General features: G+C 40.8%; 14 protein-coding genes, 1 long non-coding RNA gene and 1 other non-coding gene across 38 annotated transcripts; 5 read left to right on the top strand and 11 right to left on the bottom strand.

The window, feature by feature from the left end:
- Window positions 1-13,001: 13,001 nt before the first annotated feature.
- Window positions 13,002-30,581, bottom strand: ccar1 (cell division cycle and apoptosis regulator 1). Its single transcript, XM_085183082.1, has 26 exons — window positions 30,454-30,581; window positions 29,149-29,309; window positions 28,880-29,055; window positions 28,639-28,767; window positions 28,088-28,120; window positions 27,431-27,627; window positions 27,058-27,184; window positions 26,405-26,524; window positions 25,613-25,805; window positions 25,309-25,453; window positions 25,038-25,190; window positions 24,693-24,918; window positions 23,918-24,031; window positions 22,851-23,017; window positions 21,765-21,975; window positions 20,469-20,552; window positions 20,194-20,382; window positions 19,903-20,094; window positions 19,563-19,793; window positions 19,355-19,484; window positions 19,150-19,238; window positions 18,919-19,059; window positions 18,664-18,784; window positions 18,366-18,548; window positions 17,122-17,327; window positions 13,002-14,254 (listed from the first exon to the last, which is right to left on the bottom strand). The coding sequence occupies exons 2-26, from the start codon at window positions 29,258-29,260 to the stop codon at window positions 14,177-14,179; spliced, it is 3,747 nt and encodes a 1,248-aa protein (XP_085039208.1). The 5' UTR covers window positions 29,261-29,309; window positions 30,454-30,581; the 3' UTR covers window positions 13,002-14,176.
- LOC146505415 (uncharacterized) lies at window positions 14,357-16,719 on the top strand. The gene is made up of 2 exons (XR_014877648.1): window positions 14,357-15,984; window positions 16,290-16,719. It is a non-coding gene; the product is annotated as an uncharacterized LOC146505415 (long non-coding RNA).
- LOC146505414 (small nucleolar RNA SNORD98) lies at window positions 23,821-23,885 on the bottom strand. The gene has a single exon (XR_014877804.1). It is a non-coding gene; the product is annotated as a small nucleolar RNA SNORD98 (small nucleolar RNA).
- Window positions 30,582-32,095: 1,514 nt separating the features above from the next.
- LOC146505412 (NFU1 iron-sulfur cluster scaffold homolog, mitochondrial) lies at window positions 32,096-37,498 on the bottom strand. The gene is made up of 8 exons (XM_085183107.1): window positions 37,348-37,498; window positions 36,829-36,929; window positions 36,604-36,739; window positions 34,805-34,871; window positions 34,609-34,720; window positions 34,461-34,524; window positions 34,064-34,238; window positions 32,096-32,689 (listed from the first exon to the last, which is right to left on the bottom strand). The coding sequence occupies exons 1-8, from the start codon at window positions 37,410-37,412 to the stop codon at window positions 32,594-32,596; spliced, it is 816 nt and encodes a 271-aa protein (XP_085039233.1). The 5' UTR covers window positions 37,413-37,498; the 3' UTR covers window positions 32,096-32,593.
- A 1,827-nt stretch (window positions 37,499-39,325) lies between these two features.
- On the top strand, window positions 39,326-45,925 carry LOC146505411 (transmembrane protein 150A). Its single transcript, XM_085183109.1, has 7 exons — window positions 39,326-39,693; window positions 40,323-40,370; window positions 40,459-40,524; window positions 40,617-40,684; window positions 40,775-40,905; window positions 41,427-41,604; window positions 42,816-45,925. The coding sequence occupies exons 1-7, from the start codon at window positions 39,629-39,631 to the stop codon at window positions 43,007-43,009; spliced, it is 750 nt and encodes a 249-aa protein (XP_085039235.1). The 5' UTR covers window positions 39,326-39,628; the 3' UTR covers window positions 43,010-45,925.
- On the bottom strand, window positions 44,876-52,849 carry eif4e1c (eukaryotic translation initiation factor 4E family member 1c). The gene is made up of 7 exons (XM_085183113.1): window positions 52,725-52,849; window positions 51,364-51,449; window positions 46,957-47,052; window positions 46,685-46,748; window positions 46,462-46,575; window positions 46,186-46,325; window positions 44,876-46,068 (listed from the first exon to the last, which is right to left on the bottom strand). The coding sequence occupies exons 1-7, from the start codon at window positions 52,740-52,742 to the stop codon at window positions 45,954-45,956; spliced, it is 633 nt and encodes a 210-aa protein (XP_085039239.1). The 5' UTR covers window positions 52,743-52,849; the 3' UTR covers window positions 44,876-45,953.
- A 4,282-nt stretch (window positions 52,850-57,131) lies between these two features.
- tet1 (tet methylcytosine dioxygenase 1) lies at window positions 57,132-91,718 on the bottom strand. 3 transcript variants are annotated; one of them, XM_085183070.1, is made up of 12 exons: window positions 91,703-91,718; window positions 88,240-90,581; window positions 65,625-67,827; window positions 64,600-64,690; window positions 62,858-62,951; window positions 61,984-62,192; window positions 61,751-61,901; window positions 61,456-61,545; window positions 61,107-61,244; window positions 60,781-60,957; window positions 60,532-60,676; window positions 57,132-60,438 (listed from the first exon to the last, which is right to left on the bottom strand). In XM_085183070.1, the coding sequence occupies exons 2-12, from the start codon at window positions 90,412-90,414 to the stop codon at window positions 59,420-59,422; spliced, it is 6,492 nt and encodes a 2,163-aa protein (XP_085039196.1). In that variant the 5' UTR covers window positions 90,415-90,581; window positions 91,703-91,718; the 3' UTR covers window positions 57,132-59,419. The 3 variants fall into 3 exon arrangements, with proteins under 3 accessions (XP_085039196.1, XP_085039194.1, XP_085039195.1); XM_085183068.1 differs by lacking the exon at window positions 91,703-91,718 and adding an exon at window positions 91,091-91,428; XM_085183069.1 differs by lacking the exon at window positions 91,703-91,718 and adding an exon at window positions 91,171-91,428.
- Window positions 91,670-97,170, top strand: slc25a16 (solute carrier family 25 member 16). Its single transcript, XM_085183102.1, has 10 exons — window positions 91,670-92,091; window positions 92,320-92,467; window positions 93,371-93,463; window positions 93,553-93,686; window positions 93,889-93,952; window positions 94,124-94,245; window positions 94,379-94,445; window positions 94,558-94,720; window positions 94,820-94,888; window positions 96,563-97,170. The coding sequence occupies exons 2-10, from the start codon at window positions 92,374-92,376 to the stop codon at window positions 96,717-96,719; spliced, it is 963 nt and encodes a 320-aa protein (XP_085039228.1). The 5' UTR covers window positions 91,670-92,091; window positions 92,320-92,373; the 3' UTR covers window positions 96,720-97,170.
- A 111-nt stretch (window positions 97,171-97,281) lies between these two features.
- Window positions 97,282-112,818, top strand: alox5a (arachidonate 5-lipoxygenase a). Of its 2 annotated transcripts, XM_085183090.1 has the most exons (14): window positions 97,282-100,223; window positions 101,066-101,264; window positions 101,375-101,456; window positions 101,546-101,668; window positions 102,240-102,346; window positions 102,443-102,615; window positions 104,549-104,695; window positions 104,824-105,027; window positions 105,103-105,189; window positions 107,238-107,416; window positions 107,605-107,726; window positions 108,120-108,220; window positions 109,790-109,960; window positions 110,170-112,818. In XM_085183090.1, the coding sequence occupies exons 1-14, from the start codon at window positions 100,074-100,076 to the stop codon at window positions 110,347-110,349; spliced, it is 2,025 nt and encodes a 674-aa protein (XP_085039216.1). In that variant the 5' UTR covers window positions 97,282-100,073; the 3' UTR covers window positions 110,350-112,818. The 2 variants fall into 2 exon arrangements, with proteins under 2 accessions (XP_085039216.1, XP_085039215.1); XM_085183089.1 differs by having other exon boundaries at window positions 109,790-110,309.
- marchf8 (membrane-associated ring finger (C3HC4) 8) lies at window positions 111,971-207,581 on the bottom strand. 5 transcript variants are annotated; one of them, XM_085183092.1, is made up of 9 exons: window positions 206,925-207,581; window positions 180,218-180,431; window positions 138,604-138,654; window positions 129,730-129,809; window positions 128,409-129,338; window positions 121,765-121,945; window positions 119,601-119,736; window positions 117,198-117,212; window positions 111,971-115,306 (listed from the first exon to the last, which is right to left on the bottom strand). In XM_085183092.1, the coding sequence occupies exons 2-9, from the start codon at window positions 180,311-180,313 to the stop codon at window positions 115,002-115,004; spliced, it is 1,794 nt and encodes a 597-aa protein (XP_085039218.1). In that variant the 5' UTR covers window positions 180,314-180,431; window positions 206,925-207,581; the 3' UTR covers window positions 111,971-115,001. The 5 variants fall into 5 exon arrangements, with proteins under 5 accessions (XP_085039218.1, XP_085039217.1, XP_085039219.1 ...); XM_085183091.1 differs by having other exon boundaries at window positions 207,238-207,576; XM_085183093.1 differs by lacking the exon at window positions 117,198-117,212 and having other exon boundaries at window positions 207,238-207,563.
- A 4,569-nt stretch (window positions 207,582-212,150) lies between these two features.
- Window positions 212,151-224,940, bottom strand: zfand4 (zinc finger, AN1-type domain 4). 6 transcript variants are annotated; one of them, XR_014877642.1, is made up of 11 exons: window positions 224,666-224,940; window positions 223,175-223,480; window positions 221,597-221,672; window positions 220,832-220,899; window positions 220,517-220,703; window positions 220,005-220,146; window positions 218,214-219,449; window positions 217,917-217,971; window positions 217,638-217,733; window positions 216,469-216,613; window positions 213,880-213,994 (listed from the first exon to the last, which is right to left on the bottom strand). XR_014877642.1 is itself a non-coding variant. In XM_085183087.1 (10 exons), the coding sequence occupies exons 2-10, from the start codon at window positions 223,356-223,358 to the stop codon at window positions 213,094-213,096; spliced, it is 2,202 nt and encodes a 733-aa protein (XP_085039213.1). In that variant the 5' UTR covers window positions 223,359-223,480; window positions 224,666-224,940; the 3' UTR covers window positions 212,151-213,093. The 6 variants fall into 6 exon arrangements, 2 of the variants coding, with proteins under 2 accessions (XP_085039213.1, XP_085039214.1); XM_085183087.1 differs by lacking the exons at window positions 216,469-216,613; window positions 217,638-217,733 and adding an exon at window positions 212,151-213,229 and having other exon boundaries at window positions 213,877-213,994; XR_014877643.1 differs by lacking the exon at window positions 216,469-216,613.
- A 620-nt stretch (window positions 224,941-225,560) lies between these two features.
- On the bottom strand, window positions 225,561-236,315 carry washc2c (WASH complex subunit 2C). Of its 5 annotated transcripts, none has more exons than XM_085183071.1 (31): window positions 236,149-236,314; window positions 234,393-234,536; window positions 234,087-234,251; window positions 233,838-233,906; window positions 233,583-233,756; window positions 233,376-233,469; window positions 233,228-233,286; window positions 233,081-233,134; window positions 232,873-232,968; window positions 232,690-232,774; window positions 232,457-232,516; window positions 232,190-232,332; window positions 232,000-232,090; window positions 231,859-231,912; window positions 231,579-231,773; window positions 231,323-231,474; window positions 231,123-231,233; window positions 230,511-230,606; window positions 230,324-230,425; window positions 230,127-230,234; window positions 229,872-230,041; window positions 229,595-229,715; window positions 229,027-229,461; window positions 228,803-228,931; window positions 228,598-228,699; window positions 228,417-228,491; window positions 228,145-228,204; window positions 227,453-227,680; window positions 226,595-227,338; window positions 226,329-226,500; window positions 225,561-226,211 (listed from the first exon to the last, which is right to left on the bottom strand). In XM_085183071.1, exons 2-31 carry the CDS (start codon window positions 234,534-234,536, stop codon window positions 226,063-226,065), a joined length of 4,437 nt encoding a protein of 1,478 aa, XP_085039197.1. In that variant the 5' UTR covers window positions 236,149-236,314; the 3' UTR covers window positions 225,561-226,062. The 5 variants fall into 5 exon arrangements, with proteins under 5 accessions (XP_085039197.1, XP_085039198.1, XP_085039200.1 ...); XM_085183072.1 differs by having other exon boundaries at window positions 229,027-229,422; XM_085183074.1 differs by lacking the exon at window positions 232,457-232,516 and having other exon boundaries at window positions 236,149-236,315.
- Window positions 236,316-238,669: 2,354 nt separating this feature from the next.
- Window positions 238,670-254,990, bottom strand: slf2 (SMC5/6 complex localization factor 2). 6 transcript variants are annotated; one of them, XM_085183076.1, is made up of 22 exons: window positions 254,519-254,990; window positions 253,805-253,839; window positions 252,959-253,291; window positions 252,763-252,848; window positions 252,387-252,635; window positions 251,221-251,266; window positions 247,298-248,721; window positions 247,093-247,175; window positions 246,898-247,011; window positions 246,627-246,794; window positions 243,156-243,261; window positions 242,988-243,075; window positions 242,761-242,902; window positions 242,544-242,631; window positions 242,274-242,450; window positions 241,825-241,919; window positions 241,300-241,387; window positions 240,987-241,109; window positions 240,780-240,857; window positions 240,597-240,683; window positions 239,712-239,780; window positions 238,670-239,597 (listed from the first exon to the last, which is right to left on the bottom strand). In XM_085183076.1, exons 3-22 carry the CDS (start codon window positions 253,227-253,229, stop codon window positions 239,028-239,030), a joined length of 4,152 nt encoding a protein of 1,383 aa, XP_085039202.1. In that variant the 5' UTR covers window positions 253,230-253,291; window positions 253,805-253,839; window positions 254,519-254,990; the 3' UTR covers window positions 238,670-239,027. The 6 variants fall into 6 exon arrangements, with proteins under 6 accessions (XP_085039202.1, XP_085039205.1, XP_085039203.1 ...); XM_085183079.1 differs by having other exon boundaries at window positions 252,959-253,238; XM_085183077.1 differs by lacking the exon at window positions 254,519-254,990 and adding an exon at window positions 254,251-254,504.
- A 253-nt stretch (window positions 254,991-255,243) lies between these two features.
- Window positions 255,244-260,161, bottom strand: LOC146505402 (phosphoglycerate mutase 1-like). Its single transcript, XM_085183108.1, has 4 exons — window positions 259,882-260,161; window positions 258,934-259,208; window positions 258,162-258,342; window positions 255,244-256,462 (listed from the first exon to the last, which is right to left on the bottom strand). The coding sequence occupies exons 1-4, from the start codon at window positions 260,018-260,020 to the stop codon at window positions 256,293-256,295; spliced, it is 765 nt and encodes a 254-aa protein (XP_085039234.1). The 5' UTR covers window positions 260,021-260,161; the 3' UTR covers window positions 255,244-256,292.
- A 9,092-nt stretch (window positions 260,162-269,253) lies between these two features.
- On the bottom strand, window positions 269,254-271,281 carry marveld1 (MARVEL domain containing 1). The gene has a single exon (XM_085183112.1). The coding sequence runs from the start codon at window positions 270,464-270,466 to the stop codon at window positions 269,981-269,983; it is 486 nt and encodes a 161-aa protein (XP_085039238.1). The 5' UTR covers window positions 270,467-271,281; the 3' UTR covers window positions 269,254-269,980.
- Window positions 271,282-271,433: 152 nt separating this feature from the next.
- LOC146505400 (uncharacterized) lies at window positions 271,434-274,686 on the top strand. 2 transcript variants are annotated; one of them, XM_085183111.1, is made up of 3 exons: window positions 271,434-271,633; window positions 272,733-273,091; window positions 273,175-274,686. In XM_085183111.1, the coding sequence occupies exons 2-3, from the start codon at window positions 272,742-272,744 to the stop codon at window positions 273,428-273,430; spliced, it is 606 nt and encodes a 201-aa protein (XP_085039237.1). In that variant the 5' UTR covers window positions 271,434-271,633; window positions 272,733-272,741; the 3' UTR covers window positions 273,431-274,686. The 2 variants fall into 2 exon arrangements, with proteins under 2 accessions (XP_085039237.1, XP_085039236.1); XM_085183110.1 differs by having other exon boundaries at window positions 271,435-271,633; window positions 272,728-273,091.
- Window positions 274,687-281,618: the final 6,932 nt, after the last annotated feature.

Raw genomic sequence — 281,618 nt, 5'->3', positions numbered from 1 at the left:
GATGCAGTGCTAAAGAATTAACTGGCATTAGTTTGGTTTGTAAGATGCATCCCACAGGTACAGATGTCTGCTAAACACAACCACACAAAGACAGCTGAGTATTCAATGACTCAAATTGAAACCTAGTATTCTTTGGTAATGTATTAAAAAACTCCAAGAAATCCTCATCATCTAATTTCTGTACAGAATAACTTATAAAAGTTGCAACAGAAGGCTGCTGCTCCCTGACACTAGTTCTGGCAGAGGTTTCTTCCTGTTAAAAGTAGAGATGGACCGATCCGATATTACGTATCGGTATCGGTCCGATACTGACCCAAATTACTGGATCGGATATCGGTGAGAAATAAAAAATGTAATCGATCCATTAAATATCAAAAAAGCACCTCACAAAACTTGCGACACTGCGTAACTCGGCTCATAACCGTAGCACGTAGCAGCAGTATGCATCACGTGATAGAGCAGCTGTGTGTATTTGTAGCCTTGCTAGCAAACCAGCATTTCATCTCCGAGGAAGTTATCCCAGAGAGAAGTAAAGCAAGTGTGTAAGTTCATCTCTGAATGTTTGTAAAGCGTTCCCACGGTAAGCTTAACAACCGAGATATGGAGCGACTGCCTCTCTCTCTCTCTCTCCTGCTGCTGCTTCAATCGTGAAACTGCTTAATGATCAGCTGATCGGCTTTTCTGTCGCGAGTCCGTCTCTCTTGTTTATTTTTGGCCCACTTCTCACCAGAAAGAGGAAACCAGCGGCTGAACAACAGCAGCACGTTTAAGCTTGATATGCTGTTGTTAGAATTTATTTAATATTACTTTCTACACCAGGATCCTTTTCTAGCAGCTGACCGCTGGTAACTGTGCAGGGGCGGATCTAGCAAAGTGTAGCCAGGGGGGGCCGATAGGGCATGAACAGGCAAAAGGGGGCACAAAGACATACTTTTCTTTCTTATTCTCATTTAAAATGTCTAGCTTTTAATAAATAATTATCTGACTCTTACACCCAAAGTTTTAATCTGATGTAAAATATATAGAAGTCCATTACTGTATATAGTAACTGTTAAGTCTAATATAGCTATACTACTTTTTCCTTCGGGAAGATACCATCCGTGCAGTCTGCAATTCTGTTGAAGAAAGATGTTGAATCTATTTAATTATTCTTGAAAAATAATTTATTTTTGTGCATTTTCCCCCCTGCATCAAATTAATTTTGATTACATCGATTAAGCATCATGAGGTGGAGGGTGGTTCCCTTTTTTTTTTTGCTGGGAGTTTGCAACCCTATTAGTATAGTACTCATACCAGAATAGGGAGGATGGAGCAGGTTTAAGTTTATTAGATTGATCAGTATTGCTGAACTATGAAATATTTTGGGCGCAGTGTATTTTTTACATACAGGTTTAACAGAATAGCTTTAGTGTTGTTATTTATTTAAACTTGAGTATAAACTTATACAAAATGCAGCAAGATATTAAAAAAACGTTTTATTGATTAAAAAACACACTATATCGGATTCGTATCGGTATCGGCAGATATCCAAATTTATGATATCGGTATCGGTATCGGACATAAAAAAGTGGTATCGTGCCATCTCTAGTTAAAAGGGAGTTTTTCTTTCCCACTGTCACAAAGCGTTTGCTCACAGGGGCTCACCTGATTGCTTGGGGTTTTTTTCTATTATTGTTTGGTCTTTACATTAGAATATAAAGTGCCTAGAGGTGATGCTTTATAAAGCAAATTGAACTGAATAAAAAGGTTTAACATGGCAGGAAGCGAGCTTGGTATTCAGCTTTTTATGTGTTTTTTCAGTCTTTGTGTTGTTGAGCATTCAGCTGGTGGCTAAAGATAGGGATTATCAAACTTCTGATCTAACTTTTAAGAAGTCTAAACTGAATTTGTAACTCAACAAATGCTGTTTCCTCCTTTAACTGATCGTTTTTTTCTACAGCTTTTGCACACTTCTTATAAATTGTGCATTTCTTTTACTAAAAATACTCTGACAATCCCTGCCTTACAACACAATGCTTTTGTCATGTCCTGGAAGTCTGCAGAAATGCTATCATTGTTTGATAACATTGACTTCCTGCAGATAAAAACTTTGGCCCATACTTTGTTTAATCTGTGCACTGACAATAAGAAGCGACCCGCTGTCCAGACATACTTTCAAAATCTCTTTCTTCTGAATGTTTAGTCTGCTGGCCGGACTGATTATTGTGAAGCAAAGTTGCCATAATGATGTGAAACTCTGCACTCCAGCCTCTTGATTTTTAATTAGCATACATATGTCTCCCTCCTGCTGTGCACTGAAGCAATTTTAAAGTAGTATCAGGTGTCTCTGAGGGGCCAGCGACCTTGACGTGATCACAGTGTATATTTTTGAATATGATAATTTCAGCGGACCACAATCCTGAACCCAAAGTTTGTGTGTGTACATACAAACTAAAACATCTGGTCCCGCTAAAGGAGTTTGGCTCTCAAACCATTTTCTGAGTAAAACAGCCCCAGAACGCTTTCTCTGAACCCCTGTGCCAGGAATAAATATGACCCAAAACATCAGCGGAGCTCCTGCACATGTGCCAATACGCGTATACCATCTGCATCGGGAGAGGCTTCGGTTTCATAAGGCGTCCGTGTGTTTTAGAGGGTGTGTCCTCTCTTTGTTAGGTTAGGATGACAGTGAGGCATTTGGTCATTACAGCCAAAACAGAAAGGGTCAGTTCTGCATCACGTGCTGGAGGTTAAAGTTCATTCAAGGGTCAGGCAGAGACCATTTGCTTAGTGACCTGTGTGGCACTTCCGAGATCAGGCAAACAAGATAGATTGTGTTAAATTAAAAGTTGCTGTTAAATCCCAGTCAACCTCCTCAGTGCTCATGCTCAGACATGAGAGCGGCATCAGTCTGCTTATAAAATTCCAGCATGAAAGCAAAATGCATTTTCCAAAACTGCTCTTCAAAGAGCATCAAGGTGAAACTCGGCCGAGGACGTTTGTTAATATTTTCTTGGATCACAAATGTACTTCCTTCATCAGTCCTGTTTGTTGAAATCTTTTATTTTAAAAAGCACCTCTTTTAATCTTTATGCCTGAACGAACATGTCCCGGCATCAGTTGTGGTACTCTGTTATTACAATTTCATTATTTCAGCACTCTGCCATCACAGCGGAGATCAAAGGGGGACCAGGCTGGTTAGTGTTCAGTCTCCACAGTGTGTATAGACATTTAAGACAGTAATGTAGGCCTGTGCACGCTCGAGAGCTTGGGAGCACAAATCAATGCACATCTTAAGTGAAACCTGCAAGACAGACTTCCTTCGTGGAGTTAGTAGTCAGCCAGACATACATAATAATAGTGGTTTTGCCATAAAACATGATTACTTAAGTCGGGACTATAATTGAGTCATGTTGTTTTAATAAGTCTAGGACAGAGAGCGAATCCAGCAAAGCACTTAGCCTGCAGGGGAGGACTGCTCTCATAGTCCTCTTAGAAGATATTTTGACTTTAAAAGACACATTTAAAGCTACTCTGACCGCTGTGTAAAGTGTTATAAGGTGGTGAGTGATGACTTACACACACACACACACTCACACACACAAAGACCCCGCGGACATGCTGAAGATCACAACCATGTGAGAGACGTCTATAGCTGCACTTTGAGGTTGTGCGAGAGAAAGGGAGGCTCGGGTTGGTTTAGTCTCGTGTTTCTCGCCTGGTTTCTGCAGTGCATCCGTGTACACGCAGGTGCAACGGACTCTCATCAAACAGTGACCTTCGTAAAGCCGTAACAGTCTCCTCGAGTTCCCGTGTGAAAGATTTCTAACAGATTCGAGCGATGCAGACGATGTAACGATAAAGCATCGAGGTAAACAACGCTTCCACAAGTTTTAAGAATCGTTGTTCTGATATTATTGTGGTGTAAACAGCAATCCATGCAACAGGAAACCAACAAACCGACAATGCAATTTTATGTAATGAAAGAAATTCCGAAACATCAACTGGTTTTAGCTGCAGGGAGCCAGGATTTGAAATATTTCTGTTTTGGTTTTTGTTGTTTTGCAGTAATAATATTTGTTGCAAGGTTCACTTAAAATTATATAACCTCTTTGGGTTTTTTTTTTTTAAAAGGTTATGACAATGAATGATTATCTGTTGAATGTATTAAATGTTCACTATTAGTACATTTTTATAGGACTTAGTGGAATGTGGTTGTCTAGAAGATTATGGCGACTACTGATGGCTTCACTTTGTGTCCTTTGTGTCCATTTTCTTGATAGTCTAGTTTCAAACTGTAGCAAATAAATACACACCCCAGCCAATCTATTAGGTATGTTCAACTGAATGTTAAGACAAATATGTGACATTGAACGCAACAATGTAAGACCACGGCTGGTCTGAGTATATAGGATAACTGTTGGTCTCACACAAACTCTGGATTTACAGAGAGTGGTTGGGAAAAGGTGGTTGGGCAATAAAGCTTTATTAATAACAGAGATCAGAGGAGAATGGCCAGACTGCTTCGAACTAATAGGAAGGCAACAAACAACCGTTCTTAATGCCACTGCTGTGGCACTGCTGTCACCTGAGAACAGGAAACCTCGCATGGGCACGCCATGATTGGACAACAGAAGACAGCTGTCACCAGATCCCAGTCCAATAGAACGCCTTTGGGATGTGGAGGAACGGGAGATTCTCGTCATGGGCGTGAAGCCAAGAAATCTGCAGAAACTGTGTGATGACATTGTGTCAATATGGACATAAATCTGTGAGAAATGTTTCCAGCACCTTGTCAAATCTGTGCCATGAAGAATTAAGGCAGTTCTGAATGGCTCTCACCCGGTGCTAGTACCAGTAATGTACTAATACTGTACGTATCTCATGAAACAGATGTGCATATTTAGTTTCATGAAACAGGAAAGTGAAAACATGTGATATGTGAAAATGTTTTCTAATTAATAAGAAAAAAATCATAAGCAAACGGGATCACTGGGTGAGAATTAGAGGAGGTTGTTTTTTAAGTAAAGCAGTTTTTCCATTCACACCTCAAAAAGTGGTGAGATTTTGTTACTGTTTCCAGGTCACTGTTTTCATTGATGCATGTTTTCTGATTGCATCCTAAATCAGACCCCATCAGACTCCAATGACATCAATGCTTATTTTGCTCTGTGATGTGTCACCTGTCACCAAATTAACATCCAGGCAGCCACAAACTATATTAAACCGGGACCTAATTGACCGAAGCTTTGAAGCGAAGAAGCAGAGCCTGAAAGGCGCCGTGGCAATCACATGACATCAAAGAGCTGTGCGGCACATGAGCTTCATTAGAGGAAGAAAATACCTACTCTCACTTAGCCAGTTAAGGACACATGAAGAAACATATGCTCTTGTTATAACACAGTACATGCAGGAACACATGGAGGACTCTGCTGTTAGGAAGAGCAGGCGTGCATTGTTCCCAGCGACCCCTGCTTCAAGGTGATGAGAAATATGCAGGAAATGCCTCATGGTGATTTCCTGTCCAGTTTGAGAAAGGAAGGAGAGCTGGAGGATGCACAAGGCCGAGCGGAGGTCCTTTAAAGACAGCTGCTGTCACCTCTTTGCAGCATTAAGCTTCTTGCTTCAATTCATTTCATATCAAATTGCATTTAAATCTCATTTTCACTTCTCTCAACTATTTTCTGACATAAGAAGTCCTTTTTTGTGCGGACAGGTTTAGACAGCCTCAGAAAAAAAGTTAATTTATTAGATGCAATTATTCAAGTAAAAATTAGTTCCAGTCATAAACATGTAGGTCGCACTCTCAGCTGTGATGTTCCCCTCAGTTTAGCATCTTTCAGCTCATTGTTCTTATCCGGTTTGTCCAGCAGCTCCACTGTTCTGGTTCACTCTGAGAAAGGTCAAGTTTATTTGTATAGCACTTTTAAAACAACCAGACTTGACCAAAGTGCTTCACAAGCAGCCAATAATAAAACATCTGGCCGCAAATTAAAGGCCAGAGAGTACAAATGAGTCTTGAGGAAATACTTTTGGGCAGTTCTAATACGAAATGGTAAGACATTCAGAGAATCGGGGAAACAAGTGAAAAAGCCCAGACATCTCTATTTTTAAGTCTTGGATCTTGGAATAGTGAGGATCATCTAATTAGTGGGCCTCAGTACTCTGGCAGGAGTGTGAACAAGAAAATCTTCAAATTAATCCTAACGTTGACAGGAAGCCAGTGGAGCAAAGCTAAAACTGGCGTAATGTGTTCATGTTCACTCGTCCCAGTTAAGAGTGGACCAGCAGTGTTTTGTAGCAGCTGAAGTCGATGAAGAGACAACTATAGTAAATCTGTTTACAGTAAGAACTATAATGATCCAGCCTTGTCATAATAAGAGCATTTATGACTATTCAAAGGTCATTATGAGAAAGAGAGGGCTTCACTGTGGCCAACAATCAGCTGCTCAGCACAAACAAACATAACAATCTCTGTTCTGCTTTCTTTAAATTGAAGAAAATTCTTTAGGTTTTAAAGCGGTTTAAAAAAAAAAGAGACTTTTATGCCTCAGCTGATGTCACCCCGCCAGGTGGGCAGGGGCCTGGACACCCACGTTTGCCAATGCAACAAAGTGGAGAATGAGGCAGCATAGGATTTTGATTTAAACACTATTGGAGCGTGTATTTAAAATCCCTGAATGTTCGAACATCAGTGACCTGGAACTCAACGTCAAGGTCAGAGGTCAATTTTTTTGAAAATCACCTAGGATTTTCAAAATAAAACCACAGATGCATCTAGGTTCCAGGGCAGCACCGGCAGACACAAATATTTTTCTTGTTTACTGTTACAGTGGTGGCCATCGATTCTAATAATGCTCTAAATGCTCTGTTTCAGGCATATATTTTCTACTCTTGGATTTGTATGACGTCACTGAGAGTAGACGTCCTAAATACTTTCTCACTGTGAGCACAGAAGCTCCATCCACCAGCTATTCAAACCTCATGTTTGTGAGAGACAGTCGATCAGAGGAAAGGTGGCTAATACAGAGTGCACCATCTTCACCTCAGCTGACCAGAGGTGGGGGTAAAATCAATGTTGCAGCAAAGCCTCCAGGCATTTGACTTTATTTTCCTTCCTGATAACAAATCCAATGAAAAGACCAAAACTAACAATGTTAGTCCATCTCTCAGTATTTTACATACTCCAGTGGGTCCCTCTGAAGCCAAGTTGTTCCTCTGAAGACCTTAAAAAAACAAGAGGTCACAGACACATATTTGGAAAATATAATTTTTTAATTAAAACTCAAGTAGTTGCATGGGTGACACAGTGTAATACGATATGAGTTCATGTGGGAACTCATATCACGACCTCACTGGGTAAATGCAAGAAAATCTAGCTTTTGTGATAAAGAGGCATTTATCTGAGATTGCAAACATCACTATATGCACTCATATGTTAGCCATTTGTTCCACATATTCAAATCAGTTTGAGCTCTTGACCTGCTGACCCTGCACACCTGCAGCTTTTTGACTGACTGGTAGTGACTGTACTGGCTGGACTGAATGGGAATGCTTCCTGTATTCATTACACATACAAACACTCTGAAGATGTTTGCATGCACCATGTCGAAGCCAGCTCTGCAAATTCACAATGGAAATATTTGTTTTCCAGATTGCAAGCTGGTGCTGGCAATCCAGAGTTCCCACTGTGTGATTATCTTATTGAATGACATACTTTCCTTCAGGGCAGCATGCAGTGGCAATTAGAGAATATCTGCTTTTCCCCCCAAAGTGTAGATGCTAAGCCCGGATGAATGCTGGGCTTTGTGTGACTATTGTTGCAGCGATATGTGAAACTTGCTTCAAATTTATGTGACGAGGTGTCCAGTTGCATTAAAGGGCCACCTGATTTTGCAGCCCCGTCAGTCAAACCAACGCTTTGCACTGTAGCAATGGACTGTGGGCGCTCTGCTGCTCCTGATGGTGTCTTGATGGACGTCCACACTGCGTAGAGATGTGGCGTTTGTGTGTTCCCACCAGGACATGCCCCAGGGACACGATGTCAAAAACAACTGCGGGACTTTCTCACACTGTAACCCAGTATTCCCAGGGAAAGGCCTTTGAGAGCGGGATCGTTTCCTCAACAACTACACCACTTTGCTGTGCCGCTCCGGAGGAAGCCAGCTTCCTGCAGCTCCAGCTGAACAGGGGCCTCTCTCTCTCTCTCTCCCCGTTCTCCAGCAGGGGCCTGTGCAGGCTGCCGGGGAGACAAGCAAAGCTGCTCAATGGAGCCTCTGAGTATCAATTACCTGAAATATCAAACAGCACATAAGAGGGCGGTTGACTTGTTTGTTTGACTTTGGTGGTCAGAAAGATTTCAAGGGAAGGAAAAAAGTATAAATGTGAAAAGAGTGAGAAATGGTTTATTTATCCCAGAGGATTTGGGAGAGAAGCTGGTTCATTTGTCGCCTGAAAGATTTATCTCAATCATAATTCATCGCCCAGGAAGTCCAATTCTTTGCTCCACAATGCTGCTAAACAATAACCAGCAAGAAAAATGTCTCCAGTTTTCAAGGTGAAAGGGAGTTCAGAGAATTAGGTTCACTTACTTTGAGGTTAAAGAAGACTTTTTAGCACAAAAAGACAAACATAGTCGCAGATAGATATAAGATATAATCGTAAGATATAAGCCTGTTTTGTTATTTTTTAGCTGCAACCTTCCTTTTTATTAAGTTTTGTGTTCTGCCAACACAGAAGGCTAACAAACAGTGACTCCGGGCTGGTTTTAAGAAGTCGGCCTTTTGGGATTACGCTGTGTGAGGCAGCTGCTTTTGTCATGATAACTACGGCTCTGAACTTTTGACACGCAGACTGGAGGGTGCTGATGGAAACGGGTGATTTCACAAAGTGATGATGAGAAAGGGAGGAGAATTTAAATAAATCTACAAGGGCGAGGACATGTAGGAAGTAAACCAGAGACGTGTAACGTCATGCTACATCTGCACATGCTGTACAGCCGCACCCTCAGACTTCAGAGGACTGATCATTACAAAAAGTGAGAGATCAGAGGAGGTGGTGAGGGAGCGAGGGGGCATGGTGATCAGTTACTAAGCCAACTCTGTGTGCGCCCCATGTCTGAAAACTTAGAGCATGCCTCGAAATGGCCTGATTGTCTACCTGTGAGTTCAGCAGCTCTTTAATGGCAGAGGGAGTTAAAGAGTAGGGGTGGGGAAGTGGCCACAAAAGCCTTCTGTTGCAGCCTGGGAGTGGGGTTACCTGCCCCGCTCTCTGCTGACGGGGTCTAATTTCACACATCACATGTGCATGCAGACGCATAAGCATCCACATCAAGTGCAAACACAAACACGCACACAGGAGTTTGAGAGGCGAGAAAGTGTGCGCGTGTTTCCTCGGGGGACAAATGAGTTTTGTTTGTCGAGCATTCAGAGCATGACAACAGGACAAAAGCAGCTACATAACCAAAGTACCGGGTGACAGAAAGTTATTGTTCTCTTGGAAATGACACAGACATGCTGCTGGAAACACTCTGAGATGTGTCCTGCTAAGTAAACCCTTTCTCTTTTTTTTTCCAGTGTGCACTGGCTCTGTTTCTTGGTGGGAACAAATTTAGCTGTCAGTTCCACAGCTGCAGCGCCTCTGATGCTTTGTGGGACAGCCGAGCAGTGGGATTACATTAAAAATTGGGGTAGAATCTCAATTAATCACACTGGATACTAATGAGGTCTAAATGGAGTATAAAATAACAGATTAGACTCCACATCTGGACAGTGTCTGCAGCTGCCTGCGACAACACAGACAGAAAAGTATGAGAGATAAAATGATTAATCACTAAAAGCACGTTAAAGGGGGACCTACATCTAGAGGACATGTAGAAGAGTAGCTTTGCATGTTCAAAATAAGCCTTAAAAAAGTCTCTCAAGTTGATCACACAGAGCAGCCTGAGGCCTGTTTCTGTCCCTCACAGTGATAACTTTAACATATGCTGACTTCATTATTTGCAATGCACGTTTAATTTATACATATGTATGACAAAATATAAGAAAAGGCACAAAGAAAGCAACATCCTGCTTTATTAAAGAACATGAATGTGTGTCGGAGTGGTGGGAGGAAAACATTTAAAGATAAATGCTCCTCAGACAAACTCTACTCTACATGATAAACACTCCGGTCACACCCTTAACATCTTCAGTGATACCACATCTGATAAATGCTGTGCAGCAACTCTTGTGCTCTCCTCTTGAGTTCATTACGTTATCTCGCCTGTCAGTTTTAGTTTTAGTGCACTTTTCTCCACTTAGATCCATCACCTGGTAGCACAGTCACGGGTTGGAGGGGCAAACAAAAACCTTTTTGTCTGAAGAAACAGGATTATGGGGGGAGGGGGGTTGACCCCTTAGAGAGCAACTGATTAGATAATGGTCTTCATTCAGATAATGGGGCTGCATTTCAGACAGTGGTGTTGGAGATGTTTTAAAAATTGCTGGAATTATGAACTCAGAAAATTAACATCAGATTTTGATCCACCATGAAATACCATCTAGAAAGCATCCGATTGGCAACAGAGTCAATTTTTAGCATGGCAAAGATCACAAATACAGTGGAACATTATCAGTCATGCACTGGCCTCTCCAGGACCCAGACCTCTACATTATTGAAGCAGTGTGGGATCATCCTGACAGAGAGCAGAACAAAAAACAGCATCCAAAAAAAGAACTTTAAATGTCCTGCAAGATGCCTGGAGAACTATTCCTCAACACTACTTAAAGACAATTTAAGAAACCTGCATAAGGATGTTTGGACTGTAAAGGTCTAATATTGACTCTCAAAGTCATTGTTTTTGCCTTGTATACTGTATTTTAATTACGCTTGCAGATGTTTTAATAAATTGCTTCAGCTATTCACATTTCCTTGCAAATTTCCTTCCTTTTTGTGACACAAACAGATTTTCATCTAAAATGTTGTGATCCAAATCCAAATCACCACTCTTAGACAACCTCAACACCTCTTCACCAGAGTCGAGATGTTGATGTTGGGAGCTTAGCATTAAAGTCACATGATGTGTGATCTGACACTTCAGCCTGAGGTCAGATTGTAAAGAAGGTGGACCAAATCACAATTTAAAAAAAAAAAGTTTTAAAAGATTTTATGTGGCTTGTGTTGTTTACACTTTAATTAAAAGTGACCTGAGTCACATGAAAGCAAATAAGTAAATTAGACAAATAAATGTAAATACGCACAGCTTTGCATCGAAATACAGTAAATTGTATTTCTAATAGAGGCTGATGAGCAGTTGGCTTGTGAGGTTTTCACTGGAACCAACAGACCTCCAGTAAAGGAGAAGTGTAGATTCATGATTCAATAAAAGACAGTTCAGTTTTATTTACAGAGCACCAATCCACAACAGCAGTTGCCTCAAGGTGTTTTATTCTGAGGACCTACAATATTAGAAAGATACCCCAACAATCACACAATTCCCTACGAGTAAGCATTGGCAACAGTGGAAAGGAAAAACTCCCTTTTGACAGGAAGAATCCTCCAACACAACCAGGCTCAGGGAGGGGCAGCCATCCACCGTGATTGGGTGGGAGTGAGGGGAAAACAAGAGCGCAAAGGTAAACTATAGGTGAGAGAGTCTGAGTTTAATAATTGCTAAGGCTTACTAGAGTAGTCGTGTCTCAATACAGAGTGAAAAGGAAGGAGAGAAGAAGAAACACTCAGGGCATTATGGGAACTCACCCAGCACCCAAAGCCTTTTGGAGCAGATGGTTCAGGGTCTTCTGATCCAACCTTAACTATAACCTTTGTCAACGTTTTAAGACTTTCTTAAAAGTGGAGGGTGTCCACGCCGGGTCCAAAACTGGGAGCTGGTTCCATAGTAGAGAGGTCTGATAGCTGAAGGCTCTGCCTCCCATTCTACCTCAAATCAAACTCAAACTCAAATCCATCATAGGGTTGTTTCAGGAAGGCCCAAATCAAATATGTGGATCCATCCACAAAAAAAGGTTTTCTATTGGAAATGAGAAAATGATGGCAGAAATAAAACCCCTTACCTCACTCGTGCAGAAGCAGTGAGTATAAACACATGTACTTTGTGAAGGTGTGAGAAAAGGATCGATCAGTTTTTGTTGCAATTAGCTGGGAAGGTTCATTAAACTGTCCCATTGCTGTTGGATGCTGGTGTTTGTAGCCCTGCATGCTGCATTATGCAGAGATGTTTTTACACTTGCTGATTTAAAGGATGATGAAACAGAAACACCCGTTGTGGGGAAAAAATATAACACTTGGTTTGTCTCATATGTATATTTGCACATTATTACTCTCGAGTTTTTGGCTATTACATAAATTTCAATGTAATATTACTCAGCACTGTTGATGCAAGAGAATTAGTTTGCTGTTACGTGGACAACACTGTAATTAAGTAGTAGTAACTTCCCATTTCAAAACAATTACCTGCTTGTTTTAACCTTGTTACACCACCATTACTGCATTATTACTGAGCTTGAACAGAAAGTGCTACCAAAAAACAAAATCGTTTAAACTTCATAAAATCATCACACCAGAGTAATTATCAGATCTTTGAAATCTGATAAGGGAATTGTATGCATTAAGAAAATCAGAAAGTTTAATAACCATTTGACCTGAATGAGTCAGAGTGGCAGCATCCACCTACTCAGTTGTGTTTACTCCTCCAGAAAAAGCTGTCTAAAACAGGAAAAGCTTCCTGGTGCTGAGGATATAAATGGAACTATCACCTTGGCTCCTGCAACTAATATGTTTCTCAGCTTCTTATGGATGATAACGTGGATTTCATAAAATAGTTATTTTGTAAATTATGAGTCATTTTTCTCTCTCTATCCTTTGTTGTTAGGGAACTGCAGTCAACAGGAGTATCACAGATTGTTAAAACTGCACTGCTGGTATGGTTGTATTTAATTTATGTCTTAAAAATGCTCACAAAGTTGTCTAACATGTATCTAACTAATCTACGAGTTGGACTACACCTGGTTTAATCGCTCAAATCAATCTAAAGTTCAACTAAGTCAGTAGACTAGTGTCCAGTAGCTACAACTCTACTGCCATCTGCTGGTCAGCAGTGTAACACTGCAACCCACACAGCAGCTGCTCTATTAAGTTAAGTTTCATCTCTTTCAGTGTGCTCTTATCTTTGTAAATAAATAAATGTCTTTATAGAAAAAAATGTTAAGTCAAAATACCTGCTGTGACACAAACAGCAGGTATAAAAAAATGTTAAGTCAAAATACCTGCTGTGACACAAAGAAATGCAGACACACTGTAGTGTTAAAATGGACCACTTTACTCTTGCACAAGACATCCATAGAGCGCATTTCAATATAAAAATAAAATCGCCTGCTTTGGAGCACATTTAAACGCAACTGTGCCTCTTGTTAAGAACCCAAACCAATGCACACAATTTAGAGATGGATCTCAAGTGTTCATTCCTTCAGCAGAACACACATTCATTAAGCTTAACTTTTGGTTCATGTGTTAGTTTCCTTTAGCAGAAAACACGACAAACGCTGGTCACAGTAAAACATGAAAGTGGCAGCGCAGAAGTTCGTGGACAGGACAGGCAGGAACCATGCATAGCCGTGTGTGTGGGGGAAAAAATCCTGCAGAAACCTGTTAAACCAGCCAAAGAAAAGGACTACAAACCGAGCAGAGCTGTGAGAAATAAAGAGGGGCTGGTTAAGGAAGTGCTTCTGTCTGAAGCACACGGGAACACTCCAACACTTCCTTCCATCCAAAATTAGCTTCTTTTAAATATTTTATGAATACTCTCGCACATAAATAGCATCATTATTGCTCATTAGAAAAAAAAAAACAAGACTCAAGTAACACTCACACACACGCCTGCATTTAAATCTACAGAGTGGCACTTGAGCGGCCTTAGCAAAGCAAACGCGATGGCAAAAAGATGCTAGCAACTCAACTCACTTTGAAAATAAGCGCTTCAAAGCTTTGTCATCGTTAAAATTACTCTAAGTAAGAAAAGTAACTCCTCAGAAACAGAGGAGGTGGTCAAATTATTACAAGGGAACTAATTCATTAAATTAAACATACTTGGGAGACAACGGGTTCAAATATAACACAGTCAAATTACTTGTGTAGTGAATATTTACAGTTTAAGATAATCAGTACTGATTAGCTTCATTCCTTTGAAATCTGTCACTTATTAATCTGCGCCGTTCGTCTGGGATGTCCGACTGTGATCAGCGGCGACTTCGCTGCCAGGCTCGTCTATGTCCTGATCCTGAAAAGGAAAAAGCAGTAAGTGAATATGAGCTCATTTCCTCCATCGAGGTAAACATTTTAACCCTTGTGTTGTCCTTGGGTCATTTAAAAATCTAAAATGTGTTTTTTATTCATCAAATGGTCTGAAAATAACAGAAGTTATTCATTACTATGCTATGCATGATTGGAATAAGTTTTAAGTAATTTTAATTATTTATGGGGTTTTTATTGGATTTTGTAACACCTGTGGTCCTCGTGGACAAAAATGACCCCAAAGTACAAAGTGTTGCAAGGGGCCATATTTTCACACCATACTGCTTTCAAACATCTTGGATCTTGGATCACTGATGTGTGGGGTCAAGCAATGGTCATAACAACCACAACAACAACAACAGCAGGCAGCACAATGAGGAGCCAGGTGCTCTATATTCAATTAAACTGTATTTATACAGCGCCGAATCACAACAACAGTCGCATCAAGGTGCTTCATATTGTAAGGTAGACCCTACAATAATACATACACAGAAAGTATGCTCACAAGCCTCCGCTGCACTGGAGGCTTGTGAGCATACTTTTTTTTTAACCATGTGGTGCAAAGCAATGACCAGTAGAACAATGCATATATTGTCCTCTAGTATAATGAGGAGGAAGAATCAATGTTCAGGAAGATCCAGGGTTAGAAGATAAAGAAAATGTTGTCAATATTTAGATCACATGCCACCATTTCTCTAACCAGCAGAAGTGGAAGAAAGCTATGAAGTGAAGAAAAGTGACGAAGAATCTGAACTATGTTCAAGTAGGTTCTCAGGCATCCAGGACATGGTAGTCTGAGGAGCTTGGAAAGAAAGTGTCTGGGCTTCTTGAAGTTTCTTGAATTTTCAGAATGTGAAACTGAAATAGAAGACATCTTCCATTTCAATTATGATGAAGACAAAAATCAAGCAAGAAAGAGGAGTCAGCTGAGACAGAGGAATATTTGCAGTAATGTGAGGAAACATTGATCTGGTCTTCTATCCTTCCCAGTGACAGACGATGCATGACTCTCTCGAGCGTCACAGAGAAAGACAATCTACCACAGTCCAAGCACATATACTAGGTCCCATACTCCTTCAGTTGCTTTTCTACTCGAGTACTGAAAGCATTATACACAGTGTATTCTGCTTGTATTCTGCTTTTTATCGTTCACATGCCAATGGATGCATCAGAGACCAAGTTGGGGTTCAGTAACTTGTCCAAGGACACCTTGGTAAGAACTCCAGACTAGATCACACAGAGACTGAACCAACAACCATCCAATTAGCAGATGACCTGCTCTACAGCCAACGCAATGACAAACAAGGAGGGACAACGAGAGAGGAAGAAAAATGGATCGAATGCAGCTGTAGGCATATGTGGGTATATTGATTCTTACTGCCGTGCATCCAGTAGAGTCGCTACGGCCAGTTTATGACCTCCTGAGTCTGGTAGAGAAGTTTTAAAGGTAACACAAGATTAATCATAGAATCCCAAAAGTGATATTTATTTCATGATAAAGACACAATAGATGATCGTCGTTCACGACACAAACATGCTCCTATTTGAGGTGTATGGAACAAGTGGGTGTTTCTCCTGCTGTTGATGTAAGATCCAGGTACTGATATGACTGTATGAGCGCCTAGTCCCCTTCAGAGGACTATGTCCATTCCAACAGAACATCCCAAGTAAACCAGGGAGCTATGAGATAAAAACATGGGCAGTATGTGATGCCAGGTCCAGCTGTACATGGAACATGCTAGTGTATGATGGCAAACTATCTGGCCTGCAGTCAGGACACGCGAGTTGTCCCTAACATTGCAGAAGGTTTCCAAAAGAAAACAATCACCTGTAACAACTTGTTTACTGTATATGACCCTTGGCCTGCAACTGCAGAAAAGAAAGCTGTCCATGATGGGACCAGTGCAGAGGAATAAACCTGAGCTTCCTCCTGCACTTTGCCTTTGTTCTCATGAAAGTTTGCCTTCCCTCAGACCCATGCCCTGGTGTTCCTACCATGCCAAAACATAGAAAACTGTCAGGCAATGAGTTGGAATAAAGTTGAATAAAACCTTGAAACACAGAGATGGATGATATTTTATACTTATTGCTTTATAAACAGTCAAAGCAAACGGGGTCATATTTGAGCCCAAAGGAAAACAGATGTGATTATTTGCTGCCAGTAAAAAACTTGAAGTAGTTTAAAAACAGCTTTCTAAATTAACTTTGACATAAACCCATCTGTGATAATCTGTTAAAGCAACCGACTCTGGTTGTGAAACGATAATCACGATAACTGATGATTTAATTTATTTTTTTACCCGAAAACAAAGAAACATTTCGTATAAATGAGGTTTTATCAGACACAAATTTGAAATAAAGAAATAGTGTCAAAATGTTTGAATTAAGTTTTAAATAAAAGTGGGGGGAAAATCCACTTCATATTAATTAAGTATCAATCAAACCAGATGGGGACATTTTTGACCCCTGAGGACCACAGGTGTGATTATGTGCTGCCATTTAAAATTTATAAACGCTTCAAAAAAACCTTTCTTACTAAAGTTCAACATACAGCACTCTGTAGTTAGTTAAAATAATCTGAACATTTAAATATTTTATTGTCTTGTTTTATCTTTGCTCAAAAACAGAGTGTACTTTATGTAAACAAGGTCTGGTGGCCCTAAAATGTAGGGTCAATTTTGTGTTAATGTGTTGGTCTTAAGTAAAACTAAGACCAACACTGAACAGATTGACAATTTATACTTTATACTTATATAAATATAAAAACACTCAAATGAAGTGGGGACATTTTTGACCCCTGAGGACCACAGGTGTATGGAAATCGGGAGGACATTATGATTAAACGTGCTGCACCTTCTTCAGCACTTCCAGCACTCCTTTCACAGTGGACATCAGTGAGTTTGCTGATTTGCTCAGGAGCTCGCGGTAGACTTTCTTCTCTTCCTCCACGGTCTTCAGAGTCTGCTCGGTTTGGCTCAGAGTGCTTTTCACCTCCTCCAGCTCCCTCGACAAAGATTTGTTGGCTTGCTCCAACTGAGCTTTAATCTTTGCGTCTTCGTCTGCGATAAAGAATCAACACCAAGTCAGGATCACAGAGACAGCAGGTCAGTGGGCAAACGCTGGTCACAGTAAAACATGAAATCGGAACTGGAAACAGCAGCGCATTCCACTGAAGTCTGTAAAAACTAGCCACTTTATTAGGTACACCTGTCCAACTGCTCATTAACACAAATATCTAATCAGCCAGTTACATATTAGCAACAAGGTCAAGATGACCTGCAGAAGTATTTCAGAAAGTGCTGATCTACTGGGATTATCACACACCAAAACAACTCCTTACAACCAACAAATGTAACCCAACATTAGCAAGGTGTACCTCTCAAGTTAGTCCACCTTCTTGGTGACAAAGGTCTGTGCTGTCAGTTTGTGATTAACAAACTATTGTTATACAATATGTGCACAGCTGGTCAGTAACCTCAGTAACCTGTATTTCTTCCGTGTCAGTGTAATCATGAGCAACCAATGTGGCGGTATCCTCGCAACAGCAAAGAAACAGCTCAGTCGTGGACATTGTGGACTGGCAGTAAACATCAGCGTCTATAAATGCCAACATTAAACATTCACAAACATGTGGTAAGGGCAAAATATGGGGTAAGGGCAGTAGGAAGACTCATCTCCTGTAGATTAATAATATGTTACATATTCTCTAACTTGTTTACACTCCTGCACATATACTGTAGTGAAGCCATGTAAATCTGCCTGTTCTCTGCTAGGATAATAAGGTTCAGTCCTACACTGCCTTCCTTTTCTTTGAAGACTGTGTTTGTGTTTATGTTACAGTCAAACTTTTAACTAATTTCCACAGCTTCCATTTTGAATTTACAATAAACTCAGTTTTGCTGACTCCTCTTTGCCATCCAACATACAATGTGCCAGTTCCCGTTTCACCAGACATCACAGAAGGAGGGTCCGGAGAATGAAGTGAGACTGAGCTTCTCTGTAGCAACGCTCAAATTGAGCCAGATCATTGTCCCAAGGGACTACTGACACAGAGTGTAGCTTGCAGTTTAGGACATATAATGCAATCCAAAACATACCCATTTTAGCATCCTGCACCATAAGCTTCTGCTCTATTTCCTCTCTCGCCTTCTCACTCTTCTCTAGCTTCTGCATCATGCTGCCGATGTCAACCATAGCTCCGTTATACACGATCAGGTTACCAGACTCGCTGGCCTCTGATTGAGCACGAGTTTTAGAAGCAGGAAGCAGTCCTCGGTTACCTTAAGGAAGGAAATGTGATACAAATAAAGTCATTTGGCATCTGTCGCTCATCCTGCTTAAATTAAATTTATGGAAAATTAAAGGACAAACTAATAGAAATATCTTCAGGCTTACCTGTGAGATTTTCAATCTGGGCTTCATTGAAAGAAGGAATGGGTTCATCTTTTCCCCTGTCTGTCAGTTTTCGGTAGTAACACGATTCTCTGACAACAGGTTTGTTCAAAAGCTTCTTTATCTGAAAACAGAAATCAACAAGACAGATTTACTGAGCTGTAACGCTGACGGTACGTGTCTTAAAGCAAAGTGAAAAAGAAGGTCTGACAGGGTAAGAATCACAGAACCAGAAAGATCATGTGCTTGTGTTTTCACCTGAGCACGAGAGAGATGCAGTCCCAGTGTGTACAAGATCTCCTCCAGGTCTCTCTCAAGTAAATAGCCACAGTGGCTCTGATCGAAGTAGACAAACGCCATCAGCAGCTCCCTGTTGTGCGTGATCATCTGTTTCCTTTCCTAGTGTAACGACAACCACGTTTATTAAAAAACAACTTTCTGAACAACATCTACACCTCACCGACGTGTCTATAACAACATACAGCCAACCTTATCTTTGGAGGACCTCTCTTTCGATGATTTTCGGTCATCTTTGCGGTCTTTTCTGTCTCTGTCAGTGGAGTCGTCATCATCTTTGTCTAATAAACAATCAGAAATATTATTTCTTAAAACCATTTTGTGTCTTTGTGAAAAGAAAATATCCCAAGTAGTACACAGTTCCAAATCATTCATTTAATCAAGAAGAGTATAGTACCATCATCCTCATCATCATCTGCATCTTCAGCCTCCATGGGATCATATTCTTCAGCATTGGCTGTGCTGCCATCATCTTCATTCTCCTCTTCATCTCGAGACTCCTCCTTTTTCACTGTCTTTTCTTCAGACTAATTAAAAAAAATGACACAATGACATAAAAACTCACATTTATCAGACAGAGTAAAAACTTGAAAGGCTGCAGAAACCTTTTTCTTCTCTTCCTCATCTTCTTTGGTCTTCTTTGCTGTCGGCTCTTCGTTCTCTTCTTCTTTCTCCTTCTTCATTTCACGCTTTTCAGCCTCTTTCTTTTCAGCCTCTTTTTTGGCTTTCTTCTCCTTCTTCTCGTCCTTGGTAGGAAGCGCAGCGAGGGCTTTATATATGCGGTAACCAAAATCTCTCTGCAGCATCTCATTAAAAAGCTCAGCAAACAGAGAAACCTGTACAGAAAGAAGACCGTATATTAAAAAACCTGTAAAGAAAGCAAACACACACACTTCACATGTGTGTGTTTGCAGGTCTTTGAAACCCCAGAGCATTAATTCTCACCTCAAATGAGTGCTCCTTGTTGTCTTCTAGTCTGTAGTCCAGTAACACACTCAGGGACATGACACTGCAGTCAAATTTGCCGTTCTTGGCTGCCCAGTTTGGGTGTACAAGGATGGTAGGCTCATCAGGAAGGATGTAGCGCCTTTCTCTCCGCTGGCGCTCAAGCTCCTCCTGCCTCTTCTTTTCCTCCTCCTGACAGACAAAAGTATCCATCAGGTGGAATTTAAAATGAACCTTAATTACTGAAAAGATTTTGTTATATATAAAAGGCTTAAAAAAATGTATCTGTACCTCTCTGTCATCCTCAGTGCGTGCTGGCTCCTCTTCCTCCACATCCTTGGTCTCCACTTTCTCGGGCTCCTTGGACTCCTCTACCTGCTCCTCCACCTTTAGCTGTTTGGTGAGGCGAGCAATCAGCTGTGACTTTAACCCCTTAGAGCTTAGAGAGCGACAATCGAGCTCCCTGCGCAGGTCATTTACCTACAAGTGGAGAAAACAGACATGAAAAAGCAAGTTGAACATTTCTCGTCCTGGTCTCTACTCATACCTGCACCAGCTTTACGCACCTTCATTGATTTCGGGTCAAGTTTAGCCCAGTGAGTGGGAATACTAACGTCCTTCGAATCATTGTCATCCTTCTCCTCTTCCTCCTTGACAGGAAATCATTAAGATAGAGACAGGCAGAGGGAGAGAAAGAGGTGGGATAACAAACAGTCAGCATAGCACTCATGGTCCTAGTGAGCTTTAAAGTTGATCCGTGCAAGAAGCAAGGCCTCATTTGTCTTTCATTCTCTTGTCCTAGTGAGCTCTCGACTGTGTTTAAGTCCACTGCTACTGAAGCGTACACAGGGAAGCTCTCTAGCTCTTATAAAAAAATAAATAAAATTAAATTATAATAAAAAAAACAACAGAAATGCTCCCCCCCAGCTGCCAATCAATCAATCTGTGGAACACAAAAAAGGTAAAAATCAATGAGAGGTGTGTCCAAAAGGTGTGTAGGTACATCAGGTGAATGAAGCTGGCCTCCAAACGGAGTGAGGATAGGCTGGCCCTACCATGCTCTATGACTGGGGTATTGCCATTTATGGGTTTTATACACCTACGTCAGATAGGAGCCATGTGTCCTTCTGTCCAACCAACTGCCCTGGAAAAACCAAATTCTACATATAGTCCAAATGAAAGTGTAGAATCCAACAACAAGAAATGACAAGAAGCAGGACTTGGGGGAGGTTCTCTTTTCGAAGTCAGACGATATCAAATTGATGTGAATAATCATATAGAAATACACATTTCTCTACAACAAACACATTATGTGAGCGCAACTGACTCCACAGATTCCAGTACGTTTGTAAATGATGGGTCCCAGTGTTAAAAATTGATCACTGGTTCAAATTTAAACTCATTCTCAATCAATCTACAAGCAGATGCCTTTTTATAATAATGCAAAACAAATGCCAACATTAACATAAAATACTGAACAAGATTAGCACCCAATTTTGTGGTGTTTAAGCAACTGGAAGCTGTTTTGCCATTTGCGACCGGGGCCTACACAACACAACCTAGTCTCACTGCTTCCACTGTGTGTGTCTGCTGGATGTGAGGGAAGGTGGGAGTGCTGATGGAGGAATGGAGGAGTTGGAGCAGAGGAAAAGGGGACAGGTGGAGGAATAAACAGAAGAAGCCTAGGTGAGGTTTGGTGGAGCCGTAATATGCCTGGGTTCGTATCTGTGTGCGTGCAAGGTGAAGTGTGCTTTGTATTTTGTGTGTGTATCTGGTTTTTTGTTTTTTGTTTGTTTTTTTGTAAGTCCTGTGCCTTCCTGTGAGAAGCGGAAATGAGAAGAGAGGGATTAGCGGTTCAGTGCCTGTTCTCCATCTGCCTCCTTTCGCTCGGCCGACAGCTTCTCAGCCAGCTGCTCCCGGAGTCGCCGTGACAGCACCTCCCACTCTGAGCGGGTAGGAAGACAATGCCAAACATCCGGAAGAAACAAAACCACTGTCTCCACATGAGCAGGGACTGTCCGCCCCTTGTGTGTCTCCTCTGGCCGATGATAGCGAATCTCTGCAAAACGATACCTGTCGCAAAGGAAGAAGGTGCATTGGAAAGAAACATTCTGGTCAGGGCACAGTATAAAAGGCAAGCCTTGCTATTGGGCGAGCCTTCTACAGCTACTCCCTCCCATCAGGTCACTCAATGATCGTACAGGTCATTACAGTGACCCTTCTCCCACACAACACACAGCATAGACAAATGGACCCAGTCTGCAGCTCTCCGACTGTTGGCACAGGTTATGGCAGCCATTTTGAAAAAGTTGACAGACAATCACAGGAAAATTAAAAATTAAAAAAAATTAATAATCACACCCCCAAAATTCATCCCCATTATAGCTTCAGCCAATTATGGATGAGTACTCTGCATTTGCCCTAGGATGCACTTGACGTACTACATTAGGGTTGTGTGAAGAGAGACAGAATCAACAGGACAGTGAAAGCCAGTTAAATATGTAAGATATTTAACAGAGAGAATAGAAAAAGAAAAGAAAAACAAAAAGTAATGGCAGTGTCTTCTGGTCCAGGCTACTGCTTCCAGCCACCAAGTCCATGCGTTTGGTTTTTCATCACAATGAAATGTGTGTATATGAATAAGAGTGTGTGACAGAAAGAGAGAGCCAAGACTACAACACACAAAAGGCCAAAAAAAACAACATTACACAACACAAAAAATTATAATAGTAAATAATAGATTGCAAATTAACAGCACAATAATCATTAATATAACAAAAATTAAAACAAAACAGAACCACACACTCTACATGTCCAGGAAAGATTTAGTATCGAGGTAGCATAAAGATGCAGTACATTACAGATAATTTAGGATTTTAGTTACAACGTTAAGAATTATAACACAACCAGTGAGAACAATAAATACTGATGAGAGTAGAGGAGCTTACCACTGAGTGCACAGACTAAGGTCTATGCCTGTGAGGGCCCTGCAACAGCGTATCGCTGTCTTAATAAGGACTGATGGATCCTTTTCTGGGTCCGCTCCATCCAGAGATGGAGACCAGTGACCACCAATGGCCATGGCCTCATCTTTACCTCTCATGCCCACCAAAAACTGAAGGAGAAAAAGACAGGTGCAAGGAGAGCCACAGAGTACAGGTTAGATGGAAATGGGGAATGGGAATATGGGAAACAAAGGTGCGGAGAGTGAAAAGAGTAAAGAGAATAGAGACAAAAACAGAAAAGCATCAGCAGTATGTCCAAATAATCACACGTCTAATAAATTTGTGCAATATTCTCATTTTCTGACCTTTCCTCTTGCAGACACAGAGGATGCTTCAAACATTACACAGAAATGTAAATGCCAGAATGAATTCCCCCTGCAGGTCGCCCCCTTTCACACACACACATCTCTGCAAATCTCCAGACATAAGAAGATGCAACCCTACAGCATCATGGCCTGAAGTTGTCATTCATACAGTGAGCGATATTCAGGTTAGCACTGGTCTATTAATCTTTTAATATTACTGGCCCACAATAGCAACTATGTTATCAGATGCAAACCCAACAAGCTGTCAGTGTAACTGTTCTCCAGAGATGGCGGCTAGTGTGCGTGACTGTAGTTCCACAAGCTTTGTAGGAATTCTGATGCTGATGATCCGCCCCCCCAAAAAATGTAGCTAATTTTCCCACTGAAGCAACCTGTTGGTTCCTGGTGGCACACTGAAAAGCCATCAAGGCAGACTTGGAGCAAGAAAAGAAACTTACTGTCAACTCTATTTGTCACTGTAAAGTGAGCTCTGACAATAAAAAATTATCTCTGATCTTACTGTTGTTTGTACTATACAGCATTAGAAATAGCTTTCAGGGAAAGGTGAAACAAATAACACACCACAGGTAAATTAAAACAAGGGAGCTGACATCAGTTTATAGTTTTCCACACTGAGTATTCAGCAATGGAATAGGGTTACTACATCATCGTCAGCTCCTGTGCATTCTAAAGGGTTTGACATACCTTAATCAGTCTAGCAGGATGCTGGAAGGAGTCTCTGACTTCCTGTGGGTCCTCTGCCAGAGCACAGGACTTATGATAGAGCTCCTCTATACTGGGGTTAGCCAGCAGCATCACCTGAAAAACAGAAGAGGCCACATTAAAGTTATAATCCTTACTATACTATTCAAGTCAAATGCCACGTTTTACACAATTTATGGTCTGCATTCCCTTTGTATAAAATGTCAGAGTTCAGTCAGTAATTATGCCTCTTCATCACTGCTTTGTCTCACTAATGCGTTCCTATGAAAATACACGTCTTCATTGGGAGGCTCTTATGATGGCAGCTGTTACTATTCACACTCTTTACACTGTCAGAGGTGTACAAAGATACTACAAATACAAACATAACATTTCCTACTATAGAGGGTTAACAGTCACAGTCAATGATTAGTTGAAAAGCTGTGGGTGATGGCTTGCACACCTCTAGCTGCCATGTAGCATTACCAGCTTTAACAGAATGAATGGTATATGAAGCCTTTTTGGCTGTAGGTTATGTACCTCTGTAAGCACCTAAAAATGACATATGCACAGGTCAAACATGACAACTATATACAAGCCTATCATTTTCTGATTTACTTTCATTTTAATGCTGCAGTGCTATGATATACACACTGCAGTTAAAGCTGATTACTGTTAAGTTTATTATTTGAAAGAGCTGTGCAATTTTTTTTTACATTACTTATATTGTTGCAACTTATTTAGTTGCAACAATAGCATTTAGCACTGGCAGTCGTACCTTTGCACTGTAGGTATGGTTGGCGTCAGGAGGGTCCAGCACAGCCGTGTTCTTGACTAGAGGATCCACCTCTTTGTGCAAAATGTGGAAGTTACAAGCGTTACTAAACTGGAAGGGTCGCGTAAAAGGGAAGGCATCCACCCAGGTGAAGACAGCATCAAAGAAGTCACTGGGAATGTAGAGGCTCTGGTAGCGCCTCCTCAGCTCCATCATGTCACAGCTGGAGCTGCAGAACACAAGGAGGCAGATTTCAAACTGGGGCGCCACATCCTGCTGTACAGTATTATGCTAACATGTGGCATATCTAGGATGATGTGTTTTTAACAAAAAAAACAATATACATACCCATCTAAGCTGAACTTGGAAAACTGGACAGTGTAGCGAGGTACAACTCTGCGAGGCCGTCTTGGGGAGCGGTCACGTCGCGGTGAACGGTCTCTGGAACGTTTGCGTGTGGGTGACCGTTCTCTTGATCGCCTGCGCTCACGGTCTCTGTCTCTGTTAAAGAATCAATTTTTTTTAAACTTAATGACTCATTACTTCTAATGAACAGGAGGATGAAATGGATGTGGAATAGGTGTATGATGTAGTAATTATATGGTAACTGCCATCTCACCTGCGTTCTTCTTTAGTCCTGAGGATGAGCTCAGGGCCTCGATCGCTGCGAGTGGGGAAACGAGGCGGAGGCTCAATTCTTCGGACAGGCTGCGGCTGTGCCATCATTCTCACTGGGGGCTGGAGGAGACCCCCGGGAAACACTTCTAGCAATGACGAGAATGCAAACCACTTCCTTACTACACATACTATTCTGTGTTCAAAGGTGGTAGTAAAACAGCAGCACAAATAACACTCATCATTACTAGTTGTTCAGACTGCTTTACAAGGAAACGCTAGATAAATGCCACTGACAAGTACTGTACCTTTGGGCGGAGGCTGTGGCAACAGAGGCTGAGGAGGGTTTTGGAGAAGAGGGGCAAGAGAAGCAGCAGACAGCTGTGCCTGCAGAAGAGACGGAGGGGGAGCCTGGGCTGGAACACTGAATGTGGTTGGGGGAGGTAGTGACTGCAGCATGGTGGGGGCTGCCTTCATCATGCTCGAAGCTTGAGGCTGGTTCTAGATAAAAAGTAACAAAGAAAAAGGAGGTTAAAAAAAAATCTTTAAATGCAGACCTAAAACGATCAATAACATGCCAGCTGTGCAACAAATAAAATCTTGGTCAGCAGCTGCTTGGAAGAAAGACACTGGAAGAAGTTCTGAATATGTTTAAATCAAAGACTTGTAGAAATCTCAACAGGGGTTTCCTTAAAGGTTGTCCTAATCAAAGGAAAGCTGACGTGCAGCTTTGATCTCACAAAGTTATTTCAGTTAACCTGCCAAAAGTAATACAGCAGGTTCTGACTTGTTAAAAGGAAAAACCTTTTGATAAGAAAGATATTATGAGGCCCTGTTTACTAAGAAAATATGTCAGGTTAAGCGACATCTCTGATGTACAGCTTTATACTGTCAGAAAATCATGATGCTTTCTCACGTTAAAACACAATGATTAGTATAATATTTGTCATCAAGAAGCGTATTTGTAAAGACATTTAATATACTTAGTGGGCAGCCAGGTTTGGCATTTTGCTCACCACTTTCAAAATAAAAAACAAAAATGAAAAAACAAGCCGAGAGAAGGAACACAAAAAGTCTGTGATTCACATCTAAGGGGTTACATTTTGTCTGTTGTCCGCAGTGGAGTGCATGTCCGAGTAGCGCAGCTGCATCCCTGGCTCATTGTAAAGGCTGCCGAGCTGTGGGGAAGCTTGAGGTAAAGGCTGAGGCTGCTGCTGATGCTAGGAGGGATGGAAAACACAACAGTTAAAAAAAGAAAAAAAGAAAGAGCAGGACTAAGAATTTTTTTTGAAAAGGACAAATAAAATAAATAAACACTCATAGCAAGACTCAAGAAAGTCTGAGCACATTTGTTGTAATTGGAAGTAACCCCACCAGTTTCAGATGATGAGAATGTGTTTGCTGTGCATCAAGCGCTAAATTGCATTTAAACACTTTGCAACAGTGGGAGTTTATTCAAACATGAAAAAGTGATGATATGATTTTTATTACAGTAAATAAGGACTTAAACACTAAAACGTTTGTGTGCTTAACTTTATAATGAACTCCATGAAAACACTGGTGCTGATATAATTGTGATAATATGAAAAAAGTTCCTAATTCTCAGAATCAGGGACTGTATAAATACCTCTACATTTGAAATACAATGCGTTTGTGAAACTCCTTTAATTAAAGCTGAAAGTATGCATTTCAATACAATACAAAGCCACAAACTAATGTTGTGCTCTAAAATGCAACCTTTGAACTTTCTCACCGACTGATTTGCTAGTTGAGGTAAAGTCTGGATGCGCTGGGCGTTCCACTTGAACGGCATATTCGGGTTGTACACAGCTTCCACTAGGACCCTGTCACCCACCTGGGGAGTCTTCCCCTTCACAGCACTATGAAATACAAATATATACAAAAACACATAAGAAAATCTGTTTGTAATGCTGCATCATTTTCAGATTCACAGAAGCAAACTTGTAGCTCTTTAAGTTATGAATGATAAATAAGGTCCTATGCAGGCTAACAATGGTGCAAGAAAAGGGATTGTATGTGCAATTCATACACTAAACAACTTCTGAAAGTGTTAATTTTATTAAACCACCAAGTAACTGAGCGATGTTAGGACCACCCTTTTTCACCTTAACTGAAAGAAGACATCTTCATCTACAAAACCAAACGTGTCATGCAGCTTATTGACGACACCAGTGAAGACTCGCTGCTTCTGAGGCTGCGTCTGCTGTTGGTGGCTTGAACGTGGTGTGGGATAAGACACAGTAATTTGGGCTGTCTGCTGTGGGTTAGACAGGCTCAGGCTCGTGGGCAGGGCGACAGGGGGCTGAGGGTCAGGAAAGAAAGAAGAATCAAAACACTAAAATTACATTTTAGTGGTATATCTAAAAAATACCAAGGGAGATCGCTTGATAGCTAACTTTGCTATTTCTATATGCATTAAACACAAAGCTTCAAGAAAAAGAACCTAAAAAATAATAATAAATAATAAGGAAATATGCTTTGATATGGTCATCTGGAAAAGAATTCAACCTAAATGATAGTTTGATTATTCAAATGCTCAGTGCAAACATCCACAAAAAAACTGTAGTACTTGAAAAAGTGTGACAGTATGAGAGCAGACAGGGTGCAGCTGCTGCACCTCATCTGCAGCAGCTGCCCTTGTCTGTGTCCACAACAGAGCATAATTGCCAGCTAACATGTAAACAGATAGGACAGATCTCGGTGTCTATCTGCCCTATGTAGCAGCTTGAGTTTGTTTGAGTATGTTTTTGTAAACACATTACCTGAGAAATGAGTGCCTGCTGAGGCTGTGGAAGCTGAATTAAGAAGAGAAAAAAAAAGTGAACTTTTTGTTGAAATGAAACAACAGATTTACACCCAAAGCAAAGACACATCTTGTGCTGTCATAATGCACCCAACAGCTGTTTGCTCACTAACAGATTCTTACAACATAAATAATACGATCCATCTAGTGAAAGATGTAAACATGCTGTGCAGCCCTATCAAATTACAATTACCTTATTTACATATTTACATTACACTGTCTTGGGAAAAAAAATGAAAAGTGGCTAAAAAAAATAGCAGAAATGGATTTTATGTTAATTTTAAAGATTTCAAAATGATCTTACAAAACTTTAAGATTTAGCAAACTTATGGTCAGTTTCCAAACGACCATTCAGTCTACTGTAACACATCATACAGTGATGCGATATAAAACAATCAGAGAATTCTAAATTTAAAGCACAATGTCAATAAGATTCTAAACTGAAAAGGATATTTTCCAATGTAAGGAAATAAGGTGTGACACAAATAAAAGTAAAGGCTGGCAAGATACCTGATGAGGTACATTGTACAGCTGCTGCTGGGGGGGTTGCTGGGGAGGTTGCTGCTGTTGTTGCTGCTGTTGCTGTTGTTGCTGCTGCTGTTGTTGTTGATACTGCTGAAGCGCTGTATTGATTTGAGACTATGGACATTTAAAAAAAACAAAAGGGGGGCAGTAGCAAAGAGCGTCAAATGTGACCAGGGAAAAGACACACACGTCTTACTATGCTTAGCATCACTCTTTTGTGACTGACCTGCTGTAATGCTGCTGCAGCGGCTGCTGCAGCTTGCTGTTGCAAAGCAGCAGTTTGCTGAGAAAGCTGATAGTTTGCAGCAGACTGGTTGCTGAGAGAGGCTGCAGCCAAGGCTGACTGCTGAGAGTAAACAGCAGGAGATGCTCCCAGAAGAGATGGCTGCTGCACTCCAAGAGCTGTGGGGGTGTGGGGTATAATGTGAAACGTGAGTGTAACTGCACCACCGGGTAAAGTGCTAATGACATTTGATCTGATTTTGCTATACTCACAGTGCAGGCTGTTGAGGTCCAGAGACTGTCCTGTGTGGCCTGGCTGGGACACTGCTGTGGCAGCAAACTGAGTCGCCCACGGCGGATTTTTCTGTCCCCCGAACTGGGCCATGACTCATTCAGATTAAGGGCAGCCTTTCTTCTCCAGGCCAATGCTATCACTATAAACATAAACCAAAAATCAGGAGTATTAGTAACAATTTGATCACACGGTCATGACTCTAGAGGCAGAACTTGAACTTGCTTGAATGCCAGCAGCTACTCTTTAAGTGTCTATTGGGGTACCAGCTTGTGTTTTTGTGTGACACACTGCATGTGCACGAGTAGATGTTACTTGTGGTGGATGTATAACAGTCAAAAACCTCCATGAATTCCAAGCAGGGAGTCTGGCCTGGCTTTAACTTATGTCACCATTTACTTTGCAAAGCATGTTACACATAACAAGGGCAAAGCAAGGGTGCACAGAACAACAAATGAAGACTAAAACCATGTCCGGTGAAGCATTTTAACTCTGATAGGCCAATTTTTCCCTTCTATAAAAAAAACTGACTTGTCTACAGAAAAGACAGATTATCAGAACCTTACTACTCAGAGCTCATGGTGATGTTGACGCTGAGTGCACTTGCCAAAATAATCTTCATATGTAGTATACTGTTTCTATGATAGTAAGGCAAAACGAGGGAATCCAAAAAGATCTATACTAATTATTTAATGAGGGGGAAAAAGTGTTCTCATAGTTATCTCCAGGACTCTTCAGATTAGCATATGCTGACACAGCAACCAAAACGGGCTCAAAGGCTGTCCAGCTAACGTTAGCTACTCACTGAGAGTATGCTAGCGTGAGCAGCTAGGCTACTTAACGTTACCGTTCGTCTAGTGAGCTAATGTTGTTATTGTTGAAGGTAACAACAAGCTGACTCGAGCTTTTGTAGCTACGTTAATTCTGCTTAGGCAGCACCTTTCAAAAGTCCCCAGTTTGACTGCAAATATATTAAAATGCAGCATGGCTACTGTACAACAGATACGATAGCAACACATATAGAGCTAACACGTAGCATTTTCGCATCGTTAGCTTTGTTGCCAGATTAGCCTCGTGCTAGATTTGTTGTCGAAAGCGAGGCCTGAATTAAGCTCACAGGCTCTTGCAGTGAATAACCAGTCTTTTAAAAGCATAATAATACACAGCGTAATGACGGCAGGCTCTCTCTTGCATGCAATTTAAGAGTGCACGTTACACTTACATTAAATATTTATAATTATTTAGGTAATAAAGATTTTCATTAAAACACTGTCAACAGTGCTTACCGTTGTCTCCCTGCACCGGTCTATTACGGATAGATAACGCGCATGCGCAGAATGGAAACCCCATCCGTGCTCCACAGCCAGCAGACGGTAGACAGAGTAGTTCAAATATTTACTTGTAATCGTGTGCATATGGCGGTGATAATTCCAGCACTTCCTTACTTCATGTAGGAATATAAAGAAGAACAATAGTCTGTTACCACTGATCGTAAAGGTTAGGACATGCTTAGGCCAAAATTAAAATGTAACATCTGAGCTAATTAAGATAATCCAGCTATAGGCTACCTAATTTGTTTTGTTTTGTTTTACAGCCGGTAAAAATGTAGACGTTGTTAAACACAGCAACAAATGTAACGAACTGCTTATACAGGTATCATTACATATTATATTTCACACCATCACACCAACCCTTGCTCTTTTCCTCTAGCCAACCAGCTCCATTTTCACTATTCCTCCTCTGTGAATGTCCAAATCATGTCAGCCTTACTTCTCTACGTTTTTCTCCAAACAGCTGTCTGTGAAACTCTACTCATCTGGTCAATTCCAATGAAAATCTCTGCATCTTTAGGTCTAGCACCTGTAGCTCCATCTCCTACCGCTCTGCTACCATTTTCAAACAAGCTGCATGTCTGACTTAAACAGTATGAAGCTACTTTCAGTGCCTCCCTTATTCACGGGGAGTCACTGAGGCAGGTGATTTGATCTAGCACATTTTTACATTGAATGTTCTTCCTGACACATTGCTTGTATCCACTAGCATTGATGCAACTTAATATTGACCATTAAGACCACAAATGCACCAATCATTGAAATAGGAAAATCAGACTTAGTTGCCCATGATTTAGGATGATTCAATCCCTAAAATGCATTTAAAGGATGGAGGAACGAGAAAGATTATTGGAAGAGACATACTCAAATGGTATAGCATGAGGGGAGCAGGACTGTTTAAAGAACTTGTCCTTTTTTTTCTCCTACATTTTTCAGTTATTTAAGGTGATCTAACTTTTTGAAAAAGATAAAATATCTTTTCACGTTTGTGCCACGTTGTGAAAAGAATTACAAGCCAACCTGTTACAATGTATACATTTTACAGTGGTTGAGAGAGGCAGGGTGGAGTGGGTGCAAGTGTCAGGGACCTCCAAAATTTAACAGCAAATATTTGGTACTGTGGCTTCATAAACTCTAAGGAATGGGACTCAGGCTACAATAGAAAGATGGATGCTTTTTTCATATTCAAGCTCTAATATCTATAAACCATTAACCAAGGTGGGCTAATAAGGACAGGTTTAAGGATTATATGATTTATATTTGAGCTGTAAACGAAATATCCACCCCACTTGTAAAACTTTGGTTTCTAAGGCTTCAAAATGTCTTACAAGATCATATGTCTCAAATGTACTGGTGATTTCAAGCATCCATCATTCTGTGTCAAGTTGAGCTACACTCCAGAGGGTCCCTATTCAGTCATAATTCAAGATATTTACCCTGGAAAATGTGAAGGACTTTTAATCTGTTTTCCTCCCCCATGTTGCATTAAAACAATTTGCTTTGATGCATGTGTGGACGATGTTATACAAAAGCTTCCTTTCCTGAGTAGCTTTTTTTCTATGACATAACACCAGCAAATTAAAGGTCACAATAAACATCAGATTTTAAATAGTGAACTTTAATGTAATGAAGTTATTACATTAGACCACATAAATTCAGGATACATATAAACTGTTATCCTACCTCAGTTCAATTAATAATTGTAGCCTCAGTATCTTGCATTTCATTTACAGATTACCGTACTGGCAGATTCTTTGTCATTCGGTATGTGGCAGCAGCCGGTGGATCATTTTCTCAAAACATCCCTCTAAACAGTCTTAACCGATGCCACGCACGTTCAAATATCTCCAACTTTCAAAATATACAGTATTTATAATAAATAAAAGCACACCATTTACAGTGTTCTGCTTACACAGAAAAACATGACTGAACCTTCTGTAAACAGACATACAGTTAATGACCTCTACCTGGCAACTGGGTGAATACAGTATGTACAGAACTCTTAACAGTATAGTAGGCAATTTTCTGTTCCTCAGTATTATGATTTAGAACAGTAATATGTGGAAACACTACAGTGCTGTGTATATAACAAAGTCTATGAGTGGGTCGGCCGGGGAACTTTCTCATCTTGCAATTTGCGCTCCACTTCTGAGAAAACCTTTGCACTGATTTTATCCACTTCATCTTCCACCTGGAAAAAAGGGAGAATGTACAAATTATTTTTATATAAAAGTGATATTTTTATTTTCTTTTTTAAAACCAAGCTAACCAAGCTTGCAACTGAGCTTTGGAAAACCCATCAGCTGTAAAATGAATGCTTCCTGCTTCCTCTATGCTGTCGCATGCTGGGGGAGCAGGCTGAGGGTAGCAGATGCCAACAGACTCAATAAACTAATCTGTAAGGCCAGTAATGTTGTGGGGATGGAGCTGGACTCCTTCAAGGTGGTGTCCGAGAGGCAGATGTTGTCCAAAATAAAGACAATGTTGGATAACACCTCCCACCCACTCCATGACGTGCTGGTCAGTCACAGGAGCACGTTCAGTGAGAGACAGAGTACCAAAAAGCACCACTGAACGACACAGGAAATCTTTCCTGCCTGTGGCCATCTCCCTGTACAACGCATCCACTTAACACACTGGTTACTGCTACAACTACACGTTTCTTTTCCAGCTATTTATTAATAAGTGACTTGTGTGTGTGTGTGTGTATATATATATATATATATATATATATATATATATATATATATATATTGTCCTATTCTTAGTTAGCGTATTGTCTGTCTTGTTAATGTTGGTTTATAATGGAGCACTGTAACAAAAAAATAATTTCCCCCAGGGATCAATAAAGTATTCTGATTCTGATCGCCACCTTGTATGGCAAGAATAGCTCTGAAGGTGTAGTGCAAATGTGTGTATGTAAAAGTAACATCCACATGGACCCAGGGTTTCTTCATATTGATATAGTGCATCCTGGTGGTATCAAGCCTGACCTAAAAGAAAACATGATTCATTAAACCACGCCACGCTTCTCTCTTGGTTCCATGATTGATTTCTGATCTTCACGTGTCCTCTGTAGGCAAATGCAAATGTGTATGTAGATCAACACAGGTGCTCTAACTGGTCTGTGGATACTGTACACAGCCCACATGCAACAAGCTGCATTACTCCCTTCTTTAATAGCCAGTATTAACATTTCAGTATTTATGCTCCAGTAGCTTTCAATGGGAAACAAAAGAATGTTTAAAATAATGAAACCAGTAAAGGCTAAAATATTTTTCAACTTTTGAAAAAAAATTGGATAGGAGTAATAAAAAATACAGCTAATTTGTAAAGGGACGCACTAACAATCATTTTGAACAAATGAATAATGCAAAACCACTCTAGAAGAGTCCAAGACTAAAAATATGAAGCAGAAATGATCTTAATAAGTCCACTTTAAAGTGACAGCAGACTTCTCTGTATGTGATGACTTATTTATCCAAACAAGAGTTTCTCAAACTTGATATCAGAAGAGTTTACACAAAAACACAAGTTATCCCAGAACGGCTCTATAGATTATCACCTGTTCCACTTTGTCCACTTCAGGGATGTAAAACTGCATCATGTTCTGGATCCCATTTTTCAGTGTGACAGTAGAACTGGGACAGCCTGTGCAGGAACCAACCAGCTTCAGCTTGACTACCCCGTTCTCAAAACCCTTAAAGATGACATCACCTCCATCCTCCTGCACTGTAGGTCTTGTGATTAAGAGCGACCGTATCAATTGGTACAGAACAGGACAGAGAAACAGAGAGATTAAGCCCGTTATCTCAGCACAACTATCTCTTAGAACACTAACAACATCTTTTTTGTGAATGTGACTGAAGCAATAAGGTATTATGTTACCATGCCATAAATACTTTCTGAAGTGCAACTGTGGTTTACTTAAGCAGCTCTCAACAGTACTGAGAAATCGCTACCTGATTCTGGTGTCCAGAAGCTCCTTTATCATACAAACAATATCATCATCATCTTCAGAATGACCTGCAGTAAAGAGAAATGTAAAACATGAAAATATTTACACAATTTCAAGTCAAAAAGTTGCATGTTTTCACACTGTACACTCACTGCTTTCATGGTGCACTGCTCCCGTTGTTATCGGCTCACCACTCTCAAAGAACTTAGCAATGGCCTCCAGAGCATGACGCTTAATGTCCGTCCACTCAACATCCTCGTCCGTCTGATAGGAAAACAAACATCTCATGTATTATATGATTAGACTATAACTACAAAGACAAACTGTAAGAGGACATTAAATACTTACTTTAGTGACAGTAATGAAGTCAGGGCCAAAGAACACACTCTGTACTCCTTCAATTTCAAAGAGGTCTCTGAGAGAAACAGATTATCATGTTCAGTAAGAAATAAAAAAAAACATATCATGAAACAATGAAGTCCTTTTGGTCTGTTTTATGATTACAAATCAGACTCAGGATACTAAAACTATCAGCAAAGAAAAAAAAATATCCTGACAATGTGTAAAGGAACCCGATGTGTCTCTCCTCAGGAATCCACTGAGGACCAAAATGTTATTTTCAGGGTGTACATCTGTCACATCAGCTCTACGTATTATTCAGCCAAGCAACCCCATCATGATCAGAACTGAAGACACCATAAGCATAAAAGCAAAAGAGATATCCTCACACTTAAACCTATGACCCATAGGGAATTCTTTTTTTTTAATAACATGACATGAATGCATTGAAATTGTAAATGTACAGACTCTCATTTTTCCATTTTTCATATCCGCCTGCAAGCAAGCACTTAATAAGAATAACATATACACTCCTGACCGCTTTAATTGGTGCACCTGTGCAACTGTTCATTATGCAAATATCTAAACATCCAATCACATAGCAGTAACTCCACTTAATTAAGCATATTCACATAGTTAAGATGAGCTGCTGAAGTTCTAACCAAGCATCAGAATAATGACTTTGAATGTGGCATGGTTGCTGGTGCAAGACGAGTTGGTTTAAATATTTCAGCAACTGTTTATCTCAGAGGTCTCAAACTCGAATGAGCTGAGGGCCACTGCTGGCACTGTCATCTCATTGGAGAGCCACTTTAGTGTTCAAGTAGTATAAAAAAACAAACAAGAAAACACCCACAAATATAAAATGCAGTATTTTGTCTATTTTTTAAAACTTGAAATATTGTATAACAAGACAAAACCACAAACCTGAAAGCAATTTTTTCCCCTCACTCTTAACTAACTGAAGCCTTTTATTGAACCACCAAATAAACAAATTGGCACTCTCTTTCTGGCCAGATACGTGGCAGCACTCCTGATATAATTTTGTTTGTATTTAATAAAATAAAAAATGCAGACATAAGTGTACTCATTAGTTTTTGACTGCTAGCAAATACGGTTTTCTTTACAAATAACTCTCTCACTGAACTAACAACCGATCCCTCAACGTGTTTGTAGTGTGACGTGAGTTTGCAACGCCTGGTTTATCTCCTGGGATTTTCCTGCACAACTGTGTCTTTTGTTTATAGAGAATGGTTTAAAAAAAGAGAGAGAGAGAGAGAGAAAATAGCCAGTGAGTGACAAACTGCTTAAAGCTGACAGGAAGGCTACACTGGCTCAAACCTGCCCCCCAGGAAACTGAGGCTATGATTTGCATGAGCTCAGCAAAACTGGACAATAGTAAATAGTAATAAAATTGATCTGTTGAGTCTTGATTTCTGTGACATTCAGATGGTAGGGTCATTAACTAGTATAAACAACATGAAACCATGGATCCATCCTGCCTTATATTAACGGGTCAGGTTCGAGGTATAATTTTGTGGGGGATATTCTCTTGAAACACTCCTGAGTTCCAACTGCGAATAATTTAAATACCACAGCTCACCTGAGTCTTGTGCTAAGCATGTCCATCCCTTTATGACTACAGGGATGATTCAGGGAAGCCAACAAGGTCTAACCTAGTATTAGCACAGTGTACCTTATGAAGTGAGCATACATTATATTCTTCTTGTTTTAGTGCTAGCCCTGTTACACATGCCTCCCAAGGCTTCAAATGTGTTTGAAGTGCAACACTAAATCTGACACACAACCTGGCTAAAGAAGAACATCCAGTCGAGCTTGGAGAAGGAAAGTCAAGCGTTCCACTTCCTAGGACGGGTTTACCGGGAAGAAACTTCAGGCTTCTGGGGTTCGGTGTATCTTGAGTCTGGATGGACAGGTGTCTTACTGTAAGACATTACATAACCATCAACTCAGGCACAACATAATGCAGTGAACGTATGTAAGGTTTTCAAACTTCTGAAAGAGTTTCTCACTTGGGAATTGTGTGGCTCCTATCCCGAGGTGAGGCTGGACTCTTCTGAAGCTCTGAGTCGTGGACAGTGAGTGATATGAACATCTGGTCTGCTGTGGAAACCTTGAAGCACAAAGAACACATTACACCTTATATCCCCTCAACTCATTTATTGAGGCAGGATATAAACGGGTGGCGTTGTTATGCATGGAATAACCTTTTCACTAACAATGAAGTTTTACTATGCTAACTAGCTAGCGGCCGTGTGCCAGCTACCACGTGATTTTCACAGTGAAAACGACTAAACTAACTAACACTAGACTAAACTACTTTCTTCCACAGCTCCAACCACACCTAGGCGGATGGGTTAGCCTGGAGACAAAGCTTTGTCCCATTTATTTTGCTTGCTAGCTATGTAGCTGGCTAAAAGCTAATTTCCGTCTCAAATGCAGAGACGCGTCGCAATACTGGTTTATGCTTTACATAGACTCATCATATAGGTATTATAGTACGGTGGATCAACGCTGGGGATATTTCAAACCTAAAGTGAGCCGTATTTCTTGTCCGTAAAAGCTGCTGAAGACCCCATCTCATGCGCGCCGCCATTTTGTTTGTTTAGAAAACGAGGACCCCACGCGGCAGACAGCCAGACAGCACGTTGTGCTGCCACGTCTTTTCTCTTTGGCACCTCCACAATAAGTACAACGCCCTAAAACTTCTCTTTCGGCCTCCCCAAACCCCGATCCTCTCCTGAAAGTATTGCGTTACCTCACCGTGTAACTGAGTTGAAACAAAGTTACTAAGAACAAAGATTACGCTATAAATTAAAAGAAATCTTTTCTCCGAAGAGATGAGTGACCATTTCTCCTTTGAGGATTTACATTATTCCGAAATATAAAAGAAATATCTGACACTGATTTTTCATTTGCCCTGTGATCAAGTGTTGTGGATTTATTAGATCATCCATGTGTAATTCTTTAGGGAGGCTAACCAATGTCTTTCAAAAGTTTAAAAACGAAGCATGATTGGTTGCTTTTTCCTAAACCAGTAGGTGAAGAAAGGACTTAGATCATTAAATTATTTTCACTCCAGTGATTCACAACAAAATATATTGATAATCGAATATAAATATAAGTGTTGGATTTACAATTTAAATGCATTCTAAAAGAGCAGCCTGTAATTCCGTTGAGTAAATGTATACTGTATTGTGCAAAAGTCTTGAGTCACCGCTCATTTCATCGTTTGTTAGGAAAACAGGAAACAGGTGCAGCAATTTACTGAAACTTTGTAAAAGAGACAAAAGGTAGTTTGTACAATTCTAACTAGCTTGAAAATCAATATTTGCTATGCTTACTTTTATTTTCCAACACAGCCTGAAGACTCTCGGCCTACTTTCTTGTCACCTCTTTAAGCAGCCTTCATGAATAGTTGCCTAGAATTCTTGTAGCACATTTAAAGCTCTTCGTTTGACGCTATCTGCCGTTTGTTCTGTTCCCTGCCTGTTTTTCCCCCGTTCCCCTCAATGCTTCAGTGATGTTTAGTCAAGTCAAGTGGCTTTATTATCATTTCAACCATGTGCAGTGGTACAGTATACAGAGAAGCAAAATGTTCCTTCAAGACCATGGTGCTACATATAACATATAACAGGCAATCAACACAGGACTACATAACGTGCAAGTGTGCAAAATTAAACAAAACAAAATCCCTCAAAATTAGTGTTGGCTCCAGGAAGGCATGACTGATAGTGTGTGTGTGTGTGTTTTTCCTGTTAGGCTATACTTTTACTGCACTAGTAGTGTGTTTGGGATCATTGTCATGCTGACACGTGGTATTGCACAGTGGATCAGAATCTGATGGTATTTCTCTGTTTTGACAAGTTTTCTGACACCACTGGGTGAAATTTAGCTACAAACCATTACAGGGGACCCACTGTGTTTAACAGACGGCTGTAGACGCTCACTGCTGTACCTCGTTCCTGACCTGTTCCCTACATATTGATGATGATTTCAAACAAAAAGTTGGATTCATCAGTCCATAAGACCTTTTGCCACTTTCTTGTATAATTTGGCACATCTCAGCCTTTTCCCAGTGTTTGGGTTGTTCAAGATTTTTGCACAGTACTTTACGTGGGGAATGTAGAAAACAAATATTTTCCTCCAAAATGTAGTAGAGAATAAATGTTATGTAGTATAAAAGAGACTACAGCACAGACACAGACACAGTACAAGTACCTGAAATTCATATTTATTGAAATGACTGTACAGGGTGCACGTAGTCACCTACCTGACAGGAAAGACAAGACAGGGGGCTTAAAGCATTCCAAGCTTGTCTAATGTAATAATCCTACCAGCCATTCATTGGAAAATTCTCATAAATTCAAATCTGTGCACAACTCCAAACATTTACTGTTTGATTTGATATTTAATACGTGTCAAACAGAGCAATAGCTGGCAAGGACTATAGAAGGGAGACCGTTGACAAAACAAATAATGTGACAAGAAGACCAACCCCATGTTTCATAATATTTGTTGTAACACAGCAAGGTGGTGCCCTGAAGGAGTGGCAGAGACAGTCTGATTTAAAAGGGAGGTAGTCCTCTGGATGGAGGAAGACTAAACTAACAACAGCAGTGCAAACGTCTGCTCCAAGGACTTGAAGTTAGGATTTTTTGGGGGGTTTTCTGTTCTAGCACTGATTGTATATAATGCTGACTGCATGAGGCTTCTATAAACCCCCCAAAGAGGCTTGACATTGAGTATTTTTAAGACAGCTGGACCTCTGGAATCCATCTCTTTGCTGCTTGTCGTCATCATCATCCAGACATGGGGCTCTGGATTATTTTCCCCATCTGTCTTTCCCTGGTGTCCTTCATTGGAACGTGGAGTGTGTAAGTTTACTACAGATTCACTGTTTGTTTTTTGACATTTACACTGTCATAAAGCTGTGGGAACGTTTTTAAACACGTCGTTTTTACTCAGCCATAACAATGCTAGTAAACAGAGTTTATTCATATCTGAATTTTCCCGATAACGTCACACCACGTACTTGATAGTCAAGCTTAGTACATGAACTGCGTTTTCCTGGCACTTTCAGAAATCAGTGAGATTTCTGCAATGCTGATAACATTTGGCCATGAAGAGGAAGTAAAGAAAATGGCATCATATTATTTCTGCTGCTTTTCACAATCTTTTATTGTACTGTTTTATCTGCACATCGTCTGTGGAAACAGTCGTCGACGTCAGAGCGGCTTCTAAATGTAAAGGCACGTCAGAACTCACCTATGGAGTTTGAAAATATGTGAGCCGGCTCTGTTTGCAGGGTGTGAACTGTGTCTGTCACTAAGTTCAAAAAAGAAAATCTTGTTGAACAAACGACTTTAACGACTGAGTCACACAACTGAAAACGTGCTTGGCGTTGATGCTCACTTCCTTGGAAGGAAGTGACACTTCCTTGGAAGCATTTCTGGTTTGATGTTTGCAGATTCTTAACAGTTTTTCTTTTGTTTTATATTTCCAGATATGGGCTAGCCTTCTCCAACAATCATGTGTGCGCCCTCACTGACTGGTGACCTTTTAAATCTCATTTTGTTTTAAATATGACCCAGTGTTTATTTAATAATGCAGCCTCTAAAATGGCATTAACTTGTTCGCAGGGGTAACGGCAACTACTGCAGGGCTAATCATACTAATGCTGGATGCTGCTGGGTTCCTACAATAAGGTAAAAAAAGACTAAATGCACCCGTTCATTTTCCTTCTTCCTTGGAATGAAATCTTGAGACAGAATGAAACAAACTAAATATGTTATTTCAGCTCAAGTGGAACATATCCGCCAGAAAATTCACTTTTTACAGCCACAATCAACGCCGGATCCTTCATGTGTGAGTTTACCTGCTAAATGCCTCAACCATTATACACACATATATATGTATGAGGGATGTGTGTCACACCAACTGCGATCTCTTCTTTAGTTTTTCTGTTCTGCATATTCCACCATGCCCATATTATGGAGAGGCACTCAAGTCAGTCCATGATGAGTAAATTTGCACTGGTCTTCGGTGTGATTGCAGCCATGGGGGCATTCGCAGCCGGAAACTGCAACGTAAGTGCCGAACGTCATACTGCAGCGATGTTTCTGCAGGGTTAAATTGTTTCAGATCTAAATGAGAATTTCTGTTTGCGCTTGTGCTAAAACAGCAAATAAAGGTGGGTACCTTGTAGCTTTAGACCATCTATAATGAGAGCCCAAGCACACTAAAGTGCCATTTATGCTTGGGTTATAGTGTTTTTTAGTGTGTTAAAGGGTAAATATGACACTCTGCTGCGTGATCTGTAGTGTTGTACTGCACTTACATGTAGTGACAAAACTATTCTAGAAAAATCAGTTGGTGAAGCAGGGATGAAAGGAAACCAGTTATAATTTAAACAAAGGGTTTAAGGACCCAAATACTTGGAAAGTGTTTCAAATCATAAACCTGTTAGGCGACATCGTATTTTTCACTGCACACTGCCTGATAGTTCTCACTCACTCGCCAACACATTTCGCAATCTTCATACAATCTTAGTCTTGATTTAAACAGCCTGCTAATATTCGCTGGATTTGATGGTGAATGTCCTCCACAGCCGTTTCACGTGTCACTCCTCCACTACCTCGGGGCTGCCATCAGTTTCATGTGCGCGTGCTTCTACACGGCCATTCTCACCGTGCTGACAGGGAAGTGCGCCCTCTCTGGATATGAAAAGGTTCTCTACCCACTGCGAATCATCTCCACTGTGATTCAAGTAATTGTGACCGTCATCTGTATCCTTTCACAAATCATGGAGGAACTTTTCCTTTAAAACTGTGTTCCTTTAAACAAGGGATTTCAACAGCTAGCTCCAGAACTAATGCATGAGTTATAACACACTGGGACATATTTGGATCCGGTCAGCTCCTGTGTTTACCAAGTGGGACCGGCCACAGAAGTCCACATGACAGAAGCAGATACACATTAATTACCTTTTTTTAGTGAATTATTAACCATAGCTTTCCTTTCCTTTTTCTTCTAGCTTTACATTTGTTCTCAACCTTGTAGATCTATGGGATCAGATGCACAGCAATGAAACATTAGACACCTCATTTAGCATTTAGCAGAGATTCGGTGTTGAGGTGGCTGTAGCTCAGGTAGAGCAGGCCATCAACTGATTGGAAAGTTAGCGGTTCGATCCCTGGCTGCTCTAGCCTGCATGTCAATTACCCTTGGCCAAGATACTAAGCCAAAGCTGCCCTCTGATGCATCCATGGGAGTATGAATGTGTGTGAATGTTAGCTACAAGGCAGTTAAGCATAGGAAAAAGGTGTTTGTGTGAATGGGTGAATGAGGCATGTTGCATGAAGCTCTTTGAGTACAGAAGAGCACTATTTAACATCAGGAATACAGAATCTATTGACTGTGCAGAGTAGCAGAGTTTTTCTTTCCTCGCTTTTATAACTTACTTTTATGGGTTTCTTATATATTTTTACGTATGGTTAGTTGCTGATATCAGTCTGCAGTGATTGGGGAAGTTATTCTTTCTTTTTTTATGTCACAACATTCACGAGGTTTATAAGAAAATGGATTGCTGTGCTGTGTGTGCGTATGAGAACAATAGCCAAAGCCGAATGGTTACTGAATGTAACTTCAGTTCTATGAGTAAAGGTCAAACGTGTCTCATTGGTTGTAAAGGGTGGCTAGATTGTTGAGCAGATTTAAGTTGTGGTTGCCATGACTATGTGCTAACTCTGCCCCTGATGTATGCACACAGTAGTCAGGTGTGGGAGAACTCCAGGAAGCGCTGGCCCATGCAGCTGATTCATGCTCATCAAGAGTGTCAAGTAATCAAGTAATCCCAAATTAGCCCACAATAATGATAGAAACACAGTTTTGCCTCATATAGCTATGTTCTTTTGTCAAAGAATTGTGTAAGCTTTATGTCCTCCATAGTTTTAACCATCAGTAGACCAGTGAAACACCCTTAACCCAGAACCTTCAGATACTGTCTTGTTTGCTCAGAGCGAGTACTTCTACATCCATCTGTCTGCTGTCTTTGAGTGGATGCTGAGTATGAACCTGGAGCTGTTTGAGCTCAGCTACGCCGTGGAATTTTTCTTCTTCTCGTCCTATATGCTCTCCAATCTGTTGAGCAAACAAGATGAGGTAAAGCCTTTGATGATGACGATGTCCTGATATAAGGCTGCCAGGATCCATCTGAAAGATGTAGAAAGTGAGGATGCTACAAGTAGGACATCTGTTACTACAGTGGCTGGATCGTGACTGAACCAATAGTGTTTTGTTTTTTTCCTTTTCTTGGATGGATTTTTTTCTGCTGTCTTCTTTACTAATTTTTTTTTCCATATTTATTGAACCAAACGAACAAACATACCAGCTGGATTGTATCTCACGCAGATGCCCCATCTACAGAACAGCTTACAAGAGGTGTTTTGTTGTGCAATCATTTTTGTAATGAAAAATTTGTAAAAAAAAAAACAACCAAAAAAACCAAAAAAACAACCTCACAGATCAAGTTTTGTGTTAGGTGACAGCTCTTCCATAACCCTCTGGGATGTATTACTTTCACACAAGGAAGTCATGCCACTGTGCTGATAAACATATCTGCGTTTGGAGCTAAAAGGGTGGAGGACTTTTATTTACACCCTTTTAAACAATAAAAGTCTCCATGACGCTATGAGATCCTGTTTGACTGGATGATTAACTTGAACGACAGTAAAAAAATAATAGGCGTCATCAGCCGCAGCTGGCCTAGCGATAGACCAATGGACATTACACGCAATCTTGGCTACATACACTTAAGGTGATGTTGTCAGTACCCTTTCCATTCCAGAGATTTTCACTGTGGTCTGTTCGATGTATTTCAGTGTACGTGTGCTTTAGAGGAAAAGCCGGAGTAGTGATTTATAAATTGTAAAGTTAAAAAGGAAAGAATAGTTTCATGCCTCTATGTGTCCCACATTAAATCAGTATTTTGAACCAGTTTGTTTGCTTCACATTTATGCATCTGTGGCTTCTATTGTTTTATTCCACTCTTGATCAGTTGCCAGCACATAGTTGGGAAATGTTGATGTCATACAGCACCAGTCACTCAGTTTGGTGACCCAATAACCACAGAGTCTCTCAGGTGGCTTGGGAGCATCTGTGTGTCCTCCAGAATGAGCTGAAGCAAGTGGCCGAGGAAAGGGAGGTCTGGGCTTTTCTGCTCCCTGTGACCCAGACACTGATGAGCATCGAAACATTTACAGGTGTATAGTTGAGTCGTCACTTTTCAAAGTTTATAAAGTAGCTAAAAGGTATTTTGAAATTTTTCTGACCAGATCTGGTCACACTAAGTTCAGTTCAATGCATTTATATAGCACTCTTCACAGGATAAAAACCAGAAAGTGCTTCACAGTAATATAACAAGATACACATAAAAAACACTGCAAACATGTGAGACGTTAACAATGCTGAGAGGAATTCTGACATTTTTCTATACAAATTAAAAATAAAAAACTTTTAAAAAAAATGTGCATTTTTCTAAACTTTCATTAGAATGTAAAAGTTAAATATACTTCAATTTTGAAAAGCTGAAATGTGTTTTTATTGCTTCATACACTTTTCCCCCCTCTTCCAGATTCTGTCATTTTAGCTGCTCTTCAGTTTGGGTGTATCTGTAGATTCTGCTCGCAAAAAAGAAAGCAAACAACTTGAATCCAGCTGTGACAAAAACACAGCATCACTTCATACATTTCTCCTCTGTGTGAAACTGAAAAATAACTTCCTCTGAATATTCTGCTGCTACATTTTTTTGTGGTAGTTTCCATCATTTTCAACAATTCTGCAAAGCTTTTTGGTCACTTTTAACTTTTCCCCATGAGTATAACATTAGCCCAAGCTGCTTCACACTATAGTACTTACTAAAAAGTCAGATTTTTGTTCCCAGGAATTAAATAGGAGGTAAATACCACAAATGGTAGTCAAAACAGAATTTTAAAAATCAGCTTAGCGTTTAAAAAAAGCAAGTTTGCCAACTTTAAAAACCTCAATAAAACAAAACGCTTCTGGTTTTAATGCAAAGCACTTAAACTTTACTTGAAAGAAGGTAATATACATCCTGGAATTACAGATAATAAAGATACATTATGAGCAAAATCATTTCACAATGAATATCATCTTTCTTTCGCAACAACCAAGAGAGGAGTGCGACATTATCTACAGTTTTTGTTAGGAAGAAAACAGTGAAAAGCACACCTAATTCTGTCGGCATCTTTACTGTATGGTACACTGTAAAAAAATGTCATCTATATGCAGTAGTCCACATTATTAACCTTAATAACAAAAAAGAACAATTTGAAAAAACACGAGCGTCATGGTTGTCTTTCAACTAAGTAACTGCAATGCATACATTATAAATAAATGTAAAGGGAAGAAAAAAAAAGTTGAGGAAAAAAACCAAAACAAAACCTACAAGCAATATCCCACAATTCCAGCATGGCTGAAACAACAAGTGGCCTTAATCCAAACCCTACACTTTGGAGTGTGACCACAGCTTTTACAAACCTTTAAGATACTGTAGATTATTTAAGCTGGTGAGTCTGAAAGCCCGGCTCATGCTCAACACTTGTGGATAAATCAAGTTAAAATTGCCCTTAAAATTTGTTGTGTATGAGGACGAGTTGCCTGCCTTCTTTTTCCTGTGAGGTGAGAAACACTTTTTGTAAAGAGTGAGAACTCAGCATGAGAGAAACACAAGGCCCTATAGTTAAGTCTTTCTTTTTTAATTAAACAACTCAAGCCATTAAGTATTGGAAAAAAAAAGCTTGTTCTCAGCTAAGCTAGGAGAGGTCACTGATATTAATCACAGAAGTCTTCAACTCTAAAAGTAAATCATCGTGTGTTCTCTTACTCGTCGTACAACATCTCAAGCCGGATACCCTTCCTCCCCGTTTTTTTTTTTCTTTAAACAACCGCTCTGCTGACATCTTGAAGTGGGAGAAGCTCCAGATGTACACGCTATGAACAACTCTCTTACCAATAAAAGGAAAGGACACTACAGTAGTTGACAACTCAAAAATTAATGTGATGATGCAGATCGGCAATTGTTTAAATCTACAGCAAATTGAAATGAGGAGCTTTTTCAAACGGAGTACATGTTCTTGGTGGTGGAGCCGCTCTTACTGGACGTGTCGTCGTGCGACTGGTAGCCAATCATGGCTTTCATGGGGAGGTTGAGACGCTCTTTGTAAAGTTGCCTGTGAAGGGATGAGACGGAAGCAGTGTGAAGACTCAAGCAAGCTCAGTGTTGCCATCTAGTGGTCCACTGTAGCTCCTACTTGCGTATTATGAGTAATGTGACTTTAAAGACTCACCCTATCGTCATGATGGCGTCCCTGTTTTGGCAGTTGCTCGTCCAGATGGATATTTTGTCACCTTTAGGTCTGACGTTGACCACAGCTCCGCAGACGTCTTCACTTGCCTCATCAAATGACTCACCGACTAAACACAAAAGCTGCAAAAACCCCCCCCCAAAAAAGTCAAACTATACATATATATATATATATATTTTATATTTAAATCACAACCATCAGGGGAAACATCCAATGGATACGACTCTGCTGAGTGGTTTCATAAAACGGCCGTCTTACCGTTTCCATCCAGTAGCGATCGAGGTCATTGTGCCTCTGTTGTTTGTTGAGAGTCATCAGCCATCGACCCCCCAGCTTGTTCCTGTCGTCCTCCCACATGGGCTTGATCCCATCCTGACGCAGAATATGAAGCAGCTATTAAACCCTATCCATGTCTTTAGACTCTGCTGCAACTGAGATTAAGGGAAAATGTGTAAACATTTAACAAAAACAAGAGCCTTACCTTGAATAAGCAGTAATCGCAGCCAAAGCCGAGTTTACTTGGCTGCTGTATGTGGTTGTATAATCTGGTAGAAAGATGAAAAAGTAGATTCCCAACATGAGTGTGTCGAATTGTAGAATTTTAGAAGCTTTTATCAGAACAATGGTCATTAAACAAACAATCAGTAAAGTGAAACATGCTGATGTTGATTGACATTACCATTAAGGGACATGTTGTGCACATTAATAATAAACCATCAATAACTCAGACTGACTTCAGCAGAGAAAACTTACGCCCAAAAATCTTCCACTGTGTCAAATTTAGAAATGAGACGCAAGTTCTCTGTCCAGCTTTTGCTCTTGTCGTTTTTGAAATACCACAGGGCCCATCTAAAAAACAAACAAACAATAAAATAAAAATGCATCATTCATAGAATTCAGTATTCATAGACCAAGAGGTAAAGAGCATAATTACACTGACTGTCTGAAAATCTCTCAAAACCATGTCGGAAAATGCAGATTGCTGAACATGCATAAACTGAAAATAAAAGAAAGTGCATGACTTTGCCCCAAATTGTGATTGAGCAAACCTCGTGACTGTGAGGGGAAAACTCCCTGCTTGTTGACTTCTCCATCTTTGTGGGGATCAGAAATCAGAAGTGTCATCACTTACAAATGTATCAACCTGGACATATTTCCAGTCTGTCGCGGAGCCAACACAGTACGAGCTTTTCCGATGTCAGAAGGTAAGTGGGGTAATGCCTGGCTAATACTTGGATGGGAGACAGCCGATGGGAATACCAGGTGCTGAGAGCCCAAATCCGGCCATACCAGCCTGAGTAAGTCTGTCTCTCTCTTGTTTTTCTACAGTTACATTTTTGTATTTTAGCCTGTTTTGTGTCAGAAATTAAGTGATTTCTCTGTAGAAAGACATTGGGCAGCATGGTACGTGATTTTGAAACCACTATACAGCGCTGAAGTCCACACACCTTGTGCTTTCCTTTAGTGACTTTGGACCTTTTTTTCACTTTGCCAATCTTTGCTAATAGTAAAGTGCAGGGTTCTTGGAAAACACTATTTAGGGTTCCTACTTGTATAACAGCAGCTGGGCTCAGTATAGGGCAGTGGTTCTTAACCTGGTTTCGATCGAACCCTAGGGGTTCGGTGAGTCGGTCTCAGGGGTTCAGCAGAGCCTCCATCGTGACATGCATGGCTCATTTTGTGCACCAATAAAAAACATATCTATGTCTTGAATTTGAAAAATTTTTTTTTTTTTTATTTTTCACTAAAGAGGGGTTCAGTGAATGCGCATATGAAACTGGTGGGGTTCGGTACCTCCAACAAGGTTAAGAACCACTGGTATAGGGTATTTGGTACTTTACATTTTCTTTTTTTAAATAAAACTGTTATTGTTAGCAATCAGTTCTTGAGTTCAGTACAAGCATATTCAATGTTTTGTATCTCTTTTAATTTAATAACAGCTGGATGCTGTACCATCACTGTTAAAATCAAAAACAAGGACTCAAAGTCTATTTTATGTTACAACTGCATGAAACGTTTACCCTACCAGCAGACGTACACGCTGTGTCACAGAAGAACACAACAGCTAGTAACAAAAGCATGAATGTCAATGCAAAAAACAAGAGAAAGCCAGCCATCAACGGCACTACAAATGCACTCTTTGTTTACAGTGGCTGCTGTAATTCTTTTATGTATTACCAAGGGGCAGTGGGTGGGAGGCTAGCAGGCAGAGTTGAGGGCAGTGAGAGGACATCAGCTGAACCGTTTGCCCCCCTCCACTTACAACTATAACTAACCCACCCATGTGCCATAGACACAAATGAAGCAAATGGACCGAACAGAGCTAAAAGAGAGGATGAAAGTATATTTGTTTAATGCGAACATCACACTGCACATACTGAGATCAGACTGCTCACAGCTGTGATTCTTCTGGTGAACCCAGAACAGTCACAAGCTAAGACTACATGCTTAGTAATGGCATATAAACAAATATGCCAGACAACAAGTCAAGCCAGCTCTGTTCTTCACATGTACTTTAAAATCCAGGTAACTTGTTTCTCAGACATGGGTGGTGGACTGGATTGACAAACAGTTAAAGCCTTTGCGGCGAAGCATGGCTCTGATTCTAGATTAAGAGAGTCAACAAACACAGATAAAGACAGCAGTTCAATGAGGCATGCAACTATATTAGGGCAGTCTTCCTAATGTCTTAGGAGAGTTAAAGACATTAAAGTTTACAAAGCAGGTAGTTTAAGCTTTTCCTCACGAGAGATAAAATGATCATTTCAGGCCAATGCAGCTAAACGAATCTTTCTTAGCTCTAAAACAGCAAACCTTAAGAGGACTGATTAATTCACTACTGTGACATCACCCTCTGACACAGACAGTAATATGTGATTTGTTCAGCTGTGAACTAATCAGCGTGCTCCAGTCCCCACTGCCTTCTGAATGTGTGTCAAGTAAATAAGAACGAGCCACAGCAGAGCTAGAGAAACAGTGTCATCTGAATTTTTAATAGTTCAGCTGCCAAACACAGATGAGTTGTTGTGGTTATGACTTTAAAAATACCACGGTCGTGATTTTAAAAATAAAAAGAGTCCATGGGCAGACAGGCATAAACTATCCACTTCACTTTCAGCTCCAGTAAACTGTATACTAAACAATTTTCCAAAGCAGAAGCTGAATGCGTTCTTCCTACTTCCCAGCAGCTGCTGGTTTCGCTAAAAGACCGGGCCATATGAAAATGGTGCTGCATGACTTTGAAACTTGTAAGTGATCATCTTATGTAACAGCTGAGTAACGGATCTGTGCAGTCTGTTCAAATCCATCACTGGACTCACCTTCAGACCACAGCAAGATCCAAACTCTTGCCATTAAAACTATCCATCATTATTCCACCTTGAACAGATGTCGAAGGGGATTTTTCTGCTAATTATTCATTTAGTATTATTTAGTGACTCTGCATGATTCACTGTTAAAACTAATCTGTATTTACTTACACTGAACCTCTGTGCAACCCTCACATTATTCATTTTAAAAAAAGTTATTTTAGCCCTTCTCAATTTAGTAGCAGTAAATATTTATGACAGACAACAGCAAAAATCTGCAAGTACAATGACACACACTGTAGATAAAAAAAAAAAGGGATAAGAAGTCACTTGTCTTCCTTTACCTAAAAACCCCGACCTCACTCTGAGAGCTCCAACCACTGATGCTAAAACTGACATAACAAATATCCAAAGCAGCTCAATCATTTATTAAGAAACCAATCACACCTTCGGCCGGTGAGACAGTTAAAACACATATCTGTGATCAATATTTAACCACAAATTCCAAATAACTCAGTCCTCTACTTCCTTACAGTGAAGCCAGAGAGAAGTGACAACACCTAGCCCTCAAAATGAGAAGTCTGCAATCAAAACTGTCAAAATGGAAAACAAAACCTCCACGTCAATATGTTTAAATAAAACCAGGATGAAAGCAGCAGAGATGGACAGCCTTGACCTCTGAGGCTGAGCTGAACAAGCAGAATGACCTAGAAGTGACTTGCGAAGAGAACCATTCAGCATTTCCAAACCGACTGTACAATGCTCCTGAATAGCTCGTCGCCACTGCAGAACTATGATAACATTTCTAAAAGGACAATAGAAAAAACAACAACTGCAACTCTAACACAGAGGAAAAAACAAAACACATGACTCCTCAATCTGCTCTTCTGATTTTAAACCTTAAAATAAGAAAACAAACAGAAACTGCAAATATGAACCTGATGAAAATAAACTGAACATTTATCCTTACTATGATGCTCAAATTTGAATATCCTGTTTACGTTGTCAAAATAAGTGCTTTGGTGATTTCACTTTCATCCAAGAGACCAGAGGGACAAAAAGAAAAATCAATCAGCACATGACTGTAAGTATGTTTGTGATGCCAAAGAACAAAAGTCAAAGTACAGCTCCCATCCTAAAACTAGATGAAGATGAAATGCCATTTTCAACTGAAAGTAAAATAACACATTTCACATGGTGATAAATACACAACTAACCGTATTCCTAAAGGAATACTTCTTCACTGATTTCATAATGAAACAGCTGTTTTGCCTCTATAGAGAAAGGTTATTGATCCTAAGTGATTAAGTAAATTTAGCCCCACCATCTCTGTATGTTTTCAATGAGCTCGGTTTCTGTATTTGTGTGTAAATAATGATGAAAAAAAGAAGCCCCTCTTCCCTCTGAAAACGGTCACAAAGGTGATATTTGAAAGGGTGTTAAAACATCAGTAGGCGTGAAATGTTCAATGGTGTTGACACCTTTCTGGATGGGGTGAAATTTGGCACCTTGGTAAGTCTGAAGAGACTCTATTATAATCCAAAACAACCCCAACGAGTTTCGTCTGTGCCTCAAACTATTTAATTAACATGACAAAACCAACCTTAAAAACTGTTTCAGATGAGACTCCAGTCCACTCTGAATCAACGAGACGGGTGTGTTTGATCTCACCACCACACCCGCCTCTTAAGGCACAGTTTGGCTTTTCTAAATGAAAACTCCCCTGTGCTTACACCAGCCATTTCTGATTGTTTGGCCAGAGGATTTGCTCATTGTTGCAAGAAGACTGCAGAGTATGGAAGCACAAGCAGCTTTCATCCAAATCAAACTCAGAACCTGGTTTGACTCTCACCTGTTTTGCAAAGGGTGTTTGATATACTGCTCAGGATTCGCAACAACCTGACCGTCAGTCTGTTGATCTTCAGTTTCAGTTGTTTTCTGAGGAGATATGCACACAAACACATCACAAAGTCAACTACACAAGTCCACTGATCACAAATGGCAAAGGTAGTTGGGTCAGATTTATATCATAATGTTGCTAAAGTCCTGCCTTTACTTTAAAGTCAGTTAGTTCAGTATCACAAATTTTAACAAAGTAAACAATAAAAACTTAATGGAATGGTCATTGCCATATACAGTTAAGGGCTTTTGTCGGGGGTAATCACACACTTAATTTCATAGTGTGTACAGTATCATAACATCACAAAGCACTTCAAACTTTTTGTCATCATCATCATCACTACTACTACTGAGTTTCTAACAGAACCTAATACATACTTTTACAATAATTCCAACCTTACAAAAAAAGAAAAATAAGACAATAAAAACATAACTTACTTAGACTGATTCACAAACTCACGGTATAATCTAAAACATACCAATTTCATCCCTAAATCGGGACTACTTAAAGCCCCTAATAAGAATAGTGTAACTATGTAGTCCAATGTATATATAACAAAAATCTTACATGATCTATAAAATGCATTATTATTACAGTATAGCTTACATTTAAAGTGATCTACAGAAACGTAACAAAGGCATGACCTTAAGCCCCTCTGTTTTAGGGGGCCTTAATGGGGCCTTGTCCCATTATCCAGTTCACAGCTGGGCTCAGCCTTATACTCTTGCATTTTTATAAAGATTCACTTAGCAACATCAGAGTCCACCTCAACTACATTTTTAAGGATTAGACGCAGGAGCTGATGGAAAACAGTCAGCAGGGGGTATATACAAAGAAAATCAATAAGCTAACTTTACAGATAACAGTTACTAGCATTAGTTTTAGCAGATGAGCTAGGCTAGCTGCAGGCTAGATATACACGTGTCCAGACTTTCTAAAAATGCACCAATAATGTATCACCACGGGTGTTTAAAGGTATTGGCAGTTCATTAAAATTGTCGTAAGATATCGACTGTAATACCCGACTAGATTAAAACAACGCGTTGACAGGAGTTTGAATGAACGACGTGCAGTCAGTCACTCCCTCTCTGCCCAACAAAGTCAGGCAGTGCCTCATACATCCCCACTGCTGAGCATGCTAGCGCTAATCCACGCCAACATCTGTCAACTCAAACGCGTTAATTTGGCCTAAACGCCAGTTCGGTTTCACAGAAGCAAAGTTATGCGATGTATGTAGTAGGTGAATTGGAGATTTATCCGGTCTTTACGTGCATATTAGTCGATTTTTTTGTGCTATCTCTTGTCTCTCTTACCGGCTCCGATGTCGCCATCTTGACTGTAGAAGTGATCTGCCCGTTCGGCGCTCCTGCGTCACTCCAACTGCTCGCTCTGCTACGGAAGCCGCCTCTGTCCTGTTCGAGCTGAATGACCTGAATCCGAGGAGTCGTCGCAAGAGAAAGGACACAGGGGTTACACCCACTACCACTGAGTGGCTGCTTCTGAGGACAATAATTTAGATAAACCAATAGTTAGCTGTGAATAAACCTCCAACTAATGGTATTCATGCAGGTATATTCAAAACGGTTAAAAAATATCTATCTCTGCTTTGAGTATTTTATTTTGTGGTGATTTAAACATTTAATACCATCTACAATAGTTTCCAGACTTGATTTCAGGTTAATTTTTATTGCTTAACATATTTAGTTTGTATTAATGTTACTACTAGTGTAGTACTTGATATGAAAAGTATTTCTCATGTGAAAGCCTAAACCAGCTTAAGATTAAAACCATTTAACCTTTAGGAAGCCAAAGTCCTAATAAATATATGGCTTTCCATGATTATTGTACTGGGACATTTGACCAAATTTAAATGGACTAAAATGAAAGACATTTTGTGTGTTTGTATTCTTTTTAGTAAGTATGTAAGTCCTCATAAATAAATCCTCTCCCGTAAATTTATTTCCCATGTATAACCATAAAGTGGTGTCTAATAGAATAAGACAACATTAAAGCAAATAGGTTTCAGGGATTAAAGATTTGTAAAATTTATCTCATTCTGTCAAGGACACATTTGTGTGTCTGTATTTTTTCTTTGGCAAACTATCCTCAGCCTCCCCCCTCACCCGCCTCTACTGAAACTATTATTCATGAGCCCAAAGAGAGGTTAATTTAATTACAATTACCTGTTCATGCTGATCGGGGGAGTTTTCCCCACTTTCCCAGCTTCCATAGAGGCGAGAATGCAGTGAGACAAAGACAACACTCCAGGGGTGGGTACTGATTCACCTTTACTAAAGTTGTGAATTTACAGTTTGAAACTTCAGTTAACTTACTTGTGACTGAAGCGATTTGAAACGATTGTTAACAATTAAACTTGCACTCAATTTTAGTAAGGAAATGTGTGTTCTTTGTTGTAATGATGCTTCTTGGCAATAAATCTTTTATCATTGGAAAGCTAGTTTATGTCCCCTTAAATATAGCCATATATAGAGAAAATGCATTTGTGGGTTGAGCAGAAGAGTTGAGTATGTAGCTGAAGAATCACATTTTCTTTTATATAACATGGATGGCCAGGTGCATGTTCAACACTTACCCCGGGGAACACCTCCACCAGGATGCACTTATGGAACGAGTTTATGGAGGCAGTGTGATGGTTTGGGCAATGTACTGCTGGGAAACTTTGGGTCCTGCCATCCATGCGGGTGTTACTTTGACATGTACCACCCACCTAAGCATTGTTGCAGACCATATACACCCTTTCATGGAAAATGCTTTATCCCTGATGGCTGTGGGCATCAACAACAAGTTTGAGGTGTTGACATGGCCTCCAAATTTCCCAGATCTCAATCTAATCAAGCATCTGTGCGATGTGCAGGACAAACGAGTTCGATCGATGGCGACGCCCCTCACAACTTACGGGACTTAAAGGATCTGTTGCAAACATTTTGGTGCTAGATACCACAGCACAACTTCAGGGGTCTAATGGAGTTCATGTTTCGAAGGGTCATGGCTGTTTTGGCAGCAAAAGGGAGATCAAGTGCATGTGTCTGATCGGTGTATTGTGAGGGACCAAGCAGCCAAAGCAAAGAGGACACAGACAAAAAAAGTATCTTCAAAAAGGGTTTTCTTTATTTTAACCCTCAAAAAGTCCAAAATTAACAAAATTTAAAAACATACTTAGCAGGCCCATAAACGAGGTCAACTAAATATAACTCTACGAAAAGTAATTTCCAGAAACTTAAACAAAACAAAGTGAGACACAACTTAACTCACAAACTGACCCAATTACAAAGACACATGAGGGTAGCTTTTATAATGATTTGGCCAAACCATTTACACACAATAGGGGGGAAAACAAAAACACACACTAATATTAACTAAGCACAGAATAACCTAACTAAACCTAAAACACCCCTGCTCCTGGTAAGCCCATGGTTGGTCTTGCTGAGCAGGCATTTTGTTCCCAGAGTCCTCAGCCACGCCTTTTGCCCAGACAGGAAACAGCCACCGCCCAAACCCAGGTAACTCAAAGAAAGAGAAACATAATTAATATAACAAAACATTTTAGAAAAACCACACAATGTTACTATGTGCGCGCCTCATAATACCAGTGTTAGGTTTAACCAAATGATTAATGAAAAAAACTGCAAAGCAAACTAATAAAGTAAAAAATGGACTAATTTACCCCTGTGTGGCTGATGCCATCACATGTATATATATGTATATTATATTAATGAAACATGTTACGGTGAAGGGTTTGTTCCTATTACTTCTATATCAATCAAAGTGTGACATGTACTGGAGAGACAGATGTACTCCAGTTGACTTTGGAGTCCTGGAAAAATCATATTTTCTGTATGAATCTATCAGATACAGAAAACATGGAGGACATGCCAGCAGTTTGCAGGCATTCATTTATGCACAGCTCTTAAGGTCCCACCACAGCATTTCAGGTAGGTTGAGGTCTGCACTTTGACTGGGCCACTAGAGCATCTTGAGTTTTATCTTTTCAGCCAATCTCTTGCAGATTTGCTGCTGTGCTTTGGATCATTTTCCTATTGTATGACCCAGTGAACATGTGCATCATGGCCAAAGATCTCCACTGTGGTCTCATCAGTACAAAGGACATTGATACAGAAGCCTTGTGGTTTGTTCAGATGCAGCTTTGCAAACCTAAGCCATGCTGCCATGTTCTTCTTGGAGAGGAGAGATTTTCTCCTTGCAACGCCTCCAAACAAGCCATACTTGTTCAGTCTTTTTCTAACTGTGCTATCCTGAACTTTAACTTAACTAAGGCTTGAATGTGGTGAATTTGTTCACTGCTGGGATGATTGTGAGATTGTGTTAGTTCACACCTGAATGCCTCAGACCAGCAAGCTGCCAAAACCTCTGCTTTTGTAGAAGTGCTTATTAGCTGCACCCAGCTGCTACTTACCGTCTTAACTCCTATGGAAGCACTACTTTATTTTCACATGACTGCATGTTGCAGCAGCTTATCGTGAAGCACTCTTTGCGTTGTTATGGCTAATTTCAAGTTTTCAAATTGATTTATCAGGCTGGTAATCTCTTGATCAACCTACAGAAGATACTAAATCATACAAATGTACTGTAAAACGAATAAGAGGGACATGTTGGATGAAATGCCTGAGCTCACACTAATGTTAAATCATGCACTCATAGTTCCTGACTCCCGACCATGCAGCTGTGGTCACATGTGGTCAGCTGAGTGAACGCATTCACACAATAATGACAACTTACAAGTTACAGGGATTTAACACTGTGGCCTTTATAAATCATGCTGTTTTTCACACTTGATGTGATTTTTTTATTTTATGGATTGTCTTTTTGCTTTTTCCCCCTTCTTTTCTACTCTTACTGAGCAGTCAAATATTTTAAATTAATTTCTTTTTCCACACATTTAGTCCTTTCTGGAGTCACACACAGGCTCACACTCTGATGGTAGGATCAGAAGCATTCGTCCAATCATAGTTGAGGTTGTGATGAGGCTGGAGCCTATCCTAGCTTTCATAGGACAAAAGGTGGAGCACACCCTCGACAAGTTACCAGTCTGTTGTAGGGCTAACACAGAGAGGCAACCATTCACATTCACACCTGCAATTAAGTTAGGATCACCAATTAAAAGTTGGTAACTCCATACATGCTTTTGAAATGTCGGAGAAAGCTGGAGTTACACAGAGAGTTCTTGCTGTGAGTAAACGGTGCCAACCACCACATTGAAAAGACTGTCCTTATATTTAAAATTATGTTAGTTTCTCCTGTTACTTTTGAGGCTAAACAGTTAAACCAACTTAATTCTTAAACCCCTTAATTAAAGCTAAACAAGTTTGTGCTTTCATCACATCGTAATGTTTTGATCTAAAATGCACTGTGGCATTATACAGAGACAAAACTCCCCAAATTGTGTCTTTGTCCGAGAGATTAGGGATCTAACTGTCGGTTGTTCTCTGAAGGTTCACTCTTGTGCTGAAATCACGTTACATTTAATTTATTCAGGAGCAAATCACTGTCATACATCTACAAGCTAGCTAGAAAATAATGTCATGTTTTTACTTCAGGAGGCAAAGTGTACAAAAACAAGTAATGTTTCATCTTTAGGGGACAAAGTCTGAGTGATTTCATTGGAATATCAGATCAGTGAGTCATACAGCCAGTATAGGAAAATCAGATGGAGAAAAAAAAAAGAGGAGATCATAATCAGGTCCAAAATATAAATATGATTTTATTTCACAATCCCGAAAGAGATCAGCCATCCATAAAAGGAATGCGAAATTTATTCTCTTCTCAAGTCTAAACTGGATATACTTTAAGCGACGTACAGTAATTCAGTTTCAAAGTAAGCAAGATCACCCATTGTCTAAACACCAGTAACAATACAGTAAAAACAATATGGTTCACATACATATTTACACATTTTCTACTAAGAATGTTTCCCCATTTTTTTTTAATGCTGGTGCTCGTTGTTAGTTCTTTGTTGATTAAAGAAATGGACTAAAACTGTCCCCCACAGGAAGTCGAGAGAAACATTTAGAACTGTAATTTCATCACGTGATGTTCAAAAAATATTCTTTTTAAATTTAACTCATTTAAAAAACAGTTTTACATTCATCATTATTTGTGTGACTTTTGATAACTGCTGCAGAGTTGGGTTTAACTGTGGAAGACATTTGAACTCTATGTGGACATCTGCCCATAGTGCGCTGTTTTACTTGTACTTGACAAATTAAAGTATGTCACGATGTTGCCATCCGGTAACAACCAGAAGAAATGAACTGAACTGAATCAAATACAGGATCAGTGAGTGCTGAGTTTCAAAAAGCACCGTGCCATCACTGTTATACAGTACATAAGCAGGTTGCGTCAATGCATGTACCTTGACATCTTGTCCTATTAGCACCAAAAGGAAGTCAAAGTGTTTAAAAGACCCAAATGCGTCTACAGGAAATGTTATGCCATCAGTTTTAGTGTGAATATTATATGTCTCCATCTCTTGATTCATTCTTAAAATTAAGAGCTTTGCTTGTATGGGTAACAGAAAAATAACAAGGAAGAAATCCTGATTAATCAGGAGTTGACACCAACCCCCCCTTTTTTTTAGACCCTGTAAAAAAGCGTTCTGTAAACAAAGTTTTCACAAAGGTCGAGCACCCGAAATCGTCTTAGGCAGCTGGCTAAGTGGGATCTGGTGTTTGAGTGGTTTCACAACAAAAGACAAGGGAAAAGAAACAGACTGATTATTCAGCAGTGGCTAATGCAGCTTTATGCTCAAACTTAAGAGTATGGACATAAAAGCCGAGCATGATCTGTTGACATATCTGACACTTTGTGGTTTCTGGAAAGGAAAAAAAAGGTCTTCTTAGCACCAATATCATGTACAGTAGGTGTTTTAATTCCTATAATCACTCTTGTTCCCTATAAAAAACTGAATTCCTTTTCCAGAAGCTGAATGTAAGTATGTAACATCATGTAAGTGCAAATGATGATAAGCACTTTACTGATGTAGCATTTCATTATTCCTCGCTAGGTGTTTAGTTTCATTAGATATGTATGTCATCTTCAATCAAATGAGTGAAACGCAATTAAGTGCAGAAATACTGTAAAAAAAAAAAAAAAAGGATTAATGCTAAAATGTCATATATTTCTCTGTCTGTACATACATATTCAGGCCTATGGACTGGGACCCTTTTCAAGTTAGGTTTAAAAAAAAAAAGTGCTTTTTAATATGCCATACATATCTGTGAATAAAAGACAAACTATCCAGATGTGGATATAACAAATAAACAAACAACAGACCGAGGAAGTACATTTCTTTCATCAACCGCCGACAGAAGTCAGAGGCAGCAGAAGGAAATGTGTAATGCTACATGTGACAATCTGTAGTAAAAATATGCAGAATATTAGTCTCGTTTTCTACATAATGTGATGTAATGAGTTTGCTTAATAAAGATTACAGTGAGAATGGCACCAATGTAAAAAAAAAAAAAAAAAAAAAAGCCAATGAGATTCATCTTCTGAAAAGAGAATTACTGGCTGAAATAAAAAGTAAATTTCTACTGTACAACATAAAATCTGAACGTATAATGCAGGTCATCGTAGAAATCTTGCAGTAAACAGGCTTACACCAGAAATTAAATATAAATCGTTATGATCAGAATAAATAATCACATCTTTTTTTTTCTGTTTGTTCTGTATATAAAACCAGTTTAAAAATGTATTTTAAATGCTTCAAAGCACCATCTCTTTACAATAAAAACCGACACCGAAACTCACAGTTAAAAAGCCGACAACCTTTGGTCTTCTTCATCACTCTGAAGGAAGAGACGAAAAAGGGCAAAGTGAACAGGTATAAGAAAAGCACGATGAAAAAAAAAAGAATAAAAATGAGAGTAGCAGTTTAAAATTGTCTGAGGTAAGGCAGAAGCACAGGGTGTAGGAGTTTTCTGTGTGTGTGTGTGTGTGTGTGTGAATGTCAAGGTTTAAAACAGGTTGACTAAGACCAGCGATTGTATGGACCCGTCACTTGGGTAAGAGCATACGGGGACGCGGTGATGACCCCGTCCCTTGGGAGAGTCCATGCCTTACGTGTGGGGACATTCATAATCCTCGTCTCCTCTGTCTCCTCACCCGTTTCCTCCTCTCCCTCCACCCCTCCAGCACCTTTACTAAGGCTGCCCTCCAGCCTCAATCTCTCAGCCTCCTCCTCTCTGTCCCGTTCCCGCTTGGCCATTTTGGCATCCCACATAGCCATCCCGTGGCCCGGCTCATTTAGAGACTTATGCTGGTAGAAGACTAGAGAGATGCGGGTGGGGTGGCTGCGATTTGGTTTGAGGACTGGAGTAGTGGCGTGGAGCTCCCGCCGCGCGCACTCGATTAGGATGGAGCCGTGCGACGGGGCCACCGCGACTCCGCCTATTTCGCTGTCGAGGAAGTTGTGTTCGCTGTCTGACCACACCTCTTCCTGCTTCACTTCATCTGGTTCAAATTGTGGAGTTTGTACAGGGAAGGAGAGAGGAGACATCGGTGGGAGGCCATGACCCCTAGCCTCTGCTATGACATCTCCCACAGACCCATGGAGCCCATTGAGCCGGCTGAAGAGGCCCTCAGACGTAGGACTGGGGGAGAACGGAGAGGGAGGAGGAGCGCTCCCACTGGGAAGAGGTTTGTGCTGAGGAGAACAGTGCACCTCTCTGGGCTCAGTTTTAAAAGCACCATCATAGTCAGCAGGTGTGTTACGTGGAGGTATACACTCTGTCGGAGCACACTGGTCACCAGATGCTGGAGAATAACCATTCACTGTATCACTCATTGTCTTATAACTGAGAACTGAGCCATTCTGTCCAAACTGGAGGCCAGGCAGGCCATGGGTGTTGGGTGAGATGACCTCCCTCTGCGGGTTGACTCCTGGACCCACAGTGGGGTAGCTGCTGATCTGGTTATAAGTGCAGGGTTGATTCTTCTCTGGTAGGTACCTTTCCACACTAGCAGGTCTGTAAGAGCTGTTGTATCCAGCTTTTGTTTTGTTGGAAGAAAATTCATATATTTTAATGTGGTTATATTAAAACAGCTATAAATCTTAAATGACCAGTGGCGTGAATGTACTACCTTTGTTGGGGCTTTCAACTTTCACTTTTCCAGGAGTGAGAGGAGTCACCCCAAGCTTCTTCTCCAGTCGCTCTGCTTGAGCCTTAAGGCGAGCCTCTTGTCTGATCTTACGGGCTGATTTTACCGGCTCTGCCAGCAGACGAACCTGACATGTACCAAAATTGAATTATTTAAAGCACGTTAACACTGACTGCACACTGACTGCACACTGACCCACAAGTAAAACAAGATCCTTTTTGGTTCACTCACCTCTCGAGGAAAGGAAGACAGAACTTGAAGAGCACCACTTTGGATCTTTGCCATCTGGCCCTCAGCGTGACCAAACTCATCTGTGTCAGAGATCTTGTAAAGTGGCAGCACGTGGAGCTGCTCATCCTCTGGCATGTTACGAACTGCACGGTTGTCTTCCTTGGTTAAAGTGCAAACCTAAAAAACACCAACCCAAAGCCAAAAAGCTACATTTTCAGCCAAACAGGATCGGTTTATTACTTCCAAACAAAAAACTGTTGACCTTCAAATTTAGATGCACCATGTAGGAGTAAATTACATGGTATCGCATTCTTAAGCTTGCTTACCACGGTGCTGCCATTATTCATGTTGCTAGTGTCTTTGTGAGCGTGTGCACAGAAATCCACACAAGCTGTAACCCCAGAAAAGGGACGTCCCTCCTTCTTGCCCAGCCGGCATTCACCCCCCGCCGCCTCATATTCCACCTGTGAGACCCGAAAAAACAGGACACTAAGGAAAGATTTCTTAAAACTCTTAAGAGTCCGTAGAATAAACAGGTCCCAGAAGTAGCCTGGAGTGAGACTGTATGGCAATTTAAGGAAAAAGATTAACTGAAAATCACTTCCGCTGAATTAAATCAAGCCCAGGAGAGCAAAGGATTACCAGAGACGAATGTGGTCGTTTCCCGTTTCATACCTGGTTTTGGAAAGCCTGAGGAGCCAGTTTCTTGTAGAGGGGAGCGACCTCGGTGGCAAGACTCTGAAGGTTGTTTTCTACCTTCAACTCCTGAAAATAAAAGCTAACACTGTTCAAAGGAGCCTACTTCTAACTCTTATTGTAATATCCAACATGGTTCATCAGCAGGCAAACCTTCAAAAAACTACTAGCTTGACCTAAATAACAAGAGACGATTTTTCTCTCAGATTTTGCTATAAGCTGTACTGCTCACTCATTGTTTGCTGCTGTAAATTAAAAAAGCACACTCTCTCACCTCCTCTCGGTAGTCACCTTGCAGGCGAAACTTCCGAGGAACTTTGCTGCGTGCAAATTTGCATCCATTGAAGTACATGCTCCAGGAGCAACCAAAGGAAAATGAAGCTCCGCAGGTGTCCGGATCTAAACCCTGGCACGCACATGTGCGACTGTAAAGAGACGGGAAATAACAAATGAAAAATAAAGAGGCAAAAAGAAGTGTTATGGAAAAATAAAAGAAGGGGTACTCACTCTTCGTTGAGCGCACAACGACGGCTGGTGGGGGAGCCGTACTTAAAGAGGGTCTCTGTCAGCTCCTGGTATAGGTGGTCTGCTACCGGCCGAGGAATTCCCTCCCAGGCCAGGATGAGGATCACCAACACTGCCGAGTCGCAGTGGTGCCCTGGCCTATGGCGGACCAAACACAGCAGCTTCTCCTCTTCACTGCCACGCCGGATCACCTGTCGGAGGACATTTAATTTATAAATACACAAACGTCAGTCACATTTGAAACTTGGATTGCAACACAGACGAATACACTAAGCTCACTACATAGATCACTATAAGTGACCTGCCATACCACCAGACTAGGCAGAAAATGTTGTGAATAAATTTGCAATTTAATGCCTCTGACACGGAGATTGTTTTAGTTTGTCTGTTTGTGTTGTTAGAAGAAATTATCAAGAGGTTATGGATAGATTCATGTGAAAATTGTACCGGAGGTGGCTAACTTTTTGACTTGATCCACATTAAGCTCTGGTACTGGGTCCAGGAATACCTGGACGAACATTCTGTGTCATATCTAAACAAATACCAATAAAACTGAAACATGAAAAATTGCTGTTCAAGACAAAGAAAACACAAACTAATCCACATATCCTTCTTGATCTAAAGACTCTAAAGTTTATGCCATGGTTTATGCAGCCATGGCGGAAGTACGCTGTCTTAGACTGCTCGCTATGTTTAAACTTTGGTTACACAGTTGGCGGCAGCTAAGGTTTTGCCATGGTGGTGATAAAAGCATAAATCAGAGGCTGCCTTTCATTTCTTACACTAAATATACTGGCTCACAACAATGTTTACATTTACAGCAGACACATTCAGGACACAGACACCAACCACATACCCATTTAGCTATTGGACACCCCTGGGAGCTCCTGCCTTCTTTCCCAGTGTAAACAACGACTTCCACCCTTATTGCATTTCCTTTGGCACCATACCTAAAACACACACACACACACACACACACACACACACACACACACACACACACACACACACACACACACACACACACACACACACACAAATAAATGATAAGTCTGTGCTCTTCACAAAAGAACATATAAAAGTCATCGGCATAATTTCTGAAAGTTAGAATAATATTTAAAACATGTAACAGTTAATACAACTATTTTTTTTGTTTAAAATATACATACACCACTCATCACAAAATAAGACAACATCAGTTAAACTTCAGGGTCATTCTGTTCAGTTAGGAAGCATAAACCACTATGAATGCATTTAGTTTGGTGCAAATCACACTGGTGTCCTGTTTTGATGTTGCTGTCGTCACAGCATTTGTTACGGTGTCTTCAGACTCTCTCTTCTGTCACATGCACTCTATGTGAAATCCATGTCCCTGCTCTCATCAGCCAAGAGAACAGGATGCCACTGACAGACCTGCCAGTTCTGGTGTTCATGGGTGAACGCCAGTTGAGCTGCACTATGCTGATCTGTGAACGTGAGTCCGGCTAAAGGACGTTGAGCCCTGACGACACCCTTGTGGAGTCTGCTTGTGACAGTTTCCTCAGAAACATGCAAATGATCAGCCCCAGGAGGTGATTTTTGTCGGACTCTGGAAGTGCTCCTCCTGTTTTTCTTGGCAGAAAGGTGCAGACAGCGATCCTGTTGTTGGGTTGAAGAGGGTAACAGTAGGAGAGGGTAACAGTAACGGTGCATCTCGAGACCTCCCGTTCATGATCATTTACACTAAAGTAGGTGAAATGGGTTCACAATGGTTCATGCTTCCTAACTGAACCAAACTGTCATCCCTAAAGTTTAACTGACTTATTGTTAAACTGCGGAGAACAAGTACTCCCTTAATGTTTTTGGGATGCTGTATCTTCCCTCATTTTTAACAAAAATCTGGTAGGATGTAATGCGTTATTACTGCCAGAAGGTGGAGGTAATACAACTAAAAGCTGTTTACCGACTTACAAGAAAAATAGTAAAATGCGCTACTAACTACCAAGCATTGGATTGAAAAAAGGTGAGATGTGGTTAGAGTACTTGGATGTTGGGCGATAGTATTTCTGCTCAAAAAGCCCATATCTAGCATGTATGGATGGCAATATGCAATATATTACACATGAGGAAGCTTAACCCTTCCTGAGAGCAACTGACAACACAAAAACCTCATAGCATTTCAAAATAAACCCTTTGTGTCTTTTAGTGAATTACAAAGGTTCGTATAATGTAAGCAGTGGTATGTGTCCAAAAGAGCTAATTAGACCAAAGACTAAACTATTTAATTTTTACCAGCCAAGCTGAAAATATACGTTAAGTGTAGCTGTCAAATGGACTTGATGAACCACAAGTTGTATTTAAACAAGCTGTCATCCTGCTTTATGGGCCCCTCGTCTGAGCTAGAGGGGTTTCCTGTTTCAGCATGCTGTGTGTGTGTGTGTGTGTGTGTGTGTGTGTGTGTGTGTGTGTGTGTGTGTGTGTGTGTAGAGCTATCCTTCCTTTTAATGACATAGCATGGTTGTGATCCCGCCCCATTCCACCAAGCCTGTGGTCTACTAGTAAGCTGTGGTAGTAAACACACCCCACAGAGTGTAAACAACGCCGCTGTAGTCACTCTACCTGTTCTCCATAAGTTCCCTCACTGCAGCGACGCTGGGTCCTGCCCCAAGATGAGTATAGTAAGGGCCTTCTTCCTTTTCAATGATCTGGTCTGTGAAAGACAACAATGAATATTGGAGCAACTTCTTCAAATAGCATTCCACTGATGCGTTGCTGGCACGTTTAAAGAGAAACACAGACAACCTGTTTGATATTTTTAATAAAAACATCAGATAAATGTTGAAGTACAAACTAAATGTAGCTGGATTTTAGTTTCAGTTTAGGGTTCAACACCTTGGAGGTCTTTTGAAATGCATCATAATAAGTCAACAAGCCTCCACAAAACATTCAAAATCCTGCTCCAAATATGGCAGAGAAATGCAGCCTTTCATGCTCGATTTGGCTGTTGAATTAGGACACAGTGTATGTGTGTGTGAGTGTATGTTTGAGTCAGAGTGAGAGAAAAAAGTCAGTTTGAGGTCAAACACCAGCAGTCTCACTCAAAAGAAAACTCCAAAGGGACGGCTCACCCTAAAATCAAATACACGTGTTTCCCTCTGGCCTGCAGTGATACTTAGCTTTGGTGTAAGCTGCTCAGTTTAGAAGATATCACCTCTTTCATTCTGATGTCTCACTTTACTTGAATATAATTGAACGAGATGGCTCTCATCTTTTAATGCTCTATTAGAAAAGAATTTGTCACACAACTTGTCTAGTTGTTTAGAAAAAAAATGTTCTAAATTGAGTGACTCACAACAGAGACTTTACTGCTGAGTTTTAAAATGCACTTTTTTAATGCTTTGACCATAGTGTGACTGCAATCTAATTTCATTAGACTGTAGAGAAGGCAGTCATTTGTATATTTTCTATCTGTTATCGCCCAATCTGGGCAAATCTCACGCGCAACAGCTACTCAGCTTTATAAACAACTCTGCAGGCCAGAGGAAAAACATGTACATTAGTCTGTTTAATTTCAAAGTGGTTCAAATTTAATGTGATGGAAACACGTGCGCTAAAAAGTTGAAGTGAAGACAGAAGCAACTCACCCACACACTGACAGGATGGAAGATCAGCCAGTTTTTTGGAAGGTGTGTTGAGCAAGTTCTTGGTAGGGGTATCCAGAAAACTCGAGGGAGACTCCAGAAAACTGTTGATGCCGTTCTTGGATGGAGTTGAGTCCGCAGAGTGTCCCTGACTCCCATCAGTGGTTGTAGACAGGACAGTGACAGGTCCTGAACTCTCCAGCTTGTAGTAGCTTTGTTGACTTAGAGGGGGGGGCTGGTGAGCCCCTGAGAAGCCATTAGCCAGACCATGATGCCCAGACGTAGGGCTGAGAAAAGCTGATTTGGCTGGGCTGGTGTTAGGATCAGCACCATGCTGCAGCCCACCACAGGGCTGCGCTACCTGAGATAACAAATGCTTTTCGTACTCTTCTGGTCCTGCAGCGTAACCATTGCATGGATTATGTTGGTGAAGTGGACCTTTGGAAAGGGACCACGGCTGGTTTTCTTGACCGGAAATGTGGTTGAACGTTGTGAGAGTGCTATAGTTCTGAGTCTGATGCCCTAAATGAGATATATTTTGAGTGTTAATCTGATGGATAAATTGCTTCCTCTCCTCCTGTGCCTCAGCCAAGTATCTCTTCAGATCAATTTGAGCCTGAGGCAGAAATAGGTTTTTCTTGTGGTGAAGTCCTGATTTACCCTGCAAGGGATTCTTCTGGTTTCTGCTCTTGTACGGCGTCTCTCTATTTGGCGTGTGCTGATTTAATCCATCACTTTTCTTCTTTCTGGGCTTGGAAGGCGCAGCTTTTGTTTTCTTCCTGACAGGTGTTTTCTGACTGGGAGGCTGCTGGGATTTGTAGTTGTATTTGATAGCTGAAACAGGCGCTCCTTTCAAAGGATTGTTCTCTGACTGCTGGTTGTGCTGGGACTGGATGATGAAGGCTAAATTTGCCAGCTGAGCTGCCACTTCCTCTTCATCTCTGTTTCTACTCACTTTAGCAACAACCCCACCCTCCATAGACAGATGCTCATGATCCTTACTAAACTTCACATCAGTGGGGGTTTTATAACTGAATTCAGACTTAATGACAAAAGCACCACAATCCTGTTCTGTCCTCCTGGAGATTGTTTTATCACTGTGTGAGCTCGCCTCCAAGAGGCTCTGCAGCTTGTTTATGCTCAACCCGTTGGAGCGCTGGATGACATTCCCTTGTCTCGCCACAGGAGGTCGTATAACTGACATCTGGTGTAGTGGTGAGCTGATGACAGAGACTTTGTTGTAGCCAAAAGCTACTGCGGGTTTGGCTTCTTGCAGGACTGTATTTGTACTCGAGGCTGATGATGGCACAGCAGTAGAAATGGGATGTTCACACTTACTTTCAGTTTTAATGGACCCTGGTGTGCTTTGAGGTATAGCTGCCAGCTGAGTCAAGGCCTCAATAGCGATAGCCTGATCAACACTAAGGTTTCTCCTCTCTGCCAAAGATTGCACGCTTGGTAACAAGACACTTGGAAGAGGCTCACTTTTAATGGGTGGGGGAGTGCTTTGCAGATTAACAGGAGTGCTTTTCAGATACAAGTCCTCTTTCTCTTTTCTCACAAAGTGCAAATCTGGTGCCTCTGTTTTGATGGAGTGAAGTATGGAAGCACGAGAGCTGAAGAGTTTCTCCTCCAGCCCTTTCCTCTCTGTGACAGAAAGACACACAACGGCTGCCAGCGTAGCCAGTGGGTCCTCACATACCTCATCTTCATCACTCAGCTGCGTGGTGGTCTGTTCAGTAATCCACACCCATGGCTCCTCCTGTTTTATCTTCTTTAGTGGAACTGACAAGTCATCCGGAGGAGTCATGGGTCCATTCTCAGAGTCTTTAGGAACTGCAGCTATGATATTCCTTTGAGGCTCCAATGCCATTGTAGTCCGTTTCAAAGCAGACACAGTGGTCATATTAGCACCAGGTTTAGGTTTTATCAGGTTTGCAGCAGAACCATTCTGAAAAGTCACAGAAGAGCATACTTGTTGGTGAAGTGGTGCAGTGCTGGTCAGCTCCAGCCCGGGCTCTCCTTTAATAAGTATTGGCCGTACACCTTGGTCCAAGACCTGGTCGTGGGTGAGTGAGTGGGTAATGGGGGGAGTCTGTGTATGAGGTATGTGGCCTTCCTCCCCCTCATCCTCCTCTGCTGCCATGTGGGTGTCATCCATCTGTGCTTTGCCTGTGCCATTTACCAACCCACTTTCTGGAACCACCTGAAACATGGAGACAGGGAGAGAAACAAGAAGAGAGAGGTGACTCAAGCTCTCACAGTACACAGGGAATCAGCTTGTTCTAAACAGTCACGGCACACAGCAGATTGCCTCTCAGCGTGGCACGAGCATCTGCTGCAGCCACTATCAAGGCTGTGGAAAATATTATGGCATTGGGAAAACAAATAATCTCCTTTTTCACAAATCTGACCTCTAAACAGAGCTAATAAAAAGTTAAACTGAGATAATTCACAGTTGAGGCTTCGATAACGACTACATTAATATCTGAGCTCAGGAGTGTTGAGAGCAATGGATCCAAAAGTAGCTAAGAGCCAACAAGTAAACATTTGGAGTCATCCACAGTTCAAGGCTGCGCTACTTCCAGTGGGTCACTGAGGGTATGTGTGCAACGTGTATGTACGTGTTGTGTTTGTCCTGGGCTTGAATGTGTGCTCCTGGGTATGCATGTGTGTGCATGCACACGTGATTATCCACACAGCTGGCCTGACATTACAGTATAGCCCCTGTGCATCGTAAGAGTGATTAACCCACTGTGGGTCTTACACACAGTAGCTACGGCACCGCCTGACCTTCATGAACTGTGATCATACAAAGGTCAACCATGGCGTATGGATTACCCACAAAAACATTATTAAACATGTTCTACTACAACCTGTTTAGTACACAGATAATTATTTCCACAACCTATACTATCTGGAGACGTTTTAAGGCTTTGAGTAAAGTGTGTTTGCTACTGTAGTATACATGCTCTCTTAGCAGTACTTTCCACGAGAACATGCAAAGAGTACTCTGAAATAGGGCTGCCACGATTAGTCGACTAGTCACGATTACGTCGACTATCAAATTAGTTGACGACTGATTTAATAGTCGACGCGTCATTTGAAGCTTTGTAAGATCACAAAAGACGCAGGAATAAGTAGTAGGATTTAAGAGTGTAATAATGGACTGAAACAGAAGATGGCAGCACTGCATGTACAAGGATACCAGCTGCCGTTAAACCCCGAAGAAGAAGAAGCTGTGTCCCAGAATTCATAGCGCAGCCCAGCTCAGTTTCCAACAATGGCGGCAGCTAGTTAGTTTTAATATTACTCTTATTATTCTTTCTGGGTCACACAAAAAAAGTTTAACATATTTTCAGGCGAGAATGTAGCTGTGTAAACCTCAAATATCTGCTCAGTTTATCAAGACACCACATATTTTCAAAAGCGCTCCGACGTTTTCGGAGACGTCTGTTACCCACTAGCTCGATAGCTAGCCGGGGGCAAGGCTCACTAGAGCCCGTGAGAACACCAGAACAAATCGTTTTCAAACCCACCGCTGTCTTTCGCTACTCAGGTTTAATATATATAAGTCACCTAGATAACTTAAAAATGTTATTGTTTGGCTTTTTTTAGTATTTTATTTGTTCCTGAGTAAATCGGTTTGGCTGAGATTAAAGTTATAGTTTTTACACAGTTGAATAAACGTCAAGCAGACAACTGATTATCAGAAGTGTGAGATGCTGGAGAATTTACTCCAGTGTCCTGTTATATTTTAGATAGCAAGGAGTTTATTAAACTTCACCGAAACAATCTGCAAATTTCATTAAAATTTAATAAACTATCATCTTGTCTTTATTTTTAGTTAGCACATACCTTAAACACTTAAAGCTGCAAGCTAATGGTTGTTATATAAGAGCAGATGCTGCTGGTGCAATAAGCTGTACGTTTTATGTCCAATGGATGCATGATCTGATTAGTCGACTAATCGCAAAAATAATCGTTTGTGGCTGCCCTACTCTGAAAAAGTCAGTCATTTCTTTATATTTTGCTTCCACAGAGCCAGACTTTCTTGTAACTTTTTAAAGGGATCTTGAGCAGTAGTACTCATATCTTTCTGAAGGTCTTTCACAGTTTTCTTAGGACAAGGGCGTCTTTTTCATTCTTTCCTAGCCCAGTCCTTGTACCCTGATCACTTTCAGTTCATGTTTTTTGTTTAGTGAACCACTCGCCTGTGAATAATTCAAGCATAAAAAGGCACCTATCTCAAGGGACCAATCAGTGCTGTGTCTACACATACCAGACAACTTTGAAAAACAAAAACAAAAAAACGCGCACAAAAACCCCAAAATTTTATTGTATTTTCAGGCATTTTGTTAGTGGGGGCCTATTGGACAAACATGTCACTTGTTCCCATTTTCTTAGTTTCTTTATATTATCTGAAAACTGGGCATATCTTGGCATGCTCAAGAGTCAGTCCAGCAGACAAAAAGTATCTTAAAGTCGTATCCTTAAGACAGTGGAAATAAATTTATCAAAGATCTGACACAGGACCTGAGAGATGCATCAGCTGATCCGTCTACTGCTAATTGAGGCATCATCAGAAATAATCTAACTGGAAGCTGTCAAGAAGCCAATGTTAAGAAAGGAGACTTTACAGAAAATGCTGAGTTTTTTCTTACAATCTTATATTTCTGATTTGCATACAAGCACACATCTTCCAACTGGGCCTTATAAATGACCTAAAGGTCTCCTGACTGCATCTTGCCTGTTTGTCCCATTATTTTTTTCCATTCTCAGTACTAAAAATACACAGAACAGCTTTTGTCTTTGGCTCGGTTTCTAACTTTGCTGAAGCTGGAGTTTCTCCTTTAAGCACAGGTTAAATGTTGTTTGACAACTCAAGAGTAAATTGCAGTGACCACGGAGCTGCTTGTGATTAACATGGGAAAGCTAAATGATCACCAGGTCTTTTCAGTGATGTGGTACTCCTGATCACTCTCTGGTTTGCTGCAGTTACTCCTCAGTCCACTGAACTCCCCATGGCTGTTAGGATTGTGTCTGACTACTAGAAACACGCCACTGATGCAACAGATAGTTCAAGCTCAGGCTGAGGCAACACCAAAGCTACCAATGCAAGAATGTGAGATAACCGCTCTGCACAGCATGCACAAATGGGCCAATGAAAGAAAAGAGGAGCGAAGAAGATGGGGCACAGTGCAAGAATAAGCAGCATGTCACAATAAACTGCTTTCAATGACAAAGCAGCACTGGCTACCTTCCAGCACTGCACCAGACACACACGTCGGCATGCATGTGTGTGCGTGTGCATACGTTTGTGCATCCAACTGTTTATGATCTGAAGCAGACATCAAAGTGCAGCCTCTGCTTTTAATTATTTTACATTTATCCTCGTAAAAGCAAAAAGCTTAAAAGCAGGATGCGAATGCAAAGTCATGTGTTCTCATTTAGCCACTGGGTCTCTGGAGGGAGCTCGGACTGCGATGTGCTGGTGCTGCGTCTTTGTGCTTGTTGGGTATATCGCCGGGTTAGTCACTTGCAAACACACTCTTCTTCTTTTGTGTTAGACAAACCGTGACTAACTACGGAGCTTGTCAGAGCTTTCAGAATGAATAAAACATATCCCAGAGTGGCTAAGGGTGAGTTCTTAACACACAAACACCCGTTCAGAGACCTGCGGCAACAGAGTGTCACTACTACATGAATCGTAGCAACCCTGTGTCTCTGTCTCTCCAAAGAGAGCAAATTGGGTCTCCAAGGAGGTTTGAAGTAGTGTGCATCTATTTGTAACGCAAGACCACAGACAAAAACACGCACACATGCACAGAAAACACATTATACATGGACATCGTATGAACTGCTACAACAAAAAAGTGAATACTCCGATTTTCTTTTGCCACATTGTGGGTATGCAGAAATCCTACCGTTAAGACTGCCACCTCACAGCACCGTGACATTAACACACTGAAAAAACACATGCTTCCTTCCTGACTCAGAGCGTAAGTAGTGGTTTATATGTGTTTCTCTGAACACGTGAGAATTTCCTTCATTCATTGAGTGCTTCCTGTCTGCGCTGAGCTCAATATAATGTCGTCTACACACAAAACATACTACCTAAAGAGAAAAGCAGTGAAAAAGAGCACGAGCTTAATCAACTATAAAATTATAGAGATTAAGACGCGTCATTAACAGCGAGACCCTTTCCTACAAACCGCACAGTAATAATATTGTTACTGTAGCCAAACAAGTAAAGCCTGCCAAGTTACGACCCAAGGCTTACAAGCACTCCACTTTTCTGCTAAGCAGTCAGAAAACAGCAGGTGCAGAAATATGGCTGTTCAAAACACTGCAAGAAAGAAAAGGGGAAGCAAACGGACTCTTCATACAGCACAGTGGCTTAAATAAAGGCATGCAATAAAAGGAAAGACGAGGGCTTTCTTGTATCCATTCGCTACTAACTTTGTTGTCCCAGCCCTTAAACCCACCTGGAAAAGACAAAACAAGTGCTCACACACAAAAGGCCAGGTCCTCAGTGAAAGGGACAATAACAAAACAGGCGTCCAAATAAAGCACTCCCAGTCAGCTAAATCCAGGGTGGCGAGGAGAGGGAGACAACGGCGTATACCACTAGATGAGCTCCACTGTAGCTGACCTATCTTGCAGTAAGACAAAAGAACTCAGGGTGAACACTATGGTTGTCTTTACCTTATCTGTCCTCGGAGGAAGCCCCTCCGGTTTAGGCAGCATATCCCTAAAAGGTATTGGTGGCCATCTTGCTTTGCCTGCCTCCAGCCTCAAGAAAACGCTGGCTACAGTAGCCGTACGCAGGGCAAGCTCCTGGGTGTCATGACTAGCTGCCGTAGCAAAGCACTGCTACAGCAGGCACGCACACACTCACCGCACATACACAGACATACAGACACACACACAGATGGGATGCCTTTTGCAGACGCAGACAGAGCCTCATCAGCCAATGGCGTGAGGACTTTAGCGGCTTGTAAATTATCTTCCATGCCTAGACTCTCCTAAACAAAGGATCCCCTATGTGGGCTACTCCAGCCCTACGCACAGGGATTGGAGCAAATTGTGGAATGGATAGTGCTGGACCTGGATCAGTTGGACAGAGCTCATCAACACAGGACTACCTCAGAGTTGAATGTGCAACTACTAAAATGATTAATCCATTATTCAATTAGTCAACTTAACAACAAGATTAAGAACAACATTTGCTGCTCCTGGATTATCAAGCATCTTGTTTCTGCGCTTTCAACTGATCTTGCCAAATAACCAGATCTGAAATTAAGCTTTTTTAATTTTTAATGGTTATTCTTAGAATTTTACAGACAAAGCAGTTCATCAGCTAATCAAAAATATAATTAACAGTAAATAAAGATTACTCACAACTGTTAAACTAATCACAGGTTTAAGTTAGTTGGCACCTTTAGCTTACATGGGACTGAAATACTGCTAAAAGCAAAAATGCTTATAATGATAAGCAAAAACCACCATCACATGACAGTTACACTGGACAGCGAGTGCTTTTGTGCCCCTTGAGGTTTAAGACATGTGATTTATTATTGTAAGGAAGTTTTGCATTCTGTCATCATCAGACACAGGATGAAGCAAGACACAGTCTTTGCAAAAGTCTGGAGTGACTCCTCATTCCTTTAGATTTTTGCACACAAGAAGTCAGTTTCTTGTAATTGTGGTCTTAAGCAATCTCAATAGATCTCCAGGACAAGTTTTTCTTTGGAAACTGACTACTGGGGGTTGGGAAGCGCATCTGTAACCGGAAGGTCGCCGGTTCGATCCCCGGGCTCTCTGTCCTGGCACTGACACTTTACCCTACCGCCTACTGGTGATGGCCAGAGAGGCCGATGGCACAATATGGCAGCCTCGCTTCTGTCAGTCTGCCCCAGGGCAGCTGTGGCTACAACGGTAGCTTGCCTCCACCAGTGTGTGAATGTAAGAGTGAATGAATAATGGAATTGTAAAGCGCTCTGGGTGCCTTGAAAAGCGCTATATAAATCCAATCCATCATCATTATTATTATTATTATTACTTTTTCACTCATTTTTCACTCCAGCCCTTGCACCTGGCCATTTTTAGAAGAATATTTTGTTTTATTTGCTTGTTTTATCATTCACCTAGCATTAAAAAAGCACCTAACTCAAGGGATGAACCAGTTTTTTGGATTAGCAAACTATATCTTTAGGCACTTTGTTGATAGCAGCCTGGCATAAAAAGCTTCTGTTTTTTCCCCATTTCTTTAGTTGAATGCCAAAAATAACAGTTTGATGGGCATCGTATTTTTGCTCCAGCAAGGTGATTCTCAAAGAGCTAAACTTGGCATATCTTAGAAATGTTTTAGGAAAGTGGACAAGTTGAAGATTTAGAAAAGTCATGTCCTAAAGAAACTGGAAAGAAGTCCAGCAAAGATCTGATGGACCTGATGCATCTGGACTTTCAGTTGATCCATCTCTTGTTTGCTGAGGCTTCATCACAAACGGCCTCAGTGGAAGGGAAACATGTAGATATGGCTGAGATATGCCAAATTACACAAGAACTGTGCCAGTGCCAACAGATTTTATGGAGTGATTCATTCAAATTGCAAATTTTTGGTTCAAATTGTCATCAGGAGGTCAGGAGAGAGGTACAACGGTAAGTGTCTACAGCCATCTCTAAAAAAATACAGTGAGATTTTGATCCACCATGCAATACCATCTGGAAAGCATTTGATTGGCTTTATTTTTCAGCATGACAATGATCCCAAACACACTGCTACTGCAGCAAAACTATACCTGGATATAAAAACACCCAGTGTAGCATTATCAGTCATCAGGATCAGCTAACATCCAAAGAAGAGCTTTGAATGTCCTTCAAGAAGCCTGCAGAAATATTCCTAGTATTTAAAAAAAATGTCAAGAAAGCTTTCCTGACAGAGTTAAGGCTGTGTTAAAGAATAAAGGTAGTCATATTAAATATTGACTTTCAAGTTCTTTAGAACTTGAAAGTCAATATTGCAAGATAGGTGAGTTACATACTTTACATACTGTATTTTTCCAGATGTTTCAATAAATTGCTGCACAGATATTACATTTTCCTAGCAAAATATGAAGAAATGAGTGGTGGTTCAAGACTTTTGCACAGTACTGCAAGCATAGGCAAATAATTTGCTGCACCATCTATAATTTCTAAATGACTGTCTTGTTCATCCACCCCTAAATCCTTTCCTAAACAACCCCACTCAGGAAAAGCCGTGGTTAGTTACTTTGCCTCTTTTAAAGGTAACCATGTGGCCAAGAAGCTGAGTTCAACCCAGGACAAGGAAACATGAAGGTAGCCAGAGCCAGTGCCTGCTGTTAACAATCTAGCAACCAACCTCAGCCATGGGCTTGATTGTGGGAGCAGATATAGTTCAGCTCAGCCCAGTCAAAACAATAAAAACTATATCAGTGTAGCATCCAGCCTACAGTAAACATGTTCAACCAAAAGGATAAGACAGCTGCGCAAACATAACCTGTGGCGGAAGATCCGATCATATTGATGGATTTAGCACTAAGTCGTGTCATAATTTCAAACATTACTGAGTAGGATGTTACACCAATGGTTTGTCTTTGAGCCTAAAAGACAAACCATATGGGGAATGACTTGATTATATAAGAGACTTGGGAATTTTTACACTTTTGATGCACTTTTTTGAAACGTGTACTCAAGAATTGCAGTCTTAGTCATGGCTCCGAAGGGCTGTTTTTTATCTCACTGCAAAGTTCAACAGTCACTGAGTTTGTCAGTTACACTTATCACAGTCAAACTGCTGCATGGTGTGGCTTCATATATATTAGCCCCTTTCTGCAGCACTTGCTGTGGTGTACCACTGCAGCCATGAAATACCGTCATGTGCATTTATGCTGCTTGAGTATTTGCATCTAGCAAATGCAAAGAACTTCTTACATTTAAATTATGATGAATATCATTTTATGTATTCTCACCTCATATCCCCTCAGGAAAATTTTCTGATTTAGTCTCAAATTGGGATTCATAGCAAACACTTTAATAATACCAAGGAGTAAACATCTTAAATGTCTTTGAGCAGATAAGTGTGTAAGTGTTATATCTTTAGCTGAAGTAGCTGAAAATTCAGTGTTAATATCTATGAACACGTGAAAAAAACCACACAAGATTCTAATAAGTTGTCTTCCCCAAACGCTTCCTTACACACTGTAAAACAAGCACAGACGAAGACTAAACACTTGAAATATGCACGAGGAGTGAGTGCGGTGTGCTGAAGCAAACTTCGTCCCCACAAAGTAATATCTCCACACTGGCAGTAACTGTGAAAACCCTGTCAACACTACAACAACTTGCATATTGCCAGCTATTTAATCACAATGTGGATTTGTGCTTGCAGCTGCACAATTCATGCTGACAACCAGCGTAAAAGAACCAAAGCATAACATCTGAACCGTGTCTTCATTTAGGGTTGATTAAAGAGGTGCAAAAGAAAAAACCAAAAGCAAAGTGCATAAAGAGTTATGACTGAGGGAAGTCTTACCTGGGTGATTATCATTGAGAAAAATTCACGTCCCAAATAAAAACATCTTTAGAATAAATGTTAATGTCTCCTTGGTGTTATTCATTGAGATGGTTGTGGTTGAGCTCTCCTCTGAATGTGACCAGTAGTCCAACAGGTTTAACGGTGCAACAACATCAACAAGCCACGCTGCTAAACAGGTTATACCAAACACAAACTACGTCTCCTACGCTTGTTTGTGTACAAGACATACCTGCCAACTGCTATCATGTTACTATCACTTGGCATGTGTTGCTAAGGCCCCTTTAGCAGGTAAAAGCAATGTAACACAGCTGTCCTACATTCCCCAGTGTTCCCTCTGGGTGTAGCAGACATAAAAATGCTCTTATCTGATTATGCAAGCCTTCTGGTTTGAATACACAAGACAATGTGATGCAATTTAGAAAAAAAATTGCAGATTCCTATAAAAAAAAAAAAAAATACAGGTCAAAAAATGCAACCAGAAAGTTCATCTCCTTTAAGCGTCTCAGGCTTTTAGACTGCTCCTCCTCCTCCAGCTGCCACTCCACTTGACAAAAAGCTCGACAACTTCTAACGATATTCCACCACGCCCTTAATTTTCAGCTCTTTAAGTGTCCCGTGTGTTTTTTTCCCTCTTTAACGAGCTGCCCAGCTCTCATTAGGAAAAAGAAGCCTGGACATTAATCACCCCAAGCTACAGTACACATGCACAGCGAGCGACATAAAGAAAGTTATTCGGCACCGCAGTCGTAAACTGTCTCTGATACATGTGGAGGCTGACCCACTGGAGTCCAGCCCAGTGGAGCAGTGCCAAGCATTGCTGCCAACACTTGTCATTACTACCATTACAGCAGACGATAATGTAAACTTGTCTCTCAATTGCATGGAAAAGTTACAGACCATTGATGAAGGGCAAAAGTATGAGGGAGTTTCTTCTCTTTTTGGCTTCTTTACTAAAGTTTTGACTTTCTACTGATCATCTTCAGTGTGTCAGGGACAAATAAAAGAGAAAAAAACAACAAAAAAGACAGCTTTACCATCCCAGAGGTGGTGTTGGATATGCTGAAGTGAGAGGTAACAACGATGGGAGATGGGAAAACATGACTCTACGCTTCAACTTGCCCCTTTGCTTCACATCCAGCCCACGTATACACAACCTGTCAAACAATCACTTAAATACCTCTTTCTGTAGGTCAAAGCTCAAAAGACTAACACATGTCAAACATTAGGATACTCAGAATGAACAGCAGTAACCTTTATGCAAACACCCACTTTAGCATTTGGATCCAAGGCCATATGGAATATTTTCCTTGGAGAAAACCCTGAAACTATAAAGTCTGCATTACCTGAGAGGAGGCAGCAGTATGGCTCATAATCAGAAGACCCCTGAGGCTACTCACATATCACTCTGATCACTTTTCCAAAAGCACATCTGCAAGCTAAACACTGTAACTAAATGCCTGCACAGCAACTTTCCGTGCTCTCTTCTGCGTGCTCTCTCTTTCAAACGCACACAAATAGAAATGCATGTTTACAGCTGTCACGCTTCCTTTGAGGACAGTTAAGAGCCCATGGGTGAGGCTATTTTAAGGACACAATGAATTCTCATTCAAAGTTCCATTTCACACACATGCCGAGTTTTGTAACATCTACAATCCCAATCCTGGAAGGAAATGTGCACTATTCAACACCACACCCATAAAGCCACATGGACTCAATTTACAAGCTAGCAGTGGTTGGTCAGCATGAGGGGACACGGGGTCATTCCCTCTTTCACCCCTTTAGCTCATCCAAGGAAGGAGGGCAAATCTTCAAATCTCTATTCAGCAACTAAAGTGTCCCCTGCAGCCTTGCAGCTTCTTTCATGGATTTAACCTGTTCCTGCACCTTCTGAGTTTGGTCAGTAGATATAGGACAAAGATTTGCACAAACACACAATCATATATTAAGTCCTACACGTCTGTTTTTCAGGTTTTAGAAGCTGGTATGTATAAATCTGTAAATGATTTTTACCCTGGGAAGGGTTAGAAAGGAAAGGCAAGCAGGTCTTTTGTTTTATGTACACAGTGATACAAATGCAAACACAAACACTAGGCAGGCACAGCAGCATGAGGGCCTCAGATCCTCTAACAATGACACAGGAAAAGCCTTACTTAAGTTGTTGCTAGTGCTACATGCTGAGTAGGCATGGTTGCCATATGATTGTGTGTACACACAATGGTGCACACACACACACACACTTATGCATACGTGTTTATAGAGAAGCACACACAAATTCCATTGGTGCATTAAAAGAATTACATTACTGCGTGGCAACAGAGAGAGATGAGAGGATAATGAATGAACAAAGGGAAAACAGACAAAAGAATAGACAAAGCCATGAATTCATTATAATGATTACCCTTGGTAGATGCCATTTGGAAGAGGTCCTTCAGAACCAATGACAGGAGGGAGCAAGCAGGTGAGTTTTTACCTTCTTCAGGTGTATTAGTGATATTCTAAATTAGGCAGGTTAAATTAATGCATGAATGAGCTCTGGTTTCTCCAGGAGGCCATTGTGTGCCCTTGGTAGGATTTGATTGGCATTGCTTTCAACGGGGGGGGCAAAGTCAGCATTTCTTTTCACCCAGAGAAACCAAGTGGCACGACTTCAAAGCTTGTCCAGGGACTTAGGTTCTCACAACAGTCAGGACACGCCACAAACTCACAGATTCAAAGGACCTAAGAGGGCTAAGCAGTGAAGCATTACTGGCATCAAATTATGCATATTGTACAAAACAAATCAAACTGCAATGTGTTTTAACTGCAAACAACAGCTGAATGTGCACTGAAGTATCAGCATCCCCTGTCAATAATTCACCATCTCCTGTTATATGTAACTGCTGGAGATTTCTGTAGTTCTGGGGCACAGTCACCTCACAGCAAGAAGGTTCCTGGCTCAAATCCCAGCTGGGCTTTGCATGTTCTCCCCGCTCCTGCCAGGATTTCCAATGGGTTCCTTCCTCACACAGATTAAAAACATGCACATTAGGTTAATTGGTGATTCTAAAATTATGTACCTCATGGGTGCCTATGAGGTGCCTAAAGTGCTTGTAGTGTATAGATAAAGCACTGTATAAATGTGTGGTTACATGTGGCTGTTAGTCTAAAGTACTTTGAGTGGTCAGTAAGAGTGGTGTAGACATGGCAGTTAATTTCTGCCTAATTATGTAAATCAGGCATTAGTAAATGGTTTGAGTTCTGGGGCTATTGGTTCCCACTAAATGTGTCTCACGCGAAACAAATAATGCTCAGTCTCTCATCGAGACTCCACTGCTTTGCATTGCATGTGAGCACTCAGTGTGAAAAAACTAAATGATACAGTGTATTAGTCCTGAGTGACTAATATGGACCGTTGATATTTAACCTTGTTTCCATTTTTAAAAAAAATATTTTCATGTTGCAAGCTATGAACTCATCATTTAACCACATAATTCTAAATGTATCATATCTGATATGTGAGTTGCAGCACAACTAAGGGGTGGTTCATGCTCCCCTGAGCCAGCCCCACCTTTATCAAAAAGTAAAGTTTTGAGTCCAATCTTAAAGCTGGAGAGGGTGTCTCTCTCCTGAATCCAAACTGGGAGCTGGTTCCAGAGGAGAGGGGGCTGAAAGCTGAAGGATCTGCCTCCCATTCTACTTTTAAATACCCTAGAAACCACAAGTAAGCCAGCAGTCTGAGAGCACTTTGCTCTCTCACTGCAGGAAATACAAAACCGTAGTAAGACTTCCTAATGATTTGTAATGATTCTTAACATATTGCAACAACTAGCAAGGAGACTATACTTGGGGTATAGCAAGTGGTTATACAAAGTAGCAAACATTTGTTTCAAATGATGTTTGAGCCTGAGAGTTTTTATGTGATGTTCTTGGAAATGTCCTTTGTCCTTTCAAAATTCCACATTTGCGGCATGTGTAATTACTCTAAACTATCAAATAAGCACAGTTACAGACTGAGTGACTGAGTGTCATTACTGTGGACCTTTGTTTTTCCCCTTACCACACAATCAAGTGTCTGATGACTCAAGTCGAGTACTTTAGGAGCAGCCATACTGTGTAACCCCAAAGCTGGCACCATCTGGTCCTTGCATCAGCCCAGATGCATAGGAGACTCTGGCCAAATAATCAAACCACAAATGAAATAAAACAGACATTTCTCCTGGTTTGCTGAGCCTATTTTGGGTCGCTACTAAAGCTCTGCAGCTATTAATGATAACTACCTCACAAGGTAGTTATAAATTTAATTGACTTGGACCAGTTTAACAGAAAATACACAGCAGCTTGGATCACAGGGGAGCTCATGTAATAAAATGCATGTCTCTGCCAGGGAAGAGAAGTCAGAGTAGAGCGAGTACGCTAAAGCGCAATTCACCCTGCTCTGTCATAATGAGTTGGCTGTATTTAATCACTGACAGTGTTTCTGACATTTCACGAATCTTCCTCCCTACCTCAGCCCCCTTCTGTCCCACACGTTTACGTAATGAAGGGGAAAAAGAAAGCTGTCCTTCAGCTCACTGCCAGAGTGCCCACGTGTGCATGTGGAGGAACCTGTATTCATTTATTTTACAAAAAGTGTTCATTTCTCTCTCATTGACAACCAAAATACAGAGTCACACGCCCAAAACTGTTGTGGTTTTTAAAAGCAGTTCACATTAATTTTGAGAATTTTAAGTCATTTGACTTTTTCTGTTGTTGTTTTTTTTGTTAATATCAACAATCAGGGATAAGCACAAGTGACCTCCTGTCAACTTCAACTACTGGCCAAGCATTATAGCCAGCAGGGGGCGACTCCTTCAAACTGTGCAAAAAAACCCCCAACTTACTGATGCCACATTTTACGTACAGTTTCTCACAACGCTAAGACTTACTTCTTTAAACCTTACATCTTTTTCTAAAACAGTTTTCCAGCTGAAGTCACAAGATGTCACATCAGACTTTTAAGAAAACAACACATCTTAAAATATTAACACTACTGAGCAATCATTACACGCTCCAATAAAGGTACTGGAAAAACAGTTTTAAGGATATTTAACTCTCATCTTTCTAACGTGAAAAAAGTAAAACCAAAGTTGACTATGTCATGGTCCCCGTGCCTGACCGGCTGGTCCAGTGTGGCTACAAGTCTTCCATCTGTTTTCTTTTCCTCTCTCATTTCCCTCTCGCGTTCTACGCACTAACTGGGCGGAGTTCATTGCAGGCTCCCGCCTCTGGTCCTCGCACCTGCAAACAATCATCTGCAATTCATCCCTCACTCAAGTTCACTACTTAAGGCAGCAGCTGAGGATACCTCGTCGCTGGATTATTGTGTAACCCTCGTCAGTGTTACTTCAGTTCTACACCCTTTTTCGAGTTCCCGTTGAGTTTTTTCCTGACATTGATTCTCCTGTCCGTATGCTAGATTCTGCATGCCCCACCTGAAGATCTGTTGCCATGACCCTTTCGTGAGTGTGGTGAGTCAGTGCGGCGTAAGCGTGGAGAGGATTCCCCGAGAGGAGAAAGCTAACTGTGTGAAGAAGTCTACCTATGTTTTCCTGATCCCTTCATGAACCTTGGTGACCTCGGACCCCCCTTCCCTCACTTGTACGTGGAGAGTAAAATAAACAAACTAAACTTTGTGATTTCAGTCTGCGTCTGAGTCCTTCCTGTGACTCTCCTCAGCTTCCCTTATATTTAGAAAAGTCATACACAGAAACATCAGTGGATGTAAGCAATGATTCAAGCTCATAATGGCAACAGAAGCTCTGCTTAGATGGAGATTCACTTTGACCTATTTCCTCCAATCATGTGCGGCACAAACATCCAAGGACAAGGTGTGCCAGTCAGAGATACTGCATTAAACCCAAGTGCTACATCTCAGACTCTACAAGCCTTAGTTAGCATGTTAAACGTTGAAGTTCATGACAGCACAATTTAAAAAAACAAACAAACAAAAAACAACTGCCTTGTTTGTTTTTGCAAACACAGAAGCACATTCACAACAGAATGGCTGAAAAAAAATCAAGGTGCTGCAATGGTCCAGTCAAAGTTCAGACCACAATGTGACTGAAATGCTGTGGCAGAACATTAAGAGAACTGTGCATAAACAAATGCCTAAATCAATGAAATGAAGCAACCTTTCAAAGAAGACTGGGTGAGAATTCCTCCACAACAATGTGAGAGACTTATAAAGTCACACAGAAAACAATTACTTGAAGAATTAAGAATCATAGGGTGTAGTTAGTTGTCACAAGTCTACCTCGAGTCCTATGACAATCTTTCTTTGTCACATCATTGCACTTGCGCCTTATGCTATACTATACATGAGAAAGTGCCCAGTTTCACATTTTAAGTCACCCAACATAGTTAGAAGGCATATCTTCCTCGTCGGCTTCTCATGTTTCCCATTCATGTCCCGGCTTACTATGAACCTGGAACTGGCTTTTGCTGGTATGAGCAATTTTGAGACGCTGAGATGTCTGCCTCCTGTGGTTATTGTTAGTCATCACAAGTGCACATCACTGTGCAAGAAGTGTCTGAGGGAGCGAGAATGTGTTTAGAGTTTTGCAACAAGGTTAAAATGAGATCTGCAAACTGTGTCTAACTAGGCGAAAACTGTTACAGTCTCTGATACAATAAATTGGTGGGCACAATAGGCGTTATTGTTTTAGTAATTCAGAAAGGCCAACTTAAGACTTCAATACGAGACTTCACAATGCAGGGCGGGATCCTACTATGACACGGTTGCTATGTCCATCTTTTATTCTAGCTGTGACTCCAAAACGTTTAGATACAATTTTCTTTCCCCTTTCTGCTTTTTACCCAGGCTGGTTTGCAAATACTAATAAAGTTGGATTAGAAAGTGGGGGAATTTGACATAAATTTGTATGCACAGTTTGAAACTCTTAAAATAAAAAGCTCTGAAACGCAAGTCTAGATGTAGATCTAACTTACTAACCTGTGTAGTTTAACCTAATTACCTGAATGTAGGTTATTGAACTAAAAGTCTGACACTCAGTGGTGCTTGTGGTTATCTCCACTAATCCTCATTGTGACCCTTAGAATGCCATCACACAATCGTGGCAGGTTAAAGGTCAGCAGACAGACAAAGAGGTCACCATGGCAACCATAAGTGCTGAGCATCTCCACTGTTGTCTGTGAAAAGAGGGGGACGCTGGCTTCAGACATAATGGGAGAATCGCTCTTACTTTGTGTCGTGCTAGTTAAATTTGGGAACAGTGAGGGCGTTGCTGCACACAGCTTTGAATATCTGCAGCCATCGCTGCTGGACGCTGCTGCCTGGACTGCCAAGTCTTTAATGACACGTGCAACTCTTCTGACAAAGTGTGTACAAAGGAGGAGTAGGAAAGGTGCAGGAGATAAATGAGTTTGCATTTGAAGCTGGGCCAAGCTGGATGTAAGCAAGCTAGTTACTATTTGCACAATGTAGTGCCCAGCTGCAGCTCTATTGTCCTGAACTGAAAACTCCCACCGCTATGTAATTATAGGTTACCCCAGACTTAGCTAAAGTGTGCCTCACCAGGTGCATGGACTTGATAAACACAGTTACAGACAAAGACACCAATAATCACACGTAATAACTTACAGTATGTATGAACAAAATAAAGCTGTGCTTTCTGTTTTTTGTTATTTAAATTGAACTCATTTGATCTCATATATTTTATGAGACAACTTGGGGCAATATAAAAGTACAAATAGGTTGCAGTGTAATTATGTGAACAATGGTCAAATGAGAGCAAGATACATGCTGATATTAAACAGTTAAATCAGATGAAAATTTGATTTTGGCGGATATTGAAGGTTTTTCCTGTCAAATTACGAGACAGCACAACTACCTGTGAGGGATATCTTTAAAATGGTGGAAAAGGCTATGAGTCGCAGTGTTTTTAATTTCATTTAATGGTACTGACATGTAAATGTTAATAACTTTATCCCTGACAGCTAGCTTCTCCAGTGGATAAACACTGAGTCAGCATAGCTGGCTTGAAACATGTTAGGACTGTTTCAGTCAAATATACGCTCTACAAATAAAGAAGGTCTGTTCTCATTAACTCCACTATTTTATTTCTGGCAACTACGTGCTGACATGTGGATTTGTGTTTAGGACCAGGTGTCCTCACAGCCCAGTACGAGACTGCCACGAGCCACGAGGGGACCCTCAAACCTGAGCCAAAGCAGACAAATTCAACTGGAAAGCTTTGCTCTTACTGACCACCACTTCTCCTTCTTGCACAAACCATGGAAGCTCACAGATGTACTTTTTTCAAACATTATTTATTTTTCTTCTACTTTTCACTACGTGTTCTCAATATGTTTTGTTTTGGGGGTTTTTTAAGCAGTTTTGGCACATTTTTCTGTTTTGTGGCAGAGCAGAGTTTTTCCTGGCTCACAATGGGCCTTTGGGGGTAACAGGACAGTAAACACAACTGAGCAGTGAAGGCAATGAGTCTGTGTTACCTTATTTGACCTATTTTTTTGTCACTTTTAACCATTTGATAAACAAGAATGTGAATTATGCAAATGAAGACTCGATTTAAAAAAACGTTTAGAAAACAATTTTAAGACAATCCTGATTATTTTTATTTGGTTCTAAAAATTTCTTAAAGGGTGGGGCAAAATTTGCAAGGAAAAAACACCCTGAAGAGTAAAACTCAACCAAACCCTAGACAGGCAGCTCCATGTAATACAACCACGCACAGAATCCGCATGTCCCTACATGAACTCCTCTTTGGCCTCTGCACCTTCTTTTCCACACACTCAGAGTTAGAAACGTTTGCTGGAAGGGTGTGTGAGCTTGATTAGCAAGACTGGCCAGCGAGTGTGTCAATGTATTACTCACACTAGAGCACATATAAAGTACACAAACAGCGGTTATAACAGAAGACAAGCTCAACCAGTTCAGCATTTAGAATAAGGCAAAGGATGAAGTTCAGGACTTCACCTACATTTCACCAGGATGACAGCATTCACCCAACGCTTCGCTTGCAACGCTTGGTGCAGTCTCCATGACAGTAGTCATTTTCAATTTAAAAACCTGTTTTCAAGCCACAAACACAAGCACTGCTGTATGGGAGGCAGCAGGCCAATGTGATGTCAGTTAAGAGCAAAACAACTGGGCTCTGTTGTTTGAATAAGGGTGGGTCAGCAGTTCTACGTCACTCTGTACACTGTCATCCAGCAATGACATTGTACATGCAAGCCCTCATAAAAACATGCACAACATCAAGAGTCACCACCAGATATGCTGTAAGTGTGTCACTGAGTCGCTCAGCAACTCAGCACACCCTCCACCCACACACACACACACACACACACACACACACACTGACCTACAATTCAGGGTAATCCCAATAGCATGGCTGCAAATCTCTCCCTGGCCTGATCTTTCCTTCCTCACCCACTCTCATACTGGAAATAGAGGTCTCTACTACTAAGAATGCAGGTGTTATATAATCAGCCCTAATCTGCTTCTGTCACTGCTACCGCTCTAAGGGTTCTGCTAGGACATGCACGCACGCTTGCACACACATGGACCCTCACACACAGTTGTTCACTCACCCCTCACTACAACAGTTTGACTAGAAAAGTGGTTGAGAAAGGTAAAACTTCACAACAGAGTATACTGTATATGTGAGAAACCGAAATAATAAAGTGGGCGGAGGTCTTGGTGAATCTGCAAAGTAACGCTGACCAAAAATATGCACCATGGTACTAGTTAACTTTCTGTTGTCTCACAGTATCTCACTGTACTATTACTGTTATCAATAATATTTCTGAATAACTAACCCTTGGCTCATAACTCATTCTTCAGTCAGAAGCAAATACATCATTTTAATGTTATTATTACAAAGAAATATGATCCACACCGCTCCTTGGGCTAGGGAAAATGAATCATTAAGTCAGTGAACTGTCACAGAACTTCAGCTCATTGCTTAGTGACACTGGAGCAAAAATAGGACAGCTGGTGTTTGCACAGTAATAGTTGAATCATTTGGCATTCAGTGACCACTGTAACTAGTTGCAGCAATTAACTGGTAACAAAAAGGTTGAGTACGCAACATGCTATGGGCGACAGCTTGGGTTGCAAGGCAATTGCACAAGTTCTAAGGTGGATGGCACCCTGTCCTTTTTGTGGTTGGATTTGAACTGATTGCAGTCAGTCTCAGGCAGATTAGCGAAGCTCTGCAAACAACTATTCTAATTCATAAATGCAGACAGACTGACGACACATTGCAATCAATCAGTCTGCATCAATGTGTCCCCTTTGGGGTTATGTCAGGAAGGCCATCGGGCGAAAAACTGCCAAATCAAACATGCGGCGCTACCCGCTGTGGCAAACCCTTGTGACAAGGACAGTGAGTGTAACTCGTGTGGACTCAACTGGTTGTCAACTGGTTGTATTCCGGTTATTTTCCTATATAAAAGCAAGGTTGTCATTTTGCAATTAAATCAATGTCCTGGAGCAATTATTTGTGCAGGTATTTCAGAATTTCTGTTTCAAATCTATGAGGTTCTAGTTCGACCCTGAATGCAGTGAATTTGAATTTCTGTTTAGTGTCATTTTCTGTGTATGCAGACAGGAACAGATTTGAAATTTTTACAAATTTATTACAGTTAATCTCTGTATTACCACAAACGGATTGCATTTAAATGCCAACTTGACCCCATTCACATACAAACTGAAAGCAGTCTTGCGTTCTATCATCCTCTTGACACGGCAAAGTTGGTTTGAAGACAGCAACTGATTGCGAGTGGTTTACACAGGGGCTTCCATTTCTAAATCAACCATTTCAAATGCAACAAGATGACACGTTCATTGCACACAGTTGCAGTCGTGTATTCTCTCCACTGACTTTGGTACATGTTAGAACTAATTTTAGGTTTTAATGGTCACGTTCAAAGCAGGTATAGATCAGGTATGGAGCCAGTTTGCAACCTTACATGCTCCTGTCCTCAAGTCTGAGTTTTTGCCATCAGATGTGACTTCCTCCACTTATTAAAGCACATTTTGTATTTGCTTTCATGTGATTCCATTACTCTGTTTATTACCCACATTGCCTGCTTTTAGTCTTTTCATTGATATATAATTAAGTATCTGGCTTTCATCTTTCTGTCAAAAGCAATTCATAAACCCTGATTTTGCTCTTTATTAAAGTTTATTATTATAATATTATTATTTTTACTATACATAACATAATTTCAAGGCATCCTTACTCGATTCACTGTTTTATCATAAAATATGCCCTTTGGTAACTTGGAGAAAAATAACATGAAATCTCTGTAACTACTTACCCCATCAGAAACACTTAGGCATCACATGCAATCGATAAAATAGTTATAGTCTGGATTGCACCATAGATTGCATACACACACAAATACACACACACATGCATTCGCACACAAAAGACCAATCCTCCAACCACGTGCTGAACGGCTGCCAGTCATGTGACAGCTTCTTCCCCTCTCTCAACACAGGGTATTTTCTCTGTTCTCACAAAGTGGCCTTAACTACTATTCGCCAACCCCTAACCCTGACCTAACCTTAAAACGTGCCTTCAGCACGCTGGACTTTTTTTGTGGCCCCCATAATGGGGACATGCCCCCAAAATGTGACATGGTAAACAGATTTCGGTCCCCATGGCATGAGTAATACCTGGGCCACACACAAACATGCTCACTTCCCCTTTCACCCTGTGCATTTCCCTACAAATAACAGGAAGACGGTGTGAAGTTCAGCAAGTGGCATCTGTTGAGACCCACAGAGAGAATTCACAATAGGAAAGTGAAACTTTTTGTTTCAACTGTCTGGTCTAAGTCAACTCATGATCACAACTATTTGCTAGCTGGCGGCTGGGAAACCTCAGAGATCAAAAGCAATGCACTCAGACAACAGCAACCACAGTTTTCTCAGCTGATTCAGCTCAGCTGTATATTCAAACTTAAATCATTCTCTAAATTTACCTTACATGCTGAGCAATGTCTGAGTTGCTATCAAATGTAGTAAAAAGAGGCAGTAGGCCTCACCTGTGCAGCAGAGTGAGTGTGTGGAGATGAAGGTCCTCTCCTCTTCAGTTCCACGCATTTCCTCAGTTTACAGATTTGGTGACCGGTCCTGCGGTTGAGGCAGCAGCTGCACTGGCCGCAGTTGATCTTCCTGAGGCACGGCTCGCATTTCCCACACCTGCGCCGCTTTTTCCCCTCCTTCCTCTGCAGTTTTGAAGCGACCCAGGCGAGCGAGCAGGCCCCCTCTTGCGCCCAGGATCCGGGTTGAACAGATAAGCTGGGGTCTCCATAGCCGGCCTCTGATTCAGTCTCGAAGGAAAAAGAGGATCGAGTGCTCTCTGAGCTGCAGGAGAAGGTGGAGCTGCTGTCCAGAGAGGGAGTCGAGATCTTTGGCTCCGAATCCTGCTCTGGCACTGCTAACTGAACCTTGCTGAGGTTTAGTTCTAACTCGGTTGAAGGGGCAGCCAGCTGGGAAAGTAGTGCTGAGAACCCCAAAGGTACAGCCTTCTGGCTCTTGTGCTCCAGTGGCTCTTGAATGAATTCACTATCTTTGGTTTGTGACTCTGCTGGTGTGCAAGCTAGACTTTCTCCTTGATTAGGAAGCACCTCTTGGATCTGTGGCTGGTGTGGTTCCCCGTGGCAGGAATCCCTCATATTGCTAGGTTTGAGGGAGTCTGTACGGATAATAACTGGCATATTTCTTTTCACTACAACCGCCTGCACCATCAGGGCTGCTTCAGTCACAACTGAACACCCTGGAGATTGAGGTTTAGCACCATGAGTGGCAGGTTGAATATCTATCTTACTCAGAACTTTGCCAAGTGACTCTGAGGTGGAAGGGGCTTTGGTGGGATTTGAGGTAGCTGTGTTGGAGACCGGTAGCACACAAGCAGGTAATTCTGACTGTGCTGTCAGTCCCTTGTTAGAATGAGGTGGATCTGGGGTTTGACAGGCTGGAGTGCCAGTTTGGGGGTGCGCAGGAATGATGGAAACATCATTCTCCTTCTGTTTCCTTCCTCCATCTTTATTCTCACAATTACCCAACCTCCAAGTGATGTCCTCAATCTCTTCCACTGTCTCTTTTTGCCTCTGAACTGGCTTTGTTGCTTCTATACTCTCTTTCCTCTCATGATTTATCTCCTCTCTTCTCTCATCATCAGGTGTGACTCTTTCATCTGTTGTTTTATCTTGCAATATCAGGATGTTGTTTTGCTCTTGTGCAGTACACACATTATCTTCCTTACCATCGCTGGCAGGATGATCAAACTTTTTTCCAAGGATAGCTGAAGTGTCATTTCCCTCACAGTTACCCTGCACCTCCAGTGAGCTTGTTGTGGTTGACTCTGAGGACTCGGGAGGTGCTTCTTTACTCCTTTCACTGCAGAGTTTTATTTGTCCATCAGCATCATCAACCTCTGGGGCTCCAGAGACACTCTTCAGATCACCTTTACTGTTATGGCTGTCAGTAATTTTCTCTTGCTGGGTTATAGGACCATCGCAGCTGTTCTGCACACAGTCTTCCAGTGTGTTATTACACAGTGGTGAATCAGCTTTAAAAACGCTGTCCTCTTTAGCACCTTTGACTCCGAGACCCTGGTCTTTGACATTTTCAGGAGTCTCAACCTCCGTTTTTGGACCAACTTCCTCGTCATCACTATTTTCCAGTTTCTCTGCTTCCTCATCAGGAGTTGAATCGTTGATTCTGGTACTCGGTCGCTGGTTTCTTTTGTTTCCGTGCTGGGGTGCTGATCTTCTCCTAGTGCTCCCCCTGCTGTACTTCCCTCTACTGCAAGGTTTAGGAGGCTGGCAGGAAGTAACAGACACTTGTGTACCCCGCTGGGACTTCCTTCGCCCCAGGGGGTCTTGTAACTTGCCACAGTGGTCAGGCGGATTGCTCGCCCGTCTAAGCCTTGCAGATTCTGTTACATTTAGGGAATGGTTCACTCTGCTGGGGGACCTCCTGGGACCTTGAGCAGCAGGTCTGCTAAACTCTCTTCCATGGGGACTTTGGCTTGACTTTGCTTGGGCCCTGGTTTTTGAACTTCTGGGTTCTCTGGATGTTTTCTGGGTCCTCTGTGCAGCTCTTCCTCTGGTTTTATTTGAACTGCAAGTTTGCCTCTTGGTGCGGATCGCTTTCTGGGTGTTCTTCCTCTGAGTAGATGTCTGTATCCTGGTGGGTCTGGTAGTAGCAGGCATGGCTGAGGGTATGAAAGGGAGGATTTCTGGCAGCCAGCATGGGAGCCAGGTGAATGTTTATCTTTTGCTTAGCACACAATTTTTCTTTCTTAAAAAAAAATCCTCCTCTTCTGTATTTTGAATGCAAACTATGATGCTACCCTGATTTTGCTATTGCAGTGCATGACCTAAAAAAGGGAAAACAAATGTCACAATTGTGCGTTTTCAGTGTAATAATGACAAACTGTTCATGCACTCAAACACCACATGACTATAACAGTGTAATAACTACAGGAAACGACAGCTTTTCCAAGCATTGTGTACAAAGACGAGTCAGATAGGTTGACGTTAATATAATAAAATATTTTTAGTATAATAAAAACAAACCAGCTATATACAAAAACTATAGCTTCCACAGTGCCTTAACAGTTTAAAGGGCAGACACGTTGAAGAGCACAGGGCTCTGGTCGGAGGTCGGATCCTGTTTTCGTCTTTCTGACTGACGGAAGAGGAGGTTATTACCGTGGAAGAAAAAAAGCGCCTTCAGCGTCGCTTTCAATTACTGTTTTGCACTTGACCGCTGTCAGTAAAATCACAGAGGTAATAAGAAAACCGGAAAAAGGCTCACTTTCGTGAAGCCTGTTCTGTCGCCGGTGTTGTTGTATTTACACGTTTACAGCTGAAATGCTCTACATACCACAGAAAGAGAGAGAGCGAGAGAGACAGTTGCACTGTCTGAACTGCTAATAATACCCCGCTCCAGCGAGACAGCGAGACCTTGTATTGGTTTCCCTCCTCGGCAAATATAGAGCGCTGGTAAGTTCAATCCTCTTCACACGATGACACATGGACATGATACGGGAAGGAGCACCGACGGCGTGAATACGCAGCGACGGGGAATGGCTGGTTTTCGGCGTGCTTCGTGTAGCCTTTGGGAGCACGACACCCGTTAAAATGTAAATCCCTCTTATGTCTATCCATTCAGGGCAGCCCCGCTCACACTCCCTCCACCAGACGCAAGCAGGCTACAGTCACTCCGCTGGCTAAAAAACTCGTCGTCTGCTTGAAGGGAGCGGGGGGAAAACCTGGAGTGGAACACACTCCGTTTCGCTTCAACCAGCCGCCTGTATTTCAGTATTACAGTCACGGTGTTAGCATGCGGCGTGGTCGCTAATGGGTACTTAGCTAAATATTAATTAGTTAATTAATTAAGCGAGTTTTCTTCTTTTTCCTTCGTTAATAATTAAAGAAAGACGCTGGGTAATATTTTAGAATATTTCTAATAATTTTAAGGCAAATTTCGTCTCACCGGTGACGTTTTACTTTGCGATATAAATCTCACGTCGATATCAAAGATATTCATAAAGCTATATAAAAAAACACAACCACCCTCTTACGTCATAGTTGCGACGTCGTTCGCCGTCATTATCGCGCGACTTTTTTTCTGCTGAAGCCGTCAGTCTGTGGGCGAAGGGCATGAGCGTGCTCACCCTTGTCAAAGCCTCATATCGATCTGCATTTGCGGCATTTAAGCGTGACTTTCAGCCTTTCGGCTGACTGACGAAGTGTGGGCTCGATAAAAGCCAGGAATATCTAGAGGAATGAGAGAAACGAGAGAAGGAGGCGACTCAGCGAAGGAACAAAATATTTGTTGACTTTAATTCCTTGTTCGGACTTATTAATAGTTCTGATTATACTGTGAGTATGGTTTTTAAGACGTCCATGGGTGCTGTCGTCTCTTAGCTCCCTGCTACTTGTGACTACTAACCTTCACAGTGGAGCAATTTCTCAGTGACTAACCTTACACAACCTCCATTTGGCCATTCAAAAAGGACAGCTGGCTTTGCTTATGGGCCCAATTTTGTATATTTTAAGCAATACCTTAAAACGACACCCACATGCTCACAATCTCATTTGCCTTTGCAGTGTTTTTACCGAACCCGTAAAGTCATGGATTTGGCAGCTCACTGAGCAGGGAGGATGACATCGGAGGCTGCGGTCTCCACACGCCCCACCATGAGCAGCACCCCTTCCAAGGGGGACTACCACTGGGTCCGCTCCTTTGTGGCTGGAGGTAGGGTCTGACACATCGGCTTACAAGCAGTGATGTCTCCAGTCACACAGTTTCTTTGCCTTAATTTATTTTTTATGAATGAAGCCAGATTCATTCATCGTTATTACTGATAATAGTGGTGGTGGTTATCACTGTTATCTCACAGCAAGAAGGTCTTGGGTTTGAATCCCATTTGCACGAATCTTGCATGGGTCTCCACTTTCTCCCACAGTCCAAAAACATGCATGGTTTTAGGTTAAGTGGCAATTCTAATAAGGTGACGATGTGATTGCCTCTGCCTGTTTGTGTTTGCTAGCACCAAAGTACAAAGTGTTGCACGTGACCAACAAAATAAAATGAACTTTGTAGACCAATAAACTAATAAAGCTACATAAATTGTAGGGGGAAAAAAGTTAAACATTCTCATCTGACCTGCTCTTCAGCTAAAATGAGGGTATGTCTCTGGCAGGTGTATTAGTCAACAAGAAAATACTCTATATTTCTCCTTTAACTAAAAGTTAGATTTTCACTTCACAGTTCAAAATTTACAGCTGATATATGAGTAATAAGAAAAACATTAACATCACATAGTCTAACAGCTTTTTAAAAGTACCAATTAAAGTGCGCTCCAGCACTGTTTGATTAAAGAACATGAGCACTTTCCTGCTAAATTAATCATTATTTGCATATTTCATCTCTGTAGCTTTAGTGCTACAGTAATACCGATGTTGGCTCAGATTGGCCTATCTTGTTTGGACAGGTTACCTGTGTGTCTGACTTGCCACAAAATGTTAAATGGTTGACATTGTTTTGCAATAAAAGGGCAATTACTTTTGCTTGTTAGTTGTAGATAAATAAAAAGAAAATACCAATCAATCATCTGTTTCTGAATGGCATTTGCTTTGTTTTTGTTTTTGTTTTTAGGTGTAGCAGGATGCTGTGCCAAGACTACCATCGCTCCTCTGGACAGGGTCAAGATTCTTCTTCAAGCCCAGAACCCCCATTATAAACATCTGGGTAAAATAATAATAGTAATAATATTGAGCTAACAAGTGTTTGCTTCCACACGTCTGTATAGGAGTGAAACTTTAGGACTTTCTTCGCAGGAGTAATTTCCACTCTCAGAGCTGTGCCAAAAAAAGAAGGCATCCTTGGCTTGTACAAGGGTAATGGGGCTATGATGGTCAGGATATTTCCTTACGGAGCCATCCAGTTCATGGCCTTTGACAAATATAAAAAGGTACAGTATGCATTTTATTGTGGAGTGCTGCTGTCAAAGGTCAAAGCTATAAAAATGATTAAACCTCATGCTAGAAGACTGGCTAGAGAAATGTGTGTATTTTGTGCTGTATTGGCATCACAGCATTCGTTTCATCTTTGCATTGTTTTATTGGTTCGTTGATTTTCTACCCACGCTGATGTTGTCAATATTCCCTTTACAGCTGCTAAGTAAACAGATAGGCATCTCTGGACACATCCACCGCCTCATGGCAGGATCTATGGCAGGTACTGATAAGACTTAGTCTGTGACATTTGGGTGTCATGCACTCCTCTGACGTAGATAATGCGCCTTCCTCTAAGCTAGCCATCATTGTTCCTCTTTAATCACTAACTATGTTTAAATGTTTCACATACAAGAGTCCGCTGTGAGTCAGTGTGTTCTTTGTGTGTTTTCAGGGATGACTGCAGTGATATGCACTTACCCTCTGGATGTAATCCGAGCCAGGCTGGCCTTCCAGGTGAAGGGAGATCATCGCTACACTGGAATTGCTAATGCTTTCCACACCATCTACCTTAAGGTGATCTGCTAGTGATCAAATAAGCGTCTAATAAACAAAATGCTCTTCACACAAGACTGTAGCCTTTAATTTAAGATCAGCTCAATTTGCCTGCAATACCCGTTTTTACATTTGCTTCTTCTTTTTTGTGAAGGAGGGAGGCGTCTTGGGCTTCTACAGGGGACTTACTCCAACGCTTATTGGAATGGCGCCTTATGCTGGTGATTTTTGGAAATATTTTTGATGCTAGTATGTGAAGGACAACATAAAATGCAATTTTTCCCCTCCCACATATATAACCAGTGTGGGTTCTGTTGCATTGTATGCTCCTAGGTCTGTCTTTCTTCACCTTCGGGACCCTGAAAAGCCTGGGTTTGAAACATTTCCCAGAGCTGCTTGGACGCCCTTCCTCAGACAACCCCGATGTGCTCATTTTGAAAACCCATGTCAATCTTCTCTGTGGAGGGGTTGCGGGGGCTATTGCTCAGACGGCATCGTAAGTGGCTGGTTAATTTGCGATGCCCAGCAGGGCTTTGCTGTTGATTAGACTGATTGACTGATGGTTCATGTGTCACGCTGTATGCCGTCTCACTAGGTACCCTTTGGATGTGGCTAGAAGAAGAATGCAGTTAGGCGCTGTGCTTCCTGACTCAGAGAAATGTGTGTAAGTATCACTGTTGTTTGCTACATTCGCCTCATTTATATGTTACAAATAGTTAAATATTTATTTCCCTAGTATAAAGACAAGATGTTTTCATTTTAAAGTGGAAAGAAAACAAACAAAGAAAAAAAATGGGTGTTTTTTTTTATGTGGTCTGACATGATTTTACATTCACTGGTCACTTTATTGCTAGCCCTGGGTCTGAGGCCTTCAGAGCTGCCCTAATTATTCATGGCATAGATTCACCAAGTTGCTGGAAACAATCTGCAAGGAATGCCATGTTTAATGATGGCATCACACAGCTACTGCAGATTCATCACCTGCACACTGATGATGCAAATCTCCTCTTCCACTGCATCCCAGTTGGATTGAGATCAAGTGCCTATAGAAGCCGTTTCATTCATTGTCATGTTCAAGAAAGCAGTTTGAGCGGATCTAAGCTTTAGAAAACTATCATTCACTTGATAATTTTCCCTTTTATGGGAGCATTCACTGTAAACCTTAGAGATGGTTGTGTGAGGAACGTCCCAGTAGATCAGAAACATTCAGACCAACCCGTCTGGCACCAACAACGATGCCACTTTCAAAATCACTTAAATCATGTTTTTTCTGATGCTCAGATTGAACTTTGGCAGGTTGTCTCGACCATGTCTGCATACCTAAATGCATTAATTTGTTGCCATCTGATCGGCTTACTAGAGATTTGCGTTAAACAGTTAAACAGCTGAGCTTGACAAAGGGGCCAGTGAATGTATGCAACACATTCAGAGAGAAATGAAGGGGTAATTGGTTCTTAGGTGTAATGTCGTACTGAGGGTAATAATAGAAAAACACCTCACACAACACAGCGCTGATGAAGTTAACCTTTTTTTTCATAAGTCACTCATCAAGATGAATAAATATTTGATTCTTGTGTCTTTGCTTTTAAAAGCACATCTGATTATAATAGTCTCCGTTTTTATGCATTCTGTAACAAGAGCTCCATAATAAATAACATTTGTCTCCCATTTACGTCTTTCGCTTCCTTGGTAGTGTTTGTACATTTACTGCTTAAAAAGGTTGATTTCACATTTGGTTTTGTGTGGTTAACTTAATGATTAAAAAGGAGAAAATTCCTGAGGTTTTGTGCTTGTTTAGTCTAGACATTAGACATTTTTAGTACTGTAGTAGTAACTGAGTTATAAAGCTACAGCAGCATACCATTCATAGCTGTAAAGTTCACAGATGCCAGTATAAACACTCACCCTTCTTGTGTTCTGTTTACAATGTTATGTAAAAATTTTTTGGACGTTTTCACAAGTTCCAGTTCATCGGTCACTACCAAAGACAAGTTTTTGTGTGATTACAGCTGATTTATGCAACCTCAAAGGTCAAGAATAAAAATGGCAAATTTTTCGTGTTTCAAAAAAACAAACATTATTTAAGGCAGTTTGCTTAGGTTAAAAACTTTGGAGATTAAATCATTTAAATCTGTTCCCCATAAAGACAACCTCAGTATATATTAATTAAAAATGTGGTTTGATGACTGTTAGAATAGTTCAAGGATACCCTGAGCACCTGAAATATGAAGGAAACCGCTCAGTTTGTTTTCAAGAGATAAAGAGTTAAAAAAATACTGTTTTTCTTTTCTCTTCTAAAAGGTGTATTTATTTATGTATTCTGTCTTTACCTAAACAGATCACTGATCAAGACACTAAAGTACGTGTATAATACGTTTGGGGTGAAGAAAGGATTGTACCGAGGCCTTTCTCTCAACTACATCCGCTGTGTCCCCTCCCAGGCCGTGGCCTTTACCACCTATGAGTTCATGAAGCAGGTCCTCCACCTGAACTAGTGGCTGTTTTTTGTACCTCCCAGGCTGCACCCAGGCCTTTGTGCTCCTAGACTTAATGCCAGCCAACTTCAACGCTTCCTTCATTTGAAGGTTGCTCACTATGTCTTAAACTCCTGAGTGCAGGAGCTGCCTTTTCCTCACGGAAAAAGGGATTTGAATATGAAATGAAAAAGCAACTTCATGTCTGTCCTGTTTCATTCCTTCTTACTTTTTGTTTTGGTAATTCAACAACTCATAATTTTTTTTTCTTCTTTCATGCTCATAGATGGGTGTAACCTGCCCCACAGTAACCCTAAAATTATATATAAAATTATAATTTCTTTTTAAAGCTGCATCATTCACAGCGCGCAGTAATCTGAGAAATGCATTTTTATAGTGGTGTTTTCTATGTTCTGACCCGGTGAAGAGATTTTAAGATTCATAAAATGATCCAACTAAGCTCTCTAAAGAATATATTTTTATTATTATTTTTTTTGTACAGAGAATAGGAATGTGTTGATGTCTTTATTATTTGTCATATCTTTATTTTATTTCAATGTGGTAAAACGTAGCTTTGGCTGAAAATTGAGAGTAATTGTAAAATAAGTTAAAGTATTTTGCAGATTTAAAGCTTAGTGTTTGATTATAAACTGCACAGCTTAAGGAAATCTATAAGTTGTGCATTTTTTTTTGCTTAATTAGAGCAGTTACTGTGTACATGTTCAAATGCTGAAAGACCCTTGCTCTTCTGTTTAACTGCTCTTAGATGTTTAGTCTGTGTCTTTGATTAGACTGAATTGTGTCCACCGTTGATCAATGGTGTTCACACAGATCTTTTGAGATGCTGAGATTTTGATATAATGGGGATTCTGGGCTGATATCGTGGAGGGACACGATTGCCAGATGGGACTCAGGAGTAATTTGCACTTAATGACTGTAGCTGTATTTATTGATTTAGCGACCTGTTGCCACTGGGTGGCAGCACTGATATGTTTTGTTTACTGTTGGAGCAACATTCATATGAAATCAACAACTTCTTAACAGATTAAGGAACTTGGGTTTGCTTTTAACCACAAGAAGTCATTCAGATAGTAATAATCATACATGCCGTGTTTCACTGGAGTTTCACTGTGACTGTTTACATTTATTGTCCAAGAGGAGAAAAAAAGCGAATTAATTACTGAAGAAAAAATTATGTTTTGATCTTTTTCATCACATGCCTTCAAGTCACCAATAATAAGGATCCTTAATTGTTGATCAGGCATCCTAGTTTTATTTAGCCTCTTGCCTTTCTCTGCAGTCATGCATGTCTCACTTCTTCAGAGTGATTAGTGTGTTTTATTAAACATTTGTCTGTGTGAGTCAGCTGATGCCTCAGCTTTAACATGTGTGCGTGCATGTGTGTAGGTATATATGAATGGGGCAGGGAAGTGCAAAAGGCAGATTCTTAAAACGGTGCTTTCCACCATTATGGGTTTGTAAGTCTTTCAAATGAAGCCGTGTCTACATACTCTTTATCACAGTTTGCTCATGCCCATCACAGAGGGATTTTCCCCTAATATACACCTCTCAGTCTCATTTGAATATCTCCTAGAGAGGTGCACTGTTTTACGTCGACAGCTCAGCTGCAAATTTGTACAGAAGATAGCTTCTTTTTTTTTTCTGATCTGCTGTCCGTTCATAGAGTAATTTATTGCATAATCCACTGAATGCCCAGAAGATCAAGTGTGGACAGGTTCAAACTGGTCTTTAATCATTCTGTTGGAAAGCACACTTGAGGGGTCAGAAAGCACCGTTGTAGCATATTGAAATGTGCTGACATTTTGGGCAGCTTTCATGCTCTAAAGACTCGGTGTTAGACACAGACTTGTGACTAAAGGTGTTGGAAAAAAGCCTAAAAATGTAGGAAAGCAGACTTCTTTCATATCAAAAGTTTAAAATGTAAAAGTGCAGGTGACGAAGTCATCTGTGTGACTTCAATAAACAAATACAGTACACCTACATTGTTGGACTTACTGACATACTAATACTAAGTTGCAGCTACTTTCAGGAAACAGACCTTTCAGCAGTCATTTGTCCAGAGTGCACAAATGCTTTCATCATTGTTTTTCATACAGTTCCTCTTATTTCCATATTGGGTTTTTTAAAAACAGCTTTCCCCTCACTCAATGCTCCTACTGCCCACTGCCAATGGTAATGGATTGTTATTGTTCGGGTGTTTATGTGGAGAAGCACTGCCGGGCTAGATGGGGCTGAAAGAATATCTTTTTTTTTGTTTTAGAAATGAACAATGAAAATGCCTTGTTTTGTTTGTTTGTGAGCTTTACTTTCTGATTTTGTACTTGTTCAGTGCTTTTTAAAAGCAGCGTCTGAATGATATAATTACATGCCATCTTCTTAAAACAGCACGAGGTCTCGTATCTTTATTTTTGTCTTTGATTTCAAGTTTCTTCTGAAGATGCTGTCCCTTACTGCTCCATCCAAGTATGAGGAGCAGGAGTTTCTTTCTCCTTGCTTTTATCATTTACGAGAGGAAAAACACTTTTGAATCCAGTCAGTGACGAAGCAACGACTTCATTCCTTTTCCCACTCTGAGTTTGGCACGTATAGCTCCTTTTTCATGTTGACGTTATAGTTTCCCCCCTTAAAACCACACAGGGAGACTCTCTGATGCATTTGCATTTATTTTACTAAAACTACCATCCACTGTTGTCCCATGGCACCTAGTGATTTGATTTGTAAATGAGACACAGATGCAAAAGATACACCTAATAGAGACTCATATGTTTTTTGATACAGTTTCACATCAAATTAGTTAAAGTCAGTTAGTGTTTTAATGTAGGTTGTCGTGCTCGTCTCTGTTTTCCTAAAGGAATTCCAAAATCAGGAATGCTGTCCCTTATATACATTAAAAAAAAAAACTCCTTTGTCTGCAGACAAAGGAAGGTTTAAAAGAAAGAAAGTGTAATTTGATACCTGTTTCTGGAATAAGACACCTTTTCTTGTGTCCACATTTATGTCTGTAGGCCCTAAAACACCTACAATAACAGAGGAAGGACGGCTATATTATATTTTGACCTCATTTCAAGTCAAAGCGTGGTGTTCAGTCACATCACAGGGAGGTCAGAATTAGTTCTCGTCATGCACCTCCCCCTGTCACATGATTATACAATATCTTGATGCTTGAGTTGTAGCAACAAGTGCGAAGTTTACATCACTGAAGAAAAGCTTTAGGCAAGAAGGGGAACCAACGGCTGCTAAACATCTCAGATTCGACCTCTCGTAGGTGATAATAGAAGAGATTTACTGCGGATTTCTTCACCTTCAGACGGTGTTGGGACATTGCTGGAGTTCTTTACGTCCTGTGTGGTCGTCATGCCTTCTTATACAGTTACAGTTGCCACAGGGAACCAGTGGTTTGCGGGGACTGATGATTACATCTATATTACACTTGTGGGCACGGAGGGGTGCAGCGAGAGAACGCTCCTGGACAAGCCTCTTTACAATGACTTTGAGAGAGGAGCGGTAAGTGATGAAAAACTGCTGCGAAGATGACTTTTATTTTTATTTTATATTCATGGATGATGATCATAAACAGCTGATAACTGTATGGCTGATTTTCTAACACTGGAAAATAACTCAAAATGTTAGAAATATTCCAGTGTTAGAAAATCAGCACTGCTCAGTGTTAATCTTCAAAACTGACTGGGTTGCTTTTAAACATATAACACTGTCACAAGTGTTTATTTAACACTCAGAGGAGTGGACCCATATAGACACTCTCTAGTGTTAATTTAACACCGGAGATTTTGCTGTGTGCAGTGATGGAAACGGAGCCACTTTTATACCATGATGAGATGATCAGTAGGTTCAGTACAAAACAAAAGGCCCCACAGGACCGAGGTCACCTTCTGCCAACACCTCTGTGCCAAACAACCATTTTAAGAGCTCAGAGGCCCTGTGCGCTTTGATTAATCTGACCTGTTTTGGCAGCAGTAGGGGGGCATTATGCACTATCAGGGGGGTGGTTTTAATGTTACAGTTGATTGTGGTAAATCTATGGGTATAAATTAAACAATGGGAAATTACAGAAAGTGAATTTTATATTATAAATGTTAAATTTACTAATTTCTTAGATTGCTTAGATTAGATTTAATTTTCAGTTCAAATAATATATTAAAAAGGGTTTTCTGTTTACAGATTATAGATTCAACCCACTTACAAACATGCATATGCTTCTATTTTGTTTTTTTTTTACTTAAAAATGTCCTATATTATATGCTTAGAAATGTCTTTTTCCCCCATTTAATAATAAACTGGCAGTTTTCAGCATTCACTTTTGACAGTAGATGTTGACCACGTTTCAGGTGGACTCCTATGAGGTGAGAGTTGGGGAGAACCTGGGTGACATCGTCTTGGTGAAGATTGAGAAGAAGAAATACTGGGTACAAGACGACTGGTACTGCAAGTACATCACTGTCAAGACCCCATCTGGAGACTACTTGGAGTTCCCCTGCTTTTGTTGGCTGGTGAATGACAAGGAAGTGGTGCTCCGAGATGGACGAGGTAGTCATCTCTTGTTTTGTTTGTTTGCCACACAAATCACATGTTTTATCTTGTTCATCTATCAACCTGCAGTGGAAAAATGAGTTTCACACTTTTTCTTTCTCTTGTAGCACATCTGCCTCAGGATGATAAGACCAGTCTGGTCAAGCAGCACAGACAGAAAGAGCTGGACGGGAGGAGAAAAACCTACAGGCAAGTTTGCGCTGCATCTCCAGCTTGTTATTGTGAGGTACAGGCAGGCTGATGAGGATGTTTTCTAACAACACTGCTGCATTTTACAGATGGAGAGAGTGGCAGCCAGGCTTTCCTATGAGTATAGATGCTAACAGACACAAGGATTTGCCCCGGGACATCCAGTTTGACAGTGAGAAAGGAGTGGACTTCATACTGAACTATAGCAAGGCGTAAGTGACCCTGAGTCCCTCAGTACAGCACAGAGGGAGTCAGTGGAGTTTTAACCCCCTTTTAATGCAAAGCATTCAGAATCAAACGATGGGCTGATGCCTGATGATATGCTCCTTGTTCTCTGTACTCAGGGCTAACCGGGAAAAAAAACCCAAAACATAAACAGTGGTGTCATTGTCTGTTTATCACCGGAGACATTTGCATTGCGCTTTTAGGCAGACGTGTGAGCATGCGAGTAGATGCAAACACAAAACAGATCCAAAACACAGCTGTTTGCATCACGAGCAGGGTGAACAAAAATACTCATGCTAATATTATAATAGAATGGCTAAACCAGTTATCCATTTTGAGCTCCAGTTGTTTCTTCAGAAATGCTGCAGCTTTGTGCACAGAAGTAACGTCAATAAGTGAGCATTGCTGCATCATCAGACATCGTATTCTTTTCCTAAAATTATTTTAACAGCAGTGTTTCTTTGATTCTTTGCTCCAAAATACATCCAATTTCAGATTCTTTGATTTTCTTGAATGTTGTGCATAACGGTGATTGTGATTACGATGATGATTTTCCAGAATAGAGAACCTGTTTGTGAACCAGTTCATGCACATGTTCCAGTCCTCCTGGAGTGACTTCTCTGACTTTGAGAAAATCTTTGTGAGAATCAAAAACACCATTTCAGGTCAGCTTCATCTACACTACATTATACAAACATACTTATATCACATTAAATATTTTAGATATTTCCTCTGAGATTCTGACATGATATGATATTCAGAGTATGTGATGCAACACTGGAGAGAGGATTTCATGTTTGGATACCAGTTTCTGAATGGTTGCAACCCTGTACTGATCCGGAAGTGCAAGAAGCTCCCTGACAAGTTTCCTGTCACTCATGAGATGGTTGCTGTCAGCCTGGAGAGGGAGCTCACCCTGGAGGAGGAAATAGAGGTACACATGGCTATGTTTGTTTCTCTGAATGTAGTGGATTTATCAGTGTGAAAAAATTTTCAGGTTTATGTTGACAGCAGCTACAGCTCTCTTTAAATCTCCTGCTAATGCAGTGGTTCCCAAACTTTTTTTTCCTAGGCCCCCCTTTATTTTACAAGGAAATCTTCGCCCCCCCGGACAAACACATCCTCCAACCACACACACACATATTTTGTTTTCAAACTCCATTGCAGTTTATTCCTGATAGGTTTGTAGCATAAACCTATTCGCTGGAACGTTAAGGACAATTTGCTACACAGCAAAAAGCAAGACACAAGGCACCAAAGTTCTTCGTGTTACTCATGCATGAGGGAGACCTGCCTGGAGCCAAGTGTCGTTCCACCACTTGACCTCCGTCAGACTCTCAGCCAGGTTCCCCATAGCACTCCTTTTATTAAGGTTACATGAATATGCATAGGGTCATTAACATATAACATCTTACATAGGTATACATGTGAACAAAGAATACTGTGTGTGTGTGTGTGTGTGTGTGGGGTCAGAGTATGACCCCATAAATGACTTCCCTAAACCTACTGGTCTGGAAAGTCCAGCAGTTCATGTAAACAAAAGGCACTCAGACTAAAACAGATATAGCTACGTTTATCCTACCGTAAAACAATAAAACAAGGTACGACCTCTTCCCATGCTCCCAGGATGTAGGTGTGGATTCCAGAACACTCTGGAATGCACACCAAGCCTTTGCAGCCTGCTAAAGATCACACATCCTATCACTAAACAATTGATTATACACCTCTAAGCATATATGGTTAAATATTTCCTAATACAAATGACAATAATAAAATCTAAACCCATCAATTCCACACCTCGAACCTTTTGTTAACAATTAAACAAATTAAAGTTAACTGCAATAAATTACAGGTTGCAATAAAATAAACCACTACCTCTTTTAAACAACAGAAAAACGAACCGTCCTTATTGTGTAATTATTTCACACATAGGTTTTTTTTCCACTGTGTAAGAATATTCAACGCTGATGTCAATACATTTTTCAAAAAATGTCTCTCTGTGCAAAATGGGTTTAAAAACATAAACAACTGTGGGATCTTGTTTGTCCGTGATTTGAGCCGGGGAACAAATTGTGGCAGGATCAGTGTTGTACCAACGTAGGTGTCACCGACAAAATGTGTTCCCCCTGCTTCGCGAGCATTCGCTGAGCACGGGATCCAGTTTACGCCACCTCCATTACAGACAATTAGACATGGAAGTATAGTGGTGTTTCAGTTTTGTAAAAAAGTGAAAAGTGAGTGTCGTTACATTACCATTCAGTTTGAGGGTTACAACAGAAAATTATATGTTTATTCACGTGGTATCGGACGGGATTGTTTTAATAAACGAAGGACATTTTGCCTGTTAATTATTTTTATCCTCCTGTAACTTTACTGTATAAAGAGCTAAAACCTCCAAAGTTTCAGGAACAGTTAGTCGTTATAAGAAGTGTTTGTGAACTAAAAATCAAGAATGTGGGATACTGTTTGTCCGTGATTTGGAGAGCCCAGCATCTGCTTCTGACGCAGGGGAAACGAATTCTGTCGGGGATACCTACCTTGACACGACAGCTGCTGTTCTAGTCTTGGGTTTGGAAGCATATCTGGCGATGCTTCAGCCTCTGGTTTGCGTTTGTGTGGGAGCCCCATCAAAAAACCTGTCTATTATGCTAGCAGTGTCCAAGGAAGCACGCCCGCCACTTTGGGAACCATTGCACTAATGCATAATATAAACTGGTGTTCTCCAAAAGTTGATTCTGTTCATCTGGACGTAGCGTTTTTAGTGGGAGAAACATTTCGTCACTCATCCAAGTGACTTCTTTAGTCTCAGCTGACTACAGGTTTGCCCAATCTTATTACCAAAAAATAAACTGGTGTTCTCACTCCAGGCAGGTAACATCTACATAGTAGACTACGAGGTGCTAGACGGCATCACTCCAAACTCCACAGACCCCTGCACACTGCAGTACCTGGCAGCTCCGATCTGTTTGCTATACAAGAATGCTCAGAACAAGATCATGCCCATAGCCATACAGGTAAAAAGATGCTCAACAGCAGCAGTTGTGTGTTACGTTGTTTTTAACAGGCGAACATTTCTTCATGCAGCTGAAATTTCAGTTTGACTGAAACTCTTGCTTTTTCATTCCACGCTGGTCTTTTTCAGCTTGGCCAGGTTCCAGGTGAAGACAACCCCATCTTCCTGCCAACTGACGGTCAGTACGACTGGCTGCTGGCTAAGATCTGGGTCCGCTCCAGTGACTTCCACCACCACCAGACAATCACACACCTGCTCCGGACACATCTGATGACAGAGGTGTTTGGTATTGCCATGTTCAGGCAGCTTCCTGCTGTTCACCCTGCATTTAAGGTAAAACTCCAGCTTATTATTAAATGTTATGACTTATTGATTCCTTGGTTTACTGGTTGTCCATCCTTCTCCCAGCTACTCATCCCACACATTCGTTTTACCATCGCAATCAATACCAAGGCTCGAGAGCAGCTCATCTGTGAGTGCGGCATCTTCGACAAGGCGAGTTTGTGGATAATCATTCCTTTAACCTTAATGAATAATGACTAGTTAATGAATTCATTCATTTCTTCACAAATTTAATTTTAACCATTAGAGGAAAAAAATACTCATAACCTTCTCTCAGACACATCATTACGTACAGCTGCTATTATTGATATTTATTTAGACTCATTCTCTCTGATTGATCTTTCTGAGTTAACTTCAATAATTACCTTCTCCAAACAATCAGCGTGTCTATTAGATCCAATTCATACAAGAATGCTCAAAGAAGCCCTACCATCATTTAATGCTTCAATCTCAAATATGATCAATTGATCTTTATTAATGGGCTGTGTACTACAGGCCTTTAAGGTTGTAGTAATTAAGCCATTCCTTACAAAGCTGTGATTTGTCACTTGATCCAGCTGTCTTGGATAATTATGGGCCAGCAGCTAACTGGGCTATAACAACTAACCAATCGTCTGCAGAGTAATTTTTTATCTGAGTTTTAGTCAGGTTTCAGAGCTCATCACAGCACAGAAACAGCTTTAGTGAAGATTACAAATGATCTTTTTATGGTCTCTGACAGTGGACTCCTCTCTGTGCTTGTACAGCTACACTTCAGTGCAGCGTTTGATACTGCTGACCATAATATTGTATTCCCTCAGGCAGTATCATTCAAAGGCATAGCATGCATTTTCATTGCTATGCAGATGATACGCAACTTTATCTATTCGTGAAACCAGATAACACACTATCTGGTTTCCTGCAGAAACCAGTTTACCTAATTAAACATTCCTGCAGTTTAATTAGGTAAACTGCAGGAATGTCTTTCTCACGGCGATATTCGCTGGTGTATTAATGGAATGGACCCAAATGCAGAACACAGGAGGAGACAGTACTGAGGAGGGAAAATAAACAGACGACCTGACAAAGACAGAATGACAACAGACAGACTAAATACACACAGGAGGTGATCAGGGGAAGTGGAAATACATGAGGATACACCTGACACAGATGAACATCGTGACACCACAGGGGAAGTAAAACAAAAATACATGGAACATGGACACAAGACTTTCAAAATAAACAGTAAACATGACAAGACGTAGACATGACAACTAACACAGAAGACAAGAACAGACTCACAGAAGGGGACATAGAAACCTAAACTAGAATAAAACTCAGCTAAATCCTAACCAATAATGACAACACAATAACTAAGCATATATTCAATACAATATAAGAATATAAAACACACAATGGACTCAAAATGCTGGGTCACAGCTCCAGCCCCTGACAGTCTTAAAGATTTAAAGACCTGGATGACCTCTAAATTACTGCCTCTATATTCAGATAAAACAGGGGTCATTGTAATTGGCCCTAATACCCTTAGAAACATAACCAGATACTTAATCTGGATGACATTATTTTGGCCTCCAGTGAGGAATCTTGGTGTCATTTCTGTCCACCAGTGCACATATTATACAAATATTTAGGACTGCTTTCTTGTGCACAACATCTCTAAAATAAAAAACATCCTGTTTTGGAGTGATGCTGAAAAACTAGTTCATGCATTTATTACTTCCAGCCTGCACTATTGTAACTGATTCCTATCATGATGTCCTAAAAACTCCCCGAAAAGCCTAGAAAGGCTAGAAAGAGATAGCATATTTCCCACATATTGGCTTCTCTTCATTGGCTCCCTGGTAAATCCAGAACTCAATTTAATGTCCTTGCCTTCACATAAAAGGTCTTGAATAATCAGGCATCATCTTATCTCAGAGATCTCGTAGTACTGTATAGAGCACTTTGCTCTCAGACTGCTGGTCTATTTGTGGTTCCTATGGTATTTAAAGGCTTTCAGGCCCCTCTGAAAGCAAACCCAGTCTCTCAACAACAAACTTAACCGGATCTTCCTTTATTCGCAAAACACTGAGGCTTAGCAAACAAAAATCTAACTAACATAGTGAAATAATGAAGTAGGGAATTTAGTGCATTCCTATTGAAGACTGAAAGTTAAATTAGCTTCAGTTTAAATAAGGATGATGTTCTCCATCCTCATAAAGGCGAATGCAACAGGCGGAGGCGGTCACGTCCAGATGATTCAGAGGGCTGTGAAGACTTTGACCTTCAGGTCTCTGTGCTTCCCTGATTTGATCAAGTCCCGTGGTGTGGACAGTAAGGAGGAACTGCCGACCTACTTCTACAGGGATGATGGCTACAAGGTGTGGGAGGCTACCAAGAGGTGAGGAATTACTTTTTAAAGTTTTAGCACAGAGCACAGAGAAAGGAGTGAGGGCAGTCGTAAGAAAGGACAAACAGCGAGAGGTGTAGGAAGATTTCTACCCTTGTGTGTGTGTGCTTCAAATAAGAGAAGTTACAGCATTTTTTTCCCCCTCTGTACGTGACATCTATCCGTTTTCTTCCCCACAGGTTTGTGTCTGATGTTGTGAATATTTATTACACAAGCGATGAGAGGGTGCAGGGAGATGAAGAAATCCAGGCCTTTGTTAAAGATGTGTGCAGCTTCGGTATGCAGGACCTGGATTACTGCGGTAGGTAGAGGCGTTGTTTTGCGTTAGGTTTCTTTTGCTAATGCAGCATCGAGCAAAATACACCACCCAACCATCCATTCAGACTTTTTCTCAAGGAGAAAAGATGCTCTCCTAGGCTGGTGTTTTCTGGAAGACAGGTATGACAGGAAACAGACAGCATTATAAATTCAAATCTGCTCTCTTATGGATGAATAGTTTAAGGGTGAAGGAGGGAAGCTACAGCAGTCTGATGGTGTCGCTCCTTGAGTCCCGATGTTGTAATGCTTCTGCATTTCACCACGCTTGTCTATTCTGAGTGCAATGTGCAGAGATAGAGACTTGCAAAAGAAAAAAGCGGTTTTGCAAAGCTTGGAGCTCATTTTGTCAATTCTATGTTCCCACTTTCGTGCATAGAGTTTCCCAAGTCCGTGAAGACACGCGAGGAACTGATAGAGTACCTGACCGTTATTATCTTCACTGCCTCAGCCCAGCATGCAGCTGTCAACTTCGGACAGGTAAATGGAGGCATGTCTAGAAGTGGAAATTCATTGATTTTTAAGTCAAAAAGTACCTACTTAAAGTAAAAAATGTCAGAAATATTAGAAAAAAACACTAAACAGAAGTTTCATTAATACAGAAAAACTTTTTTGTACACTGTTCCTACTGAAGCATCAGTGTGTGCATTTAAAACCCGAAGCAAAGTTTTCCTGCTGCAGCTGATTGATGTGAAACTAGCGGTGACTACGTTTCCTACAGCAGTGGTCGTTACTCTTTTTGGTAAAAATAACACCCAATAATCACAACAACATTAACAAGCACATACATTTCGAGCACACACATTCTGTAGACATAGATATAGACATGAAAACTTGATGATTTTTGAAGTTTTGTTTTTTTTGAAGTTTTGTTTTTTTATTTCTCTTGTTATTTCAGTCATCTATCAATAACAAATATTTGTTATTGATAGATGGGGCGATCGTGGCTCAAGAGTTGGGAGTTCGCCTTGTAATCGGAAGGTTGCCGGTTCGAGCCCCGGCTCGGACAGTCTCGGTCGTTGTGTCCTTGGGCAAGACACTTCACCTACCGCCTACTGGTGTTGGCCAGAAGGGCCGATGGCGCGATATGGCAGCCTCGCTTCTGTCAGTCTGCCCCAGGGCAGCTGTGGCTACAACTGTAGCTTGCCTCCACCAGTGTGTGAATGTGAGAGTGAATGGGTGGATGACTGGACGTGTAAAAGCGCTTTGGGGTCCCTAGGTGGGACTAGTAAAAGCGCTATACAAATACAGGCCATTTACCATTTACCATTTAAGCTTAATATTAAGCTATCCTAAGAGAGTGGCAGCCAAGAGAACTAAAGGTCACATAAGGTCGGCAGTTCGATCCCTGGCTTCTGCAAATCATTTGGCATGATACTGCATCCACTTGTGTGTGTGTGTGCGTGTGTGTGTGTGTGTGTGATAGATACAGTAAAGCTATGAATCTGTGAGTGAATGTGGCTTTTGTCAGGGGACATGTGGCAGTAACTTCACCCTGAGAGAATTATGTTTTTCATAGTAATTGAACCTATAACTCCCTTTATTCTCTGGTCATCCATGTGTTTTCAGTATTTTACACACACATATATATATATATATATATATATATATATATATACATATATATGTATTTTACATATATTATATAATATATAATATATATTATATATTATTATTTTATATATACACACACATATGGGGTCTGCCTGCAAAGAGTCTGTTTAATATAAATCTTAAACCTTTTATGCAGCTATTAATTCCACATGTAATATGCGGCGCAGTATTTTCTTATGAAATCTAAAAGTTAAATTAGAAAGCAGAAGAAGATGAAAGACTTTGCTCAGTATTAAATCTGGTTCTTTATATTCTTCAAAGCTGGCCCTGCTTTATACAGGCCTTTATTATTAAAGTACATAAAACAATATAATCAGAAAAAAAGTACTAAGAATATATATTTATTCTTTAATATTTATTCTTTAACATCAGACTTGTACTGTTGTACAGCACTTGGGTAAATGCACACACTGTATCTTTGTGTACATTGTGTAGTATGACTGGTGTTCCTGGATCCCCAATGCTCCATCTACCATGCGGAAACCCCCACCCAACAAGAAAGGTCTGGCAAATGTGAATTTGATCGTTGAGAGCCTTCCTGATCGCGGGCGCTCCAGCTGGCACCTGGGGGCCGTCTGGGCCCTCAGCCAATACCAAGAGAATGAAGTAGGAAAAGCACACAGACAACCGTTGGAACACTTTCACATCTCAGCACAGACACACATCCAAAACAATCAAAAGTTTGATACATTTGGTACATTTCTCATTTCCCAAGATGCTCTCCTCTGCTTCAGAATGTACTTCTTTTTTCCTTCCTTTTTCCTTGTGGCGTTCCTCCAGGCTAAATAACCGATCATGTCTCACTCTTTCTGCAGCTGTACCTGGGAATGTATCCTGATGAGCACTTCATAGAGAAGCCGGTGAAGGATGCCATGGCAAAGTTCAGGAAGGAGCTGGCAGAGATAACCAGCTCCATCAAGAAGAGGAACGAGGGAAAGAATCTACCATACTACAACATGTCTCCTGACAAAATCCCAAACAGTGTTGCAGTTTGAGAATTCAAAAAAGACTAATTTAGTGGAGAGGCTCATACTTATACATACAGATTGAAGATTGATGATGTTACCTGTCCAAATATGCTCTATGTTACCTATGATTGGGATATTTCTGTGGAAGCGGTTTCTTTTTAATCTTGTAATAGTGCATCTTGAAAAATTGGAATATTTTGAAGGTTTTTATTGTAATAATTCAAGAAGATAAACTTTCATATAATCTACATTCATTATACGTAAAATGAACATTAAAAAAATGCTTTAATTATGCTGATTATGGTCAAAAATCCAGTGTCCCAAATTATTTGAATATTTCCTGAAATTAATCAAAATTGCTGAGGTGTTTTTGACAGCAGCTTTTAGCTTGTGTTCCTTTTTGAGTCTGGTGTTTCTCATCTTCACTGCGACTAGACCCCACAAATTCTCTCTGTAGTTCAGGTCAGGTGAGCTGGTTGGCCAATCAAACACAATAATAATAATAATATGGTCAGAAAAAACATCTGGTAATCATTTTGGCACTGTGGGCAGATGCTAAGCTTCATGCCGGAAAATGAAATCAGTATCTCCATAAAGCCTCTCAGCAAAAGGTGACGCTCTAAAATATCCTGTGTTGACTTTGGACTTGATGAAACTCAGTGGACCAACCACCAGTAACAACTAGCACCTCGCATCATCACAGACTCCAGAAAGTTCACACTAGAATTCAAACACCTGTGCCTCTCCAGTCTTCTCCCAGTCTCTCGCACTTTGATAGAAAATGTACTTCATCTGAAATAAGCAGCAGTTCACTTCCTTCTCTCCTTAGCTCATGTAAGATGCTTCTGACAGGAATGACCTGATGTTACGGATGTGGGTCCTTTCCTAAGGATGTCTCTCCTGCAGTCCTTGTGAAGTTCTCCCAAATTCTTGAATCGACTTCTCCTGATAATCCTCTCAAGGCTGCTGCTTGTGCACCTTTTCCCTGTCCAGTCAACTTCCTGCTGTCATGTTTTCATACTGCCTCTCTGAGCAGCCAGCCTTTTCAGCAGTGACCCCCTGTGGCTCTCCTTTTGGAGGGTGCTGGCAATCTTCATCTGGACAACTGACCAATCGGCAGTAGAACTACACCGCCGAAGATATGTTGTTTGAATAGTAATTTATGCAAGCTGGAAATTAAATATTTTAATTTGTGAGAATTAGTGTGTGATTAATATAGAATATGTGAAAGTTTACCTTTTTCAATCACAAAAAAAAGTTTTTGTGATAGTTATTTTTTAAAGATGCATGGGTACATATTGTGTTGCCTTTGTTCACTCAAACGATGGTGTCTTTCCTCATCTTGCCCTTGCATAACAATTACTTAAGAGGTTGAGAGAAGGTGACAAACCGTGTTTTCTGCTATATGCTGAATGTGAAGTTTGTATTTCTGTCATAGAAAGGTTTTAGGGCATGCTCATCGAGCGGCGAGCTGAACGTTTCTGTCGCTGGCATTACAGCTTCTGGCTAAAGAGCTGATTTCAAAATTATTTGCAGCTTATTTGGGTGAAAATAAATTAAAGTGCTACAGCGCAACGCCCTTTGAAATGTTTTTAATTATCCATTAAGACTGGATTTGTCCCTGTTCGTTTTTTTAAAAGTCACAAAGTTTTAAAAGTCACTTAATTTTTTATTTGGTTGTTCTTTTAATTACTACATATTTTGTTCAAACGTGGGAAATTAACTGAAAGCACATCAACATTTTTTCATAAAAACAAAAAAGTACATTTTACCAAATTCTTTACAGTTACTATTTCAAAGCAAATTCATCGACAGACTTGCAGAATGGTATAAGACAGGGGAACAGTCATATATGTTCAAGTCCAGTCAGTAGTAAACAAATGTAGCTTTTATGCAAGTTACACTAGTCCCAGACATGATCAAATTCAACAGACAGCCTAAAATAGTGAAGCTGAGAAGAGTCTCAGTTGATGTTCTGCTCCGTGGGATTATGGACGTAAAGAGTGAGTGACGCAAAGACGGTAAAGAGGATAAGATGCTCAGAGAGGAAACAATCCAAAGCCATCACACTAGAACAAAACTCCTCTCGTATTTCATTGAAGGAGCCAGCTCCTATGGGGAGAAAGTAAAAAGACAAAAACAACCTAAAGCCCATTTTAATGATCCATCTCACCAACTCCAAATTAATAATTTATGTTCAAACGTAATGCTTTGGTTACCCAACTAAAAACGAGACACCACAATCAATTTAAAAATTAAAAACGGACTGAAGCTTCGAGCAACTCTATTATCTGAATGACTACATGCAAAACAAGGGCTGAAAATAATTTTCTTCTATTAGTGTCTGGGAAGAAAAATTAAGTGTAAATTGCATAAAATTCACTGATGAAAGGGTCTTTTTTGTGTGTAAATGAACAAAAATATGCTGTTTTCAGTTAAAAATAAATACAACACAATATAAAGAAAGTAATTTTCTATCCAGAGGACATCCTGGACTTTAAACACCGGTACATAATTGCAGAACAGAACATCAACAAAAGGGTAATTGCACTTTTTAAAAAATAAAATCTGTCTAATTGCACTGAGCCTCCCGGGTACTGAAGAATCTGAGATGGTTCTCATTACTAGGTCTTAATCCAACTTGACACACAACAAGTCCCTCGGCTCATTTATGTATTAAAATTATATTAAACTCAAGATCTCAAGTCTCCATGGGGCATATACATAAATACAGTATGCAAATAACACAAAACAAAAAAAACCCCAAAGCGCTTTATTGCTGCTGCTGAGCAGTAATTGTCAGGTACGTTGTTGGACCATCATTGTTCACAGACAGTATACTGGTATCAAATACAGTTTTTGAAAAACGTGTGTGTTGCTGGAATGGCTGTAAGGCTCAACATGAGCCTGGGCATTGCTGTGCTCTCACATAGACAAGCGCACTTACAATGACTGTGAGCCCCCCCACCCACTTCGACCTGAGAAATCAACCGCTGCCCATCTCAGGCTGCACCGTCACTTTAACACCAGCAGATGGCGACACAGTCAGCTGCTCAAAAAGCAATGATGCACTTCGACTCTGTCACAGCCATAAATAAGCGGCTGTATTGCATTGATTTTATTAAAAGAAACTGAGTTTTTCTGAACGTAATGTGCAACAGTGAAATGTTACACTGACTTTCTTAATGCTTAACTGTGGAGTAAACGTGGCAAAAAAGTGTTTTTTAAGCTGGAAATCAGTTGGCTGTCTTGTGATCGAATACTAAAGTAGACCAACATGTAAGAGAGCGAAAACAAATAAAATACACTTAAACCGAGTACTCATCTGAAATGCTCACTAAACCTTTACCTTTCTCACTTCCACCTTAATTTTGCTTAAGTAAGTGAAAAAATTAAGTGTGGCTGGATTGTAACCATGCAAAAAAAAACAGGGTAGGAGCTAAAGCATGTTTCTTTTTTATAGTTAAAACCTTTGGTTAAAGTTCAGTGGACAAACTGAAAGTAGGCAGCTGTGGATTCCTCGAGGCTTGTCCCATGGCTAAGCAAGCGAGTTAACATGTTAAAAACTGTAAATACCTATTTTAAAAAAAACAAAACAAAGAAAACAAAACACAAGCGCGACGTTGTTTATGCCCGAAGGGCCTCATTATGATCGAGACAAAGCGCAATTTCCCGTGACCAGTAAAAAAATGATTTTTTTTTTTTTTTTTTTACATTTTATAAATTTTTTGAAATCATTTTTAAAAAGATTACATTCTCAAAGCCTTCAGAAAGTTCACCATGGGGTACAGAAGTCAAGTGGCTAGATTTTCCATAATCTGAATCAAAGTTATGCAACTGACGTCGTTCAAATGACTCTTTTTTTTTTTAACCCCAAATCCTTTTAGTCATCCACAGGAGGGTTCATCTTTAAGCATATGTTGCACTTGAAGAAAAGTTTTTTTGCTCTCCCCCATTTACAACGCACAAGATACAAGAAAAAAAAGAGGGGGCAATGAGAAGAAGGGGTGGGATGTGCTTTGGGGACTAAAAAATAAAAAGTGCTTTGATGCATCTTTGGATCCAGGTCTCGCTGGATCCAGACCGGCGTGGAGCTGACAGACCGCAGAGATGGCAGTATCTGGAATGTTCCAGAGATCTTGATGCATGGCGCTACATACTGATCCATGGCAGCTTAGCCCGACACTCACAGGAGGTAAAAAAAGAACAGATTGATCAAAACCCACAAACAAACCACACACCGGGGACGTGTAGACCTCCAGAGCCTTTTGCAAGTCCATTCTTTTCAGTCCAGCTCTCCCGGAGGTGTACATTAAAGAGTCTCTGTGTGTGTGTGTGTGTGTGTGTGTGTGTGTGTATACAGAGTGGTTTGCGCCAGGCCTTTCCAACATTTACAGAAGTCAGTGTAAAGAGTCTGTTCCTGGGAAAGGAAAAGATACAGGTGGAGGGAGGAATACAGTGTGATAGGAGGAATGTAGGCTGAGGGAAACTCATGGCCTCTCTGTCTTTGTGGATGGAGTTTAGGGAGTATAAGGTGATAGTGGAGAACGTGGGTCATTCTGGCTTCAGGGAAAAGGGTACGGTTGTTCCTCAGTGACCGATCACGACTGTTCCTCTCCTCTGTGGGCCTGTTTGGGTGTGGAGTATGTGCACGACAACCAATGGCACAGACTCTGGTGTCAGACATGAAGCACCTCCATACTGTAGTCCTCTGTTTCCGTGTACTGGGAGGAGTTTGTGTCTGACAGATTGGGGGCCAGAGCCTCTTTGTTCTCCAGACTCGGCTCCATTAGGGGGGGCTTCTCCAGTGGATACTTTTTATATGTCTCTGGACGGTTCTGCACATATATGACCCGGTTATACGCCTTGAGTCTCCTCCATAGATGGATGTAGACTTTGCACTGGACGTACATGAAAACCAGTCCACCTGTAAATCCGATGGCCACCACCACAAGCTTGGTCCAGAAAGGCCATTCCAGGATTCCTGAGGAACAGAGAACAGATAATAAATAAATAAATACATAAATATCAACAAGTGGACAAGTCAAACACAGAGAAGACTGCAAAAAAAGAAAAGCAGATGCACTTTATTTATGTTCAAGTGTAGGAGATCTGAATAAAACACAGAGAGAAGGACTGGTTTATAAGCTGCTGCAAATTCATCACATTTCAGTGAGTCGTTCAACAGATCATCCTTCAACTAGAATATGCATTAGCAGTGAGGATATCCGCTGCAAGAAACTGTGTCTCCCATTCCTCTATACTGCAAATAGACACTACTATTACAAATTGCACAGTGTGCTCTACTTTTTCAAACAAGATCTTAACAATTTACTGATAGAGATTTGCCTTTTTTTAAAACTCAAATTTGTACAGGATTAAAGTCAAAGTCCTGAGCATGGAGAGACGCATGAGATAGCAAGCATCCTGTCATATTTCTATGGTAATGCAATGTGGGTGGGGCCATTAAATGGGATAAAAGTCAATTATTAAGTTATCTTTTCACATATGCTATATTGTTTGCATTGTGGCAGCTGACACTAACATTTGGTTTATTGTGTGCATTAATTTACACACTGCTCAAAGATGTGAAGGAAATTAAGGAAGCAGAAACCACTGTGATTTCACTTATTCTGGCATAAATGAAACTAACAGGTGCAATGGAGAGGCAACAACAAACAAGTCAACCCCCAAAAAGGGGAAGCATGAGTAGCCACAATAGTTGTTACACTGCTCCTCAGAAAAAGGTGTAGATACCAGGTGTGCTCCTGGGTTGAAGCCCTTCTACGGCCCTGTCCAGCTCTCCGTGTGCAATGGCTCATCTCCTCCACACTGTTGAGACTTCAGATATTTAAGTAACTAAATGATCTGAAATTCTTATCTGGTTCTACAACCTATAAACATCTCTCAGCTGACTGCTTTTTAGAAACTCTCTTATATCATTATATCCATATTACCCATCCATACTGCAGTGCAGACTTTTCACAATTTACAGACATGGTGTTCAAAATTGAATTGCCCAATTAGACGAACAGAAACAAAGAAACAGGGGGATAAATGGTGGCACCCTGCTGCAACATTTCTACTTTATGATAGGCTGGAAGCCTTTGGTACAGAAAATGAACAAACAAATGACTCTTTTAAAAGTGGAAACACTGCGAAAAAGGTGCATCTGTCTATGCAAAACGCTTAGCATTAATGTGATATGCAGTTAATTAGGCAAAGTACATTTCTGTAACTCCAGGGGTAATTATAACATCCCTGCAAAAAGCAGAAATCAAAGAAGAGGCAATAAATGAGCAATTTCTGGGGACATATAAATATTTGTAATAAGCCTCAGTGCTCTCTAAAACAAATAATAAGAGGCAGTGTAAGTACTCAAAAATGCCCAAAACCCATCCGTTTCTTCATATTGGCTACCATAACAGCTAGTTTAAGATATAAAAGTGCCTCATATGAGGAATGCCAATTCAAAGAAGGCAAACATAACCAGTGTGGAATTAACTATGCTGGACAGAGATGTCAGGGGTTTTCTATCTAGCATTATGAGAAGCGATTAATGTGTCATTTGTTTTGTGAGAATATGTCAGCGAGGTTCGTTTTAATCAAAGCCCTCAGCCACAAAGTATAACACAGAAAATAAATCACAGCATGTTCCTCAGCTTTGTCTGTCTGTGTTCATTAGGCGGAAACATTCAGGGAGGTGGTGTGAATATAACCAGCCTTAAAGGATGAAGTACGATTATTTCTATTCGGAAATCAAAGAAGAAAAGGGAAAGAAACGGACGTAAAGAGTGGCTGAAAAAAGGACTTGGTACAGAAGGGAGGGAGAAGACACAATGTGAAAGTCAAAAGGTCAAAGTTGAAATGTTTACCTGGGACTCTTCCGGCTGCATGGGTAAAGAGTGTAAGTATCATGTATTACAAAAGACGTACAAACAGATTGAAAGAAAAGGCAGAAATTAAAAACGATGTCAGATATTACATTTACACAATTTCATCATGCAATCAAACATCAGCCCTGTTCCACAATCATACATGGAGAACAAACGTCAAGATGTTTACATCCATCTTTCCTTTTATTTTGAGAGTGAATCTAGAAGAAATATAAATGGCCGTGGTTCTGTGAGGCAGCAGACAAGCAGGACTATTTGGCATCACCATGGTGACTGGACCTGACAGCCCTCAGGGACTGTAGCAAGTCTGAATCATCAGGTTGGGCTTAACAGGCACAGCCTGCTCTTCCATCTGTACACAGTTTTGAAAGTGCCAAATATGCCAGGGAGGGATGAGTAGCAGAAGAGGTAGTGCCAGCTGATGCTACAACAAGTCACCATTACAGGAGAATTCTCCATTTTTATCCCTGATGATGGGAGCCCAAAGTGGATGCCCACCTTTTATGGCTGTAAGAAGCAGCTCAGGCAGCCCAGTGTTATTTTCCTCTTATTCTGAGATTTGAATGAAAAACCATAAAGCCCCGCTTATTGGACATTTTTACTATAGCCAGCAGCAGGTACCAGTTTGGCACACACATAAAACTGGAAAAAGCTAGAGGCAAAATCTGAAATATTACGATGGAAGAAAGCAGTCACCCTTTTCAATAAATATAAAAATGTAAACATAAATGCTGTGCTCAGAAAACTGCACACCTTGAAGGAATTGTATTTCAGATCAATACCACTCATGTTTGTAAGCTACATAAAGCATGAGTGGCCAGTTAGCTTTCCTCAAAAGTAACAAAATCACACTATAAGCACCACAAACTCACTTATTTGTTTGTCATTTTGATGTGTTCAGATCAACGCTCCCTTTTTAGCCTTCCTGAGAGTCCCCAAAATATGCTGTGCCCATTCATGAACAGTCCAGCACTCATTATATATTTTCTACACTTTGATGTGCTCGTCAAACACAAGAGTAAAAACCAGGCACATTTTATTTACATTTGGATATAGCCATGCTAGGCATTTCCAGTCTAAAATATCAGAATAATAAGTTATCTAAGTCCATAGACTGTATATAAAAAAGGCTGTAGCTACCAGGTCTGAAGCGGAAGCCCTTTGAATATGTAAATAACCTGCAATAAAGACTGAATTCAGCAAATGTAGACAGACAGATATGCTTCATAATGATAAATAAGCAGGCCTCCAAATCCTCCTACACACAGCCTAAAGGTTTTTATCTATTTCAAATATTATGATGTCATCAGGTTGTCTGGCACCTCCTAGCAACAGGCTAAAGTCACTTGTTTATGTACCTATGACACCTCAAGAAAATATCTTGTCATTTTCATTTTACATCAATTAAAAAAAAAATTATACTCCTAAAAGTGGACTTATACATGGCATATTAAAACGTCATCATGTTGCCAAGCAACCACTCACCAATGGGATAAAAAACAGCCATTTAAAGTGTCACATTATTCTCATTTTACCAACAACAATATGGACAGGCCAAACAATACTGTAGCGTGGGTCTATACTAGTATTTAAAGAAAAATATGTATGAGCTATGAAAAATAAGGGCAACGCACAAGTACCGTCTTTCTAGTGGCCGACAGTGGTTGACTCCTGTGCTTGCAAAAAGAAGATCATAAGAAAAATCACCCTACGGTAAATCCTTTCCCTGTCCTTGTCACTTCAGTGACGTAAAGCATTGCGTGTGATGTGTAGTCAGCACATGCATGTTTTGCCACAAACATGCATGTGCCAAACTCATACTAACTGCTGCTGTCACACAGCTGTCACACCACTCGCATCACACATATATGCTAAAAAATTCTAGACTTTGCACACTATTCCTGTCTGGTTATTTTGCTGAGTACAGTTTTTCTTTTACAGTCAGATTAACCACAAACTAACCTTCGACACACAAAAACAGCATCACTTAAAAAAAATTGCCTCACTTTGCTAAAACAATCTCTAAAAGTGTCAAAGAATGAGATGAATATTTTTAACTACGCCTCTGGAATCAAAGTGAACTTAAAGCACAGAGGAAACTCTTCTAAGCATTTATTCAGCCCCAGCTGTAACTTTGATTCCCATTGAGTCTCTGCCTGTCAGTTAACGCCCACATATATACCAGTTTTAAAGCGTATTTTATACTGACTGTAAACACACCATTGAGATAACTCTACAGTTATACAGATATTATATTGAGTGCTAGTCACAACTTGGAGACAATTGTGGATGAATAGATAACATCCAAAACAAACATGTACCACAGACGATGTTGTATTAATGTTTTAGTGTTTGTTTGTGTGCGTGAGAGTCAGTGCTGACCTGATTTGATTTCCTCTGCTGTTCTGTCGATGAGAACGTAGAGGGACCACACCACACAGGTGATGGCGATGATGTGGAAGGTGACTGAACACATGATCTTTCTTCTCTCGCTCGCTGTCATCTGTAGTTTCTCCCACTGCCAAAGATGGAAGACTTTTGAGCATATTCACACACATTAAAAAAAATAAAAATAAAAAAGGAACATGCTTTCAAACTAAGCAGAACCTCTATGGCTCAAAACTGAAACCGGAGAGCAAATTCCTCTAATGGCCATTCGAGTCCAAAGTGAGCCAATCCCCTAAAACTCCTACACTGAAATGCCAAATTTCAGTCATAAAAACATGTTTCCATTCTGCTACAAAAACTGTTTTCATCTCTACAGACAGTCTGTCTGAAATGTTCATGTTCCAGCTTTGGTTAGTGAAATTCTATTTCCTTTGATTAGTCTGTTAGTTAGCACCAATTAGCAGATATATACGTCTCTGTATTGCACCTCCACAACTGATGAATGCTGCCTGCTAAAAAGGCTTGCTAGCATAAGATGACAGCACTCTACCCTTTGATCTAAATATGGCTACTTATGCAAGGCCATTCAAAATAAAACAAAACAACAAACAAACAACCACAAAAAAACAGGACGGCAGCCTTAATGGCAAAGTTAAGGGAGGTGAAGGTGGCATCGTCCATCTTTTATACACAGTTTATGTTTGAAACACTAAAATCAGGGTGATAGCCTCCTTGTGGTTAGAAACAAGTGGTTGCCCAGAGGTTTATCAAGTAACACCTTTAACTTCTGGGCGAAGAACTGTTGACAAGGCAACCCGTCTCCCAACAATCACGATCTGACTCAGGCTGACTGCAATCACAGGCTGGTGAAGGTTTGCAAATCACTGCTGTATTATTTATAATCTGAGTCGGTCTGCATGGATGAGCACAACTCGCCTGAATCTGATCACTTAGCAGCAGAGGACTCGACTGGTTGCATTCTGGCTACACTCCTGTATAACATCGAGACGCTGTTTGTGGAGGAATTTCTGTTTCAGATCTAAGCGATTTCGTGTTTGAATTTCTGTGTATGTAGACAGCAGCATATTTGGTTAATTGCCGTATTAATACATATAGATTGCATGCAATAGGCAGCTTGATCCCATTGATCCCATGCTTATTGGAGTTTTATCACTTCGAAGATGGCAACTGATTGCAACTGGTTGCCGACCTAGTCCCCATCTTCAGAGCAGCCATTTCGACAGCCACAAGATTGCAAGTTCATTGCACACAATCGCAATAAATTTTGGTTGTGCTGCAGTCTTCACCTACTGTTTTTCCCAGATGTGACGGTACCATAAAGGCCTTTTTTATTCAGCTCCTGTCACCAAAATCCAGTGTTACACAATGCTTCTTGGCAGGGTTAATGAGATAGAGAAGAGCATGGCATGCAGCATCCAGGTGATATACCCTGCTACCTGCCAGGAAGCTCAGATAACTGTGGAGCACCTGGTCAATCATTGGCTGCACTAAAATAAATGCCAGAAATCTGCTCAGCACTAAAAAGAAATCATATGATATCTGTACTGTCAGATAGCTTTGTGTAGCTTTCCCAAACATCCAAATCCATAATAATGAATTCAGTGATGAATAATTGCAGGGTCACTTTAATAAGACGCGGGTGTTGCCGAACAACATGACATCAAGCACTCTTTAATAAAAACTTTCATACTGACAACAACATCCGCCTCTCATCTCAAATTTCCTTGTGCACTCACACATGAACAACTTCAATATTCACCCATGGGATTCGGAAGCTATTAACAGCAGAGCATTTGTTTAAGGCCTTTTGTGCAGCTAATGAAGGGTGGAGGAATTTTAATTAGAGTGTCCTGCTATCTTCAGGCCACAGTGATTGATAAGAGCCTTTCAGGAACGTGGACTGCCTCTAAACCACTGAAAGGGATCACAACCACCCGGACAAGTGGTTTGCTTATGAAAATGGCTTATTGTGCTCTTGTGTCTGCACGACAAGACTGGAGATAGTTTTTTGGTATTTTTTTGCTTCACAACAAAGGAGTGATGTGAGCTAAGTTAGGACGCAGAGACAAGACTGTGACTTTAATAACTGAGGCTGAACTGCTCAACAGCCAAATATGCACACACCTAACCAGCTTACCTTGCGCAGTGGTTTGAGTTTAGTCTCCATGATGAACTCGTATTTACACAGCTCACAGCAACGAGTGTCAGAGCTCTTGATCCACTGCTGTAGACAGGACTGGTGGACAAAGCGCAAGCTCCCTGTGCAGTGACATGGTGTGATCAGAGGGCTCTCGTCATCCCCTTCGCAGTGACAAATCCTGCGGGAGGCAGAGAATACAGTCAACACTAAGCTACAGGCTAGACAGCTAGTATCAGGAGCAAGATGGGAGAGAGGGGAAAGATCAAAAAGGGAAAAGTTGGCAGGCGAAGGCAACACACATTTCTCCAAATCTGAGAAAACTTGGGAGTTGTGTAATATAAGACTGCAAAGCTGGAGTAGCATCGCCAAGAGCACAATATGCAACTGATTTTTCCACACCTACAACAGCTTTAAGTAAACAGGTGAGAATATGATTTCACAAACAGAGAAAACAAAATTAACACCCTTGTCACAGCAGACAATACATGTCCCACATGAGTAAACCCAGTAAAGACAAACTAAATTGATTCATTTGCAAGTCCAAACAACATTTTGAGAAACTGATCTCCTGCGTTTTTTTGTGTTTCCGTGCAAAACTGAACACTTTTAATGTCATTTCACTCTGTAGCTGTACAGCACTGAGTTTCATAGTCAGACAAGAGTTATTAAATGTTCTAAATATGTGAGTTTAATTACTGTAATACAGTCCATGACAAATATGTCTGTTTGTGAATCGCTGCAATGCACTGCTACGAACTATGTGATGAAGGCTGAAGTACCTTAGAGTTGTTGCACTTTTAACACCTACCAAATGTTGGCCAAAAAATAACCAAATGAGCACGATATTCGTTAAAAATACTACAGGATGCAGCTATATTCTCTTTAACAGGTGTTTGTGATGCTGTGTCCAGTCCCCGTAGATGCCTGGAAAGCCTCGAGTACAGACACCGACAGCTGGAACATTGGATTAGGCGTCTGTTGCCTCTAATGACTGCTGGACAGGCTGTTGTCAGTGAGAGGAACCAATCACTTTTCCAATAGACTGACTTGAAGGAGTCCACCACTCCAACATCACACACATCAGATGCTGTCTGACAGGATGGAGGATGTTGGTCTGCGTTGCCAGATATCCACACTAAGGAGGAGTATATTTATCCGAATCTTTCCGCTCAGTATAAGGCAGATTGATGGGCAGTCTGAGCAAATCTCCACACTATGTGGAAACTTTCACCTGCACGATAGTCAGGATCTGTCAGTTTTAGTGGTGAGAGGACAAAGTGAGGAGTTAGAGGAGGTTACATCACACGCCACGCCTTACTTGAGAAAGTAGAATACTATTATGATCTTAGACTTCAATGTCAGGACATCAACTTTGTTGTGGTTTTTCAGATTACAGTCCTCAGTGAATAACCAATAAGCACCAAAATCAGGCTGCTTGTTAGACCACAACATGACATTGATTAAAAGTCAGACTGATGTCTTTCTCTAGACTACCAGGGTGCCTGATAAAGGGGTTAAAGGTGTTGTGTTGTAGTTTAAAAAGCAAATAATACCTTAAATGGGTACAGAATACACAAAGCAGGGCACATGTTCTATTAATCTATTTTTCAAATACATTTTTTTCCCTACAGATTTCACAGGCAGTAAGATCAATAATCCAGGAACGTCTTCTGTGATGCTTTCTTCTCCTGAGTGGGTAGCGAGGAGCAATGGCATGTCTTTATGGGCTGGAAGATGCAAGCAAACAAAGCGTGGCGAAGACGAGGTGGAGGAGGAGGAGGCGGAGAGAGCCGGGTGTTCAGATGGGATTGTCTTTATCCTGGTTCATGGAAGGATAACAACATGAAGGAACACATGCACGCCCACGTATGCGTTCACACATGTTAGAAAAGGGAGCACACGAGATGACGTCTATTTCAAGACTTTGCTGAACTGGCCAGAGTGTTACAAGATTAAAAGACAAAGTGAACAAAGGTGGATAAAAATAGGTCATATCCAAAGGTTCTTAAGCAGAGGAGGTGGAAGAAGTGGAATAAGGACTGGGGGATTAAAGGAAAGGCGAGACACAATTAACATCACTCGAATAAGTTTTTTGTTGTTGTTGTTTTTGATTATGGATAGACTGCTTTGTTTGTGTTCATTTGCATGCATAACGAGATGATGAACTGCAGATTCTCATCCCACACATACTGTATTTCTATTTCAATTTAAAAAAAGAAAAGCCAGAGGAAGTAGATCATTTGGTGCTTATATCAACGATTTCTGCCTGCTGAAATAAACAGATCTGACAAATTATTCTTTTTATGTGGGAGGAGATAACCACAGAAAAATCCCAACACCTCCGCATGGAGTTGCGGTGGAAATGCAGCGATCGGTAAACAACACGAGCGGATGAGGGCGAAGGAATTGTTCACTGAGACATTCAGGGAACTTTCATCTGATTCCGCAACAGGCTGAACTGCCTCAGAGGGAGGCAAGAAGTAAAGACAAGAAATCTCACAAATAAAGCACGCAACATTCACCTTCGTCATTTAACACGAGGCGCATCCATATATTCCAACAGATTAACATAATAACCCAGGCGTGGAAATTCGCAGGCAAATTAACTTTTTGTCAGCAGCGGCACATTCTGTGCACTCTTAGGACGTCGTGGGATGTTAAAATTTAATTTGCATCACTTGCATCCACAACACACCCTGTTTGACGGTAGTTTTAAGATGGCAGAGGCGCCGTATGAGTATGACAACATTAAAATGTGAGAAGCAAACAGAGTCAGGAAATCACAAGCCCCAGAAGCTGAGAAGGAAACAAGCTCAAATGCCTGCCGAAGTGTTCGCTTTCTTCCTGTTCCTCTTTTTTTTTTGCTTCCTTATAATTTTCTCTGGTGGCATGAAGCCAGTCTTTTGCACTCCACACTCCATCGATGTGTTGCTTAAACACTGCCCTCCCTCCAGTTATTCCTCATTCTGCCCTCATCCAAAAATGTATGTGTATGTTTTTTTCAAATGAATTTTAACACCACTAATCTGTCTTCTCTTGCTTTTCTGCTGAATAGATTTTCCTGTGGAAGATATGTGCGGCATCTGAAGTATTTGCCTCTCAGACTGTTTTCAGTCTGCGCAGTTTAAGCGCTGCCAGAGACATGCTGATCAGTGATCAATTTAGTGGCTTTAGTGGCTAAGCAATCTCTCTCTGTCGCCTTTTATTTTTCTTTCTCCTTTCTTGTCTCTGATCATTTAAGCGGGTACTCGTTTGTCTTTGCATGAGCACACTTGCCTTCAAAGAGAATATTAAATTTGCTGAGGAGACATTTAACTGTTGGAGGAAGGTTAAGGAATTACACAGACTCTAGCTGTTTTATGCTGTCAGATTTAAAAGCTTAAAAGCTGCCCTGTAATGCTGTTTTTTGAACATTAGAGCCACTGCGGCTCAATGTTATTTGAATTTCCTGCAAATTAAAAACTGAGTCATTAAATCCTACATTTAGTTGTTTATAGAATAACTAAAACTTTTGATACATTTTTTTTTTAAATCGATGCCAACTATTTGAAAATCATTGCATGTTCTTGCCTAATCCACAAATATGCATTCAGTAATGCATATGTATCAAAGTAAAGAAACAAAAACTGGAGAAAATATAAACTTGACTACAATCGCTGTGATTTAGTTAGGAGGTTGGTCATGGTTAAGGAAAAAAAAAAGGCCAATACAGGCTCTGGGGGTTCAGGCCCATCTGAAAAGGTCACTGTGCTCCCTTGGCTGAATTCTGCTGACACACTTTCAAAGCTGTAAGTGAAATTAAATCCTACAATTTGGTAATGAAAAGGTTGTACACCCACATCACAAATATCGCAGTAACAACCAAGCGCTGGGAGCTTAGTGCACCTGCAGAAAATGCCACAGCATGACTGAGAAGGACTGATTTTGGAGTATAGACCCCTTATTTAAAGCCTGATCAAAAACTGCACACAAACAGAAATGTGTTGACAAGATTTTGTGCTCACACTCTGTGACTCCCTACTGTTCTGATGTGTGTGTCTTTATGTCTCTTATTTTGTAAACTATGCTACCAAAAACAGATATTTTTGCACTTCTGTATCTGAATGAGAATCAAATTTATTGACCAAGTATGTGTACACATACAAGGAATTGGGCTCCAGCTGTTTCTTTGCTCTCAGTGCACGCAACAACAGACAACACTGAAAACAACATAGCATAGAAAATAACAACACATGAAGCTTATTTATGGTGCAGAGTGTGAGGATACTGGAAAAAAGTTTGGATTAAATAAGGGACGGATAACTAGTTACTATATGTATGACCTCTTTACCTGCAATACATTTAAAACTCATCTCAAACGATGGCTAAAAGGGGATCAGATTAGTGATCGTTAATTTTACAAATAACATCAATCATCTTTAATGTTGTAAGTTTTTATATTACTTGTTGTTCTGTTTCTTTGCTATGAAATGTTATGTTGTAATTTGATGTATTTGTTGTCTGGACTACATTGTTTGACGTTGTCTGACGGTCTACTTAATTCCTTATTTACAGTTTTTTGTCTGACCTGCCAGCGACTACAGATGAAAAGCAGCCTTTAGGATAACTCTGGCATATTTACACTGATATGCTCATTAATATGCACGGCCCCTTTCAAATAAACAAATTCAAATGAAAAAAATATGCATATGATTGCACACGGGTTCACAATGTGGTTCAAAGTAGTTTGTTAACGCTTTTATGAATTTGTGTACCCGTAAAGGTGAACCATGCGGTTACAACTATACAGGATAGCCTCCTGTGGTGCTTGCATGCTTAATCAAGTTATTATTCATTTGAAAAACCACACATCTTTCTTTGATTAGAATTTTGTGAACATAGCGTGTGTGACAACATCTGGCCAGAACCTTTCGAAGTGGAGTTTGCGTGTTGTCCGCGAGTCTGTGTGGATTTTCTCTGGTACTTCTGACTTCCTCCCACAGTCCAAAGACACGCGCTTACCTGGTTAAAGTGTAATTCTAAATTGCCCATAGATATGTCTTTTTCTTGTACTAGCGCTGAGACAGATGCAACCTGTCCATCCATCTCTTGCCCTACAACACCCAGGACAGTCTCCAGACCACAGGATGTATTTATTTATTTATCTCTGGAATAAAAATAGTTTTCAAGTAAGAAAGGTAAATTTTCAAGTGAAATGCTTCCTTGTCAAGCTTGGTTCCCTGGGCCAGCAAACATATAAATGCGATCAATACGAATGTTTGAATTCTTTGAAGAAATAAGCTTTTTATGACAAAGCAAATCCGGCCATTTTGTAATGCGTCTAGATGAGAAACACTTATCTGCTTGGTGACATTTCTAATGAGGAAGTGAAGCAACTCCCTTCACACAGCTGACACTACTCTCTGAACTGCTGACAATAAAGGAGTTTGATAATAATTAACCAAACTAGTCACCTGTGAAACAAACAACCTCCCACACATACTTTTCATAGGTGAGGTCAGCATTAGAGCTGCGCTCACGTTTTAAGCCACCTGACAGAGAACTGGAATAACGTGTTTGTGTGTGTGTGCGTGTGTGTGTGTGCAGTCAGACTATCCAGGCTATTTGAAGCCAATAATCTGCCTTTTGATCTCTGGCCTTCACTTTGCCACTTCTAAGCTGGTGTTTCTCCATCGGCCCACAGCTGACATGTAAATCTGGAAAGCAGTAGATGCACACACCAGAGCCAAAGTGACAACAAACAGAGTCATATATAATTCAAAATCCTTTAGATCTCATTAATCCAGTGAAGTGCTGCCACGCTTCATATCGACAGCAGGAGTTAACGCTCAAAATTCCCGTTCTTGGCAACCAGCAAGAGCTACTCATCTGCAGAGACCTCGCAGCCATGACCTGGTCTGTAATAAAGTTACTCACAATGTGTCTTTATAATAAGAACTGGCTCTGGCAGTAAGACAGCATCCAATTGGTCATGTGACAAAGACTGATGGTGGACCCAGACACGGGCTATTTATTGTTCTCTGTTCCACTAGTTCTCAGACATATACTCTGTTCCTCTGTGCTATTAAATTTTCTATGCTAACCTCTGCCCTTCTATCAATTCCATAATAGTCCTATTGCCCTCTATTCCTGCTGCAAAGCCTCAGGCTTATGAGCCAAAATCAATCAGATTTTTTTTTTTTTTTTGCAGCCTATATACGACACTTTACTGCCTCATCGATCTAACAAATGAAAAAATATTTTAAAAACACAGCTTGGCAGCACAATGAAAAACACAGCAGAACATTGAGATAACAGTGAAGTGAAATTAGATGGTATGAAATTACTTTATGGCACATTTGTGTCACACACAAAAGGGTTGAATTGGAACAGCTGAGGAGGAGGTGGACAGTGTTGCGGTGTGTGGAAATTAAAGCATCTACGTGTCAGGTTCTTCTGAGTAACTGCTCGACTCTGAGCAGGGATTTAGACTACAAATACCACAACGAGATATTTTCTGGGTATACAGGCTATGGGATGAGAAGCTCTCCACTACTCCACAGGGCTCTGGGATTCACTGTCACGTCACGGTACAGGGGTGGTCTGGGCTTTACGTCACAGGAAGGGTGGGTGTGGATTACGCCGTCCAGACAGTCACCCACCTGCAGCAGTCCCCGGATAGAGAATAAGGTGACAGTGGCCCCATTTTCTCTGACAAAGGGGATGGACAGCAGTCCAGATCGCTGTCTCCTTCCATATAGCACACTGGAGCTAGAAGTCCAACTGATGCAGCCACTGTCACCATTTTTGGAGATGCTGGTTGGCCTGTTTCTTTTGAAGTAGGACTGGGCTGTTCTTCCTCAAACACATCGTCATCTCCCACTAAATCCTCAGAGGGCAAGCCTGACTCGCTACCTTCCAGCAGGGCACTGGAGGACTTGATGTGGAGGTGGGAGGCGTAGCTGCCCAGGTCTGAGCATTGCAGGCTGGCTGATGTAGAGGATCGAGAGAAGGGAAGGAGGAGACGAAGAAAATTGGAGCTTGGGGAGCTATGGGGGTGGTGGTGGGTGTTGGAATGAGGAGCGGTGAGGACACCGTGATCAGTTGGGAGGCAACTGGCGGGCGCTATGCCCAACATGTACTTGTAGTTGTTGGTGAAGGAGGGAACGAGGTGGGGCTGGGCGCGCGTTGAGAAGCCAGGATTTGGGATCTGTTGTGTGGGCGTTGCAGCCAGCTTGCAGTTGAGTTTGTGAGCCCTTCGATCCATGTCAGGAGGCTGAGCGGGCTCGAGCTTCAGCTCCAACTCTCCCTCAGAGCACGTGCGATCTATAAACTGCAGACCTCGGCAAAGACTGTCCACGCGCTGGCCGACGTCATTCAGAGACACCGAAAACCTGAGCGAGTTGTTGGAATGGATGCTGACGGAGGACGGACGCAGCAGAGAGAGCCAGTCTCGCTGTTTGGTGTGTTTGGAAGCAGGTAGGACGTCTGTGCAGAGGGTGGTCACTGAAACATCTCCTGAACCCTGACAAGTTTTACCCTTAGAACTCAAAAGAACCACTGCTGTCTGCTTCTGAGTATCCTGATCCTGACTGATGATGTGATTGTGCGTGTTTGTGTGTGAAAAAGGAGCATGCAACAGACAACAGCGGTAGAGGACAACAGGAAAAGGTAGGGGGAAAGACAAAAAAGAGAAATGGAAGAGACATCATGCATTTAAAAATAAAGGAGTTTGAAAAATAGGATATATAAACGCCGGATGATTAATGTTACCATTAACTCCATTTAACAGCAGCTTGCAACTAAGGCTGCTCCCAGGAGTGACATTGTGCCACTCAGGGGTAAAAGATAAGCCAACATCACCCACTGATAAGCAACTTCATCACTGATAGACTGATAAATAAAGTTCATTTACTGCACGCAGGTGTTCATATCAACCTGGACAAATATAATTTCTTGGCATGAATTCAGACTGAAAGGTACCTGCAGATGTCCTGGCTTGACGGGGAAACTGACGTCCTCGAGAAACTGCACGGAGCGTTGACTGAAGTCGGGCTTCCAGCCTGAGAAACAAAGCACACGCAGAACAAAAGGCAGTTTAGGACAGAGAGTACGGGCACGTGAACATGAAACCCTACAGTTAAATAAATACTGCATCAATCAACAGCCGATTGTATTTTCCGTGGTGGCGGCCGTGGCTCTGCGTGGTGAGGAATTATCAGCGCCAGCACCCATCAGCACATTTGTGTGATCTTTACACAAAGAGAGAAAGCATGTTGTGTACTGATGCACAAGACGATAGGGAGGGGGAAAAACAATGCTGCCAGTTAATCTGTCTAGTTTAAGGTGAAATTTGCAAAAAAAGAAAAATAACATCAACAGGCGGCTGCGAAGAGAGAAGTGCTGATGAGACCGATCGAGAGTTTAGAAGAACGAGGCGGCGAGCAAGGCACGGCTGGGGGACGTGAGGCTGCAGATTAATGTCCAGCTTCTACAGAGAATAATTTTTAAACATGTGCACTGCAGGTGCAAGGCTGTTAGAATGAAAACACCTTCAGCATCATCAAGGCTTTCACTAATATTTATTTTACAAACATATGAAGATTACTTTTACCTCGGATTTTGAAAGAACCTTTTTTTTTAATGACAACTTGGGTTTTACTTGCAAAATAATCTCTTATGTCTCACAGGATAATAAATCTAATTGATCAGATGATCATCCTGGTAGATCATTCAACTATTTTAGTGCACTTATGCAATTCAGGTTTATGAGACGGGTTGAAGCCTTTCCCAGGAGTCATAGGAGGACACCAAGGACCGGTCACCGGCTCGGCTAATTCACAAATCATTCGTAATTCACACCCAGGGTCAATTTAGAATCACAAATTATTTACTACATCATATTTTATTATTATGTAGCGTCACTTGGGTGTTCCAAAAACGTTCACTTAGATGAGTTCATCTGTGAGACGAGACACAAACTGTGTGGCTCCTTTTAAATAAGTAGAACTGCTCTCATTCATTTAGTTGTATCAGACCACACTGAAGCCTTCGAAACCCTCTTTTTCACCTCTGTTGTTTTTAAGCTTCACATTCAACACAAATGTGATGTTTTCATCCTACTTTCAACAAGAACATGATTGAGTATATTCCCTCAAGTACAGATAATATTCCCTAAAGTCTCCCATATTGACAGGTTCAGACCGGATACATAAAGAATGAGATCAGACAGTGTTTGGGTTGCTAACATAAAGACATGGGGGGAGAGCCTGGTAATTTCAGCAAGAAACTAATTACCTATTGATTTAATTTCTAACTAAAGGAAAGTTTATAGCTCACGGCCGGACACCAATCAATAGAAAATTCAATTTCCAGCCATGCCCTTTCATCCTGTTTATCTGTCTGTGCATGAGCAGCACCGCTTCTTTTTCCCCACTTGCACACAAAAGCACTTAAACACGCTGTCCTCCTGTTTCGCGTCACTGTTCTTCCACTGCTTACTCAGGGATGTAATTTGCTTAAATCTTTTATTTCCTCTGTTTCCTGTTTAATTTGACTCTTATTTTAAACAGCTCATGTTCAAGGTCACCGTTTGGTGATCTGTCAGCAGTCTGGCCAATAAATGTAAAATGAACAGACAGAAGTGGATGAGAGACAACAATTAAAGCGTTATTATTTAGCAGACAGTACCACAATAAACTACAAAAACCGAAAGTTACTCAAATGAAACTCAAGAAACTCAAGAGTTTACCTGAAGCATCGTGGGAAATATGAATGTGGGCTGACCAATGAAGCAGATAGGGTCTTTATCTTTATTAGTTACGTTCTGTGCAACTCGGCAAATAGATAACTCACTGCGTCTTCGAGCGATCAGACAATAACGTAGTTGAGGTAATAATGATTAACTTCCCGTTAAAACCCTGCATGACTCCACAGTCCTATTAAACAGCTGCTCTTTCTTAACAGCTCTCTCTTGTGAGGACCTGCTTTGATGAGTAAATAACTGCCTCCGTTTAACATATAACAAAAAACGCTGGAGGCAATGATACTTCAACAACTGCTGAAAACTGGTTTTTGGCACCACCGACACTTGTCGCACTTTGAAACCTCTAAACTGTGAAAGGAAGCAGATTCGCGCTTAAACGTATCCATTCAGTTATGGTTCTCTGACTCTGATGTGCTAATTAGATATAAATCCAGCCTCACTTCCCATTCACCCTAATGAACACCTGTTTATTTTATTGTGAGTGCTGAAAAAAAAACTCATATTATTATAATAACTACTAATTTAACCTCTCTCCTCAAGCACTACCGCCCTCCACGCACTCTCACGCCACGCATAAATTATTCCCTTTTGTATTTGTTGCACTCTTTCTTATCCCTGAAACACCTTATTACTCGCATGTCATTACCTCTGCCTCCTTCCTTCTTTGACGCATTTAACCTGAACAGATGTAGCCATTGGGGCCTTTTCAAGTAGAACCTTTAAAATCTAACAGGAGCAATGAATCACTGGCTCCCATTGAGAAATTCCTAACGAAGCTGGCAAGAATCAAAAGTTCACTGTTGACCTTTAAAACTGTACAAACCTAACCCGAGGTGTCAAAGTTTGTAACCAAAAATATACGGGTAGTCTAATCTGAAGCTTAACGTGTCAATTATTAACATATCAATTTGATTATGAGTGAGGTTTTTTTATTGTGACAAACAATATGCAGTTCAGACCAGTTAAACTAGAAATGTTTTGTCAAACTTTGATTTCCCAGGACAAAAATGAACTTTACCGAAAGTGTTTGACATTTTGGAAAATAGGTTTATTATCTTTTTTGCCCGTGGTTCAGATGAGAAGATCGATACAATTATAAAAGGTCTGCGCGTTATACGTGAAGCTGCAGCCAGCAGGTGATTAACTCGGCCTCGGCTTTTGTTTATAACCTTCGTGGAGGTTAATCATAAAACCGATGAATATTACAGCTGAGATACGTTCTCATGCAGCCCTGCGCAAACATTTGATAAAATCCATTTTTAATCAAGAGCTTTTTTAATCCATCTACAACGACTGCAGTTTATACTTCTATAGTTTTCTCTGGCTCACTCACTCGCTTCTACGTGGCTGCTGCAAGGTCATGCTGCTAATATAAAGTGGGGCCTCCAGCTGTGCAATTTATACCCCAGCAATATACAATACACTTATGTGTCATTACATGCAGCGATACCCACAAAGCTGAATACGCTGATGGGTTTGTGCTGTGCCGCAAATGCTTGCGTATCCAACCACCACCATCAGATATAAGAGACCTCAAACACGAGATGAGTAGCCTAGTTACATTAATCATACACACGCATACTAAATAATCACGCAAGTATGCTGTCAGATTTGGTGTTATTTTTATTTTTTTGAGAAGCTACAAACTCATTAGAGCTTTAATAAGGGTGATGTGGTAGCAGCAGGTTATGCGGGAGGCAGCAGGAAAGCTCATGGACTTGATTGGCCAATCATTTTTCTGGCACTCGAGACTATCTTAAATCTTGCCTATCCATCTGTTTCAATGGGCCCTCATGTGAGCTTGCAAAAAAAAAAAAAAAAAAGGCAATCAGTGCGGTTTATTCAAGTCTTGGACAGGCTTCAAAGTCGCAGCACCAAGCTCTGAAAACGAGAGAATACACTCCATTTTAAATTGAATATCACCATCCCTGCCTTTGTTTACTATAAATGACTTGTGATGAAGGAGAAACTACCCACTCACTCACACCACAGTTATCATCTCGTGCCGTATTAATGCTGTACCAGTTGAAAGTAGATTTTACTGCATGGAGCAACAGAAGCATCCTCAGTGATCTAACCTGGGATCATGAGGCGTTTACTGTCAACATCAGACACCATCTCCCCGGCAACCCAGTCCCGGTTGATCAGACCCCAGTAGCAATTATCCAGGGATGTGCCTTCTTAATCCAAAGCCACCTTGTTTCTTTCTCTGAGGCTTCAGTGGCTCATCTAATTGACTTCCTCTAATCCTGTCCGACGATGCTCAGCAATGCAAAAGCTTTGCAGAGCAAATCTTACCTCCTTCGGCAGCTTTGCCTTTAGCATGGCTCACTTCTGGTACTCGGCACATGGCCTCTCTGCCAGTTCCAGCCTGCTCAATACCACATGCCAGTCACTGGCAGTGCTAAAGAGGCCAAATAAAACTTCAAACTGTAGATGAGGTTTCTCTCCAGCCCTTTGGTTAATGGTGGCCCATGAGGGCTATGGCTACACTATCAGTGGTCATGATGAACAATAGTGTCCATCTCCAAAGGCAAGGTGTCCAGGAAGGAGTCCTTTCCAAAGCAAAGGGGACTGGAAGGTGTCTCACTCCTGCTGCAGACATGGAGGTTTGCTGGACTGACTAGGACATAATACACAGCTTGAACCAAGAACCTCGACCAGTCGCACTCTTGTTTCCACGTTAGACCATCAGGCAGACCTCACATCGATGCTAGTTTAATTTATGACACTAAGAAGTCAAATACATCTGTTTCAAGCCATAATTGTGACCTAAATGTCAAAATAATTATGCTAACTAATACTGATAAATACTGCTACGCAGCTGTCTAATGACTTTTGAGACCAATTTTCCCTAAATAACGTTTTTGACTAATAAACCTGCACTTTGGGCTCCTTAGTGTGTACTTCTTTAGTGTGGCTGTGTGAAAGTACCTGCCAAAACTTTTTCACAACCGTGTCATGTCTAGATGACAACGTAAACATATTTTTTAAACAAAACTGCTCAACATTTTCTTGTTCCAGCTTCTGAAGCGCAAGGAACTCTAAGAGCGCCGGGTTTTCCATGCAGACTAAAGCTTCCTGACGTGGTTTGTGGCAGTGGAGCACATGTAACGTGACACATTGTGTGGAAATATGTAGATCAACTAGTAATGCAGTTTCATGTTTGTGCATCGGCTTTCTGTCAGACAAAAACTTCTGTTGCTTTTTTCCTTCTCATCTGTGCGGTTTTTTTTTTATCTTGATGGATGTTTTTTTAAGCATTTCCCATCTCACTGATAAATTCTCTTTGAGCATTCGACCTACGCATGCCTCCATCACTGCCGTTCGACACGCTGTTGGTTTTTTGGACTGTATGCAAGTGCATTTCCATAGCTTCTGTTTTGGTTGAGTTCCTATAATCCTTCTCTGTACGTAGCCTGAGAGCTAACAGATATAAATTATCATCATCAAACAGTCTTTGCATTAATTTATATTTATTTTTCAGGTCAAAAACACCCAAACCAAAAACAACCAAGATTCAGTTAACTAGAAAAAAGCTGAAGACTAAACCATTAAAGAAATTATGATAGCAGGAGCTCTAAACAGCAGACAACATGAGCCACTTCTGTGGCAACCTCTCAGATAAAGTTCATTTCCATTGCTGTTTACATTATTTGTGCCCATCCTCCACAGGTGTCATTTTACAGCATTCAGTCATACAGTCATTTTTCAGGGACCAGGCCCTGCTTCAGCAGAAATGCTCAGAAATAAGCAATGTGCCAGATTGAACACAAAAATTATGTGCTCAAACAATTTCATTTTTATCAAAATAGTAGCTCGGCTCAGTGCCTTGTTTTGACTTTGTGGTCTGCCAAGCTGAACAGACCAACAGAGAGGCTCTTCTAGTGATCAGAGGTGCAGATTCAGGTTGGATGTTGCAGCTACAGAGCCTAAAACTCTGCAGCAGTTTGAATTCTAGAGCACCACCAGATGTTTGGCCGACTATAAGCGGCAGCCCACTGAGCTGTGAGTTGCTGCTTTGTGTCTTTATGAGGACTGTAATACTATAATTCCTTCCCAAACAGTGTAGGAGGCATCACACAGCACCCTGGCACTGTGCTAAAGAGAGAAAGGGCTACAGCTAAGCCTCCTGACCTCACTGAGTGGAAAAATCAACTCATGCCAAATCAGGAGGCAATCCTCAGCCCGTGTTTTTTCAGACAAGTTTATCACCGATAACGCTTAAATTTAACAAAAAAGTGTTGATTATCTCCCCTCAACACTGCCTTTCTCTCACGATTCTCAGGCTCGGCTTGATGGAAGAAAGGACTCAATGAACAAACAAGCACCGGGGACAAGGGAGATGATGAGTTTATGGTTGTGGATACGCGTATACCTTCATATCCACGACCACACAGCTCAGCGCCCCTCAATGACAAGTTCACTGATGGAGGCAATATCACCTTTATGAAACAAATGAGCCCCCGGCCATATTCGGCTGCTTGTTTTCCTGTTATCGTATAAATCTCTCTCTCCCGGTGTGTGTATTCCTTGTGACAGGTATTCCAGGGGGAGCAACAGGATAGCTAGAAATAAGATTTATTTCTGAGTCATCTTCAGAAAGGATAAAGCTGTTCGATTCAAGAAAACAGCAAAAAATAAATAAATAAATACTGGGAAAGCCAAAAAGGCCAAACGCATCCCTGCCCATCGTGTAAAATGAGAGCAGGTGCTTTAAAAAAATGAACGAATGCTTTAGATGTTGTAGCATTCGGATTATTCTGGCTGTATGACTGTGTCGAGCTGGGGATGTTATGAAATATTCCTCTCAGGCCGATGCTGCGGTTATTTATACAGAGAGAAATCTGTTAAGTAGGTCAACAATCGAATATGAGCGCATTCATTTTTGATTTGGTCTGACTCGAGCTGATGCGATTCGGCTTGAATCCGTGCCACGTGAAGCCGTTCAACATTTGTTTTGGCGTCCTTATTCTGAATGTGGCTGGAGCTCACGTGCAAATGAATGAAAACAAGTGTCAGAGAAGCCCCCCCCAAAAAACCCCCAAAACAAAACAAAAACCCCTTCAGCAGTAAATAAGGTGACTCTTATCAGATGTACATTTCACCAAGATTCAGCTTTAAAAACATAAATTAACTTGACCTACATTTGATATTTTTTCTGCAAAGAGGAACATTCGAGTCACTGCTGCAAATACAAACATCTTTCATCTCATGCTGTCATAACTGCAAAGCGTGGAAACTTGTAAATACACTGCATATATGCATAAAATCATCGTCTTCAAGCAGCTTCTAGGGAAAGTGGTCTCAGGGAGATGTCGTCTTAGTGAAAACACATTACCCACCTACAATAATCCACTGCTAAATCTTCTCACTTGGAGTCTCTGTCAAAAGATTATTGCACCATTTCTTTGTCTGCGATTCTCAAAACGGTCCACCGACTCAACCGGGCAACCTTTACAGTCATAATCTGACTTGCTTTCCAACTCTGAAGACTCCCAGCAGGCTTTTCCATCCAGAGAACAATTTATACCAACTTAATATCTGCCAGTCAAATGCATTTCCCTTTAGGAACGAGTAGGAAACACCAGCTGCCAGACAGACCGGTGATTATTAATTAAATCTGTCAAAGTTAAGAGCTTTATTCAGACTTTATGTCTATCATTTCATTACAAACACATTTGTCAGAGGAATGGGGATCTATATAGGACATTCAATGACAATGGACTGCGTCTGCAACCTGATGAAATCCACCCCTCCATTTATGAATGAGATTTGTGTAGAAAGCGAGTGACACTGCTCTCTCTCCACAGACACTGAATAAAATAATTACACTCCATTGAATAAATAACCTGTTTCTCAAGTGTAAAATGAGATGAACACCACTCAAGTTGTTTCCTAACAGCTGGCTGGAGCGACATATTTAAAGAGCAGACAGGAGAGTGGTGTAACCCTGTCCTCTTAGAGTGATTAAGTGCATTTCCCATTTACTGCTTGTTTCTAGGCAAAGTGGTGCCAGTCTTAGTATCGTAACTTAGAAGCTATGAAAAGTCACGGGAAGATTAAAAACTTATCACACATGAAAACAATCCAGATCAAAATTATTATATGATTATATAACTTTATAGTTTTTGCTTTGAGGATTGCAAAAAGTTTTGTTTGCACGTACTCTAGGTACAACGTTCACAGACTTTGTACTCACTGCCGCTGCACTGACATAACAATCAACTGTAGTGCGCTATAAAGTCTGCACCTCCCAGATTTAACTAGAGAGCAAGAAGTCATTGTAACTAAGGCTAGGGTGCAAATTGGCTTCTAGGTGTAAAAATACATTTCCCTTTACACGGATGATCAATGGTCTGTTGTACTGCTAAAAAATGTGGCATTAATATATATTTTATATCAAGTTACAGATGATATGTTGAATGTCTACAAGGTATGGCACATATAACAGATTTATTTGCCATCAAATGGGCATATTTTTGTAAATGTGAGCCAGTTGTTCCCCTGCAGACATGTAGTGTTACACTGCCTTAGAAAAACTGCATTTATGTTACTATAATCGTTATCCTGCAAACGATCAGTGCATTTGTCTCTCGGGTGCAATACCTCTCATCTTGCTCATGTTTAAAGAGCGAGCAGCTCATGGATCAAATGTTATTGCTGGAGCCTTCCCATGGTGACAGAATGACCCTGACATCTATTAGCACAAGTAAAGGTTTTATCCTCTAAGAGGCTCATGAGGGGACAAAAAGACTGAAACCATAGAGCCATTTTCAATGCAGGCTGTAGCTTTACCTATGGGAGCCATGAAGCATAAAAGGAAAGAGAGAAAACGTAGAAAGACAGAAGTCTCAGAGGTTGATCAGAAAGGCGGCTCTGATTGTGGCGATGTGATGAGAACGAGGCAGGTCATCTATCAGCTGCTTACACTCCCGTGCATGTCTACCTACTCTGTCAATCTCCACCTTCAAATACAGCTCACCTCACTGTCATCTTCTTGTCTACAAGTGTGCTCCCTTTTCTCTGTGATGGACCCAGGCTGTACATCTTCTATTCAAATGTTTCTCATTTGTATGTGCTTTGCTCACCTTTGATATATTGCTGGACCGGCTTGCTGAAGGACCCAGAGGCTTTTCATTCTGTAAAAGATAGAACGACAGCTCCAGTAAGTGAAAAACATTCAGAAACACAAAAATGCCATCCAGTCCGTGCATGCACTGTACTAAAATCAGACAAAGTGAAAAGCTGCCTGACAGAAATATGTGAAATGATAGCATTATCATGGTAATGTTAGCATTAGCAATATTTACACTGCTCACTGGGTTAGCTTAGTATGCTAACCTTTGACAATTTGTACTAAGCACGTCGTTCAGCATGAAACCTGAAGGTATCCGAATATTGTTAACTAAAAAGTTTTCAAAGCATACATAGGGCTGAAATACTAAGTCCATCATTACTGCTTCCATAGGAATTAAGAGGGTATGTAGCAGCTCGGTGCTGCTAATTAACTGCATGTGATAATCAGTTCTGAATTCCTCAAAAAATGCAGAAGTTCAGAAGTTTTAACATAATGTCACAATCTTCCTAGTGAACATTCCAGCAAATTCTCCCAATTGTCAGACTACACAGCATCAAGAGAAATTGCAAAAATCCCAAAGAGCAAAATGTTAAATGTTATGTTCATGACAGTACAATGAGAAAAGAAAATCCAAGTATAACTTGTTTGGAAGGTTTGTTTAAATGTTTAAAGCCTCTTCTCTCTAAAAAGAACATAGCAGCATGGTGTAGGTTTGCAAAACTGCACCTGAACAAACCACAAGATTTCTGGAACAATGTCCTTTGGACAAAAACCAAAACCAAAGTAGAAATATTTAGGCGTAATGCACAGCACCATGACCAAAGACATCATAGCAACATGTTGAATGTGACCTGGGGACTGGAAGGCCCCCGGGTCACCATGAACTTCTCTATTAACCAAACTATTCTAGAGTCAAATGTGAAGCCATCTGTCCAGCAGCTAAACTTGGCCAAAATTAGGTCAAACAGGAAAGCAGCAGCAAATCTACTACAGCACGACTGAAAAATAAAAGAAGCAGTGCTGCACAGATCCAGTAAGTCCAGATCTCAACCTCATTAAAATATTGTGGTGGGACCTTAAGAGAGCTCTAAAGAGGTGTACCTGCAAATCTTAAGGAGCTGAACCAACATTGAACAGAACAGTGAGCCAGAAGTCCTCCATAGTTATGTGAGAGATTATTGTTATTATTATTATTGGTAAAGGTGGTTGCACAGGCCACTGAATCATGGAGTATACTTGTTTTTTCAGATGACTACATAAAGAAAATTTTCAAAAAGCTCTGTAACATGACTGTTGTTCAATCTGGGTGAACGCATCAGACCAGCAGAACAACACTACAGTTTCTACAGGCATGCTGCTAGGGCGTCTTGAAAATAACCCCCCCAAATGTATGATAAAATAAATGAAAAAACTCAAATACGGAAGGATCAACTAGGCCCGATTCTTAGTCCTTTTCAGTGTAATGCACTACATTTCTTAGCATCTCAAGGGCCTGCAAGCATGTGCTGTTTGTCATTTTAAGTTGGTAAATCTAGTTTCTCTGGCACAAGAAAAAAGGAGGACAAGCCGATTGTATAACACACCCATCCAAACTCCAAATCAAATTCAGTCACAATATTTGTATCATTACCCAGCAAGCAAAAACAGGCAAATATTTCCAGCGTTCAGCATAGTCAAGTTTTATAATGATCCTCGAGTCGCACCAAGTGTTCTCGGCTTGCATCAGAGACCGAGACAAACAGCCGCTGGGGCGCTGTACTGCATTCAGTGGTGTTATTAAGGCTGGGCATGGTTCCTTAATGAGTAATCAATCATAGTTACATAACATTCAAGTTCACACCAGGTCTGACAGGGCTGTGTATGAGTTGGACACAAACAAATCTTTGCAAAGAGAAACCAGCTCTGTGAGGAGAGTTTTTCAAATTTATGAAGACATGAAAGTACGGCCCGATTAAACTGTTGAGGTGTAAAAATTGGCTATATTAGCCCCCGCTGAATTCTGCCTCCTCTTCCTGCACGCTGTAGACCACACATTGTGCGCTCAGAGACCCTTAAACAAGCCGATCCCCAGTGGTGATTAGTGCAACGTGATCAAAATGTAATGTGTCAATGAGTTAATTAGATAAACTGTTAACTCTCCTGCACTTATAGAACACATTTTAAAATGTGTTGCTTTACAGATGACTTCAGAGAGCTTTTCTCATTAATCTATTTATGGGATTCAGATTTGCTCAAAGACACTTCGGCATGTGGAGAGAACATGAATCAAACCACCATATCTGCGGTTAGTTGACAATCCACTCACTCTCCTGTGAGTACCAATCATTCCTGACATTTAATACTGCTTTATTCACCGTCTTACCGAGTATGTTTTGTGCTTATGTTTGCTTAAGTGAAAAAATTTCTACTTGCTTCAAGTCAATTTTCTTCTCAGTAGCACTCTTGTTCAATTCTTTAAGAGTTTGTTTTAAGAACAAAAGTTAAGTTTGGAGGATTTTCTTTAAGAGAGAGGGAGATCCAAAGAAAAAAAAGCCAGAAAGTAATCACATCAAATAATTTACAACAACCACTTTCTTGCTGTTTAAGGCATTTAAGGCATCCATCCATCTTCCTCCACTTTATCCGAGGCCGGGTCGCGGGGGCAGCAGCCTAAGCAAAGAGGACCAGACCTCCCTCTCCCCAGCCACCTCCTCCAGCTTATCCAGGGGAACACCAAGGCGTTCCCAGGCCAGCCGAGAGATATAATCTCTCCAGCGTGTCCTGGGTCTACCCCGGGGCCTCCTCCCGGTGGGACATGCCTGGAACACCTCATCCAGGAGGCGCCCAGGGGGCATCCTTGTCAGATGCCCGAACCACCTCAGCTGGCTCCTTTCGATGTGGAGCAGCAGCGGCTGTACTCTGAGCCCCTCCTGGATGGCCGAACTTGTCACCCTATCTCTAAGGGAGAGGCCAGCCACCCTTCGGAGGAAGCTCTTTTCTGCCGCTTGTATCCGCGATCTCGTTCTTTCGGTCACTACCCACAGCTCGTGGCCATAGGTGAGGGTAGGGACATAGATCGACCGGTAAATTGAGAGCTTCGCTTTTACACTCAGCTCCCTCTTCACCACGACGGACCGGTGCAGCGTCTGCATTACTGCAGCTGCAGCCCCAATCCGTCTGTCAATCTCCGGCTCCCTTCTCCCATCACTCGCGAACAAGACCCCGAGATACTTGAACTCCTCCACTTGGGGCAGGAACTCATCCCCGACCCGGAGTGGGCACTCCACCCTTTTCCGGCTGAGAACCATGGCCTCAGATTTGGAGGTGCTGATCCTCATTCCCGCTGCTTCACACTCGGCTGCGAACCGCTCCAGTGCGAGCTGGAGGCCCTCACCTGATGAAGCCAACAGAACCACATCATCCGCAAAAATCAGAGATGAGATTCTGAGGCCACCAAAGCGAAAGCCCTCCGCCACTTGGCTGCGCCTAGAAATCCTGTCCATAAAAATTATGAACAGAACTGGTGACAAAGGGCAGCCCTGGCGGAGCCCATCACCCACCGGGAACGAGTCCGACTTATTGCCGGCAATGCGAACCAAGCTCTTGCAACGGTTGTATAGGGATCGAATGGCCCGTAGCAATGGGCCAGACACCCCATACTCCCGCAACACCTCCCACAGGACACCCCGAGGGACACGGTCGAATGCCTTCTCCAAGTCCACAAAACACATGTAGACTGGCTGGGCAAACTCCCATGCACCCTCAAGTATCCTCGAGAGGATAAAGAGCTGCATTTAAGGCATTCTCCCACTAATTTAACCTCATAGGACCTGGCGTCCACATATGTGGACATCACATTTTGGGTTATTTAGACTAAAATACTAAATTTTGCTCTACATGGGCCTGATATCCACTTACGAGGACATTATATTGCTACTGTTCTATCAACATTTTAAACGAATATCTTCATATGTGGCTCTCACTTTTCTTAAAAACAAAAACAAGGTAAAGAAAAATCTTGTAATTCTTTGTTTTTACATTCATTGGGCCCCAATATGCCCAAATATCAAAGAGAAATTAAAAATGCATGCCATGGAAGAGTTCGGGTCTTAGGAGGTTAAAGAACATGGTGTATTTTTGAATGTATTTAGGCCCCAGGGCCTTTTGGGAGTGCCTTTCCATTTTCCTACACGCACGCACGCGCACGCACGCACGCGCACGCACACACACGCACGCACGCACGCACACGCACACACGCACACACACGCACGCACGCACGCACGCACACGCACACACACGCACACAGAGAAAAGCAGTATTTGTTTTTGGAGATATAAACACTGGGAACTTTTATTTTGTTAATAAGTATCAGCAGCCGAAGTGTTATCTCCACCATTTTTTGCCAAAACAAGCCTATACCCACACAGACACACAAACACGCCGTACCACTAACAGACTCTACAACATGTTACAGTTTCTAATTACTTAAGTGCTTGACGTGTCCTAGCTGTGACTAGTTGCCATAGTGACTGAGGACCGTTGTATGTCCCGAGTCTCAATCACTTGCGGCATCTCCCCGCCTCCTTATATTTCCGTTCATGTAAACATAAGATAAAACACGAAGGATGCTTGCAACACACCCACCAACTAACCCAGACCTTCCCTTCCTTCTCCTGTATTTTCCATGTTTACGTGGCAACTTGGATATCGTTTCTTAGCTAAAACTATGTGATTAAAATCTCTTAACTAGTAGAGTTTGGACAATGCACTCATATGCAGGTGTAAAAATTCCTGACCTTTAAAGTACTGTCCTACTGTCTTGTGGCTTTTTGTGGAGCAAAGTGCTGCGGCAGCAGTGAACGCAACTGAAGAGGAGGCAGCGCTGACATCTCGTGTCATTGTTTGTTGACTCAAGCGTCAAAGTTGTGGTGATTATCTCCAATCTCAAAATGTTTTTATCTCGAGTTTAAATGGGAAATCCTCCAGTATGATGCACTTCCTTGTTTTATATTGCCACATAACTTTAAGCACTTGACACACAACAAAAAGTACAGAGATTACATGAAAACATGGTGAAAAATGAAAAAACATCTAATTACAAAAATGTACTTTTGCAGATCTAAATGCATGAAGAACCAAGATGGTCTCTTGCTGTGCTAGTGGATTAAGGTGAAGCAGTTCCTCCCCATTTCCATGTCATTACTTCTTCAGTGCATTCAACACAATGGCACAAAATGGCAAATACAGCTCTCAATGGGCGCAATTTGTTCAGCAAATCAATTGTCAAATAGTCAAGGAGCATAAAAATTCATTTTTTTCTTCCAGGAGATGACAGCGAGGGATAAAGGGAACAGGAGACTAAAAGAACAAATTGATGATCCTTGCCCTTAATCCTTCCTTCTTGGTTAAAAAAAAGCAGGAGAAAGCGATAACAAGAGCACATCCCCAGACTGAGGGGTTCTGGAAATAACAAGGCCACAAATGGACTCATGGCTTTTATAGACAGCAGTGATTAGAGCAGACAAGCTGAATACAGATGACAAAAGAAGAGACGGGAAATACATCTTCATTTGTCGTCTCGTTTAAGCACAGGTTACAGTTAAAAACCCACACTGCCTAACTGTCTTTCCTACAGTACAAGGTCTGCGAGTCACCTTCACTGCCACGTCTGTAGACTATAAAGGGTCTGCTTCTCTAAGCTCATGCATAATTCTGATAAAGGAGAGCTCAGGTTTCACAGTCCACTGTGCCTGTCCTTCTCCACCTCCTCTGTGGGTCTGTTAGCAGCTCCAGTCTTTGATAACACAACTTTCATACTGGACTCTGAAGACTCTGGCTTGTAACAGAAGAAGCTTAAGAGAGTACAGAGGAGGAGAGGTCATATTCGGGGGGATCACTGTGTTTTTCAAGGGTCTGTTCTTAGCCCACAGAGAGAAGGGCTCAGCTCACTTTTATGGAAGAATCTCAAGAAGATAAGACTTGTGAATTTAACCCAGACTCTCTCCAAGTTCCTTTCATCACCAGAAGCCATTTGAACTTGTCAAAGATTGTTTCTTTGTTCAGTTTTCACCAATAATAAAAATCACCCATCAACAATTTGTTTAGATCATCATTATATACCTCTATTTTTTAGTAGGGCAAACAAACATAATATGAAACATTTAGCCTCGTTAATCACATCACAGGTTTTGAAACTGAAATTGTGATCTATACTTAAAACCTAGAAATGAACCAAATTGTCGATTAGAAACATCAGCAACAACTTGCAGCCAGTTTTTACAAAAGTCACAGTTTTTGAGAGCCCACCAAGCCTGCAGCTAACTCATTTTCAAGCATCTATCCCACTTTTTCCAAATTCAAGATGATGCCTTTTAATGTTTTGTTTAACCCAAACTTTCATTACTGATGCACAACCAAAGAGTAATTAAATGTGGATGGAATAAAATGTAAAAAGGTTTGAATCGTATGCTGTTGGAGGACGGATAGTGGTAAGAGCAAAACTGTCCAAACAGCCCTGCAGTAAATGTCTGATTTTCTACTGAAATGCTGTTTTAGAGAAGTTAATCTTGCTAACAGCTGCTTCCGTCTGCTTTCCGCATCATTTCTCGCCATTGTCGCACCAGAATAAAGATAGGTCTTGTGTTTGAGGTCAACAGCTTCTCGGAATACAAACCTGAGACTTACAGTCAAGCAGGACTGTTTAAAGCACCATCTGCTCTTTGCCTGAACCGGCAGCTGCATCAGTCTCAGTATCGACATGAAGCAGGGTTTAACACACGAGGTCACGAGTGAGAGCTGCTTGTCAAGTTTGCCATCCCACACTTTTGCACATTTTAAAATACTTCGAAAATAAATAAATAAATAAAAGAAGGTACTTTTTAAAGTGCTGAAAAAATGCTGCTTCTTTGATTTAGGATGATTTTTAACACTTTTTCACTGCAAATCAATGTGAAAGTACAATTCACTCTTCTCAGTCTGTGTGTATTATTTGTTGTTGCCCTCTCAAACGTTTGACTTCACCCACTTAAGATTCTTTCAACGGTTCACAGAGGACATGCCTGGACATGCAGCATCTCTGATCCATGGAAAGCAAAGGCACTAGAATTTATTTTACGTCTTTCTTCAGAAAAAGGAAACACTGGTGTTGCTTACTCGCAATAAGTCATTCAACTTCTATTATCAGAGCAAAATAAACCGTTCATCATCATTACCAGCAACATCTCCTGCCAGGAATAGTTTAATCATTTCCAGCTTTCAACGCTTTCAACTCCCTTAGAGACAAAAACAGAACAACAAAGACGACTATAATGACAAATGATCAGGTTCAACAACAGAATCACAATGGGGGGTTTTCTGGGAGGGGGGAATAAACACCTTCATTAGGGTGTCAGTTGAAGGATAATTGGGAAGAGTAAAAATGGATGTGGGGCATTTTAATAGTCACCTTGAGAAATGGGCCCAGTCAAAAAAAACCACCTTTGTTCAAAAATGACTTATAAATACAAAACATCTCAAACAAAACCTCAAACTTAATTCATTACAAGGGTTAGCTCTCTCTGCCCTGTGCAAATAAAGCAGCTTTTTTTTTGCCAACGTAACAATAAAGAGTTGTAGTACCTCTTTATCATCTCCTGCTACAAATTGCTGACATTGTAACAAGATGAGGGGGGAGGAGGAGGAAAAGACATAAAAAGTAAGAAGCAGCGGAGGCAAATGAATGATTGCTATCAGACAGTGGTAATAAGGTGACTGTCGAAGGAATTAAATCAGCAAAATGAATGGACAGATGTACGTGTGTGTGTGCAAGTGTGCACTTTTTTTTTCTTCCTCTCTTGTTCATTCTCTGTAAATTCATTACAACTCTACACGACCTCTGCAAGCTGCTGAACTCTTCTATTCAATAGAAGATGTATCATTCGCTAATCACCACAGCTGAATGACCCACAACTACGCTACGCCTCTGAAAACTCAAACAACCACAGGGCTGCAAGCCATAGCTTTGACTTTTTCCTGTGCATGCTGTGTGTTCCCCCCTCTGCAGCAAACAACCAATACCTACAACCAACTGGAAACTTATTGATTTGCCCCAAACTGCAGTTACTTTAAAGCCCATTTGAGTCCGTCTCCAAAAGCTAAATCCCAATTTGTCTTTTTGTTAGTACCATTGTCTCCATGCTACATCATAACAGGTCTCACTGGTAAGAGGACTACTGCTAATCTTGTAGACCTTCCCTCTCACCCTTGCTGGGATGCTTCTGTTACAAATAACCCCTGACACTCATTTCCACCCACTCCACCCTGACTGCACTTTCTTCTTCACCTGTCTGCTGCTTTGGATGGCTGACCCCAGGTATTTAAACTCATCTGCTTTCACTACCTCTACTCACTGTTACACTGTCTCCCTCTCATTCGTTCACCTTTTTTCTATCTTGCTTCCACCGACTTTCGTTCCTCTTCTCTCCAGACTCTCTTCCACCTGCTCCCTACTCTCACTATAGATCACAACGTCATCTGCAAACATCATAATCCACAGAGAGTCCTGCCTGACCTCATCTGTCAACTTGTCCACCATCACTCCAAACAGGAAGCGGCTCTGATGTAATCCCACCCCTCCCTCGGACCCGTCCACCTGTCACTTTTCCTGCACAGCCCTCACACACATCCACTCCAGACTTCCTCATAAAGTAACACGGTTCCTCTCTTGGCTCTCCTGTCAAACACTTTCGTTAATTCCACAAAGACACAGTGACCTTTTTTATACTTCTCCATCAGCACTCTACAGCCTTCAGAGAGTTCCATTAGTACAAAAAGGTGCATGAATATAATTTCCTTTAAAGTAATTCAACACATGGCAGAACATACTCCATTCAGAATCCCATCCATTACAATGTTGCCTTCCTACAACCACATTATTTGACCAGTTCAATACTGCAAATAATCCTTAAAGTCTTTAATCTCAAGGGTCAAAATCTGAAATGGTGTATTTGTTTGTGTTTTAGCAGATAAACCCTGGTGGGTGTTATGGATTTAAAAAGGCAAAAAAAGAAGAAGCATAAACAGAAGAAAGCAAATAAAAGCTGTGTGCATGCACACTTACATTACCCACACAATTCACACAAAATGTGTTACTATTCAATTTTCACATTTAAGTCTTCTGTACGTTGCATACTTGCAGAGAAGGCTGAAAACATGACCAGGCTGTTAAAGCTCCTGCAGCGTACACCCACACATGTACTCTGATCACCCAGAACAACTGAAAACAGCACTTTATATTTCATCTGCAGAAAAAAACCCTAATTTTACACGTTTACTGCACTAGAATTCCGAGTCTTACATTTTTATCACGGAAAGTTGTGCTTCCATGACACTTTCATGGACTTTCAGGTTTGTTTGCTGTTCTTGTTACAGTTTTCACTTTGCCTTTAATAATGTGATATCCCATTGCTGATTATAATTATCTTTTAAAATACAATTATTGACATAATGATAATATTACATATTAGCATGACAGCACTTTGGGATACAGCCGCTCTACCTCCTTTCATTCCTACTTTGAGTGTGCATTTGAGTGTGCACACACACAAACAAAACCCCGACACAATAAAGTTAAACATCAACATGACTGACAGTAATATTATATGTTATTTTTATATATTTTTTGTACTACTTGTAGCATTTTTTGTGTTCTGGTTTTAAGCAAAACAGGAATATATACATGGATTCAATCACATGAACATCTGCATCGTAGGTTCCTCCTTCAATGAAGACTAAGGTTTAAAAAATAGGTTATGAAAGTGACTTCTGAGGAAGTAAAGTTTTGCAGACTAAAGGCACAAATGCACACACGCATGTACACACACGAGCACACACACAGTTTTTAGTTGAATCATGGTGGTGCTTTCTTCTTTTGTTTTTGAACGCACAAACTGCCGCAGACAAACAGGCACAAGATCTTCTTTCCAAACGCAAATAATAAAACGAGATCACATAAAAATCACATAAATCAAATGCCATCAGTGTCAAAGATTCCATTATCAAGACACTCGTAGCCTGGAAGTACAGCTGGGGCACACAAGCGTGCGCACAGGACAGACTGGAGATAAAGGGATATCCGAGTAAACACCGCTCTCATTCGCTCCTCTGTTGTTGAGATTATAGTCACACGTCATCACAATATCAAGTATCCACAAGAAAGAGTGCCATCGAGGGTAGGAAGCTGGCTTTCATATGGTTTCCTGTCCTGTCAGTGTCCAGTGGCCACTTAAAAGGGAAATACAGGCTGACTCTGAGGGGGCAGCTGTGCAGGAGAGCAGAACCAGATGAGCGAACACAACTATGCGCAGTACCAATCATTAATGGAGAGCTCGGCTGACCACAGAAGTTCCAGCAAACCTACAATAACTGTGTCCAGGAGGGGGAAAGAGGCATGATTATACAAAGGAGGTCATGCACTTTAGAAAAATAAGTGACAAATTGAACAAATTACAGATTTTTAGGTGCAGCTTTCTGCAAGATCTATCCTTAAATTGGATGCTGTAGTCTTTTCTGTAGAGAGGAGGAAATGATTAATCAAATGGCAGCCCTAAAGTGTCTCAGCATCAGTGTGTGTCTCTATGCACTCGTGTAGGCGTTTAAAAAAAACACTGTGGAGACGTCATGAGAAGGAGACCCCCCCCCCCCCTCCACAGACTGTATCTGTGCATTAATCCACAGCTTTCACACACCTCTGTGTGCGTTATGTCTGTGCTCTCATCAGACGTACGTGAGCTTGTGGTTTTCCCTTCTTCCGCCTCTTTTGTTCTGTCTGTCCCCCATCTTCTTTCATCTTAGGCATATTTATATCAATATGTCCAAGCATGAGAGACAGTGACCATCACATGCAATGCAGTACTGCATGGACGGTGGCCTATTCTAGTAAAGCTATATTTGTTATTGTTATAGTCAATATAAAATTCACCAACAATGAAGCACCACAAGTTGGTTCTATAGTAGCTGCATGACAAAGTGAAAGCGATGTATGACCCGAGCCCGACTGCTCTGAGAAAGCATCAAAAGGTCCAAAGATACGGTGAAATATTTTTGTCACTCTACATGAAAGCCACATTTCCTCATTAGCTGCACTTGGGTGTGCACTCTCCTACATGACACAAGTCATTATTTATAACTTGCGTGAAAAAGTCAAGCTACAGATAATTAGTTCAGTGGAGTGCCTCCTAACTAGCTGCATTATTAGTGTTTGAACCCTTGGTCCCCTTGTGATAAAATCATTACACTGGCAGGCTCACAGAGACAAGCAGGAGAGGAAGGAGAGAAATGCTGACCGTGAGTCATCACATCAGTGAACTTTCAGTTTCAAAAGGGAACTCGCAGACTCTATTACTGGCACTCAGTTTAAAAAAACAAACAACGAACAACAACCAAAAAACAGAAAGAGAGACCAACATGAAGTTCAAACACACCAAACAGCTTACTTTCTTTATAGCTGGCAGCATTTAGCAGCTGCTCAGAGGAGCTTTAGCACCCCCCTTTTTTTGGGAAAATCTTTTAGTATGTAGCGTGAAGAGTAACAATGGCATAAACGCGCAGCTCTCAGTTCTGCCGAATATTAAAACCGCACTTGTGGGTTTTCAAAAAGGAGACTTTTTTAAGGGGAAACAAGAAGCAGAAGTGGAAAAGAAAGCAGCGAACACAGGTCCTGGTGCAAAATACTTTGCAAAATAAATTGTCAAAAGAGCACTGGGAAGGTACCCTGAAACTCCTGCAGCCTGTGCATCACTATCCTCTCCTTCCTCGGCCTCATCACCTTCTTGGCTCCTCTTCCTGATTTCTCCCTTCATCTCCCCTCTAGAGCAGGTTTTAAGCCCTGCCGTGACATGTGACTGCACTAATCTCCCCATCACCCCCGTTACCAGCTGGCGATTTGACACAAAGCTTTGTGATTTGGTGCATCAGTCGATGATGTGATATGCCAAGCCACTGACTAACAGGGAAAATACATATTTAGATGTCAGACTTCTCAAACCGCTAAGACCTTGTGCGTTTATCTGGAGCAACTGTGTGCATTTATTAGTAAACACTCAGGCTATTTTTTTGCACTTACAGTTAAATGACAGAGCACATGACCAAAGACAGGGCTTAGTTTACAATGTCCTGTACTTTGGCAGCCTGTTACCAAACACGATGGCAGCACTCAAACTGAAAACAGTTAGAGGGAAGTTATATACAGTATGTCTGCGCACCCCTACTCATCCTGAACAAAAGGTCACCGGCACAGGAGAATGTGGGTCAACCGTTCACGCAGAGGAGATGGCGGATGCTCCCCTATAAAGACAAAAAAAAAACCCAAAACAAAAAGACGCATGTGGGTACATGCACCGAATACAAACGTGCAAACAGGATCCCTCAGCGAGAGAGAACAAAGTAAACAAAAGACACAAAAGGAGGGCAAAACAAATGTAATGTACTCACACACACACACACACACACACATAAAGCCATAACAACCACCATCACAGTGATAGATGGCTGTCTCTGTTCATTTTAGTCTTCATTCCTTTCCCTGACACATACGCACGCACGTAAAGAGACACATTCCTGGCAACTCTTTCATCACTCGGCGACTGCAGTGGAAAGAAGGCCTCAGCATAGCAAGCAGTGATATGGAGACCACAGTGAGCCTCACTTCCCGTTTATTATCACGATCTTTTCTCTGAATAAAGCCTCATACAGGATCATTTACTGTATAGATGTACACATGATGAAAGCAACGTTTCTGACAGGCTCTATCTGCATTCGTCCCGAGCGGGAGCAGCAGCAGTGAAAATAAACAAGGACAACAATGACATCAGTACAACTCACAAACAAAGGCAACACAAATACACACGGCAGCAACATCACCAAGAGCAAGAATCTGTACCTGAATCTTCATCTTCCAACAGGAATTCATGTCTGGATCCTGGAGTCACCTCACCCTTAGTCACACACACATAAACTCATCCACCCACACACACACGCGCGCACACACACTCACCCTCTCACACTGACAATGGTCGTTCAGGGAGGTTGCATGCCCCCTCTATAAATCCCTGAGGTGAGCTGAGACCGAGAGAGACACCGAGAGAGAGAGACACCGAGAGGGAGAGACAGTCGAGCCAATGCGGAAGTAACAATGTCAGCCGTCGCCGTGGCGACTGGAGCTACCTCAGCAGAGCGCAGAAACAAAGACAGACACAGGAAAAGATAGAGAGAGAGACGTCAGAGGGAGGGAGAATAAGTGGCTGCCCTACATTTCTTTAAACAGACACACACACAAACACACACATGCATATACAAACACAGAGGCTGAGCTGCTACCGACGCTGCTGCTGCTGGCTTGTCCAGGCTTGCTCGCCCTCTCCCTCTCCCCCCCATACACACACAGAGTCAATCTGATACTGTAATCCCATTGGCTGAGCCACCACTTCCTCCAGCTGATCTTGATGAGCAATGGGGGGAGGGGCAAATGTTGTTCAATCATTCAAGAGAGGGAGGGTGGTGCCCTTTAAATAGACTCCCTCTGCTCGGTACGCTGAGCTTAACCTAAAAGCACCTCCCTCTAACCCTACTTAAGCTTGTCCTACACCAACAAACACACACAAACACACTCAGACATACAGAGCCTCCTCCTTCTCAGTCCATTACTGTTTTAAGACAAAGAGTTAGCCACCAAACCTGTTTTAAGCCACTGTCGCTGTCCACCAATCCGAGAGGGCCTTACTGCCGTCTCTCCACCAATCCCCAGCAGGCAGCAAGGGATGCAAGGTGGAGCAGAAATGACAGAGGGTAATTTATTACACACATCCTCATAGCTACATTCAAGGACAAAGCTACAGTATAGCAGAATCACCCAAATAAATACTAGGACATAGGGGATGAAACATAATAATAAACACACCTATTAAACCTTAAACACAGCCGTGACTGACAACAGAAGTGGTGGTTGTTGTGGTGGTGGTGGTGGTGTTGGGGGGGGTGCAAGCAATTGAAGCATGCAAACATCCCGTGTCTGCAGATCACATCCTGCATGTACTGCAAAAAGTCCCACAGGGCCCATAAGATTTGACTGTGGGTCACTCTGGAGTATAAATCCCTGCTTCATATAACATTAACTTGACCTGCCTTAACAGTCTCACCTTCCCTCAGGGGATCAATATTGATTAAAGTGTTGCTAAATCGACCTTTTCTGGACTTGTACCTTGCGGGCTCGACAACCTCAGAGCCCACTTAATGAGAATGAATGATTTTAAAGCTGCGTTATAAGTTATCTGCTGTGTACAGAGACATGTAGATAATGTATTATTTGACTTGTCTTATAGCTTTTGTTGAGCTCTATCGTTCAACTCATTTATTATTCTAAAACTGTATTGTAACAAAGTACAAATACTTCATTACTGTACTTAGAATTTTCAGGTATATGTAAGCCTGTAGGTATATGTAAGGTATATTTAAGCCTGAAGGGAAAAAGAAGGAACACACACATGTAAAGGAAGCACTCAAAACGTGCGGCTATCCTAAATGGGCATTCTTAAAGTCAGCAAAGAGGCACAGAAAAGAAGATCAGACACCAGCGAGGGAGGATAAGAAGGACAGACGCAACAACATTGTCATCCCCTATGTAGCCGGTGTATCAGAGAAACTCAGGAGGGTTTTCTCCAAGCATGACATCCCGGTGTACTTCAGACCCAGCAACACACTCAGACAAAAACTGGTTCACCCGTAAGACAAAACGCCAAAACACAGACTTAACAATGTGGTGTATGCCGTACAGTGCAGCGAGGAATGCCCAGACCTCTACATTGGAGAGACCAAACAGCCACTTCACAAGCGCATGGCACAACACAGAAGAGCCACCTCCACAGGACAAGATTCAGCTGTCCATCTACATCTTAAGGATAAAGGACACTCTTTCGAGGATGCCAATGTTCACATTTTGGACAGAGAGGACAGATGGTTTGAAAGAGGAGTGAAAGAAGCCATCTATGTCCACTGTGAGTGACCATCTTTGAACAGAGGCGGTGGTTTACGACACCAACTCTCTGCTATCTATAATCCAGTTTTGAGATCCCTTCCCAGATGCCTTAACGCCCACTCACACCTGGGCCATCTGACCTCAGGAATTCGCATGATAAGGTGGGGCCAGGTTTCACAATGAACTCACCCGAAACTCTGGCTGATTGGGACCCACACCCAGTTCCACACCTTGGCTCAGGCGATTAGAGGATCATCAGGGGGTCCTTTTGTCCCTCTGTGGGGGGACACTCCCACCAGGTTTATATCTGGGACTCCCCACCATTTGACCTTAGAACTGAAGAAGCCTCTCGGATGAGAGGTGAAACGTCTTCAAGTAACTTAAAGAAGTCCAGACGCTTTTCTTTGCAAGCTCCTTTGACTACGATGACCTGGATGACTGAGAACCTTCACAGACATAGGTATATGTAACGTTTTAACACAAATGTCTGCACTTTCCATTCCTCACATTTTCAAAACAGGCTCGTTACTTTAGGTTTAATGTATTTGAGTGTAGTTCTGATTTTCCAGCACTACACGCTTCAAACATCAAACCAATTATAGTCTAAATGGAGGAAAGAATAACATTAAAAAAATAATCCTACGGGTGTATTCATCACTGGGGCTTGAAAGTTTCCAGTTTTCTGTTTTCTGGAAACCTGAAACTTAAATGTCATCTTTAAAGCCTTTTGGTTTCACTTCTGTTCTTTAAACATTGATGAGCCACTTCAACCAGTCTTAGGGTTCCTCCACCTGCTGAATCCCACTTAAATTATTAAACAGTTTTTTAAATAAATAAATAAAAAAAAATCTAAATTTTGCCCATGTTATAGTTTTTAATACATTAATATAAGGTTCAGTTAGCGCTGCACAAAGCTATAAGAAAGGTCCTTTTCTCAGTCACCACGGATGACGCACTAGACTTACTGTACTATGTAAAGAAAGGCCAGGTCCTTTGGATTGCATAACAAGCTAAGCGGCACTTTACCTTATTTGAGTAACACTGCTCAAACAGCTTTGGCGTCGCAATAGTCTTAGAGCAGAGTTGCTGGTCCCACTCATGAACTTTGCCCAGTCAACGCAACAACCGAACAACAACATCCACATCGCAGCCATGCATCAAACTTTGAGTGGAAAATAAATTTCCTCAAGAATAGATTAGTTTACCTGAACTTTAATAATTTGCTTCTACAGTCATTAATATTAATTTTAGATATTAGACATTAGAATAATTACACTTCTTAATCCTCTACAGGAATTAGCAGGTTAAGAAGTTTTTGAACACTCTGAGATTTGAATATTAAACAAGAAATAAAATACAATTGGTAATAAAATATAATTTTATATGTATTCCTTAGTTATTTGTTTACTTGTTTATGCCCTCTGTGGCATTCAAAAAACAAAAAACTAGCGTTACCAACAGCACCCTCTGGTGGACAAAATATGCAACAACATTGATAACATAGGTAAAGGGTGTTTCTTCCATCTCTTCTTTACTGTTTAAATTTTCATTTATCTGCCATTATAAATGCTAATACATACACATATAATATATCTAATAACAGCCCACCGATAAATTAGTCAGGCTCTAGTCAATAATAAAAGACTAAATAAACAGTAAATAAATGTAGTATTGCTAGATATTCTGAAAGAGGTAAACTTTCTGATAAGTGATTTTTAGTATATTATTAACATCTATTATTCTTCTGAAAGTAGGACTTTTACTTAAATCTGTAAGCAGTACTTACTAAGTTTAACTTCCTCTATAACTGCTGATGTTTTCTTGAGGTCTGCTGACACAGATTTCCTAGACAAAAAGACAAATACTCCGTATCCCTCAGGTTTAAAATAAATAATGATTCCACATCATGTGGCACCTATTAGATCATTTTCTTGTGAAATACCCCAAGGCCAAAAATTGTACAAAATAATGCAACTATAGTCAAAATAATGAGGAAAACTATGTGATGTGGTTTAAACGCGTATATCAAATAAGCATTCCCACTTTACCAAATCTTTTAAGTTTTCCGCTGAAAGTGATATTTGATCATGCCACATTCTCTCGAGGACATCAAAGCAGAATAAAAAGTACAAACCAGCAAAACAGGAGCAAGCACAAACCACCGCAGTCTTTAAATGAACACTACGAAATTGGATCCAGGACGCAGTTGGACTAAATGACGGAGCAACAAGCGAGAAGCTGATTTCCCCGAGTGAGGAGGTTTGTATAATGAACTCCTGAATCCATTCAGCGCGGCACAGTTTCTAAAGGTAAAGACGATGCATCGAATTTACAGCACACTATCACTTGTCACTCCAGCAACGGTAATCTTTGCAAGTTTCAAGACAAGATAATATTATCTAATCTTGGAGGGGGAAAAAAAGCAAGACAAAGACGAAAAGATCAGAAAGCCAATACAAGAACCATCAGCTGTCAGATGATGCAAGTGCAGCTTTTTCTGGTCAGTCAGCCAGCAGCTCTACGCATTAACATAACATGATGAGGTGAAGATCTCTCAGCACAGGTGTCAATAAATATCGATCGCAAATTGCTGATAATTACACTTTAATTGCAGTTCAGGACATTCGACCCCACTGTTGGGCTCCACAGCGTCGTTTACCTCTATATCACCAAAGCCTCTTCAAATGTGATTGGTCAATAGAATTTATGGTAGAAACAACTGCATCAAAACCCTTTCACAGAGGCTACAGGTTGGACGGAGAGGGCATACAAAAGTGAGAGACACAAGGCAAATATTCGAGAGTTGGATGAGGGGGTAAAGATATACATTTAAGGGGAAATGTGAAGGGACGGAGAGAGACGGAAAGCGGAAAGAGAACTTTTGACAGGCTGATTTCTACAGAGGGAGAAACATGTCAGATATCCCGCTGGGTGTGAAATTGAGCTGTAATAGCCTTTTCACTTCATATTCAAATACAGTCATACATACTGATAACTACAACTCTACAGCTTGTATGTCTGCAGCATCAATCAAATCTACCTCCAATTAAGAGAACGGGACGAGGGGAAGAGAGGGGGGAAGAAAACCGGAGGTCCGTAAGGAAAGTCTCTTCAGAACTTCAGTTTTTTGGGTTTTTTTTTTTTCTTTTTTAATATTCTGTAAAACGTTGAATAACCGCAGTGGGATCCCTTGCTACTTATCTGGTGTAACCATATGCAATTCTTTGATCTGGGCCTTTGCTTTTCATTTACATCTCGGTATAATGCAGCAGAGGGTTGTTTCTGCGCATGGTGTATTCATGGGACAATCTCCAGACTCGAATACACAAGCCCAAACATTAAGTGGGCCGTCACCAGCGGCAGCACAGCCAGAGCACAAAGCCATCAATTCACCGTCCCAAAAATAACAAGAGGCTGACAGTAGCAGTTTCATTGATTTGCAGCTCTCCCCACTCCCCACTGTCCTCTTGCCCCCTATCTTGTCATCTTTTCAATTTTGTCACCCAATGTCGCACATCTATCCCGACGTGTGAACGCCAATGGAGAGCGGCTGAAAGGGACGGCTGCTGCAAGGGCACGTGACCGTCAGTGGGGCCGATGGGTGGAGAGTGGAACAAAACTTTAAAGTGACCTCCTTCTGCGAGCCACACTTTCAAAAGCTATTTCTGTCCAGGCTGTGTGGCAGAGATCAGACTGTGGAGTGTTGCCAGTATGTGCCCGATTACAGTGTTAAACAATGACAAAACAGCACGCAACACTCATGCTGGTGCCGGTGTGACACACACGCGAACAGTATTTAAAGTCAGCGGAGAAGCCCACATGGAAAGTTTACCTCAAGAAAAAGAGAACTTCAATTAAACTGCACTAATTCAAAGGCAGTTTATCAACTTAAATTTGAGAAACACTTCAGTACAATTTCAGAAAGAAAGGCACTGATATGCTCTGAGCCTGTAAGCTTGAGGACAGTAAGCAAACAAAACAAACTTATGCACTAGTTATAATAGGAAAGCTTAAGGTTGAACCTTGGGCACTTCACAGACATCAGGATCAGTGTACATGATGCAAAAGCAAAAAAAAAGTGTTTTGTAGACAAACACACTGCACAAAGGTCTTGAGCTGGCCTTCATTACCTTAGAATTTGGAGAAAGGGAAGTGGGTGCTGCTACTTTTTGAAATGTGTTCAAAGCTACATTGAAATACAGTATATACAGAGAGGTTTCTACAATTCTAACCAGCTGAAAGTCAATATTTGGCAATGACCACCTTTATTCTTCAACACATCCTGAACTCTGTTAGGAAGCTTTCTTGTAATTTATTTAAGTAGTCTTCAGGAACAGTCCTCCAGACTACTTGAAGCACATTCAAAGCTCTCCTTTGGATGTTGGCTGTCCTTTTGTTGTGTTCTCTGTCAAAATGACCCCACACTGCTTCAGGCCAGGCTCTCCATTTCTCTTCCTTATGAATGGCTTCTTGACAGCCATCCTTGGCTGTTATCATTGTTATCATTTCTGATGAGGCTTCTGCAAACAGTAGATGGATCACTTGAAGAGTCAGATGCATCTCTCAGGTCCCATGTCAGGTCTTTGCTGGATTTGTTCCCCTCTGCTTCTCAAGGACCTGACTTTCATCTACTGTTCATCTGTTATAGGTTTTTTTCCTTTTTTCTTTTTTAGGCCTGACATGTCTTCTTTTGACTCCCCTTGTCCATTTTCTTCAAACTGTTTGAGAGCCCACTGCACACCATGCCAAGATATGCCAAGCTTTCAGCTACAAGCTCTTTGGGAATCAATTTTTATCTTTGGCATTTTTCATTTAAAGAAATATGAACAAATGATGTGTTTTTGTGACAGGCTGACAGTAACAAAGTGCCTAAAGATACAATTTAAAGTTGGTCTCTCTAACTTGTCTGTTATGTGCAGACACAGCAGTGGTTCAACAGTTGAATGATCAGCTGAGGCCAGTGAAGAAAACAACACACACACGCACACAGAGGTATAAGGACTGGACTGAAAATGAGTGAAAAAGCTCTCAAAGTTAGAAGTAAAAACAGTGAAAACCTGCTCAAGACCACTTTTCAAAACTACAATTTAGTCTGGCTCCTTGGAAGAAAAACAAAGAAACAAGAGGTGGCTCAAGGCTTCTCAAGATTCAAACGTTGTCATCATGTTTAAAAGCAGGAACATCTCATTAGCAGTTTTAGCCTTTTGTACATTCAGTCAAAATAATGGACGTGTGTAAAGATAATGAGTAACTTAAGTATGTGCTGATGTACATATAATATTTATTCCAAGCCTGATCTAGGTAGCGGTGTTCCAGACACACAGGGGGCCTGAGCCGGGAAAAGATGATTTATGAATTTATAAACTCATGCACTTTCTGTGATTCAAAAGCCAATTTTGCCACCGTGTCTTATCTTCAAGTCTTTTATTATTCATCTTTTTTATTTACATGGCACTACATGATGCACAATCCTATTAAAGCTGCACAGTTTTTAATCAATTTACCTCAGTTTCACACAAATTGTTTTTCTTCACAGCAGCGTAGGAATTGAAGGAGCTGGAAGTGACAGACACGTTTGAAGATTCTCAAAATTCAGCCAACTGGTTTTCTCCTGGGGTCTGAGCTGCTACGTTTACGACAGACATGTTAAATTTTGTTCGGCCCGTTTCTCAACTAATCTGTCCCCAGTGGAGAAATCTGAACACGTTGTTCTCCTCTGTGAGCAGCATCCAGAAACGTCAGTCGTGATGCCAATCCTTTTTGTCTCCTAGCACTCCCCTGCTGCGGACATCAGTACAGATCAGAAAAAGCTAAATATCACTAATGAGTGAGTCACTATCGTGGTGAGAAGCAGAACAGGCTGTACTTATTATTATGGCGACAGAGGAGTAGCTGCAGTACAGTTGACAATAAAAAGAGACTTCATGTAAGTGAACTGTACTATGCATGTTGATGAAAAATGAAGACAATCACAAACTACCTGATTTAAATCCACAGTGCTGGTAACTGTGTGTTATTAAGAGCAGTGCTTTTACTAAAGTGTTTTCATTTACCAAATGCTTCATGTAGGGAAAAAAAAAACAAACTAATTTTCTGCAAAAGACCATCTCAATTCAGGACGGTATCTTTCTTATCCAGCTTTGGATGTAAATTCTTCCCATTGCAATGCTCAAAGAAACAGCTGTGCTCTTTTCTTCATCAGCGATCGGAAAGTTCCCCAGATGTGCTTTGGCTAAACTAACCAGTTGTTCATCATGCTTGAAATCCTTTCCTCTGATTTGTGTTTGAAAATACTTCCAGCTAACTATAAACTACACCTGCGCGCCTCTCGCACATTTTAGCTTTCAAGCCAGCGTCTCCTTTAACCCCTCTGTAGGTCGACGAATCCTGGCGAATCCACTTAAAAAAGACGGATTTTCTTTTGTTTGAAGTCGTTCTGTTCTAGATTTGCTTTGATGTTTAGCGTCATTATCCAACCACATCATCCAGCTTGTACCGGAGCTTCAGCTGCCGGATATCCGACCTGATATCCCGCTGTGAGATGTGTCGATAAAATTAGGAATTTCCCCTCAATAATGGTGGAGCTGTCCGTGCCCTGAGGCAGGAAAGCAGCCTTAAATGATGACGCTCACACTGATGCACAGTGTGATGCGTTCTTTGTAGGCCCTGCTGAATGTTCTCAGCAGCATGAAGTTGCTTGCAAGATATGTTTTTATTGAAACCATCCCAACACAACGCTGCATTTTACCTAGGTCCTGCGATAACACCGAGCTCTGGGGTTCTTTTATCTCACTGATGATTCCTTAATGCACCTCGATGTAAAATAGCTGCATTAATAAATTATATCCACATAGTTTCTTGAACTTTGGAATGACACAATTAATGGGATATACTGATTAAAAGTCTTCTGATGTCTTTCATCATGATTCATTGATTGCACAGCAGGTTTGATAACTCCTGGAGAGATTCTCATCTTGTGTGTTAAACAACACTCTCCATCAGCATCGTTAAAACTCCAAATGGAGGAATATTCTTTAGAAAAGCTGAGTTGAACCTTGGAGACAAGATGGTTTTAATTTTTTTTTTTTAAGCGCGCAGGTGCTCAAAAGCTTAACAAGACAATTTATCATGACTTTTGCCTTTAATTTCCCCCTCATCTTCATTAGCATTAGCCAAGGCAATTACATACTTTTATGAAGATAATTTGAAAGGACTTATTGTTTCTCACCTCTCCACTGAAGACACGCAGGCCTCTTTTCTAAAGTCTGCCAGTGTCTGTGTTTATCAGTGTTTGGGAATAAAAAGACAAAAAGCACCTCTGCAGATGCAAACATCAGCTCTATCTGTATCCACATCAGAACATGGGGCTTGTGATAACCTTCTAAATGAGACAAGTATTTCAGCAGTGCATTACGGTCTATAAAGAGCGGAGGACAAAAAGCCAGAGTTGGCAACGGTCCTAAATCCTGCTCAAATGTGGATCAATCATTTCAAAATGCCTCTCAAGTTGCAGCAAAGTGATTCCAAGCTTGACCAAAATTGCACTCAGTTAAACTCCCACTGCGTGCATGCGCGAGTGCATGCCTGATGAAACTAGTCATTAAAAGCTATTGGAATGCGGACAGCGGCTCAGACCTACGATGCCGGAGCTCACTGTGATTTTTAACTCTTGACCCGGCTGACCTGATATTGCTAGCAACAGACAATTAGCGTGCTCAGGAGTCGGGGGATGCCTGCAACACAAGCATAGAGATGCAACTAAACAGTCTACAATGGTGGTTATTCTGTTTTAACCGACTCTCTGGGAGAGACATAATTATGCTAGCTGTATATATTCTTTGAAGTAAAATCAATAGGCAGGCCGAGTCTGACTTACAAAGATGGCAGACTGAGAAGAAAAACTAAGGATGCTATCATATCTTTTTTCTTGAATGAGAAAGTAGAGTTTGAAGACTTTTATTAGGCCCAGCTTTTCATTTTTATTTACCCGGCCATTTCCAGGCTTTGCAGGGAGAAGGGAGGGTTTTTATTTTTTAAAGGCTCTGTGAACACAATTGATGCACTCCATCCAGCTCCTTTAAATCCATCATCTGTGCTGGACTTTATATGCACCAGTGCAGCAATGACCTCAGTATACAAACATATCCCCTCCTCAGTGCCCACTTCACTCCCTTTTGGGCTTTCTCCACCACCATCTATGACATCATTAGTCTTCACCTGCTGTTAAACAGATGGCGCCCTATTTCTGACCCTGGACAGACGGAGAAGTCTGCATTGCAAATATACGAGTACAGATTTTTTAATATATATTTTTTTAAGTAGGTTCCTTTTCAACCCAGTTGTGATTTTATTTTTCCAGCTTTCACAGATCTGATCAGAATTTCCGGGCTATAAGCAGCTTCCCCCTTCAGGACGTGAACCCTCAGCAGGTGATTCCTGCCATGCAAACACACCTGACGTTACAAAAATGCTTCTCCTACACCTGAACCTTTCATTTCTCTTTTCACCTGCGGGCGACGGGTTAAAATGAAACACGTTAGCCAATAGACTGCGTTTAATATCGTTACACAGAAGCAACAGTGATATAATGCTAAAATGGCACAAAGCAGCACTGCTTCACTTATGATCTTAACAGAAAGCTGCATGCATTTCTTCACACAAAAGCAAACAGCACGCAGAGGAAGTATAAATAATTCCTCTAAGTCTTCCCATCACAGGACAGCGTCTTCAGAGATCTGTTATTTTGCCAATGAACAAAAGACTACAGCAAACAGAAACTCCTCAGACAGTTTCAAATCTCTCCAACTCTGCTCGTTTGTAGCGTTAGATTCTTTGATGTATTTTACACCAGTGAGATGCATCTCAATTACTTTTTTACACCACAACTACCTAAGGCGTGCAACCTTGGATCTACGCATCTTCTTGCTCTCCCACTTCTCTGCGCTGATGATGGTCGAAGGATAGATCTGTCCTCCGCCCACCTACAACAATCCCCATTTTAAGGTCCAACCTCATTTGGCTCCCGGACAAATACAGTCCACAGAAGCGGAAGGCGATTTGCATTTAAAGGCTGTTCATCTTACACGCCTCCTTCCTGCAGTTCACTGAAATGAACATTTGCATTTTGAATGCCTTAAAAATGTTCAAACTTGAAAGCTGGAAATCTAAACCACAAGGCAAAACTAGGAAATTAAGTTATTTTAAAAATTAGAAGCTATAACAGCCTGTAATGACAAAGAAAAAGACCAGAATTGTTCGTAGTTAGAGTCAAGGTCAGTGCTAAAGAGGAAAATGAAGTCATTAGGTCCAAAACTCCACAGAGTGTGAACGATGAGTAGAAGAAGCGAATCAAACATCTCCTAGTTTTACGCACAACTGCTACAGGCGTTGCATCAGGAAGCATTTTCAGGTTCAAATGGCCTGGTCTTTCAAGGGCCGGGGAACAATACACTGTTTGCTCTACTGCCCCCTGCTGACCATACCTTTACAGCACTACTTCTCTTGGGGTCTGATTAGTAACACCAGTCATGGTAAAAATGACACTTTCTTGGAAAAATCCGTGTTAATTGGCACAAATTATTGGGGTTCGAGGGACATTGGAGACAAGCATCAGTCGGTTTAGTTTAAAGTAGATTGAAATTTCTTTGGCAGAACTGCTCAATTAAAACACGACAACCACAATCACCATCATCCATCCAAACATCGCTAAATTATTTCTCTTTTTAAAGCTCACAGTTCTGGAAATATTTAAATTCAGTTACTTATTATTACTTCAGCCATAATTAAAGGGGTTACTGAATTTGACTACAACATTTTTGGGCCTAACCATTCACTGTGGCTCAGGAGGATGAGCAGGTCATCTACTAATTGGAAGGTTGGTGGTTCAGTCCCTAACTGCTCCAGTCTGCAGTGTGAACCCCGACTAGCTCACAAGACGTTCATCTGTGTGTGAATTTTTGATAGAAAGCACTTAGATTCTTAGATGAATGAGAAAAAGAGCTGGGAAGACTCAAGTAGAGCAAAAAAGCACTGTATAAGAACCAGTCCATTTACCATGTACAATGGCAGTTTATTAGAAACACCAATGACTTTGATCTCAGTGCCAGTACACAGACTTTTCGGCCTCTTCACTAAGCTTTACTGAAAATCAACCAGGTGCTTTTTGCATAATCTTTCCATGGAAGTCAAATTATTGTAATGGACAGCAAGTGTGCTTTGTACTAGAGTGAATATTATTGTTATTCAAGTGAATCTTTCATATTAATTTGACCTGTTGTGTGGCTACTTCAAAAGCAGCACATTATATCGCCGTTTTTGTTTGGATTCAATTAATTGGAAGTGTAGCAACCAAACATTGTTACTAATTTCCTTAAAATTGCTGGCAAATTAAGTCATTTGTGGAGCAAAACTAACAGGAAAATTACACATAACCTCACCATAATAGGACCAGTATGCGCAGTGCAAAGCAAAGCCAATCAGATATTTCAACATAATTACAGAACTGGTGCCAACTTCCCTACAAGACATATGAGATGTGACAGTCCAATTTTCACACTGACTGCTGCTACAATGTAAGAAGGCCAAACTTATTATGCTCCTTTGTTGAAATCTAAAACATCCCCAACCCAACCCTGGCTGACGCCTCAGCTGTCTCGACTGAGGCTAAACGCAGCCTTCACATCTGTCCACCTCATCGTCGTGTCCGACGCATCTGTCGCGGCCCTTGATTGACAGTGAAGTGCTGGCTTCACATTCCAACTAGCCCGCTGCTTTCTATGTCTATGGAGAAGTCTATGGAGCCGAAACCGAGCTGCTACGCATTGCTCGGTTTCGGCTCCATATGGGCCAATCTCCTTACGGTATCGCTTGGGATTGTTCACTTTCTCATGACACGTCTGTAAGGATCTCACGACGGGCCCGCGGCAAGCTGTTGTGACTTGTTTCAGATCATTTTTATGACAGTACGAGACAGCACAAGGATGACAAAAAACGGCTGAGAGGAGTATCGTTGCACGAAAGAAAGCGGAGCCGTATTTTAAAAACAACAGTGTTGTGTTTACATAGCACAGATCTGAGTGGCTCAACCTCCCGCCCCCCCCCCCCCTCCTTCCACGCCCCAGAGGGCTGCTTGAACTGTTAAAGCAACAATGTCACACTCCAAAAATGTTGCACTCCGTGACCGCTGCTGCTCACACTAAGTAGGAGAGTGTAGAGCCTAGGCTTACATGAGCCACTGAATGAGCAGCCTCCCCAGGACAGAGGTTGTCTCAGAGAAAGAAAACTGCACAGCAAATCAAACCATAACTATTAGGCCAGAAATGAGCCACTTCACCTCGGGTTAGGAGGAGAGAGACACAGAGAAAGATGGAGCGAGGCTTGCAGAGGAGCAGACTGCCTTTTACAGGCTGTCTTTTGAAGTGATAAGCATGAAGTCAAAATCCCATCGCTCCCAGCCGGCCCACACTCCAACCTTCGCTTTTTCTGCATTTCCATCTCCCACGGCTGGCATCTGAAACACATTTCGCCGTTTCCCATCCTCTTCTACGTTTTTTTTCTTTCTGCATTTTTCCAGCAGCTCTCCGTTTACTCAAACCTTTCAATCACTTCTCCCGTCCCACTCCGCCCTATCAATATTTGTCCGGTCAGCTCTCTGCCTGTGCAAAGACAAGTGCAAGCAAATATTTTGTGGGAAAAAGCAGCATTTACACCTGAAGTGATTACACGCTTTCTTCCTGATGACATGCTTTGGCTTTTAAAGCATCTCTCCTTGGCTTGTTCCATCATAAGCTTGCCCTTAAATGCAGACCTGACCTCAGGAGTGTTACACAGTGACATCACAAAATGACTTTTAGTGTGGTTTGCAGTCAATCAGTGAGCGATAATCCTTACTTTATGCTTAAATGCACTTATTTTGCAGATTTCAGGTATGTAAGAATTTATAATGGATTTATGTGAAACTCCAGGGAGAAGCAGTGATAAAATCTTTATAAAAAAAACTTTTAAATTCTTTGCATTCAGCATTCCTGCTGTTTGTTCACCAGTTATTTACCTCCATCCGGGTGATTGGCAGCTGGCTTTACCTTTTTTTTGGAACTCAGTTTATTTTGAGTGGTCAACAGGAGCAATCCAGCAGATCCCCATCCATCAGCTAATAACACACCGTCCTTGCTGTCATGAGATCTCTTTGTACATGACGACGCATGGGCTTCAAATTTCACTTTTGTAGTTGGGCTTTGTTCCCCTAAGTGCAAGTCACATAGCACAGATGCACAAAGATAATATTTTCAGGACGAGCTCAACAGGTTTTTTGCCAATCCAAGAGGAAAAACCATTTAGCCGTGCCCAGATCAGCTCACTCCCTGGATTCACCGTGCACAGCCTGAAATGCAGCAGAATCTGTTCGACGGTTTCTGACAAATCCAACAACAACAACAAAATAAACGTAAAAAAAAAAGCAAACAAAAATGAAAAGTCGCACACTCAAGACTTTTGCCGTCTCGTAATTTAGTTATATTGCAAGACATTGCTGTATAACAAAACTGCAGATTTTCTCTTTACTTCTGGGTGTCTGTGGTTGCGTGAGAAGCATATAAATGACTGAATAATATAAATAAACAACAAGCTGTGACTTCAGTGGGTACTGCCTGTTAGTTTGGGCTCTGCACAGACACCTCACCTTACAAATATCCCTGATGTCCTGTAGATGCGGCAGAGCCTTTTATTCTTTGGCTGTACACATCCCGTATCAGTTTCCCCCATTACATTACGTTCATTGCCCCTCCTCATCAAAGCTGACTGTCAGTTTGCTTGTTGAACATCACTCACTCACATAAGGATCCCTGTACTACTGCAGCCAGGGACTAGCAGTCAACAAAGAGGTAAGCGGTGATTGCCTAAAGTACACACGTCTTTACAAAAACTTTCCCGCACATTACTGTTCCGGTGCATGTGCAGCAACAGAGCTTTTATGCGTCATTTAAGAGCGCCAACTATAGATAAAAGCAGCTTAGAGAAAGTTCACCGTGATGCAAGACAAAAAGACAAAACCAAAGAGTTTCAGGTAGCAGCTCGCCAACGTCCTTGCCAGGTTGTTTCTATGGTGATGACATATTCTCTTCCCCCATGTTTGTCTTGTCTCTGTACCCTGAGATTTTCGTGTTTCACATACACCACCATTGTAATCTATTAGCGAGCCTGAGGGAGGCCACGGCCCTGAAAGAGATAGGACGGAAGGAGAAGAAAAAAAATGCGTTCGTTCATGCAAGGATTGAAAAGACGCCACCTGATTGCTGTCAGCCCTGGCAACGTGACCCCAGGCGAGGGATAGTGGAGCAGCCACCTGGCCTGTGCAGAAGGTGCCGTGAGTTGAAATAAACGCATCAATCACAGTGACAGAGGACTGACAGCAACTATCCACAGCTCCTGCTCTTACAAATAGGCTTCACCTCGATTTCATGGGGAAGACATTCTTTCTGGTTTTGGCTGCTCTTCAGATCGGCAACAGGGGACACTAGTATAGAGGGTGGATGTATCGGGTGCGCTGCCTGAATACTCATTGAAGTAAGTGGGAAAGCACGGCACTCTCCTAGCACACACGGCTTTTGACAGCTCCGACAGAAGCAGAGCTGAGGCATGTCTGTGGCGAACGGCAAACTATTTCTCCATGTTCTGCCCGTGCTGCTTCACTCCTGCCGATAGTACTCTTATTCAGTCTTTGCTCCGTTTCTATGGCAACGACAGGCTCTCGCTCTCGTTTCCTTCACGCTGTTTACAACAGACCATAATTGTGCTCTTTTTCACCTTATCTCTTTATACTCTCACCTGGCCCCTCTCACTGTGATTGCGCGGCGCACTCTACCTTTACTCATTTCTCCTCTCGGTAGATGGAGGTGAATGTTAATGTGAGGCCGCAGTCCTCTGCACTCTGCAGCACTCAGTGAAAACCTCATCTGGACACCGGGTGCTAGTGCATTCATGCAGCAGCACCATCCAAAGGCTAAGGGGAGAGAAGAGGAGCACTGTGCACACAATTTCATGGGTTCAAGAGTAGCGTACGACCCGTGCTACATGTCATTACGTCTCGCACTGCCCGTTATCTTCATCGGTTGCTCTCTTGTCTTGAAGTAGTCTAGCGGCGCAATAACATTCGTCTCAAACTATACATAATTTACATAAAATCGTCTACAAGTAAAACACTTGTAGACAGAGTTCCTCTCTCGAAACAAGCCGTGTGACATGTTGAGATATTTTGTGCTTGGCTGCTGAAAATGAAAGAAAATGTGCTGTTGAGACTTCCAAGCAACAAACATCTGGTTTCCACTCCACCTAAGGGAAGTGTTTGCGGATGTTTTCTCCCTCGCTTTTTTGTAGCATAATAGCACAGCCCCCTGCAGTAAAACATAATAGGGAAACTCAGCAGATGATTTAAATGCCCACGGTGAAAAAGCCTGACAGACTTCCACTCATCTATTCATCATGAGACTCAAAGATATGGTTTTCTTTGGAAATTATATGGCAATGTAACATAAATGACTTCACAGATTTATAAAATGTAACAGACAGGTGGGCAATAATACATCCTGAGGATGATCATTCGGAGTGAAAAGAGAATTTCTATAATTGATTCAAGTGTTAACTTATGTATAACTCTGGGCCCCACAGGCAGTCTTGTCAAACAGTTAGAATCATTTCAACCCTCATTGTGAAGCTTGCTTTAGTTTTACAAGAAAATAAGTTCTGCATCAAGCTTAAGGGTGCATTATTTTCTTAATTCTTGCTTAAGTAGGTACGACTCCCATAACATAAATAAAATGTAAAAAATACCGACATACTACCCCTCAGCCCTCGAATAGACACACCTATGGTACGGTATGGTATGGTAATTTTAAAATTCTAGATGACTTCCTTTGTCAGTTTTCGAATTCACAGGCTTTTCAAAAAACTTGAACTTCACTGAGATTCTATTGAGGTTTTTTTCTATCCTATCTATGGTATCAATTTGAAGCACCTACATCACCATGTTCTCAAGTTATCGCTTTCACAAACTTGGTGTCCACTGGCCCGCCCGGCGTGGTGACAACAATACCACATAAGCTTCTTATGGCTGCATGGTAAACATTTTGTACACTATCTGCTATACAGAGAGGCCTCTCTGCTAGAAAGAAGTATACAGGACTGATATTAGCCTCCTACCTTGCTTACAGCATCATAATGCTTTCAGTCTGTTTGGTGCGATGGCACATAAGAGGTCGAACCCGATCACCAAGGCACAGCATAATAACTGTAAGTAATCTAAATGTCTTGATAACCGTGACAAGTGTTTAACTTACTCGTGTTATGTGAAACTAGAATGAGAGCACCTTAGTTGCCCAGCCCTAAACTCAATATGTTAAAATGCGCTATATTTTTATGCTCTTGTGGGTTTTAAAAATATTTCCTCAGCGTAAAAAGAGACTGTACCAGCTTCCTCTAAAATGACTTTCTTACCTCACAGCTGGTCCGACATACGGTAAAGCTTAAAGCTACTTGATGTTCAGTATGGCTAAGCTTTCGGTCCAAACTACTATAGATACAAATGACTGCTGTCACATCTTGTGCTAGATAATATTTTAGAGAAACCAGGCTTGCAAGGCTCCTTGCTGCCGCTAGCGTCCTGGATAGTGAATCCGACTTCACCCACCCACCACAACACCCCTGAACATCAATAAATTTACACATTACACAACTGTACTGTGCCCACTTGCAGGAGCCTGTGCAGGATTTAGTGGCAACTTGCGTGAGGCTGCTGCTACCGGCAGCTGAAGTCATCCCCTCCCATTCTTATGTTGTTGAAGAATATGCAGTTTTCTGTTACGCCACTATAAAAAACCTTGCATTTTAAAAACCTGGTGGTGGAGCGGGCCAGCTTCTATGATGGGGACAGAATCCTTATGGAGATATAAAGGGTTCATTCAAAGCCAATAAGAACACAATGATTTTAGTTATAGGTGATTGTTTCACCAATACACAGTGAGTCGTTAAAAAGGGGGAGAAATCTGCTTCCAATGTAACTTAAAAAAAATTAAATAAACTACAAACTTCTTTCATATAAACGCGCTGAGCAAAAGCACAGAACCTGAATAGACTTGTTACTCTCTGAGCTCCGTCGGGCATGTCAGAAAAAGGAAACAAACCTGTGTTTTTGCTTCAGTAATCGGTACAGACTTAATATAGTCGTTGTTTTCTTCCTCCGTGCCTTTTCAATTCACTTTTAATGAAAACAGCTGTGAACCACCACCCTGCACGTTACAGTACAAAAGTAGCTGTTGTTCCATTAAGTTACAGCCTGCACAGATTTCAGATGCACTTTTTGCGAATGTTTGCCGACATGCTGCAATGTGCTTATTTTCTGAAATGACTCCCAGTCAACTGTGGATGATATCATTAAATTAAAAGGTGTCTAAATCCGGCTCTCAAACTGACTCCAAACATACCAATTAGAGTCTCCAGTCTTTGCATGGCTCTCGTGTCTAAAGTATAAACAACCATATTTAAGCGGTCTTATTTTGTTCCATCCTCAAACTTGTCATCAAAGTGACCATTGAATGTGCCATTTAAGGCTCTCAGTAAAGTGGAGACAAACAAAGTCCTGTCAGTCTGCATACACAGTGTACCAGTATTAAACATGTTAAAGGGGGTAGCTCTGGTTTCTGCAACTTGGGAGACACTTTAATGGTTATGAGCATCAGTCCTATTAATAAAATGACATTCTACTCATAAAATTAAGTGTAACAAAATGGAGACAAAATAAATCACTCAGGGGAAACGACTGTCTGCTTCAGCTCAGCTCAGCTATGAGCAGAGATGGGCAGTAACGCGTAATCTGATTACTTTTTCAAGTAACGAGTAAAGTAAGGGATTACTATTGCAAAAACGGTAATTAGATTACTGTTACTTTCCCGTAGGAACGCTGCGTTACTGCGTTACTAAAACCGTGATTTTTTTGCGAGAATGTCTCATGCCCCTGACGTAAGCGAGTGCGACATTCATGACAACAGCTGTGTGCAGATCAACAATGGATAATATATCGAGTGCGGGAGAGAGTATGACGTGCAGCATTTAAAGCGTGGAAGTACTGACCTTACTTTGAGTTTGATTCCATAAAAAGTGACAAAAACATTAGTGTCCGTTGTGTGTGGGAAGAAAACTTCTTTTTACACCGAAAAAACCCCCTAAACAAGCACCGAGTGTGCTACGACTCAATGGGAAACTCACAGAGAAACTCGCGGATTCTTCCACTGACCGCTGCGGCACACCTGCACCAGGATAAACCTCCGCCTACACCACTCCTGCTTTACAGGTGAAAATAGAGCAAAAGGTCTTTGACTTTATTTATTTTCTGCTGTGTTTTACTTGCATCTATTTGAAAGACTGAGTGTAAACACAAAAAATATTTTATTTTATGTGCTGGAATGTGCAGAAAATAGGTTTAAACGTTAAACTAATTTCTTCAAGTCAGAGAATGTTGCATATAATTTAATTTTTGCTTGATGCACAAAGTTAAAAGATTAAAACTAATAAAACAAGTTTTTAAAAAAGAGACTTTTCCATTTGATTACATTTTGGATTGTAGAAAAAGTAGAATTGAGCTGAAAGATCTATCGCTTTATCACCTATTCAGGTTGTAAATTGTGTTTTTAAAAAGTAACTAAGTAATTAATTACTTTTGAAAATAAGTAATCAGTAAAGTAACAGGATTACTTTTTTGGGGAAATAATCAGTAATTAGTTACTGATTACCTTTTTCAAGTAACTTGACCAACACTGGCTATGAGGGATTATTACAAATACACTGGATTCAGATGACAATGCCCAATGAGAGGACAAGTTACTCCATTCATACTAAAGTACACGTAAATGTCTGTATCATATTTAATGTCAATCCACCCAATGGTCAGCAATTTCACTCAAAAACAAAGGCAATGACCTCGTGGTTGGGGTAAAAAAACAGTTCTTTCTCCAAAAACAGATGCTTTTCATTCAATTCAATTCAATTTTATTTATATAGCGCCAAATCACAACAAATGTCGCCTCAAGGCGCTTCATAGATACAGAGAAAAGCCCAACAATCATATGACCCCCTATGAGCAAGCACTTTGGCGACAGTGGGAAGGAAAAACTCCCTTTTAACAGGAAGAAACCTCCGGCAGAACCAGGCTCAGGGAGGGGCGGCCATCTGCTGCGACCGGTTGGGGTGAGAGAAGGAAGACAGGATAAAGACATGCTGTGGAAGAGAGATGACATACACAGACAAAAAAAACAAATACACTGGCAGGTGGCTGACGGAGGTGGTGAACCTGTGGGTCAGGCTCCCCTGGAGTGCTGCTACCGCAAGCGTGGAGCGGTGTGGATGAGAAAAATAAAGAGCTTTCTATGGGGGAAAAATAGATCACTGATGCCCTTTAGCTGAGCTTTAATTCAAATAAAAATTTAATAAAATTATATTGCACTGGAAGTGAACTGCATTATGTGTACACTATGGCTAAATATAGTCCATAACTGTGGCTCCCTAGACAACAACAGGAAAGAGTTCACAGTGTGGTCATGGATAAAACCTTGAGATGATTGAAAAAGAGATGGAAGGAGACAGGACGCAGAGGGGAAGCGTTGAGAAGTACAGATGAAGGCATTTAGGGACTCGGGAACCGAAAGAAAATGAAGCCTTGGTAGTACGAGTCTATTGTGCATTTGTGCCTACGGGAGTTCATGAAATAAACCTCCCCTCTGGCGGACCGACCACTGGGAATCCGATTACCATCTTACCAAGAAAAGAAAGTATTTCTGCCCACTATATCTTTCTTTCTGCTCACAAGAGACTTATTATACACCTGTGTGTCCACCACATTGTGACAGAACTGAGAGTCCTGTGAGACTTTCATTACACACCTGGGGTACGACGCCCCACATGAATAGCATACATCAGGAAGCGATTGCGTGCCAGACGTCACGCTGCAGTGATAGAAACATCTGCAGTGTCTCCCAAAGAAGATGAATTTGTTTACTGTGGGAGAGCTCAGAGAGCATCCACCATTGATCTGGCTGGCGGTGTTGGCTGAGTGTTTGGGGGCTGTTCGAGTCAGGAGAGTCAAGTCAGCATGTCAAAGACAATTAACGGCGTCCTCAGAAAACCCCACGGAGATGCTTTACAGGGAACACAGGAGCAACAGAAGGGCCCGGATGGGAAACAGAGCACAGGCCGAGGAGGCAGCAGCATCTCAAAGGGGGAAAGGGACCAGCGGATTGAGCCTTTCATGTGGTGATTTCATGACTCCCTCCTGGAAATAATTTTATCTGTGTTTTTTTTTTTTTATTCATCTTTGTCTTTCTCTGCTTATCTGCTGCCTCTTCAGTTGTGCTGCTCTGCATTGCAAACCACAGTCATTTCTTCAACAGAGATATTAAAAAATCTGAGGGGGGAAAAAGCACCTTTGTATCTAGGTGCAAAAATTAAATTGGTTTCCTAAAATTTATTCCAGCAAAGTGTCTAATTTGCAGCTGAGAGTTTTTTCCCCTCCCCTTCGGACTAGGTGGATTTGCTGTCCCTGCAGTGAGTGACGGGCTGAACAAATTTCCACAGGTGACTAGGTTAATAGCTATACATCTGTCCACTTAGGATAGAGAACATCCCACAGAATATGCAAATTACAATATCATGAAATTATGTTGTTCCTAAGAGGACTCCCAGTGTAAGTGCAGCTTAATGTATACATACATTTACTGACTGATTGCCCTTTTTTGTAGCAAAGTGTTAATTTCGAGCTTTGAAACCGTGCTTATATGGGGTGTGTGAGAGACTACGGGTGGTGGAAGGCAATGAGGCATGGGATAATTAGAAGAGATTGTGTCCCCTTAACCACTTTTTCCTCTAATAGCTGCCCTTCTGAAACGCTCACCCTAACACCGGAGACAAAGAAAAATCTCTTTGCATTCTGTTTTAGTGGTGCATATTATGCCATGTCTACTAGCACACACAGCAGCTCGGGGGACTGTAATTATTTCCTGCCATTTCTCTTGAAGTCTATTTTCTTCTGCTACGGGTCGGCTGTAATCACATATATAAAACTTAATATAGCACAGACTGTTGCGGCTACCAAAAGAGAGCAAAATCACCCATGGAGCCATCATAGGGGCTAATGAAATTAAATCTTTAACAAGGTGAAGCAAAGTCCTTTCTCACAGCAGTCAAGGCCCTCAAAGGCGCAGCCGTCATGTCGACTCTTCCACATTTAATTAAGTTTTTTAACACTTCAGCCTCAAGTGGCTCTGTGCAGCCGGGAGCCTTTGGGAGACCCCTGCAAGACCTGAACAGACTGGAGAGAACAACAACACCAGCTGCCGCCGCGTGTACCTGCATCCGGAGCGCACATCCTCAAAAGCGCTTCCAGTAAGACCGAATCAAATATAGAGAGAAGAGCTTTACAGAAAACTGCAAATACAGCGTGGGTAGGAAATCCTCCAAGTTTGTCCTGAAAAGTCTTTATTTTTTAATATAAAAGTGCTAAATGACAAAGTTAATTACAGCCTTATGGGTGTAACACTTCCTAGTCTTACATCTTTCAGTTTCCATCAGTCACATTTTGTATGAGGCTAAAGGTAGGATGCAGAGTTTCTTAAATTCCTCCAGCGTTATATGTAAAGTAGGTTAGTTTGCTGACACATAGCATTCATACCTTTATGAAAACTGCTGCCAGAATAGAGAGAATGCCATTTGCCTGTGTGTTATCTTCTCTCCCCAGATCCTGCTTTATGCACAGGCAAGGGCACCAGTTTGGCCTCAGAACATCTACACCAGGATGATGTGCGCAAGTAAGATAGGCAAGTAGAGAAATGATGTGCACACGTTTGTATTTGTGTTACATATGCATAGAGTGTAGGTGCACATGGTTGGTTAGAGATACATCAAAGATAAAACACAATTACGGTGAATTACATTAATTTTAAAAATGTGCCTTTGCCCTTGAAATGCTCATTTAAGCAGTCACACTTTCCTACTTGACCAAAGCTGTGTCCAACTAGATGTGACCGCCTCGGCTTTGCTCCTAACAGTCGAGTCACACAACATGTAAACATTTCCTTTTCCTGATAATGCAGCATTTCACGCCGAGTTTTCCCAGCCCAAAGGCTTTACGGACAAATATCATGGTATTTCCATTTGTAAGCCCCGGGGCACGGCAATCTGGAGGGGACTGATTTGGACGGTTCTGATCTACCAAATGTTTGGAATACGTTTCTCTGCCTCTGGGCTGAAAAACATATTTTCACTTTTTAAAAAAATACATTTGTAGAATTTCATTGAACAGTATTTTTTTTCTTTGAAAAAAAAAAAAACCCAGATATAGTCGTGCTGGGTGTAAACAAGTCTGTCTGCCATGTCAGCTGAAATGCTTCAACCACTAACAAAGTTACGCGAAGCAGTAAGTACATCTCGTCCTGTTCAGGAATAAACAAAATTAAATTAAATTAATAGATTTAAAATTGTTCTGTGGAAAAGGAAACTGGAGCAAAACACAAGACAAAATTTGATCCTTTATGACTTTTGGAGAAATTACTTCTTGTAGGCATTTTGCTCATTGGTTTGCTGAAATTTCTGGCCGCTCTTCAACGCAACAGTCTTTCAGTTACAAGCTGTTTGAGGATATTGTTAGTTTCAAGTCTCCTCGCAACTTTTTAGAATTGGATTTAAACAGTAGAATCTACCAGAGCTAGATGTGACTGATACATAAACACACAGAAGACTGTAGTTAGATTAAAAAAAACCATAAATGACTGCAGGGCTGAATGGTTCATGGTTGGCAGAGTGTGTGAGTGGACATGTGGAGAGCTGGGTGGGCTGCTGGCTGTGAAGAGCAGTGGGGGCACTGTAGCTGAACTAAGCAGAGAGCCCAGAGTGTGGCGAAATAATCCAAGTAAATAAAGAGTGAAATCAGCCAAATCGGCTGCTGTGCTCCGGATTTGACTGACGAGGTGGTGCAGGGCAGCAGACTGAGGTGGAGCAGAGTGGATGACGGGTGAGTGAGACGCTGCAGGTGGGGGGAAGAGGACTTTTTAGCCAACTGTGAGGTCAGTTTTGAAATCCGCACAGTGATCGGCTCACGGTGAGCGCTCCCTTTTGATACCTTCTTTATTTTAGGGCTACTAATACCACCAGTCATCCAACTTTTCCATAATGATGTTCTTTGACAATAATAAAGTTATAAGTGAATTCTAATAAACATTTTAATGAAATAAATCATTTGCAATGTTAAGAAATCCCCTAAAATGTAATCGTAAATACTCGTTTTGTCAAATCTTACTTGTAATTGGAAACATGTGGTGAAAATGAATTCATTACGCCCAAATATTTGTGTCCATTTGAATAGTTTTGTGCTTATGCAGAGCTTTTTTAGAAAAGTATGCAATCTGTGCATCCCTCAAACCTTCAGCTCTTTGTAGCTTTGCTTCTCGCGGTGGCTGACTGATAGACTAACAATAGCGCGAGAAGAGTAGCCACAGACTCGTATACGGGTTCTGCACAAGACCAGCATACATGCATTAAAAAGCCATTATGTGTTCATTAGCAGATGGACAGATATCGGTCTATCTGCTCTGCTCCTTTTGAAAACGTAAGCATTACATTTGAACCACATCTATCTGACTGTTGATATAAGCATCTTGACACTAACATTTTTGCTCTAGAGGCAAGTCCCAAACAAACTGGCAGATGACAGAAATCTACACCGCTTGTAGATAATTTTCCTTAGAGTGAAATGATTTAAATCCCCTGCCAGACTGAAACACACCCTCAACCTTTTTTTTCCCTTGAAGTCTTTAAAGAAGCCTTTAGATCGTGCCACGATAGCCCCCCACACACACTTCATTAGCAAAGAGATGTACAGAAACTCAGTTTTAGATATTTAAATAAGACAAGTTGCTCCTGTCATTCTCTGTGGCATCAAATCTGCACATGAAAGTGTGATAAATGTAGGGATGTGCTTCATTTTTGTCATGTTAGTGATCTTTTTTCTTTATTTAAAATACTGTGGAACACATCCAAAATAATGTACGAACCGGCGGACAAACTGCATTAAACCTGAGGAACAAAACCAATTTCTGCTACAACAACAACTGCTTCATTATGACAGCAAAGACAGACACATTAAATGGTCCCAGTCTATCCCGGAGGCTTTGTTAAGTTTTTGCCGCGGTGGTCAGTGTTTGATCTTGGTCTACAAAGCCCGACAATGCTCCATCAGTGCCCAGGAGCGCCACGGCGGCAGCTGTTATCAAACCGCCAAACATCAGAGGAGAAACAGTCCTCTCTGTCCTTGACTCCGGCACACACTTATTGAAGGAAAAAGCCTCCAGCGCTCTCTGTGCTTTCATAAAAAATAAATGCGGCATCAAAAAGGGCAGGTATCGAGTATCACAGTGTTTGGTGTATGCACAGTCACAGAAGCCACTGAATATAATACTAGTGTTACTGAGATCCCATATGTCTGCATTATTATCAAGTATGACAATTAGAGACACAGCTGCACCTCCTGAGGCTTCCGTTCTCTGTTCATGCGGCATGATGTTGTGATTTACTATACAATATAAACAGGCAGCAAGTCACCCTGCAGATGGAGCCACGATAATTAGCAAGCAAACACAGAGAGCTAAGTACACATTCCCCACATCACAAATAGCCGAGTCGGTTTGCTTTTCTCCATCCTTACCTGGCAACATGTTCCAGAGCTTTACTTTATTGTCACCTCATGAATAATCCATTTGCTGCAGAGCTTATCGAAAACCCTCAGACTCAAACAAATCTGACCGTTTTTTTGCAAAGGCTGAGAACTTTCTTTCACCCACCCCTCCAAGTAATAAAACTTCCGTAAGTCGTTTGATGCTCTTATTAAAATATTTTTAAACCTCAAATTATGCTCCCAAACATGAATTCTCAAGTGAAGGACTCGAGCGCGTAGACAAAGCGCCCGCGAGCACACCGCCAAAAAGAACTTCGAAGAAGACGAACTTGAGCGGAGCTGGAGGAGCTAGGCCGAAGAGGGGCCAGCAACAGTTACAAGATGTGTTGCTCTGCGAAGGAGCAGCTGACTAACTCTGAATCCTAAGCAGAGGAAAGTTGTGCGTTTTCTTTTTCCTCGAGGCGCTAAAAGACCAGTTGTGTTGTCTGAGAGGGCCAGATGAGTCTGCGCTCTGTGACTAAAGTCCGGGCACACGCACACACCTCCAGGACCCTCAAGCTCATCAGCATTCACAGTAAACACTTGCTGTTTCCCCCCTTTTCTCTTGTCCTACACTCATTTTCTCCTTTTTCCTCTCTGCTGATGGCTCCATGGGGAGGACTGGAATCGTTACCGTTTATCCAGTTATTCCTCAAGGGGGTAAAAAAAAAAAAAGAAAAGAAAGAAAGGAAGAAAGGAAGCTCAGCCAGCAGGACACAGACACTCAGAGACTGAGAGAGAGAAACAGAGTGAGAGGCTAAGCAGAGACAAAGCTTGGACCTTTACACTGTTAGCAAACATTGCGGTAGGGAAACCAAACACCGCCACCCAGACAGCATAAAGCTTAAGGTTTCACTTTTATTCCCAACAGACTGAAGCAACCTTCCTACAACTGCTCTCAGATTTAAACCCTTCAATCCTGTTTCACATGGATCCTGCAAAAAAGGTTTCCAAGCTCCACAAACACGTTTCCTGCCTAAACAACAGGATGATGTCAAATAGTCTCAGAGTTAATTTCAGTTCACTTTCACTTCTGCAATGACTCTTAAGTTTCATAACCAATACAGACCGGGCGCATCACTGGATCAGTCAGTAATATGTGTGTGCATGCAGGGAAAAAAAATGCAGGAAACCTGTTGGGAACACCTGCGCTGCTGCAGTTGGTGAAGCTCTAAAAGAGGGTGAGGAGAAAGAGAGGGTCACCCACACATCGTCGTAGCGCCTCGCTTTGTTCTCGTGCTGAGAGCACTTCAGTGTGCTGTTTGATAAATGCTGAAGTACGCGGAGAGAAAGTAGCAGAAGAAAGATAAAGTCCGTGCAAGACTGAATGTGGCCACAGCTGTACTGCAGGTTTTCTTTTTTATTACTGATAAACACGATGAAAAACCTCATTTAAAAAGAAGCCCGATGCTTCAAAAAGCACAAAGAGTAATATTTAGTCAGAACCTTGAAATCAGGCAGACACTAATCGTCGTCTCTGAAGCTCATATTTTCACAAATCTTTGCGTTTTCAGATTAGAAATTTGTGGTTAAAATCTTCTTGACTATTAAAAATTCAGATTAAAAGCAGCAAAATATATGTTCCAAGTTGGTGATTCGACTCAAATATTTTGCAAAAAAAACAAACGGCAAACAATTCGGAAACACAAAGAATAAATCCTGCATGTGCTGCAGCACCTTAAACTGCAAAACTGGATGGCCTAAAGGTGGTTTCAGGCACAAATGGAAAAAAGCAGCCCGAGCTTTGACATCAGATGACAAATCTCAGTTCAACCCACAGGCAGCAGAAATAATTTGTTTGTGAGGGAAATGTAATGAAGAATTTACGTTTCTGTGCTTAGATTGCCGCCCCCGCCATTAACAAAAAAAAAAAAATTAACTTTCTGATTGTTCTCTGACAGGACACCTGGGATAACGTTCTCTACTTCCCACCTTCGCACATTTTATCTTCCGCTCTCGTCACACAGAATTAAAACCGTTTTGCTTTTGTCTGGGCTCAAGCTGACATTTCTGCCAATCTTCCTCCGAGGCATTTCACTAAGTTGTTTTACAACATTTCCACCCTGTCGAGCCCAGTTTGAAGCAATGACGCAGTAAAAATGGAGGAAAAAAAGGAAAAGAGATTAGAATAATTACGTTTTAAGCCATCTGGAGAATTTTCTTCCTGTGGGGGTTTGAGTGACAGTAAATACAGTATAACTTAAAGTGGCATTAAACAGAAACACTCGACTCAGGCTTTGGGAACGACTACAAAACAAAAGCTGCAACAATATAACTGAGGCTTTGTTTGCTCTCGGAAAATGCGAGGGAACTATTTTTTTCCCCCACAGTGCAAAAACATAAAAAAACAGACTTTTTGAAGAAATGTGTGGCTCTCAGAGGCTGTTAGGTTAGGAGTAATGAACCTATGAAACAGCACTGCACATTAAGACGTTTATGACGACCGTGCCGATGCTGAGGTTTGGTGATATTTAACAAAGTTTTGAGAAAATGGTTTGAGTCATAAAAATTTAAGGGCTAGGCTTGGGTTTGTAACAAGGGGGGAAAATGTGACCATCAACGGGAAACTGAAAACAAACAGCACTGTTACTTCCTCCATTACTCCAGACTGACTCATAACTCCTAACAGCCACTTTAGAGTTTTGTCTCCTGATCATAAAAAAGGAAAGTTTGGCTTTCTGGTGAAACAAGTCATTCCCCCCCCCACTTACAGGCCTTGTTAGCGACTTGTCCAGATTTTGGGCAGCAAATATCAAAGGTGTGTTGAATTAGATCTTTCTGCAAATCCATTCGTCCAGGGAACAAAAACTACAGATAACAATCGTCCCATATCTGTCAGCTGTGTCCCGCCCCTCAGATTTATGACCCGGTTTATCCCATAAACTCTTCACATACCTGCTTGTCCTTGTCTTTAGCTTTCCCGCTGCCCGACACCCGCGACGAGGTGACATCACGGGGGATGACAGACATTTGGTGCAGTGGCATGTTCATCCCAGCAGAGCCAACCGGGGGGGAGGGGGGGGGGGGACGCTCACACACACACTTCCTGTTCCACTGCCAGAGCAAAGGGCATGTTGGTTTGAACTACGACACCTTGCCAGCACCGCCCCTGCGGAGGACACACATTACATCAAAATTAAACATGAGCATCGTTTTCTGTCGGAGCAGCTGGAGCGATGAAATGCAAATGTGGAGTAAGAAGCAAGAAATGACAGCCCTGAAGTGGTACAGCTGCATTTTAAACACTCAAGTGTGTTTTCACCTGGTTTGCTCATTACTCGATTGACTTCTTTAGGGATTCTTCAGGGTTTTTTTTAAGTCCAAGTTGATTAAATTCAAATGCTGACGAGTGTGAGTCTTCGCATTAGAGAGCCAACCTCTAGAGTCTGGCTATTCATGTGGAAATATACCTAGCTCTTTTTATTTATGGTAATGTGGCTTCAGTTACATATGATGTAAGGGAAGAAGGAAGGAAAACAACAGATATCTGCATATGAATGTGCAGCATTTGCTGGCAGATATTTGACACTGGAGGCTCTCTGTTGGTTTAGTTTAGTTAAAGTAGTCGTTTATGATAGTTTTGTATTTTCTAATTAGCTTTTTTCACATTTTACTTTGACTTTTGCATGTTTCAGTTTAGTTTAGTCAACTGTAAGAATCTTGGTTGTAGGCACCAATCACATTTGGGCACCGCCGAGTTGAAAGCAGATAAAAGGCCCGTGTGGAGACCCTATCATTAGCTGAGACCTGAGAAAACCTTAAATACTAAGTGCTGATGATGTGTTGATCATAAAATTTAGACTTGGGTTTTGTTTTGTAGATTTATGCTGCATTTATGTGCAAAACTGAGTGTATTCTTATTGATTATTACAAGGCATCTGTGTATTTTAAAGACATCTATGTTGCTGTATTTGGTGTTTCATTATCAGCTTTATTTTGGTAAACAAACTTATTTTACTAGTTTACGATTTTAAATCAGAACAAAACGAAAGCATTCCCCATAATCACCTCTGCCCTTCTGACCCGGAGTACAGTGTTAAAGGACCTTCGGACTTTCCTCAAATCTCAAAAGCACAGTCAGCTGCGACTTTCCAAAAGAGAGCCGTCTCTGAACAGCATGAGCGCTGAGTGAGATATATTACCACAAGGGTGATTTCCAAAGTGTAAACCATATCACTGCGGGGGCGTGCATGAATTCACTTTTGTTTTTCCAGAAACCTGGATTCAGACTTTCTGCAGCAGTGACTGGTGGCGAGTCGGTTTCTCTTTCAATCTGATTGAGTCAGAGTCATGAAAGCAGCAGCGGCAGCAGCGTGGGACTGTCCTGTGGAGTTACACAAGAGGTTTTACACACGGGTCGTATTAACTTCAGTTAATGCAGCCATCTGTACTCCCACTGACAGCAATTAAGCTGTAGCTCCTTTTCACCACTAGGCTGTATATGTGACTGTGTGTGTGTGTTTGCACGCAGCCCAGCCTGCCATACAAACCCTCAAGCTCCACAGTAGGAAAATGGATTAAGACACCAAAAAGCAAGCGGGACAGATGGGAGGTCAGTAAAATGGCAGTAATCAGAAACCAGTGTTGACGGCAGGAGGGGGAAAAGCGGGGAGGTTGGTGGCGGCACTCATTCAGGGCTTTGGACTGAGAATGCCACACAGTCTCACTGAGGAGACGATCAGACCATCGCAGCCAGAGCTGTCACTTCAGCTCATCACCGCACTGTATCTGATAAGTACTCAACAAGATGGAGAGGTGATTACGCACCATCAGCAGACGCATCAGCTTCTTGTGCAACAGCTGGCAGTCTCAGCTTAATGTCAGCAGACAGTGTGGGGGAGGGGGGTGTAATAAAGAGGCAGCAGAAAGCACCTCAGCACCCAAAAACAACAACAACAAAAAAACTACTCTTAACTGAACTAACAAACAAACTGCAGGCTTGTCTCAGACCCAGTGGGAGAATCAGGGATGCTGTAGAGAGTGCAGAAGTATCACAAACCAGGATGAACACCCTAATCCACAATCGGTCCAAAGTGTAGCCACTCTTTGCCTTAAGACTGTTATAACATCATAGATGAATATCACACAGCATTGATATGGCAATAAAGTGTGCATCATGTCTGCTTTCCTCTTGCTATAACACAGCATTTGATTTAAACATGCAGGCAGTAATGGTTAATACACCGAATTACCAGAAAATAGCAATGCACACTAATTCAACATGCAGAGAATACATGCATATTCATTGCTTCTTCTCCCCTCTTATGTAGGCGGTATATATCGAAGATGATCATCTTGCACCATATTTAGAATCTCAGAATCACTGATGCCGTCATTACTGTGGCAAACGTGCTGCGACAGTATTATGAGATACTCCTTCTTTCTCCACACGTAATCACTTGTGTAATTGTTTATCCTTGCAGATGCTCTAGAAAAATTACATAAATACATTGATTTTTATAAGCAGTGGCACTGAAAACAATAACTGTATCAGTGGAAACCTCCTTTCGTTTAAAACATCCAAGGCTGTTCCTAATGATCAGTGCAACTGTTTGCAAATTATGCACACTACAAAACGCTTAAATAATACAGCCTTGAATTTGTTTACAGCTTCATAATGGTGCATAATAAACTGTTTATTTTTAACATTTCTGTTGGGTTAAATATACATTTTGACCCTGTTTTTGAAATAAGTGAAGTAACAACAAATGCAGATATTTAACCAAAGGCACAAAGAGGCCCTGAGCGATTAGGCGATTACACTCTCATGATTATTAGGACCTGAACCCAGCTGAATACTTAGCTAACCCTTTGAGGTCCACACCAAGAAAAAAGCAAGGGAAACATTTTTTGTTTGCATTTCTTATTGACTTGGATGAGTAATAACCACAACCAACATTTTCTCCCAATAGACCCTGTAGTTTTTAAAATATTGATCTCTACCAAATGGTTGAGATGTCACTTCATGGTAAAAGTATGAAATGCAAATACAAGTACAGTAGATAATAAAGTTGAAAAAAATCAAATAAAGGGCCAAATTATAATCAAATTAATAACAAAAACTATTCAGGGCATTGGATACAGTTTATTTCTAGTAGCATGCCAGTGATCATTGCTGGTTTTCATTCCATCAAAGGAAACTATTATATCAAACAATAAAATACATATTTTTTTAATCTGCAAATGTGAAAAATGTGCAGCAGCACAAAATACTCACATTCAGGCCACTTCTGATTGAATGCTACTGTGCAAAATCATTTTTGTTTAATAAAATAAAATAAAATAAAATAAAAACAGTGCAAATCAAGCACATCTGCTTATGGTTTTGGTCGTTGGGGTCTTAGGGTGTAGCATTTATTCTGTGGTCTTGGAGAGCTGAATCATGGTTGTCCAACTCTAGATGCTGGCTTGTTAACTTGGTTCAGACACAACCAGGTGGAATCCTTTTGAGAGCCATCGGTTTCTGGTCCAGTAGGGCACAGTCCCTCTTGTAGACAAGGTAGTCAAGGATGTATCCGAACAATGGAATATGCCATCTCCTTAACTTGTAACTTATAACTTGTCTTATACAGGTGTAATAGCATATCAGAAAGCTTAATTCCTCCCATATGCTAATTATATACAGGGATGAGAGATTGGCATGGAATGGTGATCTTTGCATTGGACTCTTTGCTCCACCGTTTGAGTGATGAAAGAGGCATGAACCCACAGGCACTGTTTAGGTTGACACATTTGGTGTCAAACCATTTTATTGCAATCAGAGCTTCATCAGACCTGTAATCACAGGCTCCATGGCCCTTCTTCATCAGGTCTTTGTCTGCCATCAGGGAAGCTCCACCGGTTGAAGTTTGGTCATACAGTACCAATGCACCTGACACCCAAGGAGGTGTGCAAGTTCTGGCCCAAGCTGAAACTTGTGAAGAGCTGAGGTTCTTTTATGCGGCTGTATAGTGTTTTTTATAACGTTGGCCCATTAGAGGTAGCTTCTGTTCCTTTTCACTGAGGGGAGCATTGAAGAATGTAGATCCCCCTTGATACAGCAGCAAGTCGTGGATGATGCCAGATGAACTTGGCCGAACAATTTAAAGCCCCACTCATCTGGTTTGTTGGCAATATACTGATGCAGAGTGCCAGCCCTGTTGGCTTCATATGAAACCTTGACCTCAAACACACTGCGGTTGAAGGTGGATGATATCATGAGTATCATGCCACAGGACCATGTGGTTTTTAGGCATATAATTGTTTAGCGTCCATATAGTACTTGTTAAACACGAAATTATAATTTTGACAACTTAGTAATATTAATTTACCAGCTACTGTAATTTGATTAAAAGCTAATTAATTAATTAATTAATAATTAATTCAGAAAGTTACAAAAATGACTTACTGAGGCACTTATTTCAGCATATTCTTGCTGTGCTAACACTTAATGTGATTTATCAACAGCAATGGATAAACCAAATGGGTCTAGTGGTCTGATTTTATGACAAATAATCAATTTTAATAACATTTAGGTTATGTTAGCATTAGCACCATAAAGTGACAAATCAACCGTTTGGTTGACCACTTTAAATGATTAAACATTTAATTCACTTTTTTAATGTTGTCAAGTGACATAAATCTGTTTAGTAAGTCCTCTAACACTATCATATATCAAAAAATTATATCTTCCTACCTTAGTTTAATCAAAAACACTCAAAATATGTTGGATGGTTTTTTGTTTCTGACTTCCTGTTTGGGAGAGGGATAAGAAGAGCTAATCGTTTACATTCACAGTGCCTTCTGGTGAATTTTCTGGGCATTACGGATGTAAACCAATTGGTAGAAAAGACTCAATAAGGTAGGTCTAGTTCAGTGAAAGCCTCAGCTAGATATAGGGCCTGAAAATGTGCTCTACCAATTGGTTGAGCAGAACGCTAAAGGGCTAGTCTGGGTTTGCTTTAGACAGCAGCCCGCCCACTCTCACCATCATCAATACACAACAGCAGATTTTCAAAAACTTTGAGAAACTATGCCAAGGAGCGCTGAAGCTCTTCTGTAAGTTTGTCCCAGTTTTTCCTTTTATGTAACATCCATCTGTATACAAACCCTGCAGAGGTTGCTCGTTGTGGTGCGTTTATACAGTAGCAAGGTCAACTCAATACCACAACGAGGGAGGGGAGGGGAGTGGGGTGCAGAGAAGAAGCGGTGCCATACAAAGATGTTCATCTTTGTTGCGAACTGCTGATTCACATACCACTGAAAATAAAAGAGTCTGTTTTGTTGTGAAACACAAAAGCGCAGCCGAGTCTCCCAGAAGAAGAAGAAAACAAAACAACGCGCATTTATATTCGACAATTCAGTGCACCATTTACCAAGCTATTGCAGAAAGCCGTGTGTCCTTAACCATATTTAGATGTCAGGGTGGTTTTTCGGCCGCCGAGTCTACGTGGACATAATTTCTTCAACTGATGGCATTTTTTACAGAGCTGCTACGCTACCGCAGTTGTTAAATGATAAAGGTTTTATTAGCCAAACTTCAGCTCTTGAGTCCTTTCCCTTCCCTCACCATCAATCTTGATTACATTAAAAAGACAACGGACTCGGATGCAAAAACAGTAAATAATTTATTCCCTAGTGTGAGCGAAGAACGAAAGGTCACTTTGATGGGCACAAAGCCCTCAGAGTCATATTGCACCTGTGTGCATGAGGCTAATGAGTTGCAGTAAATGAGTGTGGGTCGAGTAAAGCCCGTAGGGAATTATCACAGGGAAGAATCATTAAAGCTCACGCTGTAGCTCATCCACGAAGGTTTGCCTTAATTTAAAAAAAAAAAAAAAGCCATTTTGTGAACTATGATGTGAAGTAAACAAGAAGGAGGAATGAGATAGATCAGGATGGTCCGTGTCACTCGCTCAAATGTTTCCGAGGCGCAGTCCGATGACCCAACACCAATGTTCGCCGCTGTCTCCACAACACATAGTGCTGCTGCACCAGTGAGCTCATTACTATACATCCCAAAAATAACAACTGCAGTAAGCCCAACAGCACTCTTTGCTTTTAATTGGCATTGTGTTTCAAACCTAAGGTCTTTGTTGGACAGCGAGGTTGTACTAATGGGGCGAGAGATGTGTTGGAAAGACAGCTGGGAAAACACGTTTGCGATGTAACAATGTCTAAACATTCAGTTCAGAGCTCTAAGTGTGAATATTTTTAGGATTAATAAAGCTAAATTGATTCTGTCAATCAAGCTGTCATAAAGTCCTTTGGATGTGATGTCACATCATGCCATTTCCTGGTGTGTGTGTGTGTGTGTGTCCTTCAGGCTGGCTACTAGTCAAAGAGTTCACTGTAACACCATTAAAATGCTAGCAACTTTACAACCAATCTCAGACCTCCTATGGTTTCAATTCAAAGTTAACCTGTTGCTATGGCAGCAGGCTCAAGGGTCAGCTTAATCTCTAAGGGGGACAATAGAAGTGGTTAATGGTTACATAATGTCAGAATGTCAAAATTCAAAACACATTTCTGTGTGAGGGCAGTTTTCAAGCAAACACCAGCCATTCATAAAACCAATATGTAGGAAATACAGGGTGTATTTAAATTTGATTTTAGGAGGCTTTAATCCCACAGCCTGTAACCAGACAGAGGGGATTTGTGAGTTTCACATGGCTGCTGGTAGGTAGAATAAGAGTAGCAGTGCCTGCACTGAATCCAGGCATGCTTACAAAACTATGGGACAAATCTGAATACTATATGGACATATGCTGTGTGCCCTTGTGCAACATGGTACAAAACAATAAAATAAAAATACTGCATCCATGACAAATAAAATTATTCAGACGTCAGTGGCTGATGCTGATCTATTGAGCAAAAAAAAGTTCCTTTAATTAATTAATTTTCTTTCACTGACAAAAATGCGGAAAAACTAGAATTTATTTTTTCAAAATCTAGCCTGTGATGAAAGAATTGAGGCATAGTGCCATACACAGAGTGTAAAAGTCCAAGTAAGGTGGTTTAATAACAGAAGACCTCAAATCCTCTGTGAAAGCTCAGTACATTAAAACTGAACCTGATGAGCATCTGACTGAGAAACTGAGAGGCACTGTGACGACTAGTGAATCATCACGTCCTACTTTGTAACGTATCTAACAATGCCTGATTGTGACCATATGTTACAAAACAATAATCATATTTTACTGAGACTTACTTTAAAACACTATTGCTGCTGTGACATATCAAAGGAGCAGTTGGGTCATTTTCTCATAATTTTCTGTACCAATTATGTGAACAGGAAGTCATTGTGGTGTTACGGGCAAGCAATCTTTAGCGTGTCTGTTTTGGAGGAACTTTATTTTCCATGTAATCACTTCTATTCTTAATATTCTTTCAGATTATGAAGGAAAACAAAACAAACTTCAAACAAAGTTCACTCTTAAATTTTAGAGGGAATTTAAAAATAGTAAAATTCAGGATATTCTGTTTTTGCATGTGTCACAACACATCTTGATATTTCCGAGATGGCAAAACTGCCCCCCCCCAATAGATAAGACTCCTGGCCACAGAGGATCCACCCAGAGACAAGGCCATCAAAATGTTAGCTCCTATTACCCAATGAAGTCTATTTATTTGAAAAACAACTCGGCCCTTCTCACCATCTCTGGCCCTCTCTGCTCCTGAGCCAGGTAAATCACAGCCCTGCCTGCTCTCCGTTCTGCTCAGATGAGCTCTGCTGTTACTCCGTTTGCCAAGGGGCTCCTCTGTGTCCCTGCTGTCAGATCAGACCCGAGATATGGTCGAGAGCGCGTTCTCCAGTTCTGATGTGCAACCAGGCAGAAAAACTCAGCTGTGTATCAATCAATCCAAACATCACTGTAGTATAGCTATAGCCTATATTTAAAGAGGTGTCTTCCCAAAGGATTAGTGGGTTAGGGCAGATACCAACAGAGCATATCAGATAGATACAGAGTCTGAAAGATGTTGGACGTGGAGGAATTTCAGCCATATGTTGCATCCTAATGAAGAGACTGTTCTGCATTTTAATGAGTGATAATATTTAAAATGCTCAAATGTGACTGTAGTAGCCACAGTAAGCTCCCAACTGTATGGTGTGTCTCATTAAGATGCACCCTACAGCTCTCAGAAATTTTTTTTTTTGTCTCATAGAAATGTATTCAGTGTTCATTTGGCAGGTACAGTATGATGCTTGGGAATGCAATTTCTCCCTCTGGGGGATGTGCGACTGTCACTGAATTCTTTTACGAGAGGAAAGGGAAAAAAAAGGGAAAGGCTACAAATATGGTTGCATGTTGTACTGGTGGCTCCACTAAAAGATACAAGTCAGGGGAGAGAAGGCGGGCACAATTTCACCATGGCGCAGATGCTATAGCTGTGTTGGCAGCGACAACTAGACTTGATGCCCTGCCAGAAATCAGACACTCTCCAGTCTCGGCTCAGATTAACAGAGCATCAGTTAGACCTGATGGACTCTTCTGATATGGCCTCGTACACTTGCACAAATAGGCACTGCTGTTTTTCATAGCTTTGAATAAAATGTTAAACAAATTTAGCTGTCAAACTTAAACTGTTGGATAATTTAACAGCCACAGACAGCGCGCACACACACACACAAAAACACAAACACACAAAGATGTGCCATACCGAGCTCCAAGACTGCTGATTACTTTTTCATAAAGTACTGGGAATAAATTACCATAATGTTTTTAGCCTATTGTCATTTCAGCTGTAGCTGCATCATTTGCACAACTGTGGCTTATATTTCACTCCCTTTTCTGACTACCAAATTGCTATTTATCCTAAAAGCAAGATTAATAATATAGATGTTTTTGATTAAAGTTCATTGTATCCCTAATGTCTGTTAGCTGTCCCGTTTTATTATATGCAAATGAGCCCCAGTTTGGAGGTGATTAATTGTGTAGAAGGAGGAACGAGCTCTTTTGACATCTGGGATAAGCAGGCATGCTGACTAGAAAAATGCAGGAGTTAGTGCCTTCCTTGTTTAATGCATCTATAAACACAAAAAAACTTCACCCACATTTAGTAAAATGACCTTGACTCTCTTCTTGTGACGGGAAGGCGTGACTCATGCGATGCCAGAGCAGATAGACCGAGAGAAACAAAAATTACGACATAAATAGAAGCATGCATACTCATAAAGACCTTCTGAAACTCCCCCTCAGCTTAACGATTAAATGCAGGACAGAGGATGTGTTAATTCACACTATACATTTTTTTTCTCTCACCACCGTTACCAGAATAGATGCAGTGCTCTCTGCCCTGAATACAGGGAAATTCTGTTTCAACTGAAACTGGGATGAAATGACTCATCCTGCAGCAAAATTCATATTTTTACATAAAAATCTTATTTTATACACCGATGATAATTATAGTAGTCTTCAGTTACCCCTCATTTCTCTAGATTTCTAGGGAAATGGGAAATGCGCTGGTGTATTTACAGGTAAATAACTTACATTGAAATACAATATATGACTCCAGAGAGCTAGAAAGTCAGTATTTTACATGACCTTCAAACATAGCCTGAACTGCCTTGTAATTTCTTCAAGTAGTCTTCTGAATTATTTCTTCGGGCTTCTTAAAGAACATTCAAATCTCTTTTTTGGAAGTTTGCTGCTTTTTGTATATTTTCTGCTAAATTGATGCTGAGATTCTAGCTCTGGGGAGGCCGATCCAAGACTGACAGTGTCCCATTTTGTGTTTTTTTTTCCATCCAGGTATGCTTTTATTGCATTAGCAGTGCATTTGGGATCATTGTCATGCTGAAAAATGAAACCATTGGCAATCAGATGATTCCCAGATTATATTTCATGGTGGATCAAAAAGGTTTTAGAATTCCACCAAACCACAGATCCCTGTTGTGCCCCTTTTCCTGAACTCCTCTGTACATATTGATGATGATTTCAACCCAAGTCTCAAATTTGGATTCACCACTCCACAAGAGCCATTTTTAGCCAAGCTCTTGTGTAATTCCACATACCTCAGCTTATTTCTCCCAGTTTCCTGTGTTTGTTTGTTTTGTTCCTGTTTCTTAAGGACATGACTTTCAGTGTAAATGTGTTTTTGTGACAGACTGCTAGAAACAACACTATTTAAAGTTGGTTCTTTCCTTTTTTTTTTTTCTTTTTTTTTTTTCTTTTTCGCCTGTCCCATTTGGTTCTTTAGCCGTCAGAATTGTTGTCTGAAGACCAACAAGGATACCCAATGGATTTATTTTGCCAAATGGATCATCATGGCATTGCCGTATTGGCCCATTTGATCGACCTTTGTTTTTATTATTTATTTTATTTTCAGTTGTTACAGACGGGACAGACATGAGTGAGGGATAGGAAAGGGAGAAAGAAAGAGGAAGGAAAAGAAAAACAGAAGGGGAGAGGGACAGTGAGAAAGGGGGGAAGAAAAAATATCTCCGGGATCACCTGTTGAGAGAAAAAGAATAGAAAACAAGCAAAAAAAAACAAAACAAAGCAATATACTATACACAACACCATCGCATTAATCTAGCTAAGTGTAAACAGCAGTAAATACTAAATATTGAATGTTGTTGTGCAGCACGCAGGACAGACAGCGCACAATGTGCTTTGAAGTAGCAGCCAAGAAAGGTGTGATTTAAGTCTACGAACAGTGAACACCCGTGTGCACACCTGTGTGGATCGGCGCGCTTGCATTCAAATGGTTTCCCCATGTAATGGTCTGCTAGAGGATGTAGAGAGCCATAGCCCTGTCCCCCAGGGCATGAAGCAGGCATGGAGGAGATCCAGGCCCCAGACATCCAGAGGCCCCAGAGTGCAAGAGCCCAAGGAGGACCACCGGAGGGGCATCCATGCCACCTTCATGGGAAGGGCTGAGGATCCCCAGACGAGGGGTCACCCAGTAGCCACCGGGCAGAAGCTAGAGGGGGCTGCACCGGCGTGCCCGCCGGCTCCGCCGGCAGCCAGCTGTGCCCGAGTGAACCGAGCCGCAGGCACAGAGGCCGGAGGCCCGAGGGCCCCCCGCGCCCCGGAAGAGGCCTGACCGAGCAGCAGGCGCCAGGCCCCGCCAAGTAGCCACCGGGAGTGAGCTGGCACATGACCTGAGCGCCCAGCCCCGGACACCAAGAACCAACAATGCACCGACCCCTGAGGGCATCAGTCACCGGCAGGGAGTGTGGTGAGGGGAGATAGGCCTCCACACTTTGGAGGGCCTGGGAGTTCCCAGAGAGGTGGAGAAGTTGGTTCTTTCCAATTATGTGTAGATACAACACTGACTCGTCCCTTGGGTTGGGTGCTCTTTTCATGCCTGAATGATTTATTTAAAAAAAAACAAAAAAAAAAAAAACACAACTTTTCCCTGAAAATGTTTTCTCTGCAAATGGGCTAAAAATGAATGAAAAAGCAGCCGATGTCCAAAGAAAACCTTTGAAAGCCGGGAAAGCTATTGCTCAAGACCACTTTACACAATTACAAGCAAGTGTGGCTCCTCGGAAGCAAAATATGAAGAAAGTAGTTACTCAATACTTAGCGCTATAATTTCCACAGAACCCCGTCTTTTTTTCTGTTGCGCATTTCTTGTATAGCTACTTGCGCCACCTGTTGTGTTATTAACTTTTATGTCATTGAAAAGCCCATTCAGGGCGGAGCACGGCACCTTAGCTAAGGCTATTTCCTCATGGTTTACACTTATCCCAATATGAAAAATCCGGAATTAGGTGACACTTCTTCGTGTCTTAACTTCTGAAAAGCACATTTGTTTTTCCCCAGGACTACACAGAGAACCTCTTGGGATCTAGCATTGCTTTCAAAGACTCAGACTAAAGTTTAATGAGCTGCGGCAGCTCGTTAGACATCAGGCATTTTGAGGACTTGGAGGATGGTTCCTCCCACTCCCTCAGAGCAATTGTTCACAGCAACTTCCTGAAGTGTTGGTATCACAATGAGTCTGCCGGGCAACCAGCAGAAATTTCTGGGAATTTTTTTTTTTATGTCACGCTAATAGTTGTACAAGGATCAAAGCATAAGGAACAAGTATAAAAAAGAGAAGCCACTGCATACCATAATAATTAGTGTGACGGGCTGACAGGTGACAGGATTTCTTCTTTTTTTTTTTGGTTTGTTTGTTTTATTATTTACACAGACAGACAGGCTAGCTATTTCTAGCACTAACCACTGAGAGCTGTTTCAATCTCTTTACCCAAGTCTTGACATGAAAGCAAGCAGGCCTCTGTCACTGTGGCATTTGGACCCCAACTGAACAAGTCATTTACTGGAAAGCAGCATCTTTATTCTGTTGTGTTTAAAAATATACTATACTTCTCTGTCTGTAAGTAGCACAACAAAAAAAGCAACTAAATTCAGAACGAAAATATGAAGAAATCTCTCGTCCCATCTTTATATAAACATTGTGCAACGACCACAATATTCAGATAGAAGGGCGTACATTTTTATGCAGCTCTGACATTGCCAGGAGCAGATTATCAGTTTCAGCCTGCAGTTAATAAATGTTTACTCCCACAACTACCTTGACCAGAGGCCAAATTGAAATTTCGGTGATCGTCTATTGTTCTAAAACCTCAGGCTAACCCTCAAAGCTGAAGTGTTTATGCCTTTTCATCCAACAAGAGGTGATTTATGTTTTGTAAAAGGTTTTGCTTGGAAGTGATCTGAAAGGGTTCAGTTTCAGTTTTCAGATAAATAACAGGGACACTGACAGAGGGCTATGCAGCAGTATCGCTGTTTTTAAATGCAGCAATTTTCTTCTGTATGGAGACTTCATAAACTGCTGTGACGAGGCACCAAAAAAATGAAATGCCAGTAAGTAAAGAGGAAACACGGCTGACTCAAAGGGAACTTGATAAGAGTTTTGACAAGAAGCTGTTCAATTTTTTGGTGGGTGTGTGATGTGATAAGGGGGAAGAAAAGTTACCAGCCTGTTTATCGTACAATTGGAATGAATAAGGATTTAGCTGGAAAAGCAGACTTAAATATCTGTGGGGTAAACGCAGGGAGAAAAGCACAATCATCAAAAATCTACTGTATGGAGATGGGAACTGAAATTGCCAAGATAGGCAAACAGCCACACTCCACAAAACACCAGACTCAAGTATGCAGCTTCTGTAATCTCTCTGCAACAGTAAATACTATGAAGGGAAAGGAGAACATAGAATACAGGAAGCAAGAGCCATCTCTGCTGTGTGCAGGCAGATTTGAATATTACCCTCACACAGGATAGATTTTAATAGATTTAACAGTTTCTTGTCAGCGCATGCCCAATTTACTGTCGTATCGAACCCCGTCTGCAGGTGCAGTCAGAGCGCCGCGATCAAGTTCAGTGACTTATTAGCACAACTGCAGGTACAGCTACAGATGCAAACTCAAAACCACAAGTACAGATTCCCATTTGCATTTTGGGAACATAGCCAAAGGCGATACCCAGATATTGAGTTATAGTTAGCAGGCAGGTGCAACTTCTAGGTGTCAATGAACAGATGGAAAATCAGATATTTTTATAAAGCCTTCTATCTTGGTAACGATAAATAAACGTTTATCTAAAATAGATTTTTTTTTAAACAAGTATGTGTTGTTAATTACTGATCTATTCACTGCAGAGTCCCTTCTTTCCTCATTTGGATGTGCTCTTTGGGGGCACTAGTGATGAGGCTGTTCAATAAAGTTTAGTGAAAGCCTGTTCATTTTAATGAGATGCGGACAAAAAAAATGTGGAGACACTGCAGTGTGTAAAGCATCACGCTCTTCAGCTGATGTTGTGGATTTCTGTGTGCTGAAGTGCCATTGTGGGTTACATAAATCCCTCCACTGTGTTAGGGAAATATGCATTTCAAACAGAGCAGGCACAAGCAAATCAAGAGCTTATTAGATCAATCAAATAGCCTGTAGAACCAAAAAAAAAAGGGTAAACAAAACAATCACATGTAATCAGATGTCCTATTTTGTAAAAGCATACCCAAACATGTTGAATATGCTGTCATTGTAAGCAGAAAATGTTCATGTCGCAGGCTTCAAAATAAAACTTGAATATGCAACAGCTTAGAGCATTAATAGGAAGTGAGAAGAGCTAACTATAAACACACATAATGTTATTGTTTTATTTTTAAGCAAAAAGATTTGATTAAAAATGATGCTTGTGTATCTGAATTAGTATCCGCTTCCTCAACTGCACTCACCACTACATTTTAAATGGCTGAGTTGTCTGCAGTGTTGTCTATTATAGATAAAAGCCAGCAGCCACTATGTAAAAAAATATATACAGATGTGAGTATATAAAATACTCAAATCTGGTTCCTTACACCAGAACTCGGATCTTCTATAACAGTACTAAAAAAAAACAGTCCACAGGACATTTAATCATAAGCTGTCAAATGGAGTACAAATATATAGTGTTACTGAGCCTCAGTTTGAATACTTCGGTTAGTATAACTGGAGCATTTAACCATTATTGCTGTTGTGATGACATGCCACACATGGCAAGCTCCACACCTCACCACCAGTTGATTCACTGTAGTTTAATTTACAGTCACTACTTCAATATATTCTACTTATTGTTCAATATTGTTTCTTTATTAAATGTATTTATTTTTCCATACAACTTCCAATGTTTATATGGTGTGCACACATATTAACACTGCAAGGTCAAAGTTCTGTTTTGTTATATTAATACATCTTTCTTTGTTTGAGTTACCTGGGGTTTGGCTTCTCCTCCTGTCTGGCAAAAGGGCTGGGAGAGCTGAAGTACCACTGACAGCCTAATTGGATAGAACCACGCGCTTCATTGCCAGGGGGGTGTTTCATGTTTGTTTAATTGTTTTGTATTAGTTGGTTATATGACAGCCATTTAGTTTTTCCCCTTGTGTGTCATTTGGTTTCAGCAGGTCAGTTTATCTTATGTTTGTTTGAGATTTTGTTAATTGTTATCTTGAGTTTAGTCTATTGAGTTGACCTCTTTTATTGGCCTGCCTGTTTAAGTTTTGGCTTTGTTAAATCTATTTTCATATGTTTGGGTCAATAAAACCCCTTTTTTGAATTAAACACCTGTGTCCTTTATGCTTTACTGCTTGGTCCCTGACAGCTGTGCTAGCTGTTGTATTTTGTGGCTATTTACAACTTTTCATCTGACCTCAAATCTAACTTCTGAAAGTTTCACACCCACAACACAACCCCAGCCCTCACCCTAACCCTACTCCTATTGGATAATTGGTCATGTGGCCAAGACATGACTAGACTTATTCTGAAGCAGCCATTTTGACAGGAAATAGTAGCCAAACACAGTTGCTGTTAATCATGTTAACGCAGCTTCTGTTCTATTTAGAGACAGAGCCAAAATGATCAGTAACACGTGTTTCGAAACTGCTCCGCTAAGGGTGAGAAGTGTACTTTCCAAACTCAACTTTTTGACCGTCAGAAACATCTAAACCAACCAGTTCCTGAAAGTCTATTTAAAACAGCAATCTGAAGGCTTTATGTTCCCTGCGATGGGCCAAACCGGAAAAGAAAAATTGTGACTTGTTGCTTTTATTCATGCTAACAAGGTTTTACTTGCGTGTTTGCATGTCAAAGACCACATGGTCTGTTTGAACACTGAAACAGACACATGTGAAGTGCACTGCAGCCACCACGAGGCCACTTTCACAAAAAACTGACAAAAACTTTTTGATTGCTTTGCAACAACTTAGAGACCTTCTCACTTATTTTCAATGTTTTTCCTCCATTTCATTTCTCATTCAGGCACCTTAATCACTTGTCAGTTGAAAAGGAGTAGTTAGCTCATGTGCAACAGGAGAAAACACTGATTATTCTTCAGTACATTTCATTTATCAGTAAGGAATACCATGACATCCACAATGGGTATGAATACAAACTAAGATAATTCCCCCCAAAAATGCAATATCATGCCAGATTTTATCCATGCTGTGCAAACAAGTACTGCAACATGGTTTAAAATACTAAAATATAATTTCATTTTATTGTCACCGGCCTTACTACAGGATAAACATCTAGTGCAATTCCTCAAAAATAATAACAGTATTCCATATTGTTTTTTTTTTTTAATTAAGAGTGGAAAATTACTAACATAGGTGGAAATTTTAGAATATCATTCATATTAAGCGTATTAAGCTCCAAAATCCTCGTACATGATGTTTTCAAGCCTGTCTATAACTCGAGGGAAGCTGACACTTGTTCTTACTTAGCTGAACAGTTGATGATTTTACTCCCTGTTTTACAGTAATCAATATCACTAAGGTGAATTTCACAAAAAAAAAAAATTACACAACACTGGATACTCAGCTGTGACAGCCAAACAGGATGCAGTCTGCATTTCGCTAGGAAACTGTAGCTGTTTGTGTGCATTCAAGGTTATGCAAGTCCACTACTGACATTGTGCACACAATATGAAACACACTGACCTGGACTCGTCCTGTGCAATAGATTTATTTGTATTATAGCCACTAATGTTCAGAACACAATTCAGGGAAAAGTGGTCTCATCAGTGAAGAATGAGGAAATGAAAAACTAACTCACCACCCGAGTAGAAACTGAAAGCATGTTCCTTTTAACCACTTTTCTGGCCATACCGGTAAACAAAGCCTTTTTACTGGTAAGCGTGCGCTTCGGCACACAGACAACTCTGTTCCTCGGGCTAGTGTTTGTTCTCCTGCTGCCTCGCAGAATAACCCGACTGTGTGGAGGAGTTATGGACCAGCAGGCAGTTTCAGCCCAACACAACGCTCCGTGAAACAGCAGACGTGTAATATGCGAGTGCATGTGGGGTTCACCACTGTGTGTAGTAAGTGCGTGGACACAGGAAATCACACACTGAGAGGCAGCTTTAGAGGCTGCTGGTCTGGCTGCAGGTCGACTCAGTGGCAGCAGCAAAAAGAAGCTAAATGACTTCATAACTGCATGATGGACAGTTGGAGAACAAGCCTCCAGCAGCTATACCAGCAAAAAAAAAAAGAAGTCGCTCTGCTATATAACGCACGCACTGAATCTGAAATAGAAAAACCTAATATGAGCTGGAGCGGCAGAGTTGAGCATGCTCAGATTTTCATTGGGAGGGACCAGAAAGGTCAGAGGGACAACTCATGTTGAGATGCTTGGAGACGCCGTTAGAGAGACCAGACTGAGATGGTTTGGACATAAGTAGTGGATTTATTGGAGAAAGAATGCTGAAGATGGAGCTGCCAAGCAGGAGGAAAAGAGGAAGACAACAGAAGTTTCAAATGTGGTAAAAGGAGGACAAGCAGAGGGTTAGTGTAAAAGTGAGGGATGCTAAGGATAGAGTGTAATGCTGTTACAGCCCCTGTAGCGGTAGCAGCTAGTAATAGCAGCTAATAGTAGAAGCTGCTAGAAGAAGATTTTACAGAAGAAATGAGCAACATGCAAGGAGTTTGAGTACCAACTTTTACCAAGAAAAACAAAGAAATTTTAAAGCTTTATAAATAATCAGACTCCTCAGGCTGTATCATCATTGGGCCACCTAGATATTACACCTAGAGGAGCTGCTAAACCATGAAACCCTGCCATGAAGCTCCCAGCATGTAGATTTTGTGCTGATGTTAATGTGAGAGGAGGTTTGGAGCTGTGCTGTTGTTGAATGAGCAGAGTGCTGCCGAGTCCTGAGACACTTTGCACCACAGCCCTCAGCAACCTCCCTCTCTAACTTCATGTGGTCTGATACTTAATGTGGATGATTTGTTGTGGTTCCTGAATGCCTAGGTAAGTTGCAATAATACAACTTACCTAGGAGAGAAGAAATTTAATGAGCTGATTTGTTGCAGCAGTATTATGCTATTACAGTACAGTGAACTCTGTGCTTTTTGGAACGGCCCAGGCAAACCGAACGGCTACAGGTACTAGAGTTTATACACCTGCACTAACAGCTGAATTCAAAGATTCAGAGGTATGGCCCAATACATTTGTCCATATAGTGTAGCTGCCCAAAAGCAGACAGTTATGTATCTGCATCTTCAAATGTTCCAACAAAAGATGCCTGAAGCATTTTAAATACAAAGTCCTGTGTTAAGCACTAGTTGGATCAATCATGTTTTGGGTCTGTTATGTAGCAAGTGGCACGGGGAAACATTTTATTGGTGAGTGGAAAGATTTACTCAATTAAATAAAAGCAAGCTGCACACTATAACAGCAAATGGGCCAACTCAAGAGGCTCGTGTTGAAGGTTTGCGATCGCCCTCACAGCCCTGAACCTAATCATCATCATCACAGAAAAACCTTTGAATACACTTCAAAAGAGCAGTCTGTGCAAGAAGGCCGAAAATGTCACAAAACTACAAGCAATTTGCAGGAAGAATGGATGAAAGTCCTTAAAATAGACTCAAACAACAACAACAAGAAAAACTTCTAATGAAAAAACTTGTTACTTTATACTGAACAAACCTTTGCTTTGAAGCCTTTTTTCTTTTTTTCTGTAAAGGTCATCGTTTGGCAAATTCAAATTCGCAATGTCATTCTATATGATAAAAACAAAAAGGCAACACATTTTCACATTTTTCAAAACAGACTTCACAACTATTTGTGTGGAGACATGAACATCTGGAAACATTGAAAAGTAAAAACTGTTTCTGCTGGGTTAGATACCTTTTTTAAAAAAAAAAAGGAAAGAAAGAAAATCATACATTTTTGTTTCCTAAAAGCCCTGGAGTGCATTTTTGTGGCAGTGAGACATCGTCCACACATGGAGGGCGGCTTATTTATCAGAAAACCTTTTAAAACATGTCCTCATGCAGTCAAAGCTCATCTTCCTAGTTTTCCATTTCAGTAAAAAAAAAAGAACAAATAAAAATGTCAGGGCAGTTTGACAAAACAACCTGCACCATCCACCCATCATCCTTCTGTAATTGGGGTAATCAGGGCTGCAAAATAACCCAACCTTGGCTTCTTAGTTTGACCCATGTGACACTATCAACAAAACCATAACAGCTCCTCTGGGGTGGTTAACAAAGCCACGAAAAGCACATTCCCGGGAATATCAGCAGGTAATGTCACGTTAGGCCCATAACCTGAGCTCTGACAAAACAACATCTTAAGAACACATTATGCTTGTCAAGAAAAAAGAAGCTTATCCAGAAACTGTTAAATGATGTCACAGATCGTGCCCGTATCAACATCTGCATTCGTTCAGCTGAATTCTATTTGTCTAATAAACTCTTCTGTTGCTTGAACACCTAATTTGAACATAATACATCTCACAATATCTAGCAAAGCTCATTTATACAAGCTATAGCAGGCTGAATTCATTATTTAAATCATTATTAATAACTGCAACACAGTCAGGATTGAATTATCGTGATCAAATAAATGTGGGGTGCTCTTAAGCAGGGAGGGGATTTGGGCTGGAATTATTTCTGCTGCTGTAACCGGAGAACGTCTCTAACATGGATGTATTGTAATGAGATTTAAGTCTGAATACGCTTAATGAAAAATGCAATGCAAACACCACCAGCAACGGCAAACAGTTGAAAAGTCATTAGTGAGAAAACCTCATTGATATTCATGATGAAATGACGGCTCTGGCTCATTCCACCTCGATATTAAAAGCAGCTGATGATATATCCGTGCTGTTTACAGTCAGGTTAATTGTAGAGGAAAAACCAAAATTCTGCACATCATTTCCCAGACATTACATCACAGTCGGAGTTCTTAAATACAGTGACATCAAAACGCTTTTGTGTGTCCAGCCACAGTGGCTGCTGCTGCTCGCGCCAATTACCTTGTTTCCCCCAAAGTAAGTCCAGAAACAAACAAATATAGAAACTCTGATGAGATGCCTACAGGTCATATCGCTACTGCATAATGCCAGTAAGTCTGACAGAAAGAGCAACATTTTTCTTAAAAGGTCACACATAATTTAGCATATCATGCCTTTCCTTTTTTTTTTTTCTTAAATGCCAGTTCTTTCTGTATATTTTATGGTTTGAAAACATAACTGCCAGCTAGAAAGTTTTGTTGCGTAACATGAACATTTGGGATAAACCAGTTCATGTAAAATTACAGACAGCCACATGCAATATTTCCCAGTGTTGGCCTATCACAGGTAGACTATATCGTACACTGTGGATGGGCAAACTGTGGTTTGGCTTAAGCGGTGTCATCGTGTTGTTGTGTGCTAGATTTTAAAATGCACTGCCGGAAAGTTAAAGGAGAACCTTATTTTGTACCACATTTATAGAGTTGCAATTTTGGGTGCTTGTGTTTTCAATAATTTGATTAGCGCATATGTGAAAGTAATCCCTGTGACCCAAAAGCTCTAACCACTCAGTTTCAGGCAATTCTTTTCCAGTCTTAGCTCTGTAGGAGAGTGACCATCCTTAATATGATCACCTCAGGCACACGGCTTTAACTGCGAGTGTACCTGCTGTTAGCAAAGGAGAGCCAATAAAAAGGAATTTGGCCTAAAGGAAGAGGACCTATAAGGGCTCATTTCTGACAGGTGAATAAACTAAGGGGCTACACCAAAGCCCAACATAAGATAAATGTGGATTATTCTGAACTGTAAAATCATGCAAAGCTACTCTAATACAGTCCAAGAATTAAACTATGACGTTAGAAAAGAGAATTCCAGGCCCACTTTATCCAGCCTATTTAGACACCAAGAGACAATTAGAACTTTTGGTGTTACTAAAATAGTCTTTATTTGAATTTATTTATTTCTCATTCATGTCAAGGACAAACAACTCAAACTTATTTTGACCCCTGCACCCCTAATGTGGACATCAAATCTGTCAGGCTATCATCACCACATGAGTGCGCTAGAAGACAAACACTTCTGAAATCAGCATGTGCATGACCAAAGCTGAAGTTTTGGCAAAAATTAATCTGGAAAGCACGGTCGCTATGATGAATCACCCATCAAACAAGTTTCTGCAAGTGGACTTTTTACTACAGCAAAACTAATTGAAATGGACGGCTGAGTGGCTTTCAGGAATCTAATTAAATACAATATGGAGGAAAGATTTACTGCTCACTAAATTAAAAGGGTTTCACAATACAATGTTAGCACTTAAAGACAGCTGGTACTAACTAATGAAACTGTGGTAAACAAACCAATTGACAAATCGAATGTTATTTTACTTTAAATGATTCTGTTAAAGTAAAGAGCTGCGACACATCTAAGTGGGCTGTATTAAATTATGCCATTAAATTCATTTTACCATGTAAAAACGTTGGGCTGCATGTGGCCCATGATGTAAAAAGAGTTTAACATCACCTGATGTCATTATAAAAGCTACTTATAGGTCAGACCCTTTATTGCTCATCTCATCATTTCCTGGTTTTTGTGTGGACAAACACAGGCGTTTGCTTTTTTTTAAACCTTTGAATCTGAACACAGTGTAGACAGAGAGTAGGGAAAAGGGTTTGCTCGTGACCCAGATGTGAAAATGCTCCAACGACAAGTTTGATGTGACAGTTTTGCAATTTTTAACTGAAACGAAAAAACACTGACAAAGCAGGTTGAAGAGATTTAATGAGTCAAGGCTACAAGCAGTTAGCAAATCGAGACAGCCTTGCTTTGCGGCGTCATTTTAAAAGCAAAGTCAATTAAATATGACAGCTGACATAACAGCATCATAAATTATTTTGTTATAGCCCAACCAAAGCTTTATTTTATTATCTCAGGTGTAACAGCGTTCATGTAATTTCTTTTTAAATTTAGGAACACTTCTAATTAAATTCCTGTCATGGTACAGTGTGACAAGATATTATACCATAGAAACCGTGAAGGGTGGCAAGTTTTATCATTGTCAATAACTAAAATGTATGGATAAAAACAACGGCGGGAGTACTGCTCCCACCATCGTTTGTCTGGGAGCCTGCTGTCCTCGCTGGCTTTCAGAAGCACTTTAAGAATTGAAAAATTCTTTAACATAGTCTATCGAGGCTGTTTTCTGGTTTATGGGCAAATTAGAGGCACAAATTAGAGAAATAAAAACAGCCTTAGGTCTTAACTTCCTTTTGTGTGTGTGTGTGTGTGTGTGTGTGTGTGTGTGTGTGTGTGTTTACACTAAATGAAGTTGGCTCCAAAGTGGCCGTCACCACGTCAAAGAAGCCATCATAACAGCTGTGTTGTGTTATAGCAGACATAAAAAAAACAACTTACAATCTTATCTACAGCAACATGTTCTGCAAGCTTTTGTGTTTAAAAGTCTGCTGTCATCAAACAAACATTGTGATGGTGACTGTATTATTACAGCTCAGGACATATAGGTTATTGAGCTAATATAGCTCTTTTATTTGGGGGGAGGGGGACTCATGATTATTTGGTTATCTCTGAGAGCACGGTTATCATTTCAGCATAAATTAATAAGTTGTTAAATGTGTGTCTGTTAGGCTGACAGGATAGCGGGTATCATGTTTACACTGTGGCAGATCAGTCAATCTACAATGGGGGGAGAAAACAATCAGTCTCCTTCCCCTTTCCTTATTCTTGGTTGGCTGCCACCAGCAGAGACCTTGGGAGTCTGTGAAAGCCCTAATGACATCATCAACCATAGCCCACTAACTGCAGCAGTACCATCCCACAGTCCGTTCAGCTGAGCCAGCACCTCTCCTCGGCTGATGTATCGCAGCTGTCGAACACTACCCCGTTTCATCAGAGGCATTACAACTTCATTGCGCCTGGTCAACACACACAAAGTCAGAGTGAAGAAGGCCACTTAAAATCTGACCAAAATATCATAACAAACGCCGATGTTGCTGTATTACCTATGCCGCCATAAGTATTACCCCAGTGTGGTCTGATTCACATAGGTGCATGACATCATCCAAAGAAAGGAAGTCATTAGATTAAATCAATGCTTTTATTCCCTGCAGACGAAGTCCGACCTCAGGGAAACAATAACCCAATCCCGGCCAGCATAATATGATACCTTTATTATGTTATTATGTTACAGTTCAGCCATACAAGACGACTAGCGAGGGACATATACCTATAATTGTATATCCAGAATCAGATAACAGAAGCAGCATGAACCAGCCATACAAATTACACTGGAAACCTCGCAGTACAGTTCCAGCTGCCATATGGCCATAATACTGTTAGGATAATTTTAATTTGTTCACAGTCTACGGCCAATTAAGAAAAGTAAAACTTGCTAAACTGAAAGTCTCTCAAAGGGAGGTTAATCACGGACACAATCACAGCTTCCTAGCAGGCACTGGAGTCCAGGAAAAACCCACATCCTGAATAACACACGCACATTCTCCTGCAAAACCGGAAGACAAATATGTACGAAGACTGATTTTTGTTGGCTGGATCCATTTCCTGTCTCTTAGCACATTTCAATCAATATTATTTTACAGATTAAGCACGCAGAGAGTGAGGAGAGGGGAGCAGCTAACATAGAGATGCAAAGCATGTCTGCAGATGGCATTTTACAACAAGACATAAAAACAGGAATTCAGCACATTAAAAAAACGTAAAAGAGAAATTATTTTGATATTTGATGTTTAAATTACTAATAAAGCAGTGTGGTGCTCCATTAGCACAAAGTTAATGTAGGGCAACAAAACAGGAAGTGCGCTGAGTGCTTTCTTGTTAGTATAAAAATAGCATTTTTTTTTTTTGAATAAATTCAGAATAGTAATCGATTACTTTATAGACCAATTACTGAAAATATGACAGGTCAATTGATTATGTGAATTTTATGGAAGACAGAAAAAGCAATAAATAACAACCAAAAACAAATGAATTTTTTTTTATATCTGTTCTTAGGCTAAATTATGCGCAAACAAGCTCTATGTTTTTAGTAAGAAGAGACATCTGCTCCTGTTCCTGTAAAGTAATTTGTCAAAACAAAGATGTGAACTAGCGGATGAATCAAAAGTAAAAACCCTTTTTCTCCCTTTCTTTTTTTTTCAGCTGAAACTCTTCTGCAAGTCAAAATGTTTTTGCCTGTTGTTAAATTGAATTTGATTGAAACTGCAGCACAACGCCACAATGGAGCCTGTCAAACGGATCTTCTGTTCCATATTGTAAAATACCGTGGGAGGCACATTTCTCCATCGCAACCAATTGTGTCAAACAATGACGGCAGTGAACTGGCAGAAAGCTACTATCGAAGCCTTCAGATACTTTTGATTGCAATTCTTTCCGCCCTCCAATTACTTTCCTCAGAGCCCATCTCTGAAGACGTAAAGTACAAGCTAATTTGCAAGCACACAATGGCACAGTCCATTAAGACTGCAGGCTCCTTCCCTCGCAGTTTTAGCAGCTTAACAGACAGTGTTCCAGTACCCATACTCGTGCTATTTAGTATGCCATCTCCCAACACATGCAAAACGCAATATCAGGAAGTCCTTCCATTATTAATTAACTCACGCCAGCACGGCTCTGTGGTCATTCTGACCCACGGGCCCCTGCACAGAAGATGCATCGCGCAAGTGTTCCCTTCAGCTCAACAGATGGCCGCCCATCCTGAGCCTGTTCTGCGGAAGGTTTCTTCCTGTTAACATTCTCATAGGAAGTCTGTGGTCTTCCCTTTACAACATATTAAAGGCATAAGCTCTTCATGCTCCAAAGTGAAGCGCTCTATGATTAAGATTTGTTGGGAATTGGCACTACACAAATAAAAATGAACTGAATTAGTAAAGGCAGCTGCACTAACTACTTTAAGTTGAAAAATAAAAAAGTTAAATTATGGGATTTGGCAGGCAGCGACAGCCTCAGATGCCCTCTTCCTCCTCCTGTTCGGAATCATAATTACGGCCTTACTTTCTCATTTCCATCAGCACTCGGTTCTACCGGGACGACAGAGTCTGCTGACAGCTTCGTGCAGCGCCAGCTCTCCAATAGATGAAATTTCATGACTGCAGAATGATTGTTCAGTCGTCATTGTCGGAGGACACACAGTCAGCCGGTCACGAAAGAAGTCAAGAAATGGAAAGTAGACGGAGAGGGGAAGGCCGTCTTTATGCGTAATGTGGCCATAATGTAGACTTTATGTGGAAAATAATATGCTGGAACAAGTGTAGACAACACACTGGGTATCAAACGTCTGGACAAGAAAAAGATAAGAGAAAGTAGGCATAAAATGCTATGATTTCCTTGTTGTAAGGCATACGTACTCAGTAGGAAAACTCATGGGAGGAAAAAAAAAGTCACCTTTTTAGCTATAGGAAATTCCCATATTCCCAATTTCCTTTTTCTAATTTCAGATTTTTCTGTTGAGCATAAATTAAAAAACTAAATTAAACTCAGACTGCTTGCCTACAAAGATCACCATCTGTCGCTTCTCTTCAAACACTCCCTGTCAAAAATCACAAGAAAAAACACAATACAGTGTGAAGAAGGAGGATTATAGACAAAATTAGCATTTAGTTATCAGAACGTTTATGTATGCATACTACACATACCAGCAGCACGACGAGGCTCGTCATCACAACAAGCTCTCAGCAAAGAAATAACCCAAGCCTACAATAATGTATGACACAGACACCCAGCCGGTTCTTCCCCTTTTCCCCAGCATTAACCTAACAATAACCCCAAACCACAGAAAAATCCAACGCCGCAGCACAGATGGCATCAAAAGAACCGGTCTTTGACGTGAAGCTGAGATGTGTTAGCTCAAATTGAACATGAGTGAAGGGCTTGCCCTCCCATTTGGCAAAGCACACACCACGAGGATGAAGGGAGAACAGAAGGCTTTAAAGTACACTAGAGTGTTTTACTGCATGTTTAAAAGCTCTGAACAAACTGTAACACACAAGCAGGAACTGTACAGCAGAGCAGCACGCATCATGACGGGGGTGATGATGGAAACAACTGGAGAAAGCTGATCCTGCAGCCAATGAGAGGACAGAGTGTAATGTGAGAGCCACTGTGGCAATTAAGTGATCAGTGGGTTTGATGTCAACATTAAAGTCTTACCATTTAAGAAATAAATAAATAAAGTTCAATTCATATTTTCCACGTTACTGCGCAGATGTATTGTTGTTGACGTCAAGCTGAAGGCAAGAAACCAGAATCACTGGTGACACTGATCTGAAAAGCGCGCAGCGATGCAGGGCGCTGCTGCTGGCTTTATTATGGTTCATAATAAGGCGACACCCGGCTGGGCAGTGCGCCTCGTCGGACCTACAGAGAATACGAGATGCTCTCCGAGCCACAGCGAGCTGCTAAGATCACACCACGCCGATTTTTGAACATTAACATCCAAATCAGCATTGATCCGGTAAAGTCAGGACAGGAGTCCGCTGCTTTCTGAGTAATCCAGAAGGCACAGCACTGACAGCAAAACCCTAAGATGGGTTTTTAGCGGTATCGAACACCAATAAATTCTTTCTTCATCATCGAGTCTCATCGCATTCCAGCAGTATATTGTGGAATTGTGGGAGCGCGTTGAGGGATCTGGGAAAACTAACAAAAGGCTTGCTCGGGCAACATTACGTCTTCCTACATCGAGTCACACGCACACATCTACATGGACACACACACGCTGAATGCACAAAACAACGAGACAATAATTAATAACAGACATCTGAGCTGACACAAACACTCTGCTGCTGTTTCCCCTTTCTCTCTCTCTCACCCTCTTTTTGCTGCAGAGCGCACTCGCTCACATTAAACTGGATTTTCATACCTTAATCACAGCAGGGTACGAGTGACCGTCGTGAGGAACAGAGTGTCGGCTTCAAAAGCAGTCAATATAAAAATTTTAAAAAACAAAAGAAAAGGGGAAAACAAGAAAAAGCAGCAAATTCTCACGCTATCATCCCAGCATAGTTCAGAGGCACGTCCGAGCGACCCCCTCCAGCCGCCTCAGGTCGGATTTAATAAAGCGAGAGGCGCAGCGGACACGTTGGAGCCTCCTCAGCGTGGACGTACACATAACTGCATCGCAGCGAACGTTGCTCGTTGAACGTCGTAAAGACACACGAGAAGAAAACACTCACCGAATGTCGACGCGTTGTTTATTTCATTGCCCCCGCTGAGCAGCTGTTTGTAGTGGTGCGTCACCGACTTCCGCGTTAAGATGGAGTGGAAACAAAATGCAAGAAATAATTAATTTAAAGGACAGGCGGCGCACGCGGGCGAACTGACTGAGGGCTGTGCACTGCCGAGGAGAGGAGGATGGCGATGATGATGATGATGTGGTGATGAAGGTGACGATGATAGCTTTTGATGATCGTGATGGCAGTGAGGTGGAAAATGACCCCACCGTAGTAATTATAGTGATAGTGAATAACAATAAGTGCTAATTAAAAGGTGCCATAATCAGTATTTTATGCGACAAATGGTTCCCTGTGTAATTTTAAGGGTGTTACTCACAGTGAGAAGCCCACAAATATTCAAATTATGGCCTTTAACGTTTTGCTTTAGTGTCGAGCAGCAGTTTTAAAGAAAATCTGCAGCAGCCCATAAAATGATGGGCAAGCAGACAGAAAGTACCAGGTGAAAAGTATACCTCTGCATTTCTATGCATTTTCACTACAAAAGCTACCCTGCCAGTGTCGAAAGGGCGGTACCAGCACTGCTGTGTCTAAAGTTTGAACCACTGAATTGAGTGGCTTTGGGAGGGGCTTCCGAGAAATTTATCAGTGCGTGACAGATGCTCTGTAAAAATTGGTTGTCAAAGGGCACCAAAGGTAGAAGTGGCTCAAGAATGGTGCTTGGAACATCACAGGGTCATGAAAAAGTCTAACAAAGGCTCAACAGCCAAGGAGCCAAAAAAATAATAATTTCCTTCTGGAGTCTGTGGTTCATCAGCTGATGCACACATGACCACAACAGCGTGTTCTCTCAAGTGGCCAAAAACTAAATTTAAGTTGCATTATCATAGAAGTTGAAGCACCATCAGCTTTTATCGTTCCTGTTTGCCTCGTACAAAACAATGAGGTTAAAAAAATACATCCATTTTATTGGAGTCATCATGAAGATCTGTAATATATTCTTGACTCATGCAACCAACTCTGGGAAATTACATATCGTGACTAAGAAAGGGGCAGTCAAGGACACATATTTGTACCAATTTACCAGGCAACATGCCACATGTTAATTACAGATGTGCTGGTAGGTGGATTTTGCTCGCTTTAGACAGAGTTAGTCTCCCTGTTTCCCCCCATCTGTAGCTACACCAAACTACACACATCTTACTTAACACTCCATCAGAAAGAAACGATTAGACATTTCTTATTTTAAATGACATCACATAAAGTGATGACTACAACTTTTTAATTAAAAGTGCTCAAGTTTGTCACATTGTTCTAATATACTCAAGTAAAGACGTTTTCAGATAATAAATGTCTGGTTGTGTATCGTGACACTTCCAGCTCAAGTAAATCCCTGCTTGTGCTGTAACTCCACGCCAAGAGAGCCCCTCACTCGCAGTGCAGTATGTTGGGAGAGACTCAGTTGTTAAAGAAGGGAACGTATCCTCTGTTGACTCAAAGCCTGAGCTCTATCTCTGTGAAGCCTTTCATTGTGTTCAGCCTTATTACTGATGCGAAGTCCGCCGCTCTGTCCTTGGGGTGGGACAACAGCGCTTCTGTGCTCTGTCTGGACAAAGTGGGCACCTCAGAAACGAGTCTGCCAAACCGTCATGCGTGTGTCTCTGCGTCAGAGAGATACAGGCCGTCTTGCAGTGTGGTAGGGAGGATTGGGCCATGGCTTTTGTATTAAGTGGGCAGAGAAGCAGGCGAGTGAAGCACAGCTGTCCTGTTGATACAAAAAAGAAAGAAACACATTTACAGGATGAAAACATAGCTCTTTAACAAAAGGGAGAACAGAGCCAGACAGAGAATTGTATACCCAGCCCTAACAGTCTTTTTAGGAAGCAGCTAGAATTTCTCTCGAAAGAGATTAGAACAGGGTGTGTGTGTGCTTAAGTGGAAGGAACGGATGGTGTAAGAGCAGGGGGTTAACATAACAAGTCTCACTGAGTTAAAGATAAGCAGAATGTAAGCAGAAAGAAATAGAGAGGGGAAGAAAAAGGGCAGAGGAGGACAGAGAAAAGGTGGAGTTGGTACCCGGGTAGAACAATGTAGGATTAATTCTTCCCAGGAGGTCAGTGGTTCTGTCAGTAGGTGGGACCAAAACTGGGAGTTGGTGTAAAAGACAGCCGTGTGGTTTCAGTGTTAAGATTTCCTTGGCGAGTGTCTTTCGAGCTCTCTTACCTGCACATGAAACCCGTCAGACTAGCAGAGCTTGATCGCCCCAGTGTGCGAGTACATGACTCAGCAGTGTTGAGTCATGTGTATATTCTGAACACTTGGTGGAAAACGATCATGCTAGTTTGTGTTGAAACAAGCCTTTGTACTCTACGCACTTTTCCGTTTGTTGGTTTCAACATGTGATCGGTGTTCCTCATTGTGCCGGCACAAGCTAAGAGCAGTTCTTTATTCTTTTCAAATTTTTGTAGCCAACAGAACCCAAAGCATGGCTGAATACAGCATTTAAGAGTTCTAATGACAAAAAGCACACACACATTTTCAGGTACATTGTGCACTTTGATTGTCTTAATGGACTGTTTTTAAATGGACAATTAGTAACCTAAGATTTTGGATTCTGAAGGAGCCCTTTCCTATGAAAAGAGTCTGCCAAACCAGCATTTTAGTAATGCATATCATTGCTTTTACTCTCGGTGAGAATGATTTCTTCTTCTAAAAGCATGTTTGGAAAAAGAGAAAGAAAAAACATTGTTTTTCACTCGGTGGAAAATATAGACTTGCAGCACTTGGCAGAGTTGCAAACAGCAAGCTGAGCAATCCCAAAACAGAACAGTAGAAAATAAGCATTTGCTGGGTGTGTTTATGTGATACACTGCAAAGAAGCAGCTGAAGGAAACCGAATCAAATACTCAGACAAAACCTCTATATGTCCCGAAAGGTGCTCTATCATGTGGGAATGAAAAGAATCCCCTATTGGAAAAACTACTGCACTGACTTAGTGTTGCACTTTCATAATCCACAAAAAAAATCCACATCTTTCATGCTCAGCAACACAGTTTGTGTTGCAGGCTCTCCTAAAAAATGTATTGTCTCCAAAACTAAGCCAAAAATAATGTGCCTTAAATCTAAGTGAGTTATGTAAAGTTCATTTTGTAAGCTTGTACCTTTAGGTCAGTGGCTGTTTAAAAGTGTGTTGGCTGCTTTCTAAAGGTTTCTGGGAAACTTCCTTACCTTGGGAAGTTTCCCAAGGAAACAAACTGTCCTCAGCTGGTTCTGAAACCAGCTGAGGACAGTTTGTTTTCTGTTTATCTGCATGCTACAGCACAACAGGCTATGAAAGTCAGCCACTATTTCAGGTCAGGACACTACCAGCAATTTTACAGAGTAGGGTTTTTATATAGTCATCAACTGATAAAACTTTGTGTATACCAAAATAATGAAAAGGAAAAAAACCACAACATGTTTGCAATTGACACGCTGATTCTATTATGTGTACACACACACACACACACACACACACACACACACACACACACACACACACACCATACTCACTGTACTTCCCACCTGACTACAGCTAAGGTTCATAAGACTGTAATGAGCTTTGCACATATTTGGTCATAAATCAGAGAATTGGAGAAGCGATGAAAGGCATTGATGAGACGGCACACGCAGTATCCAGGCTTTAGCCTACGGCAGCCATCACCACCACTTGAATCCACCTCTGACTACTCAGCCAGTAGCTTGCTAATTTCCGTTTAATGTTCTAAAAACTACATTTTCATGTATTACTTTCACCACTTTCACCAATCTACGGCCTCCTGTTGCTGCACTGATGAGTTTGAAATGAAATCAGCCTGATGCATTATTAGGTTATAAACTTCATCCTTTTTACTTTTTTAAAGTACCTGCCCATCTCCAGGTTTAGGTGCATTTATCTGCCAAGAGAGAATAAGCAGTATATGCTGCACAGCCCAATTATAGCAGATCAAAGCCAGGCAACACGAAGGAGGAAAGTGGGGATGAAAACAGCGAGACGTGATTCAGGACAGGGTTTGTTTGCTTCACAGGAACAGCACCCAAAGTGGGAGTAAAGTGAATAATAAATAGAGCCCCCCACTTTTCATTCATTTCATCAGAGTGAATCACAAGCAAACAAAGACAACATATTTCTGTTCTGAGCAACAAGAGTGTTCTCATATTTACTGACTGCTGAACTAGCCCCACTCCACAGGATTAACCTGTGTTTCAGATGTGTGCGTGTAAAACTACAGCTCTCTCTGAGCATTGTTTTGGGTGGACATTTAAATATGTGATCAGAAGGCTTTTAAGCAATTTGCTTTAATGTCTCAACCCGATCAGAAAGCTTCAAGCATGTGATGAAAATAAAAACTGTGTAGCAACAAAAGGACATGTTTGTCTCTCAAAGTTTACATGTACTCATCATGGGCATGGATGTCATGCTAATTCTGGGCTTTTGATGATTTCTAGATATTCAGGAACAACCCAGGAACCACCAAGGTTCAAGCTTGCCATGAACCGGTAACTTAGCTCATGAAGGCAAGCTTATACATTTACTGAGGTTTAAAAATGTTCAACTTGTCAGTAAGGAGCTAGCTGAGGGTCTGACTCGGCAGGAGGGGTTATTTAATGACAAGAAACAGAAACCCTTTCCCCTCATACTTCACAGCACCGTGATGAGGACTATTACTGGGAGAGAAAGGTCAAATATTCAGTCTGCAAGTCTTGAGGAACCGAAACAGTGAAGCTTGAAGGCACTGCGTGGAAATGACAAGAGGAGCTCCGGTAAGAGGGTGAAATAAGCATTTCCCTCAAGAAAACAAAGTCTTCTATCAGAATGATAATTTTAGACCAGCTGTTGGATTTCAGCCAAACAAAAATGATGCACAGAAAGAAACTTTCTGGAAAGAAACTTTATTAGATCAAACCCCTGTAGATACTTTACGAGCATTTAAAGTTTTTGAAACAGCTGAGCAATAAAAAAGACTTACAAAAGATTTTTTTTATTTATTTTTTTTTAAATGGCAATCACCTCACTGTAGACACAAATACCATAACCAACACCCACTCCTAATACAGTTTACTCAATAGGCAAACAGATTACTGACATCCACACCTACACACACTGCATACTTAACCCTATTTTTAAAAACCAACCTGTAATTTAAATAAATCATTAATAAATATTAAGTATTTTATCATTAGGTGGGTGTACGGTTCTCTTTTTAGGAAGATTTCATTAGTGATGCCGGTATGTATGTGCCCATGTAAGAAAGATATTTAAATGTGCAGAATACAAAAAAAGTAATATTGAAGAGGACAACTAACAGTAAGACAAACACAGAAACGTACGCCACCTTTCCCTCACAAGGAAAGTCAAATATATAAATATCATAGTTCTAAAGTGCATCTCTCAAAGACTTGTCAAATGAAGTCGCCCCGATTAAAAACAAACAACAAAAAAACCCAACAAAAGCCTAAAATAGGTATGTCTGAACGTGCAGCAGATATATTTAGCAAAAACTACCTACGTACATGCACAGATTTTTTTTTAATGCAATGAAAAAAAAGGCAAAAGATAAAAAAAAGGGGGGGGGGGGAATACACTTTCACATTATCAAGAGGTGATAATTCTGTGCCGTTTCAGTCCACTGGTTTGTTCACACTTGGCTTTACAGAATATTTTATTTAAATTTTAGCAAACTTGGCTGATTAAAAAGAGCACACAGTGGTGTAAAAGTTCATTCTTTCCTTTACAAATTCATTTGCAGAATCGCTTCCATCCTGCAAGTTTTAAACGTCTTCACTCCTCATCCCCACGTCTGAGACAAGGTTGCAAGTTTAGATCTTAGGCAGCTTGGGAGCACTGATAAGGGGGTTGGTCTCTTGCAGAAAGCGCCGTCCGGCACCCTTGTAATCATAAGTGCAGTCATGTGTCTCTGCGTAGCGGTGAACTGCACAGAAGTTCTGACCGCACCTGTAAGATTTAAATAAACATTCAAGTTTGTATGCAAAATATATATTTTTATAGTACATTCCTCTTGAGACTTGATAGTCAGTAAATTAAAAAACAAATAACAAAATCCCCCTTCAGCAAGCTGTTTGCTGCATAAATGTGTAAATGCAAAGTCTAGTTTTTCTTTCCTTACTAAACAATTTCTTAAGTGTGGTTACACCTCTTCTGCCCTCCAATTTGATTAATTTATTAGCACTAATAGAGTAAATTGCATTACTTGTTTAATCACAAAGGCTTACAGTTTGACTAAAGCGGTAGTTGGGAACATAACCACTTCAAGTATTAAATGTTAAGAGATTACGCAGTGTTGCATCAGATTCAGTGTGTAGCCCTGGACAAGGCCCGAGAGGGACAAGTAATCCATATTAATGTGGTGAGGAGAAACTTTGATAAAGCTAATAACTTGTGACAGAAAAAGCAGCGCACAGAGATGTGTTATCATTGGGGATATGGCAGTAGGACAAAACGACGAACAACGAAAAGACCGCTTTGTACTAAAAGGCTCGCTTCAAGGACGAGACTGACAAAACCGGGGGTGAGATGTGATTTAGAGGCAGACAGCAACTGTGTGGGGTGAGCGCAGCTGGAAATGCGGCTGGTACTTGTACCTGCACTCATAGCTGGTGGCCAGGCCAGTCTTCTTGCCACAGAGGAAGCAGTGCTTTGAGCTCTTCTTCTTAGTGCCTGTGGGAGCTTTGACTGGAGGTAGGTGGTATGTTGGAGTGCCTGAAAGAAGAGGAAAGACTATTTATTTATAAGACAGTTGCCAAAGACGAACGGCTGATCAGACAAAACAGTGCAAGCCAAAAGCGCATGGACCCATATTCATAAAGCTACATTTGGCTGTTTGCTTGTCACAGTGGGTAACTCCACATTTGATTTGGCAACTCCAAAAAGAGAATTTGTGTCTCCCACTAGAATCAAACTACCAACCTTTTGCTTGCCAAGCAAATGTATTAACCACTAAACTACAGAGCCGTTATGCACCTGTAATCATGTATGTTTAACAAAAAACAACAACAACAAAAAGCAAGAGTCAGTCTTCTTACATTGATCTCATCAGGCTAACACAGACAGATCATTAACCCTAAAAGCCGTTCACATCTTCCATCCAGCTGAACCCTCAAAACCGGTAGCTTATCTGCGCTTGTGGTTAATTATTATTTGCAGAGGAAATTTCTAATCCTCCTTGCTGTCAATCTAGGTCTTAGATGTTTCATGCTCATATCTCCCATCATCCAGCAACAGCACTAAGGAACTGAGGTTCTCTTTGATGCTTACAAATCACTATCTTTTAAAAGGGAATATAATATACCCCTGTACTAAGAAACAAGTGCATACAAAGATTATTCCAATATGGATTTCAATTTAATGTACAGGTATCACAAAAATCAAACAACAGGGCACATCATGATGGTATGTTTCCCAGCTTTTTTGTTTTAAAATGTGTGTACAAAGCGCAACTGAATATCTTAGGCACATTATTCACTTTTTGACAAATCACTTCCCTGTAATTTAGACCCTTTTAACCTTCCCTATACCTCAAATTTGCTCAGGTTAGATCCATCGCAGCAGTCACAGAGGAATAAAAATGCTAGATCAACACAGGAGTCACAAAAAAAGAGGAAAAGAGCACTTCTCATCATTTAATGCTCTGGGGAATGTTGTACTTCTCACTAAACTGCATCAGGCACATCAAGCAGCTGTTTTCACCAGCTGTCAAAAGGCAAAACACCTGTTGTGACATCACAAACTGGAGGGTGACCAAAAATGTTTTTCAGTCTCAGAAGCTCAGCCATCGGGCTTTTCTCTGACCCTTTTCCTGCCATTTAACTGAGTGCATAGAGTTATTTTCATATCGTGTATTATTTCAGCAATGTCAACCGGTAAAAACAAAAATCACAATGGTGTTATTTTAACAAGAGTTTCTAAGCACGTCTTCACAGTTATTTTAAGGTTGGTTTTAATAAAGTTTGCATTGTAAAAATTGTTAATCAGGGAAACCAGATGTGTTGTTGTAATTTTAGTTTTAGGCAATAAAAACAAACAAACAAAAAAAGCAAACAGCCTGCGTTTTTGCATCAAATATCTTTCTATGAAGAAACCGAGCATAAAATACATGATTCATTTCTTTAGTCAGGAAACACTATTTTGTCAGCGTGTACCCGTGATAATCCTGTCTGTGGAAGCATTCAGCTCTGTGAGCCAAAGGGGATGTGGGGACATACAGATAAAACTGACGGCTCTGTGATCAAAGTACAGCAAGCTTGCCGTCAAGCAGGTTGGGGTATGGGATTGGATTTTTATTTGTTTTGTACGCTTTCTTCTGTATGCCATCATGTGTCTGCTACCAGACAGTGTTCAGCTACAGCCAGTGTCACTCGCATTATCCACATTGGGTTTTTGTAGTAAGCCGAACTTCATATTGTTTACATTTAATTAAGTGTGTTCCCAATTAATTTTTCTAATCTTTATAGTGCTCACTTAATTCAGGCGAGCTGATATGTAAATTTGTGTGTACACAGCAGAGGGAGACTAGCATTTCTGATGTTCTGCCATAGATCAGTCCCTGGTGTCAGAATAAAGGTTCCAGTGATTTAATGGAGCACCGTAAGAGGTTTGTGGAAGTTGGTTTATCTGATACCTTCATAAATCAGAAGCGCATGCAAGGTGAAATGAGTTTAAATACACAGGCCCTATGTATTTTCTATATAATTATTTATAATTGGACAGTTGAGGCTCTACAACCAGATCAGTGATGTTCAGTAGCTTATCTAGCTCACAATCATTAGTAGATTACGATCCAATTTATAGGTTACCGTAATATGTGAAGTATAGAAATTAACGACAATTAAAATTGCAGGAACAACAAATGTGACCTTGAGCATAACTCGGGTGCTCAAGCAAAACTGTCCCATTAGCTGATCTTTGTGTTCAAGTTTGATTAAATTCTGACCAATATTAAAGGAAGCAGAGTGATTCTTGTGAATTGTGTAGGGAGGGACAGACAGTAAAAGCCTCATGCACTCATTGGTTCACTCATTTAGCTAAGGAGTAACAAATTAAAAACTTAATTTATTACTGGGAAATAATAGCATCATAAGAGAAAGTGTTGCCATAACTTTACCAGCCTTGTTCTAAGGAAGACTCTGGAAAGCAGTTCAGGACACACACAACCTAAAGTGCACCTCTATAGTTACCTTGACTGACCAACTGCATATAACAAAATCTAGAGACCTTGCTGCAGGGGCTTGAGCTCGAGTATTGCTTAAACCAATTCCAGCCTGTCATTCAGCCCACTCTGTCTCCGCTTTCCTGCCTACTCTCTGCTATGTCCTGTCAAAGCTAAAATGACAAAAAAACAACAAAAAAACGAAATTAACACTATAAAATAAAAAAGCTTTTCAATAATTACATCTTTTTTTCGAAACAAACACAAAATGTAATAAATAAATAAATAAATTTGATTTCTCAGTTTAAGCATAAACAACTGATCCCTGAATGATGTAAAGAACTTTGGTAAGAAAACAAGAGAACCCCTGAGCTGAATGCCGAGTACTATACTGTTTATAATGTGAGAATATCCTCCATTAGTACTGAGGTAGATGGTACAGGACTCCTCTTTTTACAGTGAAGTGGAAGATAGATTTGCTTTTAAAGATACCATGAAGGAAGCACTTGATAACTTTGAGGCAACACTTTAGGTGATAATATACACAAACTATCCCTACTTTTTCAGATCCTGATTGAAGACATCAACATGGAAGGGTCAAACCCCAAAAAGATACAAAAACCCTACCCTATCCCTGGTAGAAACACACACACAATTTTGTACACAGTACTGTACAAAAGTCTTGAGCTGCCCCTCATTTCTTTAGCTAGGAAAATGGAAAAGAGACACAGCAGACATATAGTATTTCAGGCAAAAACAGATTGTCCAGTTCTAACACAGCCTGAACTCTCTTAAGAAAGCTTTCTTGTAATTTATTTACATAGTCATCAGGACTCCAGGCTTCTTGAAGTACATTCAAAGCTCTGCTTTCCAGATGGTACTGCATGGTGGATCAGAATCTGACAGTACTCTGTGTTCCTAATTCCATCAATTATGACAAGATCCCCACCATTTAGGCCCAAACTATGCCTATGCTGCTAGTAATAAAGTGTCCAAAGATACAAATTAAATTTGCTTTTTTGCAAAATTGTCAGCTGTAAGTAGGCACAATACTGGTTCCTCATTAGGTGTCTTTTCTATGCTTCAATTATTCCTTGGTTCAATCCCCCACCTGTGATAATCATGCCCTCATTATTCAGTGTATTGGTCAGCATGTATTAATTATTTTTTTTTTAACAGACCAAAGTAGCAACTTACAAATAAGTCAGCATTTTGCTTGGAGAATTAAAATTCTTGTAGCGCTGACAGTACACACTAAGGTCTTCTACTCAGCTACACTGTATGTGACTGCGCCTATAAAAGGACACCATGTTAACTCACAACTGTTCATTTACAATCTATACCACCAGAGCATAGCAAATGATGTTGCACTTTGCTTCAAAATTCACAACTCAGATGTCCATTCAAACCACAACAATGCTAAAATTTCTTAAGCTAGTACTTTATAAACGCTAATGTCGTTTGCGCGTCCCTTACCTACAGTCCCAAATGAAGTCATGACTCCTCCAGCTGATGCAAGAGTGCTGGTGGTCTGAGGAAAGAGCAGAAATATTAAATGTTTTTTTAAGAGTGTAAAACTAAAACAACTGCAGCCTTCAACTTTTTTTTTTTTTTTTTAAAAGTGATTTTCTAAAAAATTGTTTTGAATGACTTCAACACTGGCTGACCACACAAATACTAAAAAAAACCCCAAACCAACAAAAAACTTTTTAGGGTAACTCAATTCCACAAATTCAATCTTAGCAGCTAATGCTGACACTTATCTGTACTCACCATGTAAGAAGCTGATGCTGGGGGTAATGGTGACATTTGCCTTATGTGATCATCCTGCATAAGTCTGTCAGCAGGGATGGATGGCAACCTGGCGCCACGGCTGCCCTGTCCTGAGGCAGTTGCAGGAGACAAAGCCAGTGCAAGTCCCAGACTCTCTCCAAAACGGTCCCTGCTGCTGCCGCCGCTGATGTCTAGAGCCCTTGTGGAAAGAGAAGCCAAGAGCTCCGAGCTATTGAGAGACCCCACTGGCTCCTTATACGCTTGGTTTGCCACCTTAGTGATGTTTCTTGCTTCCCTCTTAGAGATGAGCTCTAGCCTTTTGCCAGGTGACTCTACTTTAACACCACAAATGCGTGGTGGATGAGTTGACAAGGTGGTTGAAGAGTGAGGAGATGTGCTGCCTTGTTTTGCTGAGGATTGTGCTTGAAGATTAGGCTGTAAACAGGAAAGTGTGGACTCAAAAGGCTGAGACAACAGTCTAGCTGAAGGTGACAGTGAGGCGGAGGCAGGTAATGCTGAGGGAGGGCTGATATGAAAGGATGTGCTAAGCTGTGTCCCATCAGCTCTGCTGGTGAGAGTTTCATTTGTCCCACGTGTCCAGGGACTAACGGGGGAGGGGGAATGTGGCAGTTGGTGCTGAGCCTCAACCTCGCGGGTCTGACAACCTCCCTCTGGCTGGGTGGACACATCCAGACTCAGAGGATCTGACAAGTCACCAAATGGAGATCCAGGTTGAGTTGGTGCTACAAGCCCAACAGTTTCGTCCAATACACCCAGCCCAAATGATTCCCCTACAGGTTCAACTGGGTCAAATGTGGCATCAGGTGGCCCCCTGGTACACAATGGAGGGAGCTGAGGGTATACGCAGTCCCTCATCAACCTAGTGCTGCCAATGTCCAACCGGGACACTTTAGGAGGTGGGCGGATCTTGGCAAAAGGTGGGCATGTCTCCCATGGCTCCTCCTCCTGAAGCATATAACAAGACGGGGAGGAGAAAGAGGGAGGGGGTCGTCTAGGGATGGGCAGATGAGCGGAGGTTGCAGCAGGAGAGGCCAGAGAGGGGTCTACGGATTCATGGTCTACAATTGGAGGTAGAGGGGCATTTGACTGCCAAGGCTGGTTGATCTGAGTGAGTGAGCGCAAGAGGCGATGATGGTGTCGAGTGTTGGAAGGTCCAAAAGAGCTGCCACAGGGATGAGGGCTGACAGGGGCCCGTGGTTTTACCTTTGCAGACTTCTACAGGACAGAGACATGGACAGAAATGAATAGACGGAGTTATATCAGATGATTATCTTAAGTGTATATTTACCCATGTTGAAAAAAAACCCCATCATACCACTGACTAGATTTAAGATTATTGCGTAAAATTGATGAGTGCTAAAGAAAATGTAGGGCCAGCACAGCTGAATCTAACACAGCTCTACCCTCTTACTAACGAAGGGAAATTAGTGTTTGGTGCTTCATATTGGCTTCATGCAAAAATATCATTATCACTCTTTAAAATAATCAGAACTAATCAAAAGTGACTAGACTATTAGATGTAATTTGATTTTATTCCTTTCCTGATTAAAAAAAGATCAAAACATTACAACACAAAATATTAAGCAGCAAATACTGAAAGAGCATTACATCGTAATACAGAAAGCTCTGTACGCATAAGGCAAACACAGATAATGGATCCAAGGTTTATATATTCACTTCCGCATACACGGTATCATGCCTCAGCCTGATAAAATATGGCAGACAAATGACAAAATGTCATTGATTTTCTTTGATCTCAAAGGTTCCTACCTTCTTGTTGAGGTTCATGTCCTCCATCTTGGCTTTGAGCAGCTTCATTTTGGTCATAGTGATGGAGTTCTCAAGGCTCTGCTGTGCAGCTGTAGAACTCTCTCCATCTTCTTCGGCATACACATTGAACACAGAGCCACCACTGGAAAACACAATGAGGGAAGAGAAATAAAAAAAACAAAAAACAACGACAACAAAAACAAAAATACATTAGCAATTCAGTGTTACAACATTTAATTGACACAAAAACAAGAAAAAAAGCCCATAAATCCAGCTGTAACTATTGACAGCTAAAACTAAATATCGTACAAAGTCTGTATAATTATACTTCACACATTGACACATTTAATTGTTTTCTCAAAAGAAATAGAAACATTTCTGCTGTGGTTATTATCATGCATGATCATGTGACCATGAAGAGTACAAATTTCTAATCACAATCCAAATTGTGTGCATATTTACAGTATGTGGAAAGATCATATAAAATCAAAAATAAAACAAACTATGACAACCTCAGAGATTCAGATACGGGGGTCAGGGTACCATCTCCCCTGTCGACCACACGGAAGACATTTAGTTGGTCCCCCTCACGATAGACCACAAACGTGACCTGCTTGTTAGCCAGGTTTTTCTCCCAGCCTTCCTCCTTTGTGCTGTCCATCAGGTCAGCCACTTCTTTAACTGGATCCTCCATGGTTACTGACAAAAGAAGAGAGGGGGTTTAAACTGCAAAAAAACAAGACACTTTACGTAATTTAATAAAAACAAGGAAGCAGATTAAAACCAAAAGCATAAAAACACTGACTACAGTTTGTCAGTCTTCTTACCTCTCCTGGTGTTAATTGGGCCTCCTCTCATAGCTAAGACCAGTTTCAAAGTGCAGCCCTCTGCAATGCTGCAAACACAAATCAAATGATAATTAATACATAAATGCCATACCAGTAATATTAGTGCAAATATTATGAAAGAAAAGGAAATAATGCATGTACTTGGAGGGTAAAATGCTTTACTTCTGAAGCAGAGGCCCTGATTTAAAGTAAACAGCACTTCAAGGAACAGGATGTTTTCCAGATGAACTTAAGTACAGGAACGGGAATCCCACTGGAACATTTGGCGCATATGAGCAGATGTTTCATCGCCTACTCTATCCCTCTGCTTCACAAACTTAAAAAGCATGCTGCAGAGTGTGATAGGGGAGCTGAACGAGATCTCACCAGAGGCTGTTCATGTGGAAAATTAAGTGACAAACATTCATAACAATACCACCATCTGCAGCCAGCAGAGCACTGAAGGATGAGTTCTGCATCTCATAAACTGACAAGAGTGGATAGGGCAAATTCTCCAAATATGCTGTTTGTCTCACCCAATGCCACATATCTGGCTCATCTACAGCATGCTGAAGTGAATTATAAGTGAGTCACCACCACAGCAGGAAGGCTTTTAATGTGCACCTCCAAATGACACTAGATTTTCACAGAAAATTTTTAAATGCTTCCTGTCTGTAACTGCTCTAACAAGCTCCCCTGTATTTGTGATTTTGCCTTGACAGCAGTGCTCTGAAGGACACAAAGGGTCAGGAAGAACAGTTTTACCCGTAGTCATGTAGGCAATGTTCATCGTCCAGCTCCAAATTGTTCCAGATAAGGTGTTGCTGGGCAACAGGGATACCTTTACAGTCAGAAAGAAGGCAGGAGAGAAAACAACCAAAGTTGACAAGGACCTGTTCATATTTGATAGACAAAGTTCAATTACCTGACAGACATGCTCCAATCACAAGCAATTGCACATGACTAAAGATGATTAATGTCTGCCCCCTAAAGACAAAACTAAGCAATCACAGAAGCAATGACGACTTAAACATGGAGGCAAATAAAAATAAACTATTTATGAGCTAGAATGTCAGCTAATGCTGTATCTAAAACTATTGGATACGTGTCTAAATTGAAACATTATTCCAAGTGGGACCAAAATAACAAAACTCCAGTACAAGACTGACAGGCTACTGAATACAAAGGCTCTCTAGAGGTAATGCTTGGAATAAGAAGTAGTGTATGAGTAGGAAGCTCTCAGGAAGCTCTTTGTGCCCACAATCAGTGAACTCACTGCCCCGGTGCTGGAGGTGAGCCAGCGTTAGTGAGCAAGCAGTGGTCTCTTCATTGCAGAGTGATATGCTCATATGCTCACAAACACGCAGGCCTGGCTGATAGACCTCATCACACGCAGAGGGCTTTCTGACCACAAATGAAGAATAGCGGGGAGGAATGCAGATACTCAAGGTCAGCTTGATGCTTTACTAAGCAACCTTAAATTTTTGGGGGGAGTGTAAAAAAAAAAGATTTCTATGTATTTGTATAAATGGAAACAAACAATTATGTCCTAATACAATCCATGTGGCCAAATTCTTTCTAACACAGAACAGATTTTCTGTCCATTTTTGGTGCCTCTGCCATTTCTCTTGAGACAAGCCAGCAGATTTGCTGTGGTAATGATAATATAAGGAAAATTCAGCAAACACACTGACCTTTTCACAAGGTTTTGAATGTCACAGGAAAGTCTATCTACAAACTGTAGATTAGTTTGGCGATGTGACTCAGCAAGCTCATCGCTTTTGCTCTCATTTTGTACAAACAACTGGAACAATAGCAATGCTCTGGGTCAGAGTGACCGTAAGTTTAACAAGTACCCAATGCTGGATCATGAGGCATGGGATTTAAATTAGGACAGATCGTTCCAAATTTATTTTTTCCAATTTCATCCAATGGGGATAATTCAGATTTCAAATTAAACTGTACAACCCCAATCAAGATTAATCAGGTCATACAGTAATAAATATTGCAAAAACGCAGTGTAAACTTGAGTTTGATTCTTTTCCCCCCACTTATTTTTAAGCTTCATTACACTTGAAAACAATCTGTAATTTAAGTCAACAATACAAATAACTAGAAAATTATAGCATCCAGAATTGTGTAACTCTGTCTCTACAGAGCAATGCAGCACACCTCAGAAAGACCTGACTAATACGATGGCAAAATGTATGTCAAAGGTTTTACAATAATCTGTGCATCCATTTTTTCCCCAAACAGTACAATAATATGTTTTGTAAGATAACAAACCTACCCTGAAGTGCAAACTACTGCAACATACAAACTAAACATTAGTGAGCTCCGTACCTTCCAATCTCTGGATCTTTGCTTTGACTGAAATGACAGCCTCAAAGGGCAACACGCGCAGCTCAAAACAGGTCCCTGTCAGTGTCTCTATAAAGAGCTCCATAGTGTCATAGAAAGGGAGCTTATATTGAAATGCTCCCACGCTATCGTCATTGAAGAAGGGAGGCTCCTTCCTGTCGGTCATCTTGGCAGAGTGGGAGAATGACTTTAGGAAGGTGGTGAAATGGTGGGGCTGCCCCCAGATGAGGGAGAGAGAGAATGCTCAGTGACCTCACAACTGTCGCACATCATGCAAGATGACCACATCTGTGAGGAAAGAAACAACAAGTTAACATCACAATGTAAAATAGAATAGCATAGCCTTTTATTGTCATTGTATATGTACAACAAAAGTGTGGAAAAACCTTCATTTAATCAACACCAACTTAGAAGTAGAAGCACTGGCACTTACTATTGGGTTGAGCATCCACAGTCAAGCATCAAGGTCATTTTTGTCTACACGTGCATGTTGTACCATTTTTTTTTTCTTGCTTTAATGATTGGGACGTATATCTAACGATCAACAACTGGTAGTATGCAAATTTACATCAGTCATTACTGCACGTGCAATGAAAAACTGTCCTAAAAAGCAAAACTGCATTGTTGTGTTTGTAATTATTTAGCAACTATTTTAAGATAAAGGATATTATTAGTATCAGGAGACACATGCAACCTTCTCATAAAATATTGAGGACATCATTAAAAGGGCCTGGCCAAAATTCAAGAAGATCAGATGTGTTACATTAGCCCATTATTGGTATGAGGTGTCCTGTGACTGACCACAGCCTTTGACAGCACAGCTCTTCGGTCACATGACTCAAAGAGCATCATCCAAGATAGAACCTGTGTGAGATGTGTTTTATTAAGAGAGACAGATAAAGGGGGGGAGAAGGGACAAAGACCAGCAATATATGTATATTTGTCATTTTCGTTTCGATTGAACTGATTCAAAACGTACTAAAACCAGATTGCCATTTGAACGCAACATGTCATCTTCACTTGAGACCCTACAGGCGTCTATCTGCTGGTAACCAGTGGAGCCCAAATATATGGCATAAAAACTGAATATGAATAGTCTTGTCTAAGAAATTTCGGTAAACGAGGCCTCTGGTGTACTCTTTCAGACATTAGGGAGTTTCTAAAACAACCCATTCGCTAAAGGAACCTGTTAGGTTGCAGTTTTAAAGACAAAGATATCTACACATCGCCTTCAGGCATATCCAACCGTATACAAAAGACCACAAACCCACAGAAGCAGCCACGGGCCATGTAGGAAGACATGAACTCTGTTAGCTAGCTGCCTGACAACGGAGATTGATGGTTTTAGTACAATTCCAGAAGCTAACATTAACAAGCAAAGGTCATACAGGCCGTTTTAACGCCCCGCAGCTTTTTTTCCCCAATACGGCGTAAACATGAATGACGTTCGCAGTATTGATCAAACCCGCTTACCAGTATCTGCTGCAATAACACGGTGGGAAGCCCGTCTAGCCGACGCTGCTAACGGTAGCTTTCGTTGCCATGTTAGCCAACAACTCAAACAATGGCTTTCTCAACCGCTGGCTAGCAGACTGCTAGGCTACTTTCACGGGCTTCAGTTCTGTCCGTCCATCGTCGAGGCCACCGTTACATCCAAAATTAAGCAGCACCTCATCGTGTTAAACCACGAAAACGACACACGGAGCAAACCGTCGACCCGTATCTGTCGCCGCGGCCCTCGGTTGGCGACATACCTGTCAAAGACGGAGAACAACACCTTTCCGACTTCCCTTGACTGACACACAAAGGGACCAATTGACGAACGACGAGGTGGGCGGGACAACGAATCATTGCGAACAACACCAAATTCTTTCACTTTACACAGCATAAAGCCCTTAAACAAAGCATACAGTTTATGTACAGCAGTCGGTTTATCCATCAGACCTGACTTAAAACCTTTAAAATATTTATTTAGATCACTAGAATTGTTTTTCAAGTTTCTAAATAAATAAGTGCATTTAAAATCATTCATCTTATGTGTTTATCTAAACGTGTACCAATTTGTATATTTCTATGTCACCAAGCACTTCTTATACTACAGAAAAGGCTGCTATGTCAAGCACAGAATTTGGTATCACGAGTTAAAGCTTAATTTTTTAATTTAATCAAGAAATGTAACTAAATTAAAATCCCCCCTTTTACCTTTAATTTTGGTGACTTCAACCGAAGAATACAAATAAATAAATAAAAATAAAGTAAATAAAATCACAGAATCTTAATCTTAATGTAAAATCATAACTGCCTATACCTAAAGACAGACAACATACATGAAATTCACAGACTCTGAAATAATCACAGGCAATAAGGATCCTTAAAATATGTTTCTTTTTAGTTATTAAAAATGAATTTTCTTTTTAATCACAACCAAAGTTAAGAAATGGGTGAATTTCCTTAATAAAAACATTGTCAAAAATGCCTATGATAGTAAGTAAACACAATGATTTCTCATAAACATGATATGGCACAAACCTAAAGAGATGAAATCTCACATGGCAAAGCCCATGGATGCAAACAAAACAGTTACTGTTTAAGTTCTGGAGACTTCGAGGCTAAGCATATGGTATGCTTATAAAGTGCTATTATGTATAGGAAAGACTAACAGTATAAAATAACAATGACAACAGGATGATTTCGGAAAAGCTGGAATTATTTTCATTTGACTTTTGATTGCCAAAAATAAGCCACATTATTTATATGAATTTATATGAATAAATACTCTATTAACAGCGAATCTGATATCTTTCAATGATCCAAATGACAAAAGAATGAATCCACAAATTGTACAAATCTGGCTATGTGGAAACGACAGTTCAATTCCCGCCCAGAGCATTAAGTGGATCATCAAAAATGTTGCTTGAATCCGTTGCGGTACTGCTGTTCTCCTTGGATGGTGTTGTTTTCTTTGTTTTAGGGGGAGCCTTTGCCACTGGCTTTATTGTGCTTGTTGAGAAAATGTAATCTTTAAAGAACAGAGAGGCATACATAATATTTAGTCAAACAAGCCAGGCAGACAAGAGAAAAGGCGAAATTGAACATGTCCATTAAAAATAACCACGTGCATTTTATTGTTGCTTACCCATGTCATCATCAAATATCGATTTGGTATCTCCCTTTGCCTTGGACTTCTCTTTTGCTTTTAAAGTGTCCGTCAGGTCAGCAAAGATGTCTATGTTATCATCAAACAAGCTTGCATCGATGGTCTTCTCTTTGTGCTTCTTGTTAACTTTAGGCACAGCGGCTACTTCATCCTGAGAACAGACAAATGTTTGAGGAAATAAACCTCATTAGGAGTACGACACAGACAATCTCATTTACATAAAAATAAAATAAGAAGAAAGGTACCTGAAAGAGGTCCTGCTTTGAAAAACTACTGCTGTTCTTGATTTCTTTACTGCTTGTAGATGAGGGAGTGGAGCTGTTGCTCAGCCCAAAGATGTCATCATCGTCATCATCATCATCATCTTCTCCCAAAAAGGATGCTGCCTTGGCTTTTTTAGTAGTTGGTCTTGGCTTAACCTTCTGAAAAAGGTCATCAGTGTTGCCATCAAAAATGGATGGGAGTGTGGTTTTATCTTTATCCTTCTTCAGTCCCGTCCCGCTACTGGCCTGAGGGGGCACCGCCTTAGAAGTTTGCCTGGTGGAGGATTTGTTAGAGATTGAGGTTCCCCCAAACAGACTGTCAGAGCCAAAAAGGTCATCCTCATCAGGAGACAGCAGCAGCTTGTTACTGTTACTGTCCTTTACAGAGTCTCTCTCTTCAGCCTTCGAGGACATTGGTAGTTTTAGTTCAGATGGTCTAGGGGAAGCTTGGGAGGGTAAAGGTTGAGTAGTTGTGGAAAAGGGTAAAGGTTGAGAAGGTGTAGAGGAAGGCAGGGCTGTATGTGCAGTTAAGCTTGGTAGTGTTGGATTGACGTGCAAATGGTCAGACTTGTCCGATGTAGGTGAGACCAAACCAGACACAGTGGGGTTTGGCCCAAGAACATTTCTACCTAGGGTCTCTTCTGTATCCTCCACAGATCTTTGGGCCGCTTGCTGCCTTGCTGCTCTGGACTGGGGTCTCCGAATTGCAGAACCTTTGGTGCGACTCTGCATGACAGAAGATTCACACTAACAATGTCAACCCAGAAATCCGAAAAAAAAAAAAAAAAAAAGAAAAAAAAAAAAAAGGCAATAATAAGCCTCAGGAATCAAAAAACACACCTTGTGTGCGCTCTGCAATGTTGTGACCTGGACCGGGGTGTCAAAGCTGACGCCTCCCTCTCTGTCTGGTCCAGCTCCTGCAGGAGTTGTGGCAGGGCTTGGGCTCAAGCTTGAGCTGGATACACCAGAGGAGGAACTGGGTGCCATGCCAGGGAATAAACTTGCATCTCCTGGCATAGTGGGTACTGCACCAGGGAGCAACGCAGCAGGGTTGATCATCAGACTGGCCTGAATGCAAACAAAATAGGGTCAAAGTGAAAAACATAAATATGATACTAACCTTTTTAAAACAGACTAATTATGTGACTCAAAAAATAGACATTTCTGGCTATTCTCTATTCATGAAGTTTCTCATCATAGTTCCAAACAGCAGATCATTCAGAGAGAAATGAGAAACCAGAACTGTTGATGGAAGTGAAGGAAGAACAAGATGGGTAAGTGCCAACAAGTGAAACTGCAAAGTAGCAGGTGCAAACTTTGTTCTCTGTTTAATACATACAAATCAAAGCAGACAATACGCTTCAATTTAAAGATCTGAAGGTGGAATATATTTTTTAAAAAAAAGAAGCCCAGACAGAAGGAAACCTTAAAAAAAGAAAGACATGTAAGTGGGAACAAGCTTTCCTCAGAAGGAATCAAAAGTGAAATGTCAGGAATGAGGACGTTTGATTCAATGAAAACAAAAATATTACTTGAAGCTTCCCAATCTTCGATGAGGAATCTTTTGGTTTTACAGGGCTCGGTGCGGGTTTCTGTGTGGTCAAATTACAGCAAATTACAGGTCAGAATTTAATCCAAAAGTTGGCATTTCTTGTGTTCAGCTAGAAACAGCACTGTATTTCAATAAGGGAAACTATGAAATAAATGCGTCTATCACAACATACTGAAAACCATTAAAAAAAAAATACATAAAAAAGTAAAAACTTAGAAGGAAGAAAGCATGATATGGGCAATTCAGTCTAACCTCAGTCTCTGATACAGGGTCTGGACTTGCGAGTGGTGCTTTGTCAACAGGCTTACTGGGCTTCTCTGCTACTTTCTAAGAATGAAAAGGAGGGATTGGATTTCTGGGTTTTGAGTTTACTTGACATTAACACAACTGATATTTTTTCCTACCACAACACTAAAAATAATCATACTGGTACCGGAGGAGGAGCTTTTGGCTTGATGGAGCTGAAGAGGTCATCTTCAATATCATCTGCAAACAGACTCTGTGCTGCTGGCTTCACTGAGCTGGGCTTGGAACTCTAGTAAAAGAACATATCTGCTTTTAGAGACACCATGTAGCTAAGTGAAATATGTTATCTACAGGGACAAGATAGACGTACAAATCATATCAAATATACTGACTGTAGTTTTTGGTGAAGTGGCAAATAGGTCAACATCTGGGTCGTTGTCCTTCTGCTGTGTGTGACTGAACAGCAGCTCTTCATCCTGGAACACCCCGGTGCTCGTTGCCTGCAGTCGCTCCTCTATAGACTATAAAATAATATCCAGACAGACTTTTTTAAGAGTTACTACAAGAGAAATAAAATCATGCAATTCTTCACTCAATTCTTCTGAAGCAGACAAACCTTTACAGTGTTTTTTGTTGTGGGTTTACTGGGCGTGAATATTGGATCATTCCAATCCCGTTCATCTTCCTCCTCATCATCATCAAACAGACTAACGGTCTTTGTTTTCACTTTCTCTTCCTTCTTTTCCTCCTTTTTGACATTTGTTGGTGGGCTGTCTTTAGACAGGAAGATGTCATCTTGATCGTCTTCGTCCAACGGGCTCTTAGTCGGCTTGTTCGGGAGAACATTAATGCCTCCAAAAAGACTCACAGCTCCAGCAGGCTTCTTTTTACTTTCACTGCTCTCTGACGATGATGGTGGTGTTACTGGCTCAGTGTTCTTTGTTGCAGGTTTCTCCTGCACTGATGGCTTGTCCTTTGATGCTGTCACAGAAACTGCAACCTCCTCAGACTTCTGTAAGACCGAGGATGACTGAGAGGTCACATCAGGTCTCTAAAGAAAAGAGTTATTTATAGAATTTGGTATGAATACAACAAAAGGGTGTAATATATTACATAGAATCTCAATTTAAATAATACAAAAATAAATACAAAACCCCCCCAAAACAAATCATGAGTGCACTCACTTTCGCTGGGGTTGCTGCGTTTGTGTTAACAGCATGTTTGATGCCAAAGAGGGAACCTTTATCTTCATCATCATCACCCTCATCTTCGAACAAGAGAGCAACCCTCTGCGGCTTTGTCTTACTATAAAGAGTGGCAAAACAAGAGGATATTTAAGAAATCCTGTCAAAGAGCGTTGCAAAATTTTACTTTATTACGGTAGACTAAGATCAAAGTCATTCTACAATGAGTAGAAATATTCTGCATGGAGGAAGAGAAAGTCATTAATGCTGTAAATACCTTGATTCTTTTGTTGGAGCAAACAAATCATCCTCATCGTCGTCAAAGAGGGTGCTCTTTTGAGCTGGTTTGGCACTGGGGAGACTGGATGGGGCACTTGCACTGGATTTCATACCTCCGGTCTTGGTCTCTGGTTTTGTTGCACTACTTTTTGAACTTAGCCATTGGTCCTGTCATTTGAGAAAATAATCCATCATTTAATAAAGTGCTGGCAGGAAGAATTGGAATGTTTAGTTTTTTTGTATACATTCATACCTCGTCATCACTGAAGAGTGAACTGGACACAGGCTTAGTGGGCTGTGGTGTGGAGGCTTTAGCTTGAGGTGGTTTTGGTTTAGATTTAGCTACAGAGGCAAACAGATCCTGCAAGCAGAAGATTCATCAGATTATAGTGATGCAGTCTCACCAAAATAAGACTAACTTCATTTAAGTTTGTGAAGAAATATTTTCACCTCTTCATCCTCATCATCAAATAAAGACAAAGGAGCCTTGGCAGGTTTGCTCTGGCCTGTAGTTTCAGGCTTAGACTGACTCTTAATGTTGGTCGAAAATACCTGTGGAAGGCAAAACACATTTATAGTGTAATAAAATGTACCAGTGCTGTTTTTAATTTTACCCACTGATGTCTGAGAGCCTTACTTGTGTATCTTCATCATCATCAGAGAACAGGCCTCTGGTCTGGGGTTTCTGAGGCTGCTTGACAGCAACACTTCCAACATCTGGAGGCAAACCATTCTGAAATCCATAACATGATGATGTGAAACCGAATACAAATACCTTTCTGACTTTAAAGCGGCAGAATAAGGTTTTTAATCTTATGAGAAAAACAGTGATAAACAGTAAAGAGAAGTGAACTCTGTCAACAGGAGAAAAAGCCAGCAGTGTTTTCCAGACTAAATTGAATTTGGCCTATTTTCAGAAAGCACTGGAGTTTCAGCCCTTGTTTGCGCATTTAATATGATCTTTGCCTGACAAATGACTTATTCCACAGGCAGGAACAACCACAAAACAAATTGCACACCCAGACCTTCATGGAATAAGGTAAAATTCAATATACAGCCAAGTCTCCAAATAGTTGATAGCGTATTATGAAACACTGCCAAATTTTTTAAAATGCTAGATGGCCTTCACATTCAAGTTAATGAAGCCAAATTGAGTGCTTTTTGCCCAAAGTCCTGCCATTTTGCAAGTGAAAACACAGTAAATTTGATTTTGTCAGGAGAATATTGTTAGACAATGTTCCATTCAGACCTCCTCTGCTTTCTCAGACTCCTCACTGGTAGATGGCTGCCGTTTCTTTAGGCCCTCACTGAGCAAGCTTTTAGTCCCAGGACCAAACGTGGAGATGGCCCCTGCAGGCATCTAAACATAAAAATTAATGAATGTATGAAACTCATCTTATACACTGAGTCATCATGTTTCGCAGCAGCAATAAATGTGTGCGATTATACCTTTTTCTCAGGTGGTTTTTCTTTGTCTGCTACTACCTCCTTCTTGTTTTGAGGTGGAGGTGCTGCACTGAACTTGTCACTGAATATGTCCCCATCATCATCGTCATCATCATTACTGAAAAGGTCAACAGCTTTCTTGGGTTTGGATTTTTCTGAAAAGTAAAAAAGGAAGTACAATCACCACATAGTCCATTCAGAGTGTGGAACTTATTTCAGCTTTCACTGTAGCACTTAGGTTCCCATTTTCCTTTCTTACCTGAGTCAGCTTTTTTCAGGCTTTTACCACTGAAGAAGTCGTCGTCGCCTTCCTCATCATCAAACAGCCCACCCCCTCCTCTGACAGCTCCTACTGGAACCTGTTTGGAAGGGGCAGTGGTCTTAGGAGCTGGAGTCCCATTCTGTTTGCTTTCCAATGACTCGGAGTTGTTCCCTGAACTGAAGAGGCTGCTTTCTGTTGGCAGAAAGTGACTGACTGTATTTAAGGATGATGACACACACTCACAAGGTTATTTAGCCATCATAAAACTAATTCTTACCTGGGAATATTGATACAGCACCAATTGGAATCTTCTTTATAGATTTGGTAGGTTCTTGGGTGTTGATGAAAAGATATGTGTTAAGTTATAGGTCCACTTTTTAAAACATCTGTAAATATTTTATGTATATTGTTCTCTTACCTGCACTTCCTTCTGTGCTTTTCACACTTTCATTCACGGCTTTCTTCTCTTGAGACACAGCAGGTTTTGGTGCCTCAGAGAAAAGATCACCCTGCATGATGATACAACAATACAAGACAACACAGTTCAAACAGTCTCTACAATGTGGAAATGAGGTGAAACAGAGCAACCGACAAAATAACTTTATCACCTCGTCATCATCATCGAATAAGCCTTTCCCTCCACTGAAGAGACCACTTTTCCCCCCAAATGGTGAAAACTCATCATCCTCTTCATCATCATCATCCTCCATCTTTGGTGGCTTGAACATGTCATCACTGTCTTCCTCAGCAGCTGTTACAATGTAAAATAACAAAACTGAGAATAATGGAATCAAAATACCTGCTTTGGAAATAAGTGATGGGAAAAGCACTAATGCAAAAATCATCATGTACTGATGAATGAATGAGTATCCTACCCTGTGGCTTTGCAGGCTTTGGCTCTGTTCTGCTTTTACTTTTCTTCTTAGATGCCAATGCTTCAAATGTATAACACGGTAGAAAAAACAAAATATCTGAGCATGCAGTGATGAGCTGTAATGCTTTCTGGGAAATCTTAAAAGTAAACTTGGATGCACTGATTTTCAATCAAATGGAACACAATGAGTGGAAAAAATGAATATTTAAAACGTTTCGTAATAACAGGACTCACATGCACGATCTCCCTCGGGTTTGTTGAACGGTTCACCTTTGATTCGGGCAGCTAGCTCATCAGCAAACGACGATGGACCCGTATTCTGAACGTGACAAAAACAAACAGAGCAGATTAGAAAGCAGAGAAGAAAAAAAGGAATCAGACATTTCCATAACACTGTCCTTTATGAGCGTAGCATACTTGTGTGTCTTCGTCATCCTCCTTGTCTGATTCCCCAAAGATGTCAGAATCTTCATCGTCCTCTTCATCATCTTCATAACTCACCATGGAGGACTTCTAGGCAAGCGTAGGAGAAAATCCCCCCAAAAATACAAAAAATGTTAGTTATATTTTATTTTAGCATGTACTGTAGTTGTTAATGTGCTGGACAAATAGGGAAACAGGTTACCTTCTTAATACTATTGTGAACTTCCTCCTCCTGATTAAAATCATCATCTGAATGCTGTTAAAGTATTAGAAACACGAATAAATGTAAGGATTTTTAAAAAAAAAGAAGATATATTTGCGCTGTAAAACAGTGTGAAAATGATATTACTTCTTCTTTGTCATCTTCACTCTCAATCACACTGTCCCTGTCACTGTCAACTGACATTTCTGAAATGACAGAAATACACTGTTAGAAATATACACTACTTTGTGCAAGTGCCTACATAAGCTATCGTCAGTATTAATGAGTACTTTACCATCACTTGATAGGTCACCAAGTCCAACATCATCCTGTTCCATGAAGGCCTGGGAACCAATCAGATACGGCAGTGGTCTGTCCACATAAAGATCCTAAAGGTTCAGGAAACAGGAAGTAAACAGAAAATAAATTAAATTAATGTAAAGAAACATTATTAATAGGTTTTCTATAGTTATTACAATAATCCCCTTTAATGAAAGCACACCTTGGGCTCTAGGATTGCATCTGCTCTGTCTGACACCTCCTCATCCTCTGAGTCAGAGTTTCCTGCTTTAATGTCCAGATGCTCAAAGGCCGACTCCAACACTTTCAGACCATAATTCACAGCTTCCTGCATCTTAGGTATCAATTCTGCTTCTTTCTGCTCTCGAGACTTCTCCTTAAGGAAAACCACACATAATCACAGTTATGGGAATAGTTCAAGAAATACGAGTAACCTGTGCTGAATTTCTTAACGTACCTGCTCAGGCTTCTTTTCTGAAGCCTCAGTCTTGGGTACAGTCTCTTCTACTTCTTCATCATACACTCTCTGAAACAGGACATAAAGTTAAAAGACAGATTACATCGTGTAAACTTCACCAAAAGAGACCTTGGATCACTCGTGGCTCTAATAGTGAATCAATAAGTTGTGTGAGTTATCATCATGTACAGACACAGCTAAGCTATAAAGAAGGAATTGCAGTGTAAATGTTTAAAAGCTATGCATTACATTTTCTATAAACTGTGTGTTGGACAGCATCAAAAAGTCATTAAAGACAGAGTGCAAGCAGCTGTCTGTGGTCTTGGTGTCACGGATCAGACTGTCCAGTTGCTTTTCAATCTCATGTGTCTTTGACAGCATTCTCTGTGAGAAATCTTGAAGAAAGAGGAAGAGCTGTAAAGAAAAGGAAATTGTTAGACATTATTAAGACAGGATAGCTTGCAGGATGACTTTCAATTCACCAAACAGAACATACATCATAATCTTCTGTTTCTTTGCTCCATTTCAGAGCTGGGAAGGATCTTCCTGACTTACCCCTGAGTCAGCTGCTAAGGACCAGTTGGCGCTGTTTTGTCGCATCTCTTCAAGAGTCCAGGGTCTCTCCCAAATCTGAGCATCTTTCTCTAAGTGTTCACTCCTGCTTGGGCCATTTGCCATTCCCTCCGGCAACCCACTCATCTGCAACCAGATCACGTGCTTCTGTTAATGGATTTAATAATTCATACGAGCCCTTAAATGCCTCTGAAACCCCAATGGTAAAAATAAAAATAAATAAAAACTCAAATAAAATGAAGGTTTGCCTACAATGATTCAATTTTTATTTGAGCCTGTTTTGAACAAATGCACTGAATGTCAAAGCTTAGTGATGAAAATAGCTTTTAAAAACTTTAGGGGTTTTTTGTAGTTTTTGCAAGTGCATCATCCAGAAACAACTTTCCCCTTACCAACAAGTCTTCAGACACAGAAAAAACTATTCATATCACAGAGATAAAGTAGGAACTGAGGACCAGTTTGTCATATGCTCTACATTTAAGGTGGTCCAATAAGCTTGGAACATTGTATCAAACAGACAAATCTGTTAATAATTAACCTATAAATTTTGAGTGCAAAACTGTACAATATCAGTAATAAATCTCACTGCTCTGAGATCAAAAGAAATTACAACAGTTGACACAAACAATGCGGTCTTTGGCAGGACTGTGGCACTCCAGATCAGAGTCAAGGACATCGGCATGGCCAAATAAAAAACCCACATGATGCCTCCCACAGCTTAACAGCCAGCATGAACTCTGGTCAAAGGTTTAAAACTCTCCACTGAAAACAACTGTGGGTATGTCACTACTACTACTACTACAGTGTCATGTGCCTATTCTCCAGAGGTCAGCTACTTTCCTCCTGTGGTGTGACGCTTGTATATTGTGGATACAAACACCACTTTTCCGCTGCGGGAAGAGCCCAATGTTGGTTGGCCACAGTTCGCTAGTAACAGAAGTGCAAAGCTGATGCTAGAGATCCATTCCAAGTGCTGCTGTATACACGTATGTGTGTGTTTTAACTTAAACAGTAATTGGAAACAAATGCGCATGAAATGAAATTATCACAGAGCGTCGCACGTCTTCATAATACAACTCCATGTTTGATAGCTCTGGATGCAGCAGGTGCTTATACAGCATTTGTACTAGCATAGCTAGACTAGCCTAGCCAGAAAAACATTTCATTGTAACGAGATAGTCACCGCTAGTCGCTTTAGCTACGAGTGGTTTGAATGTGATACAAGTACCTATTCTAATCCAAGACCTTTGAGCCAATTAAGCCACAACAAAGCAAACCAAAAACTTACAGCGGTTATTACGTCTGAGTAAATCGGAACAGATTACTTTTCTGGAGACCTTATCCAAATATAGATTTAAAAGTTTTCATGGGAGGACTGTCTGTGCATGTGTGTGCATACAGATACTGACTGGTTTAAATATGCGCCTGAAATGCAACACGATGAATGCAATTCTAACTTATAACTTCCCCTTTTAACTTTTATCGTTCTACTAATATCCTTCGACACAACATGTTCTGCAATAGTGTTACAAGTTTCCGGAAAGAAGCTTGAGGAATCCACAGAGTTGCCTAAATGCCATTTCTTGTAACTAGAATTTCTTTCTTGGTTGAGAAAGCGCAGACTGTTTGGCTAACAGCTAGCTTAACTTAGCTAGCCAACACCAATGGTGGCTGCTGCTGTTCTGAGCTAACGAGAGTGACACACACACAGACAAAAACCACGCTCTCCCGAGCTTACCTTGACGACCTCTGGATAAATGCTTTCTAAGACGGCCAAGTGTTGTCAGAAACGACGAGGAAAAGAAGATCGATTATGCAAAATTTGGCCTTTCCCTCATTGGTCTTCTGACAGGTCAGCCATATTCTGTCTGCAGACAGTCACCTGACTGTCGTTGCCCAGCAACATAGTGAAAGTGGGGCGGAGTGGAACAGACCAAACGGCTGGCTTTCCGCGTTGGGTGACTGGTGTGGTTGTCGCTGCATCTCATACATGTTAGTGTTGCGTTTTATTTAAAATACATAGGTTGTTGAATGCCAGAAGAAATCCGATATATATAAACGAGAGCGAGAGAGAACAACAAATGTAACGGCAAAGCAAAACTCTTCATTCACGTGTCAGCTGTTAACAAAAAACGAAAACAAAACCGAATACATTTATCTGTTATTGAAATGACAACAAGACCAAATACCCCCCCCCCCCAAAAAAAAACCCCCCAAAACAAAACAAAACAAAACAAAAACAAAAACCAACAACAAAAATCAAAACAAAAAAACATGGCTAAAGCCTTTCCAAACACCAACTGTGCATGTCATGGACAAGGGGGTGGCGCACAAGATTAGATCACATTTTATGAGTAATCGGTTCGTTTCAGACTTTTTCTTCGTCTTAAACAAAGAAGGCCTATTTTGTAAAATCTTACCAACCTCATATGAGTCTCATGTTGCAAAGGCAAATAATTTACTTTTTCTTATTAGGTTTATTTGCTATAGCAAATAAAAGTGCTCAGACCGCTGATATTCTTGACCCATTGATGAAAAGATTGAGGTACGCATGAAATGCTTGGTAATGTGGCTGCGTGAGTTACGTGGCACTTCTTGACACCAGCTGTGATCAGCTATAATAGATTTTTAAAAAAAAATCTAAAAACAAGGGCTCATTTGGTCTCACTCTGCTGCTTCGTCTCTTGTTTGCCATGTATGTGGGTGCTTAGTCTTTTCTTTATAGCATTTCCGGGACAGATAATATTACAAAGAGCTCCCGTTCTCCTGTGTTTATTTGAGAACCCCGAGTCTAGATGGGGGACAGTGCCCTCTAAAGGTCAGTAACAGTGCGGAATGTGCAAGTTTAGACTGCATGCTCTAGAGATTTTAGAGTTATTGTTATTATTTTCTAAGCATGTACAATTTACTAATATGAATATCTTTTCTATAAACACCATGTAGAAAAGACTAGAAAGATCTTTTGTGGTAATTTGCAGCTAAACCAATTACTAAAACTGACATTTTTCAAAGCAAATGTCTTCAGAGTTTTACTGATGCATGTACCTAATCTAAAGCACACCTTAAAATTAACCCACTGATTTACACCTTTACACAAGTTCTATATTTGATTAGATTAATATTTGACCATGATAATTCTGACAATAAAATAAATTAGTGAATACTGCTTATATAAAATTAAACTAAAATGCTGTAGTCTTTTAATTTTATTTCACTGTGAAAATGGGATATACGTGTAATTTATTTAAACATAGGTGAACATACATGGAACTACGTTACATAAGGTAAAAAGAGTTTATAAAAAGCCAAAGATGAAGGTCAATATTTAGTACGACCACCTTTATTCTTCAGCACAGCCTGAACTCTCATAGGCAGGCTTTGTAGTCATTTCTTTGAGTAGTCCTCAAGAATAACTATCCGGGTTTCTTGAAGGACATTCAAAGCTCTTCTTTAGATGTTGACTGACTTTTATTCCATTGTCTGTCAAAATGATCCAACACTGCTTCAATGTTAAGGTCCGGGCTCTGGGGAGGCCAATCTATGATCGTTCTTTTGTGCATTTTTCCATCCAGCTGTGCTTTTACTGCACTGTTTGGGATTATTGTCATGCTGAAAAATGATGCAACTACCAATATGATGCTTTGTAGATAGTATTGTATGGAGTTTCTAACTGTACCTTTCTGTGTTATTAATTAGACCAATTTTGACAAGACCATCTGTGATGAGAGCTCACTCTGAGTAAATGGATCAACTGAGGGGCCAGATACATCTCTCGTTGAATGTTTTCCTATTTCTTAAGAACATGATTTTAAGATTTTGTTTACGTGGAGTACAGTTTCTTCCTAACTTTTTCTTTTGTTCAACATTTGTCTAGATTTTTAAAGGACAGTGCATACCATTCGGCATCACTTTAATGGTGCCAAATAGCACTCTTTTATACCTGTGAAAATGTGTTAGCTTTGGCATTTTTTCAAATGCATACATGGGTGACACTTAATACAATAAGCATTACCTGAGACCAAAAAATAAATAAATAAATGTGTGAACCAATCTACTTCCTTGGTACCTCACAAGCTGCCTAACGCTTAGCCAAAATATAAAAAGATTTCATTAATGTGTCGCTACATTAGCAAGTCATGGATATTTCCACAAATCTTCTGTTACTTTTCTGCATATTAGAAAGATTATCACTAACATAATAATACTGTAAACACTGGTGGGTGGACATTTTGTCTGGCGCTGCTTATGGAGACAAGAAATAAATTTAACTTAAAGTTTATTTTCCATATTTGGCCACTTAACAATAAAACAACAATATGCACACATGCAGCAGTCAAAAAACAACAAAACGATGAATTTTTTAATATACCAATGCTCCATCTTTCCACAAACTTTCATAAAAAATATATCACCCTGGAAGCTTGTGCCTAAATGTGCCAACTGACAAACAAAGTGACAATAACATAACCTCACTGACAGGTAAATACACAGTTTGCCTTAAAATCACTGTGAAAGTCTCAAACCTTTTGGCATTAGGAAAAGAGGTCTGGTAAATAGTGCAAATTCAGCATAACATAAGGCAATGGCTGTTAAAGCCTTGAAAACTGATCATCTCTATCAGAATAAACCAGCTGTTGGTGCCAGGTGAGATCCTTTTCTTTCTTCAATCTCAGTGTCCTCATCAACACACTCTATGTTGGGAGCAGCCACTTGCTCATCCACTCCCTCAGACTCCAATGGTGCTTGAGGATCCGTCTCAGGCACTACTTGGTTTAAATTGCCAGGTACCGTTTCTTTTTCCTCTTCTGTTTTGCTTATGTCACTTGGGATACCATCTTCTTCCATTAGCACCTCATCAATATTCATGTCTTCCTCCGTCTCTGCAGTGTTCATATCTTCTTGTTCACCAAATGTCATGCCTTCTTCTGCTGCAATAACATTTGTGTCTTTTTCTGTCTCACCAAGTTTCGTGTCTTCTTCTGGCTCCACCCTGGCATCTTTTTTTCCCTCAGCAACCATGACAGCTTCATTCTGTTCAGTTATAGTTGTTTCTCCATCTTCCTCTTCATCCCCCTCAACTTCTTCTTCCACCACAGTCTCCTCTTCTGCAGTGTCATCTTCATCCTCCTGCTCCTCCTGGCTGTACCCCAAAGTATCCCCAGGCTGCCAATAATCATACAGTTTATCCTAGAGAAGGGAAAAGACCAGCATAGCCAATAAGATTATAAAATTATCTTTTAAGAGACAAAGTAAACACATCCTGTAAAGAAATTATTTAAATAATGTGTGTGACTACTGTACATCGAGAGGCCTTGTCCTCTGAAGGAGCATCTGCCACTTGGTGTAGATCCTCGCCACCAGATCCTTCACCTGGAGAGAGAAGAAGAAGGCAAGAGTTCTCATACAGGTTTATGTAGCACACTGAAAATTTCATTTATCAGAACCTCTGAAAATAAACTTGCAATGATTTGTTGATATTTCTGATGATTCATATGAATATATTTAATATAAATATAAAGTAGTACAGATGTCTCTAGCAGAGCGTTTCAGCAAGTTAAACAGGTTCCTAATCTGGAAATATATTACGACTGTCTATTAGGTCTAGCCTCATCTATACTGTTTGCTAATCTGTGAAATGCTATTAAGCAGTTTTGATATCTTGACTAACAGATCTGTGTACAGTGTTATCTATGAACTAAATGTGAAACATTTAATTTTGGAGAAAAAAGCTGCCATTAGGAGGAAAGAGAAAACTGCTAACGCATTAACTGTGGGGTAAGTTTTTCAAATTAGGAACTTAAATACATGGGGGGAAAAGCACCAGATTTACTTGTGATTTTGGGTCAATCTAAAACAAGTTGAATCTGATGGCAAAGATGCAAAAATGCTGGCAACCACCAGTGCTTCCCTTCTATGTCCTAGTAGACACACCTATTGTATCAATTTCCAAATCCGATGTCACCTTGTTCTCTGGTATCAATTTGAAGCTTCTATGTTGCCCCGTCTGCTTAGTGTTACTGCTAACAAGCTACTGGCAAATGAGTAGTCAAGTCATTAACATTCAAAATAGTTTTGAACAGCATAGGCCCGGACCAGCGGCTCCCATATTTGGTTAAAAGTATTGTAGATTTTATTTTGTGAATTGCAGAAAAACACACAAACACACACTTGTTAAATCATGCTTACCTTGCTGCGATAAAGACATTTTTCACTCTCCCTGATGTCACATTTAACATGCGTTTCCAGCTCAGTTGACAAAAACAGCAGCTGCTTCTGAGGGACAGAAAAAAAAGGGAAGGGTTTAAACATTCAATCAAAATCAGGCCAATAACATCTAAAAATCAGATAAGACTGGAAAAAAGAATTTACCTTTTGGTGAGCGGGAAAAAACTGAAAGTTGGATGCTTCATTTGCTAATGTCAGAAGGCTATAGCACAGGTAGTAGGACTGGAAGAAATGATAAAAGGATCTTGGGTCAGAAAAATCATTTTCAAAATGATGTCCAGGTGTTATTATGGATGTAAAACAAGTCAAGGTTGGAACATTTTGCAATTCAGACTGTAACACAATGATCACCTGCTGGTCTAGTGTGCCCAGGTCTTCTTCTTTATCTTTCTGGTTCATTCCAGAGGAGCTCGTCATGTGTCGGAAAAGGGAGGAAGGTTGCATGCGGGGAAGGTATGGCCTCAGTTCAGAGAGCTAAATACCAAACAAAAACCAAACTCTATTAATTAAATTGATTTACATATTTATTGCGCATATAGGCTTCAAACTCCCCACGACCCTCAGGATGAGTGGATTAATGTACATAATTTAAAATTACATGTGAGAAGTGTTTCAAGCGCTGGGTTTAAAGGAAACTGCCAAGGTTACAAGTTAACCCAATTACCTGAAATTCTCTTTCCACAGGTTTGTATTTGCAATTTCCATCCAACAACTTAGAAATCATGCACAGGCTTAGATGTCGGCGCAACTCTCTGTCCAAATAAAACAAACATAAAAAGAACATTTTTCTTTTTAATGGTATGGTATTGTGAAAAAAAAAAAAATATCACAAAATGATGAAAGTATTTGTTTTCATACTATGTTTTCATACTGGCTTTATTTCACTTTTACATGCCTTCATGCTATTCTGTAGCTCAGAGAATAGTAGGTTATAGTGCTGTATTATGGGACGGTAAATCTTGTGAACATCACAAGCAAAACAAGACATGCTGATACATGAAGTATCTAAGCCCTTTCATTTTCACTTCTATCAACTGCTGGATGACAAATTTCTTAGATTCAGCGGTGTATATAAATGCATAAATAAATCAGAATCAGATAAACAAAATAATCAGAAAATCAGTATATCTAGAAATTAAGTGTATATGAGTAGATAGAAGAAAAAAAAAAGAAGGATAAAAAGACTCACTTTCCACGAATGTTGTCAGGCAGGAGATGAACTAATAGGCACATGTTGTGGTGATCATCTGTCAAATCAGTGAGAGCCAGGCAGATTTTTGGCAGCTAAAGACATAAAGCAAGTAAATAAAGTTTTTTAAGCCATACAAGCCAAGAAGCTGAGATAAATAATCTGGAGTTTGGTCGTTTAATGCTTTGTATTTAATGCAAGAATTATGAAACAAATCCTAAAATCTGTTGGGAGTCAATGTAGAGTATAAAATGAGAAAACTGAGCTAATTGTTAGAACGTGTTAATATTCTAAAGCAGATTTATTACATGTCTTCATAAGGAACAACCATACTATACACCACTTAGGGGATGACTAAACACAACAACTACAAGAAAACTGTTTGCTTTAATGTGCCAAACTGAAATGTAAGGAAATAAAGAGCCAGACAATGACATTTATGCACTGACCAGAGCGTCCCAATCCCTGATGTTGTTGACAATTTTACACAGCAGAGGCTCCAGTGCCACACTCGACTCAAGGATGAGGCGCGTTTCCAGGCCGATGTGACTCATTACAGTAAGGATCAACAGCAGCTCATTGTCGCTGTATGCACGTGGGCACAGACCCATGCAGTAAGACAGGTACTATAAACAAGATTAAAAAACAAAACAATGAGTGGTGGAGTTGTACTCAATCTGCTAAGCTCTCAAACGTATCAGCCATTTATTGCCTACTACCTTTAAAACATTACTGCAGTTGTGTTCAGGGAAAGTGGTCTCTTCCTTGTTGTGGGTAGGACTATCACTTTTGATGTAGACGTCCTCCCTGCAGAAACACAGAAAAATTCAACTCCTTTAAATTAAAAAGTGACCAAATAAACAACTTTCAGCTCACGTGTTATAGTTTTATATAGAAGGTAACAAAAGGAATGAGTCATATGGTGATGACACTCACAGCAGATCTCCTTCTGTGAATGGAGGTTGCAGATTCTCAAAAGGGAAGAGTTTAACAAACGGCACTCCCATGTTCATCAGGACCAGCGTCACGTCGGATAAACTGGGAACCCACACTTTAAACTGCTGGTTTCCATATTTCACTGTGGAAGTATTCACACCAAGAACTTCAACACTATGTACATTTTAAAGACAAACTACCAAAAGCTTAGGAAGGACAGCACTGACCTATTTGATAAGCAGCAGTCAATGCAATATCACAGAGGGCCTGTAGCAACTTCTCAGATATCATCCTCTCACTATGGACTGACATCATCTGATGAGATTGACAAAGAATTACTGCCCAAGCTTAAACATTTGTACAACAAACTCAGTGTGGGGGTGTGTCAGACCTACCTTGAAAAGGAAACGGGTAACCTGAGCTGGACAGGGTGAGCTAGAGTCATAAGCTTCCTGAAACAATCCGATATTCACATGCAATCGCAGCTGAGCTGGGCTGGACCTGATGTAAAGCAGGAGAGTGTAAGTGGAGAGAAAGATCAAAGTTATTCATTATTTAGGAAAACTAAGAGTTGAAACTGAGTGTGCAAACTTAAATACATCCCTGAGTGCAGTGTGTTGGATAGGACTAACTGTGCTAATTTACCTTTTTAGTAAGTGCCTTCAGGTCAAACTGTAGTTTTTCCTGACAAGACCTAACTTGTTGTTCATTACCCTGAGAGTAAAATGTCCTCAGTGAAGTTTATCGGAAGGCTCCATATTAGATTATGAAAAAGGTACGCTGTGGCCTTAGGATATGTACACAAAAAGCCTTTCGTGCAAAGGTTGTCACGCCACTCTGAAGTACAGTGCACACTATTGACAAATCTAATAAACATCAAGCTGCTCAGAGTAAAGCTGCTGTAGAAAATATAACAAGCCAAGACCAATGTTCCAGGTCTTAATTTAAACTTGTGTATTTTTTTTTAATGCTATTGGTATACAAGACAGATTCCTTTCTTTATGTTATTGTCAAAATTTGTTATCAGATTTTTGGTGTTTATGCAGGAAAAGGAAGTATTTGGTTTGGAGTTCCCCCAGACTAATGAGTCATTCGTGCAAATAATTTGGTGTTTAAAATGTAAAAAGCCAACACAGAGGCACTCAGAAGAACTTGACACCACAGCCAAAAATGGCCCTCTACCTGACCTTATTCAAGTTGCTAACTTAGTGCATACTTCAAAAATATCTCCCATGCTTCTGAAGATTCCTCATATCTTTGCTTTTTGGGTGAACAAACAGCATGCACTAGAGTAATCTTACAGTCAAACCGGCTGATAATAAAAGCATCCGTGATGTCCACTGGAGGTCAAAAGCAGTGTTTGAAAAATGTCAAGAATATATAAAACTAAAATTAGCACAGAGCCCAGTAATAGTCACACTGAAAGAATGCCCATAGCTACAGTGTTATTGGATGATTACTTCTTACAGAAAGCTGAACTATCAATAGGGATGCACCAATACAACTTTTTCTGAATTCCATAACCATATCATGGCTTTGGGTATCTGTGATACAGTACTGATTCAATATTCAGTATTAAATTAATAAGCCACAGTCTCTTCACAGTCTCTCAGGAAGAGACTGTGAACACATATTAATACTAATAATACTGATAATAATATTATAAAGTAGCAAGATTAATAAGCGTACCTGAAACCCAAAAAACAACATCATACATAAAGAAAACACACTCTATAAATCTCAGTAAATTACACACGAGCTCACTGCTAATTATATTTTATATCGGCGGTCCCCAACCCCCGGGCCTCGGACCGGTACCGGTCCATGAGTCGTTTGGTACCGGGCCGCAAGAGTTGAGGCTCAGGTGTGAAATGTATGGTTTTCAGGGTTTATATTGGTTTTCAGCGTCATTTTGTTATCATTTTATCATTAACTTGGTTTTCCTGGGTCTTTTCACGTGTGTTATGAATAAATCTTCTTTTTTTCTGTACCGGTACTAGTTTTATTTTGTTGTATTTATCCGCGACACCTTAAAGGCCGGTCCATGAAAATATTGTCGGGCATAAACCGGTCCGTGGCGCAAAAAAGGTTGGGGACCGCTGTTTTATAGAGTTCAACAGACAGACTGTAACACTCCTCCCAACAGTTACACACCGAAGAGTCTCTTGCTCAGCTACAATAAGCACACACAAACTCTCAAAGGGACATAAATGAGCTTTGAGTGATTCTCAAGGCTACACTTCACTCTCCAGCCAAGAAACAACAAGTCTCATAGAAGCTTCTTATTGATGAGAGCTCCCACTATCTGCTCTGTGTAGCTGTCCTACAATGACCAGTGGTTAGTCTTCCACATGCTCCCTAACCCTCCACATCATACCCTACCATCATAATTCCCACAGGCCTACTCCTCCTACCATTATTAACTTCAGTGTTGCTAACTTTGTGCGTTTTTGTTATTGTTTTTTGCAAATAGTTCTGGTGACTTCTGGAACCCACTTAACAGTTTATTTTCAAGAGACTGTGAATCCTCTGTTCATGGTACACTATGCAGGACTCATAAAACCTCTGTTTAAGTAGACGTAGATTTACATGGTTGCTGACATTAAATTTAAATTAAAAAAAAGAAAAGAAAGACAGAAAAAAATCAACCAGTCTACATGTGTTTTGTGGACTTGGAGAATGCATTTGACTGGGTCCCTAAGGATGTTCTGGATCGATTCTGTTTATAATTTTTATGGACAGAATTTCTAGGTGTAATCAAATGGCAGAAGGCTTTCACTTGGGTGGTCTCAAAACCCTGTCTCTGCTTTTCATGATGACACGGTTCTGTTGACTTCATCAGGTGGTGGTACTGGAGCAGTATGTAGCCAAGTGTGATGCGGCGGGAATGCAAGTCAGCACAATCAGGCCAATGTCCTCACCCCGAAAAGGGTCGAGTGCTCACTCTGGGAAAGGGACGAGTTACTGCCCCAAGTGGAGGAGTTTAAGAATCTAGTTGGATTATTATATAGTTGGATGAGCAGGCGACCATATACCACATGGTTAAGAGCGGCCGGCCCGGGTTTGAGTCCGACCCGTGGCCCTTTGCTGCATGTCTCCCCCTCTCTCTTTCCCTCTAATTTCCTGTTAGCCTTCACTGCATCTATCCAATAAAGAAAAAGAAAGTATCTTGGGGTCTTTTTCACGAGTGAGGGGAGTAGGCAATCAACAGACTGGTGCTGCAGCTTTGGATAGTGATGGAAAGAATGAGATCATGGATACAAGCAGCAGAAATGAGCTTTCTCTGAAGGGTGGCTAACCTCTCCCTTAGAGATAAGGTGAGGTGGTCAGCCATCTGAGAGGACCTCAGAATACAGCTGCTACTCCTCCACATCAAAAGAGCCAGTTATGGCAGTTTGGGCATCTGACAAGGACGCCTCCTGGGTGAGGGTGCCTCCTGGGCATGTCCAAACAGGAGGAGGCCACGGGGCAGACCCAGGACATGCTGAAGGGCTTATATCTCTTGGCTGGCTTGGGAATACCCCTGTGTTTCCCTGGAAAAGCTGGAGGAGGTGGCCAGGGAGAGGGAAATCTGGGCTTCTCTGCTAAGTTTCTAGCTGAATTGGAAGGCCAGTTTACCCTTTAAAGCTGAGGCAACAAAAATGCCCTCAGAGGTTAATTCAATGTAATTTGTCCAATTAGTATTCAAGACAACTTTAAAGAAATTATAGATGAACAGATTGTTGCTAATGCAGTATTTGGGCAAAAGTTTAAAATCATCAAAAATCATGCACTCCAAATAATAATTACTTACATATATCTAATTTTCAGTACAAAAGTACAACAAATGTTGCCCTTTCATTTTTACACACAGAAATTCAGCTCACCACAGAAGAGTTTTTTGTGCTGTTCCCTGTGGATTGACCAGGCACTGCCTGAGCTGTAATGTATCCTGGTCAAAGATCTGACCAAACCTCTCCAGGTTGAACACTTCTTCTCCTGGAGGGACTTCTTTGATTGCAGCAGACATCAATGAATACCGCTGCAAGAATTCCCTAGTAAACAAATTCGAGCAGTTCACAGTTTAGCTAACTACAGTGAAAACACGGTTCCCCAGAGACAAAATGTAAAGTGGCAGCATGTCTTTGTGTGCCTTACTGTTGTTCGGAAGAAATGCCCTCCTCTCGATTCTCCTCTGCTTCTTCATATTCAGCTATCTTCAACAGGTCCTCTTCACATGCAGTTAGCAGTTGTCTCTCAATCTCTTTTGATCTAGTGAATAATGCAGAGAGTTTGGTGAAGATGCTGTAGCTCTTGAAATGAAATGGCAGTGAAACTTTATGAACAACTCACTTTTTATTGTTATTTATTTCCTTCAGTATTTGGTCAAGATTGTTCTTGTAATTGCCTGACTTTGTTGTGGACTGAAATGGTTGCTGTAGAAAACAACATGTGATAGTTAACATCCAAATAAAGTTGTACTGTCCTTTAGCTCAGCAAGCTTATTTTCATACAGTAACAACTTTGCGTACAACAAAGACCAAGACATTTTACTTACATTTTTTGACTGAGAGCTCAGACGTCTAGGTGGACTAGGATCTGAGAATGTTCCCTTCTCAGGTGTATCTGGAGGTTTAGTAGCACGCTCCATCATCTCTTCCAAGGAAAGTAGCTGCTCATCGTCACTGCTATGGGAGCTTTGGGTTAGATCCACATCTACTGCAAAACTCAGCCCCAAGTCCAGCTCCACATCTATGGGATCCTCTTCATTTATCTGCTTGTTATCACCTTTACTTTCCTGCCCCTTCAGTGGTAGAGACTGACAATAACTGGAGGTAGAAGTCTGTTCAGCAGCAACACTGTCAGTCTCTACAGCACCTGTACTCACTTTTTTGCAGAGGAGAGATGGATTTTGGTCACCCTTAAGCTGCCTGTGTGAAGAAGGGATGGGGCTGTTTTTGGTGTCCTTATCTCGAGGAGGTGGTATTAGGTTTTCCAGTTTTACCCGTGTTAACGTTACAGTTGGAAAACTTCCTAGTGGGTTAGGTAAAGTGGACGATGCTTCAAGAAGAGGTACGGTTACTTTGCAGTTTTGATGTTTCTCACAAGAGGACTCAGTAATTGAGTTGCTGGAGCTTCCTGCAATGCTGGATAAACCTTTCTCTGTTGTTTTGCTTGTTTCCCCATCTATCTTGGGTTTTACAGTCTTATTTGAGGAGCTAACAATGTAAGTCACAGGATCAGGAGTGAAAAGATCATTGGCATCATAAGAAGCTACAGGTCTTCGTGCACGAGAAGCTTTATTCCGCTCTCCTGTCCGACCAGTCAAAGAACTCGAATTTGGTTTTGAAGTTGATTTGTGAGTGCTACTGCTGTGTTTTCTGTTTTCTCCTCTGGGATTACTTCTTTTCGGGGTCTTGACAGAGCTACTACTGGAAGAAAAACCAGAGTGGTGACTGCCTAACTTAGCAGGTGAAGAGCAAGTAGTGTCCTTCTGAGGAACATCAGAGTTGAACAAAGTGCTTGATTTATCCCTTTTATTTTTTTGCTCGCTTGTCTTTTTCACACTTCCCTCATTTGGCTTTACATGTGATCTCATTTCCTTTAATTGTGGTACATGACTCTGAGAATAATTTATAAATGATTCCTTTGCACCTGTTGATGTTATTTTCTCTGTACATTCTTTATGCGATGATGACTTGCAGCATGACTGAGAACGTCCAACAGTAGATGACAGCTCTGAGCATGCTGACTGTCCACATGCCTGTTCTGTAAGTAGATAGCCATCTGTGGTTTTGTGTTGGTTTGCTGACTCTGAAGAATGCATCACTGACGGCTGAGGCGCAAGTGCAGTGGGAACAGTGGGTTTTGTTGTCTCCGTTTTGTTTGAGTTTGCCCCTTGAGGACATGGTTTCTTGGGATTCTCTGAACCATATTCATACTCGCTGTGCCTCTTGTGTGATGAGAAATTCAAGTCCACTGCTGGAGAAAGGAAAAAAAAAGACGATATTTTCTTTTGAACAACATTCAGGGTTCACTAATGTCTACAAAATGACCAGAATTTGATAGTTTTAACTTTGTCTTAAAAAGGTTTTACTATCCACATCAGATAAATGTACCTCAATCTGTTAACAAAAGAATGATAGTCTGCAACTGCAGAAATTTACTGGCAGCTATTTGGATAATAAACTCATCATTTCTTTTAAAGGATAAGGTTATACATTTTATGATTCCAGGCTTTCAAATTTACTATTTTTGTCAGAGTCACAAATGGCAGTCAGACAAAACCACACATGCAATGGACACTTTCCCCCCCTAGGTATTATATTTTACAGCTCAGATGAAAAAGTCTTTTTTTTTTAAATATTTAAATCAACAAATCAATCATGAAAATATCTACTGCAGCTCTATATGTCACATGAAAATAAAGAAGAGTAGGTGATATATTTTGTTTTAAGCATGAAGAAATTCCTAAAGGGACATCTGAAGCACAAATTATAGTGACAACAGACCAGGATTAGGGGATTTTGTAAAAGCCATACTTCTTAAACTTTGAATTCAGGTTTTCAATCCCTGCCACAGGTGTAAAAACTTAAGCACCAAGCCATGCAGTCTACCTTGACAAACATTTGCGAAGGAATGAGTCAACCTAAAGACCTCACTGAATTCAAGCATCTGTTGTAATGGGATGCCACCACTGCAACAAGTCAGGTGGGGATATTTCTTCCCTCCTAGATATTCTATGATCAACTGTAAGTAGGACTACTGAAAAGTGTAGGCGTTTACAAACCAGAGCAACTCAACCACAAAGTGGCAGACCACATAAAGTTAGAGAGTGGGTGCTGAGGCACATAGTGCATTAAAATTGTCAACTCTCAGTAACTTCACAGTTTTAAAACCTCATCTGACATGAACATCAGGACAAGTACTGTGTGTTTGGAGTGTGATAGTATGGCATAGGTTTTAATGACATGAAAGCATTATGTCATCAAGCACACTGCCAACAATCAGAGTGATGCAAAGCATGCACCACTGGACCGTGAAACAGTGGAAATATGTTCTTTGGAATGACAAATAACATTTCTCTATCTGGCAGTTGACCAGTTGACCCATTGGACAAGTTTGGATTTGGTGAATGCCAGGTGAAAATTACCTGCCTAACGGCTTTATGCCAAGTGTACATTTTAGAGGAGGGGGATAATACTTTATGGGTTGTACAAATGATGATAATAATAATAACGTTGTTGCAGCATGCCAACCATATAGTCAGCCTAGTACAATTTGTTTTCATCTCCTAACTCAGTGGTTCCCAAACTTTTTTTGCTAGGCTCCCCTTTGTTTTACAAGAAAAATGATCGCCCCCCCCCCACCCCCCCGCACGCGCACAAACACATCCTCCAACCACACACACCCATATTTTGCTCCATTGTGGTTTATTTCACACCTCAAACATTTAGTAAACAATTAAGCAATCTGCAATAAATTACAGGTAGTAATAAAATAAACTACTAACTCTTTTATGCTGCGTCCGCACCTACACGGGTATTTTTGAAAACGCAGCTGTTTCGTCCACACATAAACGGTGTTTCGAATCACCGAAAACTGAGATTTTTTTAAAAGTCCTTTTTTGTATTTACGTGTGGACGAGGAATACAGAGTTTGTCACGCAACATCAAAGGTATGTGCCTTTTTTCACGTCACGCTGTGCGCCACATTATTGTTTACACAAGATGAATTGCAGAATGACAGTTAGAGACAAAATACTGTTAATCTGACTATCTTCAGGTTTTAAACGCTTACATACACACACGCAGTTACTGTCCCTCCATTTACAAAGGCAAAGGTGTCGCGGTGTGATTATTTTACGTGTAGTTGTTTTTTTCTGTGTAATAATATTCAACATTGCTATCAATACATTTTTCAAAAAATGCCTCTCTGTGCAAAATGGGTTCAAAGACATAAACAACTGTGAGATACTGTTTGTCCGTGATTTGATCCCGGGGAACAAATCGTGGCAGGATCAGCCTGATATTATTTGTATCCCGCTGTAACTTTACTGTATAAAGAGCTAATATCTCCAAAATGTCAGGAGTAGTTAGTTATTATCAGAAGTGTTTGTGAACCAAAAATCAAGAATGTGGGATACTGTTTGTCCGTAATTTGAAAAGCCCAGCGCGTGCTCCTCACGATTGGAAAACCAATTCTGCAGGGGAGACCTAACTTAGCACTTGTGCAAGTGAAGCCAAAGGGAAGATATGCTTCAGCATATTTTCTAGTCTTTGGCTTAGAATGAAGTTGGTTTGGAAACATATTCAGCTATGCTTCATCTTCTGCTTTGCGTTTGTGTGGGCACCCCGTGCTAGCAGTGTCCAAGTATTTTGCTTTGTTTTTACCCCCTTTTCAGCTACAGGACTTAACAAGCAATACTGCCAAACATAACTTATCTGAAAGTTTAGAATTTACTTTAAATTACAATATTACCTGAAATTAACTTTTCACTTGAAGGTGTTTGCTCCTGTTGCTGGCTCTACAAAAAAAAAAAAGACAAAAAAAGTTAGTGACCTACTTAAGTGATATTTGAACAGCAATAACAATGTGGCTATGCAGTTTATCTTATAAAAAACAAAACAAGTGACAACCAGTTCAGAAATTATTTCTTTAAATAAACAGACTTAATAAATAGCTAGTAAATGCACTTTAACTTATTTAAAGCTGTTTTCTGCATGCCCTCTGGTGCTAAACTTTTCTAGACAATACCCAATGAACTTGTATGAGAAAGAAACAAATAATCAAACCAGCTGAATCAGGAAAAAAAACTGTCTTTAACCTGCCAGCTCCATTTTATAAAGTCAATTATAAAATTATAATAATAGCTAGTTTGTCCTATGGAAACTGAGTGCTCAGTTTTCTTTCCATGCTCTGCCACCCCTCGCCTAAACCAAATGTAATATTTATATACATAATATAAATATATAATATTTACAGTAACAAGAACCAAAGAGATGCAGACAATCTCCTGTTGTGTGCTACATGTGAGATTGGGTTACACCAGCCCATATCAAAAAAAAAAATCTAATCTCTTGACAATGTCCACAGTTCATGTGTGAAAACAGGTCGGGTTTTTAGCTAAATACCTTCCAACTATTGCCAGTTTCATAAATTTTAATCATAGTTAGTCTCAGTATTGATTTTGTTCACAAATATTTTAATATCTGATTCAAGTTGAAAAAATAGATATTATGGTGGTGTTGCAAACTCAAAAAGTGGCAACAAATTCTCACTGTTTGTAAGTCAACAGGTGCTCTTAAATTGCCTTACTTCTGTGTTAAATAACATACAGTAACATGTTAATAAGACATGTCTTCCTACTGGCAAATTAAAAACCATTTTAAATTTAGTAATGGCTAAATAGTAAGATGAAAAAAAAAAGGCAATTAAGTCTGTTTAAAGTACTAAATCATTGATTTAAAAAATATATATATCATGTTGCCGAGGCTGGCTATGTCATCTTCTATCCTCAATCCAACCAAGTACTGAAAAGCTCTTAGCCTGACCAGCCTGGCATAAGACTGGAAAGGTAGAAAGCATTCATCATGATTTCAAAACTCGAAATAAACTTTGTGTTATTAAAGATATAAAAACATTACCTGGGAAGAGGCTACAGAGATATGCATGATGGATAAACGACTACTGTCGGATGAGTGGGGTTTTGGATGGAGATGGTAGCCCTGCGAGGGCCAATGGCTGATATTAGGATACCAGCCTTGTGAGTATGAAGGGGACTGTGGGTGAACTTCATTGGGTGCTCTGTAGTTGAATGATGGGGTTGTAACACTCACAGATGGTCTGTGCAGCTGGACCGTAGGTATAGAATATTCCACATCACTGGACTGAGCCTAACAAAATGTTAAGAGCTACATCAACTCAGCATAACTAATCATAATCATATTTATCATAAAAACACTCAACCAGCACAAAATCTGAGTTTCTCCTAAGACCATATGAAAAAAGATGAAACAATACCTTATCTGATTCTTGTCTTTGTGTTGTTCCAGTTTTACTTTCTGAGCTGAATAAAGAAGCCTTGAATTCAGTCGTTTGATCTCGGCCTATGTGGGAAGATGGTGATTGGTTGATAGCCACTGGAAGCAAAATGTGTCAAAAGATCCTGGCTGATGGCCTCCTGGTTTTGGGGGATTTAATGACATCCTAATGGTACCTGGATTGTTTGGCACAAGCCCTGGAGGTTGACCAAAGTGTTCTGGAGAACCCAACCTTTCCTTTGGCATAAAATAAGGTCTTTCCATGGGGGAACCAAGATTAAGTGAATTGCTTGAATTAAATCCTGATGAATGGATTAGTCCTGGGGGATGAGGATTTTGCCAGTGTGGACCAATTCTGTCCCTGTAGCACACCTCAGGTGCCTGAATTGGCAACATTCTCCTCGGTGGTGGATTAGAAAGCCGGTTAGGGACCCCAGAAGGCTTCATTGGAGTCTCCTGGTGAAAAGATGTGTTGGATAGGGAGCGCTGCTCAACAACAAGGTCCTTTACTAAGGTACAAAGGAAATATGATGCATGTATTATGGTCTTTTGAAGAATCTGTTACATTACACCTTACCCATTTACTGTACTTACTAAGGATTATCCATCTGCTTTTTGTTTTTTTAAATTACAGGTCTGAATTTGTTTTAAGAGAAAAGTAATGACTAGCTTACCCTCTTGTGTTTAGCTTTTACAAGAGTGCCAAAAAGATCTCCCTTTGACAAACTTATTTTTCTCATTGTGTCTGATTCCTCTTTAAACCGAAAGCACTATCTGACGCTTTGGTTGGCTTAGTTGTTGATTTAACTGCTCATTGACAGTCCCACAGCGTGAAACTGCACAATAAGTGAGACTATATAATAAAACAAACAAACAAAAACTTACATCATAAACATTACAGTCGAGTGCTTTATTGCACAGTAAGTAAAAGCATACACATGAGAGGCAAAGTCTCAAGGAGCAGGTAAAAGTAAAAGGTTATTTTAATGAAAATTAACACTCGACCTGTCACTTCGACTCACCTTTACTTCTCGGTGAGAAGCAAGCTCCAAGTGGGCTGCAAAAAAGACGGAGAAACGGGAACTCAACATGTTTCTATTAACGTTTGAAGTTAGCCCGGTCACCAAGCCGACGACAATGACGCAACTTCAGTTTTTGTTTTATTTTTCTACCCACACACAAAAAATGAGAAAAAGAAGACGTCCAACAAAGCACGAGTTAACCTTCCACAGACAAAACGGGGGAGACACTTCCTAGGGAATTTCTGTTTGGCTAATGGCTACCAATCACGGCATGCTATTTGAGGTGACAACATGAGATCAAATAGTTTCACGCTTTGACATGTCGTGATGTTGTTTTGACATAAAAATGCCTTATCGCCTGAAATTAACACAACCTAGCAGTGTCGCTTGAGAACCTCAGTCCCAAACAGACTTCAACAAACTGGCTAGCCGTTAAATATCATTACCTGTCAATATGCTAGGAGCTAGAGAAAAAGAAAGCTAAATATGACAGCGTTATTCATTAGCGTCAGTTCCTTGCGTCGTGTTGGACTCGCTTTAAGAAGAAACAAAGCCATCTATGAACGTTTTATTTTAGAACCTACATAAACGTCTTTCTGTAGCTAGCTAACGAATAATAAAATGCATAATAAATACTAGCATGTCGTTTGAGGAAGTAATGTTTAGCTAGCTGGCTAACGCGCGTGCAAATGATCAGTTAGCAGTTATTCATACCGAGTGTCTCCTTAGTTTTCTGTTGCTTTCCTCATTTTGAGGACTGGGAAGTCTGTTTGCAACTACATACGGCGGCAATAACACTTTACTGGTGAATCCCGGTGCTACAAACATCCTCTCCCGCTTGCTACCGCTTAGACAACACGAACTGCATCATGGAACTTGGAGTTCAAAAGTATTTCACTTTAAAGGAATTCTTTCTGTAGATGTTCAAACTATTTCCCCAAGTCTTTTTCCAGTGCTTCCGAAATAGAGCTGAATCCATCTATTAGAACCCACCCTGTAATTTTTCATTTTTTTCGAGGTCGTCATGACAAATGGTTATTTCTGGAAAATGTCTTGCAAGTACAATATGCCCTTGGGATAAAAAAATACTCTCTCTTTCGTGAATTTAGTCAAAACTGTGGTTTGACCACCACCAAGATTTCACGCTTCCTTCATTTTACTTTTGGATATTTGTTACATTTACATACCAAACACATAATTAAACACATTTTAATATTAGACAATGATAACCCAAGTAAATACAAAATGCAGATCTAACTTCAATTATTAAGGGGAAAAAGCCACCCAGACCTACCTGTCACTGTGTGAAAAAGTAATTTCCCCTGAAAACTAATAACTGCTTGTACCACTTCACACATTTTTAGCTGGTCTAAAATCAACTGCAAGGTCAGCTGATGGAATAGGATGAGGAGAAAGAAAAACATTAACAAGTGCAATGATAAATTTAGACCTTTTATCTTTATTCCTATAATTCATTTGTCACAATATCATTGTCTAAACAGTGGATTGATCACATGTACGGTGCAAAACACACAGCATAGCACCATTCAAAATGTCAACAAATAACACAGATAGCAACAACATAGAAAGAGACAGCATATATTTCAATCATAGACAAGCAAAATAAGAGAAAAGGACTGTTAGCCTTTCCTTGTCATCCCATCCTGCTCTCAAGAGATTGTAAAATTACATCCTGTTATTAGTGAAAAGCATGAAATTAATGACCTAGAAAATAACTTCTGTACACTTTGGTGGTACTATTTATGAAAAAAATAATAATACAGAAAATCTATATTTTACATTAATTTCTAATATCCTACAATAATCCAGTATCCTAGGTCACCCAGAGAAATAACAATGCCATCTAAACAGGTATAATTTCTTTACCGCTGCCAGTGTCTCACCAAAATAAAGTAGCAGTATTGTATGTGAGGCCAACAGAGACCTCATCTCTTCATGTAAATAGTATTGCTAACCTTGGAATTGCCTGCAGCATAAAATAAATACATGGATTTTAGTCTTTCCTCTGCTTTTTTATTATTTAAAGGCATTCAAATATCACAGCCATTTGCTTAACGATGTCACAGCCAAAGACTTGTTTCATGTAACAACAAAAACAAAGTGTTATAATTCTGTCATTAGTGAAAAAGGACATAAATTACATATTCTAGTTATTGTCTTTTTTGACGGCATTGCTAATTCTCTTTCAATACTTGCACTGTAAAGGTTATAATATAAGATTATAATGTAATATTTAGGCAAAAATATTTACAATCTCTTGAAAGTCATGCCCTCCATGGCTCTAATGTTTATCAGTCATTTACTGTCTACTGCTCCCCTGTACTGTACAAACAGACAGCAAACTACAGTATATTCATCACATATTACAACTCAAAATAAATCAGAATTTAGAGGAAACACTAATCTAAGGCCAGCTGTTAGGGACAACCTGTTTCATCGAACACAAAGGGAGCTTTCATGGTGTTTTTCACTTCTTGGCCTTTCCCTGAGCAGCAACAGCCTCCATGGCTTTGCGTACAGTCTCCTTGTCTCCAAGGAATTGCATTGGCTTCACTGGCTTCAGGTTTTTGTCGAGCTCATAAAGGATAGGGATCCCTGTTGGCAGGTTCAGCTCCATGATGTCTTCATCTGACATTCCTACAAAAAGAACAGAAAAATGTAATTTTGTACAGATATACTGCAATTGCTGACAGAGTGATTGACTACAGGGTACTCCCCAGTTCTCTGTATAACCATATCCTGTTTTGTTTTGTTTTTTTCCTGTAGCCTAGGCTTTTAGCTATAACTATATTCCCTCATTAATGTCTGTTTATTTCGGTCCTTAGGAGCTTATAATAACCAACTAGCCAAGTGGAACACCCTTTTGTTTGGAAGTGGGGCCTTAACTTCTTCACCCTTGATGCCCAGGGGTTCCCCCCCCCCCTAATTTGCTTTTCTTTTCTTTCATATTTAAAGCCATCCTACAGAACAAAATAGAATAGGTTAGTGAGGGTGCTCTCTACCGATATGGCCTACCAGGGCTGGAAAAAACCCTAACCTATTGTAAAGATTGTCAAAGCACATCTTAACTGATATATAGTGAAGTGTCAAAACTCATCATCAAAGGTACATGGGGAGGAAAGGAGCTAAAATGAAGTGCAGAGACAGTCTAAATAACAGGGATGGCGTCTGTGCTGAAAATGTAAAGCTAATGCAGAAGTACCTTAACTTTAAAATGACTGTAACTGCATAACTGTTTATGCTAAAGACAAAATTCAAATGATTGTGGAAAGAAGAAAAGACAAGCTTTACGGGGTTATTTAATGTATTATGGTATCATAATGGATTCACAAGGCTATGCCATAAACCTCCCCACCATTTGACCTTAGAACTGAAGAAGCTTCTCGGATGAGAGGTGAAACGTCTTCAAGCAACTTAAAGAAGTCCAGACGCTTTTCTTTGCAAGCTCCTTTGACTACGATGACCTGGATGACTGAGAACCTTCACAGACAGCTCCACCTAGAGTTTACCATGTGAACTTCACATCAGCTTTCCTCTCAAGCATTTGGGCTAGAGAGAAAATTCAACTGTTCCTAAGAAACATTTTGTATGAATCTTGGTCAATAAATGGTTAAACATGCATTCTTCTGAAGGAGGAGGAGGGGGGGGGGCTGCCCCTATGCTTACAAAAAAGACTTATGTTTACTTATGTTTCAGTAAACACTTTCTTGATGTGTTTCTGGGCTCAGTCGCTAGTTTCAAGCAAATACATAAACATAACATATAAAGTCCACTTAGAAATTATGGTCATTATTAGGGTAGGAATGTAAAAGACACTCAGGCTTGTCAAACAGAAGTTACTAGCCAGTGAGTGTGACTTTTCACACTTCGATCCTCAGATGGCAACATTGAAAATGCTCAGCTCAAGTCTTTATAAAAGGATCTTCACAGAACAATGACAGTGGAAAACATCACAGTTGTTTTATATCGTACATGATGGGTGTTCCAGACAGAGAGTGAGTAGAGGTGATTAAGCAGTGAACAGTATGAGAAAATAATGTGTTTTTTGAACATTAAAGCATGAATATATATTTGTGAACCTACCAAGTCAAATTCTGAATTTTAAAACATTTCAATGTGACTCATACTTTTGCATCAGATTTCTGCTGTAACTCACACTATAACCAGAACCTCATTTTAACCCTGCGCTGCAACCTTCTACATGACCTCCCGAGAAATGTAACTACATGCATACTACGACGTGAATTGCTTGAAAGGTTGTGGTGTTTCTGGTTACATCACCAGTTAGGATGTAGATTTCTCGCAGAAGTCTAAGTGAAGCTTTAGTGTTACTCACCCTCCAAGTGCTTGACGATCCCTCTCAGACTGTTTCCATGGGCGGCGATCAGCACCCGCTTTCCCTGCTTGATCTGAGGGGCGATCTCCTCGTTCCAGAAGGGCAGCGCCCGTGCAATGGTGTCCTTAAGGCTCTCACAGGAAGGAAGCTGGTCGTCAGTCAGGTCTGCATAACGACGATCCTGCAAACATGACAACTTCATTGTGCAAACTACATAACAGAACAAAATAACTGAGATAGCATCTTAAGCTTTATTTTACCCCCCACCCAAAAAACCCACATGGTTTTTTTATATTACATTTCAAAAATAGAAAGGAAGACATTAGAAATTTGTTTCTACCTTGACTTGAACTTTGAACCTGAACGCAGAAGAACTCTTTCAGTCATACATTAACTCACACTGAACTTAGTATTAGGCAATAGCATTAAGGCTTCTACTGGCAAATAGTAACTTACTACGTCTCTGTGGTGGCCATGCTTGATTTTTGCACTGTTGTGGTATTTAAGCTAAGTATGCTGGAGATAAAAAGATTGAGACACATGACATTAAATCCACTATTTTATCTCTAAACACTCGTGCCATTTCTGCTGATTTCTCTCAGAAAGCTGGTTAGGCCTGAATTCAGAGATATGTTCAAGTCATGGCTCATTTTTGTTAAGTTTGTTTGGAGATACTTGATTAGGAAAGTCAATATGTACAAAGCCATTGTTTCTCTCGGAAGTCAGCAAAGTTCATTGATTGTGTTCATGCACTGCCAATATGATATCTTACCTTGCTGATGATAGTATAGTAGTTGTGGTCTGGACCCATGGGAGGAGGTGGGATATCAAATGAGCGCCTCCAGACCTTCACCTGAGCCTCTCCGTGCTTGGCAGCAGTCTCTGCCTTATTTAGCCCCGTCAGGCCTCCATAGTGACGCTCGTTGAGCCGCCATGTCCGATGAACAGGCACCCACATCTGGTCAATGCTGTCCAAAACCAGCCATAGTGTCCTGATGGCCCGCTTCAGCACGGAGGTGTAGCACATGTCAAACTCAAAGCTAGCATCTGTGAGATTCATAGAGTGTGAGACACTGGAGGGGTTTTTTTTTGTCTGGTAAAATATATATTTCTTGCATAGTTGTGTAGTTATTACATTTCTTCACTCTGCTGTCTATGAATAACACCTGGAATAATGCCAATGATGTAATGTATATAGAGAGATAAGCCTGTATCTCAGGCCTTGCAGAAATTTCATTTAGGATTGCTCAGAACTCAAGGTGAAGTCTCCAATATGCTTCTGCAGTCAAAAACCTCAACCTCATAATAAAAGGTATGGTGCATATAACAATGAAAAGCATCTAATTATAACACAATGACCGCTGTTTGGTATGAGTGCACGGAAAATGACTTGACTATTTTGGTTGGGGCTCAGAAGTCTAGCTATTATTGAGCCGTAACAAAATTAGGTCTTCTGATTGAAGCTGGGTGAAAGAGCCAGTTGCATGAACATTTAACTAAATACATTACTTTGAAGGTCCCCCCCCCTCTTTGATCTGCAGGCCTTTATTATTTCTGTTGCAATGCAGCCACATAAAAGCATCGCCTCAGCACGTCTGCACACGGTCAGGGGGCGGTATATGACCCGATGCGCTCAGAGTATGCGGTTATGCAATTGCTAGTTGCCGAGAGCGTGATACCACACGGAATGAAGGAAGACTTCACATCGGTTCGTCCTCACCTTTTAGGGCCTGTCCTCCTCTCTTCGCCTCCTTTTCACCTGTTTCGCTCAGATCTGCATCAAACCACCCACAGAAGCGATTCTCCTGGTTCCAGTTGCTCTCTCCGTGACGAATCAGCACTAATTTGTAGGCTGCCATGAGTGATACAGATATGTCTCAGCCGATTGCTTCCGTCAATGAAAACTAGTTAGTTTAAGTATTTTTTTGAAGGATGCTGAGGATGCTGAATCTATACCCCCCAACTCCAGAGACATAGACGACTCCACTTGCTGCTGTCAAACCGTTTTATCCCTTGGATTGGCTACTCCCCCACTTCCTGGTTTTCAGAACCAATGAGGCTCAGCAGAATGATGTTTATCAACCAATGGGCGAGGTGGGAGTGAACGGTGGAGAATCTCCGACCTTCATGTTGTACATTGTACTCTATTGATTTTCTTTAGGCTGTTTGTCTTTTCAACAGTATCTATCTATCTATGTATCTGGCGATTAGTTAATACTTTACAATACATATTTTATATTTGAAATATGAATATATTTATATTATATTTTATGGGTATAGTGTAAGAAAGCAGCATGTAAGAAAGGTAAAGAAGTTAATTCTCTAATGGACATTTGCATTTGTAATAATCCAGTTGCATCTCTATTTTACCTGTTTGTGCTTTGCCTATAAAACATTTAACTGTTGCTACTGCTTACTGAAATGGCTATTATACATTTAGAATCTATTGCTATCAATACCCGTTTCATATTTAAATTTTCCCTTGGACTCTATTAGAAGTATTGCATAATTTGTTGAGCTGTCTTCTCATTGGTTGCATTTCACAAAAAGAAAGTTTGAACAGCAGTTGGTTAGAGATGCTATGCTACTGAGTGCCTGGCAACCAAATTAGTAACAGCCCCTCTTATTTTCCAGCAGAGATTACAGAGATTATTTGTATATATGATGACTTTATTATTTGTTCATCTGTAATATGAACACCCACTTCAGTAATTGGTATACTTTTTCATGATAGGAAATAAAGAAAAGCTTAACAGTTCCCTTTAAAGTGTGGGGAAATGACCAGGATCACCCCTGTGACACTGCAATGTAGCAGTCGTGTATTTATAGAGAGATTCTTAAGAACTAAAAGGTTAACCTCTTAAGCCCCAACGCCCCCTGATACGGGGGCAAAAAGCAGGAGATCAGGTAGGGTTGGGGCTTAAGAGGTTAAGTAACCGCGTTTGTAAGAAAAGAGCAAAATAAAACAACAAAAAGGAGCTGATATGAGAGACGGGTTGTGTGACATACTGAATAAAATTTCATGAATAACAAATACAATCAGAATCTAAGTAATGTCTGACTTATCTGGCAAGCCTAAACGTCCGGTGAAGAAACTTCACTTTTGTCCAGCTTCAGATTTAATATCAAATGTTTCACTGCAAACCTGACGAAACACAGTATATTTATAGTCGTATACTCCGCTTTTGTGCAAATCCTGATAACCAGCCATTTGTGACGGTGTTTCAAAGAGTTCCTTATCATGTCTGGAGTCTTGGGTGCCAAGAGTTGGATGTTCAGTCAAGTTGAGAAATCAGTGACACTCAGCAGTCACTGGTTCTTTCAAATTTTTATTTAATACATTGCTGCATCAATGTTTCTCCTCTTCATTTCATTACAACCATATGTTACAACTAGAATTGTTAGACTTGGATCAGTAAATGGGACTTTTCCCCTTCATCCACTGTTACATCCTACTTTTGACAGATATTTTGCTACATTTTTTAAAGCAAAGTCTTTATGAGTGGTAAACAAATGTTGGTATTTTGATTGTGTTGTCACTTTTAATCTCCTGGTCATGCCCTAGATCTAAACTAATCCAATTTAAAATGGCCTTTGCATTACTTCTTAGAAATTTCCAGTGAAGCTAGTCAGCCCCAAGAATGGTCCTCTTTGCTAAATATGGACTTGTGTGTTCTGATGTTATCTTTTATAATACTGCAATACTACTAAGTATTCAGTGGGCAAATTGAGGAACAGCATTTTTTGTGCATGTGAAGAGTGTCTGAAAGCTGATTTACTGGAACAAGCCTCTGATGAGTCAATGAAAACCACATGGATATCATCAAAAACCTTCAGTGTAAAGAGAACTCAAGAAAACTGATCTTTTGTAGAAGAATAAGTAGTTCAACTGATGAACAAGAAATAGTACATATCTGTAATATTTCTCTTAATGTCTCTTAATAGTCTTGAAAAGGACAAATGAGAGTAATACACTGACTCGCCACTTCACTAATTACACCTTGCTACTGCAGGGCTGGACCCCATTTGCCATCACAACTAGATTCACTAAGTTGCAAGAAACATTCCTCAGAGATTCTGGTCAAAGATTACACGATAGCATCACACAGTTACTGCAGATTTGTCAGGTGCTTTGAGTAAAGTGAACTCACTGTAATGTTAAAGAAACCGGTTTGAGAGGATATGAGCTGTGAGTCACATTTGTGAAGCAGCCATCAGATGATGGGTACACAGTGGTTATAATGTGACAGCAACAAAATTCAGGCAGGCTGTGGCGTTTGAAGGATGCTCAGTTGGTAATAAGGAGGCCCAATGTGTGCCAAGGAAATACCTATATTCCACCATTACACCACCACCATCAGCCTGAATCGCTGATGTAAGGCAGGATGCATCAAATCCTGAGAGACGAATCCTGATACACCAAATTCAGACCCCAACATCTGAAATCTACAGAAAGAGCAGGGAAGGTTTTTTTTCTGTCTTTTATTGCCCAAATTTGATGAGCCTGTGAGAATTTAAGTTGACTTGGAACTAGATTTGAGCTACTGTTGCCCTTATATCTTCTCAAAGCAGCCTTGGCATCACCTCTGACATGAACAAGGTGAACCCCGAGTTCATCAAGAGAACTGCTGATGGCTCTGCAAAAAAATCCAAGTAGATCTGCAATTTCTAAAATACTTCAGCAGGAAGTCTTGACTATGTCTACTTGCATAATGCATGGAGTTACTGCCACTGACCCGTCTGACTAGAAATTTGTTCAACAAATAGTTTAACAGGGGAAACTAATAAAATGGCCAGAGAGTGTATATTCAAGTTTGCATGAATATTCGACTCACTTTTGATGTGTCAGACCTCAGACCCACTTAAGACACTGCAGACACTGTCCCACTGCAGCCCTCTCATGATTCTCAGGGGCTGTGGATGGGGCAGCTAAGAGAAATACTCATTTAAATGCTTTGTCCCAATTGTGCCTCCTTGTGGGTAAAATTAGTCCTTGCTTGCAGTTGCCGAGGATGCCTGGATCATAGCAAGAACTTGTAACAGTGTCAATTCAATTCAATTCAATTTTATTTATATAGCGCCAAATCACAACAAATGTCGCCTCAAGGCGCTTCATAGATACAGAGAAAAGCCCAACAATCATATGACCCCCTATGAGCAAGCACTTTGGCGACAGTGGGAAGGAAAAACTCCCTTTTAACAGGAAGAAACCTCCGGCAGAACCAGGCTCAGGGAGGGGCGGCCATCTGCTGCGACCGGTTGGGGTGAGAGAAGGAAGACAGGATAAAAGACATGCTGTGGAAGAGAGACAGAGATTAATAACAGATACGATTCAATACAGAGAGGTCTGTTAACACATAGTGAGTGAGAAAGGTGACTGGAAAGGAAAAACTCAATGCATCATGGGAATCCCCCGGCAGCCTACATCTATTGCAGCATAACTAAGGGAGGATTCAGGGTCACCTGGTCCAGCCCTAACTATATGCTTTAGCAAAAAGGAAAGTTTTAAGCCTAATCTTAAAAGTAGAGATAGTGTCTGTCTCCCAAATCCAAACTGGAAGCTGGTTCCACAGAAGAGGGGCCTGAAAACTGAAGGCTCTCCCTCCCATTCTACTTTTAAATACTCTAGGAACAACAAGTAGGCCTGCAGAGCGGGAACGAAGTGCTCTAATAGGGTGATATGGTACTACAAGGTCATTAAGATAAGATGGGGCCTGATTATTTAAGACCTTGTATGTGAGGAGCAGGATTTTGAATTCAATTCTGGATTTAACAGGAAGCCAATGAAGGGAAGCCAAAACAGGAGAAATATGCTCTCTCTTTCTAGTCCCTGTCAGTACTCTTGCTGCAGCATTTTGGATTAGCTGAAGGCTTTTCAGTGAGTTTTTTGGACATCCTGATAATAATGAATTGCAGTAGTCCAGCCTGGAAGTAATAAATGCATGAACTAGTTTTTCAGCGTCACTCTGAGACAGGATATTTCTAATTTTAGAGATGTTGCGCAAATGGAAGAACGCAGTCTTACATATTTGTTTAATATGTGCGTTGAAGGACATATCCTGGTCAAAAATGACTCCAAGGTTCCTCACAGTGTTACTGGAGGCCAAGGTAATGCCATCCAGAGTAAGAATCTGGTTAGATACCATATTTCTAAGCTTTTCAGCGCCGAGTACAATGACCTCAGTTTTATCTGAGTTAAGAAGCAGAAAGTTAGTGGCCATCCAAGTCTTTATGTCTTTAAGACATTCCTGCAGTTTAACTAATTGGTGTGTGTTATCTGGCTTCATGGACAGATAGAGCTGGGTGTCATCTGCATAGCAGTGAAAATGTATGCTATGTCTTCTAATGATGCTGCCTAGGGGAAGCATGTATAATGTAAACAGAATTAGTCCTAGCACTGAACCCTGTGGAACTCCATAATTAACCTCAGTGTGTGAAGAGGACTCTCCATTTACATGCACAAATTGGAGTCTATTAGATAATACCTGTAATACCTACAGCATGTTCTAATCGCTCTAATAGGATATTATGGTCAACAGTATCGAATGCTGCACTAAGGTCAAGAAGGACAAGCACAGAGATGAGTCCACTGTCAGAGGCCATAAGAAGATCATTTGTAACCTTCACTAAAGCTGTTTCTGTGCTGTGATGAACTCTGAAACCTGACTGAAACTCTTCAAATAAACCATTCCTCTGCAGATGATCTGTTAGCTGTTTGACAACTACTCTTTCAAGGATTTTTGATATGAAAGGAAGGTTGGAGATTGGCCTATAATTAGCTAAGACTGCTGGGTCTAGAGATGGCTTTTTGAGTAAAGGTTTAACTGCAGCCACCTTGAAGGCCTGTGGTACATAGCCGATTATTAGAGATAGGTTGATCATATATAAGATCGAAGAATTAATCAATGGCAGGACTTCTTTGAGCAGTTTTGTAGGAATGGGGTCTAAAAGACACGTTGATGGTTTGGAGGAAGTAATTATTGAAGTTAACTCAGAAAGATCGATTGGAAAAAAAGAGTCTAACTTAACATCAATGGAACTAAGAGTAGCTGTAGATAATATTACATCTGTGGGATGATTATTGGTAATTTTTTCTCTAATGATAAAAATTTTATTTGTGAAGAGGTTCATGAAGTCATCACTAGTTAACGTTAAAGGGATGGTTGGCTCAAAAGAGCTCTGACTTTTTGTCAGCCTGGCTACAGTGCTGAAGAGAAACCTGGGGTTGTTCTTATTTTCTTCAATCAGTGATGAGTAGTAAGCTGTTCTGGCTTTGCGGAGGGCTTTCTTATAAAGCAACAAACTATTTCTCCAGGCTAAATGAGAGTGTGTGAAAAGTTGTGCGTTACACATAGATTTTAGACATGTAGAGATTTGTGGTGCAGTTGAATCTATTAGAAACAAGTCAAAATCCAAAGTTTAAAATTAAAACAAATATTTCTTTTTTTCTTGTGTCATGTCCTCAGGCACATTTGTTTTAAACACATTCTAATCTGAGGAGATATGGGTTGAAAGAGCTATTTGCTGTTTTTCCTTACAACAGCAGTGTGATGTAACAAAAAGTGTTTGGATCTCTTTGTGTGAAGACTGTGCTTGGGTAAACTTGAGCTGGGAAACAGTTCAGAGCCATGTGAGCTATTAACAAGGACTCCATGATCCACGCTTGGAAGGAATGTTTGTTTTACATCCCAGAGTGCGTCTGTGTACACAGCGCATAAAGAGTTTTGGGGCAAAGGAAAAATAATCATCTTTGACATTAAGTTTTAATGACGAATGAATTAAGGGTGAATAATGTAAGTTGGAAATAAGAATCATTAAATGTCAGACAGGAAATTTGCCATTTTATCCACCCAGTGACGCAAAAAACCTCACCACACCCTCCCCTTTTTCCTGACACATTCACTCTGTAACACACTCAACATCTTGACTAAGGACTGGCGGACTGAGGAGGGAAGCTGTGGTATTTTCAAGGCTATAAATAGCAATTATCCTTTCCCACCACTCGCTGGCATTCCCTTCACACAACACATGAACACTGTGAACATTCAGAAATTGTCTGGGCAAAAACTGCTGTAACAGATATAAGAATAAGAAATCCCAGTTACCATAGGAAACCAGAAACTCAAACATCACTGGCAAACAAACCTTCCATGCCCAGAACACTGTGCTGATTCATGCCTTACACAGACAGGAAATGTCTATCTCAGATTCTTGCTGGGACCTCAAAGACGTTTTTGTACATCTTCCCCTTTCACATTTTACTTCCCCCCCCCCTTGCTCATTCACTTGTTCAGTTGGCCTCCATTTGGTTTGTCAGCCCCTCTTTCCCTCTCTGCAGCGGTGGAATGTACGTCTCAGCACTTGCCGATTAAAATGTGCTTAACAGGGCATGGCTGTGTGCTTTTGTCAGTGTTTTCATGTTTCATCTGAGTACACGTAACCTCCCCAAGTGAGACAGGATGTCCGCCAACAGGAAATAAAGAGCCAAACAAACTGATAGGACACACGGGTAGGACAGAACACTTCCAGTGGGAGTTACCCACCAAGAATTTGGGTCGCTAGGAACACGGAGGACCTCTTCCAGTCTTGGAGTTGGCTCTTACTGCTAAAAAAATACAGCGTCATAGGCCACCAGGTCTGGTTGGTGAGAATGCTTTGCCAAATTATCTACTGGGATGAAGATCAGGAGTAGGCTCAGTAAAAAGAGAAGGATGTGGTTTTAAAGTGAACGTTTCTTAAATGTGAACATTTCCGTTTGAATAATGCTGAGCATGTATAAATCCCAAAATGTTCAAAAGATGGATGCATGTTTATTTCAAGTCTGTCTTAAAATTATACAGAAGGTATTTCGATCACTTCTTATGTTCTCGGTTCCTCTTGTCCATAATCATCCTGACCAGATGTCAATGTAAGGCATCAGAATTTCAATCAATTTTTTAAAATCACTCATCATATGATTATATGTTTCCTCCCATATTAGGGGAAACAGCTCTACTCACCGCTTTTGTGGACAGGAAGCAACAAAACTGCTTCCACTGCACGTGTGGAATTTTCAAAATAAGAAAATGTCTCCAAATGAAAATCAAAGAGAGGTGATACAGTTCCAAATGGTGTGCTGTTCCTTTTAAATTTAGCCAGACTGAGCCTCCTGTTCATCTAACCTGTTAAATACTGTACGTCTGGCAGTATAAAGTTTTGTTTTTAAACAAAAAAAAAACAAGACAGTCTTGGATTTGGTCATCTTACCAGTGATTTAATTACAACCATAAGACATAATCATGTCATTGTTATCCATTTTTGGCCTCATTGTTAGATCAATAAAGTTTTTCTGTGACATCAGTCCACGGCTGCAGTTTGTAACAGGGTGCTGTGCTTCCAAGGAGAGGCAGAGGAACTCTTTATAACTTGGTTGCTTGCAAAAGGGTGGGAGAGCGCATGCAGGCATACAGGAAACGTCTCTTTGGTCGACTTGCCAGAAAAAATATCACACAGTTGGCACTCCAGGGTATGGTCTGACTATATGTACTATGTGTCTGGGTTTTCTTTTCGCCCCTTGTAGCAAACAAAAAAACCCCCAAAACAACAACCTCGCCCTTGTTGCACCAACACCAGTAAGCTTCCAGTCTCGCTACCTGTGATTAAATGGGTTCATTGTTTGGACAATCGATGTAATGTTTATGAAATAAACTCACAATGAACTCATTCACAAAACACAAGATCTTTAAACTGCGGTCAGTGAATAACGAGGGGCCTGTAAATGTGGTCAAATTTAGAGGTTTAAATGTGGAGACTCCTTTTCTGGCCTTAACTGTGAGCGTCCACCGTCACCGTGAGTCATCCAAAACTTGAACTGACTCTCCGTGGGTACTTTCAGTATCAAACCGAAACCATGGCTTCGGTTTGATACTGCTTTGTTTAAAGTGGGCTGTTGTGTGCCGTCTCCATTTGGTTGTATACAACAGTGCTTTCCCACAGGCGCCGACACGTGGACAGGACGACACTCCTGATCTCAGAGGGGGAAGGGAGGGGTGCATGTGTGTGTGTGTGTGTGCGTGTATGGAAGGGGGGCTCCTTCCCTCCTTTAGAAGCACTAGATTTATATCCTGATGCTCCAGCTGGTTAATGTTAACCCTTTCACTCCTGAAATTCTGGCCACAGATGTTTCCCAGAATCAAAAGCATTTTTTTCCAGCTCTTTTTCAGATAATAATTAAATTGTACTGCTGATCTATAATCCATTAACTGCATGGCTGTTGCCTTTATTCTGGCACTTGATGCAAAAATTTGGAGCGGTAATAATACAACATTTCATCCTTGCGCTCCTCTCCAAGAAAAACTCATCATGGTTTGTTGCCAGTATGCAAGGCAAAAAAAAGTAAAGTCCAAAAAAGTGTGTTTGTGTTTTTTTAACTACATATCAGCAATGAGGATGCAGCATATCAGTACATATCAGCCTCTTTTGAATAAAGGTGGTCAAAAAGTTGCCAGAATGTAGTTTTAGGTGCTGTTCAAGCAACTTGTCTGCAGCATGTTTTTAGGAACTGTATGCTGACTGGAATATATGAGACATCAAATCATCTTCTAACTCATTGGGCTTTATTTTCATTGGCTGAATGTTAGCCCACCTCCAGAACCCCAACAGACTGTTCCGGTAAGAACAAGCCTCTTCCCAGATTATTGTTCACGCGAGACTAAACACATGCACTCAAACATATTTTACAAAGTAGGATAACTCCCAGACAGCTCTATCCTACAGCGCATGCATTTTGTTTGCGCCCCTTCGAATGAGTCATTTTACTTCAAGAAGCACATAGGTCTAAGGTTTGATGTCTTTCATGTGGTTTTGTGGCGTGGCATGTAAATGATCCCTGCTGATTGGCTGACGCTTTAATCTCCTGAAAGGAAGTTCCATTGCTGTTCAGCTCTAATTATGTGTTTCATTTAAAAAAGAAAAAAAAAAGAAAAGACCACAAAAGGCTCGGTGCTGTGTGTGCTCTTCGCCCGGTTTTGTCTCCAGATTTAATTAAAACAATGTCCTGAAGCAGCTTATCTGAAAGCACTGATATACGATCACAATGAAAGAAAGAGCTCACTGACTGACTAGTCTTTATTATAAAAGCCTATTTTTTGCTCTTTGGATTTTTACACAATGAACTGTTGATAAAGGTTTTTGTTCAGCATACACACTGTAGCACCAGTCACATCTGTGTTGTGGAGTTGTTGTTATCACCTTGTTGTTGAGTATACAGCATTAGGACAGAAGGCACTGATTTAAAACAAACAAACAAACAAACAAACAAACAAACAAACAGATTTTTCAGTCCAACCTTTTAGTAAAAAATAAGTAAACATAAAAATATATTTAAAAAGGTAATGAAAATAAACCCCTGTTAAAACAACTGTAGCAATTCTATTAAAAAAAAAGTTTAAGGTGGACTGTTAACCAGTATCAATAGTAATCTGCAAAATGTAGGCTATGTTAAGGCCATTTCACTGTTACCACTAAATATACTGCTAGGTCACAATAACAAGTCCATACATTAATATTATAAGAGTCTTCATAACTACATAGGCTATTGTTGAGCTTAACAAGGAGACAACACACGGCACTCAGCCACCATACCAACAGGTCTCTTTCATGTTAGTAACCATTAAACACACACCGAGAAAACGGTGGCCGATCCTGTTTCACCACCACCGTGGATTGTTAAGAGAGAGGAGAAAACAGAGATTAGAGTAACCGCTGAGTGAAATTACAGTGACGTTAACTATTCCTCATCTTGCCATGACCACCCTTAAGCTTCCACGCTGCTCAACAGTTCACCCTCTTTGACACTTTCTGCACGCTCCACAAATAACGGACAGGAGGTAAGCCAGCCAGCAGAAGCAGGCGAACACAGCGGCTGTCAGGTAGACTTTGTACAGACATGGATGCATGTATTGAGGCAAGTTGCAGAATGAGTTTCGATCGGTATTGTAGATCATGACGCCTATGGCCGGCAGGTAGAGCACCGCGGCGACCACGTCGTGCGCCAGGTTGGTGCACGACCAGCGATCCCCTCCCAGCAAAGGCACGAGGTCCTGCTTGTCCAGCAGGGTGAGGAAGAAAAGGGCCAGGGTGAGGAGCCAAAAGAAGACAGCGACGAACAGCACGAAGTGGATAGACCCCCCGTATTTGTTGGCGGCGATGGTTACCCACAGGCAGGCTCCGAACACGATCTGCAGGATCCGCGTAATTCCCATAAAACTCCTGAGGAACTTCAGGATGTTCCCCCTCACCTGCGGCTGGGGAGGTTGGGGTGGCATCGTTCTCTCTCCTCCTCCGGTCACTCTCGGTCCACTTTTTCCCGAACAGGGCGGGTGCTTTTTTGCCAGCTGCAAACAGCTGGGGAAAAGATGGGCAAAGTGTGAAAATAAAAGGCCTGGAGGGCCGGGCTTCTGGTGGGACAAAAGCGGGTGAGTGTGGGGTTAAAAGGGAACTCTCTGTTCTTTCCACAGCTCCGGAGTTTTGAAATGATAAACCTTCTTGTCGGTTTCGTCTTTTCCGTTTTTCCTCCGTTGAATGTAGCATCTGTGTAGGGGGGCTGGGAGATGGATAGGGGGTGGCCTGTAATTCAAAGCCTGCTCCTCCTCTGCTGGACTGAACGAACATTTCACCCATCCGCTGCTAGATTCCTCGTGTAGTTCCCCTTTTTATATACCAGTGTGACGGAATGTATAACATGCATGTACAAACATCAAACCTCGACGCTTCAACTTTAGAGCCAAGAAACTTTAGTTTCTTTCGGCTGAAAAACCCATGCCTCGATTCCAGGAGGAGACACACATCCCTTCGGGATTGCGTCAGGAAGGGCATCCGGTCTAAAAATCTGGCAGATCAAAATATAGGCTACCCGCTGTGCCAAGCCCTTGTTTAATAGGTGACCTGCGGGAAGCGCTTATTTTTCTTCTTTATTATCAAGATGTGGCATTTTTCTCCACTTTGCCTTTCCGCCCTAACATGCCATGATAATACACCGTCTGTTCGTACAGCACCAGTGTTTATGAGCCCCCTGCGTCACTGTGTTTACGTGTGTAAGGCGCAGGATTATCACATGTTACTTCTTTCTCGCATAATTGACAGATGCTTCTCGTGCCAGCCAGGCTCATTGACGTCAATGGATTTCAGTGCGCACGCCCTACGTGGCCAATAGGCGGGACCAATGACATGTCCACCCAGTTAAAGCGGGTATTGGTGGAGCAAAAACGTTGACCAAGCCCAGACAGGCTGGAGTAGAATACACTTCAGATCTTATTCGATTCGTTTGTGATTGACAGCCAGACCGAGGACACTTACTGATCGCGGAGGCTGGACAAACCCGGTCCTGCAGCGGCTGGAGTAGTTTTGAGTGGAATAGGAACACCGATGAATACAAAGCAGAGAAAGAGAGAGATGCGATAGAAGAAAAGTGAACATTTCGGTGTCATCTCCGGGTAAGCTGAAGCTTTTTTATTGTCCACATGACTCTCAGGAGATTCTTGTTTGCTGCCTTTTGCCCACAGGGCAGCGAACACAGCGCGGATTAGGGCTATTACTTTTTATTCTCTGCATGCATGTTGCTTTATTTTATTTACTTTTTTATTTTTTTAAAACAAGGTTATTTCAAGGATCAGCTGAACTTTTTCCAGAAGCGTTCATTTTGAAAGCGACCCGGTAGGTTGTCTGCACCAGTGATCCGCAGCTGTTTGTTATGCAAACAGTAAACGCAGCTCGGGGAATGAAAGGAGAAGTCAGTGACGTTTGGGTTGGTGTAACCTACTTTTAAAGCGAACGCTAAATAGCTCAGTAGATGTGCGACATTGCGTTAAAGCCGCACACCACAGCGTCAGTGTTTGGATGTCATGCAAAGTAGCTTACAATGTGAATTCTTGTTTATAATTTGTCTGTGATGACACACACCCACAGAGCACAGGAAACTGTCCGAGGCTTCTACGGTTATGAAACATGTAGAACAAAATAGTTAATGTGTAACAGGGAAAGCAGACGTGGACCTTTGCAGAATGAAACTTGGTTCATAGAGTGTGGGAAATTTCCTTCCTGGCCAGGAGCTGATACATCTGAGACATTAATGTACATAAATAATGCTAGACTTAAACAGAACAAATGCAGGCTGGATTAAACAAGTAATTCTATTAGATGGATTACAGATGAAAGCTGTGCAGGAAGGCGGTAAGTACACCTTTATTGAGGTCACTGAAGTGAGTGCTCTGACCCATGATCAGTCATGACCTTGATGACTTATCTATCTGGTAGTATCCCACTCTGAAGCTCACTGTATGTGAAAGCAAGACAAGGTTACCATCTGCAGTCTAATGGGCTTTGACGTGCAGCCTGTCACTCACTTCCTAAAGAAGGATTATAGAATCAAACTTCAAGACTCACAGCTGACTGCCAGGTGCTTTGACAGCTGTAGATTTCCACATGGCATGACCATTGTGTTGTTGTTGTTTTTTTTTAATCAAATATGAATTTAAGAACCTAAGCACCCTTCATGTCAGAGCTGAAACTCTCGGTTCCTTCTCCACAGCATAGCCCCCGTGTATGCCACCTTTGCCTGTGTTTCTCTGGATGGATAGTGGACCCGCCTCACCTTCTTCCTCCATGTTGGCGGGCCGTTCCACATTGTGGCGTCTGTCTGAGAGGAGGAGCAGAAAGGCTGGGTCAGCGAACATTTTCAGCAATGTGAATCTGTGGCAGCTCCAGAAGCTCTTCAGGGCAGCAGGGGACCAGGATGCGGAGCAGAGGGCCCAGTTAATTTGGGGCCACGGAGATGAGGCTGAACTTGCTAAGGCCTTAATAGGACTGAGGGCCCGAAGCCACCACAAAGGGCTAAGGACTAATGGAAGGGATGCGTTGGGCACACATTGGCTGCGAGCCTTCAGCCACCTCAGGTAGAAACGCTGCTAACCTAACACATATTCAAAAAACTCAACCTTTCAGTTACGTGAATCTGAAAGGAATTTTTGTCTCTCAGGATTGGGGAGAGCTCACCAAGCAGCCAGGGGAAAGATCCCAGCGAGGAGAGCGATTCTGAGGCAGGAGCACAGAGCAGTCCAGAGCCCCGAAGACACACCTCAGTAGGAACAGGAAGAGTAGCAGGGTCCTCAGTGGTACTAAATGAGAGCCAGGACCCTGCAATGACACCTGAGAAACCAGTCAGATCCAGTTCAGTACTGAGAAGAGGAGGGGAGAACAAACCAGAGAGATACCTACACCGAATACTCCACTGACTTCACAGTCAAAACTGGAACGAGGTTGAAATATAACATAGGCACAGATGAGGCAGTGGCAGTTTTAGGTGGAACTAATAACGGAAAAGTTTCTCATAATACCAAAGTGTCTTATTGGCAGGATCTGCCCTGTGGCACACCTGCACTACACATCCACTTGAACATTTCAGCACAAACCAGTGACTGGTTGAAGGTATCTCACACCTTTTTACAGTGAATGGCTCTCCATAACTGCCTTGTGTTTTCTTAAATGCATCCTACCAGCCACACTAACCAGGCACACTGACAACTTGTTATTGCTGATATGAGTTTAAGTGGTTTCCATTTTGAAATCAGTATCCGGACAACCCATTATAAAACGATTTAACTATATTGCAAAGTCACACTTTCGGTACCACCAGAAGGCATATGTATTTCCATATTATATACTTTATGTATGCACACGTGTTTATATGTTTGTAATTTAGCTTGAAAATATGTTAATGTTCAAATTTTGTATTAACACTAACCAATGCTGGAAAAGGAAAATGTCACACAACCAAGATCAGGTGCATTTTACCCCCCATGTTCCGGAGTCATGAGTGTGGTACATTACACTACATTATAAATATTATGAAAAGTAGGAATAACTCTGGACTCACGTCATTGTACAGAGTGAATGAGTCAAATGTCACATTGATTGAACTGCTCCACCAGTTTATCTTGTCCTTGGTTTGTGCTTCAATAAGCAGAGATAAGTAGAGAATGCATAAGATGTTTATTAAGTCTGACAACATAGAAATGGGGTAAATAGAAAGAGGAAGGATGCTTGAGTGTCTAGATGGTGGAATAAAAGAGATTTAGAGATGCAGGTTGGATAGTCAAAGGCTTAAAAGAGTGAATGAAGCATATACATTAAAAAGTAGCCACAGCAGACTGATTAGCTCACATATAGCGCCACCAGAAACAAATCAAGAGGCACATTCTGGAGGAAGTGGTTAAGCAGATCAAAGCATAAATAATAGTATAAAGAGGAGGGATTCCCAGTGTATTGAATAGAATTTTCACCAAAGCTTCATTTGTTTAAAGTGTCAGGAAGTCAAAAATAATACATTTTGAGTGCAATGCTCACTGCACAGGGAAAGGCAAACTTGAAAAAGCAGTGTTTAAGCTCACAGTGTGGAATCCCACTGTGCCGATAAATATAAAACCTCATCAGATGGCTGGAAACTGAAATTGTCATTTTTGATTTTTAGTAATAAAGTCTTTGTATTTTCTCTCTGGTGTATTTGTGTATTTGTGAAAGCAGCGTTCACGACCTTCAGTCACTAGATGGCGCCAAAGAGTTTACTTTGTGGTTAAAGCGCTGTATTGAGCATGGTTATGTCGCTCATACTTTCATTGCATATTAAAATTTTCATGAACTTAAAGGTCAGACTAATTTTATTAGACAAACAGACAATCCTGTTTCTCCAGTCTTTAATAAGGAGTATCCAAGTGTTCGGGTAGCAGTCCTGGTGTGTACGTCTGTCTATGCTTCAGTTTATTTGAAAAAAATCTACGTCATTCATTTTCTCAACAATTTAAAAGAAGAAAGAAAAATTGACATGTGCCCATGAGACTTTTTTTTAAAAATCCATCCCACCACCCAGTGTCTTTGTGCTCACACAGATACCACAGAGTAGTACAGGAAGGACTTTATCTTCCAGATTGTGTGAAGGATCATATTTACTCTGTATCCACCAGATGTCCTCTTCGCCTCCATTTCCCCCCTAACTCCACCTGAGGCAAAACTGAGGCATCTATGGGGCTGCTTCATAGGAGCTGAAACCTCAGCTGACTCCTCAGTATAGAGAAAGCAGGAGTCTGGCTCAGAGTTAATCCTCTCTTCGGTGAACTTCTCACCTTGTTGTGCTAAAATGAGCTTATTGCACGGAAAATTTTAGTGCCCATACAAGTTTTCTTAGCTTTTCATTTAGTACCTAAATCTTATGACTATATAGGGAAGGTGGAATGATGATCCAGCATACAGCTGCCGTTAGATTTAGTGTTTATGGTCACATCTATAATTCTTCTGCAGAATGAGCACTTCTGTATTCTTACTTAGGTATGATTTAAAAGCAGAGCCCTAGCGTGGCATTTGAACACAGTGGAAACCCTGAAACTAAATTAAATATCAAAATCGGTCTTAGGTATGGCGGGTTGGTCAAATAGGGTCTAGTGAAAACTAGAATTGCAACCATTTTTAATAAGTGCACCAGGATCCAGTCTTTGATGCTAAAGAGGTAGCAGCGTAAAAAATAATGGATCAGAACCCCAAAGAAATCACTTCACTGCTTAGAGAAATGAATTAAATTGTGCATTGAGATGTTTGAATTTGGTATATTTAGCATCTAAATCTAGGTTAAATTTTAAAAGAGTTGCAGAACACAATTAATCATGCTGACGTCTCTATTTCTGTGCTAGTTATTGCAATTCTGTACACAATAGCAATGTGGTGGCAAAGTCAGATTCCTTTGTGGTATTGTTTCCTTTTAGGCAACATGCACAACGAGCGGTTTTCTAAGTTATGTGCATATAAATGAAACATCTTTAAGCTCCCTAAATTCTGAGTCAAATTCAACAGCTAATGAAAAATAACAGAGAAAAGGCTTTTCTGTGCAATGTTTCAGGGCATTTGCAAATGGCATGTATTTTTGGCCCTCATTCCAAAACCGTACACAGCTTGTTGAGGTTTATATTATGCATTCAGCTGACTTATCTCCAATGTTTGTACAGTCAGGTATTCTCATATTTAGCAGTCCACCCAAAACCTGTTCAGTCCACAAACATTTTTATGTGCACTCTGATCCTTCTCTGTATTTATGAGAACTCTCTGTTGCTCCATTTCAGTTACAAATTGCGCATAACTGGGTGCACACTTGAGAGTTTCCCCTTTAAATCTGGACTTCCATCACTGATATTGCATCTCGATGCAATCCTGTTTTGTGATGATCATGAGGCGGATTTACCTGCAACCTGTCTTCTATGTCCCCTAAACACCTTTCTGATGCTTCTCCAGGAGAAACCCAGATTTCAAATCTGTTGCCCGTTTTTCTGCATTGCTTTCCAGACATTATAGTGAAGAAGAATCAACTCAAAGCTGACGACAGATGAAGAAAGAGAAGAGTGACAGCTGTATGGAGAGCGCGGGGAGCAGGTCTGATTTTCAAAAGGAGGAAAACAAGCTTTTTTTCTCTCTATTTTTGTGTGTCTATGTGTGTGTGTGTGTGTGATTGACAATGGAAATGGTATGGAGGTTTAGCAAAGGCATAGATCTGAGAGTTGAATCTGTCCCTGCTGCATTATAATTAGAGCACGGAACAGTAATTAATGAAATGATATATACAGTACATGCTCCTTGTGCTCTGATAATCATCCCTAACACACGCACGCACATGCACACACACACACACACACACACACACACACACACACACACACACACACACACACACACACACACACACACACACACACACACACACACCTCTGTGCTGCACTTCGTCTTTGTTCACGGAAGAATCACACAACACTGCGGCACGACATTCATTGTTATTCCTTCCTCTGTGTCAGTGTGCGCCTTTGCTCTTATTCTCGATACTGTACCGCCTCACGCTCTCGTTGGCTTCTGCAGTTTCTAAACACAGACATGGCACTGTCTCCCTGCTCCCTTTGAGCTGAACACAAAACATCACACATGATTCAAGTGTCAGCTAGCGCCTTTTCAGTTCGCTTAATTTAAAGGGACTCGAGTAACATAAACACTTTCTGTAACCTTTAGACATGAAAGCTGCTTTATTGAAGTGGAAGACAGATCATTTTCCTGTAACCACGAAAAGAAAACTCGATGTGAGAGCCGAAGCGCTGGTTATGAATTCAGAGTTCAACCTTCCTCTCTGGTCACTTATATAAAATGGACTTCAGCCTCAATGCCTTCATTTCATTTGCTCAAGGTCAAACTGCTTTCCACATCTGAGACCTTTTGGTCCGTCTTCATGCTTTGCTGCCTGCAGGGCTGTTCTCGACTGTGGTGAAACGTGCAAAGTCAACTTCACATCACATCATATAATGTTGCATTGCCGACACCGGCAGCCTGAACAGTTCAGAGCAGCAGGGCATAGAATAGATTTTCAAAGCATCCTCATACCTGAGTAGCTAAGGTCACATATCAGGTGACTGTGCTGCTCCTTTGTTCTCTGTCCTTCTGAACCCTCATTACACACAATAATATTATTTTGTTTATAGTACAGCTTGTTTATATATCTCCAAAAGCCCAAATCTGGAAGAGTTTCTGTTATAGTTGTCTGTTTTAGGTTCGAATTAATATGCAAACAAGCATTATCAGGAAACAAATAAGTGATTCAATGAAATTTTAATGAGGTATTCTCTATATTGGTTCAGTAGTGTATGAAATGAAAACAATATTTCTCATGTATCTCACATTTTAAAAAAATATTTCTCACTCACTGTTTTCCCGGGATTTTGGTGCTGTGTAAACACGTCTGCTTGTTGGAGATTTAGTGTGACATCCAGTCCGACGGTGAGATAGAACGAGTGAGAAAAATGCATTACATACCTGTAAAACCTATCCCGTTTGTGTATCTTGCTAGTGGGGGCTGCTGTATTTGCAATCTCTGCATCCAAAAATGAAATTTTAAGCTTACGTAAGAGACCGAGCACCTCACATAAGTGACTGAAATGACAGAACTTGGAAAAATTCTAAGAGGATAATAATGGTGCAGATAATGGCAGCACAGAGGAGTCTTCATATAAGCAGAGTATATGATTTACGGCTGGGATGGTGCTACTCGAGCTAGAAAATGGCAGAATACACTTTCAATCACTTAGTGCCCGAGCCGTACCACTTTTAGTTCAGGAGGCTTGCAGGAAATTTGCCTTTGTAGTTTCAAGAGCTGGTCACAACACAAAATAGCAGTGCAGCGTGATTTTAGTTAAATGCAAACTTCATCACTTGGTGTTTTAGTGGTAATTAAAACTATTAAATGTTAAATAGTTAATACTCTATGTGCATGCAAACATTGCCAGTGGATTCAGTACAACCTGTGTAAAAGAAAACAGGAGAAAACTCTCACTTCCCCGCGACTTGGCAATCACGCAACCTTAATTTATTCGGAGATCTGGTTGCAGGAGATCTGGTTTATTGTGATTTGTAATAACAGCATGTGCAAATAAAGATCAGACGATTAAAGTGGGACTAATTTTATATTAGCATGTATCACTGAGTTGGAACTAAGAGGGAAGGCACATCGGAATAATTGAGTTTAAAAGAGACCTCTGAGCCAGTGACACACTATATACACAGCAACTTTGCTTACTGCTTTCTTCTGTAACTCAGACTTACTCACGTATCACGTATGGGAACCCTGTGCTTTTGCTCTCACACGTGCACCGACATGCATGGGTGCTCAAACTTAAAATTATGCATCTAAGGCCCTGAAGAGAGTTTGGTCTTCCTCAAGCTGGGTGATATGTGTTACACATGTGACAGAACACAGCATAGGGCAGGACAGCAGTTTGTTCAGTGACCTTTTTTCAAATTTCACAGAGTCTGTCACAGCTCAACACAACCTCAGGGACGGAGATACTATCTAGCATTAAATGCACAGACGTAAACACACATATGTGGCCGTGTCCTCACAGATCAAGCCAAAGAAACAAACAAACAAATAAAAAACCCCAGAAAGACACAAATTCAACAACATAAAGAGGAATACTAAAACACCTCTGCAGTGCTTCATTGTGTGTGATAGTATGAGTTTAAAGGGGGAAGTGGTGCTGAATAGCTGAAATAAAAAGTGCTTCACAGGCTGACAAAACTGATTTAGTGGCATGGCTCGATTTCATTGCTTCTTTTTCCCTCAGTATATTTTTATTGGAAAAGAATAAAGTACAAAAGGAGCAGTTCCTGTGAGAATTTCAGCTTTTATTGATCCCTGTTCTCCATTTCCATTCCCAGCCAGCACACCAGCAGGCAGTACATGGAACCAATACAGGGGATATTTATGTGTAGCCCACACTAAACATAGAACCATCATGCACATTACACTAAGACAAGGATGCAGAACATTTTTGCAAACAGGAAATCCCTGAAAACATAAGGCTTTGATGTCAGGAATTGATGGTTCAGTGGATTTATTATGGTCAATTTCTGCTGTGTTGCAGCTATAGTTTTTAGAGAAAACTCTGTAACCCCTCTGCTGGTTTTAAAAGAAAATCACAAGATCAGCCTCCATTTAGTCTGCTTTAGTCAGTCATGCTCGATTAAGCTAGTTTTTACATTTCAACATCTGGATCCTTTAATTGCCGTCTAGTTATGAAAATAAAATGCAATTCCACTACTTTTAGCTGTAGCTTACAGTAATACATTTTTTTTGGGGAAAAACTAAGACTAAAGAATCATTTTGACCACAAATAACCTGTGTCATGGGTTATCTGTACTGACAAGGGATTGTCATCAAGTAAGTAATCCACTGCACTCATGGTGTCACAGCTTTCCTTATCTAAAGATTATGCATCACATTTTAACTAACGTTAACAAGCTTTGCTACTACAAACAAATGATCTACCCCGACAAGCGCTCTTAGGGTGCTACAATATTAATGCACAGCTGCAGATTAAAGGAAGCATGCAGGTGTTTTCATTATGCATTTATTCAAGAGACTCACTTCATTAAAGCTTAGTAACAATGTGGTGGTTTTTCAAAAGTAAAATTCCAAATATTTTGGATCTCTTTCTCTTTACAGGTTGCAGTTATATTAATACTGAGTAAATAAATAAATGCTGGCTCAAGGAAATATGCTGAGATGGAATAAATACATTCGGTTAATGGAAAAATGCACTTACTCTGCTTTAATCCTTAGACTATGTTCCTGTTTCATGCCCTGACAGTGTGCTCCAGATCAAAATTGAGCAGGGCCTAGAATTCCCACAAGATATGTGTCTATACCAAATTCTGAACTACAGCCATATTTAAACTGTCTAACTAGCCTATTTGGCATTAATAAATTGGTGGTTAATACTTAATTAATGCTTCAGAGAACAGGGAGAATGTTTTTTTTATGTTTTACAACACTTATTTTAGAGAAACACATCTACAGTGTCAAAGTGAAACAAATACCTTAATTTAAAATATCTATTGAGATGATCTAAAATATATCCTGTCTACTTTGCTTTGTGAATTTCCCATCTCTGGGACTAATAAAGCTTATCTCATCTTATCTTATTATAAAACACATCATACCAATCCCTAAATAACCATGATTATTTTGGTGGCTTCAAATCTTTTTTGTGGCGTAGGACACATGCATCAACCTGTCAATAAAATCCACTCAACTCCACTGGTAGGATTCAAAACCGGTACTAAACAAGGTTTTGTTTGCTGCTCGTTGCCTTAAATTTGTCATGTGATTAGGATGAGTCGGTGTGTGTTTGACTCCAGAGAGTCAATTAATACTTAAAACACAAAACATAAAAAAATCCTTATTGTTTTGTGTGTGTTCAAAGCAGTGGCAGGAAACCTTGCATGTGTGCGACTAGCGTGTGTTTCCCCACACTGACTGAAATGGCAGCTCAGGTGCATTTATGACTCCCTGGCCCATCTTTTGATTGTTGTTTGAGTCTCGGTTAGCTCACAATGAATGAATTCTAATTTGTTTAATTTTAGATTATTTTGTTACATTGCAAATGCAGATACACTTAAATAACACTTCTTTAGTTTAATTTCATTGCGCACCATTCCCCCTCTTTTATCTACTTTACAATAACGGCTAATTTAGAATCACCAGGTAAACTAACATGCATGTCTTCAGAATATGGGAGGAAACCTGGAGTACCCAGGTGTGGGGAGAACATGCAAAGTCCACCTATAAAACCTATTGATTTGTAGGAGGAACCATGTACTACTATTACAGATCTTGCCTATGTCATGGCACTCTCTGGCCTCTGCTCCTTTTGCTCACCATCCATGTCTTGTGCTATTTTACTGTCAGTTTTGAAATTTCACCATCATCTTTCAACAGTCAGCTGGTGCCTGTCTCTGCGGCAATTTGGGTAAATTTGATGATCATCAAATTTCAGGCTAAAGAATAACATTAAGAATATTTGTACTGCTGTCAAATATCAAAATAGGTTAAAGAATTCAATTCAA

Source organism: Neolamprologus multifasciatus, chromosome 13 (genome assembly GCF_963576455.1).
Source record: "Neolamprologus multifasciatus chromosome 13, fNeoMul1.2, whole genome shotgun sequence".
NCBI lineage: Eukaryota > Metazoa > Chordata > Actinopteri > Cichliformes > Cichlidae > Neolamprologus > Neolamprologus multifasciatus.
The sequence above is the reverse complement of the archived record's forward strand: the minus strand, read 5'-3'. Positions and strand labels throughout refer to the sequence as shown.

Excerpts from the sequence above, each read along its gene's own strand:
- alox5a (XM_085183089.1), top strand. The coding sequence starts at position 100,074 with ATGCCTTCTTATACAGTTACAGTTGCCACAGGGAACCAGTGGTTTGCG. Across the intron at positions 101,457-101,545 it reads GGGAGGAGAAAAACCTACAG|ATGGAGAGAGTGGCAGCCAG; the intron begins GCAAGTTTGCGC and ends TGCATTTTACAG. Across the intron at positions 107,417-107,604 it reads GTGTGGGAGGCTACCAAGAG|GTTTGTGTCTGATGTTGTGA; the intron begins GTGAGGAATTAC and ends TCTTCCCCACAG.
- LOC146505411 (XM_085183109.1), top strand. The coding sequence starts at position 39,629 with ATGGGGCTCTGGATTATTTTCCCCATCTGTCTTTCCCTGGTGTCCTTC. Across the intron at positions 40,371-40,458 it reads GTGTGCGCCCTCACTGACTG|GGGTAACGGCAACTACTGCA; the intron begins GTGACCTTTTAA and ends ACTTGTTCGCAG. Across the intron at positions 40,906-41,426 it reads TCGCAGCCGGAAACTGCAAC|CCGTTTCACGTGTCACTCCT; the intron begins GTAAGTGCCGAA and ends TGTCCTCCACAG.
- LOC146505400 (XM_085183111.1), top strand. The coding sequence starts at position 272,742 with ATGCCACCTTTGCCTGTGTTTCTCTGGATGGATAGTGGACCCGCCTCA. Across the intron at positions 273,092-273,174 it reads CGAGCCTTCAGCCACCTCAG|GATTGGGGAGAGCTCACCAA; the intron begins GTAGAAACGCTG and ends TTTGTCTCTCAG.
- slf2 (XM_085183076.1), bottom strand. The coding sequence starts at position 253,229 with ATGAAGCCTTCTGGGGTCCCTAACCGGCTTTCTAATCCACCACCGAGG. Across the intron at positions 252,849-252,958 it reads GCTTGTGCCAAACAATCCAG|GCCGAGATCAAACGACTGAA; the intron begins GTACCATTAGGA and ends CTTCCCACATAG. Across the intron at positions 241,388-241,824 it reads CCTGACAACATTCGTGGAAA|AGAGTTGCGCCGACATCTAA; the intron begins GTGAGTCTTTTT and ends TTATTTGGACAG.
- LOC146505402 (XM_085183108.1), bottom strand. The coding sequence starts at position 260,020 with ATGGCAGCCTACAAATTAGTGCTGATTCGTCACGGAGAGAGCAACTGG. Across the intron at positions 259,209-259,881 it reads AGGAGGACAGGCCCTAAAAG|ATGCTAGCTTTGAGTTTGAC; the intron begins GTGAGGACGAAC and ends TGAATCTCACAG. Across the intron at positions 256,463-258,161 it reads GATCGTCAAGCACTTGGAGG|GAATGTCAGATGAAGACATC; the intron begins GTGAGTAACACT and ends TTCTTTTTGTAG.
- marveld1 (XM_085183112.1), bottom strand. The coding sequence starts at position 270,466 with ATGCCACCCCAACCTCCCCAGCCGCAGGTGAGGGGGAACATCCTGAAG.
- ccar1 (XM_085183082.1), bottom strand. The coding sequence starts at position 29,260 with ATGGCCCAGTTCGGGGGACAGAAAAATCCGCCGTGGGCGACTCAGTTT. Across the intron at positions 20,095-20,193 it reads GCACTGAGGATGACAGAGAG|GAGGAGGAAAAGAAGAGGCA; the intron begins GTACAGATACAT and ends TTTGTCTGTCAG. Across the intron at positions 17,328-18,365 it reads GGTGCAGGATGCTAAAATGG|ACGAAGACGCAAAGATTAAA; the intron begins GTATGTTTTGGA and ends TCTTTATCGCAG.
- washc2c (XM_085183071.1), bottom strand. The coding sequence starts at position 234,536 with ATGAGTGGGTTGCCGGAGGGAATGGCAAATGGCCCAAGCAGGAGTGAA. Across the intron at positions 234,252-234,392 it reads CCTTAGCAGCTGACTCAGGG|CTCTTCCTCTTTCTTCAAGA; the intron begins GTAAGTCAGGAA and ends TTTTCTTTACAG. Across the intron at positions 232,775-232,872 it reads AGGATGACGAAGACACACAA|AATACGGGTCCATCGTCGTT; the intron begins GTATGCTACGCT and ends TGTCACGTTCAG.
- zfand4 (XM_085183088.1), bottom strand. The coding sequence starts at position 223,358 with ATGACCGACAGGAAGGAGCCTCCCTTCTTCAATGACGATAGCGTGGGA. Across the intron at positions 219,450-220,004 it reads ACATGAACCTCAACAAGAAG|AAGTCTGCAAAGGTAAAACC; the intron begins GTAGGAACCTTT and ends TCTGTCCTGTAG. Across the intron at positions 213,230-213,876 it reads GCCACCAGCTATGAGTGCAG|GTGCGGTCAGAACTTCTGTG; the intron begins GTACAAGTACCA and ends TAAATCTTACAG.
- eif4e1c (XM_085183113.1), bottom strand. Across the intron at positions 47,053-51,363 it reads AAACACCCTTTGCAAAACAG|ATGGGCCCTGTGGTATTTCA; the intron begins GTGAGAGTCAAA and ends TTTGTTTTTTAG. Across the intron at positions 46,069-46,185 it reads GACGCCATCATGACGATAGG|GCAACTTTACAAAGAGCGTC; the intron begins GTGAGTCTTTAA and ends ATCCCTTCACAG.
- LOC146505412 (XM_085183107.1), bottom strand. The coding sequence starts at position 37,412 with ATGGCGGCGCGCATGAGATGGGGTCTTCAGCAGCTTTTACGGACAAGA. Across the intron at positions 36,930-37,347 it reads AGAAATACGGCTCACTTTAG|GTTTCCACAGCAGACCAGAT; the intron begins GTTTGAAATATC and ends TTGTGCTTCAAG. Across the intron at positions 34,872-36,603 it reads GGATGTTCTTCTTTAGCCAG|AGACCTCTTTGAAATTGAAG; the intron begins GTTGTGTGTCAG and ends TGTTTCTCTCAG.
- marchf8 (XM_085183092.1), bottom strand. The coding sequence starts at position 180,313 with ATGAACATGCCACTGCACCAAATGTCTGTCATCCCCCGTGATGTCACC. Across the intron at positions 138,655-180,217 it reads CTAAAGACAAGGACAAGCAG|AATGAAAAGCCTCTGGGTCC; the intron begins GTATGTGAAGAG and ends TATCTTTTACAG. Across the intron at positions 129,810-138,603 it reads GGTCCAGCAATATATCAAAG|GCTGGAAGCCCGACTTCAGT; the intron begins GTGAGCAAAGCA and ends TTTGTTTCTCAG.
- slc25a16 (XM_085183102.1), top strand. The coding sequence starts at position 92,374 with ATGACATCGGAGGCTGCGGTCTCCACACGCCCCACCATGAGCAGCACC. Across the intron at positions 92,468-93,370 it reads CCGCTCCTTTGTGGCTGGAG|GTGTAGCAGGATGCTGTGCC; the intron begins GTAGGGTCTGAC and ends TTTTGTTTTTAG. Across the intron at positions 94,721-94,819 it reads GCTATTGCTCAGACGGCATC|GTACCCTTTGGATGTGGCTA; the intron begins GTAAGTGGCTGG and ends CCGTCTCACTAG.
- tet1 (XM_085183070.1), bottom strand. The coding sequence starts at position 90,414 with ATGCCTGCTACTACCAGACCCACCAGGATACAGACATCTACTCAGAGG. Across the intron at positions 62,193-62,857 it reads GGTGTCCAATAGCTAAATGG|GTGATCCGGCGTGGCAGTGA; the intron begins GTATGTGGTTGG and ends GTCCTCCGACAG. Across the intron at positions 60,677-60,780 it reads TGTCTTCCTTTCCTCGAGAG|GTTCGTCTGCTGGCAGAGCC; the intron begins GTGAGTGAACCA and ends GGTACATGTCAG.